The sequence below is a fragment of the Oncorhynchus clarkii genome, chromosome 25, assembly GCF_045791955.1.
Source record: "Oncorhynchus clarkii lewisi isolate Uvic-CL-2024 chromosome 25, UVic_Ocla_1.0, whole genome shotgun sequence".
Lineage (NCBI taxonomy): Eukaryota > Metazoa > Chordata > Actinopteri > Salmoniformes > Salmonidae > Oncorhynchus > Oncorhynchus clarkii.
The window spans coordinates 18,072,441-18,360,798 of record NC_092171.1 but is presented as its reverse complement, the minus strand read 5'-3'; the positions used below and the strand labels follow the sequence as shown (position 1 = coordinate 18,360,798).

General features: G+C 43.5%; 4 protein-coding genes and 2 pseudogenes across 4 annotated transcripts in view; 3 read left to right on the top strand and 3 right to left on the bottom strand.

The window, feature by feature from the left end:
- Nucleotides 1-23,958: 23,958 nt before the first annotated feature.
- LOC139383573 (acid phosphatase type 7-like) lies at nucleotides 23,959-27,360 on the bottom strand (annotated as a pseudogene).
- Nucleotides 27,361-28,554: 1,194 nt separating this feature from the next.
- LOC139384067 (KATNB1-like protein 1) lies at nucleotides 28,555-35,223 on the top strand. Its single transcript, XM_071128704.1, has 10 exons — nucleotides 28,555-28,694; nucleotides 29,343-29,469; nucleotides 29,631-29,668; nucleotides 33,515-33,761; nucleotides 33,887-34,002; nucleotides 34,093-34,143; nucleotides 34,231-34,326; nucleotides 34,407-34,505; nucleotides 34,615-34,708; nucleotides 34,807-35,223. The coding sequence occupies exons 1-10, from the start codon at nucleotides 28,558-28,560 to the stop codon at nucleotides 34,837-34,839; spliced, it is 1,038 nt and encodes a 345-aa protein (XP_070984805.1). The 5' UTR covers nucleotides 28,555-28,557; the 3' UTR covers nucleotides 34,840-35,223.
- A 4,816-nt stretch (nucleotides 35,224-40,039) lies between these two features.
- Nucleotides 40,040-46,371, top strand: LOC139384068 (fibrinogen-like protein 1-like protein; annotated as a pseudogene).
- Nucleotides 46,372-46,534: 163 nt separating this feature from the next.
- Nucleotides 46,535-59,295, bottom strand: LOC139384063 (muscarinic acetylcholine receptor M5-like). Its single transcript, XM_071128700.1, has 2 exons — nucleotides 59,052-59,295; nucleotides 46,535-48,208 (listed from the first exon to the last, which is right to left on the bottom strand). Exon 2 carries the CDS (start codon nucleotides 48,116-48,118, stop codon nucleotides 46,535-46,537), a length of 1,584 nt encoding a protein of 527 aa, XP_070984801.1. The 5' UTR covers nucleotides 48,119-48,208; nucleotides 59,052-59,295.
- A 42,997-nt stretch (nucleotides 59,296-102,292) lies between these two features.
- Nucleotides 102,293-262,058, bottom strand: LOC139384069 (ryanodine receptor 3-like). The gene is made up of 105 exons (XM_071128705.1): nucleotides 261,936-262,058; nucleotides 228,975-229,094; nucleotides 215,866-215,970; nucleotides 214,396-214,416; nucleotides 211,320-211,394; nucleotides 211,011-211,089; nucleotides 209,389-209,501; nucleotides 208,272-208,371; nucleotides 208,082-208,175; nucleotides 207,277-207,351; nucleotides 206,640-206,796; nucleotides 205,737-205,901; nucleotides 200,044-200,165; nucleotides 186,359-186,539; nucleotides 185,307-185,442; nucleotides 178,959-179,054; nucleotides 178,161-178,279; nucleotides 176,583-176,716; nucleotides 176,116-176,357; nucleotides 175,722-175,914; nucleotides 174,088-174,304; nucleotides 173,755-173,859; nucleotides 173,655-173,657; nucleotides 169,583-169,686; nucleotides 166,967-167,050; nucleotides 166,635-166,794; nucleotides 166,094-166,241; nucleotides 165,797-165,999; nucleotides 165,066-165,240; nucleotides 164,530-164,738; nucleotides 164,171-164,373; nucleotides 163,952-164,021; nucleotides 163,711-163,871; nucleotides 163,429-163,594; nucleotides 162,682-162,768; nucleotides 162,338-162,564; nucleotides 161,413-162,229; nucleotides 161,011-161,211; nucleotides 159,476-159,578; nucleotides 157,662-157,796; nucleotides 150,472-150,745; nucleotides 150,160-150,274; nucleotides 144,804-144,936; nucleotides 143,530-143,633; nucleotides 143,203-143,338; nucleotides 142,514-142,700; nucleotides 137,994-138,102; nucleotides 137,700-137,820; nucleotides 136,872-137,041; nucleotides 135,840-136,060; nucleotides 135,603-135,693; nucleotides 134,926-135,066; nucleotides 133,992-134,155; nucleotides 133,648-133,726; nucleotides 133,289-133,378; nucleotides 132,996-133,142; nucleotides 132,820-132,882; nucleotides 132,631-132,706; nucleotides 132,391-132,514; nucleotides 132,144-132,259; nucleotides 131,960-132,027; nucleotides 131,742-131,863; nucleotides 131,521-131,570; nucleotides 131,367-131,427; nucleotides 130,269-130,507; nucleotides 130,065-130,146; nucleotides 129,842-129,972; nucleotides 129,414-129,734; nucleotides 128,922-129,162; nucleotides 128,117-128,204; nucleotides 127,901-127,993; nucleotides 125,883-126,053; nucleotides 125,710-125,769; nucleotides 125,473-125,607; nucleotides 125,123-125,235; nucleotides 123,495-123,591; nucleotides 121,700-121,809; nucleotides 121,364-121,415; nucleotides 121,214-121,270; nucleotides 121,003-121,102; nucleotides 120,856-120,935; nucleotides 120,685-120,761; nucleotides 120,489-120,562; nucleotides 119,153-119,170; nucleotides 118,226-118,306; nucleotides 117,955-118,043; nucleotides 117,731-117,859; nucleotides 117,509-117,613; nucleotides 116,720-116,801; nucleotides 113,459-114,771; nucleotides 112,131-112,189; nucleotides 111,766-111,940; nucleotides 111,547-111,633; nucleotides 111,262-111,462; nucleotides 110,834-110,964; nucleotides 108,617-108,659; nucleotides 108,348-108,475; nucleotides 108,185-108,245; nucleotides 107,934-108,080; nucleotides 107,672-107,806; nucleotides 107,330-107,486; nucleotides 104,391-104,455; nucleotides 104,207-104,307; nucleotides 103,817-103,868; nucleotides 102,293-103,671 (listed from the first exon to the last, which is right to left on the bottom strand). Exons 1-105 carry the CDS (start codon nucleotides 261,981-261,983, stop codon nucleotides 103,576-103,578), a joined length of 14,691 nt encoding a protein of 4,896 aa, XP_070984806.1. The 5' UTR covers nucleotides 261,984-262,058; the 3' UTR covers nucleotides 102,293-103,575.
- Nucleotides 262,059-287,244: 25,186 nt separating this feature from the next.
- Nucleotides 287,245-288,358, top strand: part of LOC139384061 (formin-like) — a 117,274-nt gene continuing 116,160 nt past the window's right edge. The window contains exon 1 of the mRNA XM_071128698.1: nucleotides 287,245-287,355. The gene's annotated coding sequence lies outside the window, so the exon portion shown is untranslated. The remainder of the gene's footprint in view (nucleotides 287,356-288,358) is intronic.

Sequence of the window (288,358 nt, the reverse complement as noted above, 5' to 3'; positions counted from 1 at the left end):
CCAACCACTAGGCTACCCTGTCACCCCAATATACTGGGTAGAGAGTCAAAGGACAGGAACACAGTGGCATAGGGGCCTTCTGAGTCAATATACCATTACATAATACTCTTACATAAGGGAGTCTGAGATGGCCCGCCAAGTGCCTGCTGTTTCTGGAGAAAAACACTGACACAGAGTTACATGGAAAAACAGGATTTATTGATGCTAGCTACAAAGTCTGACACCTTGTTTTACACTAACATTCTTAACTAACAGTATGGTCAAATAAGATGATTCAATCAGTGCATTTTCCTACTGGTGCTTTAAACACCAGTTTGTTTCTTCCATTCTCACTAACATGACATTTTAACTGATGTTAGACATTTTCAACAGATACTGTACATACACATCTAGGAAATATGAGTAGACAGTATTAAATGTAGGCCCCTTTTCACAATTTGTCAGGGGAAACAAACCAAATTGTTTTCTGATTGAATGAAGCTTTAAGTTGTAGGGCGTTATTATTGTGATCTATCAAATACCTTTCACCACAGGTTTGTGCCTTTCCCACTGTGCTCAACTGATTCACTCATTCCATCATGATTCTGGAATAACCAATTTACTAAAGAAGAGTGAACAGCATATATTTGAGCAGACAGAGTTTGAAATCTGAAGTTTCACCCTTCCTCCCAATGTGAAACATGTGCCTAATCACTAACGGTCCTCCAAGGCTTGGCCTGTGTGTGAAGATTTCCATAGATTTCCATTATTTGGAGAATAGTAATGTATTTGATTGATAGCAGCTAGATAGCAGCTAACAGTGCAGTTCACAATAATTAGGTTGTTCATTAATATCAGGAATCAAGGTAAGACCCAGATGTAGACACGTCAAATTGACAATGGTTTAATATTCCAACAGGGGCAGGCAATAGACAGGTCAAGGCAGGCAGGGGTCAGTACACCAGGGGTGGGGCAACGGTACCGGATGGCAGGCAGGCTCAGGGTCTGGGTAGTCAGAGGTCAGTAATCCAGAGGTGGGGCAAAGATACAGGTCAGCAGTCAGGCTCAGGATCAGGGGCAGGCAGAGTGGTCAGGTAGGCTGGCTCAGAGTCAGGACAGGCAAGGGTCAAAACCAGGAGGGAAGATGGGCGACACCTGGAGAGGGGTGGAGACAATCAAAAGGACAGGTGAAACAGATCAGGGTGTGACAGTTAAAGTGTGTTTCCTGAGAAGAGAAGAGTTGTTTTGATAAGTTGGGGGTCCTGGGTAGAAAGTCCTGGTTAGGCGCTCAGAACCAGGCTGAGAAGCCGTGTTTTTCCTTCACCATCCAGATGCTGTCGATCATCTTACCAAACTGAAAGACAAAGAGGCATTCTCCTTCATCACAAAATGGGATGAACAGGCCAATGACTTCTGCCTTCCTGTATTACATAACATCAGTAAGATATTGCAGAAGGCCATCCACTTCACAATTAGGTGTAGAATTGAGGTATTCTCGCTCTGCTCACCTGCTCACCTGGTCATCGGACACCTGCTCCAGATACAGATACAGATAGATGGGTGATGTTGTGTACCTGCATGCAGGTGTATCCATAATCTGTACTGCAGAAGGCACTACAGTCCCTTGGATTAGATATGGCACCGACAGATATGGCAGCTCTGATTCTAGCTCCTAAGTAACTTTGCAGTATTTTTTTTTTGTGTGTGTTATTTCTTACATTATTAGCCCAGATTTTTTTTGTATTATTACCTACAGCCGGAAATAACTTTTTGATATCTGAGCGGCGGGAAATCACCAGCATTACAACCATGAATATAACTTTCCCGAATAGGGTCCTTTGTTCGTACACCCCGGGGCAATTTAAGTTATTCTAGAGGATGCTCCAAAACATAGCCGGCGGAGAAGAGGTATTCGGAGTGGACTCAGGAGGTGTGCACACCATCCACCGCTTCCGAGTATAGTACTCCCTAATGTTCAGTCTCTATATAATAAAGTAGATGAACTCAGGGCGAGGATCTCCATCCAGAGAGACATCAGGAATTGTAACATACTCTGTTTCAAGGAAACATGGCTCTCTCGGGATATACTGTCCATACATATACTGTATACTGTCCATTCAGCATGCTGGATTCTAAGTACATCGCACAGACAGGAATAAAAAACTCTTCGGGAAGAAGAAAAGAGGGGGTATATGCTTCATGATTAACTACTCATGGTGTGATTGTGATAACATACAAAAACTCAATTCCGTTTGTTCACCCGACCTAGAATACCTCACAATCAAATGCCGACCCCATTACCTCCCAAGACAAGTCTCTTCGGTTATAGTCACAGCCGTGTATATTCCTCCTCAAGCCAATACCACGACGGCCCTCAAAGAACTACACTGGAATTTATGCAAACTGGAAACCACGTATCATGAGGCCGCATTTATTGTAGCTGGGGATTTTAACAAAGCAAATTTGAGGAAAACGCTTCCGAAGTTTTACCAACACATTGACTGTAGTACTCACTCTGGAAAAAATTGGACCACTGCTACTGAACCTTTTGAAATGCCTACAAGGCCCTTCCCCGCCCTCCCTTCAGCAAATTTGATCACAACTCCATTTTGCTGCTCTCTTCCTATAAGCAGAAACTTCAACCAATCGGAATCCATGCATCAAGATTGTTTTGATCACACGGACTGGTATATATTCCGGGTAGCCTCTGAGAATAAGTTAATCAGGAAGTGTATAGGAGATGTTGTACCCACTGTGACTATTAAAACCTACCCAAACCAGAAACCATGGATAGATCGCATCATTCGCGCAAAACTGAAGGTGCAAACCACCACGCATTTAACCATGGCAAAGTGACTGGGAATATGGCCCGAATACAAACAGTGTAGTTATTCAATCAAGTAAGGCAATCAAAACAGGCAAAACATCAGGACAGAGACAAAGTGGAGTGGCAATTCAACAGCTCAGACACAAGATGTATGTGGTAGGGTCTACAGACAATCACGGACTACAAAGGGAAAACCAGGCACGTCGTGGAAACCGACATCTTGCTTCCGGACAAGCTAAACACATTCGCCCGCTTTGAGGATAACACAGTGCCACCGATGCGGTCCGCTACCAAGAACTGTGGGCTCTCCTTTTCTGTGGCCGAAGTGTGTAAGATATTTAAGAGTGTTAACCCTCGCAAGGCTGCCATCCCAAATGGCATCCCTAGCCGTGTCCTCAGAGCATGCGCAGACAGGCTGACTGGAGTGTTTACGGACATATTCAAACTCTCCCTATCCCAGTCTGCTGTCCCCACTTGCGTCAAGATGTCCATCATTGTTCCTGTACCCAAGAAAGCAAAGGTAACTTAACTAAATGACTATTGCCCCGTATCACTCACTTGTGTCATCATGAAGTGCTTTGAGAGGCTAGTTAAGGATAATATCACCTCTACCTTACCTGATACCCAAGACCCACTTCAATTTGCTGTAGATCCACAGACGATGCAATCGCTATCACTCTGCACACTGTCCTATCCCATCTGGACAAGAAGAAAACCTATGTAAGAATGCTGTTCATTGACTATAGCTCAGCATTCAACACCATAGTACCAAAAATATCATCAAGGACTTCAACCACCCGAGCCACGGCCTGTTCACCCCGCTATCATCCAGAAGGTGAGGTTAGTACAGATGCATCAAAGCTGGGACCGAGAGACTGAAAAACAGCTTCTATCTTAAGGCCAACAGACTGTTAAATAGTCATCACGAGCCGGCTTCCACCCGGTTACGCAACCCTGCTCCTTATAGGCTGCTGCCCTATCTACATAGACTTGGAATCACTGGCCACTTTAAAAACCTGTTGGGGCTAGGGGGCAGCATTTTCACTTTTGGATGAAAGGCGTGCCCAGAGTAAACTGCCTCCTACTCTTTCCCAGATGGGAATATATGCATATTATTACTGGTGAACTACATTAGTACTGGTGGATAGAAAACACTCTGAAGTTTCTAAAACTGTTTGAATTATGTCTGTGAGTATAACAGAACTCATATGGCAGACAAAAACCTGAGAAGAAATCCAAACAGGAAGTGAGAACTCGATTTTGAAAACAGTGCCATTTGATGTCCATTTTAGATATGGATGTGCATGCACTTCCTAGGGCTTCCACAAGATGTCACCGTCTTTAGATTCTGGTTGTATGATTCTACTATAAAGGAGGGGCTCATAATAGCTCTTTGAGTGAGTGGTCTGGCAGAAAGCCTCGGTCTCATTGCGCGCGGTCACGAGAGAGTGTCCTCACGTTCCAATGCTTTTCTTCAGACAATGAAATTCTCCGGTTGGAACCTTATTGCTGATTAATGTTTAAAACATCCCAAAACATGGATTGCATACATCATTTGACTTGTTTCTACGACCTGTAACGGAACTTTTTGAGTTTTTGTCTGGAGGAATTGCTCGTGCTTTTTGAGGATTGAATGCTGGGCTGAACAAGCTATCAACAAGTGGCTAAATGATGGGCTTTATGGAACTTTATGGAACAAATCAGTCATTTATTGTCGAACTGGGATTCCTGGAACTGCCTTCTGATGAAGATATTCAAAGGTAAGTGAATATTTATAGTGTTTTTTTGTAGCTTCTGTTGATGCCAAAATGGCGGCTATTTCTTTGGCTAATTTGGGTTCTGAGCGCCGTTCTTCTTCGCCATTATTCTTTTTCCGTAAAGTTTTTTTGAAATCTGACATAGCGGTTGCTTAGAGGATACGTTTATCATTAATTCTGTGAATAACACTTGCATCTTTTATAAATGTTTATTGTGAGTATTTCTGCAAAATCACCGGATGTTTTGGAACATTACTGCACGTAACGCGCCAATGTAAACTGAGATTCTTATATATATATATATATATATATATATATATATGCACAAAACACAAAATACATGTATCACATGAGGTCCTATGAGTGTCATCTATCTGATGGAGATAATCAAAGGTTAGTGATTCATTTGATCTATAATTTTGCTTTTGTGACTCTATCTTTGGCTGTGAAAAATGGCTGTGTGTGTTTTTTAATTTGGTGGTGATCTAACATAAATATATGTTGTGTTTTCGCTGTAAAACATTTTAAAAATCGGACAAGATGGGTAGATTAACAAGATGTTTATCTTTCATTTGCTGTATTGGACTTGTTAATGTGTGGAAGTTAAATATTTCTAAATAATATTTTTTGAATTTCTCGCGCCACCTTTTCAGCTGAATGGGGTGGGGGAGTTCCCCTAGGGGAACGCCTAGCCATAATTAAAAATGGAACACTAGTCACTTTAATAATGTTTACATACTGCTTTACTCATCTCATATATAAACCAAGCAAAAAATAAACATTCTTTTTCAGGACCCTCTCTTTCAAAGATAATTCGTAAAATCCAAATAACTTCACAGATCTTCATGGTAAAGGGTTTAAACGCTATTTCCCATGCTTGTTCAATGAACCATAAACAATTCATGAACATGCACCTGTGGAACGGTCGTTAAGACACTAAGAGCTTACAGACGGTAGGCAATTAAGGTCACAGTTATGAAAACTTAGGACACTAAAGAGGCCTTTCTACTGACTCTGAAAAACACCAAAGGAAATATGCCCTGCTCATCTGCGTGAACTTGCCTTCGGCATAGTGCAAGGAGCTGTAATGTCCGTATTGTGAGATGCCTAAGACAGCTTTACAGGGAGACAGGACGGTCAGCTGATCATCCTTACAGTGGCAGACCATGTGTAACAACACCTGCACAGGATCAGTACATCCGAACATCACACCTGCAGGACAGGTACAGGTTGGCAACAACAACTGCCCGAGTTACACCAGGAACGCACAATAGGCTGAGAGAGGCTGGACTGAGGACTTGTAGGCCTGTTGTAAGGCAGGTACTCACCAGACATCACTGGCAACAACGTCGCCTATGGGCACAAACCCACTGTCGCTGGACCAGATAGGTCTGGCAAAAAGTGCTCTTCACTGACGAGGCGCGGTTTTGTCTCACCAGGGATGATGATCGGATTTGCATTTATCGTCGAAGGAATGAGCATTACACCGAGGCCTGTACTCTGGAGCGGGATCGATTTGGAGGTGAAGTGTCCGTCATGGTCTGGGGCAGTGTGTCACAGCATCATCGGACTGAGCTTGTTGTCATTGCATGCAATGACATCTTCCTTCCTCATGTGGTACCCTTCCTGCAGGCTTATCCTGACATGACCCTCCAGCATGACAATGCCACCATCCATACTGCCTGCTCTGTGCGTGATTTCCTGCAAGACAGGAATGTCAGTGTTCTGCCATGGCCAGTGAAGAGCCTGGATCTCAATACCATTGAGCACGTCTGGGACCTGTTGGATCGGAGGATGAGGGCTAGGGCCATTCCCCCCAGAAATGCCTGGGAACTTGCAGGTGCCTTGGTGGAAGAGTGGGGTAATATCTCACAGCAAGAACTGGCAAATCTGGTGCAGTCCATGAGGAGGAGATGCACTGCAGTACTTAATGCAGCTGGTGGCCACACCAGATACTGACTGTAACTTTTGATTTTGACCCCCCCTCTTTGATCAGGGACACATTATTTAATTTCTGTTAGTCACATGTCTGTGGAACTTGTTCAGTTTACGTTTTTTTTTGCTGAGTTTATATACTGTATTCTATTCCACTGCATTTTAGTCAATGCCACTGCGACATTGCTCAATCTAATATTTATATATTTTTTAATTCCATTCTTTTACTTTTAGATTTGTGTGTATTGTTAGATAATACTGCACTGTTGGAGCTAGGAACACAAGCATTTTGCTACAACCACAATAACATTGGCTAAATGTGTGTATGTGACCAATTAAAATTTGATTTGATTAGGGGTGAACAGATTCTCCTGGCAGCCCTGAAAAGACCATCCACAATCCATCATCTATGCTACATCACAATCCTTCTTTGATCATGTATAGCATACTATCTTCTGTTTTTAGTCAAAGGTTCATCTTCTGTTTGTGGAGAGCCACGTGCTTCCCTTAGGCTTATCCTCAGGATCCTGTGACGTTTGGAACACTGGACTGTGGCTCTGTCCTGACACCACTTTGATATGGGCATGACTAACTCATCTGTGGTTAGTCATCACATCAGACAGCATTTATACAGATGAAAATAATTGAATTGTGCACCAGATAAATAGCTGTTTGAAAGACCACAGCTCACCACCTATTGAATGTGATAAAGATAAGTCAAAGCAGTAAGCTACTTACAGTAGAGCCTGTGATGACATGTACTGGAGCTTTGGCTGTTCCATGCGCCCATTGAAAACTTTGGGAGAGGACCATCAAGGGGCTTTTCAGTCTGTGACAAAACATTGATGGAGAGTGTATGATATACTGATTATTCACATGGGAACTGACCTTGTAGCTGTAGACAGGCTACAGTCTCTCATATGTGTGCTCCTGGGCCCATAGCTCCAGGTCCAGTCCTGGAAAAATACATTTCAATAGTTGATATGAAACTTTAGATACAGTATTTATCTACAGACTATGGATACCATCACAAAGGACAAAGAGCAATTGCTGGATCATAAGGCCTTTTCATGCCAATATTGTGTTATGAAAATATTAATTAGTTAACCCGCATAGAACATGCATCACATGTTTTGCCTGTTTATTCACATTTGCTATCCATCAAAGAGCACTAAATATAATGGTTCCCAATGGCTTAGACCACTCAAGAAACTCTTAAAGGCAACAAACAAGCTAGAGAAACGTATAGGAAAACATTTGGATAAGGGCTTTTTGGGTAGCGTCCAAACCAGCAGTCTGTCGTTGTAATAAAGGAAATGTGTTTGGATTGCTCTGCTCGCGCCATTGGGACATTAGTCTGTCTGAGAGGACAGATTTGTGAGCGTAACACCTATTTGAGCACAGTGCTATTGTGTGAGGTCATAAATGGAGACCATACTGTGGAGGCATAATACATCCTCCAGACCCGGTGCAGGCGGTTTGGTGTCGTTCCGTCCGAGTCGGACCTGAGACAGAGCAGAGAGACAGACAGACAGATAGCATGCTGGGAGTAGGATCTGAAACCTGAAATCTGGTTTTGCTCTCTCATGCCAGGCTGTCACTCCATATCCATGCCAAGTGCTGAATGAAACTGTGGTTCAAATTGCTGTGATTAAAACATCTAACACATACAGACGTGCTTCAGTGCTAATGTGGACTAGCCAGTTGCCTAAGACGTTACAGGTTAGACCCGGCAATTCATGTGTCCAGCAACACAGCAGAAAACAAATCCTGTAGATGCTTTCACGTAGCATAGAAGAGCCCGCTGGGACACAGCCTAGCTGTTCTTCACATATCTAACAATGCTGTGTCAAGTAAATCATCAGGATCATGTGATTTATAAAGGGTATTAACAGAATGATATAGAGCCCCCTTGGCCAGACAATAATAACAATTGAATGAGTAAAAAGTTGCATGAGGGGGAGCAGGGAGTTATTCCTGGTTGTAAATCTTCTCTTATGATCAGTATAGGGGATGTTTGGCCGGTCGACCGGTTGTTGCTCAGATTTGGTCAGATTTACACCCCTCGGGACGAGGAGCGATCAGAGTGTTTCTGAAGCGGAGCTCGCTTCAGTACCAAGCTCAGTCCCCCTCTGCCTCGCTCCCTGCTGGACTGCTGCATGCCGCCTTCTACAGACCTGTCAGGCCCAGGGTGATCTACACCGCAGCCCTCACCACGTCTGACTGACCAGACCACTCCAAACACGTTGCTTAATAGAGGACGGCTGTGTTCATTGTCGTTACACGTTTTGGATGCTCCCACTCTAAAACCCCTTGTACGTGTTAACAATAGTTGCTGTTGAAGTTTACTTGTTAAAACAATCGCACATTCATTAATCTAGAAATACCATTCCTGTTCACAACTAATACAGAGAGTATCATTCATCCATCTATCCATGTAACTGACCCCCCCTCTCCCTAATCAGTGAGTGGTTTTATGCCGTACATACAGTACCAGTCAAAAGTTTGGACACACCTACTCATTCAAGGGTTTTTCTTTACTTTCATTTTTTTTTACATTGTAGAATAATAGTGAAGACATTAAAACGATGAAATGACACATATGGAATCATCTAGTAACCAAAAACAACCTTCTGGCCCATAGCCCTGCGTGGCATCGACTGTGCCACAAAAGCATACTGAAGTGGCAAAATTAGGGTTGCTACAGTTATTGGTTTTTTTGGTCGTAAACATTATTTTGAGTTCATTCTATGAGGGTATTCAATGTATTTACAGTGAAAGGGGAGGGTCACGTGAAAACATATATAAAGTCTCCGTCAAAAGTTTGGACACACATACTCATCCAAAAAAGTGTTAAACAAATCAAAATATATTATATATTTGAGATTCTTCAAATTAGCCACCCTTTGCCTTGATGACAGAAGTGTCTTGGCATTCTCTCAAACACCTTCATGAGGTAGTCACTTGGAATGCATTTCAATTAACAGGTGTGCCTTGTAAAATGTTAATTTGTGGAATTTCTTTCCTTCTTGATGCGTTTATTTAATAGTTTTGATGTCTTCACTATTATTCTACAATGTAGAAAGTAGTAAAAATAAACAAAACCCTGGAATGAGTAGGTGTTAGAGCAGTACATGGATCTGTTTCCTCCCATAGTGATGATCCAGGGACACTCCGCTTGGTTCCCTAGCCTGTTGGCCTCCTGAGGAAGGATCAGACACCAGAGAATGAGTCACATCGCTGTGTGTGTGTGTGTGTGTGTGTGTGTGTGTGTGTGTGTGTGTGTGTGTGTGTGTGTGTGTGTGTGTGTGTGTGTGTGTGTGTGTGTGTGTGTGTGTGTGTGTGTGTGTGTGTGTGTGTGTGTGTTTGTACTGTTTAGAACACCATGGTCCAGTTCATGTTTTTCTTCATTGTCATAACATAGCTACTCTAAACAAAAAGTGTGTTACTCAAGATATTACATAATCCTAAAAAGGGCATTACTGACACTGCCTAGTCCACTAATACTGGGACTGTCAGTTAAAGGCTAAGTGCAGTCAAAACCTTGATTTCCCTGTGTTTCATATACAGTTGAAGTCGGAAGGTTACATATACTTAGGTTGGAGTCATTAAAAAGCATGACACAAGTCATTTGTCCAACAATTGTTTACAGACAGATTATTTAACTTATAATTCACTGTATCACAATTCCAGTGGGTCAGAAGTTTACATACACTAAGTTAACTGTGCCTTTAAACAGCTTGGAAAATTCCTGAAAATTATGTCATGGCTTTAGAAGCTTCTGATAGGCTAATTGACATAATTTGAGTCAATTAGAGGTGAACCTGTGGATGTATTTCAAGGCCTACATTCAAACTCAGTGCCTCTTTGATTGACATCATGGGGAAATCAAAAGAAATCAGCCAAGACCTCAGAAAAATAATTCTAGACCTCCAAAATTCTGGTTCATCCTTGGGAGCAATTTCCAAACGCCTGAATGTACCACGTTCATCTGTACAAACAATAGTACGCAAGTACAAACACCATGGGACTACGCAGCCGTCATATCGCTCAGGGAGGAGATGTGTTCTGTCTCCTAGAGATGAACGTACTTTGGTGCGAAAACTGCAAATCAATCCCAGAACAACAGCAAAGGACCCTGTGAAGATGCTGGAGGAAACAGGTGCAAAAGTATCTATATCCAAAGTCAAATTAGTCCTATATTGACATAACCTGAAAGGCCTCTCAGCAATGAAGAAGCCACTGCTCAAAAACCGCCCCAAAAAAGCCAGAATACGGTTTGCAACTGCACATGGAGACAAAGATAGTACTTTTTGGAGAAATGTCCTCTGGTTTGATGAAACAAAAGTAGAACTGTTTGGCCATATTGACCATCGTTATGTTTGGAGGAAAAAGGGGGTGGCTTGCAAGCCAAAGAACACCATCCCAACCGCCGAATCGTCGGGTTTCCATGCCTCAGCTGGCTCTCCAGGCTCCCACGCTCCTGCCGGTTCGTTGGGCTTCCACGCCCCAACCGGCTTGCCCAGCGCCCATTTCTCGGCCGGTTCGCCAAATGGCGCCCCTGGGGGGGGGGGGGGGGGGGCGCGAACCGGCCAAGAAACCCCCCCAGCGCTTGTGGGCGCCAGGCTGCCCTGCATCACGCATCTATTACACACTGCCATCTATTACACACACCTGCCTTCCCTCGTCACACACATATTGGACTCACCTGGACTCAGTAATCTGAGTTTATTTCCTCCCCTATTTCCTCCCCTATAGTTGTCAGTTCCCTTGCTCTGTTCCCTGCTGCTGCATTCATTGTTTTCTGTCTATATTACTTGTTTGCTGAATCTGGTTCTGTCTCGTTTCATGTCCGTTCTATATTAAATGTTTGACTCCTCATACTTGCTTCGTCTCTCCAGCGTCATCCCATGTGACAGTGGAAGGCTACCCGAAACATTTGACCCAAGTTAAACAATTTAAAGGCAATGCTACCAAATACCAATTGAGTGTATGTAAACTTCTGACCCACTGGGAATGTGATGAAAGAAATAAAATCTTAAATAAATCATTCTCTCTAGTATTATTCTGACATTTCACATTCTTAAAACTTCTTATGGCTAGGGGTTCCACTAGCGGCACCCCTCACCCTCACCCTTCAATTTTTTTTTGTTGAAATATGTAACTTTCACACATTAACAAGTGCAATACACCAAATGAAAGATAAACTTCTTGTTAATCTATCCATCGTGTCCGATTTCAAAAAGGCTTTACAGCAAAAGCACAACATATGTTAGGTCAGAGCCAAGTCACAAAAATACACACAGCTGTTTTTCCAGCCAAAGATAGGAGTCACAAAAAGCAGAAATATAGATAAAATGTATCACTAACCTTTGATGATCTTCATCAGATGACACTCATAGGACATCATGTTACACAATACATGTATGTTTTGTTCGATAAAGTGCATATTTATATCCAAAAATCGGAGTTTACATTGGCGCGCTACGTTCAGTAATGTTTTACTTCCAAAACATCCGGTGATTTTGCAGAGAGCCACATTAATTTCCAGAAATACTCATAATAAACAGTGATAAAAGATACAAGTGTTATTCACAGAATTAAAGATAGACTTCCCCTTAATGCAACCGCTGTGTCAGATTTTTTTTTTTTAATACGGAAAAATCACACCATGCAATAACGCATGTACGGCGTACGGAGTACGGCGCTCAGAGACCAAACCAGACAAAGAAATATCCGCCATGTTGTGTAGTCAACATTAGTTAGAAATAGCATTATAAATATTCACCTACCTTTGATGATCTTCATCAGAATGCACTCCCAGGAATCCCAGTTCCACAATAAATGTTTTATTTGTTCGATAAAGTTCATAGTTTATGTCCAAATTCCTCCTTGTTGTTAGCGCGTTCAGCCCAGTAATCCATCTTCATGAGGCGCGAGCACTAGGTCCAGACAAAGTCCAAAAGTTACGTTACAGTCCATCGAAACATGTCAAACGATGTATAGAATCAATTTTATTAACATAAATCTTCAATAATGTTTCAACCGGGGAATACCTTTGTCTGTAGAAAAACAATGGAACGCGAGCTACCTCTCAAGTGAACGAGCGTCACGAGTTTGTGGCACTCTGCCAGACCGCTGACTCAAAGAGCCCTTATGAGCCCCTCCTTTACAATAGAAGCCTCAAACAAGTTTCTAAAGACTGTTGGCATCTAGTGGAAGCCTTAGGAATTGCAATTTGACCCCACAGACACTGTGTTTCCGATAGGCCAAGCTTTGAAAAACTACAAACCTCAGATTTCCCACTTCCTGGTTGGATTTTTCTCAGGTTTTCGCCTGTCACGGACATCATTCAAACAGTTTTAGAAACTTCAGAGTGTTTTCTATCCAGATCTACTAATAATATGCATATATTAGCAACTGGGACTGAGTAGCAGGCAGTTTACTCTGGGCATGCTTTTCATCCAAACGTGAAAATGCTGCCCCCTATCCCAAACAGGTTAAAATAAAGTGGTGATCCTAGCTGACCTAAGACAGGGAATTTGTACTAGGATTAAATGTCAGGATTTGTGAAAAACTGGGGTTAAATGTATTTGGCTAAGGTGTATGTAAACTTCTGACTTCAACTGTATATCTCCACACTATGAGGTTGGAATAATACTGTGAAATTGTGAACATTTTGATAATGCCCTTTTAGAAATCTCAGCCTGTTTTGGTGGTGGGATGGAGTTTTGGCTTGCCTGGCGACATCACCAGGTGCTAAATTAGTTAATAGACCAATAATAATGAGAGTTCCAAACCTCTCTGCCAATAACACCTAGTTTTGTAGTTTTCCCCTCCCTGCTCAGACCACTTGCAGACAGACCGAGCAAAATTCTTGCTTGAGAAACTCTTTGATAAGAAGCTATTTTTGCTTTTTTTATAACCATTTTAATTTAAAACAATCACCATAAGGTACTTAATTGTTACCCAGAAAATATTTGATATTGAGATAAAAATGGCTGCATTGGCCCTTTAAGTACTTTACCTCAAGATCCTTAAGCCACTCGTACTGCTTGAAGATGAGGTCTACGCCATAATCAAGAAAGAAGTAGATTTCATATGTATGTAGTGTGCAATCTAGGTTCCTTAAATATCTCAGTGAGATAATCAGCGTCAGAGACCTTCACTTTCTCTTATCCTGTTGTGGTCCTCTTGTCTGTACTCGTAAGCAAAGCTAATCTTAGACAGCTATTCAGAATACATTCTGCAGAAAGATGCATTCTATAACACAATGCTACTCAGAGATGACTATCTCTCCTAATGACTACAGAAGTAAAACATCTGCTTTAAACCTGTATGGAATACAGCCATTTATCAGACAGATGTCCACATAAACACTACACCAGTCCCCTGCTACAGCAAAGGTCTGTCAGTGGTCACCTCTCCAGACAGGACAGGATGCGATCAACTGATATTTTCTGAAATGCCACCACCTCTACCGCTTGTAAATTCTTGGTTATCTGCAAGAATCCTGGCTAGCAAGTTGAATCAGCAATACAAAATTGGGTTTAATTATTTATTTACTAAATACCTAACTAATCACACAGAATAACATCTACAAATAATTAACTATACCTGGATAATTCTTTACGTCATAGGAAACGTCCCTAGCGGGCGGAACAGATATGACAGCTTGTTACACAAAGGAAAAGGAGCAGGGTTTGAGTGAAAGAGCGGGAGACTGGAGGAACAAAGGGAAGAAGCTGTGCTATCGTAAATACAGTATCTTGTACATTCTAAATTACCGCCCATTTGGAAAAGGAAAATGCAATAAATATTTACTCTGAGCGGCGCTTCAGTAGGTTGGTGGTAGATGGAAGACCGTGTTGCTTTGAAGAATGTCTCTGGTGGTCACTTGGATAAGTTGTAGTAACATCGTTGTGTGGTAGATGGGATACTCTGTCTGTTCCTTCCTAACCTGCGTTTGCAGCTGTGGTCGCTAACTCAACAGCTAGGAGGTATCACTTCTGTCGTGAATAAGAGTTCAAGGTTCATACCATTCGCAACCAAAGCTCATGCTGATGTTGGCTTCGTTCTGTAGTTTTTATCTGAACCATTCTGACATGGGATCGTCATCTCACATCCGCGGAACAGGAAGTTATGTTGTCGTCAAGAGCTTATATAGGAAGGAAGAGAAGGGGTGTGTGTGAAAAGTTTACAACCTCTGTCTCTTCACGTGGGCAGGCCACTGAGTGAGCAGCCCTAACTTATGAAAACCCACATCTCACATTTTAGAAGCTAAAATCACATTTCATCCCATCACAAATAATTTCATATTCAAACATTTAAATTGAACAACAATTCCATGTGAATCTGATAACTCTGATGTAAAGACTTTCCACTGTGGAGTTTATGTCATCTTATCACTGATGAGAATGTCTCAGATGACAACCGAACTGACATCATATTCATTAAGTACCACTTCATATGTTCAATTGTTCGGATTACCAGAATATAGTTCATTTCCTCCTACATACTGATGTTCCCAGAATCTCTATGTTAACCAAGGGGTTTTTAAATGTAACCTTAGTAGGTTAGAGAAGAGAAAAGAGGGAAAGAGGTATTTATGACGGTCATAAACCTATCCCCCAGGCCAACGTCATGACAAGAGAGTCAGTCCCAAGCGTGCTATCCACCCACCCAAACACGTGCCATTTCCACAATATTTCAATTGGGGAAACCTGTGTTGACACGCAGCATGTAAAAATAAAAGCCTTTCTAGGAAGACGGTTACTAACAACGGCAGTCCAAGCCAAGAGCTAGCCGTGTCTTTATGAGTTTAGAGATTTTAATTTCACCAATAAAACTGGGAGCCAATCTTCCTTCCAGTTAAAACAGTAAAGTACGTGGTGAGGTGATGGGGGAGTCTGATACCTCTCCTGGCTTATGTTAGAGGCAGACAGGGTCGAGCAGCCCACCAGGGGAGCCCTGAGTGAGTATGGGTGCTGGAGGTCAGCTGACAGGGTTATTTACCCTTTACCAATTAGGTTAACTGAGAACAAACACTCTATTTATTTTACAGCAACAACCTGCAGAAGAGTTACAGAGGGGATGAATGACATTGCATCTTTGTATCTGTCCCATTATGGTGTCTGTGATTGCACAGGCAGCGCCATTAAGGCCATCTCCAGTTTGAAGTAGCCAATTGTCTTCGACTACTACGTCTATAAGTTGGCAAACAAACTGAAAGGGTGCATACTGCCACCTGGAGTGTGTTGTTTGAAGAGGTATAAAGTCAAGGTTGGTGATTTACTGCCAACTGCAGTTATGGAATGTTCACTCACAAGTATCATTAATTGGCTGATCTCTTCTGGTGACCTGGGTGGAATTATGTGATCCTTCCTTAACCCATAGGAAGTCCTACCCAGTTGACTACTTCAAAATGGTTTAAGTCCTCAATGGTGCTGTCCAGTGTGCATGCTAAAACAGGCTTTTGGGTACTATGTCCACTATGGAACTTAGCCAGGACACCAGGGTTAACACCCCTACTCTTATGATAAGTGCCATGGATCTTTAGTGACCCCAGAGAGTCAGGACACCTGCTTTAACATCACATTCTAAAGACAGCACCCTATGCAGGGCAATGTCCCCTTCACTGTCCTGGGCATTTGGGATCAGAGGGAAGAGTATCCCCTACTGGCTCTCCAACCCCACTTCCAGCAGCATCTGGTTTCCCATCCAAGGACTGACCAAGAGAAACCCTGCTTAGCCTCAGAGGCAAGTCAGCAGTGGGATTCAGGGTGGTATGCAGAGTTGGGTAACCAGAGACAGTTCCGGACAGAGATTAAAAAGAAAGGTCAGGTTCAGGATAATAGAGGATCTCTAGTCAATGGGATAGTGCAACCTAGGGGTTAAGATTACATGGTCAAGGTAAAAGCTATGACAACTCAATAATTGGTGGTTAAATTGTTTGTAACAAAAGACCGGTCTACCATTTGCAACAAAGATTCTGACATAATCCTCATTATGCTGTAACATACTTGATAATCACAAACCATCCTGTGTGAGTTAGAATGGGAGCCACAACAGTATGCAGCAGTATGAAGGAGCCTGTGAACCCCTGTGAGCGGCACAGTCTGAGTCAAAGGTACTGTACTTTGTCTGGTTAATACCCCCATCTCGTGGTGGCTAGGCAGGGAAGCAGTTGACTGTCTGTTGGATGGACACGAGACCCAAGGTCTCCTTCTGGGACTCCACTTACCGCATACATCAAGCAATATACATTTTAGGAGACCCTGGACAATACAAATAAAAAAGCACTTCTGTTAAGTTCAATAAAAAATGGACTTGTTTTGGTCAAATACTGAATGATATACTGTATGTGCATGTCTGAAGAGAAATAACTAGAACTTCCTAGAACAATAGCTCAAAAGTGTTTCTTTTTTTTCTCCTATTGACAGTGGAAAATCTGATTAGCATAATTTAATACGCTTATTTGTGTCATTAATGGATATTGTGTCCCCATGACAAACAGTGAGTCATCGGTTGTTAAAAAAAAGAAAGTATTTAACCTTTATTTAACTAGGCAAGTCAGTTAAAAGAACAAATTATTGTTTTCAATGACAGCCTGGTTGTAACTAGACAGGCTGTTTCCATGTGTGTTTTATTTTCCTAGAAAATAATATCAAGATAAAAATCTGAGGGGAGATGTTCCAACTTCAACCATGTCAAATGCAATGTGGATGGACTGAGTCCTAATCCTAATCAACGTTCCCCCCAACGTTAACTGTTTAAAAACCACACATACTAACCAATCAGATCTGCCCTTTCATGTCACTGATGAGTCTGTGCTACAAGGTGCCCACTTAATCCAGGCTCTTTGAAACGTTAAAGAAACAATTGCTGTCTGAATATCACCAGCTCACGTCATGGCTCATTGTTTCAAATGGCACCAGTTACATCCTATTGCCTCAGACGGGCCAGTGATCTATATGTGCAGGGGAACAAAGGCGCTCTTGATAGTGGCCTTAGCATCTCATGTGGACACGCTGGTCTCATGCAGCTGGAATGCTAAGGACTCTTGTGGTCAGCCGGGCTTAATTGCCTTTCACTCTGTTGGTTTTGGGCGTAAAAAAAAAAGCTGAAGCAAGCTTCCACGAGTTTAGGTTCTGACGAGCGCCACAGAAAAAAACGTGGTGTTATCTGAGTGAGGGGGGAGGGTACTGATTTTTGATTTCATGTTCTAATGTCTGGTGACAAGGCCAAGAAAAACATGCTACAGTTAGCAGCTCCTTAATTGAGGCCAGACAGTAGGCAGACTAGGCACATTACACTGGGAAAGAGTAAATCAGGCCTGGGGATACAAGGAGCACAAACATTATGGTGCATGATTAGATGTTTTGCATTCAATCCCCCCTTATGCTAACACACTCACACCTGAAAGCACATTCTCGCATCTGCACACAGATGAACTGTCACGCCCTGACCATAGTTTACTTTGTATTTTCTATGTTTTGATTGGTCAGGGTGTGATCTGAGTGGGTATTCTATGTTTCAGGTCTTGTTTGTCTATTTCTATGTTCAGCCTGATATGGTTCTCAGTCAGAGGCAGGTGTTCGTCATTGTCTCTGATTGGGAACCATATTTAGGTAGCCTGGGTTTCACTGTGTGTTTGTGGGTGATTGTTCCTGTCTTTGTGTAGTGTTCACCAGATAGGCTGTATTAGGTTTTGAGTTCTCACGTTTCTTGTTTTTTCGTTAGTTTGTTCATGTATAGTGTCGTAAATAAAATACAATGAACAACCACCACGCTGCGCTTTGGTCCGCCTCTACTTCACAAGAAGAGAATCGTTACAGAATCACCCACCACCAACGGACCAAGCAGCGTGTCAACAGGCAGGAGCAGAGGAGAAGCGCAATAAGGATTTCTGGACATGGGAGGAAATCCTCGACGGGAGAGGACCCTGGGCTAAACCAGGGGAGTGTAGCCGCACTAAGGTGCAGCGGGAGAAGAAACAACAGGAACAGCCCAAGGAGGAGTACAGTATGGAGTATACTACTTGGGAGGAGATCGACAGGTGGGCGGCCGACCCAGGGAGAGTGCCGGAGCCCGCCTGGGATTCGCTGGAGCAGTGCGAGGAGGGTTACCGTAGAATGGAGGCGGTGAAAGCAGAGAGGCGCTGGTATGAGAAGGCAGCAAGGCGACGCGGATGGAAGCCTGAGAGGCAGCCCCAAAAATTTCTTGGGGGGGGGGCTAACAGGGAGTATGGCTATGTCAGGTAGGAGACCTGAGCAGACTCCCTGTGCTTACCGGGGGGCTAGAGAGACCGGACAGGCACCGTGTTATGCAGTGGTGCGCACGGTGTCTCCAGTGCGGGTGCATAGCCCTGTGCGGTATATTCCAGCTCCGCGTGTCTGCCGGGCTAGATTGAGCGTCGAGCCTAATGCCATGAAGCCGGCTCTACGCAGCTGGTCCCCAGTGCGTCTCCTTGGGCCGGCTTACATGGCACCAGCCTTGCGCTCGGTGTCTCCGGTTCGCCTGCATAGCCCAGTGCGGGCTATTCCACCTCGCCGCACTGGCAGGGCGACCGTGAGCATTCAACCAGGTAAGGTTGGGCAGGCTCGGTGCTCAAGAGCTCCAGTGCGCCTGCACGGTCCGGTTTTTCCAGTACCACCTCCACACCCCAGCCCTCCGGTAGCAGCTCCCCGCACCAGGCTTCCTGTGCGTGTCCTTGGCCCAGTACCACCAGTGCCAGCACCACGCATCAGGCCTACAGTGCGCCTCGCCTGTCCAGCGCTGCCAGAGCCTTCCTCCTCTCCAGCGCTGTCGGAGTCTCCCGCCTGTTTAGCGCTGTCAGAGCTTTCCGCCTCTACAGCGCTGCCGGAGTCTCCCGCCTGTTCAGAACTGCCAGTTAGCATAGAGCTGCCAGTTAGCATAGAGCTGCCAGTTAGCTTAGAGCTGCCAGTTAGCAAGGAGCTGCCAGTCTGCATAGAGCTGCCAGTCTGCATAGAGCTGCCAGTCTGCATAGAGCTGCCGGTCTGCATGGAGCTGCCAGTCTGCAATGAGCTGCCAGTCTGCAAGGAGCTGCCAGTCTGCATAGAGCTGCCAGTCTGCAAGGAGCTGCCAGTCTGCAAGGAGCCGCCAGAGCTGCCTTTCTGCAGGATGCCGCCAAAGCTGCCAGTCTGCAAGGAGCCGCCAGAGCTGCCAGTTAGCATGGAGCAGCCAGGGCCGCCAGTCAGTATGGAGCAGCCAGGGCCGCCAGTCAGTATGGAGCAGCCAGGGCCGCCAGTCAGCATGGAGCAGCCAGGGCCGCCAGTCAGCATGGAGCAGCCAGGGCCGCCAGTCAGCATGGAGCAGCCAGGGCCGCCAGTCAGCATGGAGCAGCCAGTCAGCATGGAGCAGCCAGTCAGCATGGAGCAGCCAGAGCAGCCAGTCAGCATGGAGCAGCCAGAGCAGCCAGTCAGCATGGAGCAGCCAGAGCAGCCAGTCAGCATGGAGCAGCCAGAGCTGCCAGTCAGCATGGAGCAGCCAGTCAGCATGGAGCAGACAGAGCTGCCAGTCGACCAGACTCTTCCAGATCTGCCAGTCGACCAGACTCTTCCAGATCTGCCAGTCGTCCAGACTCTTCCAGATCTGCCAGTCGTCCAGACTCTTCCAGATCTGCCAGTCGTCCAGACTCTTCCAGATCTGCCAGTCGTCCAGACTCTTCCAGATCTGCCAGTCGTCCAGACTCTTCCAGATCTGCCAGTCGACCAGACTCTTCCAGATCTGCCAGTCGACCAGACTCTTCCAGATCTGCCAGTCGATCAGACTCTTCCAGATCTGCCAGTCGTCCAGACTCTTCCAGATCTGCCAGTCGTCCAGACTCTTCCAGATCTGCCAGTCGTCCAGACTCTCTCAGATCTGCCAGTCGTCCAGATTCTCCCAGATCCGCCAGTCGACCAGATTCTCCCAGATCCGCCAGTCGACCAGATTCTCCTAGATCCGCCAGTCGACCAGATTCTCCTAGATCCGCCAGTCGACCAGATTCTCCCAGATCCGCCAGTCGACCAGATTCTCCCAGATCCGCCAGTCGACCAGATTCTCCCAGATCCGCCAGTCGACCAGATTCTCCCAGATCCGCCAGTCGACCAGATTCTCCCAGATCCGCCAGTCGACCAGATTCTCCCAGATCCGCCAGTCGACCAGATTCTCCCAGATCTGCTAGTCGACCAGGATCTGCTGAAACCGCCAGCCAGCCAGGTTCTGGTAGTTTCTACTACCTGCCTGGGCTTCCTCTCAGTGCTGAGCTTCTTCTCAGTGCTGAGCTTCCTCTCAGTGCTGAGCTACCTATCTGTCCCGAGCTGTCCCTCTGTCCCATGTTATCATTGTGGTGGGTAACCTATTTAGGGACGTTTAGGAGGGGGATTAAAACTGTCATGGAGTGGGGTCCACGTCCAGCGCCAGAGCCGCCACCGCGGACAGATGCCCACCCAGACCCTCCCCTATAGGTTCAGGTTTTGCGGCCGGAGTCCGCACCTTGGGGGGGGGTACTGTCACGCCCTGACCATAGTTTACTTTGTATTTTCTATGTTTTGATTGGTCAGGGTGTGATCTGAGTGGGTATTCTATGTTTCAGGTCTTGTTTGTCTATTTCTATGTTCAGCCTGATATGGTTCTCAGTCAGAGGCAGGTGTTCGTCATTGTCTCTGATTGGGAACCATATTTAGGTAGCCTGGGTTTCACTGTGTGTTTGTGGGTGATTGTTCCTGTCTATGTGTTTTTCACCAGATAGGCTGTTTAGGTTTTCGTTACGTTTTGTTTTGTAGTATTGTATTGGAGATTCGTGTTTCGTATTATTAATAAACATGGATCGTAAACCACACGCTGCATTTTGGTCCGACTCTCCTTCTCATAAAGAAGACCGTTACATGAACAAACACAGACACACACGGTATAAGCATTTGAGATGTGTTGGCAGCTGATCCTCTGGATATGACACATCTGAATGGTTGAGCCTGTAAATCTCTGCCCTTTTTATGCAGATCTCTCACTGAGCTGATACCTGAGCCTAAACCCAGATTCCAAGGACTTAAGCTCTGGAACTCTAATATCTAAGGGGCATCAAGGTTGTCCATCATGAACTCAGGGTTACACAGAGTATGATTAGGCATAATGTTGAGTAATCTGACAAACGTTTATCAATAGCTATTATTAATGATCAGGACATACGATCAGGACACACAGAAAGAAATATCAAAACAAACTATGAACCAACTATATTAATTTGGGGACAGGTCGAAAAGCATTAAATATTTATGGCAATTTAGCTAGCTAGCTTGCTGTTGCTAGCTAATTTGTTCTGGGATATAATCATTGGGTTGTTATTTGACCTGAAATGCACAAGGTCCTCTACTCCGACAATTAGTCCTCAGATAAACGGGTAAACCAAGTTTGTTTCTAGTAATCTCTCCTCCTTCAGGCTTCTTCTTCTACTTTGGACTTTATATGGCGGTTGGCAACCAACTTTAAGGTGCATTACCACCACCAACTGGACTGGAGTGTGGACCTCAGTTTATCTTTCAATCACCTATGTCGGTATATGCTCCTAAAAACCAATGAGTAGATGGGAGAGGCAGGACTTAAAGCGTATGGCTACGCAGACGCTCATTGACGCGCGTGAGAAGTGTGGGTGCAATGATTTAATAACATGTATGTGTAAGTGTATTTTCCAACGCTCGCGCACGAGACGTGGGCGGTGTGGTCAGCATGTTAGTCCCCTCCTGAACTCCCTGTTCACCCACGACTGTGCGGCCCCGCACAACTCCAACTCCAACACCATCATTAAGTTTGCTGATGACACGACGGTGGTAGGCCTGATCACTGATGACAATGAGACTATAGAGAGGAGGTCAGTGACCTGGCAGTGTGGTGCCAGGACAACAAACTCTCCCTCAACATCAGCACGACAAAGGAGCTGATCATGGACTACAGGAGGCCCCCCTCCACAATGACAGGGCTGTAGTGAAGCAAGTTCCTAGGTGTCAACATCCCTAAGGAATTCACATTGTCCACACACACCAATATAGTCGTGAAGAAGGCACGACAATGCCTCTTCCCTCTTAGGAGGCTGAAAAGATTTGGCATGGGCCCTCAGATCCTCAAAACGTTCTACAACTACACCATTGACAGCATCTTGACTGGCTGCATCACCGCTTGGTATGGCAACTGCTTGGCATCCGACCACAAGGCGCTACAGACGGTAGTGTGTACGGCCCAGTACATCACAGGGGCCGAGCTCCCTGTCATCCAGGACCTCTATATCAGGCAGTGTCAAAGACTTCAGCCACCCAAGTCATGGACTGTTCTCTCTGCTACCGCACGGCAAGCGGCACTGATGCCGCAAGTCTGGAACCAAAAGGAACCTAAACAGCTTCTACACCGAAGCCATAAGACTACTAAATAGTTAACCAAATAGCTACCCAGACTATCTGCATTGACCTTCTTTGCACTAACTCTTTTGACTCGTCACATACGCTACTGTTATTGTTTAGTATTTATCCGGGTGCCTGATCACTGTACCCCTACCTATATGAATATCTACCTCAATTACCTCCTACCCCTGCACATCAACTGAGTACTGGTACCCTGTGTATATAGCCAAGTTATAGTTACTCATTATGTATTTATTCCTTGTGTTATTATTTTTCTATATTTTTCTCTCTCTATTGTTGGGAAGGGCTGATAAGTAAGCATTTCACTGTTAGTCTATACCTGTTGTTTACGAAACATGGGACAAATGCAATTTTATTTTATTTGAGCCCAGTAGACTTTGTCTGAGAGTCATTGTGGGGTAAATAGAGTTTCTGTCAGTTGTTTCCATTGGCTTAAACGTAAGTTAGGAAACTGATCTGTCTCAGCCAGTGTTTATTTTGGACAAGGATTACTTGTTTAGATGTAGGTGGTTCTTGAACCAGCTCCAGACTTAGAAGCTGAAATAGCTCCCATATGTTCCAATGGCACAGTGGAGTTGACGAAAGTGTTTTCTACAGTGGAAAAGCTGTGGTTGCTCCACTCTGACCAAAAAGTTGTTTTTCTGAGATTCTACCCCTGCCTCACAGTACAGTACAGTAGCACATTATGGATACCAAGTCTGGGGAGGTCTGGCAGTCTGTCTCACCAAAATGAAATGCAGAATGTACTGAGTTTTTACCCAAACCATGTAATAATAGCATTGATTAGATGTGACCTGTACGGAATGAACCAAAATATGTACCAGGAGCGGAAAGCATTGGCTAATGGGGAGCAGAAAGTAAGCAGACTTCAACCATGTTGACTCACTGTTTATGAAGATTTCGTAATACTGTCAGTTTTTATCATCAGTTTAACACTGAATGACTGGTGCCTGTGTGTGTGTGGGTGTGTGTGGGTGTGAGAAAGTGAAAGAGCGAGAGAGAGAGGAGTAAATAAGTAGATAGGGTCAAGTTCAGGTCCTACTCACTATGCAGCCTTGTGGCTCCCAGGACAGGTCATATAGGACACGTAGACAGCTATGGACTGGATCTGACGCATGAACTCATCTCCAATCCTACCGTTGCCCTGAAAAAGTTTGATTTAGTCATTTGCCACAGCATAATACACAGTATTAGTGCTAATGAAGTCTGAAATAATAACGCTCACAGAATAAATGTAAAAAGCACATTCAATTATCTAAAGCTAAAGTACTGTAAATCTTTCCAGACAACTTTAGGAATGTTCCATTTGCATACCAAACAAAACCCCAATGAAACCAGAACTGTTAATTTCACAAATTCTAATGGTGGCAATTGAGCTTATGTACACATTGCGGTGGATGGCATGGCCGTCTTCTGGTTTTCAGTGGCCATTGCCCTTAATGAGCTTTCAGACAGAATTTCTATTTCTGTTTTTCTATTTATAATATCAAGGAAGCCGCGGAACAGAGTTAGACATTCCAGTTCAAACTCAGCATGAATTTGCAGTTATTAATTTTTGAGGTTGTCTGCTCATTAATGTCCAGCATTTTTCTCCATGTTTGAGAAAAGTATAAAATGAGCCAACTTTGCTTTTTAATTTCAGGGAAACAGCAGCCGCTGATGTATACCACTGGGGATTAATATCCGTATATGTCATAGTAATTGTGAAGAGCGCTGGCCAGTTAGGTTTAGGGAAACATGGCCTCTGTCTCGGCTGAATAGAGCCCTGGTGCTGTACTTCATAGGTGTTATGTCCCTAATTCCAGAAGATCTGCTGATGAAATGTGGAACACTAGAGATAAGACTGAGAAGGGGCAGAGTGGCTCTATCTCATATATCATCATGGATCTAGACAGATACCCAGATGGCCTTTAGTGGTCTAGGCTCATGACGACAGAGCCCACTTTTACATCTTACCCTGAGGATACCATAAGCTTTGAGTGTGCCCCCTGTATGCCATAGTTTAACTTCATGAAAATCCCATGAGAAAGTGCTGAGCATAAATGGTATGTGTATCATTCTACCAACTGACCAGTGATGGACAAGCATGTACAGAAAACTAAAATATTTTGAAATTTTACCTCATCCATGTCACATGCAAAGTCCCCTAGAAAACAAAAAAGCACATATTCGTCATGCTTTGCACAATTTTTCCAAAGTGTGCTCCATATTAAACCTATGAGGTTTCAGGTAAGACCCAAATGCAGACTGTGTTGAAGTAACAATGGTTATTGCAACAACAGGGGCAGGCAAACGACAGTTCAAGGCAGGCAGGGGTTGATAATCCAGAGTAGTGTGGCCAAGGTACAGGACGGCAGGCAGGGTGAGGTCAGGCAGAGGTCAGTAATCCAGAGTAGGGGCAAAGGCACAGGAAAGCAGGAAGGCCCAGAGTCAGGACAGGCAAGGGTCGAAACCAGGATGACTAGAAAAAGAGAGACTAGGGAAAAGCAGGAGCTGAGACAAAACGCTGGTTGACTTGAACAAACAGCAGACAAAGGGCTGTGAGACATGGGTTTAGATCTAGACAGATGAAAAGTAGGAAGTATATGGAGGGTACGGGGCAACAGAGGAGGAACAGCAGAGGGGCTATTGATTTCATGCAATGGGCATGGCAGAACGGGCTCGATGGCACCAGTAGACCAGTCAATCGAGGGATTGTGTCTCTGGAGCCGAATACCACAGGAATCTGCGGAGACTCAATTAGGAGGAATTGGATCGTCTCGCTGTGATTCCCTGACACTCGTAGGTTGTTGGGGATGGTATGGTGGGTGACCCGGCCTATAGAGCGCCCGTCCAGTGCTCTAACATCCATAGGAATGGAGAGGGGTTGAGTGGGGATGCCCAGCTTGGATGCCATGGTAACATCCATAAGACTCATATCGGCCCCCGAGTCGATGAGTATCTGGAGAGACTTGGACTGGTCGCCCCACCACAGGGTGGCATAGAGAGGGGGGTGAGTAGGGGAAGAAGCAACATTATCCTTAAGACCCACCAGAGTACTCATTCCTACCAATGAGCTAGGTCTCTTGAAGAGACAGGTAGACACATAATGACCGACAGTACTGCAATACAGACAACTCTGGGTGTTAAGTCTGCATACTCCTTCGGCTGCATCGGCTAGGGGCAAATTGTCAGTCTTCGGAGGCTCTTGGAGGAACTCGGGTAAACTTAGATCCTTTTGGGGACGAAGACACCGGGGACTTCCGGAGTTCATCAGATGCAAGGTGGGATCCTTGAGTGAGCGATTGGGACCACAATCAGACCTCTTCTCCCTCCTACTTTCCCGTAGCCGACCATCGATCCGGATGTTTAAAGCGATGAATAAGTCGAGATCCATCGGTAGTTCCTGGGCTGCAAGATCGTCCTTTACTTCCTCTGAAAATCCGTGCAGGAACGTGTCAAACAGCTCTTCCGGGTTCCAGGCACCCTCCTGGATGCCTGAAACAAGCACAAGGACAGGTGAAACAGATCAGGGTGTGACACAAAGTTAACCACAATTATACACCACTATGATTGAAGTTATTATGCCCCGGCAACATTGATATGCTATTCACTTATGACAATCAGTCGGGAGTTAGCCGCATACCACTTAGGATGAGATCATAAATGCTGCCGACCTGGGTCTACTACTGCAGTCTGGCCAGAGACTGAGGGTTCTCATTGCCCATGTCCCCATAGATGGAAAACCTGGGACTCCAGCTAGCACTCTCATTCAGAGCAGTAAAGGAGAACACATCACTCCAGCCAGCCTCACTGCCACAGTGGTACACTGCAGTGAACACAGGAAAGAAAACACTGTTCTATCAATACTATAATGATGACCGAATGTGACAGGCCATAAACATCCATCATGCTAGTTCGGTGAACATGGAACCCTACCATAAGCAGAGGCAGGTCTCAGGGCAGTGAGTGTGACCCTGTGTATGTGGATCTCCCTCACTTCTGATCCCGTCCATAAAAAAATCTGTCGTTCTGTCCCTGAACAAGGCAGTTAACCCACTGTTCCTAGGCCGTCATTGAAAATGAGAATTTGTTCTTAACTGACTTACCTAGTTAAATAAAGGTAAAATACATTTTAAAAAGAGTTGCGTTGCTCTTGGCGGTCAGCTCAAACAGTCCCCCTCCACAGGCCGTACTCCATGGTACTCTCCTCTGTCTCATTGATGGTGGTCCAGGTCATCTCCATAGAGGCAGGGAGTCCTGGGGAGAAAAGCCCCAACGTTATCCAGCGAGGGGGCCTGCTGATCAGACTGCTCACCCTGCCAACCTAGATAGAGTTACCTCCCTGGATACTTACTGATCCACTTACATAAGCTGGGAGAAACTCACTTAAAACGCTAGTATTGTTCAATAACTCACAAGTCTGTGCTTTTGATATCCCTGTTGACAGGATTTGAGAATTAAACATTTGGTTAAACTCACTGGATATGACTTGTTAGTACAGTAGTGCTAGTGTAATATACAGTAGTGCTAATGGACTATATAGTAGTGCTAGTGTATTATAGTAGCGTTAGTGTGTTGTATAGTAGTTTTAGTGTATTATATGGTAGTGTTAGTGTATTACACAGTAGTGCTAGTGTATTATATAGTAGTGCTAGTGTACTATATAGTATTGCTAGAGTACTATACAGTGGTGCTAGTGTACTATATAGTAGTGCTAGTGTATTATAAAGTAGTTCTTGTGTTTTATACAGTAGTGCCAGTGCACTATACAGTGGTGCTAGTGTGCTATACAGTATTGCTAGTGTATTATACAGTAGTGCTTAGTGTACTATATAGTAGTGCTAGTGTACTATACAGTAGTTCTAGAGTATTATACAGTGGTGCTAGTGTACTATATAGTAGTGCTAGTGTATTATACAGTAGTGCTTAGTGTACTATATAGTAGTGCTAGTGTACTATATAGTAGTTCTAGAGTATTATACAGTGGTGCTAGTGTACTATATAGTAGTGCTAGTGTATTATACAGTAGTGCTTAGTGTACTATATAGTAGTGCTAGTGTACTATATAGTAGTTCTAGAGTATTATACAGTGGTGCTAGTGTACTATATAGTAGTGCTAGTGTATTATACAGTAGTGCTAGTGTTTTATACAGTAGTGCTAGAGGACTGCACAATCAGTCAATCAGTCAGTGTTTCTCTGATAAGGATGTCAGAATCAGTCTACCAAACTGATGAAACAGCAGCCTGTGTAGTCAGCAAAATGCAGTGTGGCAAGGCATGATGAGTCAATAAAAGCAGATGTGATTGTTGATGTGTGCTTGTGATTGTTGATGTGTTCTCATTTAAAGGACAATTCATTCACTTTGAGTTAATATGTTCTTGCATTGGCTGTCTAACGGATGAGAACTGTATCACTTTGTGATTGCCTCCATACAAGCAGCCTTAACGTTCTATTAAAATAGTATTTTAGAGTGAAGCAGTGAAAGATCCAATCCACTACGAGAATAGGATGAACCTAAAAGTTACCAAAAATAGATAATTCATTAATTCTGTATTTGAAGCAGTTAATATTTACATTTTGAATTGGAGTGCACCAAGCACGTTGAACACTAGGGGGTGCACAACAATAGTCCAGTATTCCTATTGTTCAATAAGTGCATTTATGAATCCCCAACAGTGTCTGGTCATTGTTGAGAAAAGTAACAGGGGCTCCGGTTGGGTTAAGAAACCAAGGCGAACGGATAGCAAAACCAGCCTTGTGAGATCAGAAAATCTTAGAACGTCTATCAACACTGACAGGTAGGTGATTGCAGCTAATAGCAATCTATTACAATAGGTTAGCTCGAGGAAGTTTTAGTTATCTAACAAGCAACGTTAATTGAGCTCATCTGTAGCTATCCTTCCACATTCTACTGCTGTCTCGAGCTCGCTTGCTGCAAATGTTTAAACTACAATGCCGGTTTTACTGGCTGATAACTTTAAGAGAGATATGTATCGTGACAATGGTAAACGGACATTAGCTTCCTATGAATTGAAATGTGCAACATAACCAAAAGTGGCACTAAACATAGCTAGCCTTGCTCTCCTTTTCTGGCTACGTCATTATTAAAAAATAATAAACAACGTGCCCGCGAGGAATTGTGGGTAAAACACGTTTACCCCGCTGCATGGTGTAGCTAGATATGTAATTACACATTATTTCCCTATGCAAACATAGGCCCAAAGAAAAACCTGGGAATAATTGTGCCCCTTAATGTATCTCTGACTTTTTTAAGTGTATGTTCAGTGTGATGTAAATCAGGTTCTCGCTAGGCTGTCAACCCTTCAAACAGTTGTTCTTATACAAACAGCTGTACATTGTCTCTCTGGATATTCCCATTACAGAGCTTTGTGTTTGTGTGAGGAGTTTTGATGTATATTGATTGCAATGTGTACTTTACCCTCCAGGATATTGATGATGGACTCGGAGGAGCCAGAGGAGCATGATAGTGAAGAGGGAGAATATCAAAGCCTTGAAGAGCAGGACATGGTCCAGTACAGAGTATGCTACTCTCATCCAAAGTACACCAAGGAGGTACGTTTCGGCAGGGAGGGGTTATGATTCTTCTCAATTGCAGTCTATTATATTACTGTAACAACACATTATAGACATTATAGAACTGCATCAGCAATGTTTTGGTAACACCTCCATACAATTAATTGAAATTGATTTTGTAATATGTCTTTACCTTTTAGTTGGATTTCTATAAAAAGGAAGACGTTAAGAAGAAGAGGTAGGTTTTTGCCATTTCAAAAGTACGGGTTTAAAGGGGCAATCTGCCATTGCTACATTCATCTTTGTATGTATAAATTAATGATACCTATGGATTCTTGAAGAATATAACTTTGTTTTGCCTCATGAGCTTAGTTAAACTATTTTACCCCATCAGAACCAAATATAAGCTTGTCTTACTCCAATGTTTGTAAACAAAGAAAATGTAACTGTAAGGGCGTTCGTCTGTAGGAGGAAGAGAAGCGGACCAAAGCGCAGCGTGGTGGTTATTCATGTTTTAATAAATCACTACACATGAACAAACTAACAAAAACAAGAAATGTGAAAACGCAAAACAGTCCTATCCTGTGACAACAAACACAGTGACAGGAACAATCACCCACAAACACACAGTGAAACCCAGGCTACCTAAGTATGATTCTCAATCAGAGACAACTAATGACACCTGCCTCTGATTGAGAACCATACTAGGCCGAAAACATAGAAATGCCCCAAAACATAGAAAAACAAACATAGACTGCCCACCCAACTCACGCCCTGACCATACTAAATAAATACAAAACAACAGAAATAGAGGTCAGAACGTGACAGTACCCCCCCCCAAAGGTGCGGACTCCGGCCGCAAAACCTTGACCGATAGGGGAGGGTCTGGGTGGGCGTCTGTCCGCGGTGGCGGCTCTGGCGCGGGACGCGGACCCCACTTCACCATTGTCTTAGTCCGCCTTATTGTCCGCCTCCCTGGCTTACTCACCATGGCCACCCCTCTCAATGACCCCACTGGACAGAGGGGCTGCTCAGGACAGAGGGGCAGCTCGGGACAGAGGTGAAGCAGCTGCTCGGGACAGAGGGACAACTGCTCGGGACAGAGGGGCAGCTGCTCGGGACAGAGGGGCGATAGCAGCTCGGGACAGAGGGGCGATAGCAGCTCGGGACAGAGGGGCGATAGCTGCTCGGGACAGAGGGGGGGCAGCTGCTCGGGACAGAGGGGCAGCTGCTCGGGACAGCTGCTCGGGACAGAGGGACAGCTGCTCGGGACAGAGGGACAGCTGCTCGGGACAGAGGGACAGCTGCTCGGGACAGAGGGGCGGCAGCAGCTTGGGACAGAGGGGCAGCTGCTCGGGCGGCCCCTGGCTGACTGACGGCACTGGCGGCCCCTGGCTTACTGGCGGCCCCTGGCTGACTGGCGGCACTGGCGGCCCCTGGCTTACTGGCGGCCCCTGGCTTACTGGCGGCACTGGCGGCCCCTGGCTGACTGGCGGCCCCTGGCTGACTGGCGGCACTGGCGGCCCCTGGCTGACTGGCGGCACTGGCGGCCCCTGGCTGACTGGCGGCACTGGCGGCCCCTGGCTGACTGGCGGCACTGGCGGCCCCTGGCTGACGGGCGGCACTGGCGGCTCCTGGCAGACGGGCGGCACTGGCGGCTCCTGGCAGACGGGCGGCACTGGCGGCGCTGGGCAGACGGGAAGCTCAGCTGGCGCTGGGCAGACGGGAAGCTCAGCTGGCGCTGGGCAGACGGGAAGCTCAGCTGGCGCTGGGCAGACGGGAAGCTCCGGCAACGCTGGAGAAGAGGAAGGCCCTGGTAGCGCCGGGAGGCTCCGGCAGCGGCGCCGGACAGGCGGGAGGCTCCGGCAGCGGCGCCGGACAGGCGGGAGGCTCCGGCAGAGGCGCCGGACAGGCGGGAGGCTCCGGCAGAGGCGCCGGACAGGCGGGAGGCTCCGGCAGAGGCGCCGGACAGGCGGGAGGCTCCGGCAGAGGCGCCGGACAGGCGGGAGGCTCCGGCAGAGGCGCCGGACAGGCGGGAGGCTCCGGCAGAGGCGCCGGACAGGCGGGAGGCTCCGGCAGAGGCGCCGGACAGGCGGGAGGCTCCGGCAGCGGCGCCGGACAGGCGGGAGGCTCCGGCAGAGGCGCCGGACAGGCGGGAGGCTCCGGCAGCGGCGCCGGACAGGCGGGAGGCTCCGGCAGAGGCGCCGGACAGGCGGGAGGCTCCGGCAGAGGCGCCGGACAGGCGGGAGGCTCCGGCAGAGGCGCCGGACAGGCGGGAGGCTCCGGCAGCGGCGCCGGACAGGCGGGAGGCTCCGGCAGAGGCGCCGGACAGGCAGGAGGCTCCGGCAGAGGCGCCGGACAGGCGGGAGGCTCCGGCAGCGCTGGAGAGGAGGAAGCCCCTGTAAGGATGGGCCGGAGAGACAGCCTGGTACGGGGGGCTGCCACCGGAGGGCTGGTGCGTGGAGGTGGTGACGGATAGACCGGGCCGTGAAGGCGTACTGGAGATCTTGAGAGCAGGGCTGGCACCAACCGCCCTGGCTGGATCTTCACCCTAGCCCGGCAGATGTGGGGAGCTGGGATGTAGCGCACCGGGCTAAGCACGCGTACTGGGGACACCGTGCGCACAACTGCATAACACGGTGCCTGACCAGCACCACGCCCGCCACAGTTAGCACTGCTAGGAGCACTGTAGTGCTGAGATGGCACAGGACGTGCAAGGCTAGGGAGATGCACAGGAGGCCTGGTGCGTGAGGCTGGCACAGTCTTCACCAGACCCCTCGCACGCACCTCAGGATGAGTATGGAGAGCTGACCCCGGTGCCATTAAATCCCTGACACGCTCCGTCGGGCGAATGTCGTGCCTCATGCACCAAACCAGCAAGTCCCTCATATCACTCTCCTCCAATTTCCCCATTAACTCCTTCACAGTCTCTGCTTCGCTCACCTCCAACACCAGCTCTGGTTCTGAGCTCCTCCTTGGCTCCTCACGATAAACGGGGGGAGTTGGCTCAGGTCTGACTCCTGACTCTGCCACACTCCCCCTGTGCCCCCCCCCAATAAATTTTTGGGGGTGACTCTCGGGCTTCCATCCGCTCTGCCGTGCTAGTTCCTCATAATGCCGCCTCTCTGCTTTTGCTGCCTCCAGCTCGGCCTTGGGGCGGCAATATTCTCCTGGCTCTGCCCAGGGTCCTTTCCCGTCTAGAATCTCCTCCCAAGTCCATCTCTCCAAGTAGTGCAGCCTCTCCCACTGCTGCTTTTGCTGCTGCTGCTGTTGCTCCTCCCACTGCTGCTTTTGCTGCTGCTGCTGTTGCTCCTCCTGCTGCTGCTTTTGCTGCTGCTGCTGTTGCTCCTGCTGCACCAGTCGCTTCTCCTGCTGCTGCTGTTGCTGCTGCCTCTGTTTACCACGCCGCTTGGTCCTTGGTGGGTGGGTGATTCTGTAGGAGGAAGAGAAGCGGACCAAAGCGCAGCGTGGTGGTTATTCATGTTTTAATAAATCACTACACATGAACAAACTAACAAAAACAAGAAATGTGAAAACGCAAAACAGTCCTATCCTGTGACAACAAACACAGTGACAGGAACAATCACCCACAAACACACAGTGAAACCCAGGCTACCTAAGTATGATTCTCAATCAGAGACAACTAATGACACCTGCCTCTGATTGAGAACCATACTAGGCCGAAAACATAGAAATGCCCCAAAACATAGAAAAACAAACATAGACTGCCCACCCAACTCACGCCCTGACCATACTAAATAAATACAAAACAACAGAAATAGAGGTCAGAACGTGACAGTAACAAACACTATATAGCCTCAAAACATGGTTATAACTATAATTTTGATATCATGAAAAGTCAGTCATTGCATCCGTAGCTCTATGAATTTGAGAGTGGTTACATTTCTCCAGCCCCATCCTGCTTTTTACCAAAACAGGGGCGGGGGTATTGTTCAACTGCTGATTGCCACTAATGAAATCTTCAACTGGAACAACGCACACACCTTTTTTCATTGTTTCATATCATTTATGATTGAGTGTAGTATTTCTGAGTATTCAGTCATATTTATGTTTCATACTGTAGATGTCCGGCAGGGAGACAGAAGCGGGTTGTGTCGTGTAAGAGGAAGACCCACCATCTCAATATCTGTCGAAGGAAGCAGCCAGCCACATGGAAAACTTGTGATGTGGCCAACAAGGAGAACGAAATGGCCTGTGTGCCCGACATGGAAGAGATATTCTATATGGACCCATGGGAGTTTCCACTCACTGCCCCCCATCCTAACAAGACTGATGAGGCTGGTTCAAAAAACAGTGACTACTTCATAGAGGTGTGAAATATCAGTAGTGTATTATATTTGTCTAATGGGTGGGTTGTCTCATTATCTTATCATCGTGATATGCTTGTTGTCACAAATATTTGAATGTATTCCATCACCGCTCTGCTGTTTTTCAGTTATCAAAAGACCACAACACAATGACAGAGGTGCTCTTTGGAAGAAATCTGAGACTGAGTGTAGCTTTGACCCTGTGGCAAAGAAATGTTGGAGAACTGCTTACGTATTTTTTAAGGTACGGTAGAACTTGTCAAGATTGAAATATCTAAGGCTTTATTGACACAAAGTTGTGATTCTATAATAGCAAAGCTCTTTTCTCCCTCAGGATCCAAGACACTGGTGTGTTTGTTGATTTTCTTCCAGTGATAACAAAAAGGTACATTTCTCATTTTATTTTTAGGGGTAAAAAGCAATGATTACAATTGAAGTTTCATGACATTTATTTTCTATCTTTCACCGATAGCCTTGATGGTGAGTCAGAGTCACCCAGCGTTTCCATTGGCTGTTGTGTTGACCTTTTCCCCCTAGTGAAAAAGGTCCTCACTACTCCATATGAAGAGTGAGTACCACCGTTAATGACACACTTTTCATTACAAATTCTTGAAAATCCAACTAAACTAATCCCATGTGGTCTTGCAGGCACCTGGTAGCTGGTTTACGATTGGTACAGTCAGTATTAAGACATTGGTGGCCAGAGCTCTCAGCAAGTGGAGGAACTGACACGCAATCTATGGATGGGTATGTTTACTTAACATGCTGACTGGAAGCTATGGAGATGTGTATTCTTTGTGGTGCAGGCACGCCCCATGTGTAACTAAAACCTCTCTGTTTTTAATGATCATTGCAGAAATATCCAAGTGTTCAAACAGCAGCTAAAGGAGTTTTGGAACCAGCAGCCTCATTTGAGTTCAGTTCCAGGAAGTGCAGGTGAAATAGCAAAGGTGGGTTCTAATTTACGGTACATGGTAATTTGAATATATCTAAGACAAGTGCAAATAGTGTTAGTGAAATTTCTGTCATCTTTGTTCTTGTTTTCTAGGTTATAGACTATTACCTGTTACAATTGCCCTGATCGCAATGGTGGCCCATGCCAAGCTCCAGTCCAGTCCTGATGACATGTCGTTGGAGAGTTGGAAACCACATAAGAACACAATAGACTTGTGACACAATGATATGCACTACTTGACTTTTGATGTGTGCAAAAGCATTACCAAATTAATTTGAGGGCTCCTAAACAGTGCCCAAAGAGTGCCTGCTGTAGAGTGCCAGAGAGCACAGCATTTTAATCACAATTTGAGATGACCAACCCTTGTCCACAATTGCTAACATGACTTAACCTCACTAAATTTCAATGGTATGAAATTAATCCAAAGGATGAAAGTGTGTGCAATTGATTGGTGACAGTAGAGAACCAATTGAAGTTGTGTTGGATGAATTAAAATTGTACTTGAAATTGTTTTATTGTAAATTCATTTTTTTTTAAATGAAAATGCCAGTAAGGTTATGTGACACCTTTGTGTTCAGCCAGGCAGTGGTGTTTCAGAGTGGAATGGTTGGCTGTTGGTTGATGGAGTCGGAGAGAAAGGGTAGCGATAGGGGCTACACTGAGTGGTGAGAGAGAAGAGGTGAGTCTCAGTGGGAGCATGTGTTGGTCAGTGCCGACAGCTCCAGAGTGACTGCCAGCCGGGCAGCAGTACAGCACAATTAGTTATTAGCAACCGCCACTGCCCCGAATGCAAAGCTGAAGTTTTCATGTATTTTTAGTCAGGCTATACTGAAATACTCAAGCCCTAGTTAGAGCCGATAACTAGGACCGAGAGTATAACTACGTTTTTATTTGTCAGGTCACATGGTTAGGAAAGATTACTTCCCCTATTCATAAGGTACTTGTATGTGTTGTCTTAGTGCAGAGGTCCTCCAAAATAATGAAGAAATGTGGTTCAATTGTGAGAGCAAAATTGCAAGATTACGTTATAATACTTGTATTGCATCAAATGGTTGTTTTATTCAACAGAATAGAGTATTCTTAACAGTTGTGTGTGTGTGTGTTCTGCTGAGGATGGGCCTCTGGGAGATAACACTGACAGGAGATCTACGATGTCTTTTCGGTGATAAAACCTAAAGAGCATTCCAGAGCATGAGTTAATGTTTCTGTTCTATATCATACCAGGGAGAGATGGTTCCAGTTTGGAGTCGGAGGGCCAGACACTGGTCTATACAATGATAACTGCTGGAAAGCCATTTGGATAATGTATTTAAGGTAATTTGTAATACTGATTTGATAATTATGATATTTGTGATTTGGAAGAAGGAGAGGGCATTGCCTTTGCCTAAGTATATGTTCCTATGACCATATGGGTACAATCATTTTTCTTTATGGAGTTCTTAAGAGTAAAGATTTTAATTTGATTTTGTTATTTTAATTTTTGTTTTATTTTTTTGACCAGTAGTAGTGTTTTTGTTTTTACACATTACTCTCATGGAGAGTAATGTGTTACTCTCATGGAGAGTAATGTGTTAAAAATGGGGAGGGTACAGTCCTCTGAAGTTTTGGATTGAAGTTTACACACCTTGAGTGATGTGTAGGAGTGTATGGAGTGATATGTGAAGGAGTGTATTGTTGTGTTGTTTGTTCTGTTCCCGATGGGTTATAGGTCTAACTTCCTGATCCTGTGGCTATGTGATGAAGTTGACAGTGTGATGGGGAGTATAAGCCAATTTGAAAGAATAGTTTCAATAGAATGTGTTGTTATTCTCTTTGACATATGTTTAGACATTTGTATTAAGAATAATTGGTAAAAGTAATCATTTATCATGTAGTTAATGAACTGAACTAAACTGTTGTTCTGATCTGTCCTCTCGAGGCTATCATGAAAAGTGACATCAGACGGTATTTTAATGCATGGAAGAGATAATTGGACCGAACAGTGTGTGTACTTCAAAACCCCCTCTAACTGGCTGAAGAAGAGTGACAAAGGCGTTGAAGGAGGCTTTCCAAACCACTTCTACCGAGAGAAAAGAGTCCGAGCCAGCAACCGGTGTACAGCATCCAATCTAAGCTATCAACTGCTTTTCTCTCATGTCTTTTCTCAGGAGTGTGAGAGGAGTCCACATGGAGTGAGCATGGGGAGGGATCTGTTCTAAACTTCTCTTGTGTTGCTGGTATCCTGGTTGACGAATGGACAAGACATAATGGGTGGTAAAGGTGATGGCGGCTCAGGTGTGACATTGAAATTGGGACATTATCACGGCCATCCACTTTGAACTGTAAAGCTATCTGAAGAAGACGAAAAGGACGCCAGAAGAATCAGTGCCTGAAGGACGGGGTTTGTCAACTGTGCCCAAAATTGTTTTAGACTTTTGGGGTATCAGGTTGATTGTAGAGGTCTACAATACATGAAATTATAGTAATTTAGATTAAGAATGCATTGAGATACGGATCTGTATTATAATCGTGATACAAAAATGTAATAGTAGAATTATGGGATAATTATACTGGATGTTAATATAAATGTACATTCTGCCAATGTGTGTTAAATTGAGTTTTTTTTACTTTGAGTGTTAGGACCAATTTGAATCACTGAGCAATGTCATTCAAGATTTTGGTTGGATAATTAATTGGGTTTTTAATTATGATTTGGAAACTGAATGATTTTTAAAACGGAAGGATTGATTTGAGTTTAGTATGTTAATAACTATATGAGTGAAGCCATTAATGTATTAGGGATTGATTGTTTTGATTGTTGTTATGAACTAAAGATGTTGACACAATTCTAAGCATGCCCTGGTGAATGGAGAGGGTGAACTCTGATCTGGAGAGTCAAACTGATTAGGTCTAATCTATTTGCTCTATAGGCATTGCCTTATAAATAGTGGAATAGTGATGCTTGTCTTGGGTCATGTTCATTAGGCACCAGTGGAATACGTTTTACTTTAACTAGGAGTCACTACCTGGATTTGTCCAACAAGATATGCTAATTTTAGTTTCTGGGATGGAAATAATAATTTCCACCATACCATGCTGATCCATTGGAGTGTGATAGATAACTAAAGCTTATTTTATTAAACCTCCATTGTTGCATGCAATGCATTATGCACTAAACATGTGCTTTTCACTGTCTATGAAGATATAGCTTTGAATCTCATAAACTGTATGCATTTTTTGTTTTTCTTCATGGGTTCGTGCAGATGACTGTATCATAACCTTCCCAGACAAATTGCTAGAATGCTTTGAAAATGTGTTGGTGGTTGAAATAGGAGACAGTGCTGAGTTTCTTGGAAGGAGGCTGAGCCAGTGCTACAGCAGCCCGTCATGTGCAGGAACCCATGCAATGAGTTATTGCTTTTATGCTTCTTGGTTTATGTAGAATACACTGTATATACATTTTTGACATGTGAACGAATGTTCTTAAATCTTGTAATTTTCTTTTAAGTTGAGAGGACTCTTGAAATGGGGGAATGTGAGAGCAAAATTGCAAGATTACGTTATAATACTTGTATTGCATCAAATGGTTGTTTTATTCAACAGAATACAGTATTCTTAACAGTTGTATGTGTGTTCTACTGAGGATGGGCATCTGGGAGATCAAACTGACACGAGATTTACGATGTCTTTTGGGTGATAAAACCTAAAGAGCATTCCAGGGCATGGATTAATGTTTCTGTTCTATACCGTACCAGGGAGAGATGGTTCCAGTTTTGAGTCGCAGGGCGAGACACTGGTCTGTACAATAAAAACTGATGGCACAGCAGATACAGTCTGCTATGTATTATAGGTATCTTTCAAACAAATCTTAGCCTTTGGCCCCAAGGTTGAAAGGGGTGTATCTTGGCTATAAAAGACCTTTGTACTTTTGTCTCGGGGCTCTCAAGGAATCATCAGAGACGGTGATTTGTCGACCAGCCATCGCTATTTCAAAGCTCTCACTAATAAAGGTTCAGTTTAAGTATAAACTTGTGTGATACGTTTGTCTCTTCTCATTTGATAATATATAAATTAACCACCACACAATTTACTGTATATTTAATCACCATGAAGATAAGTTGCTTAGGCCTTATCATTATTGTGCTTTGTTTAGGCCGTATCATTATGGTGCTTTGTTTAGGCCTTATCATTATGGTGCTTTGTTTAGGACTTCTCATTATGGTGCTTTGTTTAGGCCGTATCATTATGGTGCTTTGTTTAGGCCTTATCATTATGGTGCTTTGTTTAGGACTTCTCATTATGGTGCTTTGTTTAGGCCTTATCATTATGGTGCTTTGTTTAGGCCTTATCATTATGGTGCTTTGTTTAGGACTTCTCATTATGGTGCTTTGTTTAGGCCTTATCATTATGGTGCTTTGTTTAGGACTTCTCATTATGGTGCTTTGTTTAGGCCGTATCATTATGGTGCTTTGTTTAGGCCTTATCATTATGGTGCTTTGTTTAGGCCTTATCATTATGGTGCTTTGTTTAGGCCGTATCATTATGGTGCTTTGTTTAGGCCTTATCATTATGGTGCTTTGTTTAGGACTTCTCATTATGGTGCTTTGTTTAGGCCTTATCATTATGGTGCTTTGTTTAGGCCTTATCATTATGGTGCTTTGTTTAGGCCTTATCATTATGGTGCTTTGTTTAGGACTTATCATTATGGTGCTTTGTTTAGGCCTTATCATTATGGTGCTTTGTTTAGGCCTTATCATTATGGTGCTTCGTTTAGGACTTTATAGTTGAAGATCATCTATCTTTGTAATTAGTTTTTTAAAATCACAAATAGCTTTAAAAACACTATTTGCATAACAAGGTGGAACAGGAGGTGTGGGGATGGGGAAACAAATTTACAGTATGCGTGTGATTGATAGTCCATTTTAAAAGATGTTTTGTTTGTTGTTCCACTTGATCAACTAAAACAAACTGACATTGCAACACCAAGACTAAGGTTGCAATCTCTACTTCCCAAGAGTGGAGGAAGTGTTTGGAAGGTGAGATATGAATCCCACTTGACACAGATAAGTGAAAGCTGGCTTTAACCCTTGGTGTTTCCTATTGTGACATGAAGGAAGCTTAGGCTGAAGTCCAGTCGTGACTGGCCTGTAGAGGCTGTGTGGAAAGGACTGCAGCTCCGTGGACTCTGGGTCTATGGTTGGCAGCCTGATTAGCCTTGTTTGCTCTCTCTCTCTGCCCTTCTCTCTCTGTTTAGTGCTATCAAAGTACAGTTTACTGTATGTTTGACAGCTTATAGTCACAGAGCTCAGCACACACAGGCAGTGGTGCAGTAACAGTGGAGGTAAGGGTGTTCATCCGTTACAGTTTAGTAGGTTTCATTGTTACTAAAGTAGGATTTCTAGTCATTGTATACAGTGGACTGTTGTGCTATGAACTGTGACAGGAGTAGAATTACATATTTTTGTCCATGTATGAAAATGGATAATTATCTCTCGAAGGGGTGTAGTAAAATTGTTTGAGAAATGATGCATTGCCACTCGGTGAATCCACATGTCCGTTCACCATGAAGGAACATCCAGTTAGAAGAGTTTTGGGACATGGACGGTGGCATTAGCAGCAGCACTGGTGATAAGTCTGATGGGAGTACACACTGAATCCCTGCTAGCTGAAAGGACACGTCTCCTGGCCTCTGAAGAGCACAAGGTGGTCCTCAACCAGGGAATTAATGGTATGGACGTTCATGTAATGTCATTACTAACAAAATGTAGAGATGGATTGTACATTAAAACGTGTGGCTGTATCTGTAGCAGACTTGGGTTCAAATATGTGTATTTGATTATTTGATGTTTAAATACTTCTGTGTATTTGAATATTTTCAAATAATGTGGCCTAAATCAACTACAGCTATTGGAAGTATTTGAAGTACTTATTTCAAATACCGAACAGACCTGGGTTTAAATGCATGGGAGTATTTATGTGTAAAATGTGTAGAATATTATTTAAATTATTCACAGCTGTAATGGCTGCCAAAGGTGCTTCCACCAAGTATTGACTCTGGGGTGTGAAGACTTACGCAATCAAGACATCTTTGTTATTTTATTGTTAATTAATTTAGAACATTTTCTCTAACTTTCTTTCACTTTGAATATGTGGAGCAGGTTTTGTAGATCTATAGGGAAAATAATTCCATCCTTTAATTGTCCATCCTTTAATCTTTCTTATTTAGATTTACCTTAAAGGCAGAAACATGTGAAGACTGTGCAAGGGGTGAATAGACTTTCACTAGGCACTGTATAGCATTTTGCAACAAAAAAAACATTTTAATACACATCCTAAATATATTAATAAAGCATCTGAACAGTACTATTTCACACTCACACAAGAAGGCAATCATAAGCAATCATTTCTGATGAAAAAACACCCTTATGAAAAATGTGTGTATATAGCGTTTTGGAACTGTGTATTTCCAAATACATTCCTACACTACTTGTGTTTAAAAATAATAATCAAAATACTTACTTCCAAATACCTTAAATAGTCTGATCTGTAGCTGTCATGTATCATTTCAGGCGGATTTAATTTGGGCTTTAAATGGTATTGATTGAGAAGGGCTTTACTTCTCTGATGATGTAGAATGAGAAGCCCTACTGTATGTGTGGGCTATGTGTGGTCATTTTAAGTCTCATATCTTTGCTGATAGACAAACAAGTTTGTTTTGATTATTATTCTGGAGGTAGTTCAAATGCCAAAGTCTAGACCGAATGACTTATTGACCCTTCTGCATCATCATTTCTATACACTTGTTACACGTTTCACATTTGTTATCTGCTAATAAGAGCATTTGTGTATCGTTGTGATACACTTTTGTCATACTAAACAGCTGAGAAATGATGTTAGAGCATCAATGTTTGATAAACACGTTGAAATCCCATGTGTGTTGGAACTGCCAATATCCATGAGGATTAGTCCATCGCTGAAAAGACAGGGAGTGGCAGGTTCAATGGATACTTTGGGATTTTGTCAATGAAGCCCCTTATCTACTTCCTCAGAGTCAGATGAACTGGTGGATACAATTTTTATGTCTCTGAGTCTTCATCCTATATGACAAAAGTTAGAGGTAGTTTCGGCTGCTAGAATCCTGACTAGAACCAAAAAATTTGATCATATTACTCCAGTGCTAGCCTCTCTACACTGGCTTCCTGTCAAAGCAAGGGCTGATTTCAAGGTTTTACTGCTAACCTACAAAGCATTACATGGGCTTGCTCCTACCTATCTCTCTGATTTGGTCCTGCCGTACATACCTACACGTACGCTACGGTCACAAGACGCAGGCCTCCTAATTGTCCCTAGAATTTTTAAGCAAACAGCTGGAGGCAGGGCTTTCTCCTATAGAGCTCCATTTTTATGGAACGGTCTGCCTACCCATGTCAGAGACGCAAACTCGGTCTCAACCTTTAAGTCTCTACTGAAGACTCATCTCTTCAGTGGGTCATATGATTGAGTGTAGTCTGGCCCAGGAGTGGGAGGGTGAACGGAAAGGCTCTGGAGCAACGAACCGCCCTTGCTGTCTCTGCCTGGCCGGTTCCCCTCTTTCCACTGGGATTCTCTGCCTCTAACCCTATTACAGGGGCTGAGTCACTGGCTTACTGGGGCTCTCTCATGCCGTCCCTGGAGGGGGTGCGTCACCTGAGTGGGTTGATTCACTGATGTGGTCATCCTGTCTGGGTTGGCGCCCCCCCCTTGGGTTGTGCCGTGGCGGAGGTCTTTGTGGGCTATACTCAGCCTTGTCTCAGGATGGTAAGTTGGTGGTTGAAGATATCCCTCTAGTGGTGTGGGGGCTGTGCTTTGGCAAAGTGGGTGGGGTTATATCCTTCCTGTTTGGCCCTGTCCGGGGGTGTCCTCGGAATGGGCCACAGTGTCTCCTGACCCCTCCTGTCTCAGCCTCCAGTATTTATGCTGCAGTAGTAGTTTATGTGTCGGGGGGCTAGGGTCAGTTTGTTATATCTGGAGTACTTCTCCTGTCCTATTCGGTGTCCTGTGTGAATCTAGGTGTGCGTTCTCTAATTCTCTCCTTCTCTCTTTCTCTCTCTCGGAGGACCTGAGCCCTAGGACCATGCCCCAGGACTACCTGACATGATGACTCCTTGCTGTCCCCAGTCCACCTGGCTGTGCTGCTGCTCCAGTTTCAACTGTTCTGCCTTAATATTATTTGACCATGCTGGTCATTTATGAACATTTGAACATCTTGGCCATGTTCTGTTATAATCTCCACCCGGCACAGCCAGAAGAGGACTGGCCATCCCACATATGCTCTCTCTAATTCTCTCTTTTTTTCTCTCTCTCGGAGGACCTGAGCCCTAGGACCATGCCCCAGGAATACCTGACATGATGACTCCTTGCTGTCCCCAGTCCACCTGACTGTGCTGCTGTTCCAGTTTCAACTGTTCTGCCTTATTATTATTCGACCATGCTGGTCATTTATGAACATTTGAACATCTTGACCATGTTTTGTTATAATCTCCACCCGGCACAGCCAGAAGAGGACTGGCCACCCCACATAGCCTGGTTCCTCTCTAGGTTTCTTCCTAGGTTTTGGCCTTTCTAGGGAGTTTTTCCTAGCCACCGTGCTTCTACACCTGCATTGCTTGCTGTTTGGGGTTTTAGGCTGGGTTTCTGTACAGCACTTTGAGATATCAGCTGATGTACGAAGGGCTATATAAATACATTTGATTTGATTTGATTTGATTTAGTTTCGCGTGCCAATGCTAATTAGGATTAGCGCAATGTCTGGAAGTCTATGATATCTACTAGCATGCTAGCAGTTGCCATAGACTTCCAGTCATTGCGCCAACACTAGTTAGCAACTTCCTTCAAACTGCATGCAGAGACATACAAATCCACCAGTTCATCTGAGTCTGGGGAAATAGATAAAGGGCTTAATTTCCAAAATCCTAAAGTATCCCTTTAATCATCATCATAGCACCTTGAATAGGTGTAAGTAATGCTTAGAAAAAGCAATCCAGATTATCTGCTTTGACTCAGCTTGACCTCATGTTACCCATCAACTCTTTGTGTGATCTAAGTACTGTGGGTGTTAATTCAGTTTGTTGCTATTTCACCCTGCAGAGTACCCCAGATACTGTTATGAGATGTTGATGGGTTCAGGGGTTCAGGCCAGAGATGGAGTGTACCTGATTCAGCCTGGTGATTACCCCACCCTGGCCTACTGCGCCATTCAAGAGGGTAGTTGGACCGTAGTACAGCACATCACGGTTAACAGCAGCGTGGACTTCAACCGCACCTGTGTCGAATACAAGCAGGGTGACTGGTGACCACTGGCTGGGGAATGAACTCCTCCACCACCTCTCCCAAGGGCCTGGACGCTACAAGCTATGTGTCAAGCTAGTGAACAAAGATTGCCATCACCAAGATGCGCAAGTATGTCCTTTTATGGTGGAGGAAGAGCGGTTTTGGTTCAGGCTGCATCTTGGTCTGTTCCAGGGCTCTGCCTTAGACACTCTCACCTAAGACACAGAGAACTACCTGCATGACAACCAGAGGTTTACCACCATGGACCGAGACAACAACTACTTCCAGAACTGTGCCGAACTGAAGTTTTGGGGTGTGGCGGGAGGGGGCTGGAGGTACGACGCCTGTGCTGGAGCCAACCTAAACCGCAGGAACCTCATCTACTGGCAGAAGGACTGCAACAAGGAGCACCCGTGTAAGTACGCCTGGATGATGGTAAAACCCTCGGACACAGTGATGGTGGTCCGGACTGGGGACTGTACGAAGGATGAACTGTGAGTGTTGTCTGGAGATTAGGTTGATCAATACCATAGATGTCACGCCCTGATCTGTTTCACCTGTCATTGTGCCTGTCTCTACCCCCCTCCCTGTGTATTTATACCTGTGTTTTCTGTCTGCCTGTTACCAGTTCGTCTTGTTTGTTCAAGCCTACCAGAGGTTTGTCTCAGCTCCTGTTTTTTCATAGTCTCTCTTTTTCTCGTCCTCCTGGTTTTTGACCATTGCCTGTCCTGGCCCTGTACCTGACCACTGCCTGTCTCTGACCCTGAGCCTGCCTGCCGTCCTGTACCTTGGCCTCTGCTCTGGATTATCGACCGCTGCCTGCCTCGACCTGTCGTTTGCCTGCCCCTGTGGTTACAATAAACATTGTTACTTTACACAGTCTGCACTTGGGTCTTACCTTGATTCCTGATAATATGTGGTTGTACTTATGCAGTGGTTCTCAAAACATTGTTTACATAATAGAGACAACAGTTCAACACTTTTAATTCAGAAATACACAGAGACCAAAATACTGTAATATACTTGTCACACATTTTTTTAAGTAATAAAAGAATCTATCATTATTTTAGGGATTTCATACACGTAAGTCTCCTCCTCGACCTTCCCCCCCAAAGTTGCAAGTGCAGTTTTCTTGTAGTCTAAATGATCGCCGATACCAAACATTTTGTGGTTATGATATCATAGCTTATTACACGTGTAATACAACATTTGCAGTATTTTTACTCACTCACCCAATATCACTGAATGAATAACCTTTGTATGTGTTGGTTGTTTGTAGAAAAACCAATATGTACTGAATCAAACAAGATTATATACATTGAGTTTACAGTAGATTTTCTTATGATCAATTGCAAGCAGTACTCAGCGATGTCATTTTTTTAATTTTTATGCTATTTCTATCAATGGGTAGATGAGAATGATAAAGTCCAATACAGAATGACCAAAACAAAGGCCTGTATCCTGAGGACAGATGGACGTAAAACAGATTGTTATGAATACATGACACAGAACAGTGCATGAATCAAACCTGCTCTCCCCCTGAATGTAAATGTGTAGAGAGCTGTGACTGTGCTAAGTGACTTATAGTGACCCTGGGCAGGTGAAATCACTCCCTGATAAGATTTCATCCTTGGGTCTTAACCACCAAACAAAGAGGTACCCACTATAATTGATTAAAGGCTAATTCTTATCTGAACTTGATGACGTCACAATGACTTGGGTGCAGTGAGATCAGAACAACAAAAACAAACCTGTACACCAAAAAAGTATATATACCACCATCCAAAAGGGCACTCGGCGAGTGGGAGGGCAAAAGGGCAGGTGGGACGGCACAGCTAGACCCCCATCTGTGCACTTGCCTGGTTAGGTGTATACTTTATGCGGAAGTGTCCAGTGAACTATAGAATAAAATCACGTTTTATGAAATGTATGTGCACTTTAAAGCTGCTGAGTCGATAATAAAAGTAATAGTTATTTGGAAGAATTTGATACTGAAACCTCAGCATTTACTTTCATCAAATCTCTTCCCCTGTGTTTCTGTGCTGTCTGGCTTCATTTGGACTATATGTGTTTGTGCTTGTGGAAAGATTGGCTGCCACACGTGAACAAGGCTTTGATGAGTGTACAATCGTTTGTTGTCCAGCTCGCTTTAAAACCACGACAAAAACTGTGATAGCCCTTAAAGCAAACACAATGTAGTCTAACATAATACCTCTAAAACAATGTTTTTTTAATAAAACATCTCTCACTTTTTTGTGCATGTCGGGTTATGTTTTTATATTTTCATATTCAATGATGTATTGGTGTACAGTGTCAACATTTTCGGCAAAGCACTTTTGTATTTCTTGTGAGCAGTAAGCAAAGTACTGATTAAAGAACCATACCACGAACAAACTAGTCTTGTCTCTAACCTTTGTACATTTGACACACCCTACCTGTAGACATAATTCAAGTACCAAACAGAAACATATCCATGTGTATCTGAGTCATATGGTCTTCATACTTGTTCCTCTGCAAGGACAGAGTGAATGGCTCAAGTTAGTTTGCTGCTCACTACAGGGTTTTGCCCATACCAGTAGAGTTTCTCTTCCACTCTCTTCTTCTTCCACTGACAAAGCAGCAGCATGCGAAAGGTCTTCTGAAAGGTCTTGTTGCAGAGCGCGTAGCACATGGGGTTGACTGTGCTGTTGACATAGCATAGCCAGTAGCCCAGGTGCCAGAGAGACACAGGGATACAGTCAGAACAGAAGGTGGAGATGAGCACCATGATGTTGTATGGTGTCCATGTCAGGATAAAGGCCAGCAAGATGGCACTGAGAGTCTGAGCAGCCTTCCTCTCCTTGATCAGCACCATCCTCTTCCTCTTGGTCAGCTGGATCTTCAGAGTTGCGTCTATTGGCTTGCAGGAAGTGGTGGAGGGTGGGGCACTCATGGAGTCTGCTGAGGAGAAAGATGATGGGACCATGTTGGTGTCCCCATTCTTGCTCTGCTGGGCACCGCTGGTAGTGTCTTTGGGAACTGGTTTAAACTTGTAGGACACACACTTCTTGCTCTTATGGGAGTTGGTCTTGGGAGGCGTGTGGAAGAAGTTGTCCTCATAACTGCTGAGCTGCTCATTCTCACAGCCCTCTGCACCCATGCTCGGCCCACATGACTGGTTCCGGTAGGTGGGCTGGAAGACCCCCGGGGACACGGGCTGCTCCTCGTCCTCCGAGGAGGCATAGCTGTTGAAGGTGGTAAGCTGGTCGCTCTTGGACCACTCATCGTTGGTGGCAGCGGCGGATTTGGCTGCGTGGCTCCTGTTGGACGAGGACCAGGAGGCCTGGGTTCTGTCCCGGGAGGCAGAGCTGAGCTGGTTGCAGTTGAAGCAGGATCTGATTATGGTTTTCTGGGGCTTGGTGGTACCAGCGTCTGTGGAACTGTTGATGCCCTGGAGCTCAGCGAGGTCCTTGGTGCGACGCTCCGTCTCCTTGTAGATCCGACAGTACAGGATGGTCATGATCGACACAGGGATGTAAAACGCAGCAATGGCTGTCCCAAATGTTATCACTGGCTCAGAGAAAAACTGGATCTGACACTGCCTCTCAGGGACTGTCCTTTTCCCCACAAAATACTGCCAACACAGTATGGGAGGGGCCCACAGGATGAGGGACACCAGCCAGGCCATGCCTATCATGACCCCAGCCCGTTTGGGAGTGCGCTTGGCTCTATAGGTCAGAGGTCGGGTGATAGAGAAGTACCGGTCAAAACTGATGACCAGCAGGTTCATCACTGACGCATTACTGGCCACATAGTCCAAAGCCAACCAGAGGTCACAAGCAATACTCCCCAGCGCCCAGTAGCCCATCAGTATGTAGGAGGTGTAGAGGTTCATAGAGAACACACCTATAATGAGGTCAGCTACAGCCAAACTCAGTAGGTAGTAGTTGTTGACTGTCTTCAGCTGGCTGTTTACCTTAAATGACAGCATCACTAGGATGTTGCCCACTATCGTAATCAGGCTCACGATGGCCGACACAGTTGCTATGGTTATGACCTCCCATAGACTGTGTGTGGCAAGGTGGATGTCGGTCGCATTGCCATTTATAGATGAGTTCTTTATTCCTTCACCTTCCATGTTGTTTCTCTCAAGTTGTCCTTATTGTGGTATCAGTGGTATGACTATGAGAGAGTAGTCTGCCGGGTGCGCCATCTTGAGTAGGATATCCTGAAAAGAAGAAATAATAAAGTGAGTTAATAAAATAACAAATGCAGTTTATAGGTGATCTCCTGATGTAAACTCAAAACTCCATGTAAATGTACAACGAGTAGTGCCACAAGAGCCACCAGCCACTAGATGGCAGTAATAATCAACAATCATCAGCTAGTGAGTTAGTGGGTAGGGCACCAATGTTTACACTGGCCAAAGATGGGGACCATGCACCTTGAAAAACCACTCAGTAAGACTGTTTAGGACCTCAATATAATTAACATGTGATAATAGCACCTATGTGTAGTATGCATGTTTGTGCTGTGTCATATAAAAGTGTATGATTACTGCCAAAAAAAAGCTCATGTAGAACAATGTCATATATGAATGCATGTCTGAACATGTTAGGGCCATTAGGTCATATAAGCACTCACGTATCCTTTGCTCTAGTTATTGTTAATTCATCTAGTATATATGCATAGGTGGCTGTAATGAGGTCTATTACAGACAGTTTGTTACAGTACAGAGGTACATCAGCAGACAACAAGGCTTCACAGATGAGCACATTGTTCATTTTAAGCAGTCTAGCCAAACAGCTGTGACACTTGAAATCCAGGTCATTCAAAAATGAGTCCTTTGCTCATTAATATCAGCAAGCATGTTTGTTGTCTGTATTAAATGGATTTAGATGTCACAGTATTGTCTCAGTGGCTCTCTGTAACCAGGGAGATGAAGGGATTGCTTATGGATGACAAAGACTGATTTCAGTGGAGCTAGAGGAAATATGCTTGAGTTTTGTACTGAGGGATCAATCAACTAGCAGACAAAAGGAGCTGTCATTTCTGTCCCTAGAGCTTGTTAAAATTGTCTAGTGAGTGTAGGTTGTAGCAGGTGTTTGCTCTGCCTCCTGGCTGAGTTCACCCAGCTGAAAGAAGAGCAGCATCCCAGTTCTCAGGTCACTTGGCTTAGAACTCCATGTGTACCGTCGGGGATTGATAAAGCACAAATTAACCTGGACCTTTGCAGTTTCTCCACACACCTTTATGTGAGATTAATCCACCTCAGATCACTATGGGGATGCTTGGGGTGCTAAATCCCAAACTTTGACATATGTCTTTGTTTCAATGTTTCCGTACTGTTATCCTGGCTTCAGTCTCTTCACTATGCTTCTGACTGGGTTGACTGGGTTTTTAAACGTCATCGATGTCATGGCTTGTGATTAAGTAGATTGAAACTGTGCAACAAACAGACAGGCTACCTGAATTGTCCATTAGTTATTTAGCACTTCTTCTTAGGGATAGCTCAATTTTTTTCAATTTTCGCCTAAAATGACATACATAAATCTAACTGCCTGTAGCCCAGGCCCTGAAGCAAGGATATGCATGTTCCTGTTACCATTTGAAAGGAAACACTTTGATGTTTGTGGAAATGTGAATTGAATGTAGGAGAATATAACACAATAGATCTGGTAGAAGAAAACACAAAGAAAAAAACAACCTTTTTTTCTACCACCATCTTTGAAATGCAACAGAAAGGTCCCACATCTAGCCATCACTCTGGTTGTTCCGATTGTGTCCACAAGATGGCAGCAGTGTATGTGCAAAGTTTCAGACAGATAACTTGAAGTATGAGCAAACTACATGACATTTAGCGTGAAGTCGCCCAGGTTAATTTGGGCAAGTCATGAAGGAGACATTTACATTCACATTACATTTTTCTACAAGAATATCGTCAAATCTGTATACTTGGACTTTGATTTAGCTTTTTCAGTATTAGTTCAACATTTGCAAAACACCCAGTTTTCATAACTTCATAACTCTCCATATTCTTAGAATTTTTGTCCAAAAGGAAAAGGCTACATTTTGCGATACTCTCGTAAAGCCCAGCTCATTGGCTATCTAGCTAGCTTTGGTTGACCCCGATTTGTGCTTTTTTGATAAAGTTACAGTCGATCAAGTGAAGACCGCCCGCGTCATCGGCGTGCCATGAAGGTGTTGCTCTATGACCAAATTTGGTGTCCTATAGGATATACTACACCCCTAATGATATAGTGAAGTCTGGTTGCGTTCTAGGATCTCTGAGGAATACATACGAATGTGATTTGACTGGTTGAAACAACGTTTAGGGTTAGATTTTCACAGATTCCTTTCTTTGCAAATTGAACAAGTGGAAATACAAAATTGATCGTGCATGCTATATATATGAAAAATTATTTTATCTACCAAAACGACACTTCATGTTATCTCTGGGACCCTTTGGATGATAAATCAGAGCAAGATTTCAGAATGTAAGTACACATTTCACCTTCAGAGGTGAATTTATCAAACCTATTGCAGTGAGAAAAGTGTTTGTTAGGAGCGCTCCTCAGTTGTTAGGAGCGCTCCTCAAACAATAGCATGGCACTTTTTCGCAGTAATAGTTACTGTAAAGTGGACAGTGCAGTTACATTAACAACAATTTAAGTTTCAGCCGATATAAGACACTTATATGTACCGACATTTGTTCTTTCTCTAAAATCTGCGATTGTGACACAAGGCGCTGCATGATTTACAACTGTCCCATTGACGGGACGCCTATCCCTATGATGAACACTTTTTCTCCAAAGTCACCTACAGATTCTGACGTGTATGTTATAATGCCTCAATGGGAATTGAACATGCAACCTTGGGACCGGTTCCAGCCAATTGGGTTATAACAGTGTCCTAAATCTAGCCCTGGAGACAGGCACTTCAAGAACTCGTTTCAACATTCTGCCTATTTCTTCCTGCCAGGTTATTCAGTTTAATGATGAACTCAGGCATTTGTCAATGTAATAGCACCCTTAGAGTCTGTGGGAATGAAATAGTGATTGGAGTGATTGCTATCATTTTTTCTGCCCTGTGTTTCTCGGTCACATGAAAGCAATGTTTTTTTTCCTATCATTTCTATTTTGTTCTGGACAACACTACAGGTAGGAAAAGAAAACCACAACTCTAATGCTGGTGAGATGAAAGAATGGTATGGTTAAAAGAAATGTGAGCAACATGTAGTGTGTCATATTTGATGTATAGGTTTGACTGTGTCTACGACCATGAACATACATCTAATGTGTGATACTGTGCATGAAAGTTGGTTGAAGCTTGAAGGTATCTGGATGGTAGCATTTGTAGCGTTTGCCATTGCCAACCTGTGCCTATGTTTGAAACCATGCTCCCACTAGCTAGCCTCGCAAGCCGCCTGATCTTGCCGAGCTGACATGGATGTTCGATACATGGATTTCACAGCGGTAATCAGTCGAAGCCCACTAGCACCTCTGTATAGTATTTCCGTGCTGCCATGAGCCTAAAGTACCCAATGTCCCACGTCATCTGGAGTGCTGCTGGAGAATATCCAACATAGGTAATGTTATTTCCTAGGGCTGGGACAATAATCATATAATCGACAATTATGGACAATAACTGTGAACAAAAAATTATAATCATCAATATTGTCTTATTATATACATTTTAGGAAGGGGGGTATTACACTTTATCTTCAAGTAGGCGGCAGGCAGGTAGCCTAGCGGCAGGGTAGCCTAGTGGTTAGGGCGGTGGACTAGTAACCGGAAGGTTGCAAGTTCAAACCCCCGAGCTGACAAGGTACAAATCTGCCGTTCTGCCCCTGAACAGGCAGTTAACCCACTGTTCCTAGGCTGTCATTTAAAATTAGAATTTGTTCTTAATTGGCTTGCCTAGTTAAATAAAGGTAAAAAATTAAAATATGTAGTTTACTCAACAGCAGTTTGTCATTTTTACATGAAGATGGTAAAGTTGGCAGTGTTGGGGAGTAGTTGAACTCAGGGGCGCAACCTTCACTGGGGACGGGGGGACATGTCCCCAACACACATTCTGAAATGGCAATTTTGTCCCCACCCTCAGTTTTATCATTGAAATGTGATACAAAACAAGGCAACAGTGTTCTCTAGGAAAATGTGGACGCCTCTGAGCGGTTGGGTAGGCTGTTTGGAGTGTTTATCTGATAGGATTACAAAAAATATCTCCCCCACTTCTAAAACCAAAATTGCACCCCTGTTTGAACTACTACATGTTCAACTAACTTAACTACATTTTGCAGTAGCTTGGTGGTAGTTGAACTAAATTCAAATCTTGGTGGGTAATTTTCAGTAGTTAGTTACTTTATTGCCATGTAGTGGTGTAGCTAACTACAGGTACTACAAATATGGCAAGAAGTAGGCAATCATTTCCTTAATTGTTTTCGGCATGAGACCTTCCTAATCCTCACTAGAAACATTGTTTTAGTGTTAAATAGGCAAAATTAAACCTTCTGTTAACATCTGATTCCAGTGTGAGCTGTTCTTGCTATTTGTTATCTATGATATTTCAAATTTAGATATGATTTTTGGTAAACTATATTTTCAGAGTAGCTTCCCCAATGCTGAAAGTTGGTAATCATCTTACGAGCAGAACTGCATGGTAGGGAGGAGAAGCTTTTTAGCAAAAGTTCCAAAAGGTCAAAATCATACGGTTCTGGGACAGGGGTGTCACCAAAGCTGTGTCGTAAATGCTGTAGCTAATTTTCAAAGCTAAAAAAAAAATAGACAAAAATGGACATAATCATCTTGGTATTTTCCAATGTCCATTTTATTGAGAGGGGGTGAAGGTGGCATCACAGATGCTGATTTTAGGGCATCCACCCTACAGTACCTCGTCCATGTTACTTAAGATCAATGGGATCACTCAGTAATCACCTGCTCACCTGCTTGGTCGATCCCTTCTCAAAACATATGCATTATGAGATTTTTGTCCCAAAATGAACGAAACACACTATTCATATGGTCTTCAAATACATTTTGAGTCCTGCTGTAAGTTGTAACAATGGAAACATTTACAGTACATGTGTGCAATATCTTGCTGAACTTGCTGTCCCAGTTTTAGATTGGCTGTCTCAATAAAACTATTATGATAGACTACCACCTCCTCCTTTTCTGATCCTGGATATCAGAAGACCTCATCTGTTATCATCTCAGCATTGGTAGATGAATCTATAGTCTCTGTCAGTTCACCTACCAATAGTATTTTGACCCTATCGTGACCTATAATAATAATATATGCCATTTAGCAGACACTTTTACCAAAAGTCATGCATGCATATATTTTATGTGCAGGTGGTCCTGGGAATTGAACCCATTATCCTGGCGTTGCAAGCACCATGCTCTACCAACTAAATTACAGTGACCTATCCTTCTAAGTAACTTCTCCACTCATTGGTATTCTGTTGGCACACTGTGGTAGCCTGAGGCCCACACAAATAACATTCCACTCACCACAGGGAGGCTCAGCGAACCCTTGGATCGCCCTTCAGCATGTTACTGTGACATTTTATCACTCACACAATCAACATCACAGCACTGGAGAGCCCAGGTAGCACTTGGCATCTGTTTTTTTTCTCTGAACTATCCTTTTAGATTCTGAACTAAACTCTCTTCTTCCCTCTCCCTTTCTGTATTTTTTTCTTCAATCTATCGGTCTCTCACGCCGACGCTCTCATTCGCCATGAACTGCTTGCCCCGAAGAAATCTATTTTTTATTTGATCATGAGGCAAAATGGCAGACGTAATCAAGTTCAAAGTAACCTTACTGGCCTCCCTTGACAATGGTACTCTAGGTTGGCACCTCTGTCCATTTTTTATGCCTGACGAATGGGAATATGTGTGCTTGAGGAGTACGCCCTTGTGTAGTAGACTGGGGGTCTCCAGCAAGAGCTTGTTCTCCTCTTGCAGTAAAAAGGGCTGGAGAGGTAGGCCAGGCCACTCTCTCAGTCAGCTAGTTCCATGCCAGGAAGTGGATGAATTAATTATGACTAGTATGCACGGACACTTGAGTGACGAGGCGTTCTTGAGATCAGTCTCTGACTCAAAAATGACTCTCATGCTTAAATATACACACACACACTCAGGCAAAACTGCATGCACGTATACAGGTACACACAAACACACAAACACACAGCACGAGACACTAAATAGTAGGGCCAAAGAAAGCCATTTTTCCATTCCACAAATATTTTGTAAGCAATTGAGGAGGAGGTGTAGCCTGAGAAAGGCTTGAACAAAGCAAGAACTCACAACTTCCATTTCTCCACAAAAATGGTGCAAAACAAGTCATAATGGTCAGACTAACATCAGCAGTGAGTTCAAAGCTTGGGGACTTCAGCAGCTTGCCAGCTCAATGGACCTACACTTAATCCGTAATTGTAGGGGGAAAAATCTTAACGCCACTGTATGCTCAGTAAGGCAAGCCCAAACATAGCTCCAGTTTTACTAAAAATAATTAATAAATAGTCTGTTTTAGCAATTTTGGGGGGATGTTTGCAGAACAGCAACAAGCGTGATGCACATGGGGGAATCTTTCTGTTATCGTTGTCTTGTTCTGAGGTAAAAGCTTTTTAAATGGGGAAAGATGGGGTGGGAAGTAGGCTAGTCTACTCTGACATTATGTCAGAGGCGGAAGTGAGATTTGAGCTATTTCTATTTCGATCTGACTATCTACAGTATATTTGTATCCTTTTAAATAATTTGGCTGCTTTCCGTATCGTTTCATTTTGAGTGTTAGCTCAACTACAATCACCATAAAACCTGTAAGTTACATGGATTCTAAGGGCTGCATTCAATCCGTAGAGCGAAAGATAGGCATTATAGTGTAATCATAATTATAATTATTTTTAAAGTGAACATTGCAATTGGCAGCAAGGAGTCGCATTACGAGAACTCCCATGCAGCATTGGTTACAAGTTCAAACACTGGGAGGGCACATGTAATGTACATGTCGATAAGGCTGATAGAAATCCTCATTATTTTGCTTAATGATTTTTAATTTTCAATATAGCCTACACTTTCTCCTTCTGAACTTCTAACGTGAGTGGGATGGGTGTGCCTTTAATGACAGTAATCAAGAGCAGCTGCTCATTGATTTGACAGTTCCAACGCAATTACACCTCCGACACCGCCTAAACATCAGCTATGCGGGTTTTGGCTATCGCCGGTTAACGCTTGATCTGATTCAATCTTGGCCTTCACCTCATTACATTGGTCAGGTGTGCGTGCGGTCAGGTGTGCATGAATGAACCAAATCTATGGCACATCTCAGAGGTCCATTCTAAAGGATGACAGGCTCATTACCTCTAGGTCCATTGGCAGTTAGCTACCAGCCCTCCACTGCCATGGCTTCTCTGTCTACTAGTCTCCACATGCACTGGCACTGACCACTCCTCAGAGTCACGCTGAACCTTTCCCTGCACCCTACTGTGGCTGCATGACTCCAGCCCCGCACTGCAGTGCTACTCATGTGTGTGCTTGGGTAAAGCTAAGAGTGACTGAAGATGAGGATGTGTATGTGTGTGTGGATGTGTGTGTGTGTGTGTGTGTGTGTGTGTGTGTGTGTGTGTGTGTGTGTGTGTGTGTGTGTGTGTGTGTGTGTGTGTGTGTGTGTGTGTGTGTGTGTGTGTGTGTGTGTGTAAGAGAGAGAGAGAGAGAAAAAGCCAGAGTGTGTGCACGTGTTCTGTGTGCGTGCTCTGGAGAGCGGCCGAAGGCTTTTTGGCACAGTGTATCCCGCATGCCTCTAGTCATTCCAGTGACCCATGCTTAAGATCCCAGCATATCTGGCATTCTAGAGGAGGACCTATGACAGGATTCTCCTGAGGCAGGGTGCAGTGTAGTAGGTAGAGAGGGGGATTATATGAGCAAAGAGACACATTTCAGGTGGGATGTTGCGACAGTCTTCTTGATTATTGACATTTACTTTTCTCAAGTCAAACCAGTCCTCTAAAGCTTTCCACATACACTCTTATACACATACACTCTTATACACATACACTCTTATACACATACACTCTCAGAGAAAAGAGTTCCTAAAGGGTTCTTCGGCTGTCCCCATAGGATAACCCTTTTTGGTTCAAGGTAGAACTCTTTTGGGAATCCTCTGTGGAAAGGGTTTTATGTGGAACCCAAAAGGGTTCTACCTGGACCCAAAAAGGATTCTTCAAAGGGTTCTCTTGTGAGGACAGCCGTATAACCGTTTTAGGTTCTAGATAGCACCTTTCTTTCTAAGAACGTAGCTACTGTTGACATGTTTTTGTCATGAATCTTTTTCACATTTGTTTCAAATCATTCATTTATAGCTATTACTGTATACACATTATCCATCTCCTAATGTTCAATTTAATTAGTTTCAGTGTGTACTATTTTCCCCTTCGGCACTCCAAGTGTCTCTTTTTCAACCATGAGCACAAACTTTGTAATTGCATTTCTGTTTAGACGAGAGACGCTAAGTCTGATCATTACATTCGTTTTATGATCAGTTTGATGGAGATGACAATAGCGGTCTGATGTCTGTTGATGAGGAGGCTGACTCTCCCCCTGGGGATTTATTTTTCTATCACCACTGGAGCATTGCGTTTCTGCTGCATCTCTACTTCTTATCGTTATTATTGTTTGACTTGAGTCATTTGTGTTATTAACAGCTTGGTTCTAAAACTGCAAAACTGTGTGTCTGTGCCCTCAGAGGGTTTTCTGTTGTTTCTATCCCAAGTCCAAAACACGCCAAGTCATTCCAGTCCGAGAATCATGTCTCTACTGTATGTGAGTGCCTGTTTGTGTGTATGCCAAAGTCCCTGGTTTGATTAGGACTTGGGCACACTGATGGGATCATTTGAATGAACCATGCTATTATAAATATCCTCTATGTGTCCTAACTCTCTCGCTCTCTCGCACACACACACAGCACTACCTCTGCCAAGGCCTGCGTGGAAAGGGCTTATGGACATTGCCAACAAATTCAGGTCAATAACTCAATTTCTCAATATGCTCGCATTTTTGCCTGTATGAAAATGGGTGAAATGTGCTCAGGTGTCGTGGCTGCCAAAAAGTCAGTAGAACTGAAAGGAAAAATACATGTGTAAATACTATGAAATAAGGTAATACAGGAACCCTATACACACTCAGAAATAAAGGTTTAAATGTGTTCTTAAAGGGGTACAAACGTCACTGTAGTGGTACCCTGTAAGGTACGTCCTTTTAGTTGTAGGTACATAATTGTACCCTTGCAGTTCATACCTTAAAAGAGCCAATTGTGCAGCTAAGAGGATAAGATAGTACAGGTATGTGATGCTCCACTGGACACAAGGGAAACACCAGCTACCACTAAACCAAGCTTGGCAGATGCTTCCTGTTTTGTGGCAACCTATCCCCGAATATTTGATAGCCCTGTGCTTCCCCACATTTCTTTAACGCTCTACCAAGTTTGAGGGCTCTGCAAGGACTCGTTAAAATCACGCTCGACTGCTTAATCGTTTTTTTTTTGTTTTCATTCAGTCAAAGAGCAGGCCAGGGGATCGAGGAATGGGAGGGTCACATAGGCCCTGTCAATGTTTTAAAAAATTAATAAAAAATCATTGTATTGGGAGGTGGAGGAGTGGAACCTTAGGATAAGAGACAGCCTACTGTGGGTTTTAAAGTAACTAGTTCCTCAGGCCCATTTGGAGACAATTCCACCGTGTACAAAATCCAAATTGAATCTAATAATCTGTTGATCTGACAAGGTAGCAAGTTTAGTGTTGTTCTCCTCATATGCCACTGTTTTTTTTCTACGTATGCTCATTCTTAGTCCCGTGTCTCCAGGTAGAAATGAAAGGTATATGAAAAGGAGACAGAGGTTAAAAGGAGAAATTGAGGGAGGAGAGAAGGCTAATGAGAGGAGAATAAGAAAGCTCAAAAGAGCCAGAGTGATGAGATGGGAAGGGAAACAGAAGGAGTTAAGGAGGAAGATGAAGAAAACCTAATAATATGGAAAGGGAGGATGAGAAAAAGACACAGAAGGATATAGAGCGTGAGATAGGTCAGGGATATGGTAAAGGGGATGTTTGGGTGTGGGTGCACAGTGGGCTGCCAGATGATAATAGAGTGATGGATGAAGGGGAAGATTAAAAGTGATGAATGGGGAGGAAAATGTAGTAAATGCATAGAAATGTGACGTGTGGTACAGAGACAGACATTTCTAGAAAGGTGACCTGAGAGAGAGGTTTAAAGTTTCCATGAGCTGTCTGTTTATGTCAACCATCAGTGATTTACTGCAGAAACCTAAACGTGCTGCTATTTGATACAGTAACCCTATGTGGCTGTACACTGTAATTCTTTCCCTGTAGCCCCGTATATACCTGGTGCTAACATGTATCCTTTGACCTGATCTTGTCCACATTCTGATCGTGCCCACATTTTTGGACAGGTGTATTGGTATTTGGTATTTTATTAGGATCCCCATTAGCTGTTGCAAAAATAGCAGCTACTCTTCCTGTAGACGATTAAAATACGCATTGTGATCTGATTGTCATGTGGTCATCCTGACCACCTCTAGAGGTAGTCAGGGACCCATTGTGTCTGGATATCTTTAGTGTAAACAGATCTGGATAGTGAAACCATTTAAATCCTCATTATCCTGTCCTGTAAAATCATTGACAGGTGGCAACTTATTGCATCACTGTGCGTCTTAAAATAAATAAATATTATTTTGAAAGAATATCTGCCAAAAAATGTGCATACAGGGAATGATCATTAAATCTGGTCACAATGTAAACATAGTGGACGGATAAAAGACACATTTTAAAACCATGTGTAAACGCATGCCTGAAAATGTGGGCACAATCAGAATGTGGACAAGAGAAGGACAGGATAAGGCAGCATTAAATATACATGCTAAGACCTCTCAGACATGCTCGTAGCAGTTTGCGCTCGCCTTTATTGAGGTCACACGTCTGTGAATGTAAAACTTCCAGAAGAATCACTTGTTTTTCTCTAGAGACAACCGAGCAAGCCAGAGAACAGACATATACTCACAGTTGACTTTCACCATCCAAGCCCCGTTGCCTTCAGAGTAACAGCAGCTTCTCCTTGATATGTAAAGATTCCCAGTTCATATTGAATCCATTTGTTTTTCTATGAACTCTCCAGGTAATTTTCAGGGCTGAAAAAAGTGTTATCACAAACCTGGGAAAGAGGATGAGGAAGAGGACACTGCTGATAAGAAAGCCCTCTGAATGTATCCCAACATGCTACAGAAGTCCAGATAGATAGATCCCAGAGTGTAGAGTAATAGTAAGACGAGGAACAGAAGGCTTTAGTCATCACCGCTCAAACGCTGACAATAGAAGAGAGGACATCTCTTTGGAGAGCAAAAATGGACAGAAATCTGTCAACGTAGCAGTTCAATTAAGAAAAGTATCCACAAATTGCATGATACCCTTACTTTGTTATTTGTGAATGAATGAGAGAGAGAGAGAGAGAGAGAGAGAGAGAGAGAGAGAGAGAGAGAGAGAGAAAGGAGAGAACTTTCCCCCTGAATTGCTGTGGGCTGTCTGGTGACGCTCCCTCCCTCTCAGTAAAGTGTGAGCTCAGTCAGTGTCTGTGGCAGCGAGGACAGGAGAGGATGCCTGATCCTGCTGCTGCTGTCGTCCTCCCTGACAGACAGATGTAGCTGACGCCAGCTGGGAGGAGAAATTCCCATAGGGCTGAATGGTCATCATGTTTCGGGACAGTAAGCGTGCAGCCCAGCTGAGGAGCTGAAAAGAGAGGGGGGAGAGAGGGAGGAGGAGGATATCTTAAGGGAGGTGTGGAAGGTTAGCGCATAAGCAAGAGAAGGTTTCTGACTGGGTGGAAGGGTGGTGTTGCCGGTTTATCTGCATTTCTGTGAGTACGCAGCACTAACGAGCAGAACAGAGCTGTCTCATACAGAGTGAGCCCTTTAATTACCCTTAGGGCACAACTATTGTTGCTCTTCAAAGAGCAAACGGGAGACAAAGCCCAGGTTATCAGCCGTGATTGGTGTCTGTGCATTTGAACAGCTTTGGGTGAGTAGCACCTATCACAGACTCCATCTGTAGCTTTCTATGCCTCGTCACAAATCACACTGCTTTTCCCCTTTTCACAGGCAGCGTTGACCTGGCCTGGCCAGATAAGGATGCTGCTGAGGTTACAACATTTCCCCATAGGATCTTTGTGTCTGTGTGCTCCTGCCTGGCTGCCGTGCGAAGAATATTTTTTGGGCATTATTAGGAGGGAACGGCTAGGGATGAGGCTGTGACAAGGGTTTTATTAGACTAAACCCCTTGTGTCTTTCTAATCCTGGTGAAGGGTGCTGATCTGTCCCATGCGGCCCCACTAAATCACCAGGGGAATTGCACTGAGATATGACAAGTACATTCAAGAAGGACACAGAGATATCAGTACAGCACGTAGAATATACTGTACATTTTTCCTATGTAAACTGAATTAGGTCACTCTCTTTAGGTCCTAGTGCCATCCATGAACAATAACCTCCAAAACCACAAAATTAACATGCTAAATGATTGCACAGTAACCTTGATTTCTAATTTGCAGAAAAAGAGCAGTAATATTATGCACTGCAACGTGGTTTACTCAGAAGTCCTATATCCTGGCATGTCAATATGTACTACTTGTTCCAACTGGAATAATACTGTATAGTCCCCCTGGTCAGAAGATTATTATTCTGGGATAGTACCTATTATACACGTATTAGTGTTGATCACCCGAGACCACTGTCATTACACACAATTCAGTGGATCGAGATGTGCTCCAACTGGCTTTTATCTCCCTGGGGGCAGAGTGAGCTTACCACTGGCCCATGGAGACACATGACAGTCTCTGAACCCCCCCACATCACTCTTACCACATCAGGAATTATGGGATGCTCTGTCTGAGATGATAATGAGGCCATGCCACAGCTATATGCGAATGTCATGCTGTGCGCTTTTGCATGAAATCCTATCGCCACATCTGCCCCAAAAATCCCCCTTAATAATGACTCTGTCAGGCACCAGGCCACGGGAGAGTGGACTGGGCTAAACATCTGAGATGTACCACTGACCTGCTCTTGGTTTATGGCTTGATTTTCATGAGATTACCCTCACCCTACACACACATATTTTCAGTATTTTCCAACCATTAATGCTGAATGGTTTGTATATTCCACAAATCATCCATTCAAAACGTACACGATCTGCCTTATTAACTTTACCTCTAATGCATTGGAAAACAACAATAAATCAATTATTCCAATGTCCAAAAAGAACTTGGAGGAAGTAAAATAGAACATCTGATCTTTGTACTGTGAATAGAGCAGTAAAACAGCTTTTTCATGGCTCCAGCTAAATTATGCCTTTCCAATACACCAAAACCCTGCGGCGATGTGATGATGATGGCTGATGTGTCAGATGCTCCTGTTGCCAGTTAGACCCTCTTTAGAACAACTAGCCCTTATCTGACTGGCTCTATCTGGAGGGATTAGATGCAGATACTGTACCTGTTTAGGAAAAATATGCTTATCAGGACTTTGATTTGAGACGAGCATCTCTCTGTTGTCTTTTTCTTCCTCTCTCTGTGTCTCTCTGTGCCAGTAAGCAACAGGTCCTTTTTTGACATACTGTATTGACTCATCAATTACTCACCTTGTTTATGTGGATTTACAAATCCCTTCTGAGCGACTAGCTTTCATCTATTAACTTTCTGAGGGACTGAGTTGTAAAACAGCCTCACAAACCTTTTTATTTGTCATTCCTTCATTCAAAACGTATTTCTTGTAGTGATGTAATCATTTTAAAGCCTTTCTATCTCATCTTTGACCATTTGAAGAAGGCTGATTCACAAAGCAATCTATGGTTTCATTCATGTTGAATTACTAATCTAAATACGAATTGAAAACCAAAACAACAGAAGATGAGTTATAGGACTAGCGGAATTGTTCATGGATGACGACTGGCTGCACTCACCGTGCCACATGACTACTCCCTTTTCCAATGAAACTTTGATGATTTCTTGACAGAACAGATTAGCTCAGCGGTGGCTCTGATTGAGCTGTTATTGTGAGGTTGTGGTTTGCACTTCTTTAAGGGCCACTTATATCATTCTTCCCCACCAGGCCCTGCGTCAGCGCCAATGACCTTGTCTGGACCAAACTCTGGTTGACGTGTGTGTGGAGGCAGAGATAACTACTACCTGCCTGGGAGAGCCACTAACTGGGCCTCGGCCTCAACCAGCCAATCAGAGACAGATTCCAAGAGGATATATCTGCTTCTTACAGTTCCTGGCTGATACCTTCTATCTAGCAGCAGATGCAGTGGTACAACGGTAATTGTAAAAATATTTTTTACAGGTTTGATAGGTTTTTAATGAGGAACACGAAGCCAAAGGTAGTTATCCTTAAATGGCCCTTCGGGACATCAAATATGTTTGGTTTGGTCATAACTGAGAGATTGGGAAACTGTGTAGCCAGCACGACAAGCACAGCTGATAATAACTTGTAATTATCATTATATTTGGTACCAATTCAGTCTCTTTTAAGACACCAGGATTGTAATTTCAGACAGTGAGTGCTGGTCAGGGAGTGTCAACATTACCCTTACAGATGCAGACATGGTAAAACGGATTTATCAGTCTATCTGTGTCCTTGTACATGCAGGTGTGTTGGGGTGAGTGTTCTGACTGTAGCAGACAGTGGCGGTTGGACTGGACAGACAATATGTACAGACTCTATCTATCTGGCCGCCCAGTGTCTGTGTGATTTATTGCCCCCTGCCATGGTGTCAAGGTTCTGGGAGTGCCAGGCAAGTGCCACGGAGAGAGCCTTAAAGAGACGGGTTGGGGAGAGAGAGGGGTGGGGAGAGAGAGGGGTGGAGAGAAAGGGGGTGGAGAGTGAGGAGACCTCAATTAATTGGTCTGGTGCTATCCTGCCAACATGTAATGCTGGTATGCCAGGACTGTCTGTGTCTGGGTAATTGGTCTTATTCAGGGACCGCCCGCTTCACTCCTCCATCTGCTTCTCAAAGGTGGAATAGATAGATAGGTCCTTAGGAGACAGAACCAAGCCACGCCCCTACTGAGAGGTAAAACGAAAACACAACAAAACCAGCTCCGAACACAGGCAACCTATAGGCTATCTATTGCTGAGGTGAGATGTTTACTATTTTTGTATTTTCCCTGGAAACGATTACATCTGTTCGGCCACACATTCTGATTGGCTAAAAGGTGGATTCCAGACATGTATTGCCCAGATTCCCCTAGTCTTATTATAATGAGCTGTATCAGCTGTGCTGCCTATTCGTCTAATATCAGCCTGTTGCCATGTAGGGAGAATAGGTCCTGTCAGAGTCCTGAGAACATCGTCATAATCTGCTGTATCTGCGTGATATGTTTGACCACATCAGAACCTCGTCTCACGTGCAAGGTCCTGAAGTAACTTTCACTGAATCACGCTAATGGGAATGGTTATTTAACTCAAACTCAGGGTATGAGCCACTAGCTACTGTCTTTACTGAAGCCACTTATCTGAGCTGATGTTTTTCTCCAGTAGAAGCAGAGTAATCCGGGGGAAATGTAATACTATTTTGGAATACTGTTGATTAGAATAGATATCACTACGATAAATTCCCCATTAAGGGTCTAATATCCCCGTACTAAAAGCCTGAAAATATAAACTCCTCTAAAGATGCAAACATGCTCTTTGGTAACACTTACTTCCTTATTGGTCATCCTTTATCAGCATCATGTTTTTGTATTTCATGGCAACCCTTACATTAGTATTCATGATGCAACCACACCAAACCTGAGTTAAAGTCAATCTCTGACCACCGTAGTTCTCCCTAAATATACACCTTTAATATGCAGGTTATTTTCCACTTGCACGGTCACAAGGTCTTGGTCACATTTCTTTCTGCATTACCAGCTTTGAGGCCAGATCTAGCTGTCTATCACCCATGTTGTCTCTCTCCTGGTGAGCACCTCCTAGTCTACACTGTCTGCATCTTCTCCTCTGTTGGGCCTGGACACAGTTGTGGTTTTTTTTTTAAGCAAAAAAAGCTTTGGTTTATGTCAGTAAAACAAAAACCTGGCAAGCCTGGCTCTCCAGTAACACAGTGTAGTCTAGATATTAGTGTGATTTTCTTATTTAGTGCCTCATCCCAAGAGGCTGTGATGTGTGTTTGTCCAAATCACTCAGCCCATTAAGCATTATCCTCGGGCTAAAGACTGCCAGACACATTCTGTCCTTCTCTCTAGAACTCCAGGCTAACTGTTCCACGTGTCGGTCTGTCTTTCTTTTACAGTCTATGATGGTCAAAATCACATTAATAAAATCTTAAATAATGAATTGCTGAGTATTTGCAGAATATTAACATCTCCCATAAATCAACGATTGAATACACTAGATATGATTGACTCTGCTACTATGCCTGCTACACTAGCCTACAATGAGGTATTCTGAAGGACTGGGTTCCTGCTGTGTGTGCTAGAGTTGTTTTGCATTTGGAACATAGCAGTTGTTCACAGACAGATTGTGGAAGAGCTACTTAATAAAATACATAATACAATTTCGTTTTAAAATCAGGGGTTGGATACGGTTCATGGAATCGAAAACCAGAAAATAATGAAATTGTTTGAGGAACAGAACTGTGAACGAAAGAGATCTATACTGTTCTGGAAAATAACAACTCATTTAAAAGCATGGGGACCGGTTAATAACGTTAATTTACATTCAGGGCATTTTTTTCCAGTCCACAAAAAGTGCAACAATGCAAGCCCTCACTGTCAGAAACTTCCAGTGTCTGCCTGCCTGCCAGCTGAAAATCTTCGCCTGTGCATGTGTAGGCAACCTGCCCCTCCCCGTCAGTGTTGCCAACTTAGCAACTTTGTTGCTATATTTAGCAAGTATTCAGACCCCTCTAGCAACACATTTTTTTAAAAGCGACTAGCGACAATTCTAGCAACTTTTTCTTGTGTTATTGGAGACTTTTGGAGATTGCGGGTGCTGCCGTGGGCCCCACCCCAGTCCCAAAGCCCAGTCCTCGCGCAGCAGTCCCTCCCAGCTGCAGTCAGAGCAGGAGATGTTCACCCCTCAGCGTCCAGATTGCAAATTAATCTGTTCCAAGGTTAAGCCAACTCTCAAGTTCAAAGACATTCAATGTTCCTTCATAGAAGCCGCTCCTCTGTAGGTTTAATTCTGTGGGCCTAATTCAGATAATGCAAACAACAAGGTTCCCAGCGCTTCAAACAAACAACACTCCACCATCTTTTGCTTTTTCCCCATCTGCAACATTTCAGTCACATCTCATTTCAGTCACATTCACTCACATCTCATCTACACTCGTCTATCCAATGCATGTCAAAAAAAAATATGGTTGAATTTTTTTATTTAACCAGGTAGGCAAGTTGAGAACAAGTTCTCATTTACAATTGCGACCTGGCCAAGATAAAGCAAAGCAGTTCGACACATACAACGACACAGAGTTACACATGGAGTAAAACAAACATACAGTCAATAATACAGTAGAAACAAGTCTATATACGATGTGAGCAAATTAGGTGAGATAAGGGAGGTAAAGGCAAAAAAAGGCCATGGTGGCAAAGTAAATACAATATAGCAAGTAAAACACTGGAATGGTAGATTTGCAGTGGAAGAATGTGCAAAGTAGAAATAAAAATAATGGGGTGTAAATAATGTAGCTGCTCTATCTCAAGTAATTTAATGTCGAGCTAAATGTAAAAACAAATTATTTCAGAGGTTTAGAAAGGAACAGAAAGTAACTATATACTTGTCTTTGGTTCGAACCAGTTCAGAATGTTACTTTGCTGGTCAGAACGGTGGAATGGAACAAAAAATAACAATGGTTCTGTTCAGAATGAAACAATTGGAAAAGGATTTTGGTTTCAACCTTTGTTTTGAATAACCTGTATGCATTATGGTCGCATGCTTGTTACAGCATGTTTTGCCATTCATAAAATCATTTTCAAAGTGGTGGCTATTTAATAAAAAATAAAAGAATTCCCATGGATATTTAGAATGGTATCCAACAGACTATTTTATCAAAGAAACCTGACCCAGTGTATTATTTATCTTTCAGCAAGAGGGACTCAATCTTCACATCGCGTCCACGAGCACTTCTCCGTACCCACATATTCACATAAAGAATAACAGGAGAATCACACTGACGCCTCCACACAAAGTAATTCATATTGCCAAAGAATGGGAGGATTACATTGTTTGAGTATTACCACACACATTGTGTGATTAGGTAATGGTTGTAATAGCAGCCTTTTAGAAGGGAACTTGTTTCTCTGTCAGAAAGGGAGACTTCATGGCTGCTCTTCACAGATGACTGGAGTTGCTCACTTAAGTCTTTTTTCGACATCACTGCTCACATATAAAGAATTGAAGCTGGGGGTGAAGGCTCTTTCTCCTGCTCAGGACAATGGAGGACAGCTTATTCTGATGGTTCCAGTCAAGCAGACGTGTCAGGTGCAGGGTGCTGGGAATTAGGAGATACTGTATATCACAGACAGGTGTCTCAGTCAATGCAGCAGGAGTGTGGACGTAGCAATAAAGTTTTTAAAGTATTGAGGACCTGACATATTCCAAGTTGGGTTCAGCTCTGCCTCTTCAAAGGCTTGGATTATCTGGTATTGGCTTTTAGTTCATTTCCATAAAAGATCTTTAAAAAAAAGAACTTTAAATTCACCCATGGAGATCAATGTTAGCGTAAGTCTCCTTCAGCCCAGCTCAAATCAATCTCAGGTACATTTGTTGCTACATTCAAAGTGTTGCATATTCTGCACATTTACTCTGTTGCATTTCAACCAGGACTAACCAGAACATTTCAAATGCATGAAGATGAAGAGAGAGGCTGAGAGTGCAGCATCAAGTAATAAAGTCAATTATTGATTTCCTAATATTGACTTTCACCTCCCCCCCTCCTTGGCCTCAGAACAGCCTCAATTTGTCGAGGCATGGATTACAAGGTTTCCGAAGCGCTCCCTCAGTTGTGTCAAGTTGGCTGGAGGTCCTATGGGTGGTGAACCATACTTGATACACATGTCAAACTGTTGAGCATGGAAAATCTAGCAGAGTTGCAGTTCTTGACACACTCCAATCAGTGCACCTGGCACCTACTACCATACCGCGTTCAAAGGCACATAAATATTTTCTTGTCCATTCACACTCGTAATGGCACATACACAATCCATGTCTCAATTGTCTCAAGGCTTAAAAATCATTCTTTAACCTGTCTCCTCCCCTCCATCTACACTGATCTAAGTGGATTTAACAAGTGACATCAATAAGGGTCATAGCTTTCACCTCGATTCACCTAGTAAGTCTATGTCATGGAACGAGCAGTTCCTTATGTTTTGTACACTCAGTGTATACCTGTTACTATCCCAGTACAATTCCCTTGCTTATCAATCTTACTTTAAAGCTGGATTGATTGTATGTTGACAATCGACCGATCAGGTCGACCGATTAATCGGAATGGCCGATTAATTAGGGCTGATTTCAAGTTTTCATAACAATCGGTAATCTGCATTTTTGGACACAATCGGTAATCTGCATTTTTGGACACCGATCATGGGCAATGACATTGCACTCCACAAGGAGACTGCGTGGCAGGCTGACTACCTGTTATGCGAGTGTAGCAAGGAGCCAAGGTAAGGTGCTAGCTAGCATTAAACATATCTTATAAAAACAATCAATCTTAACATAACCACTAGTTAACTACACATGGGCAATGATATTACTAGTTTATCTAGCTTGTCCTGCATTGCATATAATCAATGCGGTGCCTGTTAATTTATCATTGAATCACAGCCTACTTTGCCAAACGGGTGATTTAACAAGCGCATTCGCAAAAAAAAGCACTGTCATTGCACCAATGTGTACCTAACCATAAACATCAATGCCTTTCTTAAAATCAATACACAAGTATATATTTTTAAACCAGCATATTTAGTTAATATTGCCTGCTAACAAGAATTTATTTTAACTAGGGAAATTGTGTCACTTCTCTTGCGTTCTGTGCAACAGAGTCAGGGTATATGCAGCAGTTTGGGCCCGCCTGGCTCGTTGTGAACTGTGTGAAGACCATTTCGCCATACGGGAGATGACTTAACAAAAGCGCATTTGCGGAAAAAAGCACAATCTTTGCACGAATGTACCTAACCATAAACATCAATGCCTTTCTTGAAATCAATACACAGAAGTATATTTTTTTAAACCTGCATATTTAGTTAAAAGAAATGCATGTTAGCAGGCAAAATTAAACTAGGGCAATTGTGTCACTTCTCTTGCGTTCATTGCACGCAGAGTCAGGGTATATGCAACAGTTTGGGCTGCCTGGCCCCTTGCAAACTAATTTGCCAGAATTTTAGGTAATTATGACATAGCATTGAAGGTTGTGCAATGTAACAGCAATATTTAGACTTATGGATGACACCCGTTAGATAAAATATGGAACGGTTCCGTATTTCACTGAAAGAATAAACATTTTGTTTTCGAAATGATAGTTTCCGGATTTGACAATATAATTAATGACCTAAGGCTCGTATTTCTGTGTGTTGTTATATTATAATTAAGTCTATAATTTGATAGAGCAGTCTGACTGAGCGATGGTAGGCAGCAGCAGGCTCGTAAGCATTCATTCAAACAGCACTGTCCTGCATTTGGCAGCAGCTCTTCGCTGTGCTTCAAGCATTGCGCTGTTTATGACTTCAAGCCTATCAACTCCCGAGATTAGGCTGGCAATACTAAAGTACCTATTAGAACATCCAATAGTCAAAGGTATAGGAAATACAAATGATTTGGAGAGAAATAGTCATATAATAACTATAACCTAAATCTTTTTACCTGGGAATATTGGAGACTCGTGTTAAAAGAAACCACCAGCTTTCATATTTTCTCATGTTCTGAGCAAGGACCTTAAACGTTAGCTTTTTTACATGGCACATATTGCACTTTTACTTTCTTCTCCAACACTTTGTTTTTGCATTATTTAAACCAAATTGAACTGTTTAATGTTTCATTATTTATTTGAGACTAAATAGATTTTTATTGATGTATTATATTAAGTTAAAATAAAGTGTTCATTGTTCATTCAGTATTGTTGTAATTGTCATTATTACAAATATATATATATATATATGAACATTGGCCAATTAATCGGTATCGACTTTTTTGGTCCTCCAAGAATCGATATCTGTGTTGAAAAAACATAATCGGTCGACCTCTATTGACCACCCATTTGGCAATATAGCTAACCTATAGTATGCTACAGTATGTGAACCTCTCAAAAATATATATTTGGACCCAAGTGAGGAGCTGTTCCTGAGAATTACATTTCTCAGCCTTTCAACATTCAGACACAGACACAGACAGTTGAGAGTCAGAATGAGTTTAGCCTTTCCTCCCCTTACAGTTTGAAACAAACTCATTACTGTCTGGTGCTCTCAATTGCCCGGCAGCCAGTCTTCTAAAAATAGTCAGAAAAACTACCACAGTTCTTCGAGATTGAGATTCCCACCATAGACTCCCGTTGGTTTTACAGAGTAAATCATCTCTTGTGTGTCAGGGTTAAGTCATATGTCATATCTAGGAACATTTTGGGATGGACAGATGTCCATCTGTAATCGTCTCTCCTCAGTGCTCATTTGTTCCTCATTATTTTATAATCCAAACATGAGCGGAATCCTTTGATAACGGTTCTAACGTGGATGGGGTTTATACTGAGAGCAAAATACTCCTGTCTGGGCCAGACAGTTTATGTTGCGACAGATTTGGGAGGAGAAAATTGCTTTATAATAAAAAAATACTTTGTGTCAAAGTTTAACAAGGACATTTGTTTTGAAACCTTTTCAAATGTTTAAATAGTGGCAGGATTTTATGTATTCAACCCGGGATATGGCGCATCTCATTGGCCCTGGGGTCATCCTGATAACATTTTCAGCCGACAGCCGACCTCTCCTCTCAGGTGGGGATGAAGACCAGGACAAATTCCCATTCCTTGACCAGAATGTAACAACAACCTCAGCAGGGCCCTCTTCCTCATCACTGGATTGTTCCACATAGGTTGTATCTTGGTCTGGATCATATTCTGTGTTGTCTTCAACTTCTGACACTTCCTCCTCTAATGCGTCTCCACTCTCAGTTTCCTGGCCTCTCTCCTCCTCACCAGTGTCATGATCAAAGAGATGATCAAGAGCCTCACATACAATATATCGTTTGGTCATTGTGCTGCCACAGAATGAATTGTGAGCAAAAAAGGCCTCAAAAAAGCTTTATATACCAGAGCTGCGAGAAAAGTTCTATATTTAATTGATTTTTTTCTACAAGAAAATCTGATGGCCAGCAAGTGGGAGGGCTTTCAGCGATGGAAGGACATTTATTCAGAGCGTGCAAGGTAGCCACACTTGCAGAGCGTGTTACTGGACTGAATAAGGTAAGTCTGAAAACCAAATACTGAGAAGTATGTAGGAAAGGTGCGCAAAAGAAAGGTCCTAGGTCTGAATCGGCCCCCAATACATCAGATAATTATAGGCTCACCATTTAATCATATTAGCTACCATTTAATCCAACAAAAAATGTAAGATATACATTTCAAGACATTATTTGTGAAGTGCTGAATAGAAATAATGTCATTTTCCAGTATTTACAGTATTTGACTATACACCATTTTTTAAAATCATTTTACATGTGAGAAATATGTCAGTTTTACAGTTTCATTGTCCTTATACTGTACATACGTAGGGCAAATCATCAGAAATAGGGGTATTGTAAAGCATTTGGCTACTGTAAAAACATAGCACAGTGTTGTATTCCGTTTCTGCCCCATGCAACATTGTACACGATCACCTTTTCTAATTGACTTGTCAATTGATACAGTATCGCCTGTCTCGCTGCTTGAAATTCATACATTTAGGGTAAGGGGGATACCTATTGAATTGTACAACTGAATGCATTCAACTGAAATGTGTCTACCACATTTAACCCAACCCCTCTGAATCAGACAGGTGCGGGGGGCTGCCTTAATTGACATCCACATTTACAGTGTTTCAATGAAATTCAGATAATTAATGGAATACAACTCAGGTATTTCAACAGTGCATTGTACACTACACTATAATTCCAAATGGCAGCACATAGAGTGACTCTTTCCACTTTGTCCTATTGAAGCACACTGGCTGATTAAGTACAATGATGTAGTATTTACAGCCACATCCATATATGATTTGGTTGTACCTTCAAACATACATTTATGTCAAATTGATACATTTATGAATGTATAGTGTTCAGCAGTTATAAAACTATATATACTTTAACTAGTCACTACATCATTTTGGTTCAGTAGTTAACAGTTTTGAGCAGTTTGATTAAGTGATAGTTCATTGGATTGTTGACAAATGACAAGAAACTCATATCAAAATAATTTTTCATTTTGAAAAGCAGATACTAAGATTTAATATGTATACAAATTGAAAGAGTAATTTGATGCAGTGAACAAGTGCATTTGTACCACAGTTGTAAAAATTGCACCAAAGTGATTGAAAAATGACATTTTCTTGTCTTAGTATAACTCTGAGTGCTTCTTTACATGAGGGAGTGGAACGGCACAGTTGTACCATTGGGAACATGAGTCATGATGCGCTAATGTGGGTCCGATGTAGATCTGCTGTGACATAAAGAAGGTGGCCTGGCTAAGTCAGGACTCTGTGGGATACACAGCCACACTTGTCACTGTAGTCTACAACACGCAGGCCAGACCATAAGGAGCCCAATCAGCTTCCATCCTCCTGAGGCCCCATTAGCCACCATTACACTGAACCAGGGGCAGTGTGGCTACACTCCCCTACGTATTTATTTGAACAGTGAACCTAAAACTCTTAATTTGGCTCTATACTCCAGCATTCTGGATTTGAGATCAAATGTTTCATATGAGGCAGTAGTACAGAATGTCACCTTCTTTTTTGGGGTATTTTCATACATATGTTTTACTTTTTACAAATGAAAATACCGTGTTTATCTGGCTCCCCCATTTTTAGGTGTCATAAGGATTATAATGCTAACCTCCCTGGTTATTGGTAATCAAATCAAAATCAAATCAACTGTTTTTATATAGCCCTTCGTACATCAGCTGATATCTCAAAGTGCTGTACCCAGCCTAAAACCCCAAACAGCAAGCAACGCAGGTGTAGAAGCACGGGGGCTAGGAAAAACTCCCTAGAAAGGCCAAAACCTAGGAAGAAACCTAAAGAGGAACCAGTCTATGTGGGGTGGCCAGTCCTCTTCTGGCTGTGCCGGGTGGAGATTATAACAGAACATGGCCAGGATGTTCAAATGTTCATAAATGACCAGCATGGTCAAATAATAATAATCACAGGCAGAAGAGTTGAAACTGGAGCAGCAGCACGGCCAGGTGGACTGGGGACAGCAAGGAGTCATCATGTCAGGTAGTCCTGAGGCATGGTCCTAGGACTCAGGTCCTCCGAGAGAGAGAAAGAAAGAGAGAAAGAGAAAATTAGAGAGAGCATATTTAAATTCACACAGGACACTGGATAGGACAGGAGAAGTACTCCAGATATAACAAACTGACTCTAGCCCCCCGACACATAAACTACTGCAGCATAAATACTGGAGAATGAGACAGGAGGGGTCAGGAGACACTGTGGCCCCATCCGAGGACAGGGCCAAACAGGAAGGATATAACCCCACCCAATTTGCCAAAGCACAGCCCCCACACCACTAGAGGGATATCCTCAACCACCAACTTACCATCCTGAGACAAGGACGAGTATAGCCCACAAAGATCTCTGCCACGGCACAACCCAAGGGGGGGCGCCAACCCAGACAGGCAGATCACATTAGTGACTCAACCCACTCAAGTAATGGTAAAATGTTACCATGTCTTGGAGTTATGAGCTTTAAAGATAACAAAAACCAATCTATACAGTATATAGTCATATACTGTTGCAGTGTTATTTTATATGGTCAACCATAGTAGTACGGTGCCCCTGGAGCAAATGAGAGTTTACTGCATTGCTCAAGGGCACATCGGCAGATTTTTTACCTTGTTGGTTCAGGTATTCGAAACCAGCAACCTTTCGATTACTGGCACAACGCTGTAACAGCTAGGTTTTAAACGTCGTCAAAATCATGTTTTTCATGAAATTGGATGATATTTGAAGGACAACATATCAAGTATGATGAAAACTGACAAATGTTGCTTTTACGTTGATCAAGTTCTATTATAAAGTTAATGCTCCCCTCCCCCATGTCAAACACTTGGATTAATTATTAAGGGGACAAGGTGGCATCACCATAACTGTCATTTTAATACACCAATGGTAGCATGATATTCTCTTACCTAATTTAAATAAGTAACGCCTTGTAACCAGCATCAGAGAAGGCGTGTTTTTATATAGTTTTTATATAGCTTTATATAGTTTTTATATAGCTAGATAGCTACTCTACTGGTGTCAAAATTATTTAAAAAATATACACTACCGTTCAAAAGTTTGGGGTCATTTAGAAATGTCCTTGTTTTTGAAAGAAAAGCAAATTTTTTGTCCATTAAAATAACATCAAATTGGTCAGACATTCAGTGTAGACATTGTTAATGTTGTAAATGACTATTGTAGCTGGAAACGGCAGGTTTTTTATGGCATATCTACATGGGCCGTACAGAGGCCCATTATCAGCAACCATCACTCCTGTGTTCCAATGGCACGTTGTGTTAGCTAATCCACATTTTAAAATGATCAACTTTTTGCAATTATGTTAGCACATCTGAAAACTGTTGTTCTGATTAAAGAAGCAATACAACTGAACTTCTTTAGACTAGTTGAGTATCTGGAGCATCAGCATTTGTGGGTTCGATTACAGACTCAAAATGGCCAGAAACAAATTAGTTTCTTCTGAAACTCATCCGTCTATTCTTGTTCTGAGAAATGAAGGCTATTCCATGTGAGAAACTGCCAAGAAACTGAAGAGCTCATACAATGCTGTGTTGTACTCCCTTCACAGAACAGCACAAACTGGCACTAACCAGAATAGGAAGAGGAGTGGGAGGCCCCGGTGCACAGCTGAGCAAGAGGACAAGTACATTAGAGTGTCTAGTTTGAGAAACAGACGCCTCACAGGTCCTCAATTGGCAGCTTCATGAAATAGTACCCGCAAAACAACAGTCTCAACGTGAACAGTGAAGAGACGACTCTGGGATGCTGGCCCTCTTTTCACAATGTTGACATCAGCAAACCGCTCGCCAACACAACGCCAAAGACGTGGTCTGCGGTTTTGAGGCCGGTTGGACGTAATTAACATTAAATTCTCTGGCAACAGCTCTGGTGGACATTCCTGCAGTCAGCATGCCAATTGCATGCCCCCTCAAAACTTGAGGCATCTGTGGCATTGTGTTGTGTGACAAAACTGCACATTTTAGAGTGGCCTTTTTATTATCCCCAGCACAAGGTGCACCTGTGTAATGATAATTATATTTAATCAGATTCTTGATATGCCACACCTGTTCGGTGGATGCATCATCTTGGCAAAGGAGAAATGCTCACTAACACAGATGTAAACAAATTTGTGCACAACATTTGAGAGAAATAAGCTTTTTGTTTGTTTTCAAGAATCTTTTATTTCAGCTCATGGAAAATAGGACCAACACTTTTACATGTTTGCATTTATATTTTTGTTCAGTGTAGTTTCACCATGACCAGTCACTTGCAGGTGGTGTGGGGCACTATGGGACGTGAGGGTACTACTGTAGGTCGAATCCTGTTGAAGGTGCACTATTTAGAAAATAGTTTTTTACCAGCTGTTCAAATAATGTTTTATTTAGTATAGCATAAGCTTCTGTATTATGCATCCTAAATAATGCCCTAGATTTATTTTTTAAAAATAGTCAACTTGAATGCAAAAAATAGAAGCATTATGTAAGATTCAAACCTGGTATTTCAACTGATTATAGGCTGCTAAAGCCAACGACTTACCGAAGTGTCACCGTGTTTTGACGAAAATAGTGGAGAAAAATAAGTCTGACAATCACACACTGACCAGCAGATGTCACTAATGTGCATTGTGACCTGATAATGGATCACAATTAATGAACCATTTTTTGGCACAATTTGGTGAAAGCTTTGAAGCCTTCAAAAAGCCTCGGTTTCCATCACTAAGAAAAGTACTTTTCAGAATGACGGTTCAAGACCTTTTGAGAAGACCTTAAAAGAAAAACGATATATACATCCCACACTTGAGAACACCGGTGACGGGTTAATAACATACTATGACAAAGCAATATTCCGTGTGCGGACCCCTCCCATTATCAAGACCTTGCGAGGACGCATTGTCAATTCAGTAGTGACAACATGCCATTTCTTACCTGTTGTGTGGAGAAAATGTAGTAGTTTGCAAGTAAACTAGAGACAATCTTGTAACATCTTGGTAAGGGTTAGGTATGAGTCATCATTAAGAGGAGAGAATAGCAGAGCTTTGTGTGGTGACTCACTCTCTCTGAGCTTCTTTCTTCCAGTCTGGGTCCTCAGAGAGCTTCCAAAGCCTGAGCTCTGTGAGCACTAAACACTGCTTTGAAAGGCAGGCTCATCCTTAATGTCTAACCTCTCAGGCCTCATCATGGGCTGGGGCTCCAGAGCTTTGACCATTTGTTTGTGCATGTCCATTTAGAATGACCCCTGTTCCGCCTGCTGACTCGCCGACCTGAGCCCTGGGGACTGACGTTTGATGGCTGTGTGGACTTAAACCATCCTCAGTAAAATGGTTCCTTCATCTCAGAGTGTTGGGCTAGGGGGGATGAAAGACACGGTACAGTTGCCAGCCTCTTTTAAAACCTGAGGCCTGGAATATCCCCTCAGAAAACCACCAACACACACATTCCACCCTAAAAACACAGCCTACACTACACCTCTCCCTCTCTCTCCTCTGTACCCCTCCCCATATGTGCAGTAGTCTGGCTTTTGATCCAGCAGTGTAGTGATCCAGCAGTGCTGGAGCAGAGCTGTCAGAGTCCATCTTGTCTGCAGCAAACCCATTCACATATCAGCAACCCCTGCTGCTCTATCCAACAATGGCAAGCTACAGGATTGTAGGGGAGGGCAAGGAATTTGGGGATTTATACAAAATTCCACAATGTCTCAATTTAACAAATGAGGATGTCAAACTTCCTTACAATCGGTTTGAATTAAAGTATAATTAAGGTGAAGTCCGTGTCAATTCAAGGGAATGTTGAAGATAATCCACAGTATATCTAATCCAGTTTTTATTGAGGGCATGAACGCAGCCCGAATTGCGGTTAGCCCTTGTGGCTGGGTACGCAGACTGTCTAGATCCCTGCTGTTTGTTGCTGTTCACATCTTCCCTGCAACCTGCCCTGTCTGGAACTGCGAGGAGTAACAGTGTAGCATAAGTTGCTACCATGACAAAGACCAAAGCTGGTGGGAGCACCATTGAGGACAGTGGTGTCTCTCTATCACAGATGAATGATCTTTTAAACGAACAGAAATTGTTCTTACAACAACAAGAAAATAGCTTCAAGTGTTGTGTCCAAATACTGATGGAGTCAACTAATAAATGAATGGAGGACCTGACCAGAGAGGTTCAGGATCTGGAGTGTTTGCAGTTCTCCCAGCATCAGCTCGATGAGTTTAAACAGGAGAACGGCAAGATGACAGCAATCTTTAAGTCATTGAGAGAGGACATCAGTACTATATGTGAATCCATGATAACAATGACGGAAAAATCTAATTATGTTGAGGGACAATCAAGGCGGAACAACAACTTTGTGGACAGAATTGCAGAATCTCCACATGAGACCAGGACGGAGTTTGATGACAAAGTGAAGGAATATATCTTGGAGAAACATAAGATGGGATAATTTAGATGGAGTGCGCCCACATGACTGGAAAACCCACCACCAGCCCAGGTGACGGGCCCAGGCCGATAGTGGTCAAGTTCCTGAAGTTCAAGGACAAGGTACTGTAGCTGCTCTGGAAAGAGCCAAGAACTTGAGAGGAACGTACATCTTCCTCAATGAGGACTATCCTGAAGCTGTACGCCAGAGGAGAAATAACTTATCCCAGCCATGAACACTGCCAGAGCATGTCACGACATCCGTTATAACAGGCTCACTGTGGACCCTCTGTCCCAAAAGCCTGGATAGTATGAGAGCCAAGCCCAAGGGTTCGTAGCTTCAACCCCGCAGCACACACAGACTTACACACACTGATTAATGGACTGCTGAATGTTTGTATTTTCCTCTTGCTTGGTTTGCTCTTTTCCATATTAGGTCAATCTCTGATAAGCTACACAAGAAAGAGCTGAAAATAGCCCATATTAATATATGTAACCTTAGACATAAGGTTAAGGAAATCAATAACTTGCTAACATCAGAGAACATTAATATTTGAGCCATTTCTGAGACTCACTTAGATAATTCCTTTGATGATACAGCAGTAGCAATACAAGAATGTAAGATCTATAGAAGAGACAGGAATGCTTATGGGGAAGGTGCTGCTGTATATTTTCAGATCCCTGTAATGTTTAGAAAAGATCTCATGTCAAGTGTTATTGAAGTGTTGTGGTAGCAGGTTCACCTGCCTCATCTGAAGCCTATTACTTTGGGGTGTTGCTATAGTTCTAACAGTCAGTATCTAAATAATATGTGTGAAATACTTGATAGTATATGTGATGTAAACAGAGAGGTCTTCTTTCTTGGGGATCTGAATATTGACAGATTTTCAGGAACAATATCATCCACATGTATCGATGACATTTTTACTAATAGTGTAAAACTTTGATCTAAAGCTGTATCCGTACCCATTGGATGTAGTTTTCACAATATAGTGGCTATATCCAGGAAAGACAAAGTTCTAAAAATAGTGTATAAGAGATCATACAAAATATGTTGCTGTGACTCTTATGTCAATGATGTTAAACATATTTGTTGGTCTGATGTGATTAATAAAAGGAGCATCCAGACGCTGCACTTGATGAATTTAATAAAAGGAGCATCCAGACGCTGCACTTGATGAATTTATGAAATTGCTTCTTCTAATTATTGATAAACATGCACCTGTTAAAAAACGGACTGTTAGAACTCTTAAGGCTCCATGGATTGATGAGGAATTAAAAAACTGTATGGTTGAAAGAGATGGGACAAAAGGAGTGGCTAATAAGTCTGGCTGCACATACTGTGTGACTGGCTGACTTACTGCAAACTGAGAAAGTATATGACTAAAATCCACAAAAAGAAGAAGAAACTATATGATTAAGATCAATGAATGATGGCAAAAAAACAAAGTATTTTAAATGAAATTATGGGCAGAAAGACAAATTCAACTCCATCTTTCATTGAATCGGATGGTTTATTCATCACAAAACCATTTGATGTTGCCAATTATTTTAATGATTACTTCATTGGCAAAGTGGGCAAAATGCCAACAAAGAACAGTTAGCCATCGTATTCGTGCATAAAAAAAATGAAATGAAAAAAAATCATTGTAAGTTTGAATTTTGTAAAGTTACTGTGGGAGACGTGGAAAAATCATTGTTATCGATCAATGATGACAAACATCCTGGCATTTACAACTTAAATGGAAAGCTACTGAGGATTCTAGGAGTGGCTATAGATTCAGCTATCGGTCATATATTTAATCTGAGCCTAAAGGAAAGTGTTTGTCCTCAGTCCTGGAAGGAAGCCAAAGTAACTCTGCTACCCAAGTCTGGTAAAGCGACCTTTACTGGTTCTAACAGCAGACCTATCAGCTTGCAGCCAGCTCTTAGCAAAGTGTTGGAAAAAATTGTGTTTGACCAAATACAATGCTATTTCTTTGTAAACAAAATAACAACAGACTTTTAGCATTCTTATCGAGAAGGGAAATCAACATGTACTGCACTGACACAAATGACTGATGATTAGATGAAACAAATTGATAATAAGAAGATTGTGGTAGCTGTACTGTTAGATTTCAATGCAGCCTTTGATATTATTGACCATACCTTGTTGTTACGAAAACATATGTGTTATGGCTTTTCAACCTCTGCTATATCGTGGATTCAGAGCTATCTATCTAATACAACTCAGAAGGTTTTCTTTAATGGAAGCTTCTCTAATGTCAAACATGTAAAGTGTGGTGTACCGCAGGGCAGCTCTCTAGGCCCTCTACTCTTTTCTACTTGGCAATGGCCTGCCACTGGCATTAAACAAAGCATGTGTCCATATAGGCTGACGATTGAACCATATACACATCAGCAACATCAGAAAATGAAGTTACTGAAACCCTTAAAGAGTTGCAGTCAGTTTTGGAATGAGTGGCCAGTAATAAACTGTTCCTGACCATCTCTAAAACTAAGAGCATTGTATTTTATACAAATCATTCTCTAAGTTGAAGACCTCAGCTGAATCTTCTAATGAATGGTGTGGCTGTTGAACAAGCTGAGGATACATATATTACTTGGTGTGATCTTAGATTGTAAACTGCCATGCAGCTGAATCTTCTAGTGAATGGTGTGGCTGTTGAACAAGCTGAGGATACATATATTACTTGGTGTGATCTTAGATTGTAAACTGCCATGGTCAAAACACATAGATTCAATGGTTGTAAAGATGGGGATATCCGTAATAAAGATATACTCTGCTTTTTTGACACCATACTCCACAAAGCAAGTCCTGCAGGCTCTAGTTTTATCTTATCTTGATTATTATCAAGTCATATAATCAAGTGCTGCAAATAAAATAACTAAGGAAGCTACAACTGGCCCGGAACAGAGTAGCACGTCTTGGTCTTCATTGTAATTAGAGGGCTAATATTAATACTCTGCATGCCAGTCTCTCTTGGCTAAGAGTTGAGGAAAGTCTGACTGCATCACTTCTTGTTTTTATAAGAAACATTCATGAATTGGAAATTCCAAATTGTTTGCATAGTCAACTTACACACAGCACTGAAACACACACTTACCCTACCAGACATACCACCAGGTGTCTTTTCACAGTCCCCAGGTCCAGAACAAACTCAAAGAAACGTAAAGTGTTATACAGAGCCGTGAGTGCATGGAACCCCCATCTTATATAGTGCTAGTGAACAGCAAACCTGGTTAAAAAAATAAAATAAAGCAACACCTCACGGCACAACGCCTCTCCCCCATGTGACCTACTTGTTGTGTGTATGTACAGACATGTGTTACTGATAGAAGCACATACACTACATGTTAATGTTTTCAAATGTACAGTACCAGTCAAAAGTTTGGACACCAACTCTTCCATGGTTTTTCTTAAATTTGATTATTTTCTACATTGCAGAATAATAGTAAAGACATCAAAACTACGAAGTAAGACATATGGAATCATGTAATAACAAGTCCAAAAGTGCTAAACAAATCTAAATATATTTTATGAGATTATTCAAAGTAGCCACCCTTTGCCTTGATGACAGCCCTGCACACTCTTGGCATTCTCTCTACCAGCTTCATGAGGTAGTCACCTGGAATGCATTTCAATTAACAGGTGTGCCTTGTTCATTTGTGGAATGTCTTTCCTTCTTAATGCGTTTGAGCCAATCAGTTGTGTTGTGACAAGGTAGGGTTGGTATACAGAAGACAGCCCTATTTGGTGAAAGACCAAGACCATATTATGGCAAGAACATCTCATATAAGCAAAGAGAAACAACAGTCCATCATTACTTTAAGACATGAATGTCAGTCAATACGGAAAATTTCAAGACTTTTGAATGTGCAGTCGCAAAAACCATCAAGCACTACGATGAAACTGGCTCTCATGAGGACCGCCACAGGAAAGGAAGACCCAGAGTTACCTCTGCTGCAGAGGATAAGTTCATGAGAGTTACCAGCCTCAGAAATTGGCAATTAAGATGCAGATTGCAGCCCACATAAATGCTTCACAGATTTCAAGTAACAGGGGCGGCAGGGTAGCCTAGTGGTTAGAGCGTTGGACTAGGAACCGGAAAAGTTCAAACCCCCGAGCTGACAAGGTACAAATCTGTCGTTCTGCCCCTCAACAGGCAGTTAACCTACTGTTCCTATGCCGTCATTGAAAATAAGAATTTGTTCTTAGCTGACTAGTTAAATAAAGGTTAAAAAAACAAAAAAAACAGACACTTCTCAACATCAACTGTTCAGTGTAGACTGCGTACATTGGGCCTTCATGGTTGAATTTCTGAAAATAAACCACTACTAAAGGATAACAATAAGAGTCTTGCTTGGGCCAAGAAACACAAGCAATCTGTCCTTTGTTCTGATGAGTCTAAATTTGAGATTTTTGGTTCCAACCGCCCGGTCTTTGTGACACGCAGAGTAGGTTAAACAAATAATAGATGGATGATCTCTGCATATGTAGTTCCCACCGGGAAGCATGGAGGAGGAGTGATGTGGGGGTGCTTTGCTGGTGCCAGTAATTTATGTTGAATTCAAGGCACACTTAACCAGCATGGCTACCACAGCATTCTGCAGTGATACGCCATCCCATCTGGTTTGCGCTTAATGGGACTAACATTTGCTTTGGAGTGCTGCATCAGATGACCTGGCCTCCACAATCACCCGACCTCTACCCAATTGAGATGGTTTGGGATGAGTTGGACCACAGATTGAAGGAAAAGCAGCCAACGGGTGCTCAGAGTATGTGGGAACTCCTTCAAGATTGTTGGAAAAGCATCCCAAGTGACTACCTCATGAAGCTGGTTGAGAGAATGCCAAGAGTGTGCAAAGCTGTCATCAAGGCAAAGGGTGGCTACTTCGAAGAATCTAAAATATATTTTGATTTGTTTAACACTTTTTGGGATACTACATGATTCCATATGTGTTATTAGCCTTGAATGAGTACGTATGTCCAAACGTTTGAGTGGTAGTGTATGTACATTTTAAAGTATTTTGTCTGTGATATCTTTTTCGTTATGCTGTCGCCATTGGCATCGGCTAATCGGGATCCTAATAATTAAAATCAAATCAAATGTATTGATTGATAATAAACATATTCTGCAGACTTGTGGACGCTTCTGGAATCATTGGCCAATGCAGTTTCATGGTTTGTTGTTACATGAGCTGTCAATTAGCTTGGCTCGATTTTGGTTGAAGGAAAGGTGACATATTCATTTCATTAGTGACTCACCAGTCACAAAACATGACAGCGTGGCTCCACAAAAAATGTCACCATCATTGAATTGTTATGTTTCTCCCCTTTTCAATTAAAAAAAAATAATGAGTTACAGGCTCCAAGGGTTCTATTCAGCCAATTTAATGGACTTTTTAAAATGTGGGTGTACTTTTATGTGTACATAGAGTTTTTGTTTATTCTATTTTGCAGTAATGTCTGAGGTGAAGACACATTCATGATCCCATCTATTATTTGTTTAACCTTTAATCATGTTAAAACTCTACTCTCAAATTGTGTATGTGTGCATTTGTGTTTGTGTGTGTGAGGAATAGAGAGAGAGAGGGAGGTGAGAAAGAACAGTGGCAAGGCTATTACAGAAAAGGGGAAAAATAATTGGCACGATGGGGAACAGTTGAAGATCTCCCTTTAAATATTCTATCCTCATTCCTGTTAAGGTCCCATTGTACCATAGTCAAATGTAATGGATGTGAACATAAGAGATAAAATACAGAGTTGAAGCAGCTGGATACCTACCAAACAAGGACATGCTGTACACATGAAAGCTACCTGTGATGGGCTTTGTGAAGTGTGAATAATGATATGCTGGCTTTGTTACAGCTCCATCCCCATGATTTAGTACACAGCCTTTAATAGCCTATGTATTAACTTCTTATGGCTGGGGGCAGTATTGAGTAGCTTGGATGAATAAGGTGCCCAGAGTGAACTGCCTGCTACTCAGTCCCAGTTGCTAATATATGCATATTATTAGTATATTTGGATAGAAAACACTCTGAAGTTTCTTAAACGGTTTGAATGTCGTCTGTGAGTATAACAGAACACATATGTCAGGCAAAAACCTGAGAAAAAATCCAACCAGGAAGTGTGAAATCTGAGGCTGGTCGTTTTTCAACTCATTCTCTATTGAATATACAGTGGGATATTGGTCATGTTGCACTTCCTAAGGCTTCCACTAGATGTCAACAGTCTTTAGAACCTTGTTTGATGCTTCTACTGTGAAGTGGGGGCGAATGAGAGGGGAATGAGTCAGTGGTCTGGCAGTATGCCACGAGCTGGCCACCCTCGTTCACGTGAGAGCAAGCTCTGTTCCATTGCATTTCTACAGACAAGGAATTCTCCGGTTGGAACATTATTGAAGATTTATGTTAAAAACATCCTAAAGATTGATTCTATACTTCGTTTGACATGTTTCTACAGACTGTAACGGAACTTTTTGACTTTATGTCTGCTCCTAGTGAACGCGCTTCGTGAGTTTGGATTTGTTTACCAAACGCGCAAACAAAAGGAGCTATTTGGACATAAATGACGGACAATATCGGACAAAACAAACATTTATTGTGGAACTGGGATTCTTGGGAGAACATTCTGATGAAGACCATCGAAGGTAAGTGAATATTTATAATGTTATTTCTGACTTTTGTTGACTGCACAATATGGCGGATATCTTTTTGACTTGTTTGGTCTCTGAGCGCCGTACTCAGATTATTGCATGGTTTGCTTTTTCCGTAAAGCTTTTTAAAAAATCTGACAGCGGTTGCATTAAGGAGAAGTGTATCTAAAGTTCCATGTATAACACTTGTGTTTTCATCAACATTTATGATGAGTATTTCTGTAAATTGATGTGGCTCTCTGCAAAACCACCAGATGTTTTTGGAACTACTGAACATAATGCGTCAATGTATACCGAGATTTGTTTTATATAAATATGAACTTTATCGAACAAAACATACATGTCTTGTGTAACATGAAGTCCTATGAGTGTCCTCTGATGAAGATCATCAAAGGTTAGGGATTAATTCTATCTCTATTTCTGATTTTTGTGACTCCTCTCTTTGGCTGGAAAAATGGCTGTGTTTTTCTGTAACTTGGCTCTGACCTAACACAATAATTTGTGGTGCTTTCGCCGTAAAGCCTATTTGAAATCGGACACTGTAGTGGGATTAACAAGAAGTGTATCTTTAAAATGGTGTGAAATACTTGTATGTTTGAGGAATTTTTATTATGGGATTTCTGTTGTTTTGAATTCGGTGCACTGCACTTTCACTGGCTGTTGTCACATCAATCCCATTAGCGGGATCTCAGCTTAATAAGCAAGAAATGGCAGGATGTTGAGTAAATACGCTCATAAAAAGCAATTAGCAATTATAATATGAAGGTTTGGCTTAGTCACAGACAGCTCTGTTGTGCGAAGGGAAAAAGGGGAAAAAGTGAGACGAGCAGAGCGCATATATGTGAGAAGAAATTATACAAGCTGTTTTTTATGTGGCTGCTATGAAAGTGAAATGTGTTTGTGTGTGATCAGGGTGTATACATTCCGCCAATTCTATTGAAAAATATATATTTTTAAACTGAAGCAAACGGAATGAAACAGGTGTACATTGGTGTTCAAACATACCGCCGCTTGTTCGTAACTGTTGGACTAATGATTACAGCCTAGATCAGCCAGATGCAAGCAAGAGTGTGCAAAGCGGTATTGAATGTGTCAATGTCTGTCACCTTGATTACTAAAATTTCTCTCGACCTGTGCACCTGCATTGTAAACGTTCATTCATAGGCTAGGTTGTAGCAACCTCGTGATTGGTATAGGGAAAATTCAAGTATCAAGTAGTAGCCAATATCTATCAATGTTATATTGAGCTGGGTGAATGGCATATGAATGACTGTAATAGAAATGTATGAGCATGGCCTTATTTCTATCATCCTCCCTCATCTTAAATGGCACCGACCACCACTGCTTTTCATTCACTGTAGCAAAACAAACTCCCAATCTCTCTACCTCAGATAACTTTTATGTTCAACAGAAAATCCTGAGTGTGGACATGTTTGAGCTTGCAGACACTCTGAACAACAGACAGAACAAACGTTGCTGCTATTTGTCCTGCCTCTTGTGTTTCTTCACTAGTTGCCCTTATCCATGTGGTACGCACTGATGCCTGGGAGTGACGTCCTAAAAGCTTTGACACCATGTGTGACTCACGAAAGGTGACAGAGCGTTTTCACAGTCATTATGGGATGTGAAGCTGTGAGAAGCCAGGAGTGGTTCCGGGCCAGTCAGCTTCGCGTCAGTGTTCTGTTTTTCTGAGCCTGGCATAGACCAAATCAAATCAAATTTATTTATATAGCCCTTCGTACATCAGCTGATATCTCAAAGTGCTGTACAGAAACCCAGCCTAAAACCCCAAACAGCAAGCAATACAGGTGTAGAAGCACGGTGGCTAGGAAAAACTCCCTAGAAAGGCCAAAACCTAGGAAGAAACCTAGAGAGGAACCAAGCTATGAGGGGTGGCCAGTCCTCTTCTGGCTGTGCCGGGTGGAGATTATAACAGAACATGGCCAAGATGTTCAAATGTTCATAAATGACCAGCATGGTCAAATAATAATAATCACAAGCAGAACAGTTGAAACTGGAGCAGTAGCACGGCCAGGTGGACTTGGGACAGCAAGGAGTCATCATGCCAGGTAGTCCTGAGGCATGGTCCTAGGGCTCAGGTCCTCCGAGAGAGAGAAAGAAAGAGAGAAAGAGAGAATTAGAGAGAGCATACTTAAATTCACACAGGACACCGGATAAGACAGGAGAAGTACTCCAGATATAACAAACTGACCCTAGCCCCCGACACATAAACTACTGCAGCATAAATACTGGAGGCTGAGACAGGAGGACCTCTCCTTGGCACTGCTACTGAGGGTCCAGACAAGTTCAGGTATAGAATGCACGTGCTTCTCTACCCCTCAGTTTGATCTGCAAGTCAGAACACAATTACAACATAAAATAAATTACACATTTTGTTTCGCTGGAATAATCTCAATTTGTCCAGAATTGTTTGTTCAAAAAGCATTGATTCTCGACCTCAGGTTTCAAAACACAATTTCCAAGCTGTGGATGCTAACATGTCTGGACATGCATGGTGTCCTTCTGTTGTTGGTAGTGGCACCACAGTTGGAGTACCTCTCCTTGCTGTTGATGGAAATCATGTTGCTTTGAAAGTGTTGGCTGCCTGTAGCATTGGGCTGTACACTGAATGTTAATTGGGTAGATGTCTGTCAGGAGTCTCCAGTGGGTCCCTGCCTGCAGGGCGTCTTCTCAGCACCATCAGGGCAGTCTCCTGGGCCATATGATGAGGCCGTTTATTTTAGGAGCCCGGTACTCATCGAAGAGTCTGACATGCATGCATGCTGTATCCACCAAAGAAGAGCAGCAACATCCCAGTGAACTCTAGAAAGTTATCTCTGCCACACACACACACACACACAGACTCACAAACACACACCCGGTTAATTACATTAACAATGTGCATTAAACCAGGCTTGCCATATTGCTCTGTTTCCAGTCATGTGCACACTAAGTAGGGTGATGCATGTGCACACTAAGTAGGGTGACGCTTTACACATGTATGGCTCACCGGTTATCTAGCTTGTCTGTGTCTGTATGGATTCTCCTTTTAAGGATGTTCCATACCTGAAACTTTATAACCGTGGTGTGGAGTGTGTCTCCCCCATAGTCATTAGCAGTTTTTAGCCTCCCTGCTTTTATGATGTGTTTGACTGAAGCAGAGAGCCCCACACAGTGACTGGCTGCTAGGCTGAGCAGCCAAAGAAATGCTGAATGAATGAAAAGTAAACAAATGTGCTTCTGCAGGCTTTTGAGACTTCCTAACGCAATGGCTGTCATAATTACTGCATTACTTAGCTTGGCGACTTAGTAAATATTGAAATGAAGGTAAACCCAAATTGCATTGCTTGTCCTGAAATTGTCCCTCAAAGTCAATGCTTTCTTCCATCGCAGCGTGTGGTGGATGGATTAATGTGGTAGCCTATAACTGTCCCCATTTTTTGTCTTTGAGGCATGAATGTTTAATTTTAATTATAAATAATGTGGTAATGGTTTATTGATGAGAGTCTGTGTCCCAGGGTGCCGCGTGCTAATTGGCCAAGGCTGAACTGTGCTTAGGATGTGTGTGATTAGAGAACTAAACCAAGCCAGTCACCTTGGATAATTCACACAGGTGGGCATTGCTGGGAGGACCCCACCATCTGTCTGTGTGCCCAGATTTAAAATAGCCTCTCCTCATCAGCTGTTAACCAAAGAGCTCCTAATCGACTGTCTGCACAAAGGCCTGTTTGAAAAGGCTTGGCCACGGTCAACATGGAAATCCCCACTGAGCCTAAAGGTACAGAATGGTTCTGGTATTATATACACTAACACAGATTTCTCTTTGATGTACAGTATTTAGATCAATCTAGAGATGTAGATTGATTTAGACTGGTTGTGAGACACTCAGGGGAGAGGTGTCATCTCTCAGAGGGCAGCTGACGTTGACACTTGAACCAAAAACGGACCGCCTCGGGGCTGGAGCCTGCTAACGAAGCCCCCAGGCAGCTAGTTAGTCACCCCTGCCGGCCTGTAGGCTGCTAATAATCTACTGCTGTTCCTCGCACCACTTTGAGCGTCCCAAGCCAACAAGGAGGGTGAGAAGAACATAGAACACATGCAAGAGGCAACTCCTATCCCCGACCAGAGGGACAGAGAGTGGAGGTCAAAACCAGAAGGGCCAGAGGAGAGCGAGTGGAGGTCAAACCCAGAAGGGCCAGAGGAGCAAGAGAGTGTAGGTCAAACCCAGAAGGGCCAGAGGAACGAGAGTGGAGGTCAAAACCAGAAGGGCCAGAGGAGAGAGATAGTGGAGGTCAAGCCCAGAAGGGCCAGAGGAGAGCGAGTGGGGGTCAAACCCAGAAGGGCCAGAGAAACGAGAGAGTGGAGGTCAAACCCAGAAGGGCCAGAGGAGAGAGAGAGAGGAGGTCAAACCCAGAAGGGCCAGGGCAGAGTGGAGGTCAAACCCAGAAGGGCCAGAGGAGAGCGAGAGTGGAGGTCAAACCCAGAAGGGCCAGAGGAGAGCGAAAGGTCAAACCCAGAAGGGCCAGAGGAGCGAGAGAGTGGAGGTCAAAACCAGAAGGGCCAGAGGAGAGAGAGTGGAGGTCAAACCCAGAAGGGCCAGAGGAGAGAGAGTGGAGCATAAACCCAGGAGGACCAGAGGAGAACACAATCAGGACCTTAATAGTAGTTATTACTGTAAACTCAAACAGGCCCAATTGCACAATGTCCTTTTATCAAATACTAACCTGTGTAGGGAGTTGGAAGGTAATCTCTCAAAAAAGAGCGTGCTTGTTCTCAACTAGCCTTTTCATGTGGATTATTTTTTTTTTTTAAGTACTGCATTTAATCATTTTTACAGCACGTTGATATAGCCATTTCCCATTATAAAGCCATCTTATTTTATATGAAAGCCAACCACTAAGTACATCATCAAGCTCTGGCGCACAGCATTTGATTTAGCCTAACCCCATACAGTGCATCAGATGTGTTTGTTAGTTCACATCATGCCGTAATCTCCTGTTGTTTACTAGAGAGTCTTGGTATTGGATCTTACTCTTCACTGCATAGTGATCTGCTCAGCACTGAGACATCATCAGTCAATGCTTAACAACATTGGTGCCCAAAGGCATTGGACTTTTGTGCCATACGACTTAACGGCTCCCCCTGACCAGGATCCAGTCCAGATAGCTTATGGATGCTGGCTGGTGTAGTACCAGCAGTGCCATTTACAAAAGCATTTTGGCTTGTAGCATTTAAAATTATGGAGCATGTGCATTTTTTATTTTAAAAAGCAACCTGTAACATCATGAATATACATTTGGAACACTTATATGATACGTTGTGTTTTTGTAAGTTGTAAATTCATTTGTGGATGTCCATCATCCATTTGGTATGATATGTTACAAATTCCAAGGTGGCTAACGTTAGCTAGGCTAAGGGTTGGGGGTTAAGGTTGGGGTTAAGGTTAGGGGTTAAGGTTGGGGTTAAGGTTAGGGGTTAAGGTTGGAGTTAAGGTTAGGGGAAGGGTTAGCTAACATGCTATGTAGTTGTAAAGTAGCTCAAAAGCAGCAAGCAGTTGCTAATCAGCTAACCTTTGGGATGTTAGATGTTCGCTTTGTACACCTACCCATCCACTCTGACCAACCACCCTACTTTTGTTTTTGCCTTAAGTAAGGGTGTTCCTAATGTTTGGTATACTCAGTGTATAGTACTGTTCATCTCTTAGAGGAGCATTCTGTTGAGGGAAGAGGTTTTCAGGACAAGCTATCGGAGTTGGATGCTGCTTTAATAATTAGGGTTAATGACTGTATTACATGTCTATGCTCATCCCTGACCTCCTCGACTGTTATCCAGATTAAAGCAATCCATTCCAATCCCTTCAGTTCACTGTGCAGCCAAGAGATAACTATAAAAGCCAGAGTTGGAAGCAGGTTTAGCAATGCAAAACCAAGCTAATAGACAAATGTTTGACACAGCAAAATGAGTTGAAAACAGAACAATTCAAGGGAGGCCCAAAATGCTGGTTACATTTCCGAGAGTCATAGAGCTGAAATAATACAGCTGGTCGCTTCCTTCATCGGCAGCTCTGAGAATAGAAGGAGGAAGAAAAGGAGGTGTAAATGGGAATAGTGTGTTGGTGCCGGTGTTATCACATATATGTGTCTCCACTCCCACCATGTTCTCTCCTTGTGTAGGTGTGTAGCAGTACCATCTGCTGCTAAAAGCCAGCTTGTCTCCTCACCTCCCCAGTTGGGCAGGATGGCGGCTCAGCCCTGGGCCTGTGGAACTGTCCCTAACCCCAGAGCCAGGCTGGTGGATAGATGGCAGGTTTTGGAACTAGACGTGTTTCACAGAGAAAAGACAATGGTTCTGCTGAGTGGGCCATGAGCGTATTCAGACGGTGCTAAGTGTAATGTCTGTGAACACTGCCCTCTCTCTTCCATCTAATCTTCTAAGGGATGTGTCTCATGCTGCTACACCATGTGGTGCTGAATCTCATCTGAATCCCCCCTGCAGCATCCTCAGACTCTGCAGGCAGGGCTACATCACCTGTCTCTGACCTTGTAACTGATCCCCCAGACAAGGACTACTGTTCCATTCTTTAAGAAAAACACACAGGCAAGGATGTCCCGTTACACCACAAGGCCTTTGAGAAGAAGATGCTGTTAACTGGTGTTGATATACCAGTGGACTATGCCAGATATGAGTGTAAATGGCTATTAGGGTGTGAATAATTCAATACCACAAGGGCTGATAATGTAAAAATATTGCCTTTGCTATTTATTTATGTTTTAAAGCACACGCTCAACTTGAAGTGTGCAGGCATAATTGTCATGGGAATTTTCAATCCCAATGATAATAACTATCAATCAATCAATAGCTTTGTCCAATCCCCGAGGTTTGTAAGACCATGGGTTTAATAATAATTAGTCAAAGACTCAGTTCATGCAAAAGGCTAGTACAGTTTATTCAGAGAACGTTCGAAAGTTAAGAATACAAAAACATCAATTTTATAGCTGCGCACATACTTCCACACAAACAGTAGGTATCCTACGCACATACATAGGTGAAACAGTAGGTGAGTTTTGTCCTTCTCCCCAGTTCTCACCACTTGTATCACTACCCAGCCGACAGTTCCATTCCCCCGAGATTAGGGAGACCTTGAGAAGTACTCCCTGTCCTCTCTCCAAGATCTCTCAGAGGCCTAGCTGACCTGAGACCTTGAGAAGTACTCCCTGTCCTCTCTCCAAGATCTCTCAGAGGCCTAGCTGACCTGAGACCTTGAGAAGTCCTCCCTGTCCTCTCTCCAAGATCTCTCAGAGGCCTAGCCGACCTGAGACCTTGAGAAGTACTCTCAGAGGCCTAGCTGACCTGAGACCTCTCTCCTCTCTCCAAGATCTCTCAGAGGCCTAGCTGACCTGAGACCTTCTCTCCAAGATCTCTCAGAGGCCTAGTACCTGAGACCTTGAGAAGTACTGTCCTCTCCCAATCTCTCAGAGGCCTAGCTGACCTGAGACCTTGAGAAGTACAGAGGCCTAGAGACCAGGTCGGTCCTCTCCCAAGTCTCTCAGAGGCCTAGACGCCTTGCTCAGACAGTGTGTTTTTCCACTATACAGACACATTGTTTAACCTAATTCTGACTAAAACTACACACATCATCAGATTATAAATGTATGATTCTAATCAATTTCATACAATTATAAGGTTTCAGAGTGGAATTATTTCATCATTATCTTTCAACATTTAAATGATTTTATCAACAATCTAATCGTGTGATGGTGTCCTTTCTGACATCCATTTGAATGTTGCTTAGTGAATGAGTCACTACGAGAGGATTGTTGAAAGCTGCTCTCTCCAAGGAGATGTCCTCAGCACTGAACGGAGCCATTCTTTTTTGTCTCCTGATGTTCATACATGTAAACTCTCAGCAGGGAGTCGCAGAGCAGAGTGCGAAACTTAGAAAGCACAAGAGTTCCATACCTTTGACCAAATTGAACTTCTCTGGGATCGAGCGGTGTTGCAGCACAATAACACTTACTCCTACTTAGAATGTTGGAGTGAATCCTTCTCCACTATTCAGCTTTACTGCCCCCTGCCCTCTGTGCCAATGAGGGTGAATGATCTGACAGGAAACAGTAGAAATAGCAATAGTACAAGTATAGCTGTTTAATGTGTCACTTCAAGTGTCATGAAATTATCTGTATCCCAGACATATTAAGGCCTACTGAACATCAACTCCAGGCTCAGTCCCTGAGAGCGCAGGGTCATGACCCCAGCGGATGTGAGGATTTACCCAGTCCCACAGAGCACTTACGTAATTACTCCAATTTCTAGAACAACGGCGGGATCGAACCCACCATGAGTCCGCAATCCTGTTAAATCAGGTCTTAGAATGCACTGACCATATGAGAAGTTACAGAAAATATGCACTGTGAAAGAAAGATGAGATCAGGGAAGGAAAATCTGAATTTAAAACAGTGTATTTCTGAGATCTCTCAATCTAATGCACCTCTCTTTCTCCTAACACACTGCAGCATCATCTCTCCATCTGTCTCTCTACTGTATCCCTCTATTTTTACCTCTTAACAATTTTTTCGCTCTCTCACATCCCTTCATTCTCTCTACTGTATCCATATTTGGAGAGAAGGTGCTGGAGGGAGGGCCACATCTGTCACAGAAGTACATTGCCAGCACTGAAGAGAGAACAGACAGAGGGCACCGTGTCAGCCCACTCACACACATGCAAGCATACGCACACACACTAGCCAGTATATGCCCACAAAAATACTATACAGTCACAAATACTTTCGTAGCCTACAATTGATGTGCTTAACCTCTTTTTACAGAAACAATGCCACAGTGCAGTCACAATCTGCACAAAGAACACACCCTTCAGATTAAGCTCCCGAGTCCTGAGTTTCAGGTCACCTTCACCTTCAAAGGATAAACCCTTTACTGTAGAGTATATCTCCTAAACTACCATATTAACCATCTCTGTTTAAAAATAGCCCTTTCTTCATACAGTAACTTGCTTTAAAATGAATCTCATCTTGAACACAAGCTTTGATTGCAAATATTCCTTCTTCATTCATTCAGTCCCTCTTGCGCAGTCATTTGAGCTGTAATTAAGATTTAAATGACGGTAACCCATCCACTTAAGCAGAAGTTTAATTTTAATTTTAAATTTGACCCCTTTTTCCCCCCAATTTCATGGTATCCAATTGTTAGTAGCTACTATCTTGTCTCATCGCTACAACTCCCGTACGGGCTCGGGAGAGCGTCCTGCGTCCTCCGATACACAACCCAACCAAGCCACACTGCTTCTTAACACAGCGCGCATCCAATGTGTCGGAGGAAACACTGTGCACCCGGCAACCTGGGTTAACGTGCACTGCGCCCGGCCCGCCACAGGAGTCGCTGGTGCACGATGAGACAAGGACAAGGATATCCCTACCGGCCAAACACTCCCTAACCTGGATGACGCTTGGCCAATTGTGCGTTGCCCCATGGACCTCCCGGTCGCGGCCGGTTACAACAGAGCCTGGGCGAGAACCCAGAGTCTCTGGTGGCACAGCTGGCGCTGCAGTACAGCGCCCTTAACCACTGCGCCACCCGGGAGGACCCCACTCAATCTCTATGCCAGTAATAATGGCTCATGATGAGGTTATGATCCCTATTCCAAAGATTGTGCCCATTTGTTTGTGGTGTGTGATAGTGAATTCATTCGTTGAACCAAGATGACTTACACAAATAGCTCTCCTTCCACTTCCCCACTGCTGCTACAGTACAGCACGATTAAAAACTGAACTAATGGTGTTAATCTGAGGGAAAATAGGTTGAGAGCCCTGAGAGAGGCAGCAGGATGTAGCGTGGGGACCGTATTCAGTGGCTTATGGCTGGAGGAGGTTGCTCTGCAGGTATCGAGAAGATGCAGGTAACAGCATGTGTCTCTTCACTCTGCTGTCCTCTGTCACTGTCTCAGCACAGCAGAGTCCACCCGAAGGAGCACTGGATGACAGCCCAGATACTTTAGCATTTGTAATTTTATTGAATCTTCATTTTTTTATTTCACCTTTATTTAACCAGTTAGGCCAGTTGAGAAGAATTTCTTCGACCTGGCCAAGATAGAGCAAAGCAGTGCGACACAAACAAGGTACACATGGAATAAACAAACGTACAGACAATAACACAATAGAAAAATCACAGCCAAAGGAGGAGTTTGCTTTGGGGTGACCAGTGAAATATACCTGCTGGAGAGCATACAACGGCTGGGTGCTGGTATGGTGACCAGTGAGCTGAGATACAATGGGGCTTTACCTAGCAAAGACTTATAGACTACCTGTAGCCAGTGGGTTTGACAACGAATATGAAGCGAGGGCCAGCCAACGAGAGCATACAGGTCACAGTGGTGGGTAGTTTATGGGGCTTTGGTGACAAAGCAGATAGACTACATCTAATTTGCTGAGTAGAGTGTTGGAGGCTATTTTGTAAATGACATCACCGAAGTCAAGGATCGGTAGGATTGTCTGTTTTACGAGGGTAACTTGGCAGCTTAAATGAAGGATGCTTTGTTGAGAAAAAGTAAGTTGATTCTAGATTTAATTTTGGATTGGAGACGCTTAATGTGAGTCTGGAAGGGGAGTTTACAGTCTGGCCAGACACCTAGGTATTTGTAGTTGTCCACATATTCTAAGTCAGAACCGTCCAGAGTAGTGATGCTAGATGGGCGGGCGGGTGCAGGCAGCGATCGGTTGAAGATGCATGGATTTAGTTTTATTAGCATTTAAGAGCAGTTGGTGGCCACGGATGGAGTGTTGTATGGTAGAGAAGCTCATCTGGAGGTTATTTAACACAGTGTCCAAAGAAGGGCCAGAAGTATACAGAATGGTGTCGTCTGCGTAGAGGTGGATCAGAGAATCACCAGCAGCAAGAGCGACATCATTGATGTATACAGAGAAAAGAGTCGGCCCGAGAATTGCCGGCCCGAGAATTGAACCCTGTGGTCTGTAACAGTTTAGGTGAAGTGTCACCCCCTTTGACGAGGGGGATGACCGCAGCGGCTTTCCAGTCTTTAGGGATCTCAGACGATATGAAAGAGGTTGAACAGGCTAGTAATATGGATTGCAACAATTGCGGCGGATAATTTTAGAAAGAGAGGGTCCAGATTGTCCAGCCCAGCTGATTTGTAGGGGTCCATTTTTTGCAGCTTTTTCAGAACATCAGCTATCTGGATTTGACCGGGGTAGGGGTAGCCAGATGGAAAGCATGGCCAGCCGTAGAAAAATGATTATTGAAATTCTCGATTATCGTAGATTTATTGGTGGTGACAGTGTTTCCTAGCCTCAGTGCAGTGGGCAGCTGGGAGGAGGTGCTCTTATTCTCCATGGACGTTACAGTGTCCCAGAACGTTTTGTGTTTGTACTACAGGATGCAAAGTTCTGTTTGAAAAAGCTAGCCTTTGCTTTCCTAACTGCCTGTGTATATTGGTTCCTAACTTCCATGAAAAGTTGCATATCGCGGGGGCTATTTTGTAGTTTTGTAGGTTCTCTCTGCAGTAGATTTCAACTCCACCCCCTTTGGCAGTTCTATCTTGTCGGAAAATGTTGTAGTTGGGGATGGAAATTTAAGCCAGGATTCAGTCACGGCTCGGACATCAGGGTTGGCGGAGTGTGCTAAAGCAGTGAATAAAACAAACTTTGCAAGGAGGCTTCTGACGTTAACTTGCATGAAACCAAGGCTTTTACGGTTACAGAAGTCAACAAATGATAGCGTCTGGGGAATAGAAGTGGAACTGGGGGATACAGGGCCTGGGTTAACCTCTACATCACCAGAGGAACAGAGGAGGAGTTGGATAAGAGTACGGCTAAAGGCTATAAGAACTGAGAATAAAAGAGAATAAAAGGTGCAGTTTTCTGGGTGTGGTAGAATAGATTCAAGGCATAATGTACAGACAAGGGTATGGTAGTATGTGAGTACAGTCTCGGTAAACCTAGGCATTGAGTGATGATGAGAAAGGTTTAGTCTCTGGAGGGACAAGTTAAGCCAGGTGAGGTCTCCGCATGTGTGTGGGGTGGGACGAAAGAGCTATCTAAGGCATTTTGAGCGGGACTGAAGGCTCTACAGGGAAATAAAACAGTAAAAACTATCCAAGACAGCAGTAGAGAGAGGCAGAAAGCAATCACAGGTGTTGATTAGGAGAGCTAAGACAACAACAGGTAAATGGCGATGAATGGGCAGAGCGGGTTAGTTAGGTACATACAGGACTGGGGCTGACATGTAAACAAAATAAGGCACCGTGTTATTGAAACAGTCCAGGGGGCATCAGCTGTGTAGCCGTGATCATAGGGTCAAAAGAGCTGCAAAAGGTGAGTCAGGGTGATGTTCGGTAGTCACTACTACGCTAGGCGAGCAGGGGACACAGTGGTCAGAAAAGCTAGCGAGCCGGGGCTAGTTGTTCGACGACGTCGTAACATAATAGCCTGTTGAGACCACATCGGGGGATCACGTTGGCAGTCCACTCGTGATGGATCGGTGGGGCTCCGTGTCGACAATAAAGGGTCCAGGCCAATTGGCAAAGGAGGTATTGTAGCCCTAAAATGAGTTAGAATATGGGCCTAGCTCGAAGCTAGCTCAAGGCTAGCTGGTGCTTGCTTCGGGACAGAGGCTAACAGTAGCCACACGTTTGCAGCTAGCTAGCTGCGATGATCCGGAGTAATGATCCGGTGTAATGGTCCAGAGCGGTAGGAATCCGGTGATATGGTAGAGAGAAGCAGTCCGATATGCTGTGTTGATATCGCGCTGTGCAGATTGGCTGGCTGATGACGGGGGGAAAAGGCGAGGACGTGGCTAACAAAGACTAGTAGCTAGTTAGCTGGCTAGCTCCTGATGGAAGTTCAAGTTATAAGGAATAAAAATAGCAGATCCGTACCACATTGGGTGAGGCGGGTTGCAGGAAAGTATATTTAATTTGTAGATAGATTGTGAGATTAAGATATATATGAAAAAGACCGGCTATTTACATGGGATAAGACAAAGATAGACACACACGTCCTACTGCAGCGCCATCTTGGTTCAAATTTTAATTGGGCAAGTCAGTTAAGAACAAAATCTTATTTAAAAATGAAGGCCTACCAAAAGGCAAAATGCCTCCTGCGGAGATGGAAGGGGGCTGGGAAAAATATATAAATAAATATAAATATAGGACAAAACACACATCACGATAAGAGAGACAACACTACATAAAGAAACAACAACATAGCAAGGCAGCAACACATGACAACACAGCACGGTAGCAACACAACATTACAACAACATGGTAGCAACACAACATGGTAGCAGGACAAAACATGGTACAAACATTATTGGGCACAGACAACAGCACAAAGGGCAAGAAGGTAGAGACAACAATACATCACGCAAAGCAACCACAACTGTCAGTAAGAGTGTCCATAATTGGGTCTCAACTCGTTCCAGTTGCTAGCTGCAGCGAACTGAATAGACGAGCGACCCAGGGATGTGTGTGATTTGGGGACTTTTAACATAATGTGACTGGCAGAACGGATGTTGTATTTGGAGAATGAGGCCTGCAGTAGATAAGAGGGTTTTATAAATAAGCATCAATCAGTGTGTCTTGCGACGGGTATACAGAGATGACCAGTTTACAGAGGAGTATATAGTGATGCAGTGATGTGTCCTATAAGGAGCATTGGTGGCAAATCTGACGGCCGAATGGTACAGAACATCTAGCCGCTCGAGAGCACCCTTACCTGCCGATCTATAAATTATATTTCCGTAATCCAGCATGGATAGGATGGACATCTGAATCAGGGTTAGTATGGCATCTGGGGTGAAAGAGGAGCGATTGACTACAATAGAGGAAACCAAGTCTAGATTTACCTTTAGCCTGCAGCTTTGATATGTGCTGAGAGAAGGACAGTGTACCGTCTAGCCATACTCCGAAGTACAGAACTTGTATGAGGTGACTAACTCAAGATCTAAACCTTCAGAGATAAACTCAGCAAAAAAATAAACATTTCAGGACCCTGTCTGACAAAGATAATTCGTAAAAATTCAAATAACTTCACAGATCTTCATTGTAAAGGGTTTAAACACTGTTACCCATGCCTATTCAATGAACCATAAACAATTAATGAACATGCACCTGTGGAATGGCCATTAAGACACTAACAGCTCACAGACGGTAGGCAATTAAGGTCAGTTATGAAAACTTAGGTCACTAAAGAGATCTTTCTACTGACTCTGAAAAACACCAAAAGAAAGATGCCCAGGGTCCCTGCTCACCTGCGTGAATGTGCCTTAGGCATGCTGCAAGGAGGCATGAGGACTGCAGATGTGGCCATGGCAATAAATTGCAATGCCCGTACTGAGACGCCTAAGACAGCGCTACAGGGAGACAGGATGGACATTCTACCATGCTCCAGTTCACCAAGAGACATTCTTCAAAGGACAAACCGGCCTTCCATCGACAACCAATCTACCGAAGCGCAGCTCAGAGTAAATATTTATTGCATTTTCCTTTTTAAAATGGACGGTAATTTAGAATGCATATGATACTGTATTTACGATAGCACAGCTTCTCCCTTTGTTCCTCAGTCTTCCCACTCTTTCACTCAAACCCCCCCTTTCTTTGTGTAACCAGCCGCTATATCGGCTCCTTTCACCAGGTCCATCAATGTATGATTCATTCTGTGTATATGTAATTCTGTGTGATTAGTTAGGTATTTAGTAAATAAATAATTAAACCAAATGTTGTATTGCTGATTCAACCTGTTAGCCAGGGTTCGTTTTAGATGAGACTAAATAAGGTGAGGATTAAATATTGACTGCTACTGACTTTAAGAGTTTATTCAGAAGATAACAGCTCTATAAACATTATTTCGTGGTGCCCCGACTTTCTAGTTAATTATTTACCTGAGTAGCTTAAATCAGGTAACATTAATTACAGAAAAATGCTTTTATAGAATAGCATCTCACTTAATCCGACATAGCCAAAGACACGACAATATACAGTGCCTTCGGAAAGTATTCAGACCCCTTGACTTTTTCCACATTTTGTTACGTCACAGCCTTATTCTAAAATGTATTAAATAAATCCTCAGCAATCTACACACAATACGGCATAATGACAAAGCAAAAACAAAAATACCTTATTTACAGAAGTAGACCCTTTGCTATGAGACTTGAAATTGAGCTCAGGTGCATCCTGTTTCCATTGATAATCCTTGAGATTTTTCTACAACTTGGAGTCCACCTGTGGTAAATTCAATTGATTTGGAAAGGCACCTACCTGTCTATATAAGGTCCCACAGATGACAGTGCATGTCAGAGCAAAAACCAAGCCATGAAATTGAAGGAATTGTCTGTAGAACTTCGAGACAGGATTGTGTCAAAGCACAGGTATGGGGAAGGGTACAAAAAAATAATTGAAGGTCCCCAAGAACACATCCTTCTTAAATGGAAGACGTTTGGAACCTCCAAGACTCTCCCTAGAGCTGGCCGCCAGGCCAAACTGAGCAATCCGGGGAGAAGGGCCTTGGTCAGGGAGGTGACCAAGAACCCAATGGTCACTGACAGAGCTCTAGAGTTTGTCTGTGGAGATGGGAGAACCTTCCAGAAGGACAACAATCTCTGCAGCACTCCAACAATCAGGCCTTTATGGTCGAGTGGCCAGATGGAAGCCCCTCAGTAAAAGGCACATGACAGCCCGCTTGGAGTTTGCCAAAAGGCACCTAAAGACTCACAGATCATGATAAATAAGATTCTCTGGTCTGATGAAACCAAGATTGAACTCTTTGGTCTGAATGCCAAGCGCCAAGTCTGGAGGAAACCAAGCACCATCTCTACGGTGAAGCATGGTGGTGGCAGCATCAAGCTGTGGGGGGGATGTTTTTCAGCGGCACGGACTGGGAGACTAGTCAGGATTTAGGCAAAGATGAACTGATCAAAGTACAGAGACATCCTTGTCTCTAGAGCGCTCAGGACCTCAGACTGGGGCGAAGGTTCACCTTCCAACAGGACAACGACCCTATGCCCACAGCCAAGACAACGCAGGAGTGGCTTCGGGACAAGTCTCTGAATGTCCTTGAGTGACCAGCTAGAGCCCGGACTTGAACCAAATAAAACATCTCTCGTGAAACTTCAAAATAGCTGTGCAGCAACGTTCCCCATCCTACCTGACAGAGCTTGAGAGGATCTGCAGAGAAGAATGAGAGAAACTCCCCAAATACAGGTGTAGGCTGTAACCGCTGCCAAAGGTGCTTCATCAAAGTACTGAGTAAAGGGTCTGAATACTCATTTTTATTTTATTAGCTAAAAATGTCTATAAAATGGTTTTTGATTTGTCATTCTAGGGTAAATGAATGAGGGAAAAAAACAATTTAATACATTTTAGAATAAGGCTGTAACACAAAAAAGTCAAGGGTTCTGAATACTTTCCAAAGGCACTGTACATTACATATTTCAGTAGTTCTCCTGGCTCTACAAAATTATTAAGTTACCACTTGACAATAATACTCGTAAAGTGGCTTGTAAATATTTTAGTCAATGGGGTCCAGGTCTCGAATAGGAGTGTGGTTAAATTAAGTGGAATATGTCCCTTGAGTATGGTCATTGTCCCTTGGTCATCCGGTGTCCGGCCATGCATCTTGCTGAATGACCAGACGGAGCAGAAGGTCAGACACCAGGTGCACTGAGATGTGACAAGAAACATTATAATGGCCCTTGTTAATAGCCTCTCTCTCAGTTCCCATTATGTGGGAGATAATGACATGGTCATTTCTGAGTCTTGTTTGTCCAGCGTGCATGATGTGAGGTCACAGGAGATGGGGTTAAAAGGTGTGGGTTGTGTTCTGCTGCTGGCTCATTGGTCAGGCCATCAGCGATGTTACGGAGAGCTGCAGGATCGATTCCCAGCCATGTCTGCCGTAGCATCCATACAGTAGGCTATTCTTAGTTGCAGGTTGAGAAATGGGCTGTGTAGCAGGTGCTGTAAATCTGCATGTTCTCTGTGTCATGTTGTGGTGTTGGATGTGGGCGTGAGCTATCTGGGAAACAGTCCATGTTTCATGCCTGAGAAGGTTATACACAATACCAGTGCCAACAGAAAGCCTGGATTTAAAATGGATTACATGTAGATTGTGTGTGACTGGCCTACACCCAATACCCTATAATGTCAAAGAGGAATTATGTTTTTAAGTATCCAGCCCCTTTGTAATGGCAAGCCTAAATAAGTTCAGGAGTAAAAATGTCCTTAACAGGTCACCTAATAAATTGCATGGACTCACTGTGTGCAATAACCGTGTTTAACATGATTTTTGAATGACTTCCTCATCTCTGTACCCCACACATTCAATTATCTGTAAGGTCCCTCGGTCAAGCAGTGAATTTCAAGCACAGATTCAACCACAAAGACCAGGGAGGTTTTCCAATATCTTGCAAAGAAGACTGGTAGATGGGTAAAAATAAAAAAGCAGACATTGAATATTATTAGCAGACGTTGAATATTGAATATGCATAAATTAACTTAATGTCCTGAATAAAAATGTTTATGTTTATGTTTGGGGCAAATCCAACACATCACTGAGTACCACTCTTCATATGGTGGTGGCTGCATCATGTTATGTGTATGCTTGTCATCGGAAAGGACTAGGGAGTTAAGGATAAAAATAAATGGAATAGAGTTAAGCACAGACAAAATCCTAGAGGAAAACCTGGTTGTCTGCTTTCCAACAGACACGGGGAGACAAATTCACCTTTCAGCAGAACAATAACCTAAAACACAAGGCCAAACACACTGGAGTTGCTTACCAAAATTACTTTGAATGTTCCTGAGTGGCCTAGTTACAGGTTTAACTTAAATTGGCTTGGAAATCTATGGCAAGACTTGAACATGGAAGTCTAGCAATGACCTCAACGCCATCAAACACCTTTGGGATGAATTGGAACGCCGACTGCGAGCAAGGCCTAGTCACCCAACATCAGTGCCTGACCTCACTAATGCTCTTGCGGCTGAATCGAAGAAAGTCCCAGCAGCAATGTTCCAACACCTAGTGGAAAGCCTTCCCAGAAGAGTGGAGGCTGTTATAGCAGCAAAGAGGGGACCAACTTTTGGTCATGCAGTGTATGTAAATGAGATATTTCATTTTCAATAAATTTGCCCCCTGAGGTTGGAGGGACATAATACGAACTGACAGGTGGCACCGTGAGTACTAGGGATAAAACTCCCATTGGCCAAGGCAGGGAACCAGCTTGCTGATCTCCTGCATGCCTCCTGCACCCAGGTAGGACTGGACTGACCAACACTATTCAGTAGCTACTAGCTAAAATCAAAAGCTAGGACTGATTATACTACCTTACTGATAATACAAATTTAAATACTAAATGTGGAGGCTGAATGAGGTAAACCTTCAAAGCCACCCTAGCTAACACCTAACAGTCAGGCCTAAACTGTAGGTTATATTTGTCATTCAAAGAGTGGTTAGGTAAAGGAGATCCAGGCTCAGCTTCACATGCCCATTATCTTTTAGGGGAAATGACGCAATGCTTAAAAAAAGAAGCTAAATCCCCTGATATGAACTCACGAGTCACATCGGGAGGTGATTAGGTGTCAGTAAAGGACCAACTGGACAGTGAGATATTACACGCAAGTTTGCTGTAGTTTGTACTGTAGGCGACATACTTTGTCCTTAACTATAGCAAAAAAGATAGATAAGTGACTCCAGTTATTTAATTGATTTCTTTATTTGTCCTTCAGGGAAATGCACAGTTCAGCAATGCTACTACATACAAATAGCCATACAATAGCAATTTATTTTTTGGTGTTTAATAAATTCGGACATATGATATACTAAGACGAGTGTGTAATTTATACTCGTTTGCAGTTACACTCTTAGATAAAAAGGTTCTGGATAGAACCAAAAAGGGTTCCATGCTTGCGTCATATGGCACCCCTTAAGGTTATATATAGAACTGAAATTGGTTCCATATAGAACCCTATATGGAACCCAATGGTTCTATATGGAACCAATGTTGGGTCAGTGAAGAACCCTGGGGTTCTGATCAAAGAACCCTGCAAAAGGGTTCTATATTGAACCTATAAGGTTGCCATACAGTATATGAAGCAAGCAATACAACCTTTTTGGTTCTATCCAGAGCCTTTTTTTCTAAGTGTAGATTCTGCAGTTGGCAAAATACTCAACACTGCTCATCCATTTTCAAATTAAAAACATAAGCCACAAAGTAATGACTCTGAACAGCTGCTTGTTTCTGGTCCAGGAAAACTACTGCACATCCATTGCAGAAAGAAAAACACATGGTTTTGCATAGCTCCGTTGTAATGTAGATAAGGCACTTCATCAAGTACTTGATTCAGGCATTTTTATCATATAATCAACATTTCCCCTGGTTTAAGTCAATACTTCATATCTGAAAGCACATTACTCGAACAACATTTTTTAAATTTTGTTAAATCACATACAGTATGCTCTCTGTATAAATCTGCCCACCTATCTTTTGGCATAAGTCTCATTTTCAACATTCTTGAAATATTGAAATAGTCTTCTTGTGCATATTGCAACGGGCCAAGACTCACACGTTGTCCCATAACCCCACACAACCCAGTGTTTCTCAAAAAGACCAATAATTGTGCAATGGTTCGGGGTTATGTGGAGGAAAAGGCAACACGTTGTCAAAAAAAAAGAAAAACATTTTCTAAACTGAAATCTGTCTGGGCAGGTTGTAATATAGTCACTTTCTTGGAGGTTGGCACTGTACCAAAGGTAACATGTACAGGTACATTTGACGTTGATGTGAAAATGGTTATTCCATCACATGGAAGATAGCATCTCCCCTCTCCTCTAGTCTCACACATTTAGAGGAGGCAATAGGCCGGTGAATGGTTACCAACCGTCATCAGCTAGCTGTTAGGAGGAAGTGGGAGTGTACCTGGAGCAGCTCTTTGTAGGACTGTAGTCCTGTCCGTAGGATGACAGCGACGTGTCTGTCAACTCTATCCAAGCTGGTCCTCATACTGCTTTCTGAAACAGTCTCCAGCAGGGAAAAAGTCCCAGAGCCTCTCCTGGTACATCTTCCACACGTATGACTCCTGGAGGAAGCAGACAAAAAGACTGGTCAATCTATAGCAGCAAATGAGCCGAGCCTAAAAACTGGTGAGTCACAGTTAACTTTGGGTCCTGATATGACAACCTTTTCACAGGACAAAGGGGTCAAAAGAGTGACAAGCGCCATACCTGACCGGTGTGTTCTGTCTCATCTTTGTTGATAAGATACATCAGGAAAAACCTGTCAAGCCAAATAGATTTGAGACACATGAAAATTACCACTTGATCCACAGTCATATTTCACTTGCATCATTCAACATCTCAAAGATCAACTGACCTCTTTCACAACTATAGCAGGAGGAAATTAAAGTCTCATTCAAGAATATTGTTTTTTGAGTTTTTTTACTGGGGCATAGATACCATCAACTGTTGTGTAAAAGCCATCCATCAGGTCGTTTAATAGTAAACAAGTGGGTATAAATATGCAGGAAGACGAAAGACGTGTCGGCTAATTGATACTTCAGAGACAAAAAAAGTCTAGCTTTTAAGTGCCGGGTTACATTCAGTCTAGATACTCACAGGTAGTTGGCCAAGTTGTGCTCTTGTAAGGTGTGTGTCTCAAAGCCGTGAGGCGTCGTGTCAAAGTAGTCATTACCGATGCCACAGATGAAACATTTGGTCTGAGGAGAAAAATAGATGAAACACTCAAACATTGTCTTCTGTTGACCTGCACTACAGAAGAAAGTAAACCAAAGTCTCTCACCTCCATATCCTCTTTCACTTGCTCCTGTTGGTCTCTCAGCTCTCCAAAAGCATCAATGATCAGACCTACAGACACACAACCAGTGAAGATGTCTCTTTATGGACAGGGCAACTTAACACAATTCTACTCTCCCCCCACAGCTTTTTGTATTGCAATGTTAAATATTTCAATGGTTGAACAGCGGCTGACTATGGGAAGCAGCATCACTTTAGGCAGTGGTGTAAAGTACTTAGGTAAAAATCCTTAAAATACTACTAAAGTATTTTTTTTGAGTATCTGTACTTTACTATATATATATATATATATTGTTAAGGGATTTTTTAATCAATAATGACTAATTATGTATACATTTCAATCAGGACTGACTAATCAGAATACTATTATGTTACTGTATAGATGTATGAATTTTATTTTAATCCTAGTACTGAATATAATGTGTGAAATTATAATCAAGAATTAGAACAATGACTGTCTGTTCCTTGGTAGAAACGAATGAACTTATCGTCAGACTGGCTAGAACACTTATCTACACAGGAAGGCCTTGGCTTGGTCATAAATAATCTATACTGGTGGGGGTCGATGTAGGAAGGCTTGAGAACTATACTGCCATTGTACCGGAGTGGAGGAGGGACGGAACAGTTTGAAACCTAATGACTCATTTTCAGTTTTTTCAGTTTATAACCTGTTGTAAATTGTATCATGTTCAGTACTCTCGAGAATAAATGCTACAGATTGATTTTGAGACTGGTCTCTGTCCATTTTATGCAAATAAGTGTCTTACAAATTCTTAGGAGTGGGCAGAGTGTTTAATTGAATTGGTTAATTAAAACATAAAGGAATTTAATTCCTCTAACATACATATATATATATATATATATACCAGTCAAAATGTACAATCATGTAGTAACCAAAAAAGTGTTAAAAACAAGGCCAGGTCATCTGATGCAGCATTCCATCACTCTCCTTCTTGGTCAAATAGCCCTTACACAGCCTGGTGGTGTGTTGGGTCATTGTCCTGTTGAAAAACAAATTATAGTCCCACTAAGCGCAAACCAGATGGGATGGCATATTGCTGCAGAATGCTGTGGTAGCCATGCTGGTTAAGTGTGCCTTGAATTGTAAATAAATCACTGACAGTGTCACCCGCAAAGCACCCCCACACCATAACAGCTCCTCCCTCCTCCATGCATCACGGTGGGAACCACACGTGCAGAGATCCTCCGGTCACCTACTCTGCATCTCACAAAGACACGGCGGTTGGAACCAAAAATCTCAAATTTGGACACATCAGACCAAAGGACATATTTCCACCGGTATAATGTTCATTGCTCATGTTTCTTGGCCCAAGCAAGTCTCTTCTTATTATTGATGTCCTTTAGTAGTGGTTTCTTTGCAGCAATTCGACCATGAAGGCCATGATTCACGCAGTCTCCTCTGAACAGTTGATGTTGAGATGTGTCTGTTACTTGAACTCTGTGAAGCATTTATTTGGGCTGCAATTTCTGAGGCTGGTAACTAATGAACATATCCTCTGCAGCAGAGGTAACTCTGGGTCTTCCTTTCCTGTTGCGGTCCTCATGAGAGCCAGTTTCATCATAGCGCTTGATGGTTTATGCGACTGCACTTGAAGAAACTTTCTAAGTTCTTGACATTTCCGCATTGACTGACCTTAAAGTGATGATGGACTGTCGTTTCTCTCTGCTTATTTGAGATGTTCTTGCCATAATATGGACTTTGTCTTTTACCAAATAGGGCTATCTTATGTATATCAACCCTACCTTGTCACAACACAACTGATTGGCTCAAATGGATTAAGAAGGAAAGAAATTCCTTTTAAATTAACTTTTAACAAGGCACACCTGTTAATTGAATTGCATTCCAGGTGACTTCCTCATGAAGCTGGTTAAAATAATGCCATGAGTGTACAAAGCTGTCATCAAGGCAAAGGGTGGCTACTTTGAAGAATGTCAAATATATTTGTTTAACACTTTTTTGGTTACTACATGATTCCATGTGTTATTTCATAGTTTTGATGTCTTTAATATTATTCTACGATGTAGAAATGAGTACAAATAAAGAAAAACCCTTGAAGATGTGTCCAAACTTTTGACTGGTACTGAATATTGTTTTTGCCCCTTTTCTTCCCAATTTCGTGATATCCAATTGGTACAGTAGTTACAGTCTTGTCCCATCGCTGCAACTCCTGTATAGACTCGGGAGAGGCGAAGATCGAGAGCACTGCGTCCTCCGAAACACGACTCTGACACACTGCTCGCTTAACCCGGAAGCCAACCACATCAATGTGTCGGAGGATACACAGTCCAACTGGCGACCATGTCAGCGTGCATTCCCCCAGCCCGCCACAAGAGTCGCTAGAGCGCAATGGGACAAGGACATCCCCCAACCTGGACGACGCTGGGCCAATTGTGCACCGGTCTCCCGGTCACGGCCAACTGCGACACAGCCTGGGATCGAACCCGGATCTGTAGTAACTTCTCTAGCATTTTTTTGACAACTTTTACTTCACTACATTTTACTTGTTTTAGGGTACAGGCTGCATCTGTCTGTGTGTTCTAGACTTACTGTGAGGTGAGCAGTCAGTTTGAGTGTCTGTGGGAGAGACATGAGGCTGACTGATTGTCTCTGTCTGAGGTGGAAAAACCATTGGAAAGTTTGAGGCTTTCTGACTGTGAGAGAAACATTAAGGGCCTGTGTGTAAGGGCCTGGTGGAGACAGACAGACCGAGTTATGGGTCTCTCTCTATGGGTGATTAATCCCCTCCCTACACAGCCCTTTTCACAGCCCCTTCCAACCCATAGGGAGCAGGGTGACTTTGACACCAGGGAGCCAGAGTGACACTGACCCTGCTGGGTCTCACCCTGGTCCCCTTCGCTGTCCCAGATACTGCCTCCTGTGATCCAGATTAGTACAGTACGTACCCTGTATGATGGCCAGCAGGATGACGATGACAAAGAAGAAGAAGGTGATGTCGAAGAGGATGCGGTAGAGCTCGTACGGGTCGCCCGCGGGGTCCTCGATCTCATCCCCGATTCCACCCCCTGCCCTCACACCAACGTACATGTGGAACAGGTAGCACTGATGGAGGAGAGAGAGACAGAGAGAAGGTGAGAAAGAGAGTGAGGCTGGATGGAAATGCAATAGATCCATTCACAAGGCACCAAACAGGATTGTTAAACTGGGCTGGTGTTAAATTTATTGATTTATTTTTTAACTATTGTGGCCTCCACATTATGATGTTAGTGAAAAATCCAAGGACTCACAGTCATCATGTCGTCACACTTCATATCGGGCTGGTTGTCATCCTCACTCTTGTTGTAGAATTTGCGGAAGAAGTTGAAGGCCACCACAGTGTACAGATAGACCACCACCGCCAGGAGACCTACAGTCAGAACCAGCTGAGACAGAGAATACCTCAGGTTACTTCCACTGTGATGTACCTTATCTCTATGGTTAATACCAAGGCAGAACTAGAGCTCTGACTCAACACTGACCCCTGTTGCCTGGTGGCCAAACTGCACCCACCTGTTTGCCATTGTGGGTGACGGAGGACAGTATGGTCCGGAGGGTCTTGAAGCCCATGGCGATGTCCAACAGATGGGCAGCGAAGAAGAAGTTGTTGTAGTGACCCAGGATGGACATGGTGGTGTACCACACCAGGTACAGGAACGACTGCAGGGACACACAACATAGAAACAGATCAGTCAGATCAAGGCAACAATAATGTGGTGTTATCATATACCAAATTATGCTCTTTGTAAATGTGGAACACTTACATTGTCTGTAAACACCACACCCATTTTCCAGCACTGGTACTTGGTGTCAATAGAGCTCAACCTGTCAAAAGAGGTGGATTGATGTGAATGGTACTGTTTTTGACTTCACTCTGTATATGCTAACTCGACAACTCTATTATAGGCCACTCTCCCAGGGTCTCACCAGGACACCAGCGATGCTTCCTTCACCACCGTCTCCTCTGTGGGGTTGAAGTCCAGAGCACTCTTATCCAGCCCCAGCAGCTCTGCTATCCTCTCTGCTCCATACAGATCTCCATACTTATTGATCACCTAACAGCAGCAGGCCAGGATAACAAGGAGAAACAAAAATAAGTAAATAGTAGAAATAGTATGTGCATGTTCAAGTCATATTGATCTGGTGAATAATTCATAAAAATTCCACCAATAATTAATTAAATACTGTCTACTTACCTTGCGTTTCACAAACTTGTCCCAGTAGTTATTAGGGAAGGAACTACACAAAAGAGGATGGAAAATATCATTATTACAATGAGAAGGTACAAGACAGGGAGTTAAACAAAAACCTGGGTATAAACAAGTAATCCACAATCTGAAAACTACATTCAAATACCAAAAAGTTGATGATTATAGTTTGCGGTGATGATTATAGCTTGCGGTGATGATTATAGTTTGCGGTGATTAGAGTTCGCGGTGATGATTATAGTTTGCGGTGATGATTATAGTTTGCGGTGATGATTATAGCTTGCGGTGATGATTATAGTTTGCGGTGATGATTATAGCTTGCGGTGATGATTATAGCTTGCGGTGATGATTATAGTTTGCGGTGATGATTATAGCTTGCGGTGATGATTATAGTTTGCGGTGATGATTATAGCTTGCGGTGATGATTATAGTTTGCGGTGATGATTATAGTTTGCGGTGACGATTATAGTTTGCGGTGATGATTATAGTTTGCGGTGATGATTATAGTTTGCGGTGATGATTATAGTTTGCGGTGATGATTATAGCTTGCGGTGATGATTATAGTTTGCGGTGATGATTATAGTTTGCGGTGATGATTATAGCTTGCGGTGATGATTATAGCTTGCGGTGATGATTATAGCTTGCGGTGATGATTATAGTTTGATTATAGCTTGCGGTGATGATTATAGTTTGATTATAGCTTGCGGTGATGATTCTAGTTTGCGGTGATGATTATAGTTTGCGGTGATGATTATAGCTTGCGGTGATGATTCTAGTTTGCGGTGATGATTATAGCTTGCGGTGATGATTATAGCTTGCGGTGATGATTATAGTTTGCGGTGATGATTATAGCTTGCGGTGATGATTATAGTTTGCGGTGATGATTATAGCTTGCGGTGATGATTATAGTTTGCGGTGATGATTATAGCTTGCGGTGATGATTATAGTTTGCGGTGACGATTATAGTTTGCGGTGATGATTATAGTTTGCGGTGATGATTATAGCTTGCGGTGATGATTATAGCTTGCGGTGATGATTATAGTTTGCGGTGATGATTATAGCTTGCGGTGATGATTATAGTTTGCGGTGACGATTATAGTTTGCGGTGATGATTATAGCTTGCGGTGATGATTATAGTTTGCGGTGATGATTATAGCTTGCGGTGATGATTATAGTTTGATTATAGTTTGCGGTGATGATTATAGCTTGCGGTGATGATTATAGCTTGCGGTGATGATTATAGTTTGCGGTGACGATTATAGTTTGCGGTGATGATTATAGCTTGCGGTGATGATTATAGTTTGCGGTGACGATTATAGTTTGCGGTGATGATTATAGTTTGCGGTGATGATTATAGCTTGCGGTGATGATTATAGTTTGCGGTGACGATTATAGTTTGCGGTGATGATTATAGTTTGCGGTGACGATTATAGCTTGCGGTGACGATTATAGTTTGCGGTGATGATTATAGCTTGCGGTGACGATTATAGTTTGCGGTGATGATTATAGTTTGCGGTGATGATTATAGTTTGCGGTGATGATTATAGTTTGCGGTGATGATTATAGCTTGCGGTGATGATTATAGTTTGCGGTGATGATTATAGCTTGCGGTGATGATTATAGTTTGCGGTGACGATTATAGTTTGCGGTGACGATTATAGTTTGCGGTGATGATTATAGCTTGCGGTGATGATTATAGTTTGATTATAGTTTGCGGTGATGATTATAGTTTGCGGTGATGATTATAGCTTGCGGTGATTATTATAGTTTGCGGTGATGATTATAGCTTGCGGTGATGATTATAGTTTGCGGTGATGATTATAGCTTGCGGTGATGATTATAGTTTGCGGTGATGATTATAGTTTGCGGTGATGATTATAGTTTGCGGTGATGATTATAGCTTGCGGTGATGATTATAGCTTGCGGTGATGATTATAGCTTGCGGTGATGATTATAGTTTGCGGTGATGATTATAGCTTGCGGTGATGATTATAGCTTGCGGTGATGATTATAGTTTGCGGTGATGATTATAGCTTGCGGTGATGATTATAGTTTGCGGTGATGATTATAGCTTGCGGTGATGATTATAGTTTGCGGTGATGATTATAGCTTGCGGTGATGATTATAGCTTGCGGTGATGATTATAGCTTGCGGTGATGATTATAGTTTGCGGTGATGATTATAGTTATGCTCTATATGACTCACGGGGTGTTGATGACGAGGCGGTCCCACTGCCCTTTGATGTCATCGTCTGACGGCTGCTCTGTGATGTAGAGGCCGTCAAATTCCAACTTCCTGGCGATCTCCTTCTCTCTCTTGAACACCACCAGAGGCACCTTGGGGACACGGACAGACACACAGACAGAACATTAGATCACAGCCCCACAAGGTACTGTCTGTGATAATATTATCACACGCTGGTGTTTACCAAATACACCTTCAGAAAAAGGGGGAATAATGTATTGATGGTAGATTAGTTCCCATATTACAATATAAAGGACTTCTTGAAAACTGCTGTGTTTATTACTAGTCCATTATAATGATGAAACATTTATTCTCAAGGGATATTATAAATATTTTGGTATGTGTGCATATAAGTTAGTTATTTGTATGTGTGTGTTTGAAAAATTTACCTTTAGGTAGTAGTATCCCACCACACACAGGAAAGAGATGACTGTGTGTAGTATGGCCAAGAAGCGCAGTGTAGGTGCCATGTAGCCGGTGCTCTCCTGCAGGACAAAATACTCCATCCCACCTTCATCATCCTGTTCATCAGTAGCTCCACCTCCATTCCAGGGATCTGGATCATCGTCATCCCCGTCATCTCCAGTCACCTGACACAACACATGCTCAGTGTATATCCATGACAGCCCAATAGTAACACTGTGCTCTATTTGATTAGATAGGGTTTGACATACTTTGTAGAAGAGCAGAATAAAGTTTATGGCAAATGCAACAAACAATGCCAAGAAACGCAGGTTGTAGAAGTTTCTGGCCAGATAGTTCTGAAAAACACATACAAGCATATATTAGACAATAATATGCCATACAGCATGCAACACCACAAACACTAATGTGCTATTATGATAACAGGGCTAAATGATGTGAATGGGTATAGCATCAGTGTGTGGTTTCACCAGCATCTTGGTCTGGTAGATGTCCAGGCTAGAGAAGAAGCTGGCCATGAACTCCTCTGGAGACTCTTTCTTCAGTCCCGGTCTCTTCTTGGGGGCCTTCTTCTCCTCCGGTGAGGGCTCTGGGGGAGCCTCCTCTTTGACTTTGTCCTGGTCCTTCTTCTCCCCATCCTCTGGGCTGTAGACACAGACACACACCATTGAACAGGGTGATGCACAGACAGACCAACAGACAACAAGCACCCTCACCAAATCAGTTCAGCTTCCAGCAGGAGCAAAACAAATGCTGTTACGGCTCAGTCAGGACGGGAATCTTGTGTTCACACTGAGAATCAAATCAAAGATCAAGGACGCATTAGGCCACTCACTCTGATTTCTCTGGCTCGGCTTTGTGGTCTCCGTTGGTAGGCTCCTTAGTCGCAGCCTCCTTCAAGAAACACATGGAATCCTGGTAAACCCATTCATGTTCATAATGGAAATAAATAAATAAAAACTTTGGTACACTTTTTCTGTGAGCATACTGATGGACAAATCTGAAGAAATGTTTTAAAATCGCCAAAGAGTTTGTCTACAATGTGAGCGTTTGATATTGTACTATATTTAGTCTTTGGGTTACTGTTTTTTTTATATACACATTTCATGAATCAAACCATGTGAATATATGTTCCAAATTAAATTCCAAGACTGTTGGAAAAGCATTCCAGGTGAAGCTGGTTGAGAGAATGCCAAGAGGATGCTAAGCTTTCAAGGCAAAGAATGTCAAATATAAAATGTTTTGATTTGTTTAACACTTTTTTGGTTACTACATGATTCCATATATGTCATTTCATAGTTGTAACGTCTTCACTATTACTCTGCAATGTAGAAAATAGTAAAATAAAAAAATAAAAAAAACATATGCTCTGACATATACCGTAAACTGTGGGACCTTATATAGACAGGTTTGTGCCTTTCCAAATCATGTCCACTAAATTGACTTTACCACAGACTTTACCACTTCATTCAAGTTGTAGAAACATCTCAAGGATGATCAATGGAAACAGGATGCACTTGAGCTCAATTTCGAGTCTCATAGCAAAGGGTCTGAATACTTATGTAAATAAGGTATCTTATTTTTTTATACATTTGCAAACATTTCTAAAGACATATTTTTGATTTTCATTATGGGGTAGTGTGTAGATTGATGAGGAAATGTTTTTATTTAATCCATTTTAGAATAAGGCTGTAACGTAACTTGTTTGCTGAAGCGCGAAGGCCCATCTGAACTCCCTCCTGTATTCACATGACTTGATTAATTAAATGTGTAAAAAAAAAACGAACTCAATGTGTCCAAAGACTAAATATAGTGTGATACAGAAACTGCTGTAGGTCACAAACGACAATGAGTTGAATCATACATTTGGCATATTTAGAACAGATCAAATAACAATACTATATGGTTTTAGTCATTTGAATGATTTTCACATTTTCTCCAAATTCTAACTTTGACTGACACTTTCAATGTGGCCATTGACTATAGACACCAAATGTCATGCATTTACACCAAACAGAATTTGTTCTGTGGCACATTGAGAAGAATGGCTTAAACTACAGTTCATTTTCAGTGACATACACATAACAGAGGCCTGATTTTACACAGATAACCATTACTCTTTTAATAAAACTGAATGTGTGATTTCTGAGGATATTCAGATACCTTGGCCTTCTTCTGCTTGACGGCACTGGCTAAAGAGGGGGCGTCGACCCCCACCACCTCACCCATGTCCCCCAGACCTGGCTCGGGCGCATGCTTTCCCCCCTGGCTCTTGGTTTGGATGTTAAGCAGCTCAGCCATCAGATCTGCCTCTGCCTTGTCCCCCTGGCCCATATGGCCCATCTCTGCCACAGATGACGCCTCACTCGCCTCCATCTTCTCTGTCTCCAGCACATCACCATGGATACCAAACTGTGTGGGGTCGGGCATGTTCCCCAGGATGTCTGTGACCTTCATGTTCTTGGCCCCCTCCACCAGGCCCCCGCCAAACATGGAGGACCACAGGATATGGAAGAAGCCCCACACCAGGTTGTAAAGGAAGCGGAAGACGCCAGTGATAATCATCCAGAAGAATGAGAAGAAGCCTTGGACCATCTCCCTCACACTCATCTTCCTGAACCTCCTGTACTGCCGCCTCATGCTTTTGAAGGTCAGCAGCTGGCGGAAGCTGAACAGGTTCTTCCTCATGGAGACGCAGGAGTTGGTGAAGGCGGAGTGAGACTCCATCATGCTCTCCTCCTCTTCCTCCTCAGGCTCCTCCGTCACACTCTGGCTGTCCTCGTCGTCCTCTTCGGGACGCTCCACTGCGTCAGGCTCAGAGATCTGTGAGGCCAGCTGCATCTCAAATATGGTGTCCTCACAGAAGTTGACAAACAGCTCCATCTTCTCGCTCTCTCCACCCTCATTCACCACGTCAAAGATAAACTGTCTCTTAGACTCTTTGACTTGGGGCTTCTCCCACTGTGTACGACTAGACTCGCTGATCTCAAAGTAGACCCTCTCGATGCGCTTGGCTCCACCCATAATCTCTATGCGGCCCAGGTAGGGCTCAAAGTAGTTTATCACGCTCTCGGCCAGGTCCAGGAAGGTGGCCAGACGGGCGTCGTGAGGCATGTGTTCTGACAGGTTGGTGAGCAGGACCGCCACGTTAAAGCCAATGTCCTTGGCCGGCTCATGAAAGCGCTTCACAAACTCCTCGTAGTTGAACATGTCGTTCTCGTCAGCCTCGGCACAGGAGAGCAAGAACTCGATCTCTGACTGGGAGTACTGCTTCTGGTTCTCCATGGACTTCTGGAACTCCTTCTTGGAGATCACTCCCTTGCTCTCCGGGTCGTACTCCTTGAAGTTGTCCGATGTGGTCAGGTCTTTGAGTTTGAGGAACATGTCGAAGAACTTGAGGATCATCTCCACATTGCTGGAGGACTCCACCAGTGTGTCCACCATCTGTTTCCCGATGGTTCCGTTGACAACGTTACCTGTGGGGTTACTAAAGTTTAGAACACGTGTCAAACACAAAGGATTCGGTCCGTGACACATTTCTATCTGTCCCACGCAATGATTTGGGTTGTCAATTCATTTTGGCCTGCTTACATACTGCCGTGCTGCACTACAAGTTAGCAAGCACTGCCAGCATGCAGCACGACAAACGGCAGTGGATTGCCATACCCACACACAAGCCAGCCAGTGCGCTGTATCATATAATCACTAATGGCACTGACCAAATCTTCTACCGGACCGAAAGTTTAAAAGTGTTGTAGGCTAAATGTCCATGCCAAGTTCTGGTTCCAACGGGTCATTGCTGTAGCCTACAGAACATGTCATCTTGGTTGTCAAAAAGTTATAAGTTAAAGTATTCACATGTGGGTATAAATTACTACAAAATGACAATAGGACACACAAGCGAGTATAAATGAGTCAACAGCTGAGTCATCTACTTTATGAAATTAAGATGACATATGTCATTGTTTTAAGATGGTCATACCATGGATCATTTAGTTTTGTTTTAGAATTTTAGGACCCCTTTAGCTATCAAAACTGCCTTCATACTTCCATTTATTTTTTAAACCCGGTACCTGTTAGTCACGGGAGTCGTAGAGCAAATCGGAAAAAAAATTGTGTTCATGAGAATCTCAAATCGTTTGGATGCTTCAGACATTTTCGTGAGAAGATCGATTTTCGGGTCTGACAAACACCGTTCTAGTTCTGACACATTTCACCGCAGATGCGGAAGTGCGATATATCGGTGGATGCGGTGGATTGAGAAGCATCCAATGCAAAAAAAACATTGATATCTCTAGATTAAATTGACAGATTTTGATGATTATTTTATTATATTACTTATAGCAAAAACGAAAGTAGGGTGGTTGGTCAGGGTTGATGAGTAGGTGTTTAATGCGAACATCTAGCAACCCAACGGATGCAATTTCGAATCTTATCACGGACAACTTTAGCATTTTAGCTAATTAGCAACTTTCACCTACGTACTACGTTTTAGCTACTTTGCAACTACTTAGCATGTCAGCTAACCCTTCCCTATAACCTTAACTATTATAGCTAACCCTAACCTTAACCCTTTAAGCTAACTCCTAAACTTAACCCTAACCTCTAAACCCTATCCTAGCTAACGTCAGCCAACTAGCTAGAATTCTTAGCATATCGTATGTTTTGCAGATTCGCAACATATAGTATGTTTTGCGAATTCGTAACATATTGTATGTTTTGCAACTTTTCAAGATATAATACATATTGCAATTCGTAACATATATGAAATGGGTGATGGACACCCAGAAATTAATACATCTAAAAACCTGTTTTCGTTTTGTCATTATGGGGTATTGTGTGTAGATTGATGAGGATTATTTTTTATTTAATCAATGTTAGAATAAAGCTGTAAGCAACAAAATGTAGAAAAAGTGAAGGGGTCTGAATAATTTCAGAATGCACTGTATGTATCTCTTGTTTTAATATGTTAAAATGCTATATATAGCACCCTATGTACATAAGTGGACATTATAAAGGGACCTATTATTTGTAATAAAACAATGGCCAGTTTGGGTCACAGTTGTATGCAGGTTTTTTGATGTTGTAAAAACAAACATAATAGGCTATGTCAGGCCCACGAATTCGTTGTGTTTTTTCAATACGGCCCGTGGTCTGATTGAGTTTGACACCCCTGATTTAGAACAAACAATAGAAAGTACAACGTAACCATAATACAATCTGCTAATTGAATTGTCCAAGTAGAATGGATAGGTGTTTGATGTCATGTAATATCATTTCAAGTAAATACATCTGTTTAAAGGGTTTTAGGCACAAAATGGATAAAATAGAGCATATGCTGGTAGCGAGTGTTCTCAGTGCCTCTAGATATGACCACAAGGTGTTCCGTGATGAGTCACGACTGAGATGAAAAGGTAATAGAACCTTCCAGAAGGGAGAGCATCATCACGATCATGTCCTTCTGCAGGTCCAGCAGCTCCTTCAATAACTCAATCTGACTTGAATCCTGGGGGAGAGGAAACGAAAGCAACTTTGTGACACATCCTTCACCACATCAAAAAGGTTAGCGCAGCTCTCTGTCTGGGGCCAGTCCACCGCTAATATCCCAGCATGGCATTTGGAGAGATCAAGGCCCTCTGAGAGCGCTAGGTCCCAGCCATCCATCAGCACACCGGCTAATGTCATTCTGTCGGGCCCAAGCAGATGGCTGGGAGGGGCTGACTCATTTTGGGCCTCCTTTGAGCCGGCTCACAGCACATAATAAATCTGAGGAGGGACTTTGATTAGCTTAATCAAAACGCGCCCAGCCGCCCTGTCAATCTGTCCACCTGCAAACAGCCCTGCCCCTCTGGATAACCCTGAGATAAACTAAGACGGTACAAGAAGTTTCATTCTGATCCCATCTGGGTTATTGGCTACAAAGCACATCTAAGGTGTCTGGCTGTGCGAGTGATGGATCTTTCAAATTAAGGCAGAGAGAAAAGCCTGTCAACTAGGCAGAGAGAAAAGCTTGTCAACATGCTGCAGAGTACATATCTGAGTTAAGAGAGACCTCTAGTGGCAACACAGTAGATTGTTGAACTCTCTATCCACATATAGTTTGATGTTGCATCACATGAACCAGATTCTATTCAATTTCATATCTGATGACATAGATTGAATATTTGTTGAGTAAAAGTAAGTTGATTAGGAAATTGTACTGAGTTGTATTACCTGTGACAGCTTCATCTGCATATTGGCAAACACATGCAGGAATCCCACCACTGCATCCCATAGCCTGCTGTGTGCCAGACTCTGCTGGTTCCCAATACACGGGCCCTAGCGTCACAAAGAGAAGATCACTAAAGTCAAGACGATTGGATCACCATGATTAACCATACAACACATTCCTGTCTGTGAAGGCTAGTTTCTTCCAACCCAAGAACCTTGTGTTACCTGTATGTACTCAGTGAGAGAGTTGAAGATCTGCTTGGCCACAGCCAGGGCTTTGGAGAAGTTCCGCTGGCCAGCCTCATCCATGATGTCTTTCCCAGAGTAGTACCAGTAGAAATCACTGATGGATTCCTAATATTGGACAAATCAACATGGAACACATGATACTGTAAACAGACATTACACACAAAGCATATACGGAGTGAAGGTGGGGGATAGTATTTTACCTGCAGACGGAGCAGGTAGTCCACAGTGCTGATGATGATATTTACTGTGGTCGTGTTCCCTGTTTGAGTCCGCAGGAAGTTTTGAAAGTCTGAAGAAAGAGAAAGTGGTCAAATACCAATGAATGGTTAGAGGATCAGGTAATGATATACATAGTACATTGTGGGCAGTAAACACAAATAATACGGATCAGAACTAAATACACAAGTCACAGGTAGGCTAGAGTACCTTAACCGGTATTGAGGTAAGGTGTTCTAGAAAGTTTGGACGTACCGTTGTTGTGTCCCTCACAGAGCAGTTGCAGAAACCTAAAGAGATCCTTAGTGAACTCATCGTTTTGCAGTACTTTGGAACCTGGACACAGGAGATGAGATTGACGACTGTCCCCTTTGGTTAGGAGGGGGCTAGAAATCAGGCAACCCCCTCAACCTGATCTAACACAAGCTTACAAAATGGCTAGCATAACTTTCACTTCAATACAAAGCTGCTGTCTAGTCCTCAAGCTCCTAGACTAGGAGTCGTTTGTCATGAAAGTATATGCTCCCTCTATGAGATATTCATATCACTTTGACTTGATATACAGTACATACTGTATGCAGGGAAGGATGTTCAGTATACAACTGCATGGCAGAGCTTTGTTGTTCTGTACTTCAGATACAAGCAAAGCTTTGGGAATGTTATTCTTATTCCTAATTTACTTTATCAAGTAATATTGGTTAGTAGTATCAACAAAAAAGAGACAGACAAGTTTCCAGATAGACCACAAGCACTAACTTTGTATAGGAGACCACAAGCACTAACTTTGTATAGGAGGAGACCACAAGCACTAACTTTGTATAGGAGGAGACCACAAGCACTAACTTTGTATAGGAGGAGACCACAAGCACTAACTTTGTATAGGAGGAGACCACAAGCACTAACTTTGTATAGAAGGAGACCACAAGCACTAACTTTGTATAGAAGGAGACCACAAGCACTAACTTTGTATAGGAGGAGAGAGAGTTAAGAGTCAGTCTGGGTCTGATGCTATGGATTGAACAATCTGACCATATGTCTTATTGGAGCATGCATTTGTTCCTTCAGATCAGTATTTTATTATTACATTCCAGACAGAGGGGAGGGGGAAGGGGTGGGAGCCGGACGGAGAGCAATCAGGATGGCAGCATTGCGAAATGAGTAGAATCTAAACCATGTATTTACCCCGCTCACTCACGTTGACTGCGACCGATGAGTTAAAATATGATAAGAAGAAACAAACAAAAAAAGCAGACATAAGCAAAGGAGAAGACATTGAGTTTCAATAAGTAGTAAGGAAGAAGAGATCTATATCGACATCACTTTAGGCGTTGGACATACAGTAGACATGCGGTTAAGAGTCTCAGGTAGGTAGATCTACAGGTTCTGCTGCACAGTTTGGCAGGACTGGTGTGGGACAGGGGGTGAGAAACACTACAGGACTGCAGTCACCATCACTTATGCCTGGTTACATGAGGTGGGAATGAGCTGGAGTATCTAGGAGAACATAGCCATTTACTGTATGCACTCCATTAGATCCAACCGCTTCGATGGTGGGTGATCTATTGTGTATAGAACTGTTTTCTATCTTGTTGACAGACAGTGCTCAGATGTCACATGACTGAGGAACATACAGTAGCACAGGCTCATGAACACAGACACAATGACATATGTGACAATGAGATGAGCTTTTTCATCACAAACATAAGAGCGAACGTGGCGCGCTAATGCTGCACCATGTATCTGTAGTAGCCGTATCACAGGCCTTCTTCTAACACAACAATGGCATGGGCCAATCATTAGCTGGTGGGTTGGACATCGGCTGACCAATCGTAATGACAGGTGGTGTATCCTTATGGACTGCTGTTATTGCTTGCTTATAAATATGAAGGAATAGCCTCCAGATGTAATCTTGACATGACCTCCATCACAAGGTTCAGTAAGTCTCCATTAATGAATTTAGTTTCTCTATGGGCCGATTCAGAATTTCCAACAAGGTGTTAATAGGAACCCAGTGACCACTTGGTGTAGCACAAGCAGTAAAAGCAACCCACCAAAAATCATATTAGTTGAATAATGACATTTTAGACAGGCTTTGTCTGTGAGCATTAACTGGTTGGTAATCAGAAGACAGGCAATTTATGACCCTGTGGCTGGGTGAGAGGAAGTGGGAGGGGTCAGATGAAATCAACATTGAGTCTTTAGAATTCTATATTTTTTTATCTACTTATTATTTATATTTTATACTTGTTTAAGGTTTTAGACATAACAAATCTGTACGGAGTATCATGGTTCAGCATTCGCCAATAGCACCAAGTGGACTTGACTCTCAAAGGTAAGAAAATAAATTGTTATCTTATAATCAAAACACATCTACAATTACTTTTCATTAACTCAAAACAATTCTAAGATATGCATGTATTTAATATATCAGAATTCAAATGCCATTCCTTTCTGACAGGAAAGAGAGATTACTGTGCATATGTCTGTCTGAGGTAGTCTAGTGTTTCCCCTCACTTACTTGATCCTTCCTCAGTCACCATCCCAAGACCTTCCGCTTTGTTTTGCCTTTCAAATGCATTCAAATCCAGGACACTAATGAATTTGAAGGAAAGAGAGCCAACGTGGTTTATATCTTTTAACATGTATAGTTTTGCTCTGTTTGAATGTCAAACAGTCAAAGATTTTTTATTTTTTTTGTTGTGATATCATTTTACCTGCAAGACTGCATGAGTCCTGACAAACTCTTGAAAAAGCCAGCATCTCCTTTTTCCTTCAGATAGTCAAGCATTTTCTACAAAAAAGGAAATACACAAAACAAATTGAGCTGTACTGTGCCACTGTACATACTGAAAAGATTGATATGGACGATAAATATTCTGATATACCTGCTGAACCAGTATGTTGCCTCCGTTGAGTATAGAGATGCCCAGCTTCAAGGTAAAGGTCACCATGGGCCCAAGCGTACCTAAAGAGGATAATCAGGGATCATACTGTGTGTGTGTGTGTGTGTGTGTGTGTGTGTGTGTGTTTACCTTTGCTGGCACTAATCATCTGTAACACCATCTCAGCAGCTCCTCTGTCATGCAGTCTGGCCTGCTGGTACAGAGTCTTCTGTTTCTCCATCTCTTTTTCCTAACAGGTCAACAAACACCATGTAAACACACACCATGTAAACAAACACAGCTCCTTACAAAACCATTGAAACTAGTCAAATCTAATATCTCGATGGGAGGTCCAAAACACCTCAAACGTTTTCTCTTTTCCTTCTTCATCTTCTTCTTCTTCATCTTCTGCACAGCTCTAAAGACAAAAGCTTTGGTAGTTAGATCTCTGTTGACCTCTACATGATACTAAAGACATGTATCCAAAAGCAGATTCATATAGGCTTTGTACCTTTGCCATCATGTCTGCATATGCAATATACAAAGGATCCTCTTCCAAAGAACTGAATGGAAAAGCAGGATAAACATGTGTGAATGAACCTTACATAACTAAACAAATATACTCCACAATAAACACATCTCTCAGGTGCATGACTAAGAATAAATGTGACACAATTACTTGTGCTCGAGGGCCTCTCCCTGTGTGGGGAGAAATGCTGCAGTGTTTTAGTTCAATGCGACAGTTTATTAGCCAAGGGATACACCGGCAATATTACATAGCACAGATGGAGCAAGCAGCACGATGCCAGGTGCCTAGGTGTGTGTGTGTGTGTGTGTGTGTGTTTACCTCCGCTCAGTGAGCGCATTGTGACTGAAATGCAGGATGAGCTGATGAAGAGGGTCTGGCTGCATCTCTGCCTCCTCCTCTTCCTCCTCCTCCACCTTCAGTTGGGTCTTCTGCACAAACACCCAGCCACACATCAGAGTACCACCCTACCCTGAGACCCAATCACCTGTCATTACAGAAGTGCCCTTTACCCTCTGAGACTGACAAAATGTGCCTACACTGAATTGATACACATTTTAAAGATCACAATAACTTTACTTTGAATTAGTGAAATTGCAAAAAATAAAATTAGTTGTTCAAATTACACTGCAACACGCTTCAGGAATAATGATTATCAAGGCCAATCTACTGGGCAAAAACTGGTTTAATCCACATTGTTTCCACGTCATTTCAACACCAAAAATATATGTGATGACATTGAATCAACATGGAAAACTGATTGGATTTGCAAAAAGTAAGGTATTTTTTCTATGGTCTTTTTTTTTCACCCAACCTTTAACCTTTAACCTAAATTACATTGTGAATTTTTTGTTGATTGCACGTTGACAACTCAACAAAATGTGAATCAAAACTAGACGTTGAACTGCCCCGTGGAAAGGTATCAAGCAGAAATATGGATAAGTTGCTATCCATATGCAGTTACCATTGCCATTATATAAAACAGTCTCCTCTGTACATCACTCACCTTAGAGACAACAAGGTGTACTTGATCAACAGAAGCACATTGAAATTAAAGATGCAGAATGTGCAGTCAAACCCTGTACCACCATGTTGCTTCATTACTAGTGTGATGGCCCATTGAATCACAGACTGAAAGCATTCCGGGTATGACACGCCACTCATCAGCAGACCATGCAGGCCCACACACAGGGACATACACACAGTACATTTAGATGGTACAGCAGTATCAAGGTTAGCGGTGTGAAGGTGTGTGTTCAGTAGAGATAAAGGGAGGAAGATGAAAGTTAAGCATGACTCTCCATGAGCCTGATCCATACTCTATAATACTTTATACTCGTCTACCACTTTATCCCTGAGCACCACAGATACTCTCCCAATGAACAGAGGCCACCAGGAAAGGATGGGGCAAAAATAGTGGTAGAGGGAATACTATTCCACATGGTCATCTCTTTTAGGATGTAGCCACTTTCCCTACATTTTAAATCTACCATATTTGTAAAAAGGCTTATAAAGTGTTATAGAGTGTTTATAACAATTTTTCTTCATTGCTGTTTTGATAAATGTAGCAGGTTCTTACACAGGACGGCATGGGGTTTTGAAGAATTTCAGAGATATCTAGAATCAAAGTTGTAAAGAAATCAACCCTTACAGGGACAGTATATCTTAATTCTTTGATTACAACCAATTCCTCAAACGACATGACTGTGACACTATACTTTGTCCATGCTGCAACAGAACATTTATGAAGGACACCACACCTTCCATAAATTTCACCAGTAAGCAGTAGCATCGTGGTTGGATGCTTTCTTACCCCTGTAGGAAGGGAAACAGCTCTAGAAACGGTACAGTTACAGTACAGTACAGCCGCCACTGACATCCAGGGTGATGTCATGCGTGCCCGCGTAGGCGTTTCAGTTTGCAAGGGACAGAGCCACACATAGCCAGGGGCAGAACATGGATGATTGGCAGAACCCCTGCGGCACTTGGCGGGCATTGTACTGGCGAAGCGTTCGTGTTGTAGCACGGCCAGGTGAGGACGGAGAAAAGAGACTAGCCCCACAGAGAGAGCACAAAGAGAGGGCTGGGCACTGGGGTGGACAGGTACAGTACTTACTGCCAGGTCCTGCACTAGCTTCTCTTCAAAAGAGTACGTCTCTGTTTCTATCCATATTCTCTGATAGCCCAGGAGGAAGAGGTTAATAGAGCGATGCCTGGGGGGGGGGGGGGGGGGGGGGGGTAGAGGGAGATTAGGAGGGTTAGCAGGGTGGACCAGGAGGAAGAGGAGAGGGTATTACGTTAAGAACAGTTAATACTGGTTAGTATAGGGCAGGGCTTCCCAAACTCTGTCCTGCTTCCCCCCCTGCACATTATGGTTTTTACCCAAGGAGCACACAGCTGATTCGAATAACCCACTCATCATCAAGTTTTGATTATTTTAATCAGCTGTGTAATGCTATGGCAAAAAACATAAAGTGCACCCAGGGGGGGGGGGGGGGGGGGGGGGGGGGCAGGACCGAGTTTGGGAAACCCTGTTATAGGGCACTGGCAAATCCAACTGGTCACCATTGAGAAACACCTTGGAAGTTTGAACTGTACCCCCCCCCCCCCCCCCCCCCCCCCCCCCCCCCCATTTCATAACATTTTCATGTATACCCCAGTAAAAATTATCACAGGATATATTTATTCTAGCAACATCTACAGTACACTGTAATGATTAAAGCTAAATAAAATATATGGTATATAAATTACAGCGACATCGGTACAGAAACCTATAACTTAGAAGAAAAAGCATTTGGTCAGAGTGAATATTTTAGTGATGAGTGTAGCTTTATAATAGGCAGACCAGTCAGAAAGCCAGTGGGATCACAGTATGAGAGTTATAGTTATAGTACAAACCATGGCTGGGAGGAGGGGGGAGGAACAGGAGGTCACAAACATTGTCTGAACATTACATTACCGTTAGCATGGAGAGCAGACTGTCATAGTCTGTATTCTCATGCATTTTTTCGAGCCAATAGCGTCGGTAGGCATTCAGGAAGTAATTATTACTTTTGTGCCTGAGGGGAGGTACAGTATAGTCATTCAGGAGAGATTAGAGAGAGGGTAAAGTAGCAGAGACAGAGTAGTAGATATATTGTAAAAGGTTGGTAAGCCACTGTCACAAAGGGTACAGAGCGAGTTATGTGATAGTATTAGAGGTGGAAAGGAAAAGTAGACTGACATTGCATCAAATGTCCTTAACATTTCTAGCTCTAACCTGACTCAAAAGGCCAGTGCCTACTAATTACTCAACAATATGATGCAATGTCACATTCTCCAAACAACAACAATAACTAATCATTTGCTGACGAGGAGAGACATGAGAGCACACATTAAAGATGGCCGCCCCCAGGTCGAGTCTCTGTGATTGAGTTACAGTGCAGCAGGGCATGAAATTGCTTGTGTCCTTTTCTATTCCTTGATAACGTCCTGAGGCGAGACATTTGTTCGTACAGATTAGGGGAGGGACGCATCATATTAATACAGGGTCAGAGCCCAGGAAAGAGGGGTGAGACTCATGAGGCATAGAGAAAGACATAGTGCAGGGTTGGAAATGAGAGAGAATGCTAAACTTAACACAGCCTGCTGCCTCCCAATACAGACATCAGCAGCTGGGGTATTCTATTGTAATATTTGACGATTATATAGTAATATTTATGTTTGTAAAGGACTGACTACACAACATGTAGATGGTTGTGATACCTGGGAAGATTGTAGAGAGGAGCCATGCGGAAACAGGCCACCACCGCACGCTTTCTCTGCTTGGACAGCAGCTTCTGCCACACACACTTCTTAGACCTCAAAGGCTGTTCCACCTACAATTAATAAATGAAGACAAAATATGTAAGTTGTAATATAACATACGAAACAGGGTGTATGGTTAGGATCACAAATGTGACTATTATCAAGTTGAGTAAAGATCAGAGAAGCAGGACATAAAGCATCCAGGATATAGATCACAGCTCAAGGATCTGTAACATGGATATAAGGGGCCCGGATAGAGAAGTGGATGTAGGCAGTAAGGGGGATGCATGGTGCAGCCAGCCACTGACCTGCTCCAGATGGAAGACTGCAGCCGATATGCTCTGGACTCTGAACACTGTCCTCTCAGGGTCTGGAGGCCCCTCGTTCTTCACCATCACATCTTTATACAGGTTCAGCTGCCACCTCACTGCAGGGTCGTCTGACTGGGGGTGGGTTAGTACAGTGTAGGAGTTAGAAAACATCACAGATTTTTGATAGAGTTGCTAGTTTTATGGATTACAATAATGCCATAATATACAGCTCACCTTTTCTTGAAGGTGCAAATTTTGCCGTACATGTTCCTTCACTTCATCATCTGTGTCCTTCTGTTGAGCAAAACATGAAAACAATTAGATACACCGTCATCAGGTAGTGTGTGGCCAGTGATACCTGATCCTCAATCAGCATGGGTCCATGTGGGCTAGGATGGCCCTCTCACCAGGAGGTAACGTGTCTTGGCCAGGGAGATGAGCTCCTGGTCCCCGGGGGTGCACATGTTGAGTCCCATGGGCAGCATCTTCTTCAGGGCAGCAACGATCAGGGAGGTCTGGATGGAGTAGAACTCTCCTCGCTTCCTCTTATGCTTCCTCTCCTGGTCCTGACCCCCTGACTGTTACCAGGACGGAATGACACATTAATAATTTCACCTGGCACTCACTGAAAAATGGCACTCTATTGGCACTCTATTTTCCATACAGTTCACTACTTTTGTCTGCAAGTTGTGCACTGTATAGGGAGCCATTTGGTAATATATCAGATGGGCCACAGTCTTTTTATAATAGCCAATGCAGTCACATTCTAAATTGCTACCTTGTTCTAACTGTGCTTATTTCACAGTGGGAGCACAGCAGCTGAAATAGAAACACCATTAACTGTATGCGCACGCACGCACGCACACGCACACACACACACCCCTCCGCCCAGTACAGGAGCTGAGTGACACAGGCTGACTACAATGCTCGTGTCGCGTTAGCTCGCGTTGCAAAATACATTTAGAAATCTAGATTGTTCAATTATTGCACCCACACTGCTCGCACGCGCCAACGAGCGTCTGCGTTGACATGGGCTAAAATAGAAGTCAGTTCTGACGCAGATCGCGCTGCAAGTCCTGCCTCTCCCATCTCCTCATTGGTTTATAGAAGCAGGCACCCACGTGCCATCTCCTAATTGGTTATACCCACGTGGGTGACTGAAAGACGAACGAGATCAGTGGCGGTAATGCACCTCATTTATGAAAGTTGCCAATCGCAATATATATTCAAGAGAACAAAAAGCCTAGAAGGAGGAAAGATGACTAGAAAATATTAAATTAACTGTTTGTGTGGATTAATTGTCGGAGTAGAACACCTTGTGCATTTCAGGTAAAATAACAACTCAATGTATATATACACCAGGACCAATTAGCTAGCAACAGCAAGCTAGCAAAATAGGACAAATTAGCTAGTAAATGCAATATAGCTAGCAAAATTGCCATAAAGGTTTAATGATTTTTGACCTGTCCCCAAATTAATGTAATTGGTTCAGAGTTTTTTTTGATATTTTAACCTGCTTGTTGTGATCGCGTTTGGTGTGGGGGGACAAAATAAATGCATGCACGATGGCGCACGTGCACAGCTGGTTTGGGTTCCGTGTAATAGAGACAGCCAGTGGGAGGTAGGTGCCACACACACCAGCGCAGGATATCCATCACCCAGAAACACCAGTGACGTGATCATGTTATTTGTCATGGGCGTGTTGACTTTCAATAACAGAGCTGGGACATGTTCGGCCCATAAGGGAATGAGAAACGCTCGTTATGATGACAAGCAGGGCTGATGAAGGAGGGGCGATAATGTGTAATGTGTTAACAGCAAGGCAGGGCAGACTATTGTGGTCCCGTGTGGCTCAGTTGGTAGAGCATGGCGCTTCCAGTGAATTAAGTGTACAAGCAGACAGGATTTAAAAAATAAAACTATCAACAAATCTATTCCCTGTACCTGAGGATGTGACATGGCTTCTGTTTGTGAGGGAATATTAGTTGTGCTGTTTGGCCACGGGGGTTGCTGAAGCAGGGAGAGAGAAAGAGCTGAATCTGCAGAATGGAGCCCAGTAACAAGGCTCAGCTGGAATGTGCTGACAGATAGCAGCAGGAGGTTGGACTGAGGTTAGCTGGGTTAGGATGTGAACATACATGACCACAGGGGTTGCAGAGTGCTCCAAGTTATAGTCGTAGAGCACTCCAGCAGTGGGAATATGCTGTAATGTTTTGCAGGGGTGCATTTGTGTCCCCTCCAGTTTAATCATTGGAATGTGATACAAAACGAGGCAATAGTGTGCTTTAGGATCTTGCAGATGCCTCCAAGCGGTCAGGTAGGCTGAGGGAGTGTTTTTTTCCGACTGGATAAACTTCTAAAAGCAAAGTTGCGCCCCTGCTATTTTGTCTGTCGCAGAAGGCAGCCACATTTGAATAAGCCCTACCTTTGACATCTTCGTCTTGCTATCACCAGTCAGGAAAGACAGGTTGTTGATTTCATTCTGAACCACAAAGTTCTGCTCTTCCCTTTTGAAGTTCTGAGGAAAGAGCAATACCAATGTACATGATGAAGACACCTTCTGCTTTGCTCATTTCTCAATCTAAAATGTCCTATCTATTTAATCGCTAGTTTGTCCATTGTTGAGAAGGAGAAATCGTACATGTGATTTGCACCAGAGGATGAAGATCTCAGCCACCATTCTGAAGAGTTCATTGGAGTCAGCGTCTGGTTCTTTCAGCCACCTGGACCTGCATGAGAAAGGAGAGAGAAGAGATTATTATTATATATAAAATACACTCATCAGCCAGTACCCGGTCCGGTGCGACCCCCCCCCATTGCCTCCAGAACAGCCTGAATGTTTTGGGCATGGATTCCACAGGGATGTTGGTCCATGCTGAGGCGATGGCATCACACCGTTTCTGCAGATTGGACGGCGGTACACCACAGCCACCAGCCTGTATCGTTGACATCTGGCAAGACCTTGCCTATGCCAAATCTTGACTCTGCCATCAGCATGCATGACACAACAGGAACCGGGATTCGTTGGACCAGGTGATGTTTTTCCACTACTTAAGTGTGTGCAAAGCTGTCATCAAGGCAAAGGGTGGCTACTTTGAAGAATCTCAAATCTATTTAGATTTTTTAAAACACTTTTTTGGTTACTACATGATTCCATATATGTCATTTCATAGTTTTGATGTCTTCACTATTATTCTACAATGTAGAAAATAGTAAAAATAAAGAAACTCTTGAATGAGTAGGTGTGTCCAAACTTTTGACTGGTACTGAATATGTATATAATACATTATAAGAGATGAACAAACATCCATATAATATCCTCTGCTCCACAGCCTTGCCCCCAAACCAGTGTAGTCTTGAATTACAATAGGTCCTAGGGTACTGATGAAACACAACCACATCATCTCATTTCACTCCACTGTAAACAACTCAATTAGCAGGCTCACCTGTTATTGTCAACGTAATGGATGAGCATCGGGTAGAAGGCGTAGAGGTCTCTGCAGAGCACAGCGAACTCATCCAAGATGAGGAGCTCAGCCTCCTGGGTGTCTCCCTTACTGTCAGCCTTCAGTAGCTCCTCCTCCGTCACCACCTTCACTGTCTTCTTCTTCAGCTTCTCCAGCGTAGGCAGGAAGTGACTCTTCAACAGAACAGCCCTGGCCTTACTGATGATGGGCTGGGCATACACTGCGCCCACAGAAGTCATAGTGAGAAACACATTGTCAGTTGTTTTTCTTAGAAATTAAAAATAAAACAATACAAAAGCACTCAAGCTAGGAATGCAAAAGACAATCTTTAGTCAGGCTATGGATCATCTGATCAGTACTGTATACAAATATGCAAATAGGTTTTCCCTCAAAAGCAGTATGTTTCCTAAAGCTCCAACCCACTGTGACCGACTGCTGTACACTCCCACCCAGTAATGCAACCCAACTAACCTGCGATCCTCTTCATCCAGGAGGCCTCGTCGATGCCCAGGTTGCTGTTGAGGATCTTCAGGATGTTTCCCAGGATGAGGCTGAGGTGTTCTGAGGTGACGGTGGTGGAAAACACACTGTGCGGAGACGCCTGGTTCTCTGGGCCCTTCTCCCACCAGTAGGACAGGTAGTTACACAGCATGGGCAGCACCACCTCGATGACGTGGGGCATCTCTGTGTAGCGCGCCCCAGACTCAGACATGTCGTTGATGTCCTTCATCAGGACGTCTAGACGAGGCATCTCCGGACACATCTCCTCCACCGCGTCTGGCATGCCTAGGACTACACAAACACAACACAAACATAACCACAACACAACACAAATGATAAGCAAACAACCATTTAATGCAGTGTTAGGGTATACAGCATCATAATAGTGTGGAACTCACTGGCGCGTTCGCGGGCAGTCTTGGTGTTGAACACAGAGCAGGGGTTGTGTTTGTTGAGCAGTGGCTCCAGGAAGGCCACAGGCATGGCGCCTGCCAGGGTGGCCAGACACTCCCCCAGAGCCGGCAGCTGCCTGCAGGGGAGAAGAAGAGACAGACACAGATCACAGCTTTATACTATCTGTGATGTGATAGCATTCTCACATCATTATGTAAATAATACTACCTTTCCACATAGATGTTTTTTCCAGTCCCGAGTGCATACAGGCTGGTCAGGATACGATAGCATGACACTTGGACATCGTCCACTGAAAACACAAAGCAGAAAGCGTGCTTATATTGATATGCACAGCGTCAGCGGCATGATTTAAAACGCAGTGCTCCACTCCTCCCATCTCCTACAGCTATAGGTCTTGCTGTGGTCACTCACAGAGCAGGTCCACTCCAAAGTGGTGCTGGGTGATGTGTTCAAACAGGGCAGTGAGGATGGGCAGTAGTGCCACCGTGGTGTAGTTAATGTTCTGGGACACGCCCTTCATCTGTGAGCGGGAGTGGGTGAACTTCCCCAACTTCAGGTTCTCAAAGGTCTTCTCCAGGTCCTCCGCTGCATTCTCGAAGAACGTCCTTAACCCCGCCTTCACCAGCTCTGAGCCAGACTTCATCACCGTCCTGTCAGAGGGAAGGGGTTAATAATGATGGAGGAGTGTGTAGTCTGTCATTGTTGCCATTTTTGCACACAATAACCACACAATGTCCCCATGTGGGATATTAAAGTTATCATTTTTGAGAACAATAATTTCCGTATGATTGAAGCGTTCCCAAAGGGCAGCTTCATTTTCGTAGAGAAGAGCCAGCTATACTACAGAGAGCTCCCAAGGGACTGTGATTTGAGCTCCCATCTGACCTTGAATATTTACAGTGCATGATTTATACAGTAAATTATGTAAATATCTAGATTCAAGGGAAGGTTGTCAGTGTAGGTATGTGCAAAACAGTTTGATACATTAAGCAGATTAGATTAGTCAATATTTTGTCAAGTATATTGTGACTCGTCGTAATGTTTTTTTGATTCTGTGTTGAATCTCCCAAAGGGAGGGAGGTGAAAGACAAAGCCTATGGGCAGGCACAGTACCATAACTACATCCTCAGTATCAACATCATGTTTAATGCATTGCTATTTTAACCTGCCTGAAACCACACATTGCTTCTGAAGAACACTAGGAGCCCAGAGCTAGCTACAGTACATGCTGTCTATGCATGCTAAGTGTACTCGTATAAATACCAGTGGGAGTTTTTTCTCTTAATGTCAATGATTCTAAGATGGCATGAATAACACAAACTGGTGAGAATAAACATGGTGTAATGTAAGTAATGTAATGTTGCATAGTTTAGACATGAGGTGGCCTCTTTTCCAATGACATTTGCTGTAAAATTGCTACGTAACAGACCTCTTTCAAACCTTTGAACTAATTTCAAACTCTGTGGACGTTTATTGTGACGTAGGACTATAGGACTGAGCTCCACCCACCTGGTGTCCAGTGTGTGGGCCAGGATGTGGAGACAGCTCACCATGGTGGTGGAGTCACTCCCTACAGGAGAGCACAGTACAGCGATTTGCACACATATCGCACACTAAGTCATTCATGAAAGCAATTTAAAAAAGTGCAGAATCAGCTCCTTACCGAAGAGGGAAATCCTGTGTCTGACAAGAGCTGCCAGTTTACAGAACAGGCTGGAAAAAAGAGAACGAGAGAAAAAACGAAAGCAGGGAGGTTAAAGTAAAGGGTAAGAGGAGGAAAAGATGACAAGATGAAGGGAGTAAAGAGAAGAGTAGGTAAGTAGCATACACAGGTAGTGAGAAAGTGTAACTCGCTGCAGGGTGGTGAGATGGTAGTGTACCGACCTGGTGACCATCTCCTTCTCCTTATTAGATGCATAACCGCTGCTGCTCAGGTTCTTACTGGGAGAAGACAGGAAGTAGAGACAGTGGTTCTTGAAGTACTGGTCTATCAGAGGGAGGAGCACCTAAAGGCAAAAAAAATAACAATTTAGGAGATGTGTGACAATCTCATCTACTGCATTTAAATGTTCATTTGTTTCACAGATTCACAATATTCTCACTTTGGCGAAAAACTTGATTTCTTGCTCATGAGGTGACTTGTCTGTCTTACCACTGGTAGCCATGGCCTCTGAAATGGCAAGGTCAAAGGTCAATAAAGAGAAGACTGAGGCAGCATGGTCCATAACAGAGAAAAGGTAGAGGAGCATTCAAAGACATGGATATGAACGTTAAGCAGGCTCTTACCAAGGTGGGCGATGAACTCCTGGGCTGAGTTCACATACTTGAGGAGCTTCTTGAGGAACTTGTAGGCAAACCTCTTCTCCATGGAGGAAGAGTCCTGCTCCATGTCCTTCAGACCTCTACAACACAGAAGGAAGGGAATGATGAAGTGTAATTCTGTCACACCAACGCACATCAATGTCTTTGGTCTCGACTGAAGGTGTCTTTAGTTTTCACACCCACACATGCACCCACACACGCACTCACTAACCTGGTGATAGCATAGCCATTGATCTGTAGGAAGCAGAACAGGTCCTGGGCCTTCTCTTTGTCCCGGGCCTTCTCTTTGGCAGTCAAGGTGTCATAGGGCACTAGCAGAGGGTGAGTTGCCCCACCTGGAACCACAAACAACAACACTGAAACAAAGAGAACCAATAAATCTCACATTTACTCTGACTACATTCCTCTGGCTCCTCCATCTCACAGTGATTGAAGAGTATTATAGAATCACCTCTAATTCCAAGGTCATTCTTTTTCTTCTTAGCCCAGATGTTGTGATAATTCTCAGCCACAACCTCCATCATGCCCTTGATCCAAAGAGCAAAGAGAACATCTGTTAATTAAATAACATATCCACAGCCTAGTCATAAACAAAATAGTTATTAACAGCTACAAATTAACAACTGTGAGGTTCACTCACCTGTAACTCTCTAGACAGAACCACATTGCTGGTGTCTATTGGTGTTGGGTTGAAACCGTTACCCTGCCAAAATACAACATGAAAAACGAGTTAGAAGTCGAAAGAAACATTGAACATCTGACTCAGCAGTCCTGGTATATACAGCACTAGGAGGAGCGGGCCATCAGACTGAGTACCTGAGAGGAGGACTGGGAGATCTTCCGCATCTTCTCACTCTCCCGTAGGGACATGGTCTCTCCATCCTTGGTCCTGTCAATGTTCCAGCCCATAGCCAGCATGCTCTTCAGAGTCTCCCTCACCGGCAACCTGTGGATCTCCTTCTCCTGAGGACCACAGGAGTTAACACAGCACACAGACACGGATACACACACCAAGAGTTAACAATCAGTTAGGTCACTAGTGCTCACATTAGTGCATGCTGTAGTTCAAATTCAAACCCTATGCTGTGTAATGCTGCAATGAACTACACCTTCTCTGTAAGGCCTTTGTAGATCCTGAGCTGAGGGTGCGTCTTGGCCTTCTCATCTATACAGTCTCCGTACTTCCATCCCAACATCACCTGAAGTGCAGAGACAAGTATGACCCTTCTACAGAGCTGATGTTACATTTTATCAGCTAGTTCTTCAACCCAAATAAAAACAAATAGAGTGAGCAACCCTGAAACAAGCCTCATAGTATTTCTTCCAAGAGCGTACTGCCTTTATAAAATACAGTGCCAAAGCATTTTATTCTTAATCTTTATGCCCTGCAATAAAGAATTGATTCCTGGTGTCATTTTGCGGCATCAAATACACGTTATCCTGGCAGAGGAGCTCATCTTTGGCCTACCTTCTCTGCTGACCATTTGTCATGGGAATGCTCAGCATATTTGTTGGCAACATTTTCCAGTTTCTCTGGAAGAGATATGCTGTAAAAACAGAGTAAAAATTACTCACTGCAGGTATAAATCTGGAGCATCCAAAATAATACATACTGGAATAAAGCATATGCAAATGCAGAGTCAAAGTATATAAAATCACTGCACATTACATCAAATAAATTGTGTGCATAATTGTAAAGTAGCTCGTATAAAAAGCTATTCAATTACAAGTCAGAGTAGTATCACTTTAATTAAATTGTCCTTAATTTGCTCGGACAGTCACCCTGTACACTAGTCTCTGATGGCCACTCACTTGGCTGTGCTGATGGGTTTGGGGTCGAAGTTGCCCTGAGCGTCCACAGACGCAGGCTTCTCCAGGGTGGTGCTGATGGTGGAGTCTATGTAGTCAGGTGGTAAGGCCCCAGATATGGCACTCAGACAGGGCATGGCCATCTTAAAGAGATCTGCATCGTACTTCTGCTGGGAGACAGTGTGTGATTAGTTAACTATCAAAGAAAGCTCCATTGAGATCTCAATAAGGCTAATCTAGTGACTAGAGACTGCAGGAATGGCTAGAGGATGCAAAAGATGCTTAATGCAGAGTTGTCCCAGTTAGTGGCGCAGTGGTCTAAGGCAATGCATCTCCGTGCAATAGGTGTCACTACAGTCCCTGGTTTGAATCCAGATTGTATTATATCTGGCTGTGATTGGAGTCCCATAGAGCGGCACGCAATTGGCCCAGCGTCATCCGGGTTTGGCCGGGGTAGGCCAAATTTGTTCTTAACTGACTTGCCTAGTTAAATAAAGATGAAATAAAAAATGTATAAATACAGAGAGCAGATACAGAGATTGATGATGTTCTCAGCCTGGGCTCTCTCTCACCTGCTTCATTTTCATGTGTGCACTCCAAGATGTGCACACATGTCCAGACAACTACATCAAAAAGAGGACCATCATGAAATGAATGTTCATATTCAACATCTACTTTGATTTGAAAAATGTAAATGCAAAAGGAGAAGGAAAGGCAATGAGACATTCTTACAAAGAAAATTCAATTGTATACCAATGCTCACTGTCAGAAACGTGGTACGAGATTACTGAAGGTTATGACCTATTGGCTTGATGATCAAAGCTCAGTACAGCCCTAGCTTGATTGGCTCATTATCAGCCTTTGAAGGCTTAACTAGGAGCCCTGTTGGAGACCTGACGTTCTCCTGGGTGCTGTGTTAGAGGTGACCTCGCTTTACCCTCTGTGAGAGCGAATCCAAGACACCCCAGAAGATCTTCTTTGTGAGGAGCAGTTCCTCGTCTGAGGCCATGCCGTAGCTGCCCCAGCCTGATGGCAGACAGTAGTACTTCCAGCTCTGCTCGTAGTGGTTGGTCAAGAGCTGTGGCGGACACACAGGGTCAAAGGTCAGTCCATTAGACTTAGTGGGAGGATGTATGTACACTCTGCTGTGAGCTACACTGAAGGACTGGCAAACAGACACCTTAGTAACTGGCATACCGAAACACAACACCCTGGCACTGAGCCAAACATCCCACGTAGGATCTCAAGCTGATGATACGTCATGCAAAATTAGTTCTTACTAGCTCAGCATAAAAACAGACAAGTGCCCCATGTGAGTGGAGGCAGAATCAACTGTGTTCACTCTTCCACAGGCAGGCTGCTATTATTACTACAGTCTCTCTGGAGGGAAAACTCTGACAGAGAGGAGCAGTGAAGTCAACACGGTTCAATTCTTCCAGGCTGCTCTCTGCTCTCCGATGCTCGGCTGTTGTATTAAAAACAGCACAACTGCCAACATCTGCTTAATGCTGGGAACAACATCATTAATAGGAGAGAGAGACGGAGTAAGAGACAGAGGGGGGGGGGGGGGGGGGCAGATGAAGAGAGCGGTAGAGGGATGGAGAGGACACATACCCTGAGAGGCATCTTGCAGTACTCTGTCAGCAAGGGCACGTCAAAGACCAGGCGGCGCAGGAGCTGCTGCAGCATGGAGGGGCGGAGGTACCTGCAGACAGAGGAGGACCAGGGAGGGAACAGGAGATCAGAGAGACATCATCCAGAACAATACTGCTTCTGTTTGTTTAGCTTAAGCATTTCTATGGCCACACAGTGAGCTTATTGCTTCCTAAAGTACATAGTGGAACACCTTACCTGCAGACAGCCAGCAGACACTCCTCGATAGCATCTCTCTGGGCCTTGGTGAGCGAGCGGCCCTTGGACAGCCTGTAGATGGTGTGTAGCGTGGAGTCGATTAGCGTGGCGTAGTGCTCTGTGCCAGCGAAGTGGGGGGCACAGCGGGTGAGCAGAGGAAGCATGGCAGAGCCAATGTACCTGTTCATGGCCAGAGCTGTCTCTGTGGTGCTGAGTACCTCCTACAGTGGAGGGTTCAGAGGGCACAATAGACCTGTCATCTAGCAGTCATCTCACCACCTAATCACAACTTCAACTGTTCCACAATCACTATCATTAGGTATGCTCACAGATAAGACTTTCAACTACTGCAAACAGAAGCCAAGTGTGAGGCTAAATCTGCACATTTGTCCTTAGGGAATTGCTGATGAGGAATTAAAACAGCGGAGCAAAGTCTGTGTCCTCCTAGAGCTAGTCATATCTACAGAGTACTACTCTCTAATACCAGGCCTGGAAGATGCTTAGCATCTTGCTGCAAGGGAATCAAGCAGACTTTTATTTGCTAACTGCTGGATTACGTGGGTAGTTGATCATTAGCGCTTCCTAGTGTGGATCAATGTGCTGCATGTTTGTATAGGAGTGGGGCGGCTGGTGGCTCAGGGGCTATTCTTGGACTTTATCACATTAACACTGTGCTGGGGCTGGGGTGGAAGGTTGTCTCAGAAAAATATCAAAAACAAGCAGAGCCAGGGATATTCCAGCCCTTGTCTCACCGCCTGCCTGCCCAGGCAATCACCAGGGTCAACCTCTACGAATACTCCAGTCAGCCCACACACACACCATACTTTTTAGACAATCAGTTTTAAATACACCAACTCCCTCTCACACACAAGCCCTTAAATACACAGCATCCACTCCACTCAACTCCCACATCCTTGAATACCTCAACCCACTTGTCTGGTAAACAAAGAACTAGATGGCAAAACAAACAACTTGATGCCTTTGCCAAATATGGTCTCCCACCTCTCAACTGAGGGTGAGCCCACCACCTACCGTGTCCAGAGAAGCAGAAGCTCGCAGGTCTGGCAAGAAGCCCACTTCCAGCAGGTGAAGTAGGAAGCTTTGGTCCTCGATACCATAGACCCGGTCCAGGAATAGCACCATGGGGGCCTTGTGGTCCGGGCAGAAACTGGCCGCCATATCAGGCTCTGTCACAGTGCCGTCTGTGGTGGAGATAGAGAGGTGGAGAAAGTGAAAATAGGATATAAAAAAATGGTGAGATACACAAAGGAGGAAAACAAAATAAGAATATGGAGGTGTTGGGTCTCTGTGTAAATATGACTTGTGTTCTACATGTCTTTCTTGCAGTATTCACACAGCTGGAGAGCTACCCATACATTACATCAAGTCTCTTCTGTTGAAGAAAGCTATATGTATTCATTAGCAGCACTGCAGGGTTTCTGGGGAGGGAGACACCGCTGAGTGATTCAGTTCCCACTGGGCATAGATGTAAATTCAACATCTATTCCACATTGGTTCAACGTCATTTCATTGAAATACCATGGAATCAACGTTGGTTCAACCAGTGTGTGGCCAGTAGGTTGTTGGCCAGCCGACAGCTCTCGTTGTGTGGCGGTGCTAGCTAGCAGCGTCTTAAGATCCGAGCGTTGCCTTGCATGTGTAGAGCAATCAATAGAGAAGAATACACAGTAACAGAACAGAAATGAGAGGGAGATGAGGAGAGCAGAGCAGGCTTACTCAAAGCTGTGGGAGGTAGACAGACATGCACTGTGAGCTGGGATCAACAGCACTTCAGCACCACCATTGGGTTTCCTACTTTATTATGAATAACTCAACCAATTTTATTGGGCAGTCCTCTACCTTTGTGAATGACAGGCATCTTGAGGGTTACGCTGATGATGCCCACCAGGTCTTCAGTGGGCACTAGGGAGCGCAGGATGGCACGGATACGCAGGGCCTCCCCTTTCCCCTTGTTAATCAACTGAGGGAGGATGAGAGAGGCATTAGTCCTATTGGTGGAGAACATACATTCATTCAACCTTTACTTATCCAGGTGAGTCAGAGTGAAGAGATGCTGAGATGTTTCGAATGCAAATGAACTCAGAGTAGGTGAGGGTTCATATGATCTGTGATGGGACCACCAGCTAAACTCACGTGCATCTCTGGGGCACAGCGTCCCAATAGGTCGATGAGGGCAGAGTAGAAGGACATGATGGCATTTCCCATGTGAACCACCTCTTCCTCCTCATCATCCTCAGCAGACCTGCCCACAACAAACACAGGAGGGGGAGTGAGAAGGTCTGATGGGTCTTGTTATCTTAACTAACTGATGAGGATCTTACAGGGTTTACTTCGCTATGTACTATTAGCTCTACCCAGCTAGCACATTTGGTTCCTTGGAGTTTTAGGAACGTATGTTTTTGGTTTCCCAATGGTTCTGGGAACAAAGCCATACGTTTCCTGACTGGTAAAATTAAACTTTTTTTAAACGTTCTTAGAACGGAAGTGAAAATGTAGCCTGTTCTGGGAACATACATTTTTCGGTTGCAGGGAGGTTCTGAGAACGCTTTACTATGGTTCCCTGAACGTTTTCCTGGTAGGTTTTATTACTTTCTGAGAAGGATAATTATAGGCTATTTGAAGGTAATTCAATTACGGTCTGAGAACATGTTTCATGTTCTGGCTTAGGTTAACAGGTTAACTGTTCACACTTCTGGCTTAGGTTAACTGTTTTGAATTCCAAGCACAGATAGGACAAATTAATCATGCTAACACATGCATTTCTTATTGTGGCATGGTGTCAGTTAGATTCAAACATGTGATTCAAACATGTGAGATAGCATGACATACATTTTTTACCCATGCAAAGCTGTTCATTTTAGTCTATTTAAACAGAACCCATTTCAAAGGAAACAAGCACTCTTTAAGACCAGGTGTGAACAATTAATGGATGCGGCAAACACACCTGAACAAGATAGTGGATAGATAACAGAATGTACAGTACCAGTCAAAAGTTTGGACACACCTACTCATTCAAGGGTTTTTCTTTATTTGTACTATTTTCTACATCGTAAAATAATAGTGAAGACATCAACACTATGAAACAGCACATATGGAATCATGTAGTAACCAAAAAAGTGTTCTCTCAACCATGTTCATGAGGTAGTCATCTGGAATACATTTAAATTAACAGGTGTGCCTTCTTAAAAGTTAATTTGTCGAATCCTACTTAATGCGTTTGAGCCAATCAGTTGTGTTGTGACAAGGTAGGGGTGGTATACAGAAGATAGCCTATTTGGTATAAGACCAAGTCCATATTATGGCAAGAACAGCTCAAATAAGCAAAGAGACAGTCCATCTTTACTTTAAGACATGAAGGTCAGTCAATGTGGAAAATGTCAAGAACTTTGAAAGTTTCTTCAAGTGCAGTCACAAGAAACATTGGGCGCTATGATGAAACTGGCTCTCATGAGGACCGCCAACAGGAAAGGAAGACCTAGAGTTACCTCTGCTGCAGAGGATAAGTTCCTTAGAGTTACCAGCCTCCGAAATTACAGCCCAAATAAATGCTTTACAGAGTTCAAGTAACAGACACATCTCAACATCAACTGTTCAGAGGAGACTGCATGAATCAGGCCTTCATGGTCAAATTGCTGCAAAGAAACCACTACTAAAGGACACCAATAATAATAAGAGACTTGCTTGGGCCAAGAAACACGAGCAATGGAGGTTAGACCGGTGTAAATCTGTCCTTGGGTCTGATGAGTCCAAATTTGATATTTTTGGTTCCAAACACTGTGTCTTTGTGAGACGCAGAGTTGGTGAATGGATGATCTCAGCATGTGTATTTCCCACCGTGAAGCATGGAAGAGGAAATGTGATGGTGTGGGGGTGCTTTGCTGGTTACACTGTCAGTTATTTATTGAGAATTTAAGGCACACTTAACCAGCAAGGCTACTACCGAATTCTGCAGCGATACTCCATTCCATCTGGTTTGCACTTAGTGAGACCATTATTTGTTTTTCAACAGGACTATGACACACTTCCAGGCAGAGTAAGGGCTATTTGAGTGATGGAGTGCTGCATCAGATGACCTGTCCTCCAAATTCATCCAACCTCAACCCAATTGAGAGTAGGAGATATCCATGACATCATGGGGATTTTCCAGTATCTATATTGTTTTCTCAGAAGTGGGGAACATACCTGAACATATATCAATATGGGGTTAATCATTAGACATGTGTAAGGATAACGTAGGCTACTGGATACGTACAGTGCCTTGCGAAAGTATTCGGCCCACTTGAACTTTGCGACCTTTTGCCACATTTCAGGCTTCAAACAAAGATATAAAACTGTATTTTTTTGTGAAGAATCAACAACAAATGGGACACAATCATGAAGTGGAACGACATTTATTGGATATTTCAAACCTTTTTAACAAATCAAAAACTGAAAAATTGGGCGTGCAAAATTATTCAGCCCCTTTACTTTCAGTGCAGCAAACTCTCTCCAGAAGTTCAGTGAGGATCTCTGAATGATCCAATGTTGACCTAAATGACTAATGATGATAAATACAATCCACCTGTGTGTAATCAAGTCTCCGTATATCAAGCTTTAAACATCCCAAGGAGCACTGTGCAAGCGATAATATTGAAATGGAAGGAGTATCAGACCACTGCAAATCTACCAAGACCTGGCCGTCCCTCTAAACTTTCAGCTCATACAAGGAGAAGACTGATCAGAGATGCAGCCAAGAGGCCCATGATCACTCTGGATGAACTGCAGAGATCTACAGCTGATGTAGGAGACTCTGTCCATAGGACAACAATCAGTCGTATATTGCACAAATATGGCCTTTATGGAAGAGTGGCAAGAAAGCCATTTCTTAAAGATATCCATAAAAAGTGTCGTTTAAAGTTTGCCACAAGCCACCTGGGAGACACACCAAACATGTGGAAGAAGGTGCTCTGGTCAGATGAAACCAAAATTGAACTTTTTGGCAACAATACAAAACGTTATGTTTGGCGTAAAAGCAACACAGCTGAACACACCATCCCCACTGTCAAACATGGTGGTGGCAGCATCATGGTTTGGGCCTGCTTTTCTTCAGCAGGGACAGGGAAGATGGTTAAAATTGATGGGAAGATGGATGGAGCCAAATACAGGACTATTCTGGAAGAAAACCTGATGGAGTCTGCAAAAGACCTGAGACTGGGACGGAGATTTGTCTTCGAACAAGACAATGATCCAAAACATAAAGCAAAATCTACAATGGAATGGTTCAAAAATAAACATATCCAGGTGTTAGAATGGCCAAGTCAAAGTCCAGACCTGAATCCAATCGAGAATCTGTGGAAAGAACTGAAAACTGCTGTTCACAAATGCTCTCCATCCAACCTCACTGAGCTCGAGCTGTTTTGCAAGGAGGAATGGGAAAAAATGTCAGTCTCTCGATGTGCAAAACTGATAGAGACATACCCCAAGCGACTTACAGCTGTAATCGCAGCAAAAGGTGGCGCTACAAAGTATTAACTTAAGGGGGCTGAATAATTTTGCACGCCCAATTTTTCAGTTTTTGATTTGTTAAAAAAGTTTGAAATATCCAATAAATGTCGTTCCACTTCATGATTGTGTCCCACTTGTTGTTGATTCTTCACAAAAAAATACAGTTTTATATCTTTATGTTTGAAGCCTGAAATGTGGCAAAAGGTCGCAAAGTTCAAGGGGGCCGAATACTTTCGCAAGGCACTGTACATGGGTTAATCATTCATTGGCAACATAGGCCTGAACTTGTGAAGGTCAGTGACTATGTACTTTAGTTAATCAACACTAGAACCACAAGCCATGTATATGTATTGGGGAGACATGTTACATACTGGGAAGATATGTTTGTATTAATCAAATACTATTAGAAAAACACATATTAGGAACATATATATGCAATAAATGTATTATTTTTTTGTATTAGAACTGTGGTGTCGCCACCAATATAATCTAAACTTGAGCTAGATAAGTCAGATGTGGGGGTAAACAAGCCAGAATTGAGACAGAAAGATAATGGTGGCGCAGGGCCAAGGGGTGTTAATCATTTACATAGAAAGGAGTTACTGTGTATGTTATGCAAGAGTGGAAAGGTATAAAAGCTCTTCCATGGAATTGCTCGGCTTCTGTTACTTTTGTAATAAAGTCTAATTGAATTTACAAGTTCCGGTATCTGAAAAATATTTGATTCAATATTTCCACGACAAGATTCAAGGAAAAGCAGCCAACAAGTGCTAAGTGCTAGTTTTGATGTTTTCACTATTATTCTACAATGTAGAAAATAGTAAAAATAAAGAAAAACCCTTGAATGAATAGGTGTGTCCAAACTTTTGACTGGTACTGTATATGTTTAAAAAATAACATTCTTAGAACGTTCTTTGAACGTTACTAATGTTTTCTTGTGGTTTTTATGGAACGCTTTCTTAATGTTCTGAGAACATGAGTTTAAATAGAACCATGAGGAAACCTGCAGAAAAAGTTATGCTGAAGTACTGAAATGCCCATAGAAGAATGTTTGTTAATGTTCGCTGAACGTTCTGAGAACATGACTTGAAATATAGAATGTTATGTGCCCACTGGGTATGCTGTTAGCTCTTGCTCTATAGCTATGGCAGGTACCGTATGTATCTTACATGTCAGAGCTGACCCCCTGGGCAGAGGAGGGCAGGTCCAGAGCAGGGTTCTCAGAGATCTTGATGGCCTCCTTCATGGCTGCTAGCAGCCCGTTACCCCCCTCTCCTCTCAGGGCCGGACCAAAACACTCTGGACGCCTGATCAGTAGCTTCACCACCACACTGGAGTTCTCCTCCACACTCTCACCTGGAACACACACACAGACACACACACCAGGTTAACAAAACAAATATATCAGTGGTAAACTGCATTAGCACATTGACATCGACACAAGATGCACATAACAATGCATTGGAGGTGGAAAAACACACACACATATATCAACAACTCTGACATAGACATAATACTCCAACGGGCACCCAAACGCCTCAGAGGTGAACAGCATCAGATATAAACCTCATCTTGTGAGTGCTTGCCAATGTATCGCTACTTTTTTTGGTCCATCACTGTCAGGAAGGAAATTAATGGCTGCCTTGCTCTTTCAGCCAGGAGCTGTTCCTCCACTGAGCTCTACTGGCACTGAGGTTGTAGCTCCCAGATACTAACAGACAGGCCCTCTCTAACCCTGCCTACACCCGGTGTGGATGGCACAGTACAGTACCAAGCCCCATTTTCCACTTTACCCTACAGAGACCAAGGTTCAGTACAGTAGCTGTTGACAGTCATTACAGTACAGTGTCCTAGCTACCATTAACAAAGACAGCAAAGCGCAGGAAGGAGAGGTAGCGCTCGCCCTCTATGGGGTTCCAACCGATGTCAGGGTAACCTTTGTCCAGCAGCATGGGACAGCTCTGGAGCCCACAGCCTGCTAGGTACGTCACCACCTGCAACACACAACCAGGACACAATCAGGGCACACCAAGGTCACAAATCAGGACACAATCAAGACACAACCAAGACAAGCTTAATAACAGACACATGGACTGAGGATAATCTTAAACACATAGACACAAAACACGAATTCTAATGCACACACATCAACATACACAAATCCACTAGAGACAGCATCTCCTACCTTATCCAGGTCGGGTTCCTCCAGGGCCAAGGCCAGGCCGTTATTGTCCATCACAGAGGAGGCAGCCACGTCTAGAGGAGTAGAGCCCCTCATGGCCGGAGACGCTGTGGGAAGAAAACATATATAGGGTCCCATTAAAGTAGCTTCTTTCTTACAGGCATTTACAACAATTATGGTATATAGAGAACGAATCTCCATTCCACTAAGTCTGAGGTAGTCAGCAATTGTGTAAATTTGTGTCTTTATTTATTTTTTTAATATATAGTGTGTAATGTCTATGTTAGTGTTTTAAATGTATGCAAATTGCAAAGTAATTTTGTCTGTAATGTATTTTTCGTTGTGTGGGACCATAAATCATAAATCATTGAGAAAGAAGATAGTGGGAGTAACAAAGCCAACAGCAGGGGGCAGCATTTACACTCATGAACCAGGACCAGGCTCTGATTGGACTGGCAGATTGTTCATCTGTCAACTGATCTAAACCAAACTTTCCAGCTCCTACTTGCAACAATTACACATAGCTTCTATTGTTTCACTGAGTTTATCCAAGCCTATGAACACTGCTTGAGGAGAAATCACTGATGTAAAGGACACTTCAATTTCTGTGTTTTCATAAACAGAAATATTAAAAAATGTGTAAAATATTGGTTCACACTAACTCAAAGGCTTTGTCTAATACAGGTGCAAGACTGGGGTTAGATTATCCTTTGCCTGTGGACCATTCTGTGTGCGAGGTATTCCAGAAGAGAAGCAATCTCTCTCTGCCACAGCAGAGTGTTCAGAGTGACTGTGGCATCTCTCCTGATAGAATGTACAATTACCCTCTCAACACGACCAACTGGCCACACACACACACACACACACACACACACACACACACACACACACACACACACACACACACACACACACACACACACACACACACGTTCTCAGATGTGTGTCTAATGTACGCAGACTGACAGCTCAAGGACCTAATGTGAGGCCCCAATGAGATTATTGTCCATAATAATGAGAACAGCGTCAGAGATGTTGTCACACCCAGTGTAACTACAGTATGAGCCAGTCGTCCCAATATCAAATAAGAGACGCTGGTTAAATCATGTCATTTTCCTGTCAGATATGCTCCATAAAGCCAGAGGTATAAAGTGCTAAGCAAGGTCATAAAAAGAACTGACAAACAGCGAAGGAGTGCCTTGAACTTAACCAATAATAAACGCTTGTTTTTGTTTGAATACAGTGTGCCCTAACAAATATGACCCAGGTGTACCTACCCAGGCCCACGCTGCTGTTTTCCAAGAGGTAGCTGAGGTGGTCAAACATGGCCTTCTGGTTCTGACGACTGATCCTGCAGAAGTAACACAGAAAACGACAGCAACTGGCCACCATCTTGGGGAACGCTATCTCCTGAGAGAAGAAGAAAGAGAATAGACTTAATGGAGGTTCAACCTGTACAATTCTCAGTACAAAACAGACACTTAGCTGACATACAGTGCATTCGGAAACTATTCAGACCCCTTGAGTTTTTCCACATTTTGTTACGTTACAGCCTTTTTCTAAAATTGATTGAGTCATATTTTTTTTCCCCTCATTAATCGACACACAATACCCCATAATGACAAAGGGTCTAAAAACCTGTTTTCGTTTTGTCATTATAGGGTATTGCGTGTATATTTAAAAATATAATACATTTTAGAATAAGGCTTGGCCTCCTGAGTGGCACAGCTGGCAGCTTCATTAAATAGTACTTGCAAAACACCAGTCTCAATGTCTACAGTGAAGAGGCGACTCCGGGATGCTGGCCTTCTTGGCAGAGTTCCTCTGTCCAGTGTCTGTGTTCTTTTGCCCATCTTAATGTTTTCTTTTTATTGGCCAGTTTGAGATATGGCTTTTTCTTTGTATCTCTACCTAGAAGGCCAGAATCCCAGAGTCGCTTCTTCACTGTTCACGTTGAGACTGTTGTTTTGCGGGTACTATTTAATGGAGCTGCTAGTTGAGGACTTGTGAGGCATCTGTTTCTCAAACTAGACACTGTAATGTACTTGTCCTCTTGCTCAGTTGTGCACTGGGGCCTCCCACTCCTCTTTCTATTCTGGTTAAAGCCAGTTTGCGCTGTTCTGTGAAGGGAGTACATACAACACAGCGTTGTACGAGATCTTCAGTTTCTTGGCAATTTCTCACATGGAATAGCCTTCATTTCTTAGAACAAGAATAGACTGACGAGATTCAGAAGAAAGTTATTTGTTTCTGGCCATTTTGAGCCTGTAATCGAACCCACAAATGCTGATGCTCCAGATACTCAACTAGTCTAAAGGCTAGTTTTATTGCTTCTTTAATCAGGACAACAGTTTTCAGCTGTGCTAACATAATTGCAAAAGGGTTTCCTAATGATCAATTATCCTTTTAAAATGATCAACTTGGATGAGTTAACACAACGTGCCATTGGAAGAATAGTGATGGTTGCTGATAATGAGCCTCTGTACACCTATGTAGATATTCCATAAAGAATCTGCCGTTTCCAGCTACAATAGTAATTTACAACATTAACAATGTCTACACTGTATTTCTACACTGTTATAAATGGACAAAGAAATGTGCTTTTCTTTTAAAAACAAGGACATTTCTAAGTGAACGGTAGTGTATATATATATATATTTTTAGAATAAGGCTGTAACGTAACAAAATGAGGAACAATTCAAGGGGTCCGAATACTTTCTGAAGACACTGTACTTTAAGTAGATGTAAATCTTCGCTCTCACACAAGCAAAGACAGACAGAAGAGTGTGTTGAGTCTACTGACTACTTGGTTTCCTCAGGGCTTTTTACTATAAATCCCCTTAACTAATGAATGCCTGCTGGGATGTGTTTATTTCTGCACTCCTCTGTCTTCCCAACACACACTCAGCCTCCCTGCTACGTACAGTACAGTCACCCTTACATTGCTCTGCAGCACACACACATTGAAGCTCTGGAAAACCTGACTTTTATGTATTAAATCCTACCACCAATATTTTCTCAAGCTTGTTTATTGATGTGGTGCCAAAGTCCAAGGACATTATTACAACGACGTTCAAGAATGACACCTTGCAATTGCAGAATGGAAACAGGGAGCTTGTGTTACCTTTCTCACACCACTACAGTATTCATTTCAATAGACCCTTTCCATGCCCCGTTGTTAGAGCGCAATATATTCTTGTAAAAAATAAAGAGCGGCACACACTCTATATACAAGCTCTCAGTAATTTATTAATTAAACCACCAATGTTTTGTCACACAGTGCCTTCTTCAGGGTTATCATGAATGATTGAACCAAGTTATATGGTTTGATTGCCCACTGTTATTTTGGTATGGTTCAATAAGGATAAAGGATAGATTAGGGAAACAGGGAACACACAACCATATTGGAGGTCTGGTGAGGTGACCAAACAATAGTGCCAATTACTTACTATTGGGCAATGGAACCAGAGGAAGCTTGCGTTACCTTTCTCACACCACTACAGTATCCATTTCAACACACACTTTCCACGCCCCATTGTTAGAGCTCAATTTATGTCCAGAACTTTACTGAGGGTCAGGGCTGTTGAAATGCCTGGTTTATTATGTGAATAGTCTTGTAGAACTCTGGTATTGATGATCCATTTGAGGGTGAGTCATTGATATGAATGCTCAGAGTGAAAGAGCTGTGAACTCAGCTGGCCCACATCTGCCACCACCTTTCACACTGTGTTTGTAAGCACCACGGCATATTAGGCAGCCCTCATTCAAAATGGATTCATACATACAGTAGCATGGGAAGGGTGTGGCGTGCACAGGGGAGGACCAGGAGGTTGAACTCAGACTTCTATTCAGGAATGGGATCCTAGCCAGAGTTCTCAGATTAACAGTGAGTACAGTGAGGACAAACCTAGCCTGCCTCTCTCCTTCCACACTGAGTCCAAACCTAGAGTCACTGGGTTCTGATTGTGACAGTGGAGCCCAGTTTGCACCACAGGATCCAGAGATGGCCTCAATGAAGCTGGAAGACTGCAGTTAAACACTGGAGCTGAATGTCAACATTAAAGATGAAGAAGAAGAGCAAAATGGGAAATCTGTTTATCATGGTAAGGGCAGGTTCTATCTTTCTAGAAGTTACCCACTGGGCACAAACTGGTTGAATCAATGTTGTTTCAAAGTATTGTGACGTGGAATCTGTGTGAAAAATACATTGGATTGGAAAAAGGCATCATCGTAAACTATTGTTTTGAAGGTGGAATTTCAACTACAGGATTATGTTATAATTTTAACATATTTTCAACATAGACAAACATTGAATACAATATGTTGAATTTGTTCCTTTGAAACAATGTCAGATCTTCAATGTTATATCCACTATAATAATAGGTCGGGCAGCATTTCCTACTGGAGAGTTAAGGATAACTTAAAAACACAGTAACATATACATAAAATAGAGAAGCCTTAATACTGCTCTGACTGTGGAGAGTTTCTCTCAACTGGGCCACTTAAAAATACACCAAAGTAAACACACAGGAGAGAAGCCATACTCCTGCTCTGACTATGAAAAATGCTTTATAACATCAAATGACCTTAAAATTCATCAGAGCGCACACACAGGAGAGAAGCCTTACTTCTGCTCTGACTGTGGGAATAGTATCTCCGTGTTGAGCTACTTAAAAAGACACCAATGTATACATAAAGGATAGAAGCCTTAGTACTGCTCTGACTAAGAAGAGTTTCTCCCAATTGGGCAATGTAAAAACAAACCAACGGATACATACTGGAGAGAAGCCTTACTACTGCTCTGACTGTGGAAAGTGCTTCACAACATCAGCTGAGCTAAAAGTTCAGAGAATACACACAGGAGAGAAGCCTTACCACTGCTCTGACTGCGGGAAGAGTTTCTCTCAACTATGGATGGGCACAGTTATTTGAGTATTCAAAAATCCGAATGGATGTTAATATTAGATTACTTGGGAGAGTATTAATAAAAATAATAATGCAAATAATGTATTTTTTAAAAGTCTGTCTAAAATTAAATACAACTATCTAAGTGACATTGCTACATAGCCTACGAGGATAAACCATGACATTCACCATTTTTATAAAAAACATTTTTTTATGAGTGCGTCCCATAAAAAAGACGCACCCGAAGCCTACACATTTCACACATGTATCTTGTTGTTATTGTCAGTCAATCAAAGTGGCGCTACAGTCAGAGGCTCCATGTGTAGCAAGTGAAGTGGGAGATTTCTAGTCAATGGAAAATGGAATTCAAATTATGGAATTAAGTTGGCTAAATGAGAAGCAGTAGGCTACAATGATCAACCAAAAGGTAGGCTATTGTTTAATATGAATGGAGTTATTGTAGACAAGTTCGGGGAGCACAGCAAAATAGCCTCAATTAGTCTTATTATGTTAGCTAGCTAGCTAGCTTCTTTACAACGATTTGATGCAGTCAAGACAGGCACTACCAGATGGTAAGATCGATAACTTATGGCCACTGGCGGATTTACCATTAGACAGAAGAGGTAATTGCCTCAGGCCTCATGTCATCAAGGGGCCTAATGAGCTGGGCATAATACAATTATTGTAATTAAAATTATTTTTCCAGTGTGGTCCTTCGCATCTGTGGTGGAATGTGACCGAGCTACAGCTGTGTTTGTCAGACAAGGAGTCTTCCCGAAATTCTTTCTCACAGTTTGGGCTACACTCTAATATGAGGAAAGATGAGTTTCTCACAAACGGTGTTCTCCTTTTCGCTCTACAACCCCCACAAGTGTCATGGTATCGGGATGAATGTAACCCCAAAAATGAATGGAAGTGAATAGGGCATTTCCACATTAAATGTATATGGGTAATTCCAGGATTTTCTTTTCTTTTTCTGAGCTTTCTTATATCTCTCAGATATAGGACAAACACTTCAAAAACAAACAAACACATTTTTTTGGGGACCATTTGTCTTTCCATGTATGAATCTGTTTTTCAACGCGTTTCTATGGGCTAATAGCAGTAAGGCCAAATTCAATGTTTCATCAAATATTACATTTTTTGCAGATACCTAAAGAGATTCTAAAATTCAAAATCAAAATAGCTAAATGACCCTTGGTATGACCATCTTAAAAATAATTCCCCCCCCGGCTTAGACTATAGAGCAGGGGTGTCAGGAGGGCGGTGGCACCTTAATTGGGGAGGACAGGCTCATAGTAATGACTGGTACAGAATAAATGTAATGGTATCAAACATATGGTTTCCATCTGATACCATTCAATTCACTCCATTCCAGCCAATATTATGAGCCGCTGGTTTTTGTTTTTCCTTTCAATTAAGACCTAGACAACCAGGTTAGGGGAGTTCCTCACTAATTAGATACCTTATTTAATCAATCAAGTTCAAGGGAAGGGCGAAAACAAGCAGACACTCAGCCCTATGTGCAATGAGTTTGACACGTGGTCTAGAGGGCAGTTTAAATACAAAAAAATATGTAAAGTAATTCCCTTTAAATGGGAGTTGCTATGCTGCATCTGACACCTACCCAGTAGTCGCACAGTGCTAATTTAATCTCTCATCAACACCTCTGCAGTATGGCATGGATGCTGTGATACACCAGAGTCTCTTCTATCCTCACTACTGTACCTGGGACTTGCCTCCTCCCAGCACGTTGACCATCACCTCCATCACCGTCTCATGCATGCCCAGCACACGCATCAGGTTGGGGTGCTGGTAGAATATCTTGTTGTTCATGATGTCACTGAATGGAAATACAAAACACAAGCAACTCTGAACATGAGAGAATACTTAGAACAGAGTGATGACTGAACATGCAACACTGTTATTGTATCGATCTTAGAAGTTACCAAAGGCTTGTAAACAATATTTCATCCACTAAAAACATCTAATTATCAGACTATGTTCATGCAGACTTGGTTGTGACGTGCCCCTGCCTACCCCAGACCGTCGATCATGAGTTTCTCCTCCTCCTTGCCCATGCGTACGGACAGCAGTGATCTGATCTGACCCAGAGAGGCCAGTAGGTTGATGGTGTCCTGTATAGAGGCAGCACTGATAGTGTAGCTCTTCCTCATGGCCCGAAGCAGCTCTCCAATGCTGTCGTACTGTCTCCTCAGCAGGCTGAACATCACTCTGACCAGCTCGGGGTCCTGGACGTGGCACTCCTGAGCCCAGCTCACCATGGTCTGGCTAATCAGCTCTTTAAGGTTGGCTGGGGGAATATGCAGAACCGCATTAACTCCTAGACTTTACACTGTTATCTAGCATATAACCTATATCCTAAGACTGAGATGTCTTATTTGAGATACTCTTTGAAGACGTAGGGTTTCAGAAGTTTTCAGAAGATGGGCAGGGACTCTGCTGTTCTAGCGTCAGGTGGAAGCTCGTTCCACCATTAGGGTTCCAGGACAGAGAAGAGCTTTGGCTGGGCTGAGCGGGATCCACCTTAGGGGTAGGATGGCCAAGAGACCAGACATGGCAAAACGGGATACAATAGTGGTAAAGACAACACCAGTATTTTTTTATTTTTTTATTTCACCTTTATTTAACCAGGTAGGCCAGTTGAGAACAAGTTCTCATTTACAACTGCGACCTGGCCAAAATAAACAAACGTACAATCAATAACACAATAGAAAGAATCTAAATAAATAGGCCGTAGTGGAGAAGTAATTACAATTTAGCAATTAAACACTGGAGTGATAGATAGAAGATGAAGCCAACGGAGTAATAGGCTTTGGGGGTGACCAGTGAAATATACCTGCTGGAGCGCGTGCTACGGGTGGGTGCTGCTATGGTGACCAGTGAGCTGAGATAAGGAGGGGCTTTACCTAGCAAAGACTTATAGATGACCTGGAGCAAGTGGGTTTGGCGACGAATATGAAGCGAGGACCAGCCAACGAGAGCATACAGGTCGCAGTACTGGGTAGTATTTGGGGCTTTGGTGACAAAATGGATGGCACTGTGATAGACTGCATCCAATTTGTTGAGTAGAGTGTTGGAGGCTATTTTGTAAATGACATTGCCGAAGTCAAGGATAGTCAGTTTTACGAAGGATGCTTTGTTGCGAAATAGGAAGCCGATTCCAGATTTAATTTTGGATTGGAGATGCTTAATGTAAGTCTGGAAGGAGAGTTTACAGTCTAACCAGACATCTAGGTATTTGTAATTGTCCACATATTCAAAGTCAGAACCGTCCAGAGTAGTGATGCTGGACGGGCGGGCAGGTGCGGGCAGCGATCGGTTGAAGAGCATGCATTTAGTTTTACTTGCATTTAAGAGCAGTTGGAGGCCACGGAAGGAGAGTTGTAATGGCATTGAAGCTCGTTTGGAGGTTAGTTAACACAGTGTCCAAAGGGCCAGAAGTATACAGAATGGTGTCGTCTGCGTAGAGGTGCATCAGAGAATCACCAGCAGCAAGAGCAACATCATTGATGTATACAGAGAAAAGAGTCGCCCCGAGAATTGAACCCTGTGGCACCCCCATAGAGACTGCCAGAGGTACGGACAAAAGGCCCTCCGATTTGACACACTGAACTCTGTCTGATAAGTAGTTGGTGAACCAGGTGAGGCAGACATTTGAGAAACCAGGGCTGTTGAGTCTGCCGATAAGAATGTGGTGATTGACAGAGTCGAAAGCCTTGGCCAGGTCAATGAATACGGCTGCACAGTATTGTCTTTTATCGATGGCGGTTTTGATATAGTTTAGGAACTTGAGATTGGCTGAGGCGCACCCATGACCAGCTCGGGAAACCAGATTGCATAGCGGAGAAGGTACGGTGGGATTAGAAATGGTCGGTGATCTGTTTGTTAACTTGGCTTTCGAAGACCTTAGAAAGGCAGGGTAGGATAGATCTAGGCCTGTAACAGTTTGAGTCTAGAGTGTCTAGAGTAGACGGTAGTATATTAGATGCTACTAGTACTCTAAGTGGGAGCCTTTTTAAATGTTCTTAATCCAGCGGGAGACTTGCTTGCAGTATCAGTCGTAGCTGATCTTAGCTCTGCAGTGCCTTCTGGCCTGTGTGTCCTCGTGCACAGAGAATGACCTTCTCCATCTGTAGAGGTCTGCCCCAGAGACACAGCAGGGCTCTTCTGGCCCTTCAGTAACAGCCCTGCACTGCTCACAAATCCCCCTCACACTGCTGTTAAAGACATTGCACTTGATTAGCTGATCTCACTTCTATCCATTGTCACCATGCAAGAGACACAATTGAAACCATTCAAAGACTAAATTCAGAAGACTGGCTCAGTGATGCAAATAACAGCCTGAATTAGAAGCAGCTCTCTCTCTGCCGGCTTTTGAGTGCCTTCGCAGGGCATCAGTCAGCTACAGGTAGAACACTGTCTGTGTAGAACACACAGCAACAAGTAGAACATTGTCTGATAGTACACACAGCAACAAGTACAACATTGTCTGATAGTACACACAGCAACAAGTAGAACATTGTCTGATAGTACACACAGCAACAAGTACAACATTGTCTGGTAGAACACACAGCAACAAGTAGAACACTGTCTGATAGTACACACAGCAACAAGTACAACACTGTCTGGTAGAACACACAGCAACAAGTAGAATACTGTCTGTGTATAACACTGTCTGTGTATAACACACAGCAACAAGTAGAACACTGTCTGTATATAACACACAGCAACAAGTAGAACACTTTCTGGTAGAACACAGAAACAAGTAGAACACTGTCTGTGTATAACACTGTCTGTGTATAACACACAGCAACAAGTAGAACACTTTTTGGTAGAACACAGAAACAAGTAGAACACTGTCTGTGTATAACACACAGCAACAAGTCTCTTCTCAAAAGGAAAGGTGATAAATTGTGTGAGCAATGTCAATGTCATACTTTTCCGTTTGTAATTTGTAAAGAAAACACTTTTTCTATTTCATTCACGAAAAGGTGATTGCCTATTCTCAATGGAGCGCAAGTGAAGCACTCTTATGTAAGAATGAGACTCACTGGGTGAGTAAGAGGTATTAATAGTAATTTAGCATATTCTGCTGCCTCTCCCAGCAGAATATAGCGGCTGTGTGTGGCGGTGGTGTGTAGCGGCGGTGTGTTGCGGTGGTGTGTAGCAGCGGTGTGTGGCGGCGGTGTGTAGCAGCGGTGTGTGGCGGCGGTGTGTAGCAGCTGTGTGTAGCGGTGGTGTGTAGCGGCGGTGTGTGGCGGTGTGTAAAGGTGGGTAGCTGTGGTGTGTGGCGGTGGTGTGTGGCGGTGTGTAGCGGTGGTGTGTAGCGGCGGTGTGTTGCGGTGGTGTGTAGCAGCGGTGTGTGGCGGCGGTGTGTAGCAGCTGTGTGTAGCGGCAGTGTGTAGCGGCAGTGTGTAAAGGTGTGTAAAGGTGGGTAGCGGTGGTGTGTGGCGGTGTGTAGCGGTGGTGTGTAGCGGCGGTGTGTTGCGGTGGTGTGTAGCGGCGGTGTGTGGCGGCGGTGTGTAGCAGCTGTGTGTAGCGGCAGTGTGTAAAGCTGTGTAAAGGTGGGTAGCGGTGGTGTGTGGCGGTGGTGTGTGGCGGTGTGTAGCGGTGGTGTGTAGCAGCGGTGTGTGGCGGTGGTGTGTGGCGGTGGTGTGTGGCGGTGGTGTGTGGCGGTGGTGTGTGGCGGTGTGTAGCGGTGGTGTGTAGCAGCGGTGTGTGGCGGTGGTGTGTGGCGGTGGTGTGTGGTGGTGTGTAGCGGTGGTGTGTAGCAGCGGTGTGTGGCGGTGGTGTGTGGCGGTGGTGTGTGGCGGTGGTGTGTAGCGGTGGTGTGTGGCGGTGGTGTGTGGCGGTGGTGTGTGGCGGTGTGTAGCGGTGGTGTGTAGCAGCGGTGTGTGGCGGTGGTGTGTGGCGGTGTGTAGCGGTGGTGTGTAGCAGCGGTGTGTGGCGGTGGTGTGTAGCAGCGGTGTGTGGCGGCGGTGTGTAGCAGCGGTGTGTGGCGGTGGTGTGTAGCAGCTGTGTGTAGCGGTGGTGTGTAGCGGCGGTGTGTGGCGGCTGTGTGTGGCGGCGGTGTGTAGCAGCGGTGTGTGGCGGTGGTGTGTAGCAGCGGTGTGTAGCGGTGGTGTGTAGCAGCGGTGTGTGGCGGTGGTGTGTAGCAGCGGTGTGTGGCGGCGGTGTGTAGCGGCGGTGTGTGGCGGTGGTGTGTAGCAGCTGTGTGTAGCGGTGGTGTGTAGCGGCGGTGTGTGGCGGTGGTGTGTGGCGGCGGTGTGTAGCGGTGGTGTGTAGCGGCGGTGTGTGGCGGCTGTGTGTAGCGGTGGTGTGTAGCGGCTGTGTGTAGCGGCTGTGTGTAGCGGTGGTGTGCAGCGGCTGTGTGTGGCGGTGGTGTGTAGCAGCGGTGTGTGGCGGTGGTGTGTAGCAGCGGTGTGTGGCGGCGGTGTGTAGCAGCGGTGTGTGGCGGCGGTGTGTAGCGGCGGTGTGTGGCGGCGGTGTGTAGCAGCTGTGTGTAGCGGTGGTGTGTAGCGGCGGTGTGTGGCGGTGGTGTGTGGCGGCTGTGTGTAGCGGTGGTGTGTAGCGGCGGTGTGTGGCGGCTGTGTGTAGCGGTGGTGTGTAGCGGCTGTGTGTAGCGGCTGTGTGTAGCGGCTGTGTGTAGCGGTGGTGTGCAGCGGCTGTGTGTAGCGGCTGTGTGTAGTGGCGGTGTGTGGTGTTGGTGTGTAGCGGAGGTGTGTAGCGGCAGTGTGTAGTGGCGGTGTGTAGCGGCAGTGTGTAGCGGCAGTGTGTAGCGGCAGTGTGTGGCAGTGTGTAAAGTTGGGTAGCGGTGGTGTGTGGCGGTGGTGTGTGGCGGTGTGTAGCGGTGGTGTGTGGCGGTGGTGTGTAGCGGTGGTGTGTGGCGGTGGTGTGTAGCGGTGGTGTGTGGCGGTGGTGTGTGGCGGTGGTGTGTGGCGGTGGTCTGTGGCGGTGGTGTGTGGCGGTGTGTAGCGGTGGTGTGTGGCGGTGGTGTGTGGCAGTGGTCTGTGGCGGTGGTCTGTAGCGGTGGTGGTGTGTGGCGGTGGTGTGTGGCGGTGGTGTGTGGCGGTGGTGTGTGGCGGTGTGTAGCGGTGGTGGTGTGTGGCGGTGTGTGGCAGCGGTGTGTGGCAGTGCGTCTGTCTGTCTTCCAAGGTTAGGTAGCATCGCCAGAGTGAGAACAGGGGGGGGATTAGGTGGCTGTGTTTTAAAGTCTCTGTTTCTGCTGGTTGGTTGATTGGCTTGTACTCCACAGAGTAATCAGTCCCAGTACCAGAGAGAGGCGTCAGGGCAGGAAAGGCAGTAACAAACATGTAACAACATTTCTCCCTCTCCAGCTACAAGGAGCATAACGACCATCTCTCATTACATAAAGACACACGTCTCAGCTGCCAGGAATGACAATAGAGATCCAAAGATGAACAAACTCCAGTCAGCCGGCAGGCCCTGTGGAGCGAAACTCCTCACAAACACGCGCTACAGCTCACACTATACAGCCTGATCAACAGGAAGCAAATAATATTGGACCAATAAATGAATGTGGCTGATAGATACTAGGTCAGCGAGTTTGGCAGAGCTATTGCCTTTATCCTGTGATCTGATCAGTGTCCTATGGGAGTTACAGTGGACTTTAGGACCCCTGCTGTATTCAAGGTCCCACGGGGAAGCTGAGATGACAGAGGGAGGAACCTGGGTGAGAGGAACATGTGGAGAGACTGGAGGCCGTGGAGGGACCATAAAACAACTGACTAAATGTAATTGGACCCCTCATCCATGAGGACATAGGGACTGCAGAGGAGAGTTTGGGTCAATGCTGAATCAGGCCTCTCTGTGGGCTGGGAGGGAAGCAGAGTTTCAGGTAGGAGGTTGATTACTGGGACTTCTCCAAAACAGTGGAAACACAGAGTTGTCTGCCCACGTTTGTAGATGCATCAAAGCACTGCATTGCACCCGTTCCTTTTCTCACTCCTTATTCACTCCCTCCTGCAGGACTCCTAATTCATTCAGAGGTAGTAGCAGTAGCAGTGGAACCATGTACCCAGTCTGCCGTTACACAGCATAGTTATAATCAATCATGTCTGAAGAAAACAGCCAATACGGGCAAGGAAATACGGGCAAGAAAAGTATTTTAGTGGAAATACACAACGTCTATTTTCATCTCCTCTCTCTTGTGAGATCAATAGTGGGGTCTCATGTGATCCACATCAAGGTCCGTCTAACTGTCTGGGGACAGATTGCCTTTAACCATCTGCATTCACAGGTGCATATTTCAGGCCACATTTACCCGCAGCAATTTGGGGAGTTGTCCATGCCAGCAGCACTCATATTATAGGCAGTGAGCTGTACCCATCTTCAGGAAGAGTGCAAACATGTTTTTCATCTTCCTGTTTCACAAAAAAAAATATTTACTGATCTCAGAACAGTGAGTGCATTGCATGGTGTTACATGGTAGGAGGATTATCTGAAATTGCTTTATATATCATTAATAGTTTCAAGAACTGTAGAGTTGTCCTGATAATATTGCGGATTCTGCTATTGTGAAACATTGTTGTGGCAGTGGTTTGTCCTGAAGGACAGGGAGGGAAGTGTATGAATGTTTTATTGTGTTTTGATTAATGGCAATCAGTTCATTTATTAGTAGCCTCTGACATTACATTTTACATCTAGAATGTCAGACAATTTCCATACTGTACTCACACTGGTACAGTGCTCTGCGTGTGTGTGTGAGATCGGGATAAAGAAGCCCGAGTTAAATCAGTGCAGTGTTTGCTCTCTCTCTCTCTGCAGAAGAGCAGGACTGAGTGAAGATGCCCCTCACTGCCAGGCGGAGCAGCCATCCTCTACCGGCTCTGCATTACCATAATAACATTGAAAAATAAATTGAAATGGAAATGACTGCCACTGTGTGTCTGTACTACATGCCAGACAAATGAAACAGGGCTTGTATGCCAGCATCACTATTCAACAGCTACCCTGCTCCTTTCAATTTCCCAACCTCCTGTGTTACAGCGAGTAAACAGTGACTTGTTTTGGAGAGATAACCTATTATAGGAGTATATTAGGAAACATATGTTATTACTGAGGGACTGTATTATCTTCAGGGATGACAGGGACTAGAGGGACACGGTGGGTTTCAGAGTCGCCAGTTCCCGTTATTACTGGCTGTGACATATAGAATAAGAGTAATATTAATGGTATAGTCTTACAGGGGGCTTGCTGTTCCTGCTCCGTGGGCTCCTCTTCAGTCTTCAGAGGTTGACCTTTGATTTTGTAGACCAGGGCCAGCAGACGACCTTTAATAGACGTGTCCTGGTCATCTTCCTCTTCCTCCATAGGGATTCCTACACAAACACACGGCACAGGAATAAAATCGATATCCCACTCCTGGACAAATACCGTTTCCTAGGGGTCAATCGGGCAACATATGTCAGCTGTATCATAGGCTTTCATTTGCTAGTGTAATGTTTTTCGTCTTTCCTTGCTCTTTCCATGCAGTCTCCAACCTAAGGTGCTGCTGCAGGTCAGAAAAGTACAGCATGACTGTAGAATACCATCAATAGGTACATACATCCCTTTTCAATTATTTATATAGTACCCCCTAGGTACATCCAGCCCTTTTCAATTATTTATATAGTACCCACTAGGTACATCCAGCCCTTTTCAATTATTTATATAGTACCCACTAGGTACATCCAGCCCTTTTCAATTATTTACATAGTACCCCCTAGGTACATCCAGCCCTTTTCAATTATTTATATAGTACCCCCTAGGTACATCCAGCCCTTTTCAATTAGTTATATAGTACCCCCTAGGTACATCCAGCCCTTTTCAATTATTTACATAGTACCCCCTAGGTACATCCAGCCCTTTTCAATTATTTATATAGTACCCCCTAGGTACATCCAGCCCTTTTCAATTATTTATATAGTACCCCCTAGGTACATCCAGCCCTTTTCAATTATTTACATAGTACCCCCTAGGTACATCCAGCCCTTTTCAATTATTTATATAGTACCCACTAGGTACATCCAGCCCTTTTCAATTATTTATATAGTACCCCCTAGGTACATCCAGCCCTTTTCAATTATTTATATAGTACCCACTAGGTACATCCAGCCCTTTTCAATTATTTATATAGTACCCACTAGGTACATCCAGCCCTTTTCAATTATTTATATAGTACCCACTAGGTACATCCAGCCCTTTTCAATTATTTATATAGTACCCCATAGGTACATACAGCCCTTTTCAATTATTTATATAGTACCCCATAGGTACATACAGCCCTTTTCAATTATTTATATAGTACCCACTAGGTACATCCAGCCCTTTTCAATTATTTATATAGTACCCACTAGGTACATCCAGCCCTTTTCAATTATTTATATAGTACCCCATAGGTACATACAGCCCTTTTCAATTATTTATATAGTACCCCCTAGGTACATCCAGCCCTTTTCAATTATTTATATAGTACCCACTAGGTACATCCAGCCCTTTTCAATTATTTATATAGTACCCCATAGGTACATACAGCCCTTTTCAATTATTTAGCAAAACATCAAGACGTCAGAGCAATCTGGAGAGGCAGTGAACTAAAACACATCAGCAGAGAGATAGAAGACGTCCTTTCTGCAAAGAAACACAGGAAGCTCTAATACAACATCCCCCTGTAATTCAAATGAATCTGGGGAGCTCCGACAATAAACATAGATTTACAAGGATGAGAACTAACTATATTACATAGCTTGTGAAGTGAAACATGCAATTATAATAACTTTTGCTGGGGATGTTTTCACCTGTCCTATTTGGACAAGCATTGTGTCCAATTTGTTGTGAGTAATAACATTGGCCATGTTGATGGTTTTGTTTTCAATGAATCCCACAGCTCATCTCTACAGTATCATTTCCCACTCAGGCCCTGTGATGCTGCCATTCATTTTTTATTCCTAGTCAGATGGCAGGTCATAATATTCAGGTCCAGACTGGAGACATAAACCCTCCTGATGGTGTTCTTTACCACAGTGCAGCCGCAGCTCGTTGTGGAAGGCATAGAGCTCCTCCTGAATGTCCTCTGGACACGGGCAGTCCTCCCCCGTACTGAAGTTCAACAGCATGTTAATCTGAAACACACACAAACTGTCATTTAGGTCACATGACTGTAGTATGCAATGGTATTTTTAATTTAATTTTTAAATTTTATCTTTATTTAACTAGGCAAGTCAGTTAAGAACAAATTCTTATTTTCAATGACGGCCTAGTGGGTTAACTGCCTGTTCAGGGGCAGAACGACAGATTTGTACCTTGTCAGCTCAGGGGTTTGAACTTGCAACCTTCCGGTTACTAGTCCAACGCTCTAACCACTAGGCTACCCTGCCGCCCCTATGCATTTTATACATATATAGTTCAGAAAAAATAGCAACTATGACCAAGCTTGTATGCAGTAATAGAGACTGAAGGTAAAACAACATTAAAGTTTGCGAACAGTGCTGAAGTGAGCAGGGAGCAGTGACCCTGACGTGCTGTGTAGATGAGGAAATGGGGAGGTATCCCTCCCTCCCTCCTGTCTGGCAGTTGGGGTGAAGGGGAGGGTGTAAAGCCTGGATGCGGCCCCGTCCCCGGGCAGAGGCAATAGCACAGCAGGCAGGGATGGATTCCCACAGCCTTGGGGCTGGGCAGTGGAGGGACACACTCAAATTAAAGAGCTTTGGGGAGCAGTTAGAGATACAGTCACTAGGCCTCTCTCAGTCAAATTAAAGAGCTTTGGGGAGCAGTTAGAGAGACAGTCACTAGGCCTCTCTCAGTCAAATTAAAGAGCTTTGGGGAGCAGTTAGAGAGACAGTCACTAGGCCTCTCTCAGTCAAATTAAAGTGCTTTGGGGAGCAGTTAGAGAGACAGTCACTAGGCCTCTCTCAGTCAAATTAAAGAGCTTTGGGGAGCAGTTAGAGAGACAGTCACTAGGCCTCTCTCAGTCAAATTAAAGAGCTTTGGGGAGCAGTTAGAGAGACAGTCACTAGGCCTCTCTCAGTCACTCCGGGCTAGCCGAGCGGTTCTCTCCATAATGAAAGAACCCACTGATACAAAACCAAAGGAAATTTGAGGAAAATAAATATATTAACCATGAATGAGGAAAAATGACTGAATGCTCCCACACTACTCACTAGAGTTTAGAGTGGAGCGGTGGAAAGAGTGCCGCTGAGGTTTATGAGTACAATGTGCCCTTGTTGCGGTGTGTGTGCGCGTGCTTGCTAGCTTAGAACAGTAGTCTCAGCAGCAGCCTGTTCTGTGTTAATGTGCAAACTCTTCTATCTAATAGAAATGTTACAAGGTTAACACACGCAGATGTCTGCAGTCACCCCAGTTGTCATGAAGTAGGCAGCATTTCAAAAAGCCTAACTCAAACACACATTTAAGGCCACGGCTGAGAGTCTGTGACTAAAACTGCTTGCCGGTGACTTTGCCACTCTGTTGCTCCACAGGAGAGATGATAAACTCCCCGTAACCTACATCATTAACTAGGAGGCCATCCTAGGTTATTTCTATTTCAGTGTGTACCTGTTCTTGGGGAGGGGAGCGGAACTCCTTGGTCTTCTTGGCGGTGACGGCAGCAGACATGTTGAGGGCCAGCATCAGCTCGTTGTACCTGAACTTCTGGTTATACTGCAGCTTGGAGACAAAGCTGTCTGAGAAGGACACGATGGCCTCGATGCGATGCTTCAGCTCACAGTCACAGAAGTAGTGAAGCAGCTCACACATCTAGCAGACAAACACAGTTTCCACATATAATATCATCTGGGATTTAGACACAGACACTAATGACACATATCTTCAGGGAACTTATTAGAAGAGAAAGCATTGATACAGAGACATTACATGGCTGAGTGATTTTAAAGTGGACTATAAAATGTCAGTGGATTTTTGCGGAGCATGTGATTGAAAGCCTAGCAGAACCAGTACCTGTCGTTTCACTGGCTCAGGCAGCCTCTTCTCCAGCAGACCTTTCATTGGCAGCTTGGCGTCTTTGGCCGCCTCCTCCTCCCCAGCCTCCACCGCCTTCTCCTCGGTGCCTGTCAGCCCCTCCTTCTCTGTGGCCTCCATCACCACGGCGACGGCATCCTCGCTATGCTCCACAAACACGTTGGGGTCGATGAGGAGCAGGATCTTATGAACATCCTGACTTCCCAGCACGCCCATGGTGAGCAGTGTACCAATCAGCCTCAGGATGGGCACAAACTGGTACTCCACGCTGCCCCCTACAGGGTCCCTGATGTGATGCCCACCGCCCTGCACGGCCTCAGTCAGCATGGTGATGGCCTTCTCCTTCAGGGCATCCAGGGGGATCTGGGGGCTGTACAGTTGCTGCTCCCTTTTGGTGCTGATGAAGCAGGGGGGGTAGAAGTTGAGCCGGGGCTTCAGGGAGGTACTGAGGCCCACACCGGGAGGAGAGTGGTGCTTGGAGGCATCGGAGAACAGGCGGATGCTGCGCGTCTCGGCGGTGATGGGGATAATAAACTCGTTGTTCATCATGAGGCGGGCCTCCTTGGCCGTCTCCAGGTGAATGCTGATCAGGATGTTGTAGAAGCCCTCGCGCAGCATGCCCGACAAGTACTGGTTGTCGATGGTGTAGAGCAGCTGGGATTGGTCCAGGTGGCTGCAGAGGGCGTGTGCCACGCGGGTGTTTCCCAGGGCACACAGGGCACAGTACAGCTTCAGGGTGTGGTAGTGGAACTTCCTCAGGTCCTCCTGCTCAGACAGCTCCATGATGTCAACACACCTGGTGGGGAGGTCAGTATACTGTTTAAACAGAGCGAGGACGTATACAGGAGCGCTTATGTCCTCAACCAGGGTGTGTGGTGCAATCTGTGTATGTGTGCACATCTACCTGTTCTCCTCAGGTATGTGCACAGCCAGCATCTGCAGGGGCTCCCGACACTGCACCACCCAGCCATGTCTCTCACTGACCCTGGCTGTCTCCACCTTCAGGAAGGTGTTGGGCATGCGACTCCACAGCACTGAGTTGATGGTCTGGACATCTAGCCTCGGAGGGCACTGGGGTACTGGGTTCTTATGCTCACTCTTAAAGATGGCAGCTGACAGGGGCATGGCATTCTGTGGAGGTCAGAGGTCACACAGAGGACATTGTAGTTCACGCAATGGATGATATATCAGTAGAAACGGTGGATAGATTTAAAATGGACTTCAGGGATTAAAATCGAGTTACTCTACCTTTATCTTGGACAGCTCAAACTGGAAGAGGTTGGGGCTGGTCGGTCGCACAAACACAGCAGGAAACAGCTTTGTGTTTGGTTCTACCTGGTCAAGAAAAAGAGCACAGCACTAATATAAGAAGTTTACAGACAGAAAAGGCATATTGAGGCCATACTGCAGTTACAGTATAGAGGGGGACTATAAAGAGTAGCATTGAGAGTGCATGATGTTCTGGAGCTATCTGACTCGGTGTGTGTGTGTGTGTGTGTGTGTGTGTGTGTGTGTGTGTGTGTGTGTGTGTGTGTGTGTGTGTGTGTGTGTGTGTGTGTGTGTCAGAGAGAGACTAGGGAAGAGGCTGGCAGGATGGCTCAGAACAGTTTAAAAGCTTGCCGTGTTTCTACGAGGGGAGAAATTAAGAAGATCATGCCCTTTAAAAGGGGAGGTTTTGTTGTCTGGTTTGAGAGTACATACACAGACAGCCAGACACTGAGCTGAGATCTGGCAGGCTGGACAGACAGACCCTACCCTGCTGCTGAGCCCGAGGCAGGGGGGACTGAGTGACTATCACACTAATGAAGAGATCAGGACAGGCAAATCTTTTTTTAGAGAATAGATGGTGTTCTGATAAGAGACTGACAGATGGGACAGAGACTGTAGGGCTGATAGCAGCAGGAAGGAAGGAGACCGAAGAGAGTGTGATACGAGATTGTAGACTGTGCAGTGGACATCTTAAATAGAGACATTGTGTAGTTGGCTATACTGTACCTGGTAGGAGGTGGCCAGCTCCTTGCCGTTGCCAGTGAAGGTCACCAGGCCAGTGGCCAGGTCAATGAGACAGCCTATCTCCAGGTCCACATTACTGCGACTGGACGAGTGACCTGAGCTTGTGACGTCCCCACCCCACACCATGTAGCAGTTACTCCTCCTCACACTGGGGAATGGTGAGGGAGGAAGAGGAAAAAGAAGATAGTATCTGAGTATCTGATTAGTTGCTTATCACTATTCATACCGACATGAGGATGAGGGTTTCCTTAACAACACGATTACCTCTCATGGACCCGACCACGCTGGTCTCCCAGGGTAACTGTCACCGTCCGGTTCTTACTGAGGTTGAAGTGGTTGCTATAGTAATGGTAGTCGGGGGTGACCCAGCCCACCCACACACAGGATGGATCCTGACCAGCGAACACCCTGACAGAGTAGTGGTACTGCAAGACAACATGGTGGCAGGTTAGCTTGACGACATGGCACCTGAACTATCATCAGCTGCTTATCATCCACTTCATACCGTGCTGATGTTGCTGTAATCTGTTCCTCTTATTCCATCATGACTGTGTCTCATAGACTTCAATGGATGTCTACAAGGAAAACATCAGCATTGAATAATGTCTTTATATACTGTAAGTTAGAAGATAAAGCGCTTTTACAGAAACTAAGTTCAATACTGTAAGTGTCATATACAGATGTTAGTGTTGTACAACAGTGAATGTGTGTTCAGAGGCCTGACCTGTGTTTCAGTTTGAGGGACTCGGGATCTTCATGCACTCCGTTCATGTCCATGACAGGGCTGGTCTTGAAGAAGGAGTGGAACTCCACGGGCATGCTCAGTCGACAGTACACCATGTCACCATTACTGTTCTGGGTCCCAAACGTCCTGTGGCTCACCTTCAGACATGGAGGGCTGTCGATGGTGCCATCTATTCTGGTCACCTGGGATGGAGATGTATTTGGACAACTGATTTAGCCATTCTCCATCTTGGAAGTGAGATATCTTATTGGTTCTTTAAGGTTCTTCTGTGAACCTCAACATATCATGTATATTACCGTTTCGAATTTTGTCATTGACCTTTTGACTTTCAGTCTTACCATTATGTGGTTGTGGTTCTTTGGCACATTGACAAAGGTGGGGAGGCGTTTGCTGAACCACATGGTGACCTCACGGTTCATGTTGACGGCAAAGGGTTCGAAGCCCTCCTGGAGACCACACATGGTGTAGTACTTAAAGGTACTGGCGTCCTTCCCCAGGTTCATACGACCCACCTGGGACAGGCCCAGACTACACACTGGGATAAAACCTGGGGAACAGAGAGAGCGAGAGAAAGCGAGAGAGTCAATGAGAGAGAGAGAGAGAGAAAGAGAGAGAGAGAGAGAGAGAGAGTTAGATAGTGAGAACAACTGTCATCATCACCCTTCTTATTCTAAGAACACACACATCAGGGGGAGGGGGAAATCAATCCAGCTTTTAATAAAAGCCATTTACAAGTGTCAGATTATATGAAGTTCAATTCATGATGGTGAGGCACTTATTTTCACTTATTTTGCAGCATGCCTGTCAGTGATTTGACGGCACAGAGATATAAGAGAAGGGGCAGAGCTTAGAGAGGTCCTTCACATACACTCACCGTCTTCAGTCTCGAAGTCGGCAAAGCAGAGCTCAGAGCCCTTGTTGGTGATGAGGATCTCTCCGTTGAGGGTGAAGATCATAGACTTGTCCTCCATGTTGATCATACAGCCCACCACGTCCCCCGCGTGCCAACACCGCCCAAAGAAACGACTGCCCATGTTCAGACGTTGACCCTGAATATACACACACAATAACGCTCTACAATCTGACGCCATCCTTATTCAAAATGTGATTTATTATGATACACACAAATCATACTCTCCAGGCTAGCTATGCCATCATCAACTATGATAAAGTGTCTATTTTCCAAAGACATAACTGTCCTGCTCTGATCTGTTTCACCTGTCCTCGTTATTGTCTCCACCCCCTCCAGGTGTCACTTTTTCCCCCGGTGTATTTAACCCTGTGTTTCCTGTCTATCTGTGCCAGTCCGTCTTGTATGTTTAGTCAAGTCAACCAGCGTGGTTTTTCCCGTACTCCTTTTGCTATTCTCCTTTTTCTAGTCCTCCCGGTTTTGAACACGAGCCTGTCTGCCACTCTGTACCTCCTGGACTCTGGTCTGATCTGGTTTGGACCTTTTTGCCTGTCCACGACCATTCTCTTGCCTACCCCTTTGGATTATTAAACATTGTAAGACTCCAACCACCTGCCTCCTGTGTCTGCATCTGGGTCTCGCCTTGTGCCTTGATTATAACGCTATAGGCATGTAGAATAGAGTTGAGGGCTCACCTTGTATCCGTCGAAGACAAAGGCCAGCTCATCAGTGCCCAGCTCTACATCAGGCTTACATCCAGGTCTGGCCCAGCCCACACGCATGTCTCCCCCTGTCACCACGTCAAACTCAAAGTACCACTTCCCCGTCATCACCGCGTACGTCCTTTCCACACGGAAGAAACGGATCTTGTCGATGCTCAGTCTGTCCACCACATGGCCTGCTGGGTGGGAAGACAGCCACAGTATCAACACAGGACGTGTTGTACTGTTCTGTGTATGTCAACATGGCTTTGTGTGGTAAAGATAACTTACCACCCTCCTGATCTGGAGGTTCGATATTGTATCCGTATCCAATCAGAGTGCGGATGGCCTCACGGAGGCTGTCCCTGTTGGACTTCTTAGTGCGCTCGTCTAATAAAGAATATGGCACCAGGCGAGGGTTCCGCTTGCTCTTCACATCCTGCATTGAGCACAGATGGGCACAGTCAGAATCCCACGCACACCACTCATCATCGTGCTGATACTTAGCCAGCTCCATGGACCCGCTATAGGCCAGTGTTTGTCACGACTGGGCTGCCAATCTATAAGGGTCATTGAGTAGTTCATTGGGCGTTTGACATTATTACTCCGGCGCTATACTGATATTCTGTGTATCCTTTTGGTGTCATTCATCCCTCTGCAGGAGGTAGTGTTACATTTAGCAGTATTGCTTTTGAGCTTGCTGCTCTTACATAGAGAGAGGGTCCTTCTTTTGTCCAAAGTTATAAAGCCTTCCGTGTGTTTACTGTATGTGAGCTTTGGTCAAAACCTGCAGTGCTTTCACAGACATAACACAGAAGACTGTGTGCTTTACCTGCAGAATGCCATAGGTCCATCCTTGTTTGACCCTGTCCTTGGCCCACACGTTGTGGGCGTTCTCCGCCAGTTTATCCACCAGAAGTTCCTGGCCTGGGGTCAGCTTCACGTCAGACAGCTCCAGTGGCGTGGGCTTGTAACCATTCGACATCATGTAGCTTAAAACAAGACGAATCATTAGAATGTCTAACTACCTAGACAAAACAGTATTTGTCATGATTTTTCTTACATTATGCTAGCCTATCCAGAACATAGGAATCTCGAAAAGTTGGTAAATCATGTATTAGGTTCTTGCTGATCTGTGTATTCAAACGTCTAGTAGACTCTTACTTCTTTGGGAGTTTGATCTTCTTTAGGTCCTCTTCAGCGTTGGTGTTGACCTGGACAACATGGCATCCTAATGCCAGCAGAGTCCTGTGAAGAGACAGATTAACAATCTCCATCCTGGGGATAAAACCTGTCTACACAAGATGATCTCTCTAAGAGGGTGACTCACATTGCCTGCACACTAACTAAATACTATAATCAGCAGGCATAATGTTATGATACTAGGTTTGGTAGGTTTTTGCACTCCTACATCAAGCAGAGTGGCACATGAACCAGCATGAGCATACACAGAGAGCATTGTATTGTTTAATTGTGCATGTCCCGGTCCATTATGAAACCATATAATCACCTTAAGGACTTGTTAAGAAAGAGTTATTCACACTTGTATCAGTAAAATCTCATTGCTTTGTCATTGTAAGAGGACAAATGAGAGATGTGGTGTGATGGCAGAATAGCAGGGCTGCTCTTTAGGGGCCCAGGCTGTCTGTCTCTGTTGTGTCAGCGTCACTGTAGATGAACGTTAAACAAACCAGACTTTCTCTCTCTCTAATCACACACACACACACACACACACTTCTCTGTCTCATGAAACTTTATTTTGTGTTTCTCAGTGTTTGGGTGTGGGCTGTCAGTGTGGATCATTAGCAGATGTCCTACGGTGACAGGGGGGTGATGTCAGGAACACTGGGGGTATTTCAGTTGCTGAGAATCCAGCACGAGAGCACCTTCAGTCTACTACCTAACTGACCCCTGGTTCACCCACACCTTCAGTCTACTACCTAACTGACTACTGGTTCACCCACACCTTCAGTTTACTACCTAACTGACCCCTGGTTCACCCACACCTTCAGTCTACTACCTAACAGGCCCCTGGTTCACCCACACCTTCTGTTAGTCATATCCCACTGGGCACAAACTGGTTGAATCAACATTGTTTCAACGTAATTTGCCAACGTATTGTGACATTGAATCTGTGTGGAAAATGCATTGGATTTGAAAAAAGTCATCAGGGTGAAATTTCAACCATCATGGCATCCAATTTTCAACATAGACAAACCATGTATAAAATATGTTAAATTTGTACCTTTGAAACAACGTCAGATTTTCAACGTCACTATCAGAAAAAAATGATTGGCTGGGCAGCACCTCCTACTGGAGAGTTAATATATCTACAACTAGCCCTTTGGTCTCCTATCCAGCGTTTTAACCAAGCCCAGCTTTGATATTTATCAATGACTATTACCAATGTGCTATCGTGAGAATGATTATTTAAAGATCCTTTAATAACTAAATTGATTCACTGTTGCTATCAAAGTCATTCCAAAGGGAAGGTTTAACAGAGCAAATTAAATGTAACCATACTTAATAAGTTATATATCATCAATGATACTATTTAGGCCTATATAGTATTTGCAAAGTCATCAATAGCTATTGTTTCAATTCAACCCAGACAATGCATAAAGGCCTAGGGTTTCAAGCTTAGCTTGATTTCAAATGTAATCTTCATGTTAATAATTAATATGTTGGATTCACTTCTACATATCAACCAAATATCTAAGTTAAAGAATATGATTAAATCAAATCAAACTTTAAATGCAATTTAAATAAATGTTGATTTGATTTAGTCCTAGATTTTTTTTTATTTAACTAGGCAAGTCAGTTAAGAACAAATTCTTATTTACAATGATGGCCTAGGAACAGTGGGTTAACTGCCTTGTTCAGGGGCAGAGCGATAGATTCTTACCTTGTCAACTCAGGGATTTGATCTAGCAACCTTTCAGTTACTGGCCCAACACTCTAACTACTAGGCTACCTGCCGCCCCAAAATGAATGAAGACGTGAATCCAACATATTAATTATACATTTGTAGACAAACTAGAATGAAGGCCAGACTAAGTCAGTGGCACAAAACATACATATCCTTCAAATGTTGATTTTTGGTTGCATTGTCAACCAAACACAATTCAATACTACTTTTGTAAATCAGTATATAGCCAAAGGTTAAGGCTATATTAATAACTAATGTAACAGTACAATTCAACCTTAAAATGAGTAACACATCCATAGTCACATTTTGAGGTTACTCTAACTATTAATGTCTTCTTATGCAATCATAGTAATTTTGCATGTTCAACATAGCATGCAAAGGTTGCAGGTCTGTGGAGATCTTTAATCTGTGCAGAATCTGATCACTTGCATGAACTTTTAATGTAATCTCAACTGCAATTCAGGTAATTTGTTGTGCTATTAGATGAAGCACAGTGATACACATTCATCTGTTGTATAAATAAAACATATCTGACATTCTATTGCCATTTAAACTTTGTTGTGCTTTTAAACGTTTGAAAGACATTGTGACATTTAGATGACCACTGAACAAACAATCAGACATGGCCATTCCATTGCTTTTAGATGGGTGAAAGCATAGTGATAGCACATTGGGAATTCAACAAACGTCTGGCTGTCCTTTTTGAGTGGTTGAATAAAAAGGTTGAAATCTCATTGATCAACATCTCAAAAAAATATGACGTGGTGTGCCCAGCGGGATCTCTCCTTGTCTTTCTATTTCTCGTTCTTCATTACTGAAACTAACATAGTTACTTATAATGCAGGACATACTTCAAGGTTTCCGTTGACATCTGCAGGTTGTAATTCTTTTCCGTTTCGGGCAGTCTGGAAAAATCCACCAGGCAGGGGTGCTGCCGCTTATTATCGTCCCTTATCTGTGAAACACATGAGAATTGTTCATGTACAAGTATTTGTACATATTACAACTGTCTTGAGGAAAGGGGAAAGAAATATTCCAAAAGGTGAGTATAATTCAAATCACAATCAAGGTTTTTGTCAATCAACAGGGGAGTACTCTCTTAGGGGGAAAAAAGGGTGCCATCTAGAATCTAAAAGTGTTCTTCAGCTGTCCCCATAAGACTTAGAACACTTTTAGTTCCAGGTAGAGCCCTTTTGGGTTCCATGTAGAACCCTTTCCAGAGAGTTCTACATGAATCCCAAAAGGGTTCTACCTAGAACCATAAAGGGTTATCCTATGGGGACAACCCATAAAAACTTTGGGACCCTTTTTTCTAAGAGTGTGGGGATGCTGTCTACTTACAGGGGGCTACTGGTATACCGGAGTGATAATACGGTCTAGTCTAGTGGACGGACATGTTATGAATGTAGAGGAGGAGCATGTTTTCTTGGAAGATAGAGAGGTGTGAGTCCTGAATACCAAGCCAAGTGAGATATAGAATTATATTCTTGACTGCTGTGTTTTATCTCTAATAATCCCTCTTGCTGCTCTTTCCAGCCCAAGCAGGATTACATCCATGTTGACCAAGAAAACATGAAGTGGTGTTGTTGTACAGATATGTGGCTATTTGTGTGCTACATGAAACCCAGGCATTTCTTTTGTGAATAGCACAAGAACTCCCCAGGAATTATTTTACCTAACAGACTTTTCCTACAGCCTACTACAGTCCAGAAAGCCTACTACAGTCCAGACAGCCTACTACAGTCCAGACAGCCTACTACAGTCCATTCAAATAGGGCTTTGTCAGAGGACAAAGAAGTCCATGCTGTTATTCTTACTAACCTTCGTATGAATGTCACACAGCTTGTTTGAGATTATTTTTATACCGTCAATAGTCCATGCTGATAAAACTATTACAAGTTTTCTATAACCATACTAACCTCCGATAGTGAAGTGTGTCAGGGAGGTAATATAGATACCCTACCTCTGTACCCCATAGCAACCACAGCAACTAAAACTCAGACCTCTTTAAAATCAGCACTGAAGCTGTGCTCTCTGGAGAGTGGAATAGAATAACAGCGCTGTCCAGGTATGTGTTCTGTTCAGCCCAGATTTAGTATATTGTCTCCCTGGTGTAGCTTGCCCCATGTACTGCCAGGACAATGTCACCCGGCCTAAGCTAACGAGGTCTCGTAAAAAACAGATAAAAGCCAAACTGCTATGTCAGGGGTGCAGAATTCTGTTTAAATGAATAAGAGAGTTTGACCCCGGCGTAATAGATCTCCTCACCATCAATCAAAGGCTCTACTAAGATGTGGGAACTGATGGAATGGCTGGCAGTCCAGTGGGTGGACAAATCACACTGTCACAGTTGTGTTTAGAAGTGGGATAGAGTGGAAGGAGGACTGCAGGAATTAGAGAATCATTCAGTAGGGTGGGCTACGGTGGTCTACTCTACACACATCCATCACTTATGTAAAAATAGATATAAGAGCTGTGTTGCATATTGTTTCTGATATTGATTGTCTGCACCTTTAAGGGCAGTGGGGCACAACAGGTCATTTTGGCAATGTACTAACATGAAACAAAGAAACAGTCATTCAGTCTTTGTAACAGTAGGGCTTAATGAATTCACATCCAGTTTAATAAACTGGAATTCAACTAACAGAGAGAGAGAGAGAAAAAATAGTCTTTCCAATCAAGAATAGTCAGTCTTTCCAATCATTAAAGTGTCCACTAAAATTCTCTGAACTGAATTACAATGTTGGGCGGCAAGTAGCCTAGGGGTTAGGAGTGTTGGGCCAGCAGCCGAAAGGTCATTGGTTCAAATCTCCGAGCCGATTAGGTGAAAGATGTGCCTTTGAGCAAGGCATTTAACCATAATTTTACCAGGGTCGCTGTCAATAATGGCAGATCACTGGCCATGAGCCCACTCTCTGAGAGTGTCTCAGGGGGAGTGGGATATGCAACAAATTCATTTCCCAATTCACACATGAACTTGTTTGATATAAGTGTGAAATAATGTGTGAAATAAGACATATGTAAACACACACCTTCTTATCTTATCTTAATATCTATAGTCTAAACATGTCACTGAGGCCTATTTCCTGTTTAATTGCTGCAACAGAATGGCCAAAATGTCCTTCTGTGCCTTTGACTAAAACAATTGCATTGTAATTCATGACTGATTTAGGACACAGAAAAGATGAGTCTCTCGCCTACAAACAAACAAAAATGGAGTCTCTAGAATGAATGGCATGACGAGCACAATAGGAGAAATACGGGAGTATTCTTCACTTACCCTCTGTTGGGTTTGAACCGCAAATTATAAAAGAGAAAGCAAAATGGTGTACAGGCTTGTTTTGGTGATTTAACATTGGTAGAATTTACAAGATTAGATCAGGGTTAATGCATTTCACACAAATAATTATCAATACAATTGGCCTAACACAAACAAACATTTGCAAGCTGAGATTTACTTATGTTTATAGTTTATTTGTGTTTATATTGGTTGATAATCCATTTAGAGGTAATGTATTGTGTCTTTCCTAAGTACAGTGCCTTCGGAAAGTATTCAGACCCTTTGACATTTTTCACATTTTGTTACGACCTTATTCTAATTGAATTTTTTTTTTTTACCTCTTATCAATCTACACACAAAAACCCAGAATGACAAAGCAAAAACATTTAATTTAAACATTTTAAAAAATATATAAAACTAAAATATGACATTTACATCTGTATTCAGACCCTTTACTCAATACTTTGTTGAAGCACCTTTGGCAGTGATTACAGCCTCGAGTCTTCTTGAGTATGATGCTACAAGCTTGGCACACCTGTATTTGGGGAGTATCTCCCATTCTTCTCTGCAGATCCTCTCAAGCGCTGTCATGTTGGATGGGGAAGTTTGCTGCACAGCTATTTTCAGGTCTCTCCAGAGATGTTCGATCGGCTTCAAGTCCGGGCTCTGGCTGGGCCACTCAAGGACATTCAGAGACTTGTCCCGAAGCCACTCCTGCGTTGTCTTGGCTGTGTGCTTAGAGTCATTGTCCTGTTGGAAGGTGAACCTTCGCCTCAGTCTGAGGTCCTGAGTGCTCTGGAGCAGGTTTTCATCAAGGATATCTCTGTACTTTGCTCAGTTCATCTTTGCCTCGATCCTGACTAGTCTCCCAATCCCTGCCACTGAAAAACATCCCCACAGCATGATGCTGCCACCACCATGCTTCACAGTAGGGACGGTGGCAGGTTTCCTCCAGATGTGACGCTTGGCATTCAGGCCAAAGAGTTCAATCTTGGTTTCATCAGACCAGAGAATCTTGTTTCTGATGGTCTGAGTCCTTGAGGTGCCTTTTGGCAAACTCCAAGCAGGCTGTCAAGTGACTTTTACTGAGGAGTGGCTTCTGTAGGAAGAGTCTTGTTGGTTCCAAACTTCTTCTATTTGAGAATGACGGAGGCCACTGTGTTCTTGGGGACCTTCAATGCTGCAGACATTTTTTGGTACCCTTCCCCAGATCTGTGCCATGTCACAATGCTGTATCGGGCATCAACGAACAATTCCTTCGACCTCATGGCTTGGTTTTTGCTCTGACATGCACTGTAAACTGTGGGACCTTATATAGACAGGTGTGTGCCTTTCCAAATCATGTCCAATCAATTGAATTTACCACAGATGAACTCCAATCAAGTTGTAGAAACATCTCAAGGATGATCAATGGAAACAGGATGCACCTGAGCTCAATTTCGAGTCTCATGGCAAAGGGTCTGAATACTTATGTAAATAAGGTATTTTTGTTTTTTATTATTAAGAAATGTGCAAAAATGTCAAAAAAACATGTTCATTATGGGATATTGTGTGTAGATTGCTAAGGATTTTTTTTATTTCATCGATTTTAGAATAAGGCTGTAATGTAACAAAATGTGGAAAAAGTTAAGGGGTCTGAATACTCTCTGAAGGCACTGTATATCAATGACATGGACTGCCCAAAATAGTTTGCCAGTGCTCTGTGAATCTATTCTCTCCATCAGTGTTAAAGAGGTCTCCTACCTTCCCATAAGACCAGCCCAGTTCTATCTTGTTCATGGCCCACAGCTCGTGGATATTCTCAGCCAGTCTGTCCCGGACCTTCTCCAGGTATGGCAGCATGACGATCTGAGAGACAGAGAATCAGTGTCGTAGATAAACAGCATCTGTTTGTAGACAGTACAGCAGGCCTATGTCATCAATCATACATTGTGGATATTTGGAAACACTTACACTGTAGGTATTACTGTACAAGCCTCTTTAAAACATGCAGGATAAACACTGTTACTGTGTTTAAGATGAGCCATGTTGCAGTTAATGTGAGGCGTTCTGAGCTGAAAGCCATACCCCTGTTACCTGGCTGGTCTCCACAGGGGTGGGTATGAAGGAGGCCTGAGAAATGAACTGTGTGGTCCCCAGCAGGTCTCGGACCCCCTCCATGTCCCTTTTGTACTCCTTCACCGGCTCAACCTTCATCTTCTCCTTGGGGAGCAGGGCCTCGTAACACGGAGCATAGCCCGACGGAGGCAGGAACTTAAAGTCGCCATGACGACCGCCCATCAGGAAACGCACCCTAGAGAGAGAGAGAGGGACTTATCAATCAGTGTGTTCAGTATGTGGGTGACAGCTTGAGAGTGATTGATAGGTTGATAGTGGTGGAGGGGTTAGTTAGAGCAGAACATAGAGCCACTGAGTGCCACTGAGGCTAAACCCTAGCCCCTCACCAGCTCTAGCCAAGCCCTAGACCCGCTCTAACCAACCTCCAGACCAGCTCTAACTAACCCTCATACCAGCTCTAACCAAGCCCCAGCCCCAGACCAGCTCTAACCAAGCCCCAACCCCAGACCAGCTCTAACCAAGGCCCAGCCCAGCTCTAACCAAACCCCAGTCCCAGCCCAGCTCTAACCGAGGCCCAGCCCAGCTCTAACCAAACCCCAGCTCTAATCGAGGCCCAGCCCAGCTCTAACCGAGGCCCAGCCCAGCTCTAACCAAACCCCAGGCCCAACCCAGCTCTAGCCGAGGCCCAGCCCAGCTCTAACCGAGCCCCAGACCAGCTCTAACCGAGCCCCAGCCCAGCTCTAACTGAACCCCAGTCCCAGACCAGCTCTAACTGAACCCCAGCCCAGCTCCAACTGAATCCCAGCCCCAGCCTAGCTTTAACCAAGCCCCAGGTCAACTCTAAACAAGCTCCAGCTGAGCCCGGCAGAGCAGAAAGTGACTATGACTAACCCCACTTTGAGAATGATGCAACATTTCAGCCCACCACTCAGAAGCCCTCCTGGGCCGTAACCGAAATAGCAGCTGTAGTAGTGATGATGACGCATTCACTCCAAGTCTCACTGAGTGCAGTGCACAAATCAATTATTAACAAGTGTGTGCCGTTGCGTAGCATGCCCCGCTGCAGAGGACAGGAAATGTTCAAACCCCACAGGGTTCGTTTACAATATATGATGTGGCCTGCATCATACAGACAGACAAAATGCAGAATAACGCTGACAGAATTCCTATAATTATGACTTCCTGTTAATTTTGTATAATGCTGTATAATTTTGTATAATGCTTCTGCAAATGTTATTGTGGTAATTGAGATACAGGGTAGCTTGCAGACCATTATGGAATTTGATGTGAACTGAAATATTTTGAGCTATCAAGCGTCATGTCTCGGACAGTGGTCCAGAATAGTAAAATGCCATTTTGCTGTAGAAAACAGGGTCGGTCATAAAATCCTGGAATGCTTCCTGGAGCTTGAAATTTCATTTTTCAGACATGTCAGTCACATCATTTGAAGTTGCCATGGCAACACAAGTGAGTAAGATGTATGCCGAGCCCTTAAGGATTCATATTTAGAGGAAACTATAGAGGAATGGATTAGATGGAGTTTTGTGCAAACTAGAGGGAGAATAGAAAGCAATTTGAGGAGAGGGCTCTGTATGTGTGTATACGTGTTCATTCATATAAACGACAGGTGTGTGTGTAAGACAAACACATACTTGACGCCAGCGGAGAAGCTGACAACAGGGAAGAAGAGTCCATCAATGTTGAAGTTCTCGAACATGCCCTGTACAGGCTGTCCATTGATCCTGAAGGAGATGCTGGGAGCTCCCAGGTCCAGACAACAGCTCACCACATCCTCAGAGGTCAGGATGTGTTGGTTAATAGAAGCCACCGCCCGGGAGATACGACCTGCAATAAACCACAGTCTCAGCACAGAAATATGACCTGCAAGACACACACTCACTTTTGCACACGAAAGCACACACACACAGTGGGCAGAGATATTTGCCCTGCAGGACACACACTGTCTAGACACAATCTGGGTGACTTCTCATAATTTATGAAGCAGGTGACTTAATGTGCTTGAGATTCAGATGGAAAAAAACTGACCTGACCAGAGATGAAGTCCGTCGAAGCCGTAAGAGTAGAGGTCGTCCCCCACCCCGTTGCCCCCCCAACCCTCCCCTCCACCTGGGTAAGGGGCGTAACCCTTGTTGGTGGCCCAGCCCACACGCAGGTGAGAGGGGTCACTGGTCAAGAAGTGGTCCACCTGATCAATCATCAGCTCGTAGTACCACTTCTTATACTGGGCCGAGCCCTCACTCATTCCCAGGTAAATGTTGGGCCTCATGCTGCCAAAGATTAGAGACACGGATTAGGGTTTAATCACATACCGGTAACTGTGATCGATGTTGTTAAATGCACCTTCACCTTGCACAATCCAATCAAACAAACACAGCAATGAAAAGGATATCCAACACTAATATATATACTGTATATAAAGTATATAACTCATACTTTACAACCAGTAGCGCCTTAATCTAATTATACTGGGCTGGGATTGGATGGCTTTTTACCTTTGAACATCATTGACCAATCGGGTCTGGAGAAGCAGATCTCTTTTGGGGAGCAGGTGATCGCAGATGAGGTTCTGATTGGCTCGTACTGCCACCCCATTACACACACACAGGGAACAGAGCACATCCAAAATCTGCAGGCAGAGAGAGAGAGAGAGAGAGAGAGAGAGAGAGAGAGAGAGAGAGAGAGAGGCAGAGATAGAGAGAGGTGCAAAGAGAGAGAGAGAGAGGCAAAGAGAGAGAGAGAGAGGCAAAGAGAGAGAGAGAGAGAGGCAAAGAGAGAGAGAGAGAGGCAAAGAGAGAGAGAGAGAGAGAGAGAGAGAGAGAGAGAGAGCAAGAGAGAAAAAAAAGAGACAGAGGCAGGGAGAAAGACAGACAGAGACAGAACAGGACCAACTCATACGTAGTCCTTTTCCATGTTACTATTAGAGGGAGAGCATTACCTTTAGCTATTAAATAACAACTTGTCTGTTAGAAAGTTTTCCACAGTATGTGGCATGGTATTATTTAGAAACATGTATTCTAGTGTCAAAATTGACTTAAAAGCACAAGTAGGATAATTTTGGTCATAAAGTCAGCACCTTCCAAAACTGAGTTTGGCAAGATTTGTGTAACTGAGGTCATCACGACTTGAACTACAATTATGACCACTTGCCCAGAAACACGGATTTGTAACACCTAGAGAGAATTGTCATGCACAGACAAAGAGCTGCGGTGATCTTGATAGTGATCACTCAAGTATGCCATGTGTTTTGGGCAAAATGAGAATTGAGACTGTGTGCACTTGCATTCCAACTACCACTTGACAATATTCCAAAAATCAGAATCAATTCACGAGCATCTTGTGTTTATCTAGATTAATTATGACTATTTTGAGGAAGTGGTACTGTCTATGTTGTTGCTACCCTGCCTCAAGAGGGACAAACAACAATAACTTCCAGGGTACAATAAAGCAAACATAACACACCCACATCAAACCACACCCCCAAGACTCAAATCTCGTTTTTCTTAATGAGCAATAGAAAAAAATGCGGAATCGGTGAGTCCAGCCGCTCTTTAATGCAGCCAGTCATAATTACTGAGAGATGCTAATCAGCAGAAACCACATCCAGTAATATCATTTTGATGCATGTGGGCCCATCCTGGCTTTACAAAGCAGAATAATTAAATGGGCAAAGAACGGCAGCCAAGGGAGCCAGGCCAAGACCTGAGCTTTATTATCAGAGGCTTTATGAGCGGCTACAGCCAAATGATACAACCACTGTGATTTATGACAAAGGAGATGGCAGCCCGGCTGGAGTGCTTATTTCAATGTAAACATATTGATACACAATGCCTATACACATTACAGTCAAATGCCCAGCTCCAACAAGGACTCATCAACTCTCTGCAGCCCTGTCAGCACTGGGTGTACAAAGAAAATGCAGGCTCATCTGTGAATTACTGTGCTTTATAAGAAACTGTGGTCAAGCTCTTGTGATGGATGAATAGTATCAAAACAAAAACTATGTAGTTCCAGTATATTCACTTGATCATGCTGATATATTTGATACAGCTCCTCCTCCGGTTTCAGCTCACCTTGTGGTTGCGTCCATGTTTGTAGAGCAGGGAGATGATGGACTTGATGTGTCCTCTCTGGATGATATTTAGAGCCTCCGGGCTCTCAATTAGAATGCAGTGGAGAACCTCCAGTATGCCTGCCGTGGCAAATCATCAATTAACGGCCACCGAGGACAAGGGAACAAGACACAAAAGGTCATTTCGCAAATGCATGCTCCTGAGCACAAGAAGAGGGTATGACGATACATGGCCAGGCATTACTAAAGCCATCCAGGACTCTAAACACCAGGTCTGGGGTTTACAACAGTGCAATCCAACTCCACATCACCTTTGAAACCATGTGCAGACAGCATGCAGGTAGGACAAGGTCACACAAAGCTTTAGCTTTATTGATTGATTGAATCGATAATGAAAAAAGAAGTAGGCCGCTCCAGCCCGGAGACTTTCCATACATAAAAGATTAGCAGGGATAAAAACACAATAAAGCCCGGAGGCTTATTTCCATTGTGGTCCTCAAACACGTGTCATGGTGGTATCATGTTATAATTTAAACACGTGTAATGGTGGTATCATGTTATCATTTAAACACGTGTCATGGTGGTATCATGTTATCATTTAAACACGTGTCATGGTGGTATCATGTTATCATTTAAACACGTGTCATGGTGGTATCGTGTTATCATTTAAACACGTGCCATGGTGGTATCGTGTTATCATTTAAACACGTGTCATGGTGGTATCATGTTATCATTTAAACACGTGTCATGGTGGTATCATGTTATCATTTAAACACGTGTCATGGCGGTATCATGGTACCTGAGGAAGACTCCAGTCTCTCCAGCTTGCTGACCAGCCAGTCCAGGTTGTTGGAGAACTGGGTGCAGTTGTTCCTGTTGCCTCGGATCAGCGCCGCTACAGAACACATGGACAAGGTCACAGGTCAAGGGGAGGAGACACGATACATATCCAGTTGGCAAGTTTGAAGAGGATAATGCAAATTGCTTATCTTTGACCTTCAGTACAGCAAAAACATAGCTCCTATAGAAATACACTGCACATCTTCCGCAACAAACAATGACACCCATGTCAAGGGAAGAAGACAGGTTACATATAATCTTTGCTAGTTATGAAGAGGATAATTCAAATGGCTTGTCTTTGCACCTACAGCCAACAACACTGCCAAACCTTACATCTTACACAACCACAACAACAACAACATCACACAAAATGCACACCTTAAACCACACACTCCATGCCAAGGAAAGAGTAGTGTTCTTCTTCAAAGCCTTTATGCATATTAATTAAGCTGCGGCGTATAAAGGAAGGGCGTGACATCAGGGGGACAGGAAAGGAGAGTCGTCACAGCCAAAAATGACAGGGTCACCTGGCATAGACAGAGGAGAGGAGGCCTAGCTCACAAATCCATTTAGCTGGTGCAGGTGTGTGGAGGAGGGGGTACGAGAGGGGGGACGTGGTCTGCACATTAATGCTCCCCATGAGGAGAAAGCACCATGTAAACACGCTGTGAAGGGCTCAGACAATGACACGGACACTAGAACTGGGAAGCTTCTGAGCGGGAGACATGCTCCTACTCCCAAGAGGGAATGCCTATAATGTACAACTGACATGTAAGATTGGACTGGTTTTTCCCACCCTGAAAGACCGTATTCGAACAATTTGTGGCCTAACTCAAGGATATGGGGAAAAGTGGTGACCATCTGGTGAACATGGGCAGTCCAGATTGACTGGGAGAATGTTGTAGACATGCTGGGGGAGATGTTGGGTAGAGGCCCTGGAAGCACTTCACACAGACGTGAAATCTGCATGCTATCCTTATCCACTTCCAGCCCCTGCACAAAGCTCCAGCCCCTGTTTGTGGGTGTGTGTGTTCAAGTTTTATTCCTCGTATGTGCAAGATACACATGGTATACACCATCCAACCAAACGCTTACTTGCAGCTTCCTTCTCGACAACGCAAACTAAAATAAAGTATAAAAGATAAGAACACGAACATAAAGTAAATGGATCAGTAGAATAGAATAAACATTTTTGCACAAGTATAATACAGGAAGGCACAATTTATTGTCCAATATTTACACATGTATCAGGGAACAGGGGATTGGGGGGCAAGTGTTAAAATTGTGCAGTATTAGCAAAAGTAAATACGTGTCTGGTAGCAGCAATTGTGATGTGTGTGTAGCATGAATGCATGTGTGTGTGTGTGCATGTACATGTGCGTACAGTACGTATGTGTGTGTTTGTGAGTCTGTGTCTGGTACTAGAGTGCATGTGTACTGAGGCTAGGGCTGTGAAGGTCATGACGGTAAAGTTTATTGGTGGTGTACATAGTTTGCAGACGTTATCGCAGGTGCAGCGAAATGCTTATGTTTCTAGCTCCAACAATGCAGCAATATCTAGCCAATACAATAACAATACACAAGCCTTCTGTCATTGTGAAGGGTCCATTTCAGGTGTGTTTGTCCGGTCTACAATAAAAATGTGTACTGTTGAGGGTACTCGAAGACTGGAGTTGAGCACCACTGGCTAAATGGGTGGACTGACGGCCATTGCAGGGAGCAAAGCAGGAAGAAAAAGCAGGATGTGTCAGTATGTGGTGTGATTTGTTGATTCAACTCAAATGACATTACAAAAAATACATTCCATTGTATGAGCAACATCATTCCCCTTTGACATCATTGGAACAAACATTCTACACTACCATGGAAATGATTTGCATCACAACAGCAGGCATCGACTGTGAGTTCACCCACGAGTTTACCAGTCACATTGCCAGGGTTAGAGGTTCCAAGCCTGTTCTATTCATTCTATTTCTATGTGTGCTGCTGCAGGGAGGCTGGCATTGTCTAGGCAACCAAAGACTAATTTGCTATTACACCTTGTTTGTTTCAACAAGGAGCAAAAAGTTTCTTCACGTTGTTAAGAGTCCATGTTACCTCAGAAACGGACTCAACCGCACGAATGCCCGGCCGTCCCTTCTTCAGTCAGCTGTTCGTTCCACACACACACAAAATATATATACACATACATACACACACACACACACACATACAGTATATACATACGGTACATACATACAGACATACAGACATACACCACCAGTTAAAAGTTTTAGAACAACTACTCATTCAAGGGTTTTTCTTTATTTTTACATTGTAGAATAATAGTGAAGACATCAAAACTACGAAATAACACATATGGAATCATGTAGTAACCAAAAAATTGTGTTGAACAAATCAAAATATATTTTATATTTGAGATTCTGCAAATAGCCACCCTTTGCCTTGATGACAGCTTTTCACACTCTTGGCATTCTCTCAACTAGCTTCATGAGGTAGTCACCTGGAATGCATTTCAATTAACAGGTGTGCCTTGTTAAAAGTTCATTTGCGGAAGTTCTTTCCTTCTTAATGCGTTTGAGCCAATCGGTTGTGTTGTGACCAGGCAGGGCTGGTATACAGAAGACAGCCCTATTTGGTAAAATACCAAGTTCATATTATGGCAAGAACAGCTCAAATAAGGAAAGAGAAATGACAGTCCATCATTACTTTAAGGTCAGTCAATACGGGAAATTTCAAGAACATTGAAAGTTTCTTCAAGTGCAGTTGCAAAAACCATCAAGCGCTATGATGAAACTGGCTCTCATGAGGACCGCTACAGGAATGGAAGACCCAGAGTTACCTCTGCTGCAGAGGAAAAGTTCATTAGGGTTACCAGCCTTAGAAATTGTAGCCCAAATGCTTCAGAGTTCAAGTAACAGACAAATCTCAAAATTAACTGTGAATCAGGCATTCATGGTCAAATTGCTGCAAAGAAACCACTACTAAAGGATACCAATAAGAAGAAAATGTAACAATGTACGCTGACAGTCGGGAAGCAAGTTCAGGGAGTGAATACATAAACATTTTTTTTTAACAAAACAAGAAACACAAACAGCGCACAGACATGAAACAGGAACAATGACGACTGAGGAAGAAAACAAAGGGAGTGATATACAGTGCCTTGCGAAAGTATTCGGCCCCCTTGAACTTTGCGACCTTTTGCCACATTTCAGGCTTCAAACATAAAGATATAAAACTGTATTTTTTTGTGAAGAATCAACAACAAGTGGGACACAATGGTGAAGTGGAACAACATTTATTGGATATTTCAAACTTTTTTAACAAATCAAAAACTGAGAAATTGGGCGTGCAAAATTATTCAGCCCCTTTACTTTCAGTGCAGCAAACTCAGTGAGAAGTTCAGTGAGGATCTCTGAATGATCCAATGTTGACCTAAATGACTAATGATGATAAATACAATCCACCTGTGTGTAATCAAGTCTCTGTATCAATGCACCTGCACTGTGATAGTCTCAGAGGTCCGTTAAAAGCGCAGAGAGCATCATGAAGAACAAGGAACACACCAGGCAGGTCCGAGATACTGTTGTGAAGAAGTTTAAAGCTGGATTTGGATACAAAACGATTTCCCAAGCTTTAAACATCCCAAGGAGCACTGTGCAAGCGATAATATTGAAATGGAAGGAGTATCAGACCACTGCAAATCTACCAAGACCTGGCCGTCCCTCTAAACTTTCAGCTCATACAAGGAGAAGACTGATCAGAGATGCAGCCAAGAGGCCCATGATCACTCTGGATGAACTGCATAGATCTACAGCTGAGGTGGGAGACTCTGTCCATAGGACAACAATCAGTCGTATATTGCACAAATCTGGCCTTTATGGAAGAGTGGCAAGAAGAAAGCCATTTCTTAAAGATATCCATAAAAAGTGTAGTTTAAAGTTTGCCACAAGCCACCTGGGAGACACACCAAACATGTGGAAGAAGGTGCTCTGGTCAGATGAAACCAAAATTGAACTTTTTGGCAACAATGCAAAACGTTATGTTTGGCGTAAAAGCAACACAGCTGAACACACCATCCCCACTGTCAAACATGGTGGTGGCAGCATCATGGTTTGGGCCTGCTTTTCTTCAGCAGGGACAGGGAAGATGGTTAAAATTGATGGGAAGATGGATGGAGCCAAATACAGGACCATTCTGGAAGAAAACCTGATGGAGTCTGCAAAAGACCTGAGACTGGGACGGAGATTTGTCTTCCAACAAGACAATGATCCAAAACATAAAGCAAAATCTACAATGGAGTGGTTCAAAACTAAACATATCCAGGTGTTAGAATGGCCAAGTCAAAGTCCAGACCTGAATCCAATCGAGAATCTGTGGAAAGAACTGAAAACTGCTGTTCACAAATGCTCTCCATCCAACCTCACTGAGCTCGAGCTGTTTTGCAAGGAGGAATGGGAAAAAATGTCAGTCTCTCGATGTGCAAAACTGATAGAGACATACCCCAAGCGACTTAGAGCTGTAATCGCAGCAAAAGGTGGGGCTACAAAGTATTAACTTAAGGGGGCTGAATAATTTTGCACGCCCAATATTTCAGTTTTTGATTTGTTAAAAAAGTTTGAAATATCCAATAAATGTCGTTCCACTTCATGATTGTGTCCCACTTGTTGTTGATTCTTCACAATAAAATACAGTTTTATATCTTTATGTTTGAAGCCTAAAATGTGGCAAAAGGTCGCAAAGTTCAAGGGGGCCGAATACTTTCGCAAGGCACTGTATAAAGGGAAGGTGATGGAGTCCAGTTGAGTGTAATGCTGGTGACAGGTGTGTGCCCTAACGAGCAGCCTGGTGATCTAGAGGCCGGAGAGGGAGCACACGTGACAGTACCCCCTCCCCAACGTGTGGTTCCAGCCGCAGGACGCCGACCAGGATGACGATCCCGGGGATCAGGAGCGGACCGGTCACCTCTGCTAAGGCGCAGGAACGTGTCAATCCAGCTGAGGCGCGGGAGCATGATGACCTAGAGCACCGGAGAGAGAGCATATGTGACAGAAGAGACTTGCTTGGGCCAAGAAACACGAGCAATGGACATTATACCAGTGGAAGTGTGTCCTTTGGTCTGGAGTCCAAATTGGAGATTCTTGGTTCCAACGGCTGTGTCTTTGTGAGACGTGGTGTGGGTGAACAGATGATTTCCGCATGTGTATTTTCCAACGTAAAGCATGGAGGAGGTGGTGTTATGGTGTGGGGGTGCTTTGCTGGTGACACTGTCCGTAATTTATTTTGAATTCAAGGCACATTTAACCAGCATGGCTACCACATCATTCTGCAGCGATACGCCATCCCATCTGGATTGGGCTTAGTGGGACTATCATTTGTTTTTCAACAGGACAATGACCCAACACACTTCCAGGCTGTGTATGGGCTATTTTAAAAAGAAGGAGAGTGATGGAGTGCTGCATCAGATTACCTGGCCTCAACAATCCCCTGACCTCAACCAAATTGAGATGGTTTGGGATGAGTCGAACTGCAGAGTGAAGGAAAAGCAGCCAACAAGTGCTCAGCATATGTGGGAACCTCTTCAAGACTGTTGGAAAAACATTCCAGGTGAAGCTGGTTGAGAGAATGCCAAGAATGTGCAAAGCTGTCATTGCAAAGGGTGGCTATTTGAAGAATCTCAAATGTAAAATATATTTTGATTTGTTAACCACTCTTTTGGTTAATACATGATTCCATGATTTCATAGTTTTGACGTTTTCAATGTAGAAAATAGTAAAAATAACTAAAAACCCTTGAATGAGTAGGTTTGTCTAAACTTTTGCCTAGTACTGTATGTCATATTTTTTTTACTGTTATGACTTTTATTTTATTTTCATGACGGTCTTCAACCATACCTGTCGGTTACACAGTTATACAGTAATTGTGCCTGCCCTAACTGAGTCTTCCTCACAGACAGGCGTGTAAAGATGGGGAAACACCACCTTGGAGTACCTAGAGGACCATAAACAGCTCTGTAAATGCCAGCTCAGCTGAGACAAATAATCCCACGGCAGCAGTGAGACACAGGCCTGTGGTTGGTAAGAGCAGTACTGGGACTCAGAGAACGCCAGGGCTTTCGTGGCAGGCAACAATGATTGATTACTGTGAAGTGTGTGTGTCAAGCAAGGAGCAGACAGGTTGTCCTGTCTTTGTCTACTGTTGTGTTTAACGATTTTACTGTGACACTTTATGTGATTGTAACTATATTGGTGTGATGACTTGTGTAAAATACTCTTTGGAGGATATACTCTTCTATTGTCTCTCTCACCTAGCAGCTCATAGAGCAGGTTGAGGATGTCCTTCCAGGAAGCCCCAGCCTCTGCCCCGGCACACTCCCCAAAGTGGGCTGCACTGTTGTACACGTTGAGACGGTCGATGCAGCAGGACACCAGAGTCAGCATGCCCTGAAACAAAGACACACCCATTATTACTCTGACATCATCATCATGTGTCCTCAATTAACCTGCTCCTAGTCTCTCCCATGCCTTCATGCCTGGATGATTAATCTAGGATGGTAATAGCGATCAGGTATGCTAAGCAGCATGCCCAGCTGTGAGAAAGGAAAATTGCAGGTGATTTATAACTCCATGAAAATCCTATCAGCTGTCAACAATGAAAAATTGACCTTACAACTGTATCGTATGGCAGAGCGGGATGGAAAAGAGCAATTTTGGGATATTATTACAATTAAGGAGAAGTGTGTAGGCTGGGATATAGATGGGTTATTGAAGCATTCCAAGGGCAGGAAAGGTGTATGCCGGAAACAGTATTGTGTATGGTTATACCAATTATGTAAACATTACTTAAACACTGCACACAGCTATTTTACATAAATTCCTGTTATGAACTTATTGCTTGGAGACAAAGTGAACAACTCGGGAAATTTAAATCCACAGCAACAGCTTTTGTTTCCGTTAAGGAGAGAAGTTGACGTTGTGTATTTAACATCACAGGCACAAGGGAAGGCAGCTGACATTTTATAATTGATGAGAACAATTTTGGGCCGAGAGGCTTATCAAAAGGCTCCACGCCATTGTTGTCACCACAGAAAAACTCGGAACAAAACTGCTGACAGTTGAAAAGCAATGCTCTGAAATACAATATGGCATTGAAATACTGTACCAAGAATCCATTGATTTAGCCTTTAAAAACAGCGTGTCTTGGCAACACTGCATTTAAGCCCGGCTCCTGCAATGACCACTTACTAAAATTGCCTTAATCACAATTGAAACCCCTGACTTTGGACTTTTATTGTCCTCTGCTGCCAAGCAACCGTCAGGCAGGATTGCGACGCGGCACTTCATGTGTGGATGAACTCACTTCCTGTTTGAAGAGGTTCTGTCGGTTCTTGAGAGAGCGCAGCATGATCTGTTTCTCCTCGTGCTCCAGCTCAGCATTAGGCACCTGGAAGTAGGTGATGAGGTCATTGAGTGTCTGGAGGACCTCCTCGATGGGCAGGGCTACTGATGCACGGTTCTTTCCCCCCAGACAGTCCAGGTCTCTGGAACAGGGAAGAAGGGTTATCTTCACCACAGGAAACTTTGAAAGTACTCCATTTTGCAAAAGTAGATTTTTCAGCATCAAAACAAGGGAATATACACTGAGCATATCAAACATTAGGAACACCTTCCTAATATTGAGTTGCACCCCCTTTTGCCCTCAGTACAGCCTAAATTCATCAGGGCATGGACGTTATAAGATGTCGAAAGCATTCCGAAGGGATGGTGGGCCATGTTGATTCCAATGCCTCCTACAGTTGTGTCAAGTTGGCTGGATGTCCTTTGGGTGGTGGACCATTCGTCAAATACATGGGAAACTGTTGAGCGTGACAAACCCAGCAGCGTTGCAGTTCTTGACACAAACCGGCACCTACTATCATACCCAGTTCAAAGGCACTTAAATATTTTGTCTCGCCCAGTCACCCTCTGAATGAATCACATACACAATCCATGTCTCAATTATCTCAAGGATTAAAAATCCTCCTTTAACCTGTCTCCTTCCCTTCATCTACACTGATTGAAGTGGATTTAAATAAGTGACATCAATAAGGGACAACAATTTTCACATGGATTCACTTGGTCGGTCTGTCATGTTCATACTGCTTTGTGCACTCAGTGTATGACAGCAGGTTCTTTATATCATGACATCATTATATGATAATCATAAGGTTTCATAACAACACCGAACTCCAGTATTAGAATATGACTCAAGCAGTGACTGCCATAACAACATCATTTGTGCCTTGAGGTTCATCCATGCTGAAATGTTATTTCCGCGTGTGACCTAAAATGAGCCCCTGCTCTGTCACACAGATGGGGGCTGAGGAGGGGAGAGGGGGATGGGGGTGTGGAGAGGTACAGCTCACAGGCGGCAGTCTAGGTCTGGACAGTGGTGAAAGCCGGTCAGCAATGTTTGACCAACTGACGTCACGGAGGGGGGTATGTGTTTGATTCACAGTCACAGGACAGTTTAATAGTGGCAGATGAGGAGGCTTTGAACATTTATTCGCTCCATAGCATTCTCATTCATGACTGGCCGTGAGTGGCCTTATGGCTTGATGTGTTTATTGTCCTGTTTGGCCACGGATGACTGGGTCACTGAACCAGGCAGGCAGTGTGCTTTTTGTGGGCTGTGCAGCCCACTGCTCACAGGCCAAAAGCTCAAATGCTGCTGTGCATTCACAGTCTACAGGGCTTTACACCCAGACAGCATGCATATTACACTACAGTCAAGTAGGTGTTTTACTTTTGTAGGGCTGGCACAATTACCGTACAACCGATGGATATGCATGAAGACTGTCATGAAAATAAAATAACCGTTTATCAGTGAAGACTTGAACCTACTTCTACCCCTAAGGCATAAGACCTCTAAACAAGACGGCTAAATAGCTAATCAAATGGCTACATTGACGACCTGCATTGACCCTTTTTTATTGAGTCTCTTGCACTGACTCTATGCACACACACTGGACTCTACCCACACATTCACACACACTACATACGCAGGCAGGCAGGCAGGCAGGCAGGCAGGCAGGCAGGCAGGCAGGCAGGCAGGCAGGCAGGCAGGCAGGCAGGCAGGCAGGCAGGCAGGCAGACAGACAGACAGACAGACAGACAGACAGACAGACAGACAGAGACAGACAGACAGACAGACAGACAGACACACACACACACTACATACGCATGCACACACATGCATGCTGATGCAACAGACACATACATGCTGCTGCTACAGCTCAGTCTATTATCTATCCTGTTGCCTTGTCACTTTACATTTACATTTACATTTTTGTAATTTAGCAGACGCTCTGATCCAAATTCTCCGATTCAGGTGGGTCAACCCCGTATCTCAGTCATAGTAAGTACAAATTGCCTCAAAGTAGCTATTCGCAAAGTGAGTGCTAGGAAGGGGGGTGGGGCAGAGAAGACCTTTGACTGGGCTGAGCGGGAGCAGCCCCCTCGAAGGGATGCGAGGGCCAAAAGACCAGAGGTGGCTCAGGTTGGGGTGTAAGGTTAGAGCAGAGGCTGAAGGTAGGGAGGGGCAGTTCGTCTTGCTGCTCCGTAGGTAAGCACCATGGTCTTGTAGTGGATGCGAACTTCGACTGGAAGCCAGTGGAGTGTGCGGACGAGCGGGATGACATGGGAGAACTTGGGAAGGTTGAACACCAAACGGAATGCAGGAATTTGATTGCACAAGCGGGGAGCCCAGCCAACAGCGAGTTGAAGTAGTCCAGACAGGAGATGACTGGATTAGGACCTGCACCACTACCTGTGTGAGGTACATATGTTGTAGAGCATGAACCTGTTGGAGCGAATCACTGCTTTGATGTTTGCAGAGAACGACATGGTGTTGTCCAGGGTCACACAAAAGTTCTTTGCACGGGACTCCTGGGTGGCGCAGTGGTCTAGGGCACTGCATCGCAGCTGTACCACCAGAGACTCTGGGTTCGCACCCAGGCTCTGTCGCAGCCGGCCGCGACCGAGAGGTCCGTGGGGCGACGCACAATTGGCCAAGCGTCGTCCGGGTTAGGGAAGGTTTGGCCGGTAGGGATATCCTTTGTGCACCAGCGACTTCTGTGGTGAGCCGGGCGCAGTACACGCTAACCAAGGTCGCCAGGTGCACAGTGTTTCCTCTGACACATTGGTGCGCCTGGCTTCCGGGTTGGATGCGCGCTGTAAGCAGTGCGGCTTGGTTGGGTTGTGTTTCGGAGGATGCATGGCTTTCTACCTTCGTCTCTCCCGAGCCCGTACGGGAGTTGGAGCGATGAGACAAGATAGTAATTACTAACAATTGGATACCACGAAAAGGGGGTTTAAATTTAAGAAATATTTTTTTTTAAAGGTTCGTTGCACAAGGACATTGTGAAGTTGTCAACCGTGATGGTGAGGTCTTGGAGCAGGCAGGCCTTCCCCGGGAGAAAGAAAAGCTCTGTTTTGTCAAGGTTGAGCTTGAGATGGAGACTAGGCACGCAGAGATGCGTATCACCAATTGGGTGTCAGAAGGAGGGAGGAGGGAAAGAGCAAATTAATTGAGTGTCATGCGCATAGCAATGATAGGAGAGACTATGTGTGGATCTGAAGCAGCTGAGTGGCTTGGTGTAAAGAGAAAAGGAGAGGGTCTAGAACCGAGCGCTGGAGGACACCAGTAGTGAGAGTACATGGTACAGACACAGATCCTCTCCATGTCAACTGGTAGGAGCGTCCTGCCAGGTAGGATGCAATCTAAGAGTGTGCAGAGTCTGAGACACCCAGCATTGAGAGAGTGGAGAGGAGGATCTGATGGTTCATGGTGTCAAAGGCAGCGGACTGATCTAGGAGGATGACAACAGAGGAGAAAGAGTCAGCTTTGGCAGTGTGGAGAGCCTCTGTGACACAGAATCGACCAGTCTCGGTTGAGTGACCCAACTTGAAGCCTGACTGGTAAGGGTCAAGAAGATTGTTCTGTAGAGAAATAGCGAGCGAGTTGGTCAGAAACAGCATGCTCAAGTGTTTTGGAAAGAAAAGAAAGAAGGGATTACGGTCTGTAGTTCTTGACATCAGAGGGGTCGAGTGTTGGTATCTTGATGTGGGGAGAGACTCTGGACATTTTTAAGTCAGATGTGACGCAGACAGTGATCAGGGATGAGTTGATGAGGGAAGTGAGGAATGGGAGAATGTCTCCAGAGATGGTCTGGAGAAGGGAGGAGGGGATGGGGTGGAGCGGGTAGATTGTTGAGTGGACCAGACCACACTAGTCACAGGAGAGAGGGGAGAAAGAGGTCAAGGCGTAGGGTAGTTATGTGTGAGTGGGACCAGTGAACTCAATAGGATGAATGAGGAGCGGGTGTCGTCAACCTTCTTTTCAAAGTGATTGACAAAGTCATCCCTAGAGCTGGAGGAGGGAGGAGTAGGTGGAACAGTTCCTAAGCTTAGAGGCAGAAGCTTGACATTTAGAGTGATAGAAAGTGGCTTTAGCAGCAGATAGAGTAAGAAAATGAGGGAGTGAAAGGAAGACAGGTCCTCCGGAAGTTTAGTTTTCCTCCATTTTTGTCAGCTTCCGACAGCCCTGTTCTGTCGCAATGAGTCACTCAGCCATGGATCAGGAGGGGAGGACCGAGCCGGCCGGGAGGTAAGGGGACAGTGCGAGTCATAGGATGAGGAAAGACAAGAGAGCAGGGTTGAAAAGGTAGAATCAGGAGATGAGAGAAAGGGATTTAGCAGAAGGGAGAGTAGTGGGAGAGAGAGAGAGCGAAGATTGCGACGGCACATGAGCATTTGGGTAGGGGCTGTAATGGGACATTTTTATTGTACGTGTCCACATAACTGAGTATGTGACTAACCTTGTGAAACTGTCCTTTTATAATCTCCTGTTCTTGGGAGTATCATCCTGTTGCAAACCAACTTGCACCTGCGTCCTTGTATAGATAAAGTTCCGCTCAAGAACAGGAAACTATAAAGATATGTGCTTATCACCCAATGCTTTGGAACTCAGACTGTCTACCCTGCGCTGTGTAACTCTGGTATTCTCTCTGAGCTCAGAAATAAGGAATCTTGGTTTGACTTGGACTCCAGCAAATCCTTATTGTAGAATATACACCACAGGGCTGAGTGGGTAGGGTTGGAGGAGAAGGAGACAGAAAAAGAAAGTAGTGATCAGAGAGCTGGAGACTTCACCCTTACTTACATTAGAGAACAACTGATAATCTGCCGAGCCGATAAATGGGGCCTATATTTGACCTTCCAGTCTTTTGGCCCTTCCCAATCTGCTTTGCCGATAGTCCCTCGGCTGCTATGTGAGCCGCCACTCATCGCCTGAGCCACAAGCTCTACACAATGTAGAGGAACATCTAGCTGGGAAGCTGCAGTATTGAGAAATAGATGAATTGACAGTGACCAAAATCAAATTACTGTTGGTTAAAAAAAATCTAATTACTGTAATATTAGTTTAGTTAATTCACTAATAATAAGGCTTCTCCTCTAGGATTTTGTCTGTGCTTAGCGCCATTCCATTTATTTTTATCCTGAAAAACTCCCCCGTCCTTAAAGATTACATGCATACACATACCATGATGCAGTCACCCCTATGTTTGAAAATATAGCGTGGTAATCAATAATGTGTTGTATTGGATTTGCCTCAAACATAACACTTTATTCAGGACAAAATGTAATTCCTTTGCCACATTTTACAGTATTACTTTAGTGCCTTGTTGCAAACAGGATGCATGTTTTGGGATATTTTTATTCTGTGCAGGCTTCCTTCTTTTCCCTGTGTCAATTAGGTTAGTATTGTGGAGTAACTACAATGTTGTTGATCGATCCTTAGAGTTTAATGGCTGTGATAGGAGAAAACGAACTGTTTAAATGTCACCGTTGGCCTCATGATGAAATCCCTGAGCGGTTTACTTCGTCTACGGCAACGGAGTTAGGAAGGACGCCTGTATCTTTGTAATGACTGGGCTTATTGGTTCACCATCTAAAGTGTAATTATTAACTTCATGCTCAGAGTGATATTCAAGGTCTACCACAAGGTGCCCTTCTTTGCAATGCATTGGAAAACCTCCCTGGTAGTTGTGGTTGAATCTGTGTTTGAAATTCACCGCTGGACTAAGAGACCTAGTAAACAATTGTATGTACAGAGATGAGGTAGTCATTCAAAAATCATGTTAAACACTATTATTGCACAGAGAGATTCCATGCAATTTATAATGTGACTTGTTAAGCACATTTTCATTCCTGAACTTATAAAGGCTAGACATAACAAAGGGGTTGAATACTTATTGACTCAAGACAGTTCAGCTTTTCATTTTTTATTCACTTGTAAACATTTCAAAAAACATTCCACTTTGACATTATGGGGTATTGTGTTTAGGTCAGTGACAAAACAATCTCAATTAAATCCATTTTAAATTCAGGCTGTAACACAACAAATGTGGAAAAAGTCAAAGGCTGTAAATACTTTCTGAAGGCGCTGTATGGGCAGATTTGAGTCATTCAGACACAACGTGCATGTTAGTTTCATATTTTCTCCTACCCTTGCTCTCCTTGTCAGATATTATGCACATTTATGGCTTGGTGGCAAATGTCATTGCCATTGAGCTAGTTCTCATAGTACCAGTAAACAGTAGCACTAGATATGAGCCATGGAGAGAGATGTGAGGAGATGTGAAAGGCAGTGAAGTTACAGTCTTGCTCTATCCAAATAGTAGCAGTAGGATCCAGTTACAACACGCCCATTTCCTGACAGATAGCTGAACTAGCGAATTTTGACCTGGCAGCTGAGTTTAGAGATGCATCCTGACAGCTGAAAATAATAATTTTTCACAATCACGGAAAATTACAAAAATACTAGTTTCATAAGCATCCGTGATCACAAATCATGACGTTGGACCCATTTGCATTGAATAGAGGGTACTTTATATTCGCATACTAACAGCAGTGCCTATATTTTTTATTTAACCTTTATTTAACTAGGCAAGTCAGTTAAGAACAAATTCTTATTTAAAAACGACAGCCTAGGAACAGTGGGTTAACTGCCTTGTTCAGGGGCAGAATGATATATTTTTATCTCGTCAGCTTGGGGATTCAATCTAGCAACCTTTCAGTTACTGGCCCAACGCTCTAACCACTAGGCTACCTGCCACCCCATTCAAAATGATGTCCTTCCATACAGGCATGACATGCTGGAGTGATGCTTCCATGCAGAATGTGTTGCTCAGAAGGCTAATATAAGTAACAGATGGAATGCAAACAGACGAGGGTGCTACAGATGACAGACTCCACTGATCTGCCAAAACAAGCTCAATAACTCAATGCACACACTCCTATTGAATGTGCATTCACCTGTATTGTAGGCCTATGCCGTCTTCATTTACCCAGTTTATCAAGAGATGTACCATTCAAATAAAAGTATTATGTTGTTATGTAGTTAGATTTGTAAAAACAAAGTTGAATGTAATGTTTTATTTGAAAATGTATGCATTAATGCATACATGGCTGTCTCTGGGAAATGTTGTCATCAAAATGTTCAAGCGTAACGATATTGAATAGTGGCCTAAAATATCGGCCATCGGCCTCCTGGACCCCCCAAAGAATCTGTATCGGTCATTCACTAACCGTGTACCTCTGCACATCGTATTCTGTACATAGCCATGCTATTTGTATTTGTTATTTGTTATTCACTGTGTCACTATTTCTATTTATACATTTATTTATGTTCTACCTTTAACTCAGCATTGTTGGAAAATTACCCGTAAGTAACAATTTCACCGTTAGTATAAACCTGTTGTTTACGAAGCATGTGACAAATAAAGTTTGAATTGAGGCGGCCAGGCATTTGTGCAGGTGAGTACATTTTTGCTGAAAACATGGTCTCTATAGTAACATGTACTCCACAAAGTGATGAAACTTTGTTGCTTCTTGCTCAAACAAGAAAGGTGTTGTAGCAAACAAGTCTTAGGTTGCCTAGGCAATGCCCTCCTCCCTGCTACAACAGCAGCACATGCAGTCAGGAGCAGAGGAGAGGAACAAATATCAACACAGCAAAAAAGAAACGTCCTCTTACTTTCAACTGCATTTATTTTCAGCAAACTAAACATGTGTAAATATTTGTATGAACAGAAGATTCAACAACTGAGACATAAACTGAACAAGTTCCACAGACATGTAACTAACATAAATGGAATAATGTGTCCCTGAACAAAGGAGGGGTCAAAATCAAAAGTAACAGTCAGTATCTGGTGTGGCCACCAGCTGCATTAAGTAAGGCCTCGGTGTAACGCTCATTCCTTCGATGAGGCAAAACCGCGACTCGTCAGTGAAAACCACATTTTGCCAGTCCTGTCTGGTCCAGCGACGGTGGGTTTGTGCCCATAGGCGACATTGTTGCCTGTGATGTCTGTTGAGGACCTGCCTTACATCAGGCCTACAAGCCCCCAGTCCAGCCTCTCTCAGCCTATTGCGGACAGTCTGAGCACGGATGGCGGGATTGTGCATTCCTGGTGTAACTCGGGCAGTTGTTGTTGCCATCCTGTACCTGTCCCACAGGTGTAATGTTTGGATGTACTGATCCTGTGCAGGTGTTGTTACACGTGGTCTGCCACTGAATCAGCTGTCCGTCCTGTCTCGCTGTAGCGCTGTCTTAGGCGTCACACAGTACGGACATTGCAATTTATTGCCATGGCCACATCTGCAGTCTTGCCTTCTTGCAGCATGCCTAAGGCACATTCCCGCAGATGAGCAGGGACCCTGGGCATCTTTCTTTTGGTGTTTTTTGGTGTTTTTTCCATCTGTACGCTGTTAGTGTTTTAATAACCATTCCATAGGTACATGTTCATTAATTGTTTATGGTTAATTGAATTAGCATGGGAAACAGTGTTTAAACCCTTTACAATTAAGATCTGTGAAGTTTCTTGGATTTCTATGAATTATCTTTGAAAGACCGGGTCCTGAAAAAGGGGCGTTTCTTTTTCAGAAAGTATTCATAACGCTTGACTTACTCCGCATTTTGTTGTGTTACAGGCTGAATTCAAAATTGATTAAATCGATTTTTTTCGTCACCGATCTACACCCAATAACCCATAATGACAAAGTGAAAACATGTTTTTAGAAATGTTTGCTAATTTATTGAAATTAAATACAGAACTTACACACCCTCTTGCTATGACACTCCAAATTCAGCTCAGGTGCATCCAATTTCCTTTGAGCATCCTTGAGATGTCACTACAACTTGATTGGAGTCCACCTGTGGTCAATTCAATTGTTTGGACATGATTTAGAAAGAAACACACCTGTCTATATAAGGTCCCACAGTTGACAGTGCAGTGAAGTCTAAAGAACTGTGATTTGACTTGGGAAAAAAACTGTCCTTGGATCTCCAAGATAGAATTGTGATGAGGCATATACAGTGCCTTGCGAAAGTATTCGGCCCTCTTGAACTTTGCGACCTTTTGCCACATTTCAGGCTTCAAACATAAAGATATAAAACTGTATTTTTTTGTGAAGAATGAACAACAAGTGGGACACAATCATGAAGTGGAACGACATTTATTGGATATTTCAAACTTTTTTAACAAATCAAAAACTGAAATATTGGGCGTGCAAAATTATTCAGCCCATTTACTTTCAGTGCAGCAAACTCTCTCCAGAAGTTCAGTGAGGATCTCTGAAAGATCCAATGTTGACCTAAATGACTAATGATGATAAATACAATCCACCTGTGTGTAATCAAGTCTCCGTATAATGCACTGTGATAGTCTCAGAGGTCCGTTAAAAGCGCAGAGAGCATCATGAAGAACAAGGAACACACCAGGCAGGTCCGAGATACTGTTGTGAAGAAGTTTAAAGCCGGATTTGGATACAAAAATATTTCCCAAGCTTTAAACATCCCAAGGAGTACTGTGCAAGCGATAACATTGAAATGGAAGGAGTATCAGACCACTGCAAATCTACCAAGACCTGGCCGTCCCTCTAAACTTTCAGCTCATACAAGGAGAAGACTGATCAGAGATGCAGCCAAGAGGCCCATGATCACTCTGGATGAACTGCAGAGATCTACAGCTGAGGTGGGAGACTCTGTCCATTGGACAACAATCAGTCGTATATTGCACAAATCTGGCCTTTATGGAAGAGTGGCAAGAAGAAAGCCATTTCTTAAAGACATCCATAAAAAGTGTTGTTTAAAGTTTGCCACAAGCCACCTGGGAGACACACCAAACATGTGGAAGAAGGTGCTCTGGTCAGATGAAACCAAAATTGAACTTTTTGGCAACAATGCAAAACGTTATGTTTGGCGTAAAAGCAACACAGCTGAACACACCATCCCCACTGTCAAACATGGTGGTGGCAGCATCATGGTTTGGGCCTGCTTTTCTTCAGCAGGGACAGGGAAGATGGTTAAAATTGATGGGAAGATGGATGGAGCCAAATACAGGACCATTCTGGAAGAAAACCTGATGGAGTCTGCAAAAGACCTGAGACTGGGACGGAGATTTGTCTTCCAACAAGACAATGATCCAAAACATAAAGCAAAATCTACAATGGAATGGTTAAAAAATAAACATTTCCAGGTGTTAGAATGGCCAAGTCAAAGTCCAGACCTGAATCCAATCGAGAATCTGTGGAAAGAACTGAAAACTGCTGTTCACAAATGCTCTCCATCCAACCTCACTGAGCTCGAGCTGTTTTGCAAGGAGGAATGGGAAAAAATGTCAGTCTCTCGATGTGCAAAACTGATAGAGACATACCCCAAGCGACTTACAGCTGTAATCGCAGCAAAAGGTGGCGCTACACAGTAATAACTTAAGGGGGCTGAATAATTTTGCATGCCCAATTTTTCAGTTTTTGATTTGTTAAAAAAAGTTTGAAATATCCAATAAATGTCGTTCCACTTCATGATTGTGTCCCACTTGTTGTTGATTCTTCACAAAAAAATACAGTTTTATATCTTTATGTTTGAAGCCTGAAATGTGGCAAAAGGTCGCAAAGTTCAAGGGGGCCGAATACTTTCGCAAGGCACTGTATCTGGGGAAGGGTATAAAACCATTTCTAGAGTGTTGAAAGTTTCCAAGAGCACAGCGGTCTCCATAATTTGTAAATTGAAAAAATATGGAACTACCCAGACTCTGCCTAGAGCTGGCCATCCAACCAAACTGAGAAACAGGGCAAAAAGGACCTTGGTCAAGAGGTGGCCAAGAACCCAGTGATTAATTTGACAGAACTACAGAGGTCCTTGGCTGAGATGGGAGAACGTGCCAGAAGGAAAACTACTGTCTCTACAGCACTTCACCAATCTGGGATTTTTGGTAGAATGGCCAGACGGAAGCCACTCTTGAGAAAAAGGCAAAAGATTCTGTGGTCTGATGCAATTTTTTTTTAAACTCAGCTCATCACCCATCTAACACCATCCCTACTGTGAAGCATGGTGGTGGTAGCATCATGCTATGGGGATGCTTTTTAGTGGCAGGGACTGGAAGACTGTTCAGGATAGATGGAACAATGAATGGAGCCAAATACAGGCACATCCTTGATGAGAACCTGCTTCAGAGTGCAAACAACCTTAGACTGGGGCGAAGATTTACGTTCCAACAGGGTAATGACCCCAAGCATACAGCCAAGCAATGCTGGAATGGCTCCAGAAGAAGAGTGTGAAAGTCCTTGAGTGGCCCAACCAAACCCCAGTCCTGAATCTCATTGAAAATTGGTGAAAAGGCTTGAAGATTGCTCCCCATCTAACTTAACAGAGCTGGAGAAAATCTGCAAGGAAGAATGGGAGACAATCCCCAAATCCATATGTGCAAAGCTGAGATAGACATAACCAACACAACTCACAGCTCTAATCGCTGCCAAAGGAGCTTCTACAAACTATTGACTCAGGGTTATGAATACTTACGGTGGGGAGAACAAGTATTTGATACACTGCCAATTTTGCAGGTTTTCCTACTTACAAAGCGAGTAGAGGTCTGTAATTTTTATCATAGGTATACTTTGAGAGACGGAATCTAAAACAAAAATCCAGAAAATCACGTTGTATGATTTTTAAGTAATTCATTTGCATTTTATTGCATGATATAAGTATTTGATCACCTACCAACCAGTAAGAATTCCGGCTCTCACAGACCTGTTAGTTTTTCTTTAAGAAGCCCTCCTGTTCTCCACTCATTACCTGTATTAACTGCACCTGTTTGAACTCATTAACTGTATAAAAGACACCTGTACACACACTCAATCAAACAGACTCCAACCTCTCCACAATGGCCAAGACCAGAGAGCTGTGTAAGGACACCAAGGATAAAATTGTAGACTTGCGCTGGGATGGGCTACAGGACAATTGGCAAGCAGCTTGGTGAGAAGGCAACAACTGTTGGCGCAATTATTCGAAAATGGAAGAAGTTCAAGAAGACGGTCAATCACCCTCGGTCTGGGGCTCCATGCAAGATCTCACCTCGTGGGGCATCAATGATCATGAGGAAGGTAAGGGATCAGCCCAGAACTACACGGCAGGACCTGGTCAATGACCTGAAGAGAGCTGGGACCACAGTCTCAAAGAAAACCATTAGTAACACACTACGCCGTCATGGATTAAAATCCTTCAGCGCACGCAAGGTCCCCCTGTTCAAGCCAGCGCATGTCCAGGCCCATCTGAAGTTTGCCGATGACCATCTGGATGATCCAGAGGAGGAATGGGAGAAGGTCATGTGGTCTGATGAGACAAAAATATATATTTTTGGTCTAAACTCCACTCGCCGTTTTTGGAGGAAGAAGGAGGATGAGTACAACCCCAAGAACACCATCCCAACCGTGAAGCATGGAGGTGGAAACATCATTCTTTGGGGATGCTTTTCCGCAAAGGGGACAGGACGACTGCACCGTTTTGAGGGGAGGATGGATGGGGCCATGTATCGCGAGATCTTGGCCAACAACCTCCTTCCCTCAGTAAGAGCATTGAAGATGGGTCGTGGCTGGGTCTTCCAGCATGACAACGACCCGAAACACACAGCCAGGGCAACTAAGGAGTGGCTCCGTAAGAAGCATCTCAAGGTCCTGGAGTGGTCTAGCCAGTCTCCAGACCTGAACCCAATAGAAAATCTTTGGAGGGAGCTGAAAGTCCGTATTGCCCAGCGACAGCCCCGAAACCTGGAGGATCTGGAGAAGGTCTGTATGGAGGAGTGGGCCAAAATCCCTGCTGCAGTGTGTGCAAACCTGGTCAAGAACTACAGGAAACGTATGATCTCTGTAATTGCAAACAAAGGTTTCTGTACCAAATATTAAGTTCTGCTTTTCTGATGTATCAAATACTTATGTCATGCAATAAAATGCTAATTAATTACTTAGAAATCATACAATGTGATTTTCTGGATTTTTGTTTTAGATTTAGACCTCTACATGCTTTGTAAGTAGGAAAACCTGCAAAATCGGCAGTGTATCAAATACTTGTTCTCCCCACTGTATGTCAAATGTTACATTTCTATATTTAATTTTCAATAAACATGTTTTCACTTTGTAAAAATTATTACAATGTAAAAATACTTTTAATCTGTCTGTCTGAATATTTCAAGACATGACAATTCTCTTCTCATCACTCATCTTGAAAAAACATATACTACGTATACTGAATCAATCAGCCATCATTAACACAATGGAAAAATCTAATGAAAGTGCGTGGGCTACAGAGAGAAACAAAATGGTGCAGTTTTAGGCCATGTGCCGGAAAGTGATGAGGGCACTGAAGAGGGGTCTGTACTAGTGGGTCTGGGCAGGTGTCATGTAGTTGATGTTTGTATGTTCTGTATTGTTTATAAAATATCAAATGTAATCTTTAAAAAATTATAATAATTATTAAAATTATATTAATTAAAATCCAAAATCAGGCTGTGGAAAAAGTAAGGGTGTGTGAATACTTTCTGAAGGCACTGTTTAAATATACGTTTGATTTGTTTTGCTATTCGAATGGTTGTTACGGTGATCACGGTCATTTGGATGACGTATAAGCCTCATCCAAAATTGTAGTTGTGTGGTTTAAAGGTGGTGTACCTGATGAAGTGACTGAAGAGGCGGGTGGTGTTACGGATGATGCGAGCAGCACGGGACTCTTCGTGCTGACACCGCTGCAAGGTCAGCCCATCATCCATATGACCCTCAGAGTGGAGGCAGGCCTGGAGGAGGGAGGAACACAGATAAAGCGGGAAAAGGGGGGGTAGGCAAAGGAGGGAGAGGCGAGAGAGAGAGAGAGAGAGAGAGAGAGAGAAATAGAGTGACAGAGAGAAAGCAAAAGAGAGAAAGAGGGAGGAAGGAAAGATGAGGGCAAAGAGAATGAAAGAAAGAAAAGAGGGATGAGAGAAAGAGAGAAGTTGACAGATTAGCAGCAGAGGTTGGAACCAGTTCAGGGAATAGAACCAAAAATGGGGAAATAACGGAATCTTTCAAGGAAAGTAAACAGAACCGGGAACAAAAGTGATCTCTAGTGTTCCAGAACAGAACTGTTATTTTCAAATCTTGAGAACCAGTGAATAACGTTCTTTTAAGTTCGGAGCATTATTTTTGCTATCAACGCACCTATGCAAAGCACTCACTCTGTCACTCAAACTTCTCCTAGCAGTGTCTGCCTGTCAGCTTTTTCTAGGCTAGTTAAGAACACTATTAGTTATCACGTTTCACATTGGATTTATAAACTACAAATAGGTATGACGTGTTTTGAATGCTGTTGCCGCTTCACACACAAGCTTTTTATTAACTCTGGTCCAGGGTGTTGAGCCAATGTTTGGACGTTCAAAGTTCCTCCATTTTAGCAGCTCCTCCTCCGTAAGTACTGTAGCTAGTATATAATTATGTAATTCAGTGAAGTAGGAATGATAGGCCTACTATAATATCCTAAACACATTATAATGCACGTCATGTCATGATGGTAAGCGCTTCAAGCCAAGCCTCCTCCATGTCCATCCCTCTCTTTTGCTTGCTCCCCACCTGCAACATTTTAGTTGCATCTCGCGCCCTACACTTGTCTGTCCATCAAGCATGTAAACAATTAGCTTTCCCTGTCTATAGCACGCTGCTCTATCCACACTGATTGGTGGAGTAATTTAATGAGCTAAATGTAAAAACTAATGTCGCTCCCACAGATTAAAATAGGAACAGAAAGGAACTAAATAAACTGGTACTTTTGGGGGGTTTGAACCGGTTCAGAACTTTATTTTGCTGGTCAGAACAGTGGAACAGAACTAAACTATTGGAAAATAATGTTGGTTCCAACCCCTGATTAGCGGTGTTGAGTATGGCTAGGCTGACATTACAGGCTATTAGGCTGCATTGCTGTGGAGTTGAGGGACTGTCATATAATCACACAATCCTCCAGTGGTGTGTATTTGTGGATTCCAAGGAAAGCCAGGCTTCCCAAAAACATTGACCAATTTTTGATTTTTTTTACAAAGACTAAATGTATCATTAGTCTCTGTGTTTCATAATATTCCTTCAATTCGCAAGAGGCTGAATGCATCTCAACGAAGAAAGCAAGCGAAACAGCGCCCCTCTGTCTCTATATGTGTAACCAATCTATCTGATGCTGTCAGGTCAAAAAGAGTATGACATTGTTGCCGCCTTTCCTTGAATTGAATACAAGGAAAGCCAACAAGCATTAATAATAACAAATGTAAATAGCCAATCAGCGTTAAGCTAAACTGAGTGAGCTCAACTGTGAATGGTCCTGGCATAGGGCTGTTGCGGTGACCACATTTCCACCACACCGGCAGTCATAAGTCATGACCGCAGTAACATTCTACATAATCTCATTTTATGCACTCTGGACATGCTTTGGTAGTACCCAATTTGCTAACTACCGACAGGTCTTAATGGCCTGGTACTCAGGGCTCTATTGTTCCTCCATCAGGTCCTAATGGCCTGGTACTCAGGGCTCTATTGTTCCTCCATCAGGTCCTAATGGCCTGGTACTCAGGGCTCTATTGTTCCTCCATCAGGTCCTAATGGCCTGGTACTCAGGGCTCTATTGTTCCTCCATCAGGTCCTAATGGCCTGGTACTCAGGGCTCTATTGTTCCTCCATCAGGTCCTAATGGCCTGGTACTCAGGGCTCTATTGTTCCTCCATCAGGTCCTAATGGCCTGGTACTCAGGGCTCTATTGTTCCTCCATCAGGTCCTAATGGCCTGGTACTCAGGGCTCTATTGTTCCTCCATCAGGTCCTAATGGCCTGGTACTCAGGGCTCTATTGTTCCTCCATCAGGTCCTAATGGCCTGGTACTCAGGGCTCTATTGTTCCTCCATCAGGTCCTAATGGCCTGGTACTCAGGGCTCTATTGTTCCTCCATCAGGTCCTAATGGCCTGGTACTCAGGGCTCTATTGTTCCTCCATCAGGTCCTAACGGTCTGGTACTCAGGGCTCTATTGTTCCTCCATCAGGTCCTAATGGCCTGGTACTCAGGGCTCTACTGTCCCTCTAACATCAATACAAATACAATCTAAAATCACATCAAACACTTCTCATCAAAACAGTAGGCCTATCTTACTTTTAAAACTCACCTCACTGTGGTGATCAATTTGAAGAAAGAAGTTCAACAGCAGGTTGAAACAGTGTAAAACATGGTTGTTGTGTATGTTGCTTCAAAGCCCAACACAATGAAATGCACAGCGCTTTCTAAGATGATGATTAATTCAAAACACCCATTCACATATTAGAAAATATGCATATGCTTATGAGCCCAAGCCCGAAATAAAAACCTGAATAAATATTATGATTGTGCTGTTATACAAAACATAGTCTACTGCATATTACGCATGGAAGAAAAATGGAGTGAGATAAGTATTCTTATACAGTGCATTTGGAAAGTATTCAGACCACTTGACTTTCTCCGTATTTTCTTACTTTACGGCCTCTCTAAAAGAAATACAATTGTTTTTTCCCCTCATTAACCTACACACAATACCCCATAACTGCAAAACAAAAACAGGTTTTAAGAAATGTTGGCAAACTTATTAAAAATGAAAAACTGATATCACATTTACATATGCATTTAGACCCTTTACTCAGTACTTTGTTAAAAAACCTTTCGCAGCGATTACAACCTCGAGTCTTCTTGGGTATGATGCTACAAGCTTGGCAGACCTGTATTTGGGGAATTTCTCCCATTCTTCTCTGCAGATTCACTCAAGCACTGTCAGGTTGGATGGCTTCGCTGCACAGCTATTTTCAGGTCTCTCCAGAGATGTTCGATTGAGTTCAAGTCCAGGCACTGGCAAGGCCACTCAAGGACATTTAGAGACTTGTCCCGAAGCCACTCCAGCGTTGTCTTGGCTGTGTGCTTAAGGTCGTTGTCCTGTTGGAAGGTGAACCTTTGCCCCCAGTCTGAGGTCCTGAGCATTCTGGAGTGGGTTTTCATCAAGGATCCCTCTGTACTTTGCTCCATTCATCTTTCCCTCGATCCTGACTAGTCTCCCAGACCCTGCAGCTGAAAAACATCCCCACAGCATGATGCTGCCACCACCATGCTTCACCAAAAGGGATGATGCCAGGTTTCCTCCAGACATGACGCTTGACATTCAGGCCAAAGAGTTCAATCCTGGTTTCATCAGACCAGAGAATCTTGTTTCTCATGGTCTGAGAATGTTTAGATGCCTTTTGGCAAACTCCAAGCGGGCTGTCATGTGCCCTTTACTGAGGAGTGGCTTCCATCTGGCCACTCTACCATAAAGGCCTGATTGGTGGAGTGCTGCAGAGATAGTTTTCCTTCTGGAAGGCTCTCCCATCTCCACAGATGACCTCTAGAGCTCTCTCTAGAGCTCTCCCCCGATTGCTCAGTTTGGCCAGGTGGGCCAACTCTAGGAAGAGTCTTGTTGGTTCCAAACTTCTTCCATTTAAGAATGATGGAGGCCACTGTGTTCTTGGGGATCTTCAATGCTGCAGAAATATTTTGGTATACTTTCCCAGATCTGTGCCTCGACACAATCATGTCTCTGAACTCTACGGATAATTCCTTCGATCTCATGGCTTGGTTTTTGCTCTGACATGCACTGTCAACTGTGTGACCTTATATAGACAGGTGTGTGCCTTTTCAAATCATGTCCAATCAATTGAATTAACCACAGGTGGACTCCAATCAAGTTGTAGAAACAGCTCGAGGATGGTCAATGGAAACAGGATGCACCTGAGCTCAATTTCAAGTCTCATAGCAAACTGCCTGAATACTTATGTAAGTAAGATATGTATTTTATTTTTAATAAATGTGCAAAATTTTCTAAAAACCTGTTTTTGCTTTCTAAATATGCGATATTGTGTGTAGATTGCTGAGGGAAATTTTTTTTTTTTAGAATAAGGCTGCAACGTAACAAAATGTGGAAAAAGTCAAGGTTGAATATTTTCCAAATGCACTGTATACTAAATTATATATGTGTGAAATTATTTTGGATTTAGAATGGACCATTACCATGCACCTGTCTCAGAACTGGGGCAGGGGGGAAAAATACATGTCATCTATCCACTTAAAAACCATGGTTAATTTTAATGCCACTCCTGTTGTAAAGCGAAGCTACAGTATGTGCTTAATATTAGGAAAGTTGAGAAATAAATATAGTAAGCCTATCCTATAGAAAGCTGATGAGATCCTCCTCTTTTTAATAGTGGCTATCAAAACTCTGTTTTCTCATGCAATTGCATAGCCTATAGAAATGTTGCGCAATCTGGACTCATGGGCTCTCATGAAGTGTTTGATTAGATTTTCGATCACATTTGCATTGATGTCAGAGTGATTAGAGGGACAATAGAATGCTGAGTACCAGGTAGTTAGCAAGTTTGGTAGGCTACTAATGACCATCAGCAACATCAGAGCTTGAAGTGTTAGTTACCCTGATTAAACGGTCACATGGAATTTGAATGCGGTCATGACTCGTGACTGCCGGTGTGGCGGAAATACGGTCACCGTAACAGCCCTAGTCACTGTATTAGACTAAGCATATGTGATTTGATGATGTTGAATTGTTGAAGTTGAAATGGTGCTGGAATAGTGGAGGCAGCTCCTGTTTTCTTTGCGACAACTCTGTGATTCTAAATCAATAGTTGTTTAGTAGTCCAAAATATGTCGGAAACATTAACTTGATTGACCATGCTGTAGGTTATGTAACTGTTTGTTACATGCAATATGCTTTGTGGACAGATGTTGCTCTCCGGTTTAGTGATGAAACAAAGGTGTGGTTGAATTTATTCTGCCAGTGTCTTCTTATTGTCTCAGCTTTAGGCCTTTATATCACAGTCGCAAGGCATATGAACTGACAAGTTATAGAGCAAACAACGCAATTATCACAACACATCGATTGTAATATGTCTTTTTTCCCTGGTTTGGCTTCCCCAGTGATCTTACCCACACACCGATCCTGCAATCCTCTCACATCTCATTCATTACAGCCAGAGGATTTGGATCCGTGTTTTATTTAGTTACAGAGAAAGCACACTTCTTTCAAAACTATCGGCTAGAAAACCACCAAAAGAATCATCATCTGCTCTGGGAATGTATTATATTTATATATATCATTATATTTATTGCATGTGCTTCTGGTCAAGTGTTATTTTAATGGGATTTGTTTTATTACTGCTAGTGTAATAGTCACACCATAACCATTCTCACTGAAAGTTGAAAGTCAGTTAATTAATTAGGCTAGAAATGTTTAAAGCAAGTTCTCACTGTATCAAACATTTGAGAAATAAATCAGTGCATTGGTGTCTCACCCGTCTCTTGAGAGGGCCCAGGCGAGATGATTTTACATCAGGCGCCTGGTAAGACAGCCAGAGTCCTGTAGCCACGTGCATGACGAAGCAGATTGAGTCCCCATACTTAATCTCTGCCATCCCCATGCCCTCGATGTCCCGCTTAGGGCTCGACTCCAGCTTTTCCTGGAGGGAAGGAAGGACCCAAACACATCAAGATATCACACTCCGTTTAATGAAACTTTGATGAAAGTCTCCAAGTCAGGCTCCAGACAATGTATGCAGTTTTATTCAAATCACACATTTGATTATGCAAAGTGTTGAGGGAACTTGATCTATGAAAAGCAATTTAAAAGATGCTGACAGATCTGTATCAGGCTGGTCAAGGACTGGAGGAGCACTGACATCTCTATATAATATTACACACGCCAGGATGTCTAGGTTAATAGAGAGGCAGACGGAGGAAGAGACAAGAAGAGGAGATACAGTGCGTATAGCCTAGATCACTGAGCAAGTGACAGATGATGGCCACAGGCAAGACCCCATGAATCACTATAGATTTGTTTCCCCATTAAGAATGGACAGAATAGAAGAGGTATGAAATGTAAAGTGTATTAAGCCTATGATAAACTGCCTCAGTAATATGGTGGGTTACACCATGCTGTTGATCCATAAGTAGGAGGTCACTAATTGCTCCCAATCACTGGCTCAGTCTAAAACACCCTTGCCAAGAACAGACTTAAAATAACCTTGTCCTGGTTGGTATGGGGCCACAAGTCGAAACATTTTCCAGAGCAACTTTGTGATCGAGAGACAGTCTGAGGTGTGTGTGTGTGTGTTTGTACGTCCGTGCGCGCTTGTGTGTGTGCGTACATGTATCCCTGCATGTGTGTGTGAGAGATATAGCTGGTCCTGAGCGCTGACCTTGGAGGCTCTGAAGCAGAAGGCTGTGGAGGAAGTGTCAGACTTCTCCCGGTCCTGCAGCACCACCCCCCTCTCCTCCGTCAGGGCCAGGTAGTGCCCCGTGGTGAGGTGGCGAAGACGGAAGGGCTGACCCCAGCGAATGTGACTCCCGCTCCAGCTGTCCAGGGGCACAGAGACGCACACGCGCGCAAACACACAACGGTATCAAGAACAACAACAAGCCCCTAGAAGCATTATATCCCCTAATTAGTTTGTGTACACATGATGAACTAGCTGCCAGACTAGCTGTTAAGTAGCTGGCATCATGTCATGTGCATAGATAATTACTAAATGGCTGAAAACACCTAAATAATTAGGCATGTAATACCCATTTTTATGACTAGACATTTTTGCCCAGATGCTTACATCAAAACAAAACAGTGTCAAAGCCATAGCAGATTAAACATGGCTGACAAATTCCAGATCTGACAGTGCAGGGCATATCTGAGAGGAAAGCCACTGATATTGAATCTTTCAAATACTTTACAAATGGTTGGTGTCAAAAAGCATAATGAAACATCAAAGTGAGTCAGAGCAGAGGGAGGCGGGGAAGGAGAGGTAGAAAACCTAGAGAGGAAATAAAAAGAGCTGAACTCACCTGATTCTGAGAGGCTCCAGCCTCCACAGAGACCTGGCCTTCGCTCCTGCATTCCCCGTCTCATAGTTCACTATCCTGGGGGCACGAGAGGTGCATGAAAGGTCTAGATCACTGCAATGTTTTAATACTGCCACAGGCTCATAATGGTCATGTTTTATGACTTTAGCAGGATTCCATCTCTGACTGCTTTATTCCCTTCTGTCACAGTGATATCAGGTCAGAGGAAGGAAGGCTCAGAATGGGACCTCAGATGAACCTTAATATTTACCTTCACGGCAACCGCGCGCATCCTTCATCAAGGACACCCACGTAACCAACCGAGACCGAGAGCAACACTGTCTATTAATGATGTGGGTGACTGGCTCCAGAGTGTAAGGTCTTAAGAAAATGCTCCCTTTCAAGCGGAAAGCCAAGGCTATTTATTCAGCAGCATATTATTGCCACACACAAACAGTGAGCTAAAAATTGACAGTGTGACTGGGAGGAAGATGAAGAGTCCTTCACATGTCTTCGGCGCCTGGCAATGGTTATACGGAGTAGAGCACTGTCTCCCCGACCCCCATGTGCCTTTTCCTCTGCTACCTTGCTGGCTGTCATCACTAGCGCTGTGTGACTATAGAAAGCAAGGCAGACATTATTTCTGTGCTTCTCTCAGACCCAGCTTCACACTGAGTAGTGACAGACCCAGCGTCACACTGAGTAGTGACAGACCCAGCGTCAGCCAGGTCAGCCACATTCACAACAGACTAAGGGGAAAACTAATTTCTTAGAGTCTTTTTAGCTGTTTCCCAGCTGTAGGTCTCACCTCTGTTGCTCATCACTCTGGTCAGACCCTGGGATGGTCAAAACCTCATCATGACCATGGAACAGACGCAACACATGGCCACCCAGCAGGTAACCTTTAGGAGGATGGATTAACAGCACCTTTAATTGATACCCACAACATTTCAAACAACATTATAAGCCAGTGACGATAAATGAACTGTTGGACCTACCCTCCTCCACGTTGCTGCCAGAGCAGGTGGGGTGGACGTTCCACAGAGTCTGCATGAAGGACGCGTCCACCTGGATGTTGCCATTGGAGATGGACAGGTGCTGGTGAAGACAGAGGAACATTATGTTACACACACTATCAATATCTACAGTATGGGGACACACTACCAGTAGGCCTATACTGCAGGGCCTATGTCAAATACCCAGTTTGATTCAAGGAATTGGGCCAGGCTACAACTCAGAGGTTTGTCTATGCATGCATTGGAGGGCGTGATAGGAAGGCTGTTATCGCTGCAGTAGATTTAGAATCATTCATCAAACTGGAGAAAGGCTGGCGCTGGAGAGTGTACAGGACTGCGAGTGGACTCGGGAATTTGCCAGTTTCGAGGGTTCTGGGTTTGTGTGTGCGTGCGTGCGTGCGCCAGACACTTGGGGAATTCTCCACCTCCCTCCTCCATTACTGGACCTGGAGGTTCTGTAGGCCTGGTTAGAGGGAGCATCTCACTGGTGACAGCAGAGCCCGGAGCCGTGGCAGTAACAGTAACATGACAGTGGGACTCTGGCTTAGCGAGGGCTGCCATATCCCTGCTGAAGACCCATAAACATGGGCTTGGCTGGGCTGGCTGTTGTCACACTCTCCCTGCGTCAGGCTGGAGATGTTTTCCAGGCCCAGCATGCCAAGGCGCTGAGGCCCACACAGTGGGAATAACACAGGGGTGTCTGGGTCTGGGAGATGCTCATAGATGGGCCTGAAGAGGAACAGGGGAGCAGGGCTGGCCAGGCTGCACAGTGTAGGGAAGGAGGGATAGAGGACAGAGTAAGGTAGGGTACAGTAGCTGTTCAGTTTGACAGTGTTGCTCTCTTCATCCCAGCTGTACATATGTGGCCTTCCCCTGCTCTTTCTTAGCTTCCTATCCCAAATGTCTGGTCTGCTTTAATGGACAGATTGAACTGTGTGGGAGGGAGACACCTTCAGTCCAAGAACACGATCTGCAATCTTTGGCTAACCTTACAGGATTGATTGGCATTATGGCTCTGTTCAATGGGGATGGACACTTTAAAAAGCCTATAATATGTATTATTCTTAATGAGATGTTTATAGACTGAGGGTGTACTCACAAGGTATCGTTCTGATGACACGCTGACAAGGATGAGGTCATCTCCGATGCGTACCTTCTCACCCTCTGACCTCTGTTTGGAAGCAGGATGGATGGTCCACCAACAGGCTTCACCTGAATAATGTTATTTATAAATCTATGATCTACATAAGGGGTTCTCAATTGGTTTTGCCTCAGGGTCCAAATTGAACCAGGATGTCTCATTCGCATCCCAATTTTTTGGGGCTAAATGCAATCTGGAAAACTATTTTTAATGCTATATTGATAGTAAATGTAGCAATTATATGACAAGGGAACAACATTCCCATCTTTTTCTTTGTCAATAATTATATTTTGCCCAATTTCCTGATGAAGAATGTTAATAAGTTCACTGGTTTGAGACCACAAAATCAACCAAATCCAAACTGCGCTGCTATATTCTATATTAAAAATAATGTAATTGAAGAAAAATAGTTCAGAGATTAAATTATAAAAAATGTAGGTTCATTATAATTTCTACACTGTTTTTTTTGCCTGGTTTTAGTTGTTTAAGTATTTTTGCATTAAAAAATATATGTACACTGAACAAAAATATAAACACAACATGCAAAGTGTTGGTCTCATGTGTCATGAGCTGAAATAAAAAATACCAGAAATGTTCCATACACTAAGATAATCCATCCACCTGACACATCAAGAAGCTGATTAAACAGAATGATCATGACACAGGTGCAGCTGGTGCTGGGGACAATAAAAGGCCACTCTACTATGTGCAGTCTTGTCACGCAACACAATGCCACAAATATCTCAAGTTTTGAGGGAGCATGCAAATGGCATGCTGACTTCAGAAATGTCCACCAGAGTGCTGCATGAGGCAAATGGTGGTCACATTAGATACTGACTGATTTTCTGATCCACACCCCTACCTGTTTTTTTTAAGGTATCTCTGACCAACATATGCATATCTGTATTCCCAGTCATGTGAAATCCATAGATTCGGTCCTAATACATTTATTTCAATTGACTGATTTCCTTATATGAACTGTAACTCAGTAAAATCATTGAAATAGTTGCATGTTGCGTTTCTATTTTTGTTCAGTGTACATACACAGATGGTTGAGCTACACAGAAAGTTGAACCTGTAACTACTGTTTGGGAATAGATGACAACGGTGAAAGCAACACACACAAGCGAGCACAGCATAGACTCGCAATTACATTTAAGACACACAAATGTATTCACACCAACTCTAATATAGTGTAAGCCCACTCACACTTAACATACAAGCACCATAGCAACCAGCCTTCCAATAGGTGGAGAGCCAGACCATCTTTTACATCTCTATGAGACATGAGCTGAGCCTCGACATTGTGACAAAGAGCCAATCGAAGACATTTATTTTAGTCTGCTAGGAATGTTTTCAGGGGAGATCTCCTAGGGAATAAATAACTGAAATCTCTGCAAATGTGGTACATTTCCTACAATATAGGAAACCGTAAATCCCTCTTTTCATGCAGTGCTTAAGATAATCTGAAATGAATACTGGGGCAGGTCAAATCCTACATGAGTTGAAGTCCCAGTCAGAACCCCAGCTATGAGTGACTGTGTGCTAGTGACCCTAGAGCCCGATAGAGGAGGTTTTACCTGTTGAGTCCTCCTGCAGCCCCACATCAAAGGACAGCTTATCTGTCTGTGACCTTGAAGTCTTCAAACAGGTCAGATACTGCAATGTATAGACACACATCAAAGCAACATGAAAACGATAATCAAAAGAATCACACAACTCTGCTGTAGCATTCAGAACTGGAACAAATATCAGTACTACATATGCAACAAATATTCCTATGAAATGTTATAAAACAGTAACTATGAAATAGTAACACATGGAATAATGACAAAACAGTCCCCGGTTCTTGGGTATCGTATGAGAGTGTACGTGCAGTGCAGTCTCACCATAGCGCTAAAGGAATGCCTCAGGAGGATGGCGTGTCCATACAGAAGTGTTCTGTGTCCACCACCCTGAGCCGCCTGTGGAGACAGCACAACACCCATCACACACCAGACACACTATAAGACAGGATGTCCCCCGTGACCTCTCTGTCTCTCCCTTTCACTCGCTCTCTCACTCTCTCTCTGTCGCTCTCTCACGTATCTCTCCGTCTGCATCACAGTTAGAGAACTAAGACTGTGATGACTTCACACAAGGCAGGGGGCCACAGACTGCCCCAGCCTGCCCCTCTCAGCCTGCCCCTCTCAGCCTGTCCTCTCCTCTCTGACGACGGTCCTGAAGTCCACAACACAACACTGAAAGCATGCAGTCAGACATGTCACTCAGGGGATACGCCTGCTTCCTGTATCCAAGGAGAAGAATACAGATGATCGTCACATGGCTGCAGGTAAAAAGGAAGGGGGGTGAGAAAGAGAGCTCTCTGCCTCTAATGCATTGGTAACAAAGACCTTGTGTTACAGTAAGAAGGGTCTGGTTTGTGACAGAAAGCACTAGGAGAGGAAAGACACAAGGTTCCACTGCGTTTTCACAGCAGTTCGAGGAGATGGGTAGGGGAAAGAGTGATGTGAGGTCACTACTTGGGCTCTGCTTGCAAACCTGTCCCTTCGCTCTGCAGGCAACCATGTGTTACTCACCTTTCTTATGAGCCTCTATGGAGCAGTAAGGTAAGAGAAAGTTACATTACTGAGAAGGGTATGTAAGTTAAAGAAAATATATGAGTTTGTCTCCTTCTGTCCTATCCACAGTATTGTAAACTACGCATAGTCTCTGTTGGTCAATCACAGATGGTTACGTGCTGTGCAAGATCTTATTTGAGACATAATTGATTTTGCATGCCAGTGTCTTCTTAACCAAACACACCATGCATCCTCTATCTGTGCTGCTTTTGCTAAGACAATAGCCCCCAGTTCAATGCAGTTGCCATGGATTATCAGACTGCAGCCGTGCCAGCACCATGTCAGGCTGTTCAGGCTTCCTGAGGGATAGTTTAATGTGCATCGGGCATATCCAGCTGCATTCAACCCAACACAATCTGAGAGAACTAGACCAGCTCTAAACATAACACTTATCATAACCTCACACCATCCACAGCTGTGGCAGCCTCAGATTCCTCTGTCCCTAGCGTCCCTGGCCCAGAAGGGGAAAGGCTATTTGATCAAAGGCGGGGGAAACGATCTCCCCCCCAGCTGTTGCCAGGAGATGACATGCTGACATCAATTGAGAAAGCATGACCTTTAGCAGCACATCACCCCCCTTGCATTTATCCAGCAGCCACCAGGGTGACAGCAATGGGGTTTCTCTCAAAGGTGGCACTGAAATACCACTGCACACGTCACCCTGCCACAGGCTATCAGCTTCACCCTGCCTTACCCTGCCTCACCCTGGGCACTTCAGTCACTGACTTCGACAGTTTGACCTTTGATCCTTAGCCCAGTAAACAAAGTTATGAAACCACAAGTGTGTTCACTGCTCAATTTGGACACGTTAGAGGAACTTCACACAGAATTCCATTTGGGGTCACTAGCTGAAACGGAGCTGTATGGATGTTTGATAGCTTACTTCTGCAACGGTTTTCTGAGCCTTGTGTGTTCACTGTTCACAATATCTATAACCCCTCAAACAAACACAAATATTAGTCCGAAATACCATTACTAAGATCATATTCCACTTTAAGGAATCCCTGCCTATTAGTATAGAGACCAGCTGAATACGGTATATCAAGTTATATCAGTTATTTCTTCTTTAAGTCAATACCCTCCACTGTAGCTCATCTGCTCAATAATATTGATTCCAGAAACTACTATTTTCCCTTCGTGGTGTTTCCTCCATTGACAATTCGGAGCAGGAACAGAGGAATGGAGAGTGTTAGTGATAAGAGATGCATATGAGGAGAGAGAATTTCCGGAGATATAACCCAGTGTTCAAATGTTTTCTCCAGACCAGGTCTGAATCAGTCTCCACAGCATTCCTTAGAGAGAGGACAATAGTGCATCGAGGAGAAACAGTGACTAAAGGCCTTCCCTCTGGTAATATTGAACTGGTCTAGCAGATCACGTTAACTGAAGTTACTACACAAGTGTAGATGCAAGTGGGTTAAGAGTGGCAAGTAGAAAGCAGCTTAGCTATTGCAAACAAGCAGTTTCACTTGAAAACGTCTCACTAAGCTTTAAGGGCACATGAAGGCCCAGTCTGCCTGTGCTTTACTCTTGCCAAAGGGCTTTTCCAGTTCACACAGCTGTGATGGAACCAATCAGGCTTGATTTTTTAATTCCCCATCATTTGGAGTCCAGTGTGGTCGCTAAGCTGCAGCATTGACAAGTCCATTTATCTTTGAACTCAACTCAAAGAGCACGAAGCTCCACAGCTGAAATTATGGAAATTCTTTCTATCATTAGCAGTTTGGCAAGGCAACAACAAGTTGGAGTTGCTTCACTTCCCAAATATAATACCTCTTTTTTTTGAATCCTTCTAAATGTCAGTGTATTGATTTCTACAGTCATAATTCATGTAATGTAGCTCACTATTGTATGCCTGAAGTTAGGTGCAAAATTTGTGAACAGGTAATAATTTGTTGGTAATATTCAGAGATTCTGGACTTACTCCTAAATCCCCTAAGGAGGGACTGAAGACTGACATTCATCTGATGTTAATCCAGGAGAGGTGTAGCATGTTCTCTTTGGCCAGAAGAAATGTGAGCAGTAACTGTTGAGCGAGACCATTTGTATAGCAAGTCTATACCCGGTTCCATTTGTCTTTGTCATGTTGCTAAGTGCTGTGACACAATCGACTCACTTCTTGAAATAAATCCATAATGTCATTAGTCAGCAGCATACGCATTAATGTTTGCATATAAAAACACACTAGCTTTCTGTGGGGAATCTATTTGTTTTTCCTGAAGGGACTATTGTAACCCTAGGATACATTTCCAATGAAAATGGGAGAGCAAGCTGCGAGCAAGACTAAACAGCCATGCGCTAGAGAGATGACAGGAGAGGAGAATGGAATGAATGGTGAACATACCCATCGGTCCTTTCCTCGAGGCTAACAGGTGGAGAGATGAACAGAACACAATGGATGAACATAGCAATGGTAACAGTACAGCTCTGTTACAGCTGATTAATGAAAAACTAAAGCAAAATGTTTGCAAGAACAGCACACTTTTAACAGAAATTATTGTACCAATTAAGATCACTGTATCAGAAATGCTTTAATTATCTGTCTATTAAAATAAATGAGAAAACAACTGACCACAGAGGAATGAGATGATAAATGATCTAGTATATGATCTTATACTTCTTGGCTCACTCTACTGATACATTATACTCTTAGCACTAAAATACAACATCCTGCAACTGGTAATGAACTACCGAAAGACCAGAGGCACACTGAAACAAATTCTTTATACTCATGTCAGAAAGATACAGAAGTAAGATCAGTAAAACACTGCAACCTGGAAAAGTACGACATCATACCAAAATGGATGAGAAATTAGCATATTTTCATATCAAACATATTTCAGTAAGGTAAATTGTTAATATTCATCAATGCATGTGATGTCATCTAGTAACATCCCTATGATATTGATGTGTACAAGTCCATACCATATTCCTTCCTCTGAAACATTAAACATTACATTTTAGGACAAGCAGCGTTTAGGTTGCTCCCTGCAAGAGGAGCAGGGCGAGAGCAGCGTGTAATGCTGTGTTTCTGTAGGGCTGCCTTGTAATCGCAATGTCCCAAACACATGACTGTGGACTAAGGAAATAGGTCTTTCATCCTTTGTACTTACTATAACTGCCTGTTCAGAGGAGATAGGGAGGTAGTGTAGAGACCTGCTTTGACTACAAATACATTAGCTACAGTACATACACATATGAACTTGCTCAATAATGTCCATATGTAGGTCCATTCAATGAGATTGCCTCCATTACCTCAGGTGTGTGTATGCGACAGTGACTCTGTCATCTGGACATGTTTGCTTCTCTGTGCCTGGTGTATAAAAAAAGTTAGTTACAGCGCAATTCTGCTTTATAATGGAAATTATACTGTAGCTTTGAGAGCTTTTCTTTTCTGCCTCATTGTTAATCAAATGGTCAACCTCCCAGCACAGGGAAGAAACACTTCCGGAAAGCTGCAGCAAAGAGGTACTTTGCCTCTTGACGACTTTCATCCACATTACAATTCATGGAGGGCTCAACCTCCCAGCACCCAGGTCTCCAGGCCAATGTAATAGGCCAATTCCTCTCATTTATCTCTCTCAAAGAGAAAAAAGTGTTTGAACATAAAACTGAGGCAACTCCAGTCACCGTAATAAACAATTTCATAACATGACCCTGAAATCCTAAAATGAATCAAATGGAAAATGTGAAACAGGGGATGTTCAGTAGTTTCCCTTTGGGCAGAGAGCACTTTGTGAAAATACTCCTCTCTGCTGTCTGCCCTGGGGTAGGAGTGTGTGTATAGATGCTGTGGTAGAGGGACAGTACTCACCCCTTCACTGTTCTGGCCAGTCTTAGCCAGCATCTCCTGCAGGGCCCGCACAGAGAGAGACTGCTCCAGCACAAAGTTGCAGATGCATAGGTCTGGAGGGACATACTGGAAGAGACAGGAGGAGGGTAATCAGGGTTAGGGTTGTATGCAGGGGTTCCCAAACTTTTTATAGTCCCGTACCCCTTCAAACATTCAACCTCCAGCTGCGTTCCCCCTCTAGCACCAGGGTCAGCGCACTCTCAAATGTTGTTTTTTTGCATCATTATAAGCCTGACACACACAGACACACTCAGTGGCGGTTCTGGGGTGGGGGCCAGGAGGGGCCAGTGCCCCTGTGACAACAATTTTGGACCCCCTTGTGGCCCCCCTAAATGTGGAGTATGAAATAGTTTTTACATGACAAATTTTTGCTATCGTTCTTTTTTTACATCTGTTATGAGACAGTGGCAACGATGATGATTATGAACATGGTATTTTGCCTGCTAATACCTGCAATGCAGTGAAGAAAACGATGACAACAATAACGTCTAATGTAACTGGCCCCTCTAACAGTACAACTGGCCCCAGCTTGGCCCCCCCAGTTGAAATGGTCTAGAACCGCCACTGCACACACTATACAATACATTTATTAAACATAAGAAAGAGTGTGAGTTTTTGTCACGACCCGGCTCGTGGGAAGTGACAAAGAGATCTTATAGGACCAGGGCACAAATAATAATATAATAATAATCAATAATTTTGCTCTTTATTTAGTCATCTTACATATAAAACCATTTGTTCATCGAAATTGTGAATAACTCACCACAGGTTAATGAGAAGGTTGTGCTTGAAAGGATGCACATAACTGCAATGTTGGGTTGTATTGGAGAGTCTCAGTCTTAAATAATTTTCCACACACAGTCTGTGCCTGTATTTACACTGCTCAAAAAAATTAAGGGAACACTAAAATAACACATCCTAGATCTGAATGAATTAAATATTCTTATTAAATACTTTTTTCTTTACATAGTTGAATCTGCTGACAACAAAATCACACAAAAATGATCAATGGAAATCAAATTTATCAACCCATGGAGGTCTGGATTTGGAGTGACACTCAAAATTAAAGTGGAAAACCACACTACAGGCTGATCCAACTTTGATGTAATGTCCTTAAAACAAGTCAAAATGAGGCTCAGTAGTGTGTGTGGCCTCCACGTGCCTGTATGACCTTCCTACAACGCCTGGGCATGCTCCTGATGAGGTGGTGGATGGTCTCCTGAGGGATCTCCTCCCAGACCTGGACTAAAGCATCCGCCAACTCCTGGACAGTCTGTGGTGCAACGTGGCGTTGGTGGATGGAGCGAGACATGATGTCCCAGAAGTGCTCAATTGGATTCAGGTCTGGGGAATGGGCGGGCCAGTCCATAGCATCAATGCCTTCCTCTTGCAGGAACTGCTGACACACTCCAGCCACATGAGGTCTAGCATTGTCTTGCATTAGGAGGAACCCAGGGCCAACCGCACCAGCATATGTTCTCACAAGGGGTCTGAGGATCTTATCTCGGTACCTAATGGCAGTCAGGCTACCTCTGGCGAGCACATGGAGGGCTGTGCGGCCCCCCAAAGAAATGCCACCCCACACCATGACTGACCCACCGCCAAACCGGTCATGCTGGAGGATGTTGCAGTCAGCAGAATGTTCTCCATGGCGTCTCCAGACTGTCACGTGTGTCACATGTGCTCAGTGTGAACCTGCTTTCATCTGTGAAGAGCACAGGGCGCCAGTGGTGAATTTGCCAATCTTGGTGTTCTCTGGCAAATGCCAAACGTCCTGCACGGTGTTGGGCTGTAAGCACAACCCCCACCTGTGGACGTCGGGCTCTCATACCACCCTCACGGAGTCTGTTTCTGACCATTTGAGCAGACACATGCACATTTGTGGCCTGCTGGAGGTCATTTTGCAGGGCTCTGGTAGTGCTCCTCCTGCTCCTCCTTGCACAAAGGCGGAGGTAGCGGTCCGGCTGCTGGGTTGTTGCCCTCTTACGGCCTCCTCCACGTCTCCTGATGTACTGGCCTGTCTCCTGGTAGCGCCTCCATACTCTGGACACTACGCTGACACACAGCAAACCTTCTTGCCATCGCATTGATGTGCCATCCTGGATGAGCTGCACTACCTGAGCCACTTGCGTGGGTTGTAGACTCCGTCTCATGCTACCACTAGAGTGAAAGCACCGCCAGCATTCAAAAGTGACCAAAACATCAGCAAGGAAGCATAGGAACTGAGAAGTGGTCTGTGGTTACCACCTGCAGAACCACTCCTTTATTGGGGGTGTCTTGCTAATTGCCTATAATTTCCACCCGTTGTCTATTCCATTTGCACAACAGCATGTGCAATTTATTGTCAATCAGTGTTGCTTCCTAAGTGGACAGTTTGATTTCACAGAAGTGTGATTGACTTGGAGTTACATTGTGTTGTTTAAGTGTTCCCTTTATTTTTTTTGAGCAGTGTAGTTTTTATGCTAGTGAAGGCCGAGAATCCACTCTCACATAGGTAAGTGATTGCAAAGGGCATCAGTGTCTTAACAGTCTTAACTTGCCAAGGCAGGATACTCTGAGCACAGCCCAATCCAGAAATCTGGCAGCGGCTTCTGATTAAATTACATTTTCACAGAACTGCTTGTTGCAATTTCGATGAGGCTCTCTTGTTCAGATATCGGCAAGTGGACTGGAGGCAGGGCATGAAAGGGATAACGAATCCAGTTGTTTGTGTCATCTGTGTCGGGGGAAGTACCTGTGTAATTGCCCACCCAACTCACTCAGGTGCTTCGCTATATCACACTTGACATTGTCAGTAAGCTTGAGTTCATTTGCACACAAAACAATCATACAATGATGGAAAGACCTGTGTGTTGTCCTTGTTAATGCAGACAGAAAAGAGCTCCAACTTCTTAATCACAGCCTCAATTTTGTCCCGCACATTGAATATAGTTGCAGAGAGTCCCTGTAATCCTAGATTCAGATAATTCAGGCGATGAAAAAACATCACCCAGATCGGCCAGTCGTGTGAGAAACTCGTCATCATGCAAGCAGTCAGACAAGTGAAAATGGTCAGTAAAGACAACTTCGTCTCTCAATTTTTTGCCCTTTGATAACCAGCGCACTTCTGTAAGTTGTAAAAGTGTTACATGGTCGCTGCCCATATCATTGCATAGTGCAGAAAATGCACGAGAGTTCAGGGGCCTTGCTTTAACAAAGTTAACCATTTTCACTGTAGTGTCCAAATGTCTTTCAAGCTGTCAGGCATTCCCATAGCAGCATTCCCTTAGCCTCTCGGTGGATGCAACAGTGCACCAAAGTGGCGTCAAAAGAGCAACTGCTTGCACGCGCATTACCACTCCATTATGTCTCCCTGTCATGGCTTTTGCACCATAAGTACAGATACCAACACATCTTGACCACCAAAGTCCATTTGATGTCACAAAGCTGTCCAGTACTTAAAATATATCCTCCCCTGTTGTCCTGGTTTCCAGAAGAGGATGTCTTCCTTAATTGACCCCTCATAAACGTAACGGACATATACCAGGAGCTGTGCCAGGCCTCGTCTGTTGACTCATCCAGCTGCAACGCATATAGTATGGGGCTTGCCTGTCCTAGCCACTAGGTAGCTCACCATATAAGACGCTTCTAGCCCCTTCTTATTAATGGTATCTGTTGCTTTCATACCCCTTACTACTCGAAAGTCGTCCAAATTCTCACTCAAAAAACTCCTGTGGCTTATTTTTCAAATTGGCATGCTTTGTTTATAAATGTTTGCACAAGAGTGAAGGTTTCATCGAGTTGTGAGATAGTACTTTTGCACATTTAACACACTGTGGCTGAGGAAAAGCACAACTCCCAATATAAGTGAACCCCAAATCAATGTAGTTCTCATCATATATGCTTTTGGCAGTGAAACAAGGCTACTCAGGTGAGAAAAAAACCTCACCCAAATGTATAACCCCGTTGGAAAATATAAATGGACTGTTTGAAAATGTGAAGAGAAAAAAAAAGGTATTTAATTTTTTTCAATGTGAATCACATTTTTATTTGGCGTACCCCCGACAGCATTGCACGTACCCCTGTTTGGGAACACCTACAGTAGACAATATGCAATTACAAGTGAGTATTTCAAACTGTGTTGAAAAGGCTAAAATATGAAATGTAAACCCAGAATAAGGCTTCATATTGGTCACTAGAGAAGCCCGGTCCTCAGATTGTTTAGTCACAGACTGACTGAGTGTGTTGTTCACTCAGCATATTTGTCCATAACATCCATGACTGATAATCATAACAACCATCAATCACAAACACCAGAGATGGATTGCACTTGAAAACCAATTTGGGATGACTGTTCCACATTCCTTTAGCACTGCAGAGTGAGAGGAATGCAATAACACAGATGTCGTTGAAAACCTCAAATCAATCTTATTTGATAGGGGAAAAGCTTACAGTCATTTGTCTCTATGCTGCTCCTAAAAACATTATGGAGTCCGGTCAACCCAGGTTGCTCTACGTGATGCAACTTTTCAACTAAAGTTTTCATTTAAAATGAAAGGTAAAGTTTATACATGACTAATTTGACCAAGGGGAGCTTTAGCTACTGATTTTTAAAAAAAAACATCCACTGATCAAGGGCCAAATTCCAAATGATTACTGCCAGGGTTGGGGTCAATTCCATTTCAATTCCAGTCAATTGAGGAAGTACACTGACATTCAAATTCCAATTATCTTCAATTCTTTTCAATTAGGAAAATGTGGAATTGGAATGTGGTTTACTTTCTGAATTGACTTGATGTGACCACAACCCTGATTACAGCCAGTTCCTATAGCAGCGGTGTATGTGGATCTTGGTCAAACTAGAGCTCACACTCACAGAGACTATATGAATATGTGAGACAGAGCACAGCGGGACAGAGAGAGGGACTGCAGCACCCATCCCTTCTCCATACAGGACAGGGCAGCAGTCTGACAGAATGAGGCAGAGAGAGAGATACTTAGTGACCTGTACCACTACAAGATAAATTAAGCACACCAAAAACACACTGTCCTCCTTTTTAGGTAGCAAGATGTAAAACTTGGCTAAACTAGTTCACCTTGTTAGAGGTAAATCTAACTTTAAATTGGAACATCAGACAACTTATTTCTGCTCTGCTGTGAGCCTACCTGCTTGCTACACTCAGGTAAAACAAAGTCAATATGTGAAAAAAATCTAGAGCTGTATCGATGCAGCTATCTGTTCTCTAGGCATTTTAATTATGCACATTTAAATCATGGTGGAGTATGGATCCAGAGAGCTTGACCACCGGCGGCAGGACAGTGGATTTACGCCAGCAAAACAGAAATGTCATGATTTGTAGTGACTTGTGTAGTAACGCAGGGGTCGGCAACAGGCGAGTGATTCTTTTTGGCCCCCCCAAAGTGTTTAGTGAATAAATAAATCATCATCATGGTGAGACACAATGTGACTGTGTCTCAATGTAATCAAGGTATGAAATTATAGTAATTTTCAAATACAAATCTATTTGTGGGTCTAGTTGTGGTCAATTTGCAGTGTACAAATTATTATAATTATTTTCCACCCCCCCCCGGCGCGACCATTTGCCCCGACAAATATTGTCCTGTACCGGAAGCCAAGTGTCTCTCTCAGGGTAGCCTCCAGCATCAGCTTCAGAAATGTCAAAGATACTGTGTCAAAATGGCTTAAAGTAATGTCCCCCGACTTCACTTTAATGACCTATTATTATGCAGTCAATTTTGAGATAATCACAATTTTATAGTAAAAACACACACACACACACGATTTACAACGACAGAAGCACAAACACTATAAAAAACGTCCATTTGATCATTACCCAACCCAAAGCCCTCTAAGCAAGCTGTTTTCTAGAAATACCTCTCCTGATCCACTCTTTCTTGGCATGCTGTTGGGGAAACACAATACGGAGTAGCAGGGAGGAATCTGCTCCAACCCTACCTCCACACCCTGGTTTCCCCAGGTGAATAACAGGCGACCTCTGACAGCAGAGTGGAGCGGTCTGGTAATGAGAAGGATGTTGGGGCTCTGGGGGCGTAGGCCTGTGTGTCCTCAATCAGAGAGGGCATATCATGAAGACAGCTTTACAGCAGCTTGTCTACACACTGCTCTCTTGTTTATGGCCCATGCTGTGGGAGGGGAGCAACTAGACTGGGCTTCCCATCTTCTCTGGGGAGGAGGTCTAAAGGGTTACACACCTCTTTCACTTTGATTGCCCCAAAGAGATGACCTATCAATATACCTCCTTCGTGTTCACTATAATGCATGGGTGGGAAAACGTTTTGGCTACACAGATTTTTGGGGGACTGACTTGTTGTGAAAATCAATTTGAGGGCCAGAAATTGGGCAGTTATTTGAAAATACAGACCTTCAGGACTGGCCTGGAGTTTTTTATTACTCACACCTCCCTTGGGCCGGATTGAATAGGCCATAGTTTGCACACCCCGGGCATAATGGCAGAGCACATCCTGTGCATTAGAGTAGTTGGCTGAATCATCATCTCATCTAAATGTTGATTGACCATCTCATTTATTAAACATTGACTTTACAGTACAGACGTGTATTGTTGATTTAGAGATGGGGGGCTTCAGCTCTCTGGTGGTCCTACCATGGGATAGCTAACAGGGAAGAGCAGCTAGCCATAAATCACAATCAACTGCTTATTCATTGGCTGATTGATGTCACAGTTTAAAGTGTCAATTAGCAGTTGAAACAATAACAAAGTTAACTCCCCGCTACTGTTTTGGTAAAAAAGCGGAGGGATGGGGCCAGCTTGCTCATAACTTGCAGATAGTTGTTGACACATCAACTAGGATTAGGGGGCATGGCAATTTGTGACTTGTTTTGGTTAACAGTGGCTGTATCGGAGGGGGAGTGGTTTCACCTCTGCAAAGCAATCAGTATTAGTGTTAGTACTTCAGTCTCCCCTGGTTTCTCCACGGCAGCTGTAAACGGTGGTTGTGTCAGTGGCTCCATACCATGCTCTCACTTCAGTATCTTATCTAGTTATTTTCTGATGATCTAATTTCTGTTCTTTAGTAGCTTTGGCAACTATGTGTGTTTTCTATACCTGTTGGTGTTTCTCCCTGTAGGCTTTACAGACACTCCCCACCCCTTGGCTGCAACCCTTCTAATTTAGTGTACCCTATGTGCACAACCCATGTGGAATTCTGGGTCTCTGGCAGTGTTTGGAACTGACGATCTGCGGTCAAGAATGCAGAGTTCATCTCCCTTGACTTTTTGGCCCCGATGAAGACATGGATCACCCCAGAGAACACTGCTACTCCAGCTGATCTCTCTTCATCTGACTACTTTTTCTCTCATAGTCCAAGAGCATCTGGTAGTTGCGGTGGTGGCACAAGGCTACTAACTTCTCTTAACTGGAGATTTTCTCCCTCTCTCATGCTGTCACTGGTCCACTCAAGCTTAACATTGTTTTCATCTATCGCCCAGCAGGTGCCTTGACACCTTGCTAATTTCACGACGATGGTTCACCGCTCTTCGTACTTGGCAACTTCAACCTCCCGACGTCTGCCCTCGATTCATGTCTTTCCAACTCCCCCTTTCCACTCCTTGCCTCTTTTGACCTCATCTTTATTAGAGGCTGTTTGCCTACTAATCTCACGACAATCCTCCAAGTCTCTGATCACTACTTTGTTTCCTTTTCGGTCTCCTTTTCCTCCAACCCTAGTCACTCAGCCCCTACCCAGATAGTCATGTGATGGTAAAATCTTCGCTCTCTCTCCCACTACTCTCTACTCTTCTTTCGTATCATTGCTCTCTTCTGTTAAATGCTTCTCCCTCCTGTCTTCTGATTCTGCAGCCCTACTCTCCTCCCTTTTCCTCATCCTATGACTCGCACTGTCCCCTTTCAATGAGTGACTCATTGCGAGCTTACAGAACAGGGCTGCAGGCATCTAAGCGAAAATGGAGGAAAAATACATTTCCGCAAGATCCATCATCCTTTCACTCCTTCTCTACCTTCTCTTCTGTATCTGCTGTAAAATCCACTTCCTATTACTCTAAATTTCAAACTTCTACCTCTAACCCTAGGAAATTCTTTTCATCCTTCTTCTTCCTTAATCCTCCACCCCCTCCCTCCCTGCTGACGACTTTGTCAACCACGTTGAAAAGAAGGTTGACGACATACACTCACACGAAACTACCCAACGCCTTGAGCTCTTTCTCCCCTTTCTCTCCAGATGAAATCCTGCGACTAGTGAGGTCTGGCCACCAGAAAACCTGCCCACTCGACCCCATCCCCTCCTCTAGACCATCTCTGGAGACCTTTCACATTCCTCACTTCCCTCATCAACTCATCCCTGACCACAGGCTGTGTCCCTTCTGACTTCAAAATGGCCTGAGAAACCTCCTCAAGAAACCAACACTTGACTCATCTGACATCAAAAACTATCTTTATTTTATTTTTTTACACTTGAGAGTGCGGTCTCTGACCAACTTGCCTGCTATTTCTCTCAGAACGTTCTTCTTGACCCTAACCAGTTCAAGTTGGGTCACTCAACCGAGACTGGCCGCTACTGTGTCATGAAGGCTCTCCACCAAAGCTGACTTTCTCTCCTCTGTTCTCATTCTTCCAGATCTATCCACTGTGTCTGCAGCATGGTGTCCCCCAGGGATCGTTTCTCTCTATACACCAAGTTACTCGGCTCTGTCATATCCTCACATGGTCTCCTATCATTGCTATACGAATGAAACTCAACTACTCAACTACTCTGCTTGCCTCGCAGATATCTCAGCTGGGATATCGGCCCACCACCTCAAACCTCGACAAGACGGAGCTGCTCTTCCTCCCGGGGAAGGCCTGCTCGCATAAAGATCTCATCACGGTTGACAACTCCAGTGTCTCCCTCCCAGAGTGCAAAGAATCTTAGTGTGACCCTGGAGAATACCCTGTTGTTCTAGACTAACATCAAAGCAGTGACTCGCTCCTCCAGGTTCATGCTCTACAACATCCGTAGAGTACGACCCTACCTCACACGCAGGCCCTAATCCAGGCACTTGTCCTCTCCCGCCTGGACTACTGCAACTTGCTGTTGGCTGGGCTCCCCGCTTGTGCCATCCATGCAACTTATCCAGAATGCGGCAGTCCCCTGGTTTCCAACCTTCCCAAGTTCTCCCATGTCACCCCGCTCCTCCGCACACTCCACTGGCATCCAGTCGAGGCTCGCATCCACTACAAGACCACGGTGCTTGCCTATGAAACTGCAAGAGAAATTGCCCCTCCCTACCTTCAGGCTATGCTCAAACCCTCAACGTGAGCACTCTGTTCTGCCATCTCTGGTCCCTTGACCCTCCCAGCCCAGTCCAAGATGTTCTCTGTCCTGGCACTACAATGGTGGAACCAGCTTCCCCCTGAAGTCCTGACACCTCAATGGTGGAACCAGCTTCCCCCTGAAGTCCTGGCACCCCAATGGTGGAACCAGCTTCCCCCTGAAGTCCTGGCACCCCAATGGTGGAACCAGCTTCCCCCTGAAGTCCCTGCCCATCTTCCGAAAGCACCTGAAACCCTACCTCTTCCATTCACACCTCACCCACAAAAAAACTGTGTCTGTGTCCCTACGCCACACAAGTCGATTTGTTTCATCACTAGGGAGGGGGGCATCCAAGTCAATCTGATCATTCTGATCTTGGGTTGTGGTTGTAGTGGTAGTTGCATCATTTTCCCCCCTTCCTCGTCTCTTATCCCTGGGGGATGATGGTGTTTCATACAAACTGTAACACCAGGCAATGAAGACAAAGTGGCAGACAGTGAGATCATCCATCACACCTGTCTAGTGTAATTACCATCCATTCTTGGATGGAAGCATCCGGACCTTCCCAACTGCCTCTCCTTCAATCCCTAGGTGAGTGCTGTGGGGTAAGGGTAAAGAGGGGGAATACTGTAGCTGTGCAGCGCATTCATAAATCACCATCACCCCAAAACGCTCTCTCTCTCTCTTACGTTCTGTGTCTGACTTTCCGGCCTCACTGAAATTAACCAGAGACCATGTTAAATGTTTATGATTAAAATAACAATCCATGAGGAAATATCCAATTAGCCTGTACTGTCAACAGGCTCTACTATGGGAAAACAATCATGCCATGTTACAGTAAAAGAGGGATGGGACTGGGGAAGTGCTGATGAGGGAGACAACCACTGGCTTCACTGTGTAATATTGCCACTTGGATATCTGCAGCGCTGCAAAGTGGCTTCTTTGATGTGCCATGCTGCAATGCTTTCATAGACCTATACAGCAGTGTTCTTTTTCCAAGTACAGTTGAAGTCGGAAGTTTACATACACCTTATCCAAATACATTTAAACTCAGTTTTTCACAATTCCTGACATTTAATCCTAGTAAAAATTCCCAGTCTTAGGTCAGTTCGGATCACCACTTTATTTTAAGAATGTGAAATGTCAGAATAATAGTAGAGAATTATTTATTTCAGCTTTTATTTCTTTCATCACATTCCCAGTGGGTCAGACGTTTACATACTTTCAAATAGTATTTGGTAGCATTGCCTTTAAATTGTTTAACTTGGGTCAAACGTTTCGGGTAGCCTTCCACAAGCTTCCCACAATAAGTTGGGTGAATTTTGGTCCATTTCTGCTGACAGAGCTGGTGTAACTAAGTCATGTTTATAGGCCTCCTTGCTCGCACACGCTTTTTCAGTTCTGCCCGCACATTTTCCATAGGTTTGAGGTCAGGGCTTTGTGATGGCCACTCCAATACCTTGACTTTGTTGTCCTTAAGCCATTTTGCCACAACTTTGGAAGTATGCTTGGGGTTATTGTCCATTTGGAAGACCCATTTGCGACCAAGCTTTAACTTCCTGACTGATGTCTTGAGAAGTTGCTTCAATATAGCCACATAATTTTCCTTCCTCAGGATGCCATCTATTTTGTGAAGTGCACCAGTCCCTCCTGCAGCAAAGCACCCCCTCAACATGATGCTGCCACCCTCACAACATGATGCTGCCACCCCCGTGCTTCACGGTTGGGATGGTGTTATTTGGCTTGCAAGCCTCCCTTTTTATCCTCCAAACATAACTATGGTCATTATGGCCAAACAGTTCTATTTTTCTTTCATCAGACCAGAGGACATTTCTCCAAAAGTACGGTCTTTGTCCCCATGTGCAGTTGCAAACCGTAGTCTGGCTTTTGTATGACGGTTTTGGAGCAGTGGCTTCTCCTTGCTGAGCGGCCTTTCAGATTATGTCAATATAGGACTCGTTTTTCTGTGGATATAGATACGTTTGTACCTGTTTCCTCCAGCATCTTCACAAGGTCCTTTGCTGTTGCTCTGGGATTGATTTACACTTTTCGCACCAAAGTACGGTCATCTCTAGGATACAGAACGGGTCTCCTTCCTGAGCGGTATGATGGCTGCGTGGTCCCATGGTGTTTATACTTGCGTACTATTGTCTGTACAGATGAACGTGGTACATTCAGGCATTTGTAAATTGCTCCCAAGGATGAACCAGACTTGTGGAGGTCTACAATATTTTTTTCTGAGGTCTTGGCTGATTTCTTTTGATTTTCCATTGATGTCAGTCAAAGAGGCACTGAGTTTGAAGGTAGGCCTTGAAATACATCCACAGGCACACCTACAATTGTCCCAAATGATGTCAATTAGCCTATCAGAAGTTTCTAAAGCCATGATGGAATTTTCCAAGCCGTTTAAAGGCACAGTCACCTTACTGTATGTAAACTTCTGACCCACTGGAGTTGTGATTATAAGTGAAATATGAAACAAGTCATTTTCTTAATTTCACTTCACCAATTTGGACTATTTTGTGTATGTCTGTCTATTACTTGAAATCCAAATAAAAAACACATTTAAATTACAGGTTGTAATGCAACAAAATAGGAAAAACTTTTGCAAGGCACTGTACCTAGATCCTTTGATGTGAAAAATGCGGGTTTGTTTAAAACAAATGAAGCTTCACTCAATCCATCATTATATAACTTGCAGTAATTTTGCACTTAGTGGCACAAACCACACTGACAAAGTAACAGGCTGCATTACAGCTTTGAGCAATTATAGCAAACAACCACAGTTTGTTTATAAACTAGTCAAGCAAAACAGCATGGTGTAACTTCTCCAAATTGAGCATTATCATTAAACTGGAGGCCTGCTGAGAAGTACAATCAGGAAAAAAATTATACACGTAGAATCTAGACTGACAATTATACCAATAGTTATAACAATAACTTATCACAGGCATTTTGCTGATATCGTTCATTACAATAATGGGCCTATACTAGAGAAATGTAAAGTTTGAAATTAAATAAGTTTGCTAATATGGGTTTGTTAATGGGACAATTGATGCCTTCAACCATCAAACTAGTAGTAGGGTTGCTGAAATTATTACAAAAAAACAATGGTTTATCGTTTATCACATCAATTCAGGCAATGTATTGCTATATGGATTTTTGTCCATATCAGGCAGCTTTATGATGTGGTACAGTAAGCTGTTTCCATGTTGCTCTCAGTCTGTCCCTGGTTTATGAGTAGTGACTGGTTACGTGTGTAGACCCTGGTAACGTAAAGACCCTGGTAACGTAAAGACCCATGTAACGTAAAGACCCTGGTAATGTAAAGACCCTGGTAATGTAAAGACCCTGGTAACGTAAAGACCCTGGTAATGTAAAGACCCTGGTAACGTAAAGACCCTGGTCATGTAAAGACCATGGTAACGTAAAGACCCTGGTAACGTGAATATGTGCTTCCCATGCAGCTTTGCTGAGCCCTGGGATTCTCTCATCCCACTCAATGGACACTATGGAGAACACCTGAGAAGACCCCTCAAATACACCCTGTTTCAGAAGCGTATTATCTACACTCAACTGTATGAGAATCAGCCACTCTGGTGATGATACCACATTCAAAATGTTCATTTCCGGTAGGAAATCCTGGATTATATCTTGGAGCTAGAGCCACTCTGAAATGCTGTCTAATTTTCTTTGCATAAGCTTTCAGTTTGAGAGAAACAAACAATGAATAATGTCACAGGCCTATTCCTCTTCACAGTATGTAGTCTCTCTGTGCCTACCTTTGCCTCTGACGTGGGTTCAAGGTAGCACAGTCGATTGCCGAGCCCCTCTGCTGTCAGGCAGAACTTGCGATTCTCCTTGTGGATGCAGGCGACACACTGGAGCACCACTTCATCATCCTGTCAAGACAACATTTTCAGAGTGAGAGGAGGAGTGAGAGGAAAACCACCACTACCCTCAACAGGAGCCCACCAACCACCTGTTAACACGGGGAGATTCTTCAACTCCCCAGACACTGGACAGGTCGATAGGGAAGGTCATGCACATTGTACTTAATTGTCGAACATTACAGTTCATGTCCTACTGGTTGAAGATTCAGGCTCCACCATATATTCTCAATTACCCAATATTCCAACAGCAAAATAGGTACCTTAAAATATCAGGGAAATATTTTTTTTCACTTTTATTTCACCTTCAACTTTATCATGGTAAACTGGTGAGGTAAGATTTCTAGTCTATTGCTTCTCAATGAGGTCATGGTGACACACCATGCAGAACAGGAGAACAGGATGACACAAATGCTGAAGAAAAGGACTACCTACCCTGAGGAGTTAAAATGGATGACTGACATATGTTCTCCTATGTAGGCTCTCTGTTTCTGGCTGTTCATTGGGAAGTCTTCTGCCAATGTGATCAAACTGAAAGTATCCGTCCGGGATTCCTTTAAGCCTGCCGAACATCCTTTGGGCTATTTACACTGTTTATATAGCACAAATGAGGCTGAAGTAATTGATTGGAGAGTTCAGGTTTAAAAGGAAATAATGATCTAGCTAAATGTCGAAATGTATGCTAAGGAGCATCATCAAGCATCTAGCTGTGTATTGCTTTGGGCTGGATTTGCTCATGAGACAAGAGACTGATCCGTGTAATTTGCAAATAAATTCATTAAAAATCCTACAATGTGATTTTCTGGATTTTTTTCCCTCATTTTGTCTGACATAATTGAAGTGTGCCTATGATGAAAATTACAGGCCTCTCTCATATTTTTAAGTGGGAGAACTTGCACAATTGGTGGCTGACTAAATACTTTTTTGCCCCACTGTAGCATGCATTTTACTGAGTAAATAGATCATTTGGTTTTATTCATAGACCGATTTGGAGTCAGTACAGGTACTAATAACAGCTAATAATGTATTTTCACCAGAATCATCACATTCTAGTCATCAATATAGTTATTACAGCTATATGCAGGAAAACATCCACTATATCTAGTATAGCAATATCAATATTTTCTTGTTGGAAAACTATTTTTGGTTATTTCGGACTGTGTATTATAATTGTATGAATGTTATACAACATAATCAATATCAGCATAAGAGCATATAAACATCCCTCGGCATTTGGTTAATGAACATCTCTGTTAGAGAATTACTGAGCAGTTTATGAATGATTAACAGGACGATTATTCACGCCTGTTTTACACTAGTTCTATACACATAACAAATGGGAATTGCTCTAGAAATAAATTACAATGTTAAAAGGATGCGAGTCATTAAAGCTGTAAGCAAGTTCCATTTGTACTACAGTAATACTGCAGCGACCCTAACCACATCACTGTTGAATGTTCAGACTGTATCGTGTCATTATGCTAAAGTGCACAGCTTACTGACAGATCTGAAAATAAATATAATCAAATGCCCTCGTTCTGAAAATGTTGTGATTACATTTACAAGACTCGCCGGCAGCGTAAACGGTGAAATTGATATTATTCTATCCCCAGCGTAACAGGCAGGCAGAATGGCTGATGTTGTTGCTAACTGTGCAGCTGTGGTAGCAGTCCAGAGCCGAGCGGTGCAGCAGCATTCAGCCCTGTGTCGCTGTGTGTCTGAACATCAGTGTAAAAGGCAATGTGACAGGCCCCGAGGTCTTAAAAAACACTTCAGACATGTTTTCAAGTTGTCTATGTTCACATTGTAATAGCTGCCAGTGAGGAAATTATCAATCCATGCATGTTATGGCGCTACTGCCTACAATACCTTTTCCTATGCACTCTTTCCCCTTTCATGATATGTTTAAGCCTTGAGGACAATAATTACAGCAGAAAATATTGGTTTTGGACATATAATGGCCAATTCAACTACAGCATACAAAATAGTACAGCGGATGCTGAGGTAACCTTTACCTGACCCAGTCTGGTCATGGCTGACATCAACACCATCATCCCAGACACCCAGGACCTACTCCAATTCCCATACCACCCCAACAGATGACACAATCTCTATTGCAGTCCACACTGCCCTTTTCCACCTGGACGAAAGGAACACCTACTTCAGGATACTGTTCATTGACTACAGCTCACCGTTCAACACCATAGTGCCCTCGAAGCTCATCAATAAGCTAAGGACACAAAGTAAACACCTCCCTCTGCAACTGGATCCTGTACTTCCTGATGGGCTGGCCCCCAGGTGGTGAGGTTACGCAACAACACATCCTCCATGCTGATCCTCAACACGGGGGCCACTCAGGGGTGCGTGCTTAATCCCCTCCTGTACTCCCTGTTTGTTCACCCACGATTGCGTGGCTGTGCACGACTTCAACACCATCATTAAGTTTGCTGACGACACAACGGTGTTACTGTAGGCATGATTACCGACCACGAGACGGCATATAGGGAGGATCCCTCAAAATTTGAGACCTCTGTGGCATTGTGTTGTGTGACAAAACAGCACATTTTAGAGTGGCCTTTTGTTGTCCCCAGCACAAGGTGGCGTGGCAGGTAGCCTTGTGGTTAGAGCATTAACTGATAGGGACAGTAACTGATAGGTTAATGGATCAAATCCCTGAGCTGCCTGGTTAAAAATCTGTCATTCTGCCCCTGAACAAGGTAGTAAACCCACTGTTCCCCGGTAGGCCGTCATTGTAAATAAGAATTTGTTCTTAACTGACTTGACTTAGTTAAATAAAGGTTAAATAAATAGGTGCACCTGTGTAATGATCATGTTATTTAAATCAGCTTCTTGATATGCCACTGTCAGGTGGATGGATTATATTGGCGAAGGAGAAATGTGTGCACAAAATTTGAGAGAAATAACCTTTTTGTGCGTATGGAACATTTCTGGGATATTTTCTGTCAGCTTTACATGTTGCCTTTATATTTTTGTTCAGTATATAGCCTTATTGTTATTATATATATACACTATTTATTCTATTTTTGTGTGCAAATCTTCTTACTTTTCAACTCTGGGAAAGGGCTCATAAGTAAGCATTTCATGCTCAAGTCTACACCTGTAGTATTCAGTGTATGTGACAAATAACATTAGATTTGATATGCTGCTGCAACTCACTATACCCCTGCACTATGGTGTGAATTACTGCCAGAAATCGGAATCAGATCATACAAACATGAAGAAAAAGATCAATTTAAAACATTATTTTCCTTTGTTATCAATTAAATTGACGTAAACAGCCTGCATGGCATATCAACACTTGGCCAGTGGCCACCATTGTATATGCAATCACTTTCCAGTCTCCACACTGAGACTGGGGGGAGCTGTGATTTGGGCCATACGAGGCCACCATTGTATATGCAGTCACTCTCCAGTCTCCACACTGAGACTGGGGGAGCTGTGATTTGGGCCAGACGAGGCCACCATTGATTTGTGTCATACTGTATTTTGCCGTCAGGCGGCCCTCGTCAATCAGAGCGGTTCCCTCTCCACTCCTATCACAGCTCTGGCTGGCCCTGGCTCTGTCTTGTCCTCGTGTTTGGCACCCCCACACCCCTCTCTGTCTACCTCGTCTCTCAACCCTGTCTCAGAGCAGAATTATGAATCACACGTGCTAGGTAAGGCCCACACACTCACTGACCTCCCATCTCACCTGACCAACACAGGGTGTGAGGTAGCTGCCTACAATGGCTGGGAGGGAAAGAGTCAGCTTGGGACGATTCAATTTACACTGACTGATCTGACTTGCATATACGCAGTACAATGTCACCTGCATTTTTGATAAGGTCATTCCTAAATAGAGCACTATATAAACAACATAAGTCATGAACCATCACTACACATGATCAAAAGTATGTGGACACCTGCTCATCGAACATCTCATATTCCCTCTATGACAGCCTCCACTCTTCTGAGAAGGTTTTCCATTAGATGACGCACCATTGCTGTGGGGACTTGCTTCCATTCAGCCACAAGATAATTAGTGAGGTCAGGCACTGATGTTGGGCGATGAGCCCTGGCTCGCAGTTGGCGTTACAATTCTTCACAAAAGTGTTTGATGGGGTTGAGGTCAGGGCACTGTGCAGGCCAGTCAAGTTCTTCCACACCGATCTCAAACTACCATTTCTGTATGGGCCTCTTGTGCCCCGGGGCAATGTCATGCTGAAACAGGAAAGGGCCTTCCCCAAAGTTGGAAACACAGAATCATCTAGAATGTCATTGTATGCTGTATCGTTATAATTTCCCTTCACTGGAACTGAAGCGCTAAGCCCGAACCATGAAAAACTGCTCCAGACCATTATTCCTCGTACACCAAACTTTAGAGTTGGCACTATGCATTGGGGCAGGCAGTGTTCTCCTGGCATCCTCCAAACCCATACTCGACCGTTGGACTGCCAGATGGTGAAGCGTGATTCATCACTACAGAGAATGCGTTTCCACTGCTCCAGAGTCCAAGCTTTACACCACTCCAGCCGATGCTTGGTATTGCTCATGGTGATCCTAGGCTTGTGTGCAGCTGCTTGAACTGACTTGTTGGAAAGGTGGCATCCTATGACGGTGCCACGTTGAAAGTCACAGCTCTTCAGTAAAGCCATTCTACTGTCAATGTTTGTCTATGGATTGCATGGCTGTGTACTCGATTTTACACACCTGTCAGTAATGGGTTTGGTTGAAATAGCCGAATCCACTAATTTAAAAGGGTGTCTACATACTTTTGAAAACAGTGCCTTCGGAAATATTCAGACCCCTTGACTTTGTCCACTTGTCCACATTTTGTTAAGTTACAGCCTTATTCTTAAGTTGATTATTTTGTGTTTCCCCCCTCAATCTACACCATAATGACAAAAACAGGTTTTTTGATTTTTTTTGCAAATGTATAAATAAATACTGATAAGACATTTACATAAGTATTCAGATCCTTTACTCTGTACTTTGTTGAAGCACCTTTGGCAGCGATTACAGCCTTGAGTCTTCTTAGGTATGATGCTACAATTTTGACACACCTGTATTTGGGGAGTTTCTCCCATTCTTCTCTGCAGATCCTCTCAAGCTCTGTCAGGTTGAATGGGGAGCGTTGCTGCACAGCTATTTTCAGGTCTCTCCAGAGATGTTTGATCGGGTTCACGTCCGGGCTCTGGCTGGGTCACTCAAGGACATTCAGAGACTTGTCCCGAAGCCTCTCCATCGCTGTCTTGGCTGTGTGCTTAGGGTCGTTGTCCTGTTGGAAGGTGAACCTTCCATCTCTCCAGAGATGTTTGATCGGGTTCACGTCCGAGCTCTGGCTGGGTCACTCAAGGACATTCAGAGACTTGTCCCGAAGCCTCTCCAGCGCTGTCTTGGCTGTGTGCTTAGGGTCGTTGTCCTGTTGGAAGGTGAACCTTCGCTCCAGTGTGAGGTCCTGAGCGCTCTGGAGCAGGTTTTCATCAAGGATCTCTCTGTACTTTGCTCCATTCATCTTTGCCTTGATCCTGACTAGTCTCCCAATCCCTGCTTCTGAAAACAATCCCACAGCATGGTGCTGCCACCACAATGCTTCACAGTAGGGATGGTGCCAGGTTTCCTCCAGATGTGACGCTTGACATTCAGGCCAAAGAGTTTAATGTTGGTTTCACATGGTCTGAGATTCTTTAGGTGCCTTTTGGCAAACTCCAAGCGGGCTGTCATGTGCCATTTACTGAGGAGTGGCTTCTGTCTGGCCACTCTACCATAACTGCTTGATTGGTGGAGTGCTGCAGAAGTTGTCCTTCTGGAAGGTTCTTCCATCTCCACAGACGAACTCTAGAGCTGTCAGAGTGACCATCGGGTTCTTGGTTACCTCTCTGATCAAGGCCCTTGTCGTGTCTTTGGCATCATTAAAGTGAAGACTGTTATTTTATCAAATCAATTCTCTGTAATTATTATTATTATATTATTATTATTATTATAAGCATGTAAATGTAATTAACTAGGACGTCAGGCACCAAGGAAAATCTTCAGATTACAATTTTCCTAATATAACTTTTCAGATATTTTAATATCTGATCAATTAGTCTTCTAATTAATGAGTTATTCTTTACCTCACGTTAGTCTCATTCCAAACGTCGTAAGTTGTTGCTTATCTGCACGAACCCAGCCTTCACTATGAATCATCCATACATCAATTGTCTTAATCATTTATTTACTAACTAACTAAATGATCACAGAAATGCTTGTGCAAACAAACAGTGGATGGTTACAAGGAAATGATAGGGAATGTTCCCTAGTGGGCTAAACCGATATGGCGGCTTGGTTGGTTAAGGGAAGTGAGAAGGGCGGAAAGACCAAAGACACTACACAGTTGATAATTGTATTAATTGAAATGCTAATTCTTTGCACATGAACGCTCACTCATTCGGGAATAATTGTAATCAATATATATATATATATAGAGGTATTTACGCTCAGTGTGTCGTCGTGATCTCTGTTGAAAAGTTCATCTGAACTTCTCTTTGCATCCCTGGAGTCTTTCGTGGTTAGAATGGATACTTCAGAGTAGAGGTCGACCGAATCTGATTTTTCAATACCGATACCGATTATTGGAGGACCCCCCCCCCCAAAAAAAGCTGATTCCAATTAATTGGCCGATTTTTATTTATTTATTTGTAATAATGACAATTACAACAATACTGAATGAACACTTATTTTAACTTAATATAATACATCAATAAAATCAATGTAGCCTCAAATAAATAATTAAATATGTTCAATTTTGTTTAAATAATGCAAAAACAAAGTGTTGGAGAAGAAAGTAAAAGTGCAATATGTGCCATGTAAAAAAGCTAACGTTTAAGTTCCTTGCTCAGAACATGAAAGCTGGTGGTTCCTTTCAACATGAGTCTTCAATATTCCAAGGTAAGAAGTATTAGGTTGTAGTTATTATAGGAATTATAGGACTATTTCTCTCTATACGATTTGTATTTCATATACCTTTCATATACCTTATACATTAGTATTGCCAGTGTAACAGTATAGCTTCCGTCCCTCTCCTCGCTCCTACCTGGGCTCGAACCAGGAACACATCGACAACAGCCACCCTCGACGCAGCATTACCCATGCAGAGCAAGGGGAACAACTACTCCAAGTCTCAGAGCGAGTGACGTTTGAAACGCTATTAGCGCACACTCCACTAACTAGCTAGCCATTTCACATCGGTTACACCAGCCTAATCTCGGGAGTAGATAGGCTTGAAGTCATAAACAGTGCAGTGCTTGAAGAATTGCAAAGAGCTTCTGGTAAAACGCACAAAATTGCTGTTTGAATGAACGCTTACGAGCCTGCTGGGGCCTACCATCGCTCAGTCAGACTGCGCTATCAAATCATAGACTTAATTATAACATAATAACACACAGAATTACGAGCATTTGGTCATTAATATGGTCGAATCCGGAAACTATCATCATCTCGAAAACAAGACGTTTATTCTTTCAGTGAAATACGGAACCGTTCCGTATTTTATCTAACGGGTGTCATCCATAAGTCTAAATATTCCTGTTACATTGCACAACCTTCAATGTTATGTCATAATTACATTACAATACATACAATTGCAAATTAGTTCAGAATGAGCCAGGCAGCCCAAACTGTTGTATATACCCTGACTCTGGTGCAATGAACGCAAGAGAAGTGACACAATTTCACCTGGTTAATATTGCCTGCTAACCTGGATTTCTTTTAGCTAAATATGCAGGTTTAAAAATATATACTTCTGTGTATTGATTTCAAGAAAGGCATTGATGTTTAGGGTTAGGTACATTCGTGCAAGGATTTTGTTAAATCATCACCCAGTTGGCGAAGTTGGCTGTCTTTGTTAGGAAGAAATAGTCTTCACACAGTTTGCAATGAGCTAGGCAGCCCAAACTGCTGCATATACCCTGACTCTGTTGCAAGAGAAGTGACACAATTTTTCCTAGTTAAAACAAATTCATGTTAGCAGGCAATATTAACTAAATATGCAGGTTTAAAAATATATACTTGTGTATTGATTTTAAGAAAGGCATTTAAGAAAGGCAACGACAGTCCTTTTCGCGAATGCCACCGCATTGATTATATGCGCAGGACACGCTAGATAAACTAGTAATATCATCAACCATGTGATGACTAGTGATTATGATTGATTGATTGTTTTTTCTAAGATAAGTTTAATGCTAGCTAGCAACTTACCTTGGCTTCTTGCTGCATTCGCATAACAGGCAGGCTCCTTGTGGAGTGCAATGTAATCAGGTGGTTAGAGCATTGGACTAGTTAACTGTAAGGTTGCAAATCCCGAGCTGACAAGGTAAAAATCTGTTGTTCTGCCCCTGAACAAGGCAGTTAACCCACCGTTCCTAGGTTGTCAGTGTAAATAAGAATTTGTTCTTAACTGACTTTCCTAGTTAAATAAAGGTTTTTAAAAAATCAATTTAAAAAACGGCCAAATCGGTGTCCAAAAATACCGATTTCCGATTGTTATGAAAACTTGGAAACAGGATGCATCTGAGCTCAATTTCGAGTCTCATAGCAAAAGGTCTGAATACTTATGCAAATATGGTATGTTTTTTTAATACATTTGCTAAAATGTCTAAAAACCTGTTTTCGCTTTGTCATTATGGGGTATTGTGTGTAGATTGAGGATTGTTTTACTTAATACATTTTAGATGAAGGATGTAACATAAAATGTGGAAAAAGTCAAAGGGTCTGAATACTTACTGAAGGCACTGTATATAGTGTATCTGTACCATCATGAATGTTATCTGATTCTATGAAAAGCTTTAGAGGACCCTCTGTCCTTGTCACTGACCTGACACTGACTCTCACTCTCTGAATCAGGCCTTTTGGATTTCACATCCCCCTGAGTGATCCTTGAAGGAACTGAGTGCATCTTGACACGTTAAATGCGGTCACATCCCTAGTAAAGCAGTTTGACATTGAGCAGAACTAAAAGCCTGCTGCTACTACTACTGTACATGAATGATGGCTCAGCTCATTTCCCTGATTTGCTATAGTCACTGTAGCCCTATGTACTGAAATTACTTGATATTTCTGTACAGTAACAGTGAAGCACATCCCAAATCTCCCTGAACATGCTGCAGACTAAATCACTTTGTACCCGTTCTGTGAATACTGACACTGCACAGTCAAGACTGAGGTGACAGACTGAGGCTTGATGTGATAAACTGGTGACAAGTTTCTTAATCACCTCCTCCATGATCAAATCACAGGTACTTTCACTTCGCCAGATGTCATTTTCTCACATTTTCTTTGTACCTAGAAGCCTAGCACACAAGGCTACATCAGAGGGCTGAGGGAACAAGGTGTTATGGACCAGGTGGATTTTACCATGCCTCAATCACAGCAGAATTAGAGGAAATCAGGTCCTACCATCAAACTCACTGTTTAAAACTTTATTTTATTAAATCTCCTCCTGAGAGGTACTTCAGTACTGAACTAGTGCACTGTTCAGACTTTGTGGACTAGCCAATATATTCACTACCATAGTCTCGTCCAATGCTGGTAGAATGACAGTCAGAGGAAACTATTCCATTTGAATATGCAAAGTATCAGGGGGAACTGTTCAGAGATTCAACAGAAATTTTCCCGAGAGGCATCAGAGATGTGAGCGTTTGATTTGTAGTTTGAAAAGAGGTCAGTACTTCAGAGGGTAACACCTCACCACACTGACTAGGGTTGTAACAGGAACTCTGCAGGCCTACATACGGAACTCTGCAGGCTCTGCGGTGAGGAATACTTAGACAATATACTGTATAGAGGTCGACCGATTAATCAGGGCCGTTTTCAAGTTTTCATAGCAATCGGTAATTGGTATTTTTGGACACCGATTCCCCCCCCCCCCCAATTTTTTTTTTTAAACCTTTATTTAACTAGGCAAGTCAGTTAAGTACACATTCTTATTTTCAATGATGGCCTAGGAATGGTGTGTTAACTGCCTTGTTCAGGGGCAGAATGACAGATTTTTACCTTGTCAGCTCTGGGATTAGTTTTTGCAACCTTCCGGTTACTAGTCCAACGCTCTAACCGCCTGCCTTACATTGCACTCCGAGGAGCCTGCGTGGCAGGCTGTTACGCGAGGGCAGCAAGAAGCCAAGGTAAGGTGTGACCTAGCATTAAACTTATCTTATAAAAAAAACAAATCAATCTTAACATAGTCACTAGTTAACTACACATGGTTGATGATATTACTAGTTTATCTAGCGTGTCCTGCATTGCAAATAATCGATGCGGTGCCTGTTAATTTCCCATTGAATCAAAGCCTGACAAATGGGTGATGATTTAACAAGCGCATTTGCGAAAAAAGCACTGTCGTTGCACCAATGTACCGAACCATAAACATCAATGCCTTTCTTTAAAATCGATACACAAGTTGTCACGGCTGGCTGAAGGACTGGACCAAGGTGCAGCATGGTAAGCTTTAAAAATGACGCCAACAAAACAAAGAACAAAACCGTGACGCTTTGGGCTGTGGAAAATAAGTATTTGGTCACCTACAAACAAGCAAGATTTCTGGCTCTCACAGACCTGTAACTTCTTCTTTAAATAAGAGGCTCCTCTGTCCTCCACTCATTACCTGTATTAATGGCACCTGTTTGAATTTGTTATCAGTATAAAAGACACCTGTCCACAACGAAGGAGTGGCTTCGTAAGAAGCATTTCAAGGTCCTGGAGTGGCCTAGCCAGTCTCCAGATCTCAACCCCATAGAAAATCTTTGGAGGGAGTTGAAAGTCCGTGTTGCCCAGCAACAGCCCCAAAACATCACTGTTCTAGAGGAGATCTGCATGGAGGAATGGGCCAAAATACCAGCAACAGTGTGTGAAAACCTTGTGAAGACTTACAGAAAACGTTTGACCTCTGTCATTGCCAACAAACGGTATATAACAAAGTATTGAGATAAACTTTTGTTATTGACCAAATACTTATTTTCCACCATAATTTGCAAATAAATTCATAAAAAATCCTACAATGTGATTTTCTGGGGGGAAAAAAATCATTTTGTCTGTCATAGTTGAAGTGTACCTATGATAAATTACAGGCCTCTCTCATCTTTTTAAGTGGGAGAACTTGCACAATTGGTGGCTGACTAAATACTTTTTTGCCCCACTGTATATAGTTTGGGCCGCCTGGCTCATTGCGAACTGTGTGAAGTCCATTTATTCCTAACAAAGGCCGTAATTAATTTGCCAGAATTGTACATAATTATGACAGAACATTGAAGGTTGTGCAATGTAACAGCAATATTTAGACTTAGGGATGACACCCGTTAGAAAAAATATGTAACGGTTCCGTATTTCACTGAAAAAATAAACGTTTTGTTTTCGAAATGATAGTTTCTGGATTCTACCATATTAATGACCAAAGGCTCGTATTTCTGTGTTTTATTATGTTATAATTAAGTCTATGATTTGATATTTGATAGAGCAGTCTGACTGAGTGATGGTAGGCAGCAGCAGGCTCGTAAGCATTCATTCAAACAGCACTTTCATGCGTTTGCCAGCGGCTCTTTGCAATTCTTCAAGTATTGCGCTGTTTATGACTTCAAGCCTATAATTCCTATAATAACTACAACCTAAAACTTCTTACCTGGGAATATTGAAGACTCATGTTAAAAGGAACCACCAGCTTTCATATATTCTCATGTTCTGAGCAAGGAACTTAAACGTTAGCTTTTTTACATGGCACATATTGCACTTTTACTTTCTTCTCCAACACTTTGTTTTTGCATTATTTAAACCAAATTGAACATGTTTCATTATTTATTTGAGGCTAAATTGATATTATTGATGTATTATATTAAGTTAAAATAAGTGTTAATTCAGTATTGTTGTAATTGCCATTATTACAAATGTAAAAAATGTAAATTGTCCGATTAATCGGTATCAGCTTTAATTGTTATCAGTGTTGAAAAATCTTAAATCGGTCGTCCTCTAATAGAGTACATTATTTATAGATATTTATGCAGGCTACTCAAAACAAAGCAAACAGAGAAGAGACTAAAAGTATCTAGCTAACAACCACAATGCAGGAGGAAAACAATAGACCTTTCCCCCAATAAGAAATGGCACATAGTGTTACCCTTCAGCTAATATTACTGGCTTGCACTATACTACACCACAATCTATCCACAGGAAGAGTATCTATTTTCATCAACCATATGTCAAACTCAATTTAGAACTTAGTAATACTTTTTTAGCAGTGGGGCTAGAAATGATTAACATTACACATGAAGAGTCAAATACTTCATGTCCTAACAACCTGGCAAGCAATGTTTGTGTGGTAACTTGAAGAGGGTCCCTCCCTGAATCCATCAACCATGGACTGCATGGCTTGTATAAAGTCTGGTCATATAATATGGCTGCCGGCCCACCATCCATTACAGTGTCACTAACTTGTCACCTTAAAATGATGTAAATCTTGCTTTCTATTTTGACTCCAGCTACTCAGTCAGTTGGGTATATAAGCCATGCAGATCCCTCGAACAAGTGAGTGTGTTTGCGAAAGAGGTGGTGAGTGAACTTGGCCCCTATTTAATAAAATAAGATTTACTGTTGTAAAGCTTGCCATCGAGTGAAAGATGTCCAGTACAGAAGTCGTAAACTCTAGCCTCCAGCCCCCACTGCAGCAGCACTCCCTATTTGAGGAGGGCTTTTTCAGTCTCTCCTAGCTTGATCCCGGGCCAAGGAATCTGGTGAATTGATGGCAAAGTGATCCGACAGGAACACAGAGGAGTCATCTGGTCTATCTAGAGAGTCAGAGGGAGAGGTAGTAAGCGGCACTTCCCAGGGGGAGCAACCTGACCCAGAGGCACTCCGTCACACAGTCCACTGGCCTGCCCATTCCCTGGTACCCTCCATACCCTGTACCCCTCATCCTGCAGGGCTGTGGGCAGCAACACAGCCCCATCCGCACGACACACAGCCAGCCATGGAGGGTCCACGCCACTCAACACTGCAGGGGGCTGGTTCTCCTGCAGAGTGTTTGGATAGTTACACACAGATAGTTACACCTGGCCAGGCACCGTATAACAAAATAAAGCTGTGGGACAAGTTCATGGGTGGTTTCATTCCCCTCTATGCTACTGTTTCTGGAAGAAGTCTGTACAGACAACACCAGGTGTTCACCAGGCCCATTGCCCTCATCTAGTCAGTAACCGTAGAGCTCCTCCTCAGCTCCTGAGGTATACGTGCTGTAGGTAGGCCTCAGAGGAATGGTGCACAGGGTCCCTCCATCTGTTTTGCAAGACAGATGATATATGGAATGACAGAGAAAATATACACACTTAATACAGTCACTTAACTATTCCTGTAAGTGTTTACACCTTTAGGGCTCAGCCCCCAACATGGTTCAGATATAATACCCCCATATCTCTGGCGAGTTAATGTCAGGGAGGGTGATAAGTGTTTTCAAATTAGATCACTTTTAGGGAGAAAAATGATTGTCACCCTTCCAAATCAAATGTTATTTGTAACATACACATGGTTAGCAGATGTTAATGCGAGTGTAGCGAAATGCTTCCTCCATTCCTTCCTCAGTTCCTCCCTCCCTGCCACCCGTATCAAAGACGTCCGATACTGTAAGTTCATTGCAGAACATTCCTGGTGAAATACAAAGTTGTCTCTGGCTGTATGAGTTTGTGTTGGAATGATTCATGGACTAGCTGTTTCCCTCTCTTGGCGTGACTCAGACCGAGAGAGAGTGAGTGCCATGTTGGAGTGGAGAAGCGAGCAGAGTGCTTTGTTCCTGTGAGTGTGCTGTTCTGTTCTGTTGCTGCTGGGGGGGGGGGGGAGTGCTAATGCGGGGTCTAGAGGCAACCGGCAGAACAAGCTGCCTGGCAGCACCACACAGTCCACCGCTGCATTCCATTCCTTCTCCCGAGAGTGACACCCAAAATTAATCTCAACATCCATTAAACATTTCAGCCTGCTCTAAACAGGTTGCTTACGGCACTGAATATGACAGCTTTACAGAGCGCTACAGTAGCATAAACTCTGGACTGCAATATGTAGGGTACAGAGCCATTCCAATTATCCTTTTTCATGTGTAGCCTACTATTTCTCTACAGACCTTCCAATACTACTGTTCAATAGTAGTACTAGTGACTATTTTACACTAGGTTAACCTGTGGTCGTGTAATGTTCTAACCATGTTGGAAAATCCCCGGGTGGATCTCCACCTGTCTGAGACAGAGAATTCTGGTCCACATCAGGCTGTGGGTGATTTCATTCAGTCTAATCACCACAATACAGCTGTGCATTGCAACACCATTCTGTGCTATTCTAATCTATCTACACCATCGGACAGGAATGGTTCTCATCAAATTAGTCACGGAAATCACAATGCACAATCAGTGTAGGCTTATACGATTGCTCCATAATTGGAACAGTTTATTGGCAGTGCTTCTATTGTTCATCATTTGAGAAAGTTTTAACAAAACTCTTTACAACTCTGCTTTACAGTTGCCCTGCAAGCAGATCGAAGGCTCCCTTCCCATTTTATGAAGTATCGAGTGAGACAGAGAGTGAGAACTATAACCGTTTTCATTGCACTTTGCAGCAGTGCTCCCCCGGCATCAACTTAATGTGAAAGGCTAAGTAAGCACTTTCATCACTCTCACTGTAAGGGCTTTTCACCTCAGCTGAGGCAACCAGTGTTCAAACTTTAGATTGAAAATCCAGTCATTAGCCGCTCTCAATGCTTTGAGATAAATGACAAAAAAAATTGGTTACACTATATAAGAAGCAGTCTATTTCCCTCTGGCATGCTTGGTTTACAAGGGTATATGACATTGTGATGAGATGGGGCCAGTTTGTGACAGAGCCATACCTGGTCTGTGCTGCACCAAGGACCGTTCACTTTCTTTTCTTCCCTTCCACATACTGTACCAGGCAGGCTCGTTTATCAGTGGAGTGGAAACACTCTGAAAATACACTGCTGTGTCTGCCATCTGACGAGCAGGAGATTTACTAGGAGAAAGTGTTGCAAAAGTCCAATGGAAGGGGAATACAAACAGGTACATTTGTACCCTTCTTATAGCCTCGTTTTGTGAGGTGCTGCTTTAGGTTAACCACAGGCTGTCCAGGGGTTGGAATCATTTCGTTCTGAACAGAACCACCATTTGTATGGTTTTGTTTCACTGTTACAACCAGAAAAACTGGTTCAAACCCCCCCCAAAACTACTAGTTTATTGTGTTCCTTTCTGTTCCTTTTTAACCTGTGAAATCAACCGCTTTTTACATTTAGCTCAATAAATTACTTAGACCAGGCAAACTATACTATATGACCAAAATGATGTGGACACGTGCTTGTCAAACATCTAATTCCAAAATCATGGGCATTAATGTGGAGTTGGTCCCCCCTTTGCTGCTATAACAGCCTCCACTCTTCTGGGAAGGGTGCCCACTAGATGTTGGAACATTGCTGCAGGGACTTGTTTCCATTCAGCCACAAGAGCATTAGTGAGGTCAGGCACTGATGTTGGGCAATTAGACCTGGCACGCAGTCGGGGTTCCAATTCACCCCAAAGGTGTTTGATGGGGTTGAGGTCAGGGCTCTGTGCAGACTAGTCAAGTTCTTCCACACCGATCTTGTCATGCTGAAATAGGAATGGGCCTTCCCCAAACTGTTGCCACAAAGTTGGAAGCACAGAATTTTCTAGAATGTCATTGTACGCTGTAGCATTAAGATTTCCCTTCACTGGAACTGAGGGGCATAGCCCGAACCATGATAAACTGCCCCAGACCATTATTCATCCTGCACCAAACTTTACAGTTGGCATTATGCATTGGGGTAGGCATCGTTCTCCTAGCACCCTTCGAACCCAGATTCATCTGCCAGACTGCCAGATGGTAAAGCGTGATTCATCACTCCAGAAAATGCGCTTTGACCTCTCCAGAGTCCATCTGACGCTTTGCATTGTTCATGGTGATCTTAAGCTTGTGTCTGGCTGCTCGGCCATGGAAACCCATTTCATGAAGCTCCCAATGAACAGTTATTGTGCTGAAGTTGCTTGAAAATTCTGTGTAACTTCCAGCAAGCGTTTATTGTGAACACTGAGGCTATACCTGCTTTAAATTAGTTTTAACAGGGGTCAAGTAGGCTACTGTGGCTATTTGATCATAATGTAGGCCTACTAGAGTGGCCTACCATCCAAAACCATGGAGAAAATGCATCCCATCACATCATGTTCTATCATTAAGCCTACAGTAGCAGCCAACGTGTGGCTGCAACGAGGAGGCTTGAAGCGCTGAGCATCTTGTTATGACATGCATTATCTGAATATAGTCCACAGAATTATATCTCAGAGGAGCGGCTTCTATGGACAAACTTTGAATGTCCTTTGAGCTAGCTAGCTAACAAGCTTGTGTGTGCAGACCTGAATTAAAAACACACATTGCCTTTTTGTTGTTAATAAATAAATGTGAAAACTATTGTATTCTTAACTAGCATTAAAAAAGTAAATCCATTCTTCTCTAGCTAATTCAAAATCTCTCTTCCTATCTTCTGAATCAAGCTTGTAACATCAGTACAGTAGCCTATACTTCGGAGGTGGGACAAGTAGGTAGCCTAAACATGAACACTCACAGGCAAAGATTTTCTAATTGTAGGCAGACTCTGGAATAAGGTTCTGAGTGACAGAGTGAGGGCTTTGCATAAGCACTTTGTTGCGTTTTGTTGTGGGACTAGAAAAATAATTACTGGAACGTAAAAGAACATTATTAACCAATTCCCATGCTTTTATAATAACGGTTCAGTTCAGTACGCATCACTTTTGTTCCAGATTCCTTTTCTGTTCCTTAAAACATTTAGTTATTTTCCAGTTCTGTTCACTGAACCGGTTCCAACCCCTGAAGCTGTCAAAACTAGAAAATCCAACATTTGAAGTTACTGGTATCCCACTGTTACTTCAAAGAGCCAACCTGAGAGAGCTGTTACTTTTCCCACTAACAGCAATAGTATAACGTTGATCCTCCTCGCTGCTTACCGCATCCATCATCTTTGACATCAAAAGGACTTTGCCTCTTAAACAATATCGATCAATACCTTACAGTAAATCACATTACTTTACAAAAATGTTCCATGCTTCATAAAACATCAAAAGCTCCCATATGAAAAAATACTATAATATTCACTGTAGTGCTTTTGCAAAGTTTTTACTGTAGTATTCACTTTAGTTTGTACAGTGAATACTCTATGTTGTGGACATTACTGTCATATTTACTACAGTGTTTTTGTAGATAATTCTATAGTAAGTACTACACATGATCGATGGTACTACAGTGTGTAGTATAGTATTCTACAGCATTTCTGTAAGTACTGTAGTAACGTATACTAAACTGTAGTACTTTTTCCATGTGGGCTACCAGAACAAATGTTTTTGTTGTCACAGTTAAGACACTACCATCCAGGTTGCAACCCAACGCAGCCTGTTATTTTAACATTAGGGATGGGTTGGTCTTTACTGCATTTCGGTCACAGCTAAGTCAGCCTCCTATAGAATACCACTCAGCTTCAGCGCTGCCTGCATGCATGTAGCTGACTCATTAAGGTTACTTTCTCCGATAGATGTCCAACCCAATAACCATCATGGAGTGGGAGTGGGTTCATCATGCGACCGTGTCCCACCCTCAGGGAGGCTGAGATCCCAGAATCCCACTGGTTTACATGGAACTCTAGAAGCCCACTAATTGGACCTAGCTATGCTGCTCAGCCTCAGCTAGGCTTGTCCCCAGACTGCCACAGAGTTAACAGGATTACTCATTCATGCCTCCCACTAGAAAAAGGATGCTGAAGAACAGGCAGGTTCATACTATTTAGCCTACCACATGTCTATGCAGATAACCCTTTGGACCTTCGGGTAAATACCGACAGCACTGTTGTACATCTACTGTCAGTGTTTGAATTTCAATGTGGGTAATTTTAGTGACAGTACTAAGCCATGGTAGTAAACAGATGATGGCTATTGAATTCTAGGTCCTGACCGCAATTGAATCCAGCAAGGGAATATTCCAAGTACTTATCCCCTCCTTGAATAGAGAGGTGGGAACCCTGACAGAGAGGGCAGGCACTGAGAACTAGACCTAATTTCCCACTTTGTCAAACACAATTTGAGGGTCCGGGATTGACGGCTCTGCCCAGGCCAATGGTGCTGCACTCAAACCCTCCGAGTCAGATGGAAAGAGAGGAGAAAGGGGTGGAGAAAGAGAGTTTGACAGCCAAATTCACAGATATAATGTGAAGAATCGCAGAGTAATAAAAAACGAGTATAAAAAAAAAAAAGCGACATAAAGATGTCTCATCTGGGCGCAATTTAACAATGTTTTATAAGACTACAACCTCTTACGGTGCGATTTGTTGTTTTTGCAGGTCTAATTTCCATGCAAAAGCACATAAAGAGCTGAAAGAGGGAATCTGTGCCGTCAGCTCTTTCGGCTAATGTCCCAGTAACACTTCAAGCTTCCAGCTTGGCCTGAGCTCCGCTGTGGGTTAATGAGGAGAAACACAGGCAGTTGAGATAGAAATTCTACCCAATCAAGAGAGAAGAAGCCTTACACCATCCCTATACCACAGAGTTGAGCAACAGTTGTAAAAGTTTCCTCTCTATCTCCGCAGTACATTGATTCTCTCAAGACTCAAGGAAGTTACTTGCTAAGCAGGTGTAAGGCAGTGGGTCGTAATCACACTTGTCATTGAAAAGTGCCAGGTTGTAAAGAATAGAGAGAGCGGGCCCTGATAAGGTAAATGGGGAGGTTCAAATATGTTAGTGCTCATCAGTCTGCCGGCTGTATATCCCTCCCCACTGCTCTCAGCACTTCCTGGTCTGTCTCCTACTTGCTGCCCTAGCAGAAACACACATCATTGACTCTGCTACAACAATGTCCAATAAGAGGCAAATATATCTTAGTCTACGCTGGTGCTGGAAAGCAGAAGCAGAGGTTGTTAAAATGGCAAGAATCTTTTATGGAGGTGGGGAATAACCCTTGTCGTCAATACCGGTCATAGGCTCAGAGGTTGACATCAGCCGGGAGAGAGAAAAAAATGTTCTCTCAACACAGCAATTATCTTAGTTCAAGAGACCTCAAGAGCTGTGCAGCAGAAATGCTGCAGATACTGTATCTCAATTAAACAGCGAGATTAAGGGTAGGGTTCAGTAAAGTGCAGTAGTACTGTACCTTGCCCATTGTGTGACAAGGTGTGATTACACCAGCAAGAGACCAGACATGTTTTAGAGACTGAACTATAGCTTTGGGGCTCTAAAATAGCACTCGACTGGGGCCTGGGCAATGCAAGGCTGAGTAAACTACCCTTACAAAAAAACTACACTACAGGTAAAAAGTTTTAGAACAACTACTCATTCAAGGGTTTTTCTTTATTTGTACTATTTTCTACATTGTAGAATCAGTTGTGTTGTGACAAGGTAGGGGTGGTATACAGAAGATAGCCGTATTTGGTAAAAGACCAAGTCCATATTATGGCAAGAACTTCTCAAATTAGCAAAGAGAAACGACAGTCCATCGTTATTTTAATACATGAAGGTCAGTCAATACGGAAAATGTCAATAACTTTTAAAGTTTCTTCAAGTGCAGTCGCAAAACCCATCAAGCGCTATTGATGAAACTGGCTCTCATGAGGACCGCCACAGGAAAGGAAGACCCAGAGTACCTTTGCTGCAGAAGATAAGTTCATTAGTTACCAGCCTCAGAAATTGCAGCCCAAATAAATGTTTCACACATCTCAAAATCAACTGTTCAAAGGAGACTGCGTGAATCAGACCTTCATGGTCGAATTCAAGGCACACTTAACCAGCATTGCTACCACAGAATTCTGCAGCGATACGCCATCCCATCTGGTTTGCGCTTAGTAGGCCTATCATTTGTTTTTCAACAGGACAATGACCAACACATCTCCAGGCTGTCTGAGGGCTATTTGACCAAGAAGGAGAGAGATGGAGTGCTGCATCAGATAACCTGGCCTCCACAATCACCCAACCTCAACCCAATTGAGATGCTTTGGGATTCCAGGTGAAGCTGGTTGAGAGAATGCCAAGAGTGTGCAGAGCTGTTACTTTGAAGAACTTGTTTAACACTTTTTTGGTTACTACATGATTCCATGTGTTATTTCATAGTGATATTTCATAGTTTTGATGTCACTATTATTTTACAATGTAAAAAATAGTAAAAATAAAGAAAAACTCTTGAATGTGGTGTCCAAACTTTTGACTGGTACTGTATGTGGAAGCATTGCTAATTCAACATGTTTCACATGTTAGGAGAATAACACTATTTCACCACCATATTATTTTTTTCGCATGTGGATTTTCGTACATGTGAAACTGTAAATTTGATGTTCACATGCGAATTTGACAGTTGAATTTATGTGAGGGTAAGTAAGCATCACAAACAACAGATACTAAATGTTCTTCTAAAAGCCTTATTAAGAGCACAGTGGGGAGTTGGGTACCGCAGCACATTAGGCATCATTATCGCACAAATACCAGAGGTCCTGCTTATGTAGGAGGGAATGATTCAGAAATACAGCCAAGCATACAAAGTGGTATAATTACTTTTATTTCTGTGCTATAATAGAAAACACTCACATTGTTTCTGTGGAAACCGGGACAGTTTTTAAATGTCATGAGTGCAGTTTGGGGTTGCTCAGATGGTGGAGGATAATGCGCTGCTAGAAAAGCCCTGCTAGAAAAGTCCTGCATAACCGTGCACACTGCAAAACATTATTGAGAAATGTTCTGTGAATAAGGCCTGCTGATGTAAGGGGGGGATCAAAACAGGGTGGGTAGTGTCGGTCAGCACTGATAACGTGAGTTTTAGAACCGCCCCTCGTTCACTCCATCTTCCCGAGTGACAAGTCAGTCAGCCCACTAAACTCAGAGCAAGATCGGAACTGTATTGATTGATTACTCACTGACAAGTTCAATATGTCTGACTCCTCATATTCAGGTTCTGCCACATGTCTGAAGTAAACAGCATGCATCACTGGTGTGGCTTCATAAAGTTTGGTCTGCTAGACAGCGTAACGCCTCACGACAATTTCAAATGAGGGTATAAAGCTGGAATCCTTAATGGTAAAACTGACACTTCTGTTTGCAATATTACAACAAAGAAGTTATTGCAAACAACAAACTGCTTTTTTCCCTCAGACATCATTGCACATGGGATAGAACAGAAGCATATGTACTGCAAAAATGTTTTACCTTGGTGCACGACACTCCCAGCTCTGCTTCGTCAACAAAACAATAACCGTGGGATGGACAGTGCCGCTGTTCCTCCTACTGCAGATTCCATCATTAACTTAAGCAATAATAGAAAGTGTTACTGGACATTCCGTGGCAGCGAGCCATGTTGCAATAAGCCTCTACAAATTTTACATAGCAATCCTATTATTTTAAAACATCAGAGAGTGATTTACACATTTCCCCACGTACACACAGAGGCACACAGTGTGATCACTTACTTCTGGTCAAGATGATTCATCTTGGTGCTGACTGAGTGTTGGTTTGCAGTGATGACAGTGCTTCATAAGCAGAACTATCCTGTGGACCAACTTAGCTGTGGGGCTAACTACCTCGAGAGAAACTTAGCTGTGGGGCTAACTACCTCGAGCGCAACTTAGCTGTGGGGCTAACTACCTCGAGAGCAACATAGCTGTGAGGCTAACTACCTCGAGAGAAACTTAGCTGTGGGGCTAACTACCTCGAGCGCAACTTAGCTGTGGGGCTAACTACCTCGAGAGCAACATAGCTGTGAGGCTAACTACCCTGAGAGCAACTTAGCTGTGGGGCTAACTACCTCGAGAGCAACTTAGCTGTGGGGCTAATTACCTCGAGGGCAACTTAGCTGTGGGGCTAATTACCTCGAGGGAAACTTAGCTGTGGGGCTAATTACCTCGAGGGCAACATAGCAGTGGGGCTAAACTTAGCTGTGGGGCTAACTACCTCGAGAGCAATTTAGCTGTGGGGCTAACTACCTCGAGAGAAACTTAGCTGTGGGGCTAACTACCTCGAGGGCAACATAGCAGTGGGGCTAATTACCTCGAGGGCAACATAGCAGTGGGGCTAATTACCTCGAGGGCAACTTAGCTGAGGGCTAACTACCTTGAGAGTGGCCACTTAGGAACTGTTTAAGAAGTTATTTTATAGAATAAATACTGAAACAACATCGATAAATACAAGTTTGTCAATAATGAGCAGAGCATGTCTCTGACAGCCATGTCATCAAGTCTGAGGAGTAGGAAAATTAAATGCGTTTAACAGGAAGAAAAAAACATCTTAGCAGACTATTGCTGAAGAAAAGGTGCCACACACATCTCTCTTGCATCTAAACAACAGTTAAATCTAGTTCCTGGATTAAATATTCATGCTCTGAAACACAAATCAATCAGGCTTGCTAACTGCATACCATTCAGACTGATCAGGAAATTTCTTCATTTGGTGGCTGGATCAATAGCTAATTACAGCTACCTTTCACAGGGCCATCTCTGGCTCTGCTGCTGGCTTAATTCCCTTTGTAGGCTATCTTATCTGTCTGTCTCCTTCCACCCGGTGGGAACACAGGAGAGCAGCTTTCTGCTGAACACTGCTTCCACCCCAAAATGAGCCCCCCACTGTTTCTACAAGTTCTTTCTAAATGTGCACCATTGAAAAAATGCTTAATGACTTTCAGGAAATGTGTAAATAGTAATGGGAAAATAGGGGAAATCATAGGGGAAATCAATATGGTAATATGGATATACACTGAGTGTACAAAACATTAAGAACACCTTCCTAATATTGAGTTGCACCCATTTTGCCCTCAGAACACCCTCAATTCCTCGGGGCATGGACTCTACAAGGTGTCAAAAGCGTTCCACAGCGATGCTGACCCATGTTGACTCCAATGCTTCCTACAGTTGTGTCACGTTGGCTGGATGTCCTTTGGGTGGTGGACCATTCTTGATACACACAGGAAACTGTTGCGCGTGAAAAACCCAGCAACGTTGCAGTTCTTGACACATTCAAACCGGTGCGCCTGGCACCTACTAACATACCCCGTTCAAAGGCACTTAAAAGATGTTGTCTTGTTCATTCACCCTCTGAATGGCAGACTGTCTCTCAATTGTCTCAAGGCTTAAAAATCCTTCTTTAACATGTCTCCTTCCATTCATCTACACTGATTGAAGTGGATTTAACAGATGACATCAATAGGGGATCATAGTTTTCACCTGGATTCACCTGGTCAGTCTGTCATTGAAAGAGGTGTTTACATTTTTTTTCACATTCAGTGTAGGTTAGAAAATCTATGCTTAATTGCAGCAGAGAAAAAGAGCACCTGCATGACAAGCACTTTTTGGAGAAAAGAGCAACCAGATATCAATTTTAAAAAGTCAGGGATGATTTGTTCAACGGAATACAAATCACATGGTCATTTCGAAATAATTATGCAGAAAGCTTGCGAAAAGACAACACTAATATGGAACTCTAGATGGCATTGAATGCAATTTTACACAAACATGAACCTTGAACTTGAATTGTACATTACATTCATTTGTAAAGTAACCATCCAAATGATATGGATTTATTAAACTAGATCATAAAGGATATTAACATAATTTAACTGCAGAACTCCACATGGGTGATTTCAATGACATTGGAAGGTGACAATGCGTTTCCAGATCGAACCACTCTCATTAAAAGGTGATGAGGGCTGAGGATCCTTACTGACACAGAGTACACACTAGCTAGTGAGCACTGCCCAGGAAAAGTGCATCAAGGGTGGCAGGTAGCCTAGTGGTTATGCATGTTGGGCCAATAACCGAAAGGTCGCTGCTTTGAATCCCCAAGCCAACTTTTTGCCCTTGAGCAAGACACTTAACCCTACTTGCTGTAAGTCGCTTTGGATAAGAGTGTCTGCTAAATGACACATTTCAAATTTAAGGGCACCTTTGATATCCTCTGGCCCAGTGAGGGAGCCTTTCCCCCTGCCGCCCCCCACATTTTTTAAAAACATTTATTTAACTAGGCAAGTCAGTTAAGAACAAATTCTTATTTACAATGACGGCCTTAACCGGCAAAACCCCGACGTCGCTGGGCCAATTGTGCGCCACCCTATGGAACTCCCAATCACAGCCGGTTGTGATACAGCCTGGATTCGAGCAGGAGTCATTTGATCCAAACAACTATTGACTTCAAAAAGCTTGAAATGGCCTCCTCTTCATTGACATTTTCAACCTGACCTGGTCCATAATAACAACATGTTTCAAGCAGACCACCATAGTCCCTGTGCCCAAAAACACCAAGGTAACCTGTCTAAATAACTATCACCCCGTAGCACTCACATCTATAACCATGAAATGCTGGTCATGGCTCACATCAACACCATCATCCTAGATACCCTGGATCCAATCCAATTCACATACCACCCCAACAATTCCACAGATAACGCAATCTCTATCGCACTCCATACTGCTCTCTCCCACCTGGACAAAAGCAATACCTATGTAAGAATGCTGTTCATTGACTACAGCTCAGCGTTCAACATCATCGTTTCCTCCAAGCTCATACTAAGCTCAGGACCCTGGGATTGAACACCTTCTGAAACTGGATCTCCTGACGGGTGAGAGTAGGCAACAACATATCCACCATTGCTGACCATCAACACGGGTGCCCATCAGGGGTGTGTGCTTAGTTCCCTCCTGTACTCCCTGTTCACCCACGGCTGTGTGGTCGCGCACAACTCCAACACCAGGAATTAACATGGTCTACACTTACCCACAAAGTTGTGAAAAGGGGCACAACAGGAGGCTGAAAATACTTAGCATGGGCCCTCAGATCCTCAAAAAGTTATACAGCTGCACCATTGAGAACATCTTGGCTGCATCACTGCTTGGTACGACAACTGCAAGGCACCCAACTGCATAGCGCTACAGAGGGTGGTTAATTACGGCCCAGTACATCACTGGGGCTGAGCTCCCTGGCATCCAGGACTACACCAGGCGGTGTCAGAAGAAGACCACAAAAATTGTCAAAGACTCCAGCCACCCAAGCCATAGACTGTTTTCTTTACTACCGCACATCACGCGCTACCAGTGCACCAGGTCAGGAACCAACAGGACCCTGAACAGCTTCTACTCCCAAGCCATGACACTGCTAATCAAGACTCCTAAATAGCTCATCAAATGGCTACCGGGACTACCTGCATTGACCCTTTTTTGCACTAACTCTCTTGCACTGACCATGCTCACACACTGGACTCTACCCACACATACTCAAACTAACACCCAAACACACACACACACACAATATATGCCCACAGACAAAACACACAAACACATGCATACTGACGCCACACACACACACACACACACACTCTACCGGTCAAAAGTTTTAGAACACCTACTCATTCAAGGGTTTTTCTTTATTTGTACTATTTTCTACATTGTAGAATAATAGTGAAGACATAACAACTATGAAATAACACATATGGAATCATGTAGTAACCAAGAAAGTGTTAAACAAATCAAAATATATTTTATATTTGAGATTGTTCAAAGAGCCACCCTTTGCCTTGATGACAGCTTTGCACACTCTTGACATTCTCTCAACCAACTTCACCTGGAATGTTTTTCCAACAGTCTTGAAGGCGTTCCCACATATGCTGAGCACTTGTTAGCTGCTTTTCCTTCACTCTGCGGTCCAACTCATCCCAAACCATCTCAATTTGGTTGAGGTAGGGGGATTGTGGAGGCCAGGTCATCTGATGCAGCACTCCATCACTCTCCTTCTTGGTCAAATAGCCCTTACATAGCCTGGAGGTGTGTTGGGTCATTGTCCTGTTGAAAAACAAATGATATCCCATCTGGATTGGGCTTAGTGGGACTGGCGTATCGCTGCAGAATGCTGTAGTAGCCATGCTGGTTAACTGCGCCTTGAATTCTAAATAAATCACAGACAATGTCACCAGCAAAGCACCCCCACACCATAACAGCTCCTTCTCCATGCTTTACGGTGGGAACCACACATGCGGAAATCATCCATTCACCCACACCGTGTCTGAAAAAGGCACGGCGGATGGAACCAAAAATCTCAAATTTGGACTCCAGACCAAAGTACACATTTCCACCGATCTAATGTCCATTGCTCATGTTGCTTGGCCCAAGCAAGTCTCTTCTTCTTATTGGTGTCTTTTAGTAGTGGTTTCTTTGCATCAATTTGACCATGAAGGCCTGAGTCCTCTGAACAGTTGATGTTGAGATGTGTCTGTTACTTGAACTATTTGAAGTTCATGCCAGCAGCATACCACCCTGCATACCACTGCTGGCTTGCTTCTGAAGCTAAGCAGCGTTGGTCCTGGTCAGTTCCTGGATGGGAGACCAGATGCTGCTGGAAGTGGTGTTGGAGGGCCAGTAGGAGGCACCCTTTCCTCTGGTCTAAAAAATATCCCAATGCCACAGGGCAGAGTGATTGGGGACACTGCCCTATGTAGGGTGCTGTCTTTTGGATGGGATGTTAAACAGGTGTCCTGACTCTCTGCGGTCATTGAAGATCCCATGGCACTTATTGTAAGAGTAGGGGTGTTAACCCCAGTGTCCTGGCTAAATTCCCAATCTGGCCCTCAAACTATCACGGTCACCTAATAATCCCCAGTTTACAATTGGCTCATTTCTCCCCAGTAACTATTCCCCAGGTCGCTGCTGGAAATGAGAATGTGTTCTCAGTCAACTTACCTGGTAAAATAATGGATAAAAAATGTAAAAAGCATTTATTTGGGCACCAATTTCTGAGACTGGTGACTAATGAACTTATTCTCTGCAGCAGAGGTAACTCTGGGTCTTCCATTCTTGTGGCAGTCCTCATGGGATCCAGTTTTATCATAGCGCTTATTCGTTTTTACGACCTGCACTTGAAGAAACATTCAAAGTTCTTGATATTTTCTGTATTGACTGATCTTCATGTCTTAAAGTATTGATGGACTGTCATTTCTCTTTGCTTATTTGTGCTGTTCTTGCCATAATATGGACTTGGTCTTATACCAAATCGGGCTATCTTCTACCCCCCCCCCCCCCCCCCTATCCTGTTGCCTAGTCACTGTAACCCTACCTATATGTACATACTGTAGCTACCTCAATTACCTCGTACCCCTGCACATCGACTTGGTACTGGAACTTCTATATAGCCATGTTATTTTGACTCATTATTGTTATTCATTATTCACTGTACTTGTTCCTCATGTCACTATTTCTATTTGTTTTATCTTTAACTCTGCATTGTTGGAAAGCGCCCGTAAGTAAGCATTTCACTGAGAGAAGCACTCACCTCCAGCACTGCAGCCATTAAAGAATACACTCACTAGCCAGACGTTAAACACCAGCGTCTGCTTGGTGTTGGTGCCAAGTCAGCTTACCTGGAGTTGTTTTTGTGTTATGAGGGGGGCAGTGATGGTTCATTATGCCTGTCTCTCTGAATGTGCTGACAGCTGGTTGGTACGGCAGGTCAGACAGTCCCTCCACATAAAACCTAACAGTCCAAACACTGCCATAGCACATTAGTCACACTCACACGCTGCCCTTTTCACGGCTGCCACCACTCCTTCACTACCTGCTAATGGAGCCAAAGATGTTGATTTTCACCCAGCAGGGGGTCTTCCAGAGGAGGGGGGGTGTGGCCCCAGCCCATCTCTATTCCTTAGTGATCAGATGTGTGGATCAGGTCCCATGCAGCGTGGTGCATGTACAAATCAGAGGCCCCCAGTCAGAACCACAGCACAATCAAACAGACAAACTAACTGAGGACGAGATGAGAGGAAGCCAACGGCTTGTTTCCCACTGCAGACTGTTCCATCCCTCCAGAGTACAGCTTCCTGTTAGAGCCCATGGGTGTTAAAGGCCCAGTGCAGTCAAAAACTTGAACTCCTGTGTTTTATATATATTTCCACACTATTGGGTTGGAATAATACTTGTTTGTTGGGATGGAGTTTTGGCCTGCCTGGTGACATCACAGGCGCTAAATTAGTTAAATGACCAATAAGAAAGACACTTCCAAATCTCTAGTTTTCTGTTTTCCCCTCCCCACTCAGACCACACCCAGCTAATTTCTTGCTTGGGATATGTATATTTGCTAAAAAGATATGTTTCTTTTTGACCATTTTAATTGAAAACAATCACAGTAAGGAACTTAAACTGTTACCCAGAAATGATTTGATAATGATACAAAAAGAGACAAAAATGGCTCTGGAACTGGTGGACCTGGAACTTAAGTAACCGTGGCACACACACACACGTCACACGTACAGGCTACTGATACGGATTAAAAGCGACATACCGTACTATTGTTCCAGTTCATTTACTAAATAATTCTTACATAACAGTCTGATCCATTATGCCATATAAACTGAGATTTTATTCATACGACTCTGTACCATCATCTTGCTTATGAGGCCACTATGCTGGTGCTGGTCCATCTCAGGACATCTACAAATAGAAAACTATCATACTACAGTAAAATGTTTAGACTTATTATACTCTCCCCTATCCCCCTAGCACCCTTTAACATTTAACAAGAGATTGGAGAATGCTCACTGTGAGTCTCGGAGCTCACAATAAGAGCTGTTCCTCTTCCCGCAGCATCAAATTACCCATGGCTGAGAAATCCTCTCTCTGGAATGGCTTTAGATGAGCAGGCCGCCAGAGGCTAATTCCTCTGCTCTCTCAGGGGAAATTACTTTGTTTAGTTGTTACTAGAGAAAAGTCCGTTTGTGCACCGCTTTATTAAGTTCTTCTACAGTAAAAGACAGTATGTTGATGTACAGGGAAAACATGCTGCATTGTGGATGTACAGGGAAAACATGCTGCATTGTGGATGTACAGAGAAAACATGCTGCATTGTGGATGTACAGGGAAAACATGCTGCATTGTGGATGTACAGGGAAAACATGCTGCATTGTGGATGTACAGAGAAAACATGCTGCATTGTGGATGTACAGGGAAAACATGCTGCATTGTGGATGTACAGGGAAAACATGCTGCATTGTGGATGTACAGGGAAAACATGCTGCATTGTGGATGTACAGAGATTGTGGATGTAACATGCTGCATTGTGGATGTACAGGGAAAACATGCTGCATTGTGGATGTACAGGGAAAACATGCTGCATTGTGGATGTACAGGGAAAACATGCTGCATTGTGGATGTACAGGGAAAACATGCTGCATTGTGGATGTACAGGGAAAACATGCTGCATTGTGGATGTACAGGGAAAACATGCTGCATTGTGGATGTACAGGGAAAACATGCTGCATTGTGGATGTACGGGGAAAACATGCTGCATTGTGGATGTACAGGGAAAACATGCTGCATTGTGGATGTACAGGGAAAACATGCTGCATTGTGGATGTACAGGGAAAACATGCTGCATTGTGGATGTACAGGGAAAACATGCTGCATTGTGGATGTACAGAGAAAACATGCTGCATTGTGGATGTACAGGGAAAACATGCTGCATTGTGGATGTACAGGGAAAACATGCTGCATTGTGGATGTACAGGTGGATGTACACATGCTGCATTGTGGATGTGTGCTGCATTGTGGATGTACAGGGAAAACATGCTGCATTGTGGATGTACAGGGAAAACATGCTGCATTGTGGATGTACAGGGAAAACATGCTGCATTGTGGATGTACAGGGAAAACATGCTGCATTGTGGATGTACAGGGAAAACATGCTGCATTGTGGATGTACAGGGAAAACATGCTGCATTGTGGATGTACAGGGAAAACATGCTGCATTGTGGATGTACGGGGAAAACATGCTGCATTGTGGATGTACAGGGAAAACATGCTGCATTGTGGATGTACGGGGAAAACATGCTGCATTGTGGATGTACAGGGAAAACATGCTGCATTGTGGATGTACAGCTGCATTGTGGATGTACGGGGAAAACATGCTGCATTGTGGATGTACAGGGAAAACATGCTGCATTGTGGATGTACAGGGAAAACATGCTGCATTGTGGATGTACAGGGAAAACATGCTGCATTGTGGATGTACGGGGAAAACATGCTGCCTGTTTACTGCTAAATGGGAATATTCATCCAAGGGCAAGATCAGTCAGAGACTATGTGTGTGTGTGTGTGTGTGTGTGTGTGTGTGTGTGTGTGTGTGTGTGTGTGTGTGTGTGTGTGTGTGTGTGTGTGTGTGTGTGTGTGTGTTCTTAAATGTGTTGGCAACAGTATAGAGAATAGAGTCAAAACCAGCTCAGCTGCACCCTGGCCTGATGAATCATTTCTGCATGTCTGGTGCAGCCTGACTCTGCAGCAGCACCACACATACACACCGCGCTGCCGCCGCACATGGGCCCCATCCCCATCCCATCCAGTCAGCTGCTGCCCCTTGCGGAAGGATGCAACAAGCTGCTAATTTTCTTAAAGAAGCAGTGCCTTCACAACTCAAAGTGTCACATTTGAACTTTGCCAAAGAGGAGGACAACTGTGGTGGGACCAGCCATGGCAAATTTGATAGGCTAAGAAAAATAATTTTAGCACAGATAGCAAAACCCCATGTTGCAAAACCCAAAGGGCCAACTCCAGAACTTATGTCCATTGTTTTTACTGTATAGATCACAGGTGCAGACTGCTGTCTGGCATTTAGGTGCTAGCCCTCCAAGCAGTAATAGTGCTGAAATGTCAGCACTGTTTGGGGCGGTGTGCATAATGATGTAACAACCTCTGCATGTAGTGGTAACAAGGGATGGGGACCTGCGGAGCATTGGAAGCATCAGCTTTTTCAGGGAAACATTTTAAACCCCACCCACTGTCATTTCTGGGAATACAGGAGGCTTCCCGAGCAATGCAAACATGGACTTACTAAGCCCACTGCTAATGTCCAAGTAAGTCTCTTAACAGCAAGATAGCAGGGTGCATCTTTCGCTCAGCTTCTCTTTCCTCAATGTCCTCTTAGCTCTTTGTCACTTCACACAGTTAATGGTGCTCCATAACTGACACTTGTCTTCTGGGAATGTGTGGGAGTAGGCTACTATCTGTGCAGGAGAAGGATGAGATAGGAACTGAAATGCATTTTTAGGATTTCAGCCCTGAAGCAGCTGATGAGGTCAAAGATGTCTCACACGTTGTCATTGAGGAAGGACGTCTGGCGTCTGCCAAGTTCCACACTTTTACACGTTAGCTGCACAGAAGTAGAATCACTAAGCTCTTCTTGGGTTGAAAATAGACTCTCCACTTCTGCATTCATCTACTTTAATATGCCACTGCATTGAACATAATTTCGACTGGGTGTTTAAATATGCCTTTGAATGAGAAGAAAGAAATGTAAGTCTATGGTTTCATAGTATAACAGCCAACCTTCCTCACCCTCCAATGGTATGGTGAATAATTAATAAAATTATCCCACTGAAGGCAACTTGATAAAGGAAAACCAATGAAAACCCCCACTGACTGTGATATGTGCAACCACCAAACACCTCCCGGTGTCCAGAAGTCTGGAAGGCCTCCAGCCCTCATATCCTTCACCTACCTAAACTGTGGGGTATTTTTAGCCCAGATATTTCTCAAATGTGTTTTCCTGTAGTTGTAGTGACACAAAGTCAGCATGGTCATCAACGTCATCACCAAGAAGAGCTTGCTTATGCTTTAAGAGGTGGGTTTTCGTTTTGGTTTCATATTAGCCTCAACTTTGTAGATAAAGCTATGTTTTCTAGCATAACTGGCTATGCCAAAAGATGAGTAGTAGCAAGTAGTGTAGACCATAAGGAGAGGTGCTCCTCTGAGCCATTCTTCCTCAAGTTACAACCCCTACTTTCATTAGTATAGGACCACATTGTCTCACAGGACGTTGGTGGCACCTTAATTGGGAAAGACCGGCTCATGGTAATGGCTGGAACGGAATCAATGGAATGGTATTGAACACATCAAACATGGTTTCCATGTGTTTGATACCATTCCATCCACTCCATTCCAGACAATATTATGAGCCGGGTTTATGTGCTGTAAGCTTGACAGCATGGTTAATCAGAACTGAAGAAGCCTACTGCCCAAATCATTGTTGTCAGCCGATAATTAACATGCCTTATTTTGAACGGAGAGCCCTGCAAGAGCACACAGAACTAAGTGCTGTCAGTGACCACTGCAAATGCCTCATCTATCACAGTAAATCACCATAACAATATTAGGCCTACATTAGGCTATTGCTTTTCATTTTGCTTACTGCCTCTTCATCTGCCTGGGTAGACTCCATATTCAGAATTGATTGCCCTACATCTGCCTGGGTAGACACCATATTCAGAATTTGAGGTTAAGAATAATAACTAGACATGCAAAAGGTAAACTTTTTGTAACTATAGTGTAGACAGCATTGCTACACCTGGAAAAGGGAAACGTACTAGTTAGCAATCAACAACAACAAAGCAGTAGTGTTGTGGGCTGAAAGTGAGACAGGAGTTGTCTTATTATCTGGAAGGAGTAGTACAAGGTTAGGCATTCCGGCATTCCATTGCATTAATTGACAGCAAAACGTAGGCTACTGAGACAACCGGTTTTACGAAGGAGCATGTTATCGAGGGATACCCAAAAAGCGCTCACGTTCAGGAGACAGTGTACTCTGAATTAGACCTATTGGCTACGTTATATAAATATTTCATAATCAAGATGTAGCCTATAATCACCTGGCTATGTAAAGCATAATCTGCAGTAGGCTATTAAATAGACATGGATGGGATACAACACTGGAAATGCAAACAGGAGGCAGGTTGCCACACAAATTAGCGAACGGACATTGGGCTACTTACAGTTCTCAAGAACTGAATTTCATCTTCCCCTTCACCACCTTCAGCCATGGCTGTTGAGGAGCCTGCTCAGACTCGGGTAGCCTCCACTGTCGGCTCGCAGCACCGCGCTGCTACTCTTCTCTCTAATCGATATTAGCATATAGCTAATCCAAAGCGATATATGAGGTTGGGAGCCCGAGCGAACTACTGCAGACTGTCACTCATGCCCGCTCGCTCACTGCCAATGCCAACGGTTCCCGAGAGAGCGCGTGAGCGTTGGTATAGGCTGGAACAAATGAGAGCGGGGCTGGAATGTGAAGCATAGTCTTGCAGTCAAAATACGGCAGTCGGGTCTTTATCTTCGACGTCAGCAGTGGATCTTATTAATACAAACAGTAAAGCGTGAGCTTTCAAAATTCCCTCGCCATACAACAGCCGCACAACAGCGCGCAATAGTTGCTTTTCCTTTGGTGATGTATTCAGTGATAGTATTCTTAATTGTTTAGGCGCGTCGAATAGATATATCTAACAGTACATAGCCTATATACATGTTTCCAATTAATAGGCCTAAAACGTTATCTAACGCTGTGTTGTGGTCTATATTCAGAACCACATTCCTGTAAAGCTTTAGAGAGGATCTCATGTTAAATACCGTTGAAGTAATATGGCTACAGGTCCACCTGTCTCACCTTAAACCCATTCTGGTGGGAGGCTGATATAGACCACCAAGTGCTAACAGTCAGTATCCGGATAATATGTGTGAAATGCTTGATAATGTATGCGATATCAACAGAGAAGTATATTTTATGGGCGACTTAAATATAGACTGGCTCTCATCAAGCTGTCCACTCAAGAAAAAACGTAAAACTGTAACCAATGCCTGCAACCTGGTTCAGGTTGTCAGTCAAGCTGCCCACTCAATAAAAAACTTCAAACTCTAACAAGTGACTGCAACCTGGTTCAGGTTATCAGTCAACCTACCAGGGTATTTACAAAGAGCACAGGAATGAAATCATCAACATGTATTGATCACATCTTTACTAATGCTGCAGAAATTTGCTTTAAAGTGGTATCCAAATCCATAGGATGTAGTGATCATAATATAGTAGCCATATCTAGGAAAATCAGTTCCAAAGGCTGGGCCTAATATAGTGTTTAAGAGGTCATAGAATAAGTTTTATAGTGATTCATATGTTGATGATGTAAAGAATATTTGCTGGTCTGTGGTGCGTAATGAGGAGCACCAGGCGCTGCACTTGACACATTTAGGAAATTGCTTATTCCAGTTAGTAATAAGCATGTACCCATTAAAAAAATGACTGTAAAAACTGTTAAATCCCCTTGGCTTGATGAGGAATTGAAAAATGGTATGGTTGAGAGGGATGAGGCAAAAGGTATGGCAAAAGTCTAGCAGCCCAACTGATTGGCAAATGGACTGAAAATGTAGAAATCATGTTACTAAAGAAAAGGAAAAAGAAACTATACCATGAAACAAAAATAAATTATATAAAGAATGATAGTAAAACGCTTTGGAGAATCTTAAATGACATTTTGGGAAAAAAGGCTAACTCAGCTCCATCATTCATTGAATCAGATGGCTCATTCGTCACAGAACCCACTGATATTGACAACTACTTTAATGACTTTTTCATTGGCAAGATAAGCAAATGACATATGACATGCCAGCAACAAACGCTGACACTACACATCCAAGTATATCTGACAAAATTATGAAAAATCAAGAATTGTACTTTTGAATTCCGTAAAGTCAGCATGGAAGAGGTGAAAAAAACATTGTTGTCAATCAACAATGACAAGCCTTTGGGGTCTGACAATCTGGGTGGAAAATTACTGAGGATAATGGCGGATGATATTGCCACTCCTATTTGCCACAGCTTCAATTTAGGCCTACTAGAAAGTGTGTGCCCTCAGACCTGGAGGGAAGCTAAAGTCATTCCGCTACCCAAGAATAGTAAATCCCCCTTTACTGTCTCAAATAGGCAACCAATCAGCCTGTTTTCAACCCTTAGTAAACTTCTGTAAAAAATGGTGTTTGACCAGATACAATGCTATTTCACAGTAAACAAATTGACAACAGACTTATAGGGAAGGACACTCAACAAGCACGGCACTTACACAAATGATTGATGATTGGCTGAGAGACATTGAAGATACAATTATTGTGGGGGCTTTCTTGTTAGACTTCAGTGCAGCTTTTGACATTATAGATCATAGTCTGCTGCTAGAAAAACACCCCCTGCTAGAATGTGGATAAATAGTTACTTATCTAACAGAACACAGAGGGTGTTCTTTAATGGAGGCTTCTCAAACATAATCCAGGTAGAATCAGGTATTCCCCAGGGTAGCTGTTTAGGCCCTTTGCTTTTTTCAATCTTTACTAACAACATGCCACTGGCTTTGAGTAAGGCCAGTGTGTGTATGTATGCGGATGACTCAACATTATACACGTCAGCTACTACACGTAAGCTACAACAGCGACTGAAATGACTGCAACACTTAACAAAGAGCTGCAGTTATCTTTGGAATGGGTAGCAAGGAATAAGTTAGTCCTAAATATTTCCAAAATTGAAAGCATTGTATTTGGGACAAATCATTCACTAAACCCTAAACCTCAACTACATCTCGTAATGAATAATGTGGAAATTAAGTAAATTGAGGTGACTAAACTGCTTTGAGTAACCCTGGATTGTAAACTGTCACGGTCAAAACATATTGATACAACAGTAGCTAAGACGGGGATCAGTCTGTCCATAATAAAGCTCTACCTTCTTAACAACACTATCAACAAGGCAAGTCCTACGGGCCCTATTTTTGTTGCACCTAGACTACTGTTCAGTAGTGTGGCCAGGTGCAACAAAGAGTGACTTAGGAAAATTGCAGTTGGCTCAGAACAGGGCAGCACGGCTGGCCCTTAAAAGTACACAGAGTGCTAACATTAATGACATGCATGTCAATCTCTCATGGCTCAAAGTGGAAGAGAGATTGACTTCATCACTACTTGTTTTTGTAAGAGGTTGTAAGAGGTTGACAAGCTGAATGTGCCGAGCTGTCTGTTTAAAATACTTGCACACAGCTCGGACACCCATGCATACCCCACAAGACATGCCACCAGAGGTCTCTTCACAGTCCCCAAGTCCAGAACAGACTATGGGAGGCGCACAGTACTACATAGAGCCATGACTACATGGAACTGTATTCCACATCAGGTAACTGATGCAAGCAGTAGAATCAGATTTTTTTTTAAACAGGTAAAAATACACCTTATGGAACAGCGGGGACTGTGAAGAGACACACAAAGGTACAGACACATGCATACGCATACATTGTGATATTGCTGAATGGTGGTATTGAACATTTTGTATTGTAGTTATGTAATGGTGTTAAAATGTTATATGATGTCCTGTTTTATATTTGGTTTTATATGTAATGTAGGTGCTTTAATATGTTTGGAACCCAGGAAGAGCAGCTGCTGCCTTGACAGGAACTAATGGGGATCCTGAATAAATACAAAATACAAATACAAACATAGCATCCAATATGCATAGACTTCTTACACAGCACCTGCCTCCACAAATCAGCACCATGGACAGCACCTAGAATAACAGAACAGTATAGAGTATGGCTTCATTATTGCACTCTAAGCGGCCAGTGAAATAGTGTTTAATGTTCAATGTAGCCTGCAAATCGACTTATGCAGCTTAAGTAAATAAATCATTCATTGTATAGTGGGGTTAAATGTGTAAATATGACCTAATACATACTCACCCCAGCAGCCTTTTAAAGCCCCTTGTTTTCACTACATCGATGAAAACGGCTAATGGAAACAGCACTGATGAAATTATGTTGCAACACTGGCAAGGAAATCAATACATAACCTCAACTTTAACTTTTCATTAGGATTACTTAGATCATTTTCATAGCTTTAGTCAGATCCACAGCAACCTAAAACAAGGTCAAGTTCTGTAGCAGGAAATTGTAAATTCATATTTTTTTTTCTCTCAGACAAAGTGTAATAAAACAATGTTACAGAACATATATACTAAGATGTTTGTAAAGTCAATATTTGATGTTTTACTGACAGAATATGCCTAGCTAGTTCTTCCTCACCCCTCCAACCCCCATCTCTTTCACAAAAACCAATAGGCTACATATACCTACCTATATTTAATAATTAGTCAAGTATTTTGTTTGACATGGGCTATAGTTGTCTTTTCTTAAACAGTAGCCAGGTATTGTGCCAAGTCTTGATTGGAGATAATGTTTTGTATGGTCCAATGCTGCCACCTTGTGGTACTGCTTTCAAATTGGTGTATATGGTCCAATGCTGCCACCTTGTGGTACTGCTTTCAAATTGGAATGACGGACCTTATCCTAAATCAGTGCACCTTATTCCACTAATCAACTCATCACCAAACCTTTAATTAGTGGAACCAGGTGTGTAGTGCTAGGGAAAAAGAGGCAGGATTAAGAAACACTGGTCTAAACCAAGGGCCCTGTCCTCCCTCCCTCCCACAGTGTGAGAGGGATTCATGAGAATATTGGCCTATTACAGTGGCCTTTACTCCATTGCTGATTAGGTCGGCCTTTATTCAATTGAAATGTTTGTATGTTGAATAAACTGCAATTTCAACTTATTCTGCCAGTTGTTGATGCTGTTCCTTATGCCGTTGGACATTTTTTTTAACAAAATATCCACAGGAAAATATTAATAAAACAAACTTTTCAGAACACTGGTTTTGATCACCTGATGCATGTGCAAACCCATGTAGCCTTAACAGAAGGTAGGGAATGCTTAGTGCAGGGGAGTCAAACTCATTCCATGGAGGGCTCAGTATCTGCTGGTTTTTGTTATTTCCTTTCCATTTGTGTCCAATTATTCACCTACACAACCGGGTGAGAGGAGTTCCTAACTAATCTGTGACCTTAAAGCGACGATCAGTGTTGAAACAATAACAAAGTACCTCCCCACCACGGTTTCAGAAAATGTAGGTTGAATGCAGCTGGAGAAATGTAACCACTCTTCAATTGAAAGACAGAGCTACGGATTCAAGGACTGACCATCCATGATATCAAAATTATAGTTTCAACCATGTTTTTAGGCTATACATTTACTTTGTTTACAAACATGGGAGTAAAACAAGCTTATATTTTGGGTACGACAGTTGAACTAAACTAAGCTCATGAGCCTAAATTATTCTTTAATCAATCGGTACATTTTCATTTACTGTAGGCTATAAGTACAAAAATGGATGATAGTCTGCCCTCTATGGAATGAGTTTTGACACCTGTGGCTTAGTGGGATCCTTGAGACGACCAACTGACATCCCCCTATTGAAGTTTAAATTCAAAGAGTTCAAAGAGTTAAGGTAAGGTTAGGGTCAGGGCAGTTTAGTTTATTCATTCAACCATTTAAAAAAAACAAGCACACAAAAAACTTAAAAGCCATACATGCACATGAATAAAAATCATTGAGGATAACACACAATAAAGTCTGGGATTTATTTCCATTGTGGTCCTCTTGAGAAAAGATGCCTAGACAAGATCAAACACAGTATGGCAGTGAAATAATAAAACAAAAACATAGAAGAAGAACTTCTATCTCATCATTCCAGTTACATCATGGGGGGTTATTCATGTGGGCACAGAAGACATCCAGTGGTGGAAAAGGTACCCAATTGTCATACTTGAGTAAAAGTAGAGATACCTTAATAGAAAATGACTCAAGTAAAAGTCACCCAGTAAAATACTACTTGAGTAAAAGTCAAAGTATTTTGTTTTAAATATACTTAAGTATCAAAAGTAAATCTAATTGAAAAAATATACTTAAGTATCAAAAGTAAAAGTATAAATCATTTCCAATTGCTTATTTAAGCATGCCACAATTGTCTTGTTTTTTTATTTATTTACAGATAGCCAGAGGCACACTACAACACTTCACATAATTTACAAACAAAGCATTTGTGTTTATTGAGTCCGCCAGATCAGAGGCAGTAGGGATAGCCGGGGATGTTCTCTTGACAAGTGTGTGAATTTGACCTTTTTCCTGTCCTGCTATGCATTCAAAATGTAGTACTTTTGAGTAACAGGGAAAATGAATGGAGTAAAAAGTACATTATTTTCATTAGGAAGGTAGTGAAGTAAAAGTTGTGAAAAATATGACAAGTAAAGTACAGATATCCCAAAAAACTACATAAGTAGTACTTAAAGTATTTTTACTTAAGTACTTTACACCACTGGGTTAGGGTTTACGGTAGGTTTGTCCTACCGATCCTGCTTAGCAACTACCTAACATCTGCATGAGCTCAGCTAATGTTAACATCTTGAGCGCATGCGTCAGGTAATGAAGAACCAACCAGTGAGAGCCGCGCAGCCATGCACAGACCCGCGTTTTGAAAAGTCGGTTTAATAATAGGCCTACCTTCCTGTGGATATTTTGTCTCAAATGTCCAATGGTGGAAGGACTAATTACAAACCAGGTCTGTACTTCAGTTCCAATTTACATACCTACAAAGTCTGCACCTGTGCTTGAACCCAATTAGCCAACTAAGGCTATATGTGCCGAAGCCTGAAACCCCATAATCTGTAAACAAGGTCTACCCCTGCACCTCAGCCCCAGTACTCCTACAAACCAGTTCTACACCTTTGATTGAGTCCCAATGTTATTATAAACCAGATCTACACCTGCATATCTCAGCCCAAATATCCATACCAACCAGGTTTACACATTTCGCTATGTCCCAATACTCTTAATAAACCAGGCCTACCCTTGTGACTATTCAGCACAACTCACACAAACCAGGTCTACAATGTGCAAGAGACACTAAACAATTCTATTGACATTAAATATGTGTTAAGTTATTACACTAATTTGGTGTATGGGTCTATAATTCCCCCTGAAATAACAAGAATATGATGTTTTACAGTCAATCACTGATTTAAACATATGTCAAGGCTAATGGATAATGGTAAAATCATCTGTAAGATCATCTTGATCAAGTACATTGTGTTTAAACATTGTTATGAACTCCTGCTCTTTCCATGACACAGACTGACCAGGTGAATCCAGGTGAAAGATTATTAACCTTATTAATGTCACTTGTGAAATCCACTTCAATCAGTGTAGATGAAGGGGAAGAGACAGGTTAAAGATGAAGGGGAGGAGACAGGTTAAAGATGAAGGGGAAGAGACAGGTTAAAGATGAAGGGGAAGAGACAGGTTAAAGATGAAGGGGAGGAGACAGGTTAAAGATGAAGGAAAAGAGATAGGTTAAAGATGAAGGGGAGGAGACAGGTTAAAGATGAAGGGGAAGAGACAGGTTAAAGATGAAGGGGAAGAGACAGGTTAAAGAAGAAGGGGAAGAGACAGGTTAAAGATGAAGGAAAAGAGATAGGTTAAAGATGAAGGGGAGGAGACAGGTTAAAGATGAAGGGGAAGAGACAGGTTAAAGATGAAGGGGAAGAGACAGGTTAAAGATGAAGGGGAAGAGACAGGTTAAAGATGAAGGGAAGAGACAGGTTAAAGATGAAGGGGAAGATACAGGTTAAAGATGAAGGGGAAGAGACAGGTTAAAGATGAAGGGGAAGAGACAGGTTAAAGATGAAAGGGAAGAGACAGGTTAAAGATGAAGGGGAAGAGACAGGTTAAAGATGAAGGGGAAGAGACAGGTTAAAGATGAAAGGGAAGAGACAGGTTAAAGGATTTCTAAGCTTTGAGACATGGGTTGTCTATGTGTGTCATTCAGAGGGTGAATGGGAAGGTCAAAAAAAGAGTTAAGGGCCTTTGAACGGGGTATGGTAGTAGGTGCCAGGTGCACTGGTTTGAGTGTGTCAAAAACGTCAATGTTGCTGGGTTTTACACGCTCAACAGTTTCCTGTGTGTATCAAGAATGATCCACCACCCAAAGGACATCCAGCCAACGTGACACAACTGTGGGAAGCATTGGAGTCAACATGGGTCAGCATCGTTGTGGAATGCTTTCGACACCTTGTAGAGTCCAAGCCCTGACAAATTGAGGATGTTCTGAGGGCAAAAATGGTGCAACTCAATATTAGGAAGGTGTTCTTAATGTTTTCTACACTCAGTGTATATCCATAATGCAACTCAACTTCAATCTACTGAAAAATAATAATCTGCTATAATTAAATATATACAGTATACATTAGAGACACTATTTTCCCATTGATCACAAATGTGACAACTAAGATATTTTTATATACCACGAGTATCATGGATTCAATATATTGAAATTGAAGGCACATATACAAACTAGACCCCTTTAAACATATTTACCAAGTAAATATTTGTACATTTCAACAATGTATTTGTTTTTTTAAGCTGTTGAATCTTCTTCTAGTGCCAAATTCATCCGTAAAAGTACACCTTAGAGATTTATGCTTGTGGGCTTGACCATTTTGAGACATCATATGAAACTTCTCTGAATCATACAAGACACCTTAACAATGCATAATATGGCTTTATTATAAGTACAACTCTAACTTCTCTAGAGCCTGTAAAGTACAATCCTTTTTTTTCATTTTTCTGTGACCTATTTTTTAGGCGGCGGGCCATCAGATCGAGTTAAGAAAGTAACAGACGCCTTTGCAGCCTGAACAAAGGATGTTTTACGTAAGAGCCGAACGCCGGGGGCAGAAGAGTGTATAGCCGTCTGGGCACATTAAAGTCGGATACAAATGACAAGACAAAAAAGGAATAATAGTGCCATCTGGTGGCCAGTTTCAAACACTGTCCTCTTACTCTATATACAACAGTATGTGAACACCCCTTCAAATTTGTGAATTCTGCTATTTCAGCCTCACCCGTTGCTGACAGGTGTATAAAACCGAGCACACAGCCATGCAGTCTCCATAGGAAAACATTGGCAGTAGAATGGCCTTACTGAAGAGCTCAGTGACTTTCAACGTGGCACTGTCATGCGATGCCACCTTTCCAACAATCAGTTCATCAAATTACGGCCCTGATAGAGCTGCCCCGGTCAACTGTAAATGCTGTTATTGTGAAGTGAAAATATCAAGGAGCATCAACGGCTCAGCCACACAAGCTCACAGAACTGGACCGCCGAGTGCTGAAGCGTGTAATTTGAGTTCCAAACTGCCACTGGAAGCAACGTCAGCACAACAACTGTTCGTCGGGAGCTTCATGAAATGGGTTTCCATGGCCAAGCAGCCGCACACAAGCCTAAGATCACCATGCGCAATGCCAAGTGTTGTCTGGAGTGGTGTAAAGTTCGCCGCCATCGGACTCTGGAGCAGTGGAAACGCATTCTCTGGAGTGATGAATCACGCTTCACCGTCTGGCAGTCCGACGGTCGAGTCTGGGTTTGGAGGATGCCAGGAGAACGCTACCTGCCCGAATGCATAATGCAAACTGTAAAGTTTGGTGGAGGAGGAATAATGGTCCGGGGCAGTTTTTCATGGTTCGGGCTAGGCGCCTTAGTTCCAGTGAAGGGAAATCTTAACGCTACAGCATACAATGACATTCTAGACGATTCTGTGCGTCCAACTTTGTGGCAACTGTTTGGGGATGGCCCTTTCCTGTTTCAGCATGACAATGCCCCCGTGCACAAAGCGAGGTCCATACAGAAATGGTTTGTCGAGATCGGTGTGGAAGAACTTGACTGGTCTGCACAGAGCCCTGACCTCAACCCCATCAAGCACCTTTGGGATGAATTGGAACGCTGACTGTGAGCGAGGGGTCTAATTGCCCAACATCAGTGCTCGACCTCAGTAATCCTCTTGTGGCTGAATGGTCCCCGCAGCAATGTTCCAACATCTAGTGGAAAGCCTTCCCAGAAGACTGGAGGCTGTTATAGCCGCAAAGGGGGACCAACTCCATATTAATCCCCATGATTTTGGAGTAAGATGTTCGACAAGCAGGTGTCCATACTTATTGTCATGTAGTGTATGTCACACAGTTGTTATACAAAATATAATACACAAGTAGAACTCTTTAGCAATGTTAATTTAGAATTTAAGTTACACATTAACGTCAACCTGTAGGCTACTCACCACTGAGTAGCCTACAGGAAAGGGCAAGCCGGGCATGTCCACTACTTACCCAGCAGATGTGCACGCTCATTATCCCTAATTATAATGTACAGTCTATGCTGAGTTGTGTAAAATATTTTTAATCGTTGAAGGTATGTGATATCCTCTCCCTCTCGCTCGACTTCGCCCATCTACTGACCACCGGTCCTGGCAACCCACATTACGGAACACCTGGCAGCCACCATTACACCCACCTGCTCCCCATTGTTTTGCACACCTGGATTTCATCATTACCTTGATTACTTTCCCCTTTATTTAGCCCTCAGTAGCCTCAGTCAGTATTGGTTTTGTTTGCTTTCAGTATGCAGCGCCTGTTTTGTTTATTGGCTTAGTCCCATTATTAAATTCACCTTCTGCACCGGCTTCCTGACTCCTAGTGCATACTTTACAGAATACTGCCTCTGAAATAATTGAAGCAGCTTTTGGATGGTCGAGGAACAGGGTCGTCTATTCCACCAAGACCAGCTGGCTCTACTGGGTACGATCATGAAGGATGTTCTCCACTGCCTCGACACCACCAGCGAGGTTCTCCATACCTCTGATGGGGGGCCTCTTACCATGGGTCGTCACAGTGAGCCAGTCCCCCAGCCTACCCAGCTGTCTGTCAGCCCAGGTCAGGGATTTCCCTGCTGACAGGACGGGCGTTGGAGTGGACTACGGCCGTCGAGGAGTGGAGGAACTGTGTTCCTATGAGAGGTCCATGGCTCTGTTTAGGGCTTTCTTCGACCATTCTCCAGATGGCAGAGAGGGAGGTGAGTGACTTTTCCAACACCAGCGGGTGCCCAGACCGCTGAGGAATGGGCCCTCCCCTTTCTGACTGTGTCAGCCTCCAGCTGGAATGAGCCAGTGTTCCGCAATCTATTCCACAGTGGACTGCGCGAGGAGGTCCAGATGGAGTTTGCATGTCGGGATGACAACATATCCTTGGACGCTCTCATCGCGATGGCCATCTGTCTAGATAACTTTCCGGAGTGCCTGTGTCCACCTTGCCTCCCTCTTTTGGCTGTCCTGAGGCAGAGCCTGAAGCCATGGAGGTAGGGGCCACACACCTCCCGCTGCAGAGAGGTGTTGTCGGAGACAGCTGGGGCCCTGTCCCTATTGCGGCCAGGAGGGGCACCAGCTTTAGTGGTGTCGTGTGTGTGTCCCCCAACCCTGGGTCCACTAAAGCAGAGGGGTGGCCCCATAACCTTCTGTCTCCCAGGGTAGGCATGAGTATTCAATATCACTGTTTTCTGCTAAACCCTTTCTGGTTTCCATTTTGCTGGCTGTCTCAAGTGTTGTCTCTACAGCTCTAGTGGACCGGTGCTGCTGGGAACTTCATCGACCAGGCCTTTGCTTCCTCCCTGAACTTAACATCATACCTGCTCTCCTCTCCTTTTTCTGTCCAAGCCCTGGATATGCAACAATTGGGATCTGACATTATTGCACACATCACAACACCACTCCCCCTCACCGTGCGACCCATGCACCAGGAAAGCCTCCCCTTCCTCACCACTACACCCTTATACAGTCATCCTCTGCCTCCTGTGGCTCCAACTTCATAACCACACCCTCTCCTGGTCGAGGATGAGAATTGCCGCCTGGGGACCAGGATGCCGGAGGACCTGCTTTCCCGCACCCTGTGGTTTCACGTCGGTGGAGGAACCCGCTCCTGCTACCTTCCCTCCAGAGCTCATCTACATCCTCACGGGGGTGAGAGATTGGCTGTTGACCTGGACACACACATCCCTCACCCTTAACTCCTTAGTCATATCTGTTTATTCATGGCGCTGCTTACTCCTAATTCGCTTTTCAAATCATATGAGCAAAAAATATTTTCGATGAATTTAAAACGATACTTTTTTCAAAGTCTCTTTGCAGAGCTTGCTACAGTTTCATCCCCCTGAAAAGATAACCAATATTACAACATATACTTAAATGTGCTGGTTAATAAAAAATGCCTGAATTTATGGGAACGATTGAATAGGATATCTTGTTTTTAAATGAAATTGAAATGGTAGTCATCAGACTTGGTCTGTCTGCCTAATATAAAGGATCAGAACTGTCAGAGGAATGAAAATAGCATAAATAGGAAAGTATACCAGTTTCATTTGAGGACCAGGATGTTGACAGCTGTACCATACAGATTGCAAAATAATTGGAAAGATTTTTGATGTACAGATTACAGGGTGTATGAGTAGATATATATAAAACACAAGATTCAGGACATTGTGCTTTTAAAATACAATTATTATATAGAACTCTTGCCACCAACAAAATGTTTAATATTTGGGGCACACATTCATCGAAGCTCTGCAGATTTTGAGGATACAGAATCAATAGACCATTTATTTTGGTATTGCCCTCAGGTAGCCGGGTCCTGGTCTCAGGTTCAGGAATGGCTGACAATGCATAACATTGATCTAAAATTGACCCTAGAAATAGTACTATATCTGGAGAGACCGGGTCAGTCACTTACTAATGCGCTTAGTTAAAGTATTTATTTAACTCACAATTTCAGTGAATAGACTTCACAGATTGCAAGTTAAACATCACAGCATAGTTGCAAGGTATATGGTGCGTAGAAAACTCGAGATGGGTGGGATGAGCTGTGGGTTGGCTGTGGGAGTGGAGTTGCTGGGCAGGGATAGAATGACGGTCAAAGACAACAACAAAAAACATAACAAAAAGTAGGGGTAATGTCCCAGCTAAACGCAGTTTGCCTGAGGCTTATGCCGTGCAGGTGTTTGTACACATGCATATACACACTCTCATTCAATTGGCCTTGCTGTTATGATTTGTTGTCCTTTTTTCCTTTCTGTTTTCCTCCGAGCCAGACCGAAGTTACTTACCTTACAGATCAAAGTCAGCTAATTTCCACTATTCATATGCAAATCCATTTGCTTCATAAACTGGGTTGTCTGGCTGTCATGTTTATATTTTAACCTGCTTTTCTCTTTATCTACACTGAAATTTGAGTAGTCCTGTTTTTGTTTTTTTTCCTCTCATAGCTCATTAGTACAACCTTGTGGTTGAATATTTAGGTATCCATGGTAGGTCCTAGGATACATTGAATAAATGCCATCAAAGGATAACTTACACCTTTTAAAACAGTTAACTTTCTTTTTGGTGCAGGTGAGGCAATTTATTTTCACAAGTAGTTTAAATGTAAAAAAAATTGTACACACATGGCAGACAAACAATGAATTCTGGTGTATGGAATATGGAGGGTGGTTGGGAGGTTCTGTCTATTGCTTGTTCTCAACAGACCATTCTCGGAAGGTGGACTTGAATAGGGAGACTGCAAAGTCCAGGCAGAATCTCTCTTTGTTCTGAGTGTTGGTAGTGTTTTTAGTTAATCTGTGTATCTCTCATTGTGCCCAGTATGATAGCAAGAACATTCTTAGCAGATAATGACATGACAACAGTAGCTGCAGATGATGTAATGGAGGACATCAGGTGGCTCCACGTCTGGGTGTTGCAGAACCCCTAGGATCTAGTTAAAGGGAGGAGACGGACGTAAACAAGCAAACACAGGTTACACTGTACTGGGAGAATTTGCTGGATTAGTGCAGTGTTATAAATGGGTGATTATGTACTTTTCAATAGTTTTGGAAGGTATAGCCTACCTCAAGCTGGTCCCCCTCTGCGCACAGAATCAATCTTATCCAAACTCATTGGCTCTGGTGGTTGGGACACCTCCTGGGGGGCTCGGACAGTCGATGGTCCTAAAGTCACTTGGAGAGGTAAATTAAAGAGGTACATTTTTCTAAGCTCAGCATAACTACCATTTCTTGCTTTCTCAAATGTCAACCAAAGCTTAATATACTTTATCTATTGGGCTTCATCGACGTGTAGGGCATCAGTGGTTGACCGTCCAACTGGAGAAGATTGCTGGCTTCCACCGAGGTAACCCTATGAAGACAACATTAGTGTTAGGGGAAACTAAAACTAGCTTCAGGTTATTTTGTGTGCAAATGCAAATAGTTATCTGATGTTCTATATTCACCTCAACAGATGGTGACCCCAGCTGGGAGCGAAAGAACAGCGAGGTTTCCCAGGTCTCACCATTTGTCATAATAGTAATTCGCCCGGATGTCGTAGCACCTGGTCACCTTCTTGATTCTGCTCCAGTAGCTCTCCTCCTGCGCCTTATCGATGTTCAGGCTCACCTTGATTGATAATAGGAAAAAATGCAATTATATTTCATATTAGAAATACATCTTACAAATCTCTTGGAGGGCCAGAAAATAAATTAACAGAGGACAATCATTTTTACCCGGTCCTTCTCAGTCTGTGCTTGAAGGTGGAACTCAAAGGCGTTCTGATCTGGTTCGACAACTTCCATCATATCAGGTGGGGTTTCAGTGATCTGAAAGTATGTTATATAAAAATAGCAATAGACAAACAATACTAAGTCAGTCACAAATTAGAAAGACTACAGTATAAGCAATAATTGTATACACAATTGCATTGTTTACCTCAGTCAACAGCTGCGGCTCCCATCCATACTCAGTGGAGGCCTGGACGCTGCTGTTTTGTGCAAAGAGAATTACCTTCAGGTTGTTCTTCCACTGTTCAATTCACCAAATATGGAGGAGGAGGAAAGCGATATCTGACACTAAGATATAGTAATATTTCTGATTATGTACCATGGAAAACCCAAAAATGTAATAAAACAAAACAAACCAGTGGTAGAATATCAAATCAAATTGTATTTGTCACATACACATGGTTAGAAGATGTTAATGCGAGTGTAGCGAAATGCTTGTGCTTCTAGTTCCGACAATGCAGTAATAACCAATGAGAAAATCTAACCTAACAATTCCACAACAGCTACCTTATACACACAAGTGTAAAGGAATAAAGACTATGTACATAAAGATATATGAATGAGTGATGGTACAGAACAGCATAGACAAGATGCAGTAGATGGTACCGAGTACCGTATATACATATGAGATGAGTAATGTAGGGTATGTAGACATTATATTAAGTGGCATTGTTTAAAGTGGCTAGTGATACATTTTTTACATACATTTTCCATTATTAGAGTGGCTGGAGTTGAGTCAGTGTGTTGGCAGCAGCCACTCAATGTTAGTGGTGGCTGTTTAACAGTCTGATGGCCTTGAGATAGAAGCTGTTTTTCAGTCTCTCGGTCCCTGCTTTGATGCACCTGTACCGACCTCGCCTTCTGGATGATATCGGGGTGAACAGGCAGTGGCTCGGGTGTTTGTTGCCCTTGATGATCTTTATGGCCTTCCTGTGACACCTTCCTGATACCCTCTCCACTACTGTCCCGTCGATGTGGATAGGGGGGTGCTCCCTCTGCTGTTTCCTGAAGTCCACGATCATCTCCTTTGTTTTGTTGACGTTGAGTGTGAGGTTATTTTCCTGACACCACACTCCGAGGGCCCTCACCTCCTCCCTGTAGGCCGTCTCGTTGTTGTTGGTAATCAAGCCTACCACTGTAGTGTCGTCCACAAACTTGATGATTGAGTTGGAGGCGTGCATGGCCACGCAGTTGTGGGTGAACAGGGAGTACAGGAGAGGGCTCCTGGAGAGGAGAGGGCCCCTTGTGGGGCCCCAGTGTTGAGGATCAGCAGGGTGGAGATGTTGTTACCTACCCCCACCACCTGGGAGCGGCCCGTCAGGAAGTCCAGTACCCAGTTGCACAGGGCGGAGTCGAGACCTAGGGTCTCGAGCTTGATGACGAGTTTGGAGGGTACTATGGTGTTAAATGCTGAGCTGTAGTCGATGAACAGCATTCTCACATAGGTCTTCCTCTTGTCCAGATGGGTTAGGGCAGTGTGCAGTGTGGTTGCGATTGCGTTGTCTGTGGACCTATTGGGGTTGTAAGCAAATTGGAGTGGGTCTATGGTGTCAGGTAGGCTGGAGGTGATATGGTCCTTGACTAGTCTCTCAAAGCACTTCATGATGACGGAAGTGAGTGCTACGGGCCGGTAGTCATTTAGCTCAGTTACCTTAGCTTTCTTGGGAACAGGAACAATGGTGGCCCTCTTGAAGCATGTGGGGACAGCAGACTGGGATAAGGATGGATTGAATATGTCCGTAAAAACACCAGCCAGCTGGTCTGCAGATGCTCTGAGGATGCGGTTGGGGATGCCGTCTGGGCCTGCAGCCTTGCGAGGGTTGACACGTTTAAATGCTTTACTCACGTTGGCTGCAGTGAAGGAGAGCCCGCAGGTTTTGGTAGCGGGCAGTGTCAGTGGTACAGTATTGTCCTCAGAGCGAGCAAAGAAGTTATTTAGTCTGTCTGGGAGCAAGACATCCTGGTCCGCACCGGGGCTGGTTTTCTTTTTGTAATCCGGGATTGACTGTAGACCCTGCCACATACCTCTTGTGTCTGAGCCGTTGAATTGCGACTCTATAACATCCGTACCTTGTTCCAGCATTCATCACCTCGTTCACTCAAGATGGCCTCAGGAGAACCGTGGGTGTTGAAGATCTCCATCGCCTTGAGGTGGCCTCACCAGTCTCATCCTTGATGGGTATCATTTAAAACTAAAATACATTTTTGGTTCCAAGCACCCTCTTTAATGAGTTACAGAAGGGAATTTAGAGTTAAGCGCATTCTCTTCCTATACTGACCTTAATGAGTACTGCCTCCACCCACTTGGTAAAGTGATTGGTCGCCGTCAGACACCAGCTGTTGCCATTCCTGGATTTCGTGAAGTGTCTGATGAGGTCCACCCCTAACATTTAAATTGTTCGAGAGATTACTTTATTCTTACCCGTATCTGTGTTATGCAGATTTTCATATTTGTAAGGATACTGACACACGCACACACTTTCTAAAAACTCTACTATGGTCAAATGAAGCAACCATTACTAGACAATTTAATAAAAGGTTATTTCAATTCCCCGTCAGAAGAAGCGTAGGTTGATTTTGCTTGTCATGTGCTTCTCTCCGAAATGGCCAGCATGCATCTCGGACAGCACGGCCTCCTTCTCCTCCTTAGTAAAAATCACCCTCCTGCGTGGCTGACCATCCATCCACCGTAGAGACATGTGATTGCCTAACAAGTTGGAAGTCGGATTCTTGTTTGTTGTGTTTCATGCCTGAACCAGACTGTCGTCATGTTTGCTGTAACCTTGTCTTGTCCTGTCGGAATCTGCCGGTCCGTCTGAGCCTACCTATGTTTGGTAATTAAAGAAGCTCTGTTTAAGTTAATTCGCTTTTGGGTCCTCATTCACGTACCGTAACAGAAGAATCCGACCAAGAATGGACCCAGCGACTTCGGATCCTCTCCACTCAGCCGTCGGGATCCAGGGAGCGATGCTAGGCAGACACGAGCAGGAAGTGTCTGCTGCTCGACATGCCGTTGAGACCCTGGCCACCCAAGTCTCCAACCTCACAGAACAGGTTCACCATCTCCGCCTCGATCCACCGGCCACTTCCAGGGCTTTCGAATCTCCGGAGCCCAGAATCAATAACCCGCCGTGTTACTCTGGGGAGCCCACTGAATGCCGCTCGTTCCTCACCCAGTGTGATATTGTGTTTTCTCTCCAGCCCAACACTTACTCCAGGAGCACTGCTCGTGTCGCCTACGTCATATCTCTCCTTATTGGACGGGCTCGTGAGTGGGGCACGGCAATCTGGGAGGCAAGGGCTGAGTGTACTAACCAGTATCAGGACTTTAAGGAGGAGATGATACGGGTTTTTGATCGATCTGTTTTTGGGGAGGAGGCTTCCAGGGCCCTGTCTTCCCTATGTCAAGGCAATCGATCCATAACAGACTACTCTATTGAGTTTCGCACTCTTGCTGTCTCCAGTGGCTGGAACGAGCCGGCCTTGCTCGCTCGTCTTCTGGAGGGTCTCCGCGCAGAGGTAAAGGATGAGATTCTCTCCCGGGAGGTTCCTTCCAGCGTGGATTCCTTGATTGAACTCGCTATTCGCATTGAGCGACGGGTTGATCTTCGTCACCGAGCTCGTGGAAAGGAGCTTGCGCTCTCCGTCGCCCCCCTCTCCGCATCACTACCATCTTCCTCTGCCGGCTCGGGTGCTGAGCCCATGCAGCTGGGAGGTATCCGCATCTCGACTAAGGAGAGGGAACGGAGAATCACCAACCGCCTCTGTCTCTATTGCGGTTCCGCTGGTCATTTTGTCACTTCATGTCCAGTAAAAGGCCAGAGCTCGTCAGTAAGCGGAGGGCTACTGGTGAGCGCTACTACTCCTGTCTCTCCTTCAAGATCCTGCACTACCTTGTCGGTCCATCTACGCTGGACCGGTTCGTCAGCTTCCTGCAGTGCCTTAATAGACTCTGGGGCGGAGGGCTGTTTTATGGACGAGACCTGGGCTCGGGAACATGACATTCCTCTCAGACAGTTAAAGGAGCCCACGGCCTTGTTCGCCCTGGATGGTAGTCCTCTCCCCAGGATTCAGCGTGAGACGCTACCTTTAACCCTCACTGTTTCTGGTAATCATAGTGAAACCATTTCTTTTTTAATTTTTCATTCACCTTTTACACCTGTTGTTTTGGGCCATCCCTGGCTAGTTTGTCATAATCCTTCCATTAATTGGTCTAGTAATTCTATCCTCTCCTGGAACGTCTCTTGTCATGTGAAATGTTTAATGTCTGCTATCCCTCCTGTTTCCTCTGTCTCTTCTTCACAGGAGGAGCCTGGTGATTTGACAGGGGTGCCGGAGGAATATCACGATCTGCGCACGGTGTTCAGTCGGTCCAGGGCCACCTCTCTTCCTCCACACCGGTCGTATGATTGTAGTATTGATCTCCTTCCGGGAACCACCCCCCCCCGGGGTAGACTATACTCTCTGTCGGCTCCCGAACGTAAGGCTCTCGAAGATTATTTGTCTGTAGCTCTTGACGCCGGTACCATAGTCCCCTCCTCCTCTCCCGCCGGAGCGGGGGTTTTTTTTGTCAAGAAGAAGGACGGGTCTCTGCGCCCCTGCATAGATTATCGAGGGCTGAATGACATAACAGTGAAGAATCGTTATCCGCTTCCTCTTATGTCTTCAGCCTTCGAGATCCTGCAGGGAGCCAGGTTTTTCACTAAGTTGGACCTTCGTAACGCTTACCATCTCGTGCGCATCAGGGAGGGGGACGAGTGGAAGACGGCGTTTAACACTCCGTTAGGGCACTTTGAATACCGGGTTCTTCCTTTCGGCCTCGCTAACGCTCCAGCTGTCTTTCAGGCATTAGTCAATGATGTCCTGAGAGACATGCTGAACATCTTTGTTTTCGTTTACCTTGACGATATCCTGATTTTTTCACCGTCACTCCAGATTCATGTTCAGCACGTTCGACGTGTCCTCCAGCGCCTTTTAGAGAATTGTCTTTTTGTGAAGGCTGAGAAGTGCACTTTTCATGCCTCCTCCGTCACATTTCTCGGTTCTGTTATTTCCGCTGAAGGCATTAAGATGGATCCCGCTAAGGTCCAAGCTGTCATTGATTGGCCCGTCCCTAAGTCACGCGTCGAGCTGCAGCGCTTTCTCGGCTTCGCGAACTTCTATCGTCGTTTCATCCGTAATTTCGGTCAGGTGGCAGCTCCTCTCACAGCCCTTACTTCTGTCAAGACGTGCTTTAAGTGGTCCGTTTCCGCCCAGGGAGCTTTTGATCTCCTCAAGAATCGTTTTACATCCGCTCCTATCCTTGTTACACCTGACGTCTCTAGACAGTTCGTTGTCGAGGTTGACGCGTCAGAGGTGGGCGTGGGAGCCATTCTTTCTCAGCGCTCCCTCTCTGACGACAAGGTCCACCCATGCGCGTATTTTTCTCATCGCCTGTCGCCGTCGGAACGTAACTATGATGTGGGTAACCGCGAACTGCTCGCCATCCGGTTAGCCCTAGGCGAATGGCGACAGTGGTTGGAGGGGGCGACCGTTCCTTTTGTCGTTTGGACTGACCATAGGAACCTTGAGTACATCCGTTCTGCCAAACGACTTAATGCGCGTCAGGCGCGTTGGGCGCTGTTTTTCGCTCGTTTCGAGTTCGTGATTTCTTATCGTCCGGGCTCTAAGAACACCAAGCCTGATGCTTTGTCTCGTCTCTTCAGTTCTTCAGTAGCCTCCACTGACCCCGAGGGGATTCTCCCTGAGGGGCGTGTTGTCGGGTTGACTGTCTGGGGAATTGAGAGGCAGGTAAAACAAGCGCTCACTCACACTCCGTCGCCGCGCGCTTGTCCTAGGAACCTTCTTTTCGTTCCCGTTCCTACTCGTCTGGCCGTTCTTCAGTGGGCTCACTCTGCCAAGTTAGCCGGCCACCCTGGCGTTCGGGGTACGCTTGCTTCCATTCGCCAGCGTTTTTGGTGGCCCACCCGGGAGCATGACACGCGTCGTTTCGTGGCTGCTTGTTCGGTCTGCGCGCAGACTAAGTCCGGTAACTCTCCTCCTGCCGGCCGTCTCAGGCCGCTTCCTATTCCCTCTCGACCGTGGTCTCACATCGCCTTAGATTTTGTCACCGGACTGCCTTCGTCAGCGGGGAAGACTGTTATTCTTACGGTTGTCGATAGGTTCTCTAAGGCGGCTCATTTCATTCCCCTTGCTAAGCTTCCTTCTGCTAAAGAGACGGCACAAATCATCGTCGAGAATGTTTTCAGAATTCATGGCCTTCCGTCAGACGTCGTTTCGGACAGAGGTCCGCAATTCACGTCTCAATTTTGGAGGGAGTTTTGCCGTTTGATTGGGGCTTCCGTCAGTCTCTCTTCCGGCTTTCACCCCCAGTCTAACGGTCAAGCAGAACGGGCCAATCAGACTATTGGTCGCATCTTACGCAGTCTTTCTTTTCGTAACCCTGCGTCTTGGTCAGAACAGCTCCCCTGGGCAGAATACGCCCACAACTCGCTTCCTTCGTCTGCGACCGGGCTATCTCCTTTTCAGAGTAGCCTCGGGTACCAGCCTCCGCTGTTCTCATCTCAGTTCGCCGAGTCCAGCGTCCCCTCCGCTCAGGCTTTTGTCCAACGTTGCGAGCGCACCTGGAAGAGGGTCAGGTCTGCACTTTGCCGTTATAGGACGCAGACTGTGAGGGCTGCTAATAAGCGTAGAACTAAGAGTCCTAGATATTGTCGCGGTCAGAGAGTTTGGCTCTCCACTCAGAACCTTCCCCTTAAGACGGCTTCTCGCAAGTTGACCCCGCGGTTCATTGGTCCGTTCCGTATTTCTCGGGTCATTAATCCTGTCGCAGTTCGACTTCTTCTTCCGCGATACCTTCGTCGCGTCCACCCGGTCTTCCATGTCTCCTGCATCAAGCCCGTCCTTCGCGCCCCCGCTCGTCTCCCCCCCCCCCCCCATCCTTGTCGAGGGCGCACCCATCTACAGGGTCCGTAGAATTTTGGACATGCGTCCTCGGGGCCGTGGTCACCAGTACCTCGTAGATTGGGAGGGGTACGGTCCTGAGGAGAGGAGTTGGGTTCCCTCTCGGGACGTGCTGGACCGTGCGCTGATCGAGGATTTCCTCCGTTGCCGCCAGGTTTCCTCCTCGAGTGCGCCAGGAGGCGCTCGGTGAGTGGGGGGGTACTGTCATGTACTGTCATGTTGTGTCTTGTCTCTGTCCTTTCCCTTCACCCTGTCTCCCTCTGCTGGTCGTTATTAGGTTACCTTTTCTCCCCCGCTTTCCCCCAGCTGTTCCTTGTCTCCTCCTAACTACCCATTCACCCCGTTTCCCACCTGTTCCCTTTTTCCCTCTGATTAGGTCCCTATATCTCTCTCTGTTTCTGCTCCTGTCTTTGTCGGATTCTTGTTTGTTGTGTTTCATGCCTGAACCAGACTGTCGTCATGTTTGCTGTAACCTTGTCTTGTCCTGTCGGAATCTGCCGGTCCGTCTGAGCCTACCTATGTTTGGTAATTAAAGAAGCTCTGTTTAAGTTAATTCGCTTTTGGGTCCTCATTCACGTACCGTAACAGGAAGAGAGGAGTTGTTGAAATACTCAAGTCTAAGTACATTTGCGCTGCTGTCTTTCTCTGTTCCTATCTCTCTGTCTGTCTTCCACTCTTCCCACCTCTCTCACTTTCACTCCTACATACACCTAGGAAAGGGCATTTGGAATTACCATAATTACTTACACCTATCTATTTGATTGATCAGGTTTAACTTATAGCTAGATACCTCAATATGACAGACATATAAGTATAACTATAATATACGTATGTCATATAATATGACAGACATATAAGTATAACTATAATATACGTATAGCTAGCAACATGTACAGTTGAAGTCGGAAGTTTACATACACCTTAGCCAAATACATTTAAACTCAGTTTTTCACAATTCCTGACATTTAATCCTAGTAAAAATTCCCAGTCTTCGGTCATTTAGGATCACCACTTTATTTTAAGAATTTGAAATGTCAGAATAATAGTAGAGAGTGATTTATTTCAGCTTTTATTTCTTTCATCACTATCCCAGTGGGTCAGAAGTTTACATACACTAAATTAGTATTTAAATAGTTAAACTTGGGTCAAACATTTCGGGTAGCCTTCCACAACCTTCCCACAATAAGTTGGTTGAATTTTGGACAATTCCTCCTGACAGAGCTGGTGTAACTGAGTCAGGTTTGTAGGCCTCCTTGCTCGCACAAGCTTTTTCAGTTCTGCCCACATATTTTCTATAGGATTGAGGTCAGGGCTTTGTGATGGCCACTCCAATACCTTGACTTTGTTGTCCTTAAGCCATTTTGCCACAACTTTGGAAGTATGCTTGGGGTCATTGTCCATTTGCCAGACCCATTTGCGACCAAGCTTTAACTTATAGACTGATGTCTTGAGATGTTGCTTCAATATATCCACATAATTTTCCTCCCTCATGATGCCATCTATTTTGTGAAGTGCACCAGTCCCGCCTGCAGCAAAGCACCCCCACAACATGATGCTGCCACCCCCGTGCTTCACGGTTGGGATGGTGTTCTTCGGGTTGCAAGCCTCCCCTTTTATCCTCCAAACCTTGTTCTGGGATTGATTTGCACTTTTCACACCAAAGTATGTTCATCTCTAGGAGACAGAACGCGTCTCCTTCCTGAGCGGTATGATGGCTGCGTGGTCCCATGGTGTTTATACTAGCGAACTATTGTTTTTACAGATGCACGTGGTACCTTCGGGCATTTGGAAATTGCTCCCAAGGATGAACCAGACTTGTGGAGGTCTACAAAGTTCTTGCCTGATTTCTTTTGATTTTCCCATGATGTCAATCAAAGGGTCACTGAGGTACACCTCCAGTTGACTCAAATGATGTCAATTAGCCTACCAGAAGCTTCTAAAGCCATTACATAATTTTCTGGAATTTTCCAAGCTGTTTAAAGACCCAGTCAACTTAGTGTATATAAACTTCTGACCCACTGGAATTGTGATACAATTAATTATAAGTGAGTTAATTCATCTGTAAACAATTGTTGGAAAATTGACTTGTCATGCACAAAGTAGATGTCCTAACTGACTTGCCAAAGCTATAGTTTGTTAACAAGACATTTGTGGAGTGGTTGAAAAAACAGTTTGACTCCAACCTAAGTGTATGTTAACTTCTGACTTCAACTGAAGATGACCAAGTAGCTAGATGTAAATGGTTGTTAAAATGGTTGTACATTTACATTTTTAAATGTAACCTTTATTTAACTAGACAACTCAGAGGGGGGGGGGGGGGTACTGTCACGCCTACTCCTGTTCCATTTCTCCGGGGCTCAACATAGCCGATCTACTAACCAATGGTCCTGGCAACCCACATTACGCACACCTGCTCCCCATCGTTATGCACAACTGGACATCATTATTACCTTGATTACTTCCCATTTATTTGGCACTCAGTAATGTTTTGTTCTCCTGGTTAGAGAGATGGGCCAGTAACCGAAAGGTTGCTGGATCAAATCCCTGAGCTGAGAAGGTAAAAATCTGTCATTCTCCCCTGAGCAAGGTAGTTAACCCACCGTTCCCCGGGTGCCGAAGACGTGGATGTTGATTAAGGCAGCCCCCTGCACCTTTCTGATTCAGAGGGGTTGGGTTAAATGCGGGAGACAGATTACAGTTGAAGGCATTCAGTTGTACAACTGACTAGGTATCCCCCTTTGCCTTTCCTTTCCTGTTTTGTTTATTGACTCATCATTAAACTCACCTTCTGCACCTGCTTCCAGAATCCTAGCGTATGCTTTACAGTATTATGTGTTCACAACTATGTGTTCACCAGTTGTAGCTTCTGAATATTGGCCATTTAGATTATTGTTTCTTATTTATTATATTTTGTAAGGCTATGAACTCATCCCCAGGCTAATTGCAATTATTTTGGATCTACTTTTTATTCACCTTCTGCACCTGTAAATAAATCACACCATTTGCACCTGACTCCTGCCTGACTCCTGATGGTTTGTACTGCACCACCCTGACCAGGCAGTAAGGTCCACTATCTTACACACATTGAAGTATAGTCTAATTTAGAGGTAGGCCTACCATAATACACCAGGTATATAGTTAAGCAACAATGCCTGGGGGGGGTGTGGTATATTGGTCGTGTACCACAACCCCCAGAGGCACCTTATTGCTATTATAAACTGGTTACCAACATAAATATAACATGAAACACTAATTCAGCCAATAAGCATTCAGGACCCAAACTAAGAAGATTGCAATGCTGTTAGGGCTTGCGCAATTATCGCAAGTATGGACAATAACAGTGAACTAAAACAAAACATAATTGGCTAAATGCATTAATTTTAGGAGGAGGGATTCAACTTTATATTCAAGTAGATATAGTTTACCCAATAGCAGTTTTTAATTTTTAGAGGAAGTGTGTAAAGTTGGTAATCATTTCATCAGCAGAGAGGTATGGTCGGAGGAGAAGCTTAGTTTCCAAAAGTTAAAGCGGTCATAAACATTCATTTTTGAGACAGGGATGTTACCAAAGCTGTTTTGTCTTCATTAGTTATGTTATAGCTAATATTCAAAGATGCATTACAAGCTGAAAACGTTTTTCAACACAAAAAACAATTATGACAATAACCATAAACATTTGGATGACAACTAATCGTTACCCAAAATTATTCAACGCCCTTCATGAAGGAAGCAATGGGATGCTCGCGGAGGGCCATGCAGGAATGCCCACATGCAGGAACGCCCGAATTGCAGGCTGATGTTGCACACTATTGGAATAATTCAGTGTGAGACGTCAGGCTGCCTGAGAACTGCTGCAGCTCCGATTCAGTGTGCTAGGGTCCAAAAATAAGAGAGCGTCAAAGAAACGCTGAGCTCTCCAATTGGCCCAAACGCGTGTCTGTCAAGAAGGATAAACTCTGCTATCCGCTGGCTGCAGTGGTCGCTGGCTCAATTGAGAAGAGAAGATGTGGAGAAAATATTTGACATGGAGCTAAAATTGGGAAATCGCAGTTTATTTGCTAAAGCATACATCTGCGGAAGGTGCGTTGGATATCTCCATGCTTTTGACTATTGACTTAGGACACTGGAATGCTTCCTATTGGAGAACATTTAGAGGAGACGCTCAACTTATTGCGATACAGTTTTACCTCGGGTATGGAATCTAATAACGTAACGCAGAATGGAATAGTTTATTTTGACGATAAATATTGTGTATAGTTTGTGAAACAGGATAGAGACGCATTTATTAAATGGCTTGCTGCTACAAGGTGAAATCCTACGTAAGCAGTTCTGCTTAGTGATGTACAGTACAGATACATTTATGTAGAGGGGAAATTATAAATTTTTTATATAATCATGTGGTACTAACATATTGCATATGCCTATGACTCCTCTCTTCACCTTGTGGGACATCCTTGACGCAGCTTGTGAAATGTTGATGGAATGCCTTTTAGTAGGGTTGTCAGTGCTTCAATAAACATTATAGTTTGTTTTGATGATGATAATGATGATGATGATGTTGATGATGATGATGTGGTTGAAGACTTCAACAATTGACTAATGCAGTGATGAGAAACGTCTGTCTTTCTAGGTATCAGTCAAATATTTTTGTGCCATTTTTGTTGGTAGATTATGATTACATTAGATTTGAAGGATGGCCCCGCGAGACTAGGATTGCGTTGGTATACAATACATAATGAATAGATCTTCTGTCCACCAGTGACGAATTTCTACGATGTTAATTTACTAGATCCTGACTGTTTTGTACTCGTAAATGAGCCCGCTTATTTGACCAGCAGCTTATATAATGCATGGCCCCATGCTATGATCTGGTCTAATGTACAGTACGGTGGATATCAGAATGATATGTGTTACACCAGTTAAAGACAATCATCCATGAGTTTGCTGTAGGGGCATAATGTAGAGTATACTATATATATATATATATATATATATATATATATATATGATATGGAGATGTATCTCACAAACACCTCATCTGTGCAAATGCTTAGCCTAAATGTAAATTAAGTACATCTCTATT

Excerpts from the sequence above, each read along its gene's own strand:
- LOC139384067 (XM_071128704.1), top strand. The coding sequence starts at position 28,558 with ATGAATCCCCAACAGTGTCTGGTCATTGTTGAGAAAAGTAACAGGGGC. Across the intron at positions 29,470-29,630 it reads ATCCAAAGTACACCAAGGAG|TTGGATTTCTATAAAAAGGA; the intron begins GTACGTTTCGGC and ends TTTACCTTTTAG. Across the intron at positions 34,144-34,230 it reads CTTCCAGTGATAACAAAAAG|CCTTGATGGTGAGTCAGAGT; the intron begins GTACATTTCTCA and ends TTTCACCGATAG.
- LOC139384063 (XM_071128700.1), bottom strand. The coding sequence starts at position 48,118 with ATGGAAGGTGAAGGAATAAAGAACTCATCTATAAATGGCAATGCGACC.
- LOC139384069 (XM_071128705.1), bottom strand. The coding sequence starts at position 261,983 with ATGGCTGAAGGTGGTGAAGGGGAAGATGAAATTCAGTTCTTGAGAACT. Across the intron at positions 162,769-163,428 it reads AGCTGGCCACCTCCTACCAG|GTAGAACCAAACACAAAGCT; the intron begins GTACAGTATAGC and ends TTTCTTGACCAG. Across the intron at positions 132,028-132,143 it reads GGAGTTCATCGCCCACCTTG|AGGCCATGGCTACCAGTGGT; the intron begins GTAAGAGCCTGC and ends TTGCCATTTCAG.